The 254,264-nt window shown below is 40.1% G+C and overlaps 12 protein-coding genes across 18 annotated transcripts in view; 5 read left to right on the top strand and 7 right to left on the bottom strand.

Annotated features, from left to right (window-relative positions):
- The first annotated feature begins 15,655 nt into the window (after nt 1-15,655).
- slc39a13 (solute carrier family 39 member 13) lies at nt 15,656-26,644 on the top strand. Its single transcript, XM_030766332.1, has 10 exons — nt 15,656-15,716; nt 16,635-17,006; nt 18,334-18,441; nt 18,993-19,141; nt 22,449-22,562; nt 22,902-22,991; nt 24,634-24,684; nt 25,246-25,378; nt 25,718-25,817; nt 25,961-26,644. The coding sequence occupies exons 2-10, from the start codon at nt 16,643-16,645 to the stop codon at nt 26,034-26,036; spliced, it is 1,185 nt and encodes a 394-aa protein (XP_030622192.1). The 5' UTR covers nt 15,656-15,716; nt 16,635-16,642; the 3' UTR covers nt 26,037-26,644.
- Nucleotides 26,645-30,389: 3,745 nt separating this feature from the next.
- On the top strand, nt 30,390-37,467 carry tmem276b (transmembrane protein 276b). Its single transcript, XM_030766593.1, has 4 exons — nt 30,390-30,786; nt 36,211-36,324; nt 36,718-36,855; nt 37,217-37,467. Exons 1-4 carry the CDS (start codon nt 30,390-30,392, stop codon nt 37,465-37,467), a joined length of 900 nt encoding a protein of 299 aa, XP_030622453.1.
- A 4,835-nt stretch (nt 37,468-42,302) lies between these two features.
- gas2b (growth arrest-specific 2b) lies at nt 42,303-55,013 on the bottom strand. The gene is made up of 8 exons (XM_030766560.1): nt 54,869-55,013; nt 53,122-53,231; nt 51,862-52,003; nt 49,249-49,312; nt 48,780-48,892; nt 48,430-48,482; nt 47,505-47,612; nt 42,303-42,512 (listed from the first exon to the last, which is right to left on the bottom strand). The coding sequence occupies exons 1-8, from the start codon at nt 55,011-55,013 to the stop codon at nt 42,303-42,305; spliced, it is 945 nt and encodes a 314-aa protein (XP_030622420.1).
- Nucleotides 55,014-78,415: 23,402 nt separating this feature from the next.
- Nucleotides 78,416-92,123, bottom strand: slc17a6b (solute carrier family 17 member 6b). Its single transcript, XM_030766095.1, has 12 exons — nt 92,038-92,123; nt 90,009-90,264; nt 88,981-89,099; nt 87,208-87,322; nt 84,555-84,642; nt 84,095-84,181; nt 83,539-83,681; nt 82,112-82,261; nt 81,168-81,300; nt 80,748-80,858; nt 80,040-80,167; nt 78,416-78,757 (listed from the first exon to the last, which is right to left on the bottom strand). The coding sequence occupies exons 1-12, from the start codon at nt 92,121-92,123 to the stop codon at nt 78,416-78,418; spliced, it is 1,758 nt and encodes a 585-aa protein (XP_030621955.1).
- Nucleotides 92,124-96,225: 4,102 nt separating this feature from the next.
- Nucleotides 96,226-126,182, bottom strand: ano5b (anoctamin 5b). Its single transcript, XM_030794323.1, has 21 exons — nt 125,922-126,182; nt 120,075-120,119; nt 118,022-118,086; nt 105,921-106,028; nt 104,855-104,923; nt 104,332-104,616; nt 103,282-103,401; nt 102,882-102,997; nt 102,458-102,592; nt 101,987-102,092; nt 101,633-101,693; nt 101,147-101,298; nt 100,571-100,645; nt 100,198-100,426; nt 99,759-99,937; nt 99,492-99,589; nt 99,025-99,155; nt 97,895-98,100; nt 97,415-97,617; nt 97,204-97,309; nt 96,226-96,948 (listed from the first exon to the last, which is right to left on the bottom strand). Exons 1-21 carry the CDS (start codon nt 125,995-125,997, stop codon nt 96,718-96,720), a joined length of 2,796 nt encoding a protein of 931 aa, XP_030650183.1. The 5' UTR covers nt 125,998-126,182; the 3' UTR covers nt 96,226-96,717.
- Nucleotides 126,183-128,792: 2,610 nt separating this feature from the next.
- On the top strand, nt 128,793-132,621 carry tssc4 (tumor suppressing subtransferable candidate 4). 4 transcript variants are annotated; one of them, XM_030794296.1, is made up of 4 exons: nt 128,793-128,869; nt 130,439-130,584; nt 130,881-130,947; nt 131,281-132,621. In XM_030794296.1, the coding sequence occupies exon 4, from the start codon at nt 131,319-131,321 to the stop codon at nt 132,255-132,257; it is 939 nt and encodes a 312-aa protein (XP_030650156.1). In that variant the 5' UTR covers nt 128,793-128,869; nt 130,439-130,584; nt 130,881-130,947; nt 131,281-131,318; the 3' UTR covers nt 132,258-132,621. The 4 variants fall into 4 exon arrangements, with proteins under 4 accessions (XP_030650156.1, XP_030650157.1, XP_030650158.1 ...); XM_030794297.1 differs by lacking the exon at nt 128,793-128,869 and adding an exon at nt 129,173-129,330 and having other exon boundaries at nt 130,439-130,561; XM_030794298.1 differs by lacking the exon at nt 128,793-128,869 and adding an exon at nt 129,173-129,330 and having other exon boundaries at nt 131,284-132,621.
- A 919-nt stretch (nt 132,622-133,540) lies between these two features.
- ano9b (anoctamin 9b) lies at nt 133,541-144,667 on the top strand. Its single transcript, XM_030794294.1, has 24 exons — nt 133,541-133,561; nt 137,060-137,131; nt 137,388-137,519; nt 137,611-137,750; nt 137,917-137,966; nt 138,226-138,284; nt 138,541-138,620; nt 138,807-138,941; nt 139,168-139,261; nt 139,617-139,677; nt 139,852-139,934; nt 140,021-140,125; nt 140,358-140,522; nt 140,686-140,722; nt 140,818-140,929; nt 141,203-141,260; nt 141,527-141,624; nt 141,772-141,968; nt 142,240-142,392; nt 142,555-142,702; nt 142,973-143,095; nt 143,271-143,364; nt 143,696-143,808; nt 144,213-144,667. The coding sequence occupies exons 1-24, from the start codon at nt 133,541-133,543 to the stop codon at nt 144,250-144,252; spliced, it is 2,370 nt and encodes a 789-aa protein (XP_030650154.1). The 3' UTR covers nt 144,253-144,667.
- A 3,735-nt stretch (nt 144,668-148,402) lies between these two features.
- pkp3b (plakophilin 3b) lies at nt 148,403-163,485 on the bottom strand. Of its 2 annotated transcripts, none has more exons than XM_030794292.1 (13): nt 163,057-163,485; nt 157,301-157,392; nt 155,588-156,273; nt 155,343-155,466; nt 154,278-154,482; nt 153,057-153,231; nt 152,704-152,821; nt 152,130-152,294; nt 151,785-151,967; nt 151,486-151,639; nt 150,531-150,726; nt 150,210-150,297; nt 148,403-148,989 (listed from the first exon to the last, which is right to left on the bottom strand). In XM_030794292.1, the coding sequence occupies exons 1-13, from the start codon at nt 163,274-163,276 to the stop codon at nt 148,948-148,950; spliced, it is 2,448 nt and encodes an 815-aa protein (XP_030650152.1). In that variant the 5' UTR covers nt 163,277-163,485; the 3' UTR covers nt 148,403-148,947. The 2 variants fall into 2 exon arrangements, with proteins under 2 accessions (XP_030650152.1, XP_030650153.1); XM_030794293.1 differs by having other exon boundaries at nt 151,785-151,964.
- Nucleotides 163,486-169,713: 6,228 nt separating this feature from the next.
- On the bottom strand, nt 169,714-189,106 carry cd81a (CD81 molecule a). The gene is made up of 8 exons (XM_030765941.1): nt 188,941-189,106; nt 182,885-182,999; nt 174,203-174,300; nt 173,834-173,908; nt 173,614-173,733; nt 173,280-173,375; nt 171,947-172,030; nt 169,714-171,640 (listed from the first exon to the last, which is right to left on the bottom strand). Exons 1-8 carry the CDS (start codon nt 189,004-189,006, stop codon nt 171,578-171,580), a joined length of 717 nt encoding a protein of 238 aa, XP_030621801.1. The 5' UTR covers nt 189,007-189,106; the 3' UTR covers nt 169,714-171,577.
- Nucleotides 189,107-195,548: 6,442 nt separating this feature from the next.
- On the top strand, nt 195,549-230,687 carry kcnc1a (potassium voltage-gated channel, Shaw-related subfamily, member 1a). Of its 3 annotated transcripts, none has more exons than XM_030765779.1 (4): nt 195,549-196,130; nt 215,769-216,699; nt 224,147-224,329; nt 227,300-227,439. In XM_030765779.1, the coding sequence occupies exons 1-4, from the start codon at nt 195,564-195,566 to the stop codon at nt 227,437-227,439; spliced, it is 1,821 nt and encodes a 606-aa protein (XP_030621639.1). In that variant the 5' UTR covers nt 195,549-195,563. The 3 variants fall into 3 exon arrangements, with proteins under 3 accessions (XP_030621639.1, XP_030621638.1, XP_030621637.1); XM_030765778.1 differs by lacking the exon at nt 227,300-227,439 and adding an exon at nt 230,578-230,687 and having other exon boundaries at nt 195,564-196,130; XM_030765777.1 differs by lacking the exon at nt 227,300-227,439 and adding an exon at nt 225,149-225,276 and having other exon boundaries at nt 195,564-196,130.
- An 11,427-nt stretch (nt 230,688-242,114) lies between these two features.
- tph1b (tryptophan hydroxylase 1b) lies at nt 242,115-247,042 on the bottom strand. Its single transcript, XM_030794480.1, has 11 exons — nt 246,953-247,042; nt 245,944-246,078; nt 245,629-245,815; nt 245,389-245,489; nt 245,095-245,162; nt 244,771-244,967; nt 244,431-244,566; nt 243,994-244,120; nt 242,901-242,996; nt 242,474-242,607; nt 242,115-242,289 (listed from the first exon to the last, which is right to left on the bottom strand). Exons 1-11 carry the CDS (start codon nt 247,040-247,042, stop codon nt 242,115-242,117), a joined length of 1,446 nt encoding a protein of 481 aa, XP_030650340.1.
- A 5,823-nt stretch (nt 247,043-252,865) lies between these two features.
- The window catches only part of mns1 (meiosis-specific nuclear structural 1), a 3,859-nt gene continuing 2,460 nt past the window's right edge, over nt 252,866-254,264 (bottom strand). The window contains exons 5-9 of the mRNA XM_030766839.1: nt 254,026-254,242; nt 253,808-253,915; nt 253,440-253,697; nt 253,133-253,258; nt 252,866-252,979 (exon numbers count right to left, since the gene is read on the bottom strand). Of these exons, the coding sequence (XP_030622699.1) occupies nt 252,866-252,979; nt 253,133-253,258; nt 253,440-253,697; nt 253,808-253,915; nt 254,026-254,242 (823 nt within the window). The remainder of the gene's footprint in view (nt 252,980-253,132; nt 253,259-253,439; nt 253,698-253,807; nt 253,916-254,025; nt 254,243-254,264) is intronic.

The raw sequence follows: 254,264 nt of genomic DNA, 5'->3' as shown, positions 1-254,264 counted from the left end.
ATCTCATTAGTAGTCCCTTTCATGGACAAATTGTTTGTACTATCAAATCTATTGTATATGTATTTACATACAAATGATATATCTGTGGACTGCCAATTAATTATCAAATGTGTGCATTTATGCAGGCTCTTAAGCCTCATTCTTGTATTTAAGTCAACAGGAAAACACCTGAATTTGTATTTGTAGTGAATTTATTTGAAGGCAAATTAAAATACAAAACAAATGAAATATAGATTTTTGTAGCAAATCTGTGAATTGCTACTGTTGTAAATCAGCAAAATGCAATTAAACAATATGTCAAAAAAAAAAAAAAAAGCCAAGTTGTCTGTGGGTTTGTTTGTGGGTTTGTTTGTTTGTTTGTTTGTTTGTTTTGTCCAATATTCTAAATATCAGTGACTCAACTGTATCTTTTACGTTTCAAAGATACAAACATAGAACATATTATATGTGTTAAAGAAGAAGCTGAGCTTGAAACCTGTTTTAGTTGCAGACAGAGGTAACCTCTCAAGTCAAGATGTTTGTAGAGATAGACCCTACTTATCTCTCCAACTCCCACAATCTGTTCACATATAGCAAGACAAGCAAGGGCTTCAAGATAAAAGAACCCCAGTTACTGTGATGAAAGTAACTTCTGACTTAGTCAAACACTGAAAGGACAGTGCATGGAGACTTTGGCGGGGGGGCGGGGGGGAGGGGAAAACATGTAGGTATATGAAATCAGTCTGAAACTGAAATCAAAGGAGAAGGACGGTTTTGTATGAAAAGGAACATTATATATGAATATTCTATGAGTATAAGTCTCTACGTGTATTCTATATTCTGGAGAACCAAATTTATCATAATCTTTCATCTTTCATTAGAATCATTAAGCAGGGAAGTAGGAAAATACATTTGTGTAATTAGACTTAATTTTCAACATAAGAATTGATTGAACATGCAATTGAAAAAAAGAGTGAAAATTGTTCAGTGTGTTAAACGGTCATTTAAAGGAATAGTCCAACCAATATTTTATCTGGAGACTTATGAAAAAATAACTTTAATATCAGATAGTTCCATAGGGAAATAGACAAGAACATTACAGAAGGTGTGGATTCAAGTTACAACCAGAAACGTAACAGCAAATCGACGAAATGTTGACATTATTAGGACATTTGAGCTATGCAAAAATCACAAACTGCTCTTTCTCAACAGGCAAATGCTTAAAAGAGAAAATTTTACATCTACATTTAGCAGTGCTCTGATAGTGTTCAGCTTATGTTTAATGGTACGGTGACATGTTCAGAAATGAAGTACAACGCTCCTGAACACAAAGCTTCCTCTGAATCTGGTTTTGAAGTCCTGGATCAAGGCCAAGCATTCATCTCACAGGAGGTTTTTGTTGCAGAGTTCTGATCCAGCATCTAACAGATATTTTAAGTTCAGCTACACATGGTCCTGAGAAGCCTATGAATGCTACACTGAGGTGTGTTAGAGAGAGGAAGCACCAAAATCCTGGATGTTGTTCAAATCTACAGAACAAGTATGGTCTCTGAGACCAGATAATCTTTAGATAACTATCATACCACCCCAAACTGTCAGTACATGAATGTCATACATGTGGTTGAAGGGATTCATATAGTATGGGTTATGCCACAGCTTTCTTGGTCTGGTGCTGTAACACACGTGACCATGAATGTTTCCTCATTGTTGTCCATGTTGGCCTGGCTACAGAAATCAAGATCTCCCATGACCACAGGGCCAGTGTACACCCATCTCAATGAAATGTGTTCTTTATAACATATGCAGCAATACATTTCAGCTTTTTTTTCTTCTTTCTATACTTTTAATCTTTAGTCTTGACATGAGCCACTAATTATCAGAGTATTTAGTCTTTCATCTTCACAGTACACAGTATTAATTTTTGCTGTGCTTCAACTGACTTTAAGTGAGCAGTGTTCAGGGGTTGTCTTGATGAACTATCAAGCTGCTTTTATACCATGATGCCTCTGTTTCATTTCATTCTATTTTGTTGTACAAAAATCCCAGAGCAGTTATCACCCGAAAATACCCTTCACAAATCTGTTTCGTACACATATCAATGTCTCAGCATATGACATCTTAAAATAAAAGTTCAAATTAAACTTTTGCAGTTAGATCCCCAGGCTTTGTCTTTACCACACTTCAAGATGTCTTAACCACAGAGCCTATGCTTGTGGGCCTTGTGTTACACACAGCTGTCCATGCAGCCAGCCAGAAAGTGATGACATTCAATGTTTTCCCCGAGTATTAATACACACTGCCTATGTTATAAGCCACCTCAGCAGCACTATTTTCTGCAGTCTTATTTTAAGAGAAGCCCACAGAAGATGTTCTTGTTCATTCTTCATGTCATTATCTCCATCCTTATTTTAAGAGGTGCCCACAAACAATTTTTTTTGGTTTATTCCTCATGTCATTATCGTGCTACAGTCCTATATTTGACCCTTCCCCTTTCTTGTGTATGTTATTTCATTTATCTTTTTGACAATATCATAAGAAATGTATGCAGTTCACAGCACTCTACTAAACTCTTTTTCTTCCAGTAGCCACCAGCCTCCTGCAGAATGTGGTCCCATTGATTCAGTCACACATCCACTGGCATTTTAGGATTTGTCAGTCCATTCAGACAGTGTGAAGGATGCAAGTCTAACGACCAAGCACGTTTTCCCCTTTGTGGGTTTGCATTACAAGAACACAGGAACTCTTTATGCAGGTCACGGTTTACTGTAATGATACGTTTCTGGGAGAGAGAGAGAGAGAGGTGGCTGTATCCCTGTTTTTCTCAGCAGAGGAGAAGTCCAGTCCTGACCTGCATACCGGAGAATCGTGCTCATATCTTGTGGTATTAGACAGTGATTTAAGACCTGTCGTAAGGTTAAGGTTAACTTGGCCTTTTTCAGGTCATAAGACAGCCATGACACCATAATGAAACCAGAAACACAGCCCTATTGTGTCCTCTTATGAAGAGAAAAAGAGACAACTTTCACTTCTGCGATTGAATGAATGGCTAAATTAAGAGACGTTTTCCCTCTCCGGGTGAAAAAGACACAAGAATCCATTGTATGGAACAGATTTTGTTCTGTGAAATACTAGCACAGTCTCTGTTTATGACCTCAGGGGAGGTCAGTTCACAATTACTATTCAAATACACAGGAAAGTCACTCAGCACTGATATAGTTATGATACAGCAATGGAAATCAGATATGATTTTAATATCATCAAAGGGGGAACTGCAAACCTTAGGGAGATCCTCCGGCTGCCCAGTATGTTATCAACTGAATGTCATCACATGACCTTTTCAGGACTTCATTTTTAACCATTTTTCATCAGGGCTGATAGTCAGTGTAAGCCTCGCATGTCTGGCTGTAAAAGAGCACACTCACACAAACACACACAAATAAAGAAACAGCCATACATGTCACACAAAGAGAAAAAGAGGAAGTGGGACATTCTCTTTCAGATTCAGTTCCTTATAGGCTCTCAGTGAATGACTTCTTAAGCTCCTTACACTTCAACCTAAAACACAGGCCTCAACACTTTGGCCATAGACACAAGTCCTGCACTTCAGATAAGAAAAATATGTCTTACCTTCCACATTTAAAAATACACCTGAGCTTTTTCACATACACTCTTGGTATACATGTATTAAAGACTCTGAAAAACTTATATGGGTATATAAAACTTGTTACTAGCTGGATTTTTTTTTTACTTTCTTTCAGATGTGTGACTTTGTATTTGTACCTAATGAGGATTGTTTCCCCCGATTTCTGTGGAGAGTCGTTTTAATCTCAAGTGGGGAAGGAAGTTTTTAAAAAGCAAAACTAAAGAGAAAGTCTCCATGCACCTTGGCAAATTATGAGGCCGTTAGAGAGAATCATTGGAATGGTTCTACTGGCTTTGCACACGGTTCTGTAACAAATATAACATAATGTTATTTGAGAAGTCAGCTTCTTTGGGGAGTGTTGATGGACAGCTGTCTTCAAATAATGCCCCAAATTTTTAAGTGAGCCGAGGCTGAGTTTTCACGCAAGAATATTTTTCTGTCTGTATTTGAGCCATACTAGTGTGTCTCCTGACCAGAAAAAAAATATATATATATTCTTGCTTCAAGTCTATGTTTCCTCATAAACCTTTATGGTTATTAAATCATTACAATAATTAATAAGTAAAACATAATAAATGGTCCAGTCCTTGCAAATGAAGAACATCACTGTAACCTGCTTCTGCATTCACCATATTTGGTTAACAGGCCGTGCCGATCTTATTTGATTAGTCATATTATTTGGTGATAAAATTCAAAGTTTCTTGAGTAATGGCTTCCCTGCTCTAAGGACTTACATTGTGGAGTGGGTATGCTGGCCGTTCTCTGTCATGGGAGTATGTACATAGTTCATTTAGATTTTTTTTTTTGTCAGAAGTCACTTTCTTTTGTATCCATCTTGCTGGGCAGATCACTTTGGAGAAACGCCCTTATTCAGAGAAGGTCTTAGCCATATTATATATTTCATCACCAAAACTTCTTCAAAACTTCATTTTCTTTTTTTATGTTGCTTTCTTGGTTTATGACTTTATATAGTTTTGTCTGTGACTTTATCCTTTGCTTATGAGTGTTTTCTTTGAAATGGCCTAACCATTCAAAGAGACATGTATAAACTGCTGAGGTTACACTGACATCATGTGAGGCACTGATTCACCGGTGAGCCAACGGTGTAAATCAGCTCATCCCTGAGTCATGGGTGCACACATGATTTAATCCACTCTGTCTCTTAGGCTGGAGTCTACCGCTGGGGATGTCTGGCTAGTTTAATTACTAAACCTTAATTAACCTCCTTTAATGAAGGACTGCTACTAAGAGGGCAGATGGACACATATCCAACCAAGCTCTCTCTCTCTCTCTCTCTCTTTCGATCTTTCTATGTTTTTATCTATCTATGTATCTCCGTATCTCTCCCTAGAGCTAAATGAAAAATAAAGACCATTTCAATTGAAATGCATAAAACAACAAAAGATGAAACCCAGATTCAGTTTTTAGCATCTATAGACTATTGTAGAATTTTGTTACACTGCTCTATTTAGAATTACATTTGTAGTCAACAAAGTTTAGACAGGAAAAGGACAGAAAATGATTCAAACAACAGTATTCTGACATAGAGTGCTACGTCATGCTGGTCAACAGGTGCTAATGGCTCATACTGTGTCATGCTGGGTAATGAGTTACTGACTCAAGCCCAAAGTCAGTCAAATTAACTGCACTCTCCGTACTGCCAGTGGAGTTTGATTACACTCACAGGACCTCTCTGAATGTGGACGACATGCGTGCTTGAACTATATGCATACTTATACTGTGTAACTGAGTTATGTCCCCAGATCCTTTAACTTGCTGTGTAGTTCACCTTGGTCACCACTGATATGTATTAGCCATATGAATAATGCTGGGAACAATACAAGACAGCAAAGGTCACTTTACCTATTTGTTCACTGATGTGGACTAACAAATTTGCTCTCCAGTCTTAGTAAAGATTTATAGAAGACGTGGTGCAGAGCTGCTGCTGACCAAAAAGATTTAGATCCTTAGTTTTGGAGGGATGTGAGGAAAGGTATGTTTGTCTTCTCTGATGACTTTCTTATCAGTCTAACTTTGTCACCTTCGTCAGTTTTTCATATTTCATCTTTCTGTCCTGCTCTGTTGTGACCACTTCTAACAGTCAGATGCTCTGAGCGTATGGTCAGAGAAGCAGTCTTGTGATATGTGCTGCCATTTCCTCTGCTTGATTTTTTTTTCCCAGCAGTACTGTCGTGTTGTATTTCCTGTTGCCCCAGGAAGTGGGTTTTGTCTGCAGATGCGCTGAGTCTTATGCAACCGTAATCCATAGAGTTTTCTGGTATCTCACGGTCACAGAGGTTTATAACAAAGTATGCAATTTCACCATGTTTGCTTTCAGTATGAATTCAATGGTCATCAGTATCAAGACTTGCAAGAGTATACCATGTAGATCTGATATGATTTCACAGAAACCTAAATGCCTTGCTACTTCTTTGTAACTAATGATTTGATCTGCCATGTCCATGAATAGTGGACAGACACAGCGGTAAATGAAACCACCAGCATCCAAAAGTACTTATAATCCCTCCATGAAAAGAATGATTATTTGATAAATGGCAAATGATTGTTCTCAGTGCTTTTGCAACAACTGAACAAAAGAGCAAAGGTTCTGTATTAGTTTGACAAATTGCAGATCTTGCACTCTCTTTGCAACTAAAAATTTAGGAATCATTTTCTTTAAATTAGGACATTTTACCCATTTTCCCTCAACTGAGAAACAAGGTGACAACTGAGGTATCATTCACTCACTATCCTGATATTTTCCTGAGTGTTGTAGTTTCACAATTAACATGTACCAGGATAATAGCAAAAGATTAGAATTAATTCATCATAATTAGGACTAATACCATAAGAAGAACAACATAGTTTGAGAATCTCTTTGATGTGGTAGGTGTACCGTAGAGAGCAGATTTGAATGAGAATGTAATGTAATGAGAAATGCACATGAAATTTTACTTGTCTCTAACCTAGGTAAAAGCAAACTGTATTGCGTCCCTGAGATGGGGTTGGAGGGCGTCGGAATGGAGAAGCCTTGAGGTTTTGGTGAAAAATGATAAACAGTGCACAATAGTGCTGCTATAGTGCTTTTCATGTATTCAGCGTACTGTGGTCTGAGGTCCTCCTCAGGGTGTTAATGAACACCTCACACTTGCAGCTGTGCTAAGGTCCAGTTTGCAGACCAAAACACTCACCAAGTCTGTTGCAGCTTGTGAGCGGTTGAGTTTTGCACCTCTTACAACTGCCCGCAAATGAGGTTTCTACCGGCCAACTCTTATCAGCTTTTGCACAAGCTGAATTGTTGCCAACTTTGCAACTAAAATGCATTGACCCATGCATTGCGTGAGAGAGACTAACTGCTGTGAAAAAATAGTCAGAGAGACGCAACACATTTAGTTTTGATTGTGAGACCATATTGCAGACATGTGATATGTACAGTAATACTTCAAGTAACCGCTTGTCACTTTGCAGAGTCGCACAAAGGGGCTGTATACTGTGGTTGGAAAAAAAATACTGTCTATCAATTAGTCTCACATGGTCAGATGATGAGTTTTTGCTCCATCTGTCAGAAAGTTGAAGAGAACACTTGACTGAACTTTAACATTAACAGTGTTCCTAAACCTTTTCAACTGTACTGTGAGGGGATCATCTGGTCCAATAGTTAAACTCACTTTTGTTGAAGTCACGGGTGAGCAAAAACCCACGTAACATTTTAATTTCATTTTTGTCATGCTGACAGTTCATTTTATAGCTTGTGACTGACATAACATCAGTGTTTTTTTTTCCCTGACTGATCATATGAATGTTACAAAACTTCTGATGCTTTTTCCTTGTCAAGCATTTATTGCTAGGCTATTTATTTGCAGATCATTCTAATTCGGTCTGTTCATATTCAGAGCAATAGAAAAACACCTTCTCCCACTGGGATTGGTCACCCAGACTGTGTAATGCATTCAGCTGCAGTTGAGAAAGAGTAACTGTGAAATTACTCAACCATTTGCTCCAATAACAATTATGTGGTTCTTGCATTCAACTTTTTCGGCAAGTCTTTTACATATGCAATGCGCTTAGCAGTGTCATTTTAACATAGATTCTTTCAAATGTGTCCATGTTATCCATCCATCCATCCTTCCATCCATCCATCCAGTAACCCATCCATCCATCCTTCCATCCATCCATCCATCCATCCATCCATCTATCCATCCATCCATGTGTAATTCCATCCATTCATCAATTTATGTCGCAACTATATAATACTGCACAGGCATAAATATGATAGAAGCAAAGTATATTATTTGTGATAAAAGCAACTTTACAAATTGGAGTCTCTTTACAGCTATAGGAAACAACAGCTATAGGAAAAGAAAACACAGAAGTGTTTTACTGAGCACTGGACCACCGCATGCTTCTACAGTTGAACAGTTTCAAAACACCTTGGCACAGATTCTACAACTGTATGAAACTCTGTTAGAGTGATATGACTGCTTTCTTTGCTGTCATCATTTGGTGATTTCCTTTTGGTAATGCTGATGGAACTCACTGAATCAGGTGTCACACCAGAATCTCCCTTAAAAATGCAAATAAGTTATGAGATATGATGTGTGAGATGAACATAGCTTATGGTTTACATTGTTCTTATGCTTATCAAAACATTTAGGGGCCACTCATACCCTCTGGATGGGGACATGGCCATTTCAGATGGAATGCTTTTTTTTTGCACTACATTGTTTGCAAAACACACATATTTAGGTGCAATAAGATGTTTATGCACTGTAAACCTGTCTAAAGTGCCCATCTCTTTGAAGTTCTACATGGACAGCTCTTGATGAAGGTCTCCATTCATACCATAGGTTGATACCCGCCATCAGCTGATTCAGAATTACTTATACATTTTCCCTTATATCCCAAACCAGTGCACACAGTATGTGTTTTTGATCGTAACCGACCATCATTGATATCTTTTAATCAGAGTTCCATGCCAACATCGCCTTATCTTCTGTTTCTCATGAAACACAAACATGTTTATCAGACATCCACTGTAGAGCTCCAGCTAAATATGCTCCAGGAACTACCCCTCTTACAAACTCACTCAGAACCTCTCTCCACTGTGGCCAAAATAATGTGTGACCTGTCTATTCAGCAGACTTTTGTAAAATTACTCGACATATGATGGAATATTAATTGCTTAAATAATTTTAGAACTAGACTTTTGTAGCATAACTTGTTTCCAGCATTCTTTAACTTGCGTCTAAAAGTACTTCCAGCATTCTATGTCTTATTCACATAAGGTTTATCTTTATTTTGTCAGTTAACTGTATATTAGTTAGAGGCAGTAAAGTTTCAAAATACTCAGGAAATCACCGTGAAGCAAATGTGGGCTCTTTTGAAAACAATGAAAGACCAGTACCTCCAGTTTATAAACACATGACACAAAAGATGTCACTTAAAAATATGACATACAAAGTTCATAATTTATTTTTATCTTACAACCTGTATATAACTGCATAGTTGTACTGTGTATAATTGTACTGAAGTTGAAAGAAACAAAAGGTATGTGCAGGAACAAGACTGCTGTGTTTTTCCCAAGCCTAAGTCTGCTAATTTGCTTTTGTCTCATCAGTGCACATCATTATTCACAGGCATATAAGAAGCTGTTCAATAATGCTTAAATTATTTTCAGTTATTTCAAAACTAACTAAAGAATTCCTGTGTCTTAAATAACCCAGCAATGACTTAAATGTTTGGCATTGCGTTCAGCACTCAGTTTGTGTATTTATCTTTATAAATATAATTAGCTGATCACATTATACGCTTGCTGTGTGATTTTGATGAAACTCTTGGTTTTCACCACAGACAGTCACAGTTCCGTCACTCATACACCGTGAAAACTCCCCAGTGCCATATTCTCTGTAGTCTCCCATATATCTCATTCCTAACCCACAGGTTAAAATATTTGGGCATGTAGTACAAATAACCACTATAGTGCAAGTTAGTCAGGGTGAATAAGAGAAAGAATCACTGGGAAGTCCAAAATGAAACTGCTAATGAAGCCTCTCTATTAGTGATTGGTCAAAGGCCTGTCGGAGGACATATCTTTCACAGAAAAGGGTCATTCCTGTGATATTGCCGGTTAATTGTGACTTACCTAATGAGTGTGGGGGGGGGGGCAGGAAATGGGGGCGTGCATTGCAAAAGAGAATGTTACATTCTTTAGGTTTAGAGTATGGTTGTTGTCACCCAGGTTGCATCAGACTGATGTCCCCATTTTTGTTTTGACATAATGGCCCAAAGCATGACAAAAAAAAAAAAAATCCCCCATGCACTTTGAGAAATGTCTCATGTGCTTGTTGCTCTCACAGACAGTTGCAATCTTCAAAAACTGTGGTCACATGACTTTCCTTAGAAAGACTCAGAGGGCACATTACAGATAGTGAGCATATAATTATTCCATAATAGATCGCCATACTCACATAGATAAGTATATGTATAAATTAAATGTTTATATATTTCATTACACATTCCATGCTGTTGCAATGTATATTAGCACACTACATTTTCCATAGCACACTATTATTATTTATGAATATTACTATGCAAAAACAGAGACACTGCATGACAAAGGTGATCATTCATAAGATGTTTTGTTTGTAGCAAGATAGGATTCTGGAAGAATATTTGTCACAAACCTGAGTCAACAATGGCACCATCCTCCACCGTAGAGATAAGCATAATTTCCCTCCTCTTCCCTGATTCATGTTCTATTTGACAGCAGTTTTATGCAGAGTTCACTGCTTTTCAAAAATCTTTGTCCCATTCAAAAAATATTTGTTCAGCCACAAGGTTTCCGCTGCTGCTTTAGTTACTCCTCACTGTTTTGGTCTTATAGTCTTGAGTAGGAAGGGAAGCATTCTCACTGAATGCCTGATCCCAAAAACTGCTCCCAAAAGTTTATATGACTGGTCTACGAGTATCTCTTTATGTCAATGACAACTTTTTAGGTTTTTAAATCACTGAATTCATTGGGGAACTTAAGACTTCCTTAAATGTGCCCATTCACACTAGTAATATGAGAGTTCTTCTATTTCTCCATGTTCTTCTTCTTCTCCTTCTTCTCCCTTTAACTCAATAATGTTGAACAACTTCCTCCATTCCAAAGGCTGCTTCAGATTCCATTAAGACAGTGTGAATATATCAGGATTGCTCGCACTACTGTGGATCTTGCAGACTTTAATGTTTGCTAAGATGGATAGCCATAGTTAAAATGAGCAGGACTTTGCCTGCCGTTTCTTTGCTCATCACAAGACAGAACATTTCATATGTTTTGAGTATGCTTTGTTCATTGACATCCTCATCTCAATTTAAACATGTCATTTTTTTTCTGGAGGACAGCATGTTCTCACTTTACAAACTGTGTTTCTTCTTACCAAGGTGTGAATTTGTAGATTTGGGGATTTGTAGGGTTTGGGATGCACATGTATGAGAACACACAAAATCTCAGATCCCAAAAAGTATTATCGGAACAAGAGCACCTGTTGGGAATGTGACGATTTTGATTGGAGGGACGCACTGGACCTGCCACAGAGTGGGCCTTTGCTTCCTGCCTGCTCGTCAGTGGAGGTTTTGGTGGCCTTTTTGCTTTCACAATGACACAGTTAAAGCCTCAAAAGGGTGTGTAGGGGGACATCCAGCCTTCTCACTTCTTATTCCCGATTCCTCATTTTCTCCACTGCGACTGTGTTTGCAGAGATCCACAAGCAGCACTGGGTGGGAGGGCTACTATTATTAGTATGAGGATACAGACACAAAGTCCATAACATGTCCACACCAGTGGACACACGCACACACAAACACACACACATACACGCGCACACAGACACAGACACACGCACACACATGCACGCACGCACGCACACACACACACACACACACACACACACACACACACACACACACACACACTAAATCAGAATTCTTAATTGGGAAAAATAAGAGATGAAATGATTCATTACTCATTCTTTACTCATAAAAATTCCCCTAAACCATCCCAATGTGTCTACCACATAAGTTCAGGGACCAGAGTACCACAGCACAAAGAAACAAAATTGTGTTTGCATCCTCTTTGTGTGCATTTGTAATCTTTCTTGTGGTGCTGTCTCAACCTTATCTTTGTGGTTTGGCTATTTAGGCTCAGCCACATCAAAGGAGGGTAGGTGTGTGCATACATACGAGTGTGTTTGTTTGTGGTGAAAATGTCTGAGTTTGTTGTGGAGTGGGCGGTTGACCCAAGCCCAGCTTCAGGTCTTTATCTCAACAAAGCACATTTCCTGTACGCCCCAGCACTTCCTGTATGGTCCAGCCCAAGTGGTCACACCTGCACCAACAGACCCACAACACATTGCGCATACCTGTTCCACTGGTACTTACCTTCTCAAACCCACCTTATCTGATAACTCTGCTGTCAAACCAGGCATTCTATACCTTTAATCATCATTAGTGTATAACCATGTTGTTTCGTTCCTGATAGACTCATATAATATCACTCATACAATATCACAAAACAAGGCCCTGAATTCATCAGTGACAAGCAATGTCAAGGGTTTCTTTCTATTTGCTGGTAACCAACTGCTTACATTGTTATGTCAAAATGTAATTGGGAATTATATGCTTTGTCTCCAATGATTATGTTGCAGTTATTGTCATACTCTGTGTCTCAGTGGTTCATTCTTTTTTTCTGATTTGTTTTCCTAAAAACATATTTTTTAGCATCTAAAATAATAAAGCCTATTTTAGATGAATTAACATTGGAGAAGAAAGGAGAGGTAGCAGCATTTCCAGTTTTATTATAAAAAAAACAAACACACCTTATACTTCTAATACAGTGTATCTCAGAAACATTTATACTGAACATGCATTTAATGCAGAATCTAAGGAAAAATATAATGTCAAGGGTTTCTTTCTATTTGCTGGTAACCAACTGCTTACATTGTTATGTCAAAATGTAATTGGGAATTATATGCTTTGTCTCCAATGATTATGTTGCAGTTATTGTCATACTCTGTGTCTCAGTGGTTCATTCTTTTTTTCTGATTTGTTTTCCTAAAAACATATTTTTTAGCATCTAAAATAATAAAGCCTATTTTAGATGAATTAACATTGGAGAAGAAAGGAGAAGTAGCAGCATTTCCAGTTTTATTATAAAAAAAACAAACACACCTTATACTTCTAATACAGTGTATCTCAGAAACATTTATACTGAACATGCATTTAATGCAGAATCTAAGGAAAAATATAACAAGTTTATAATACTCCATTCCACATTTTCTCACATTCTATGTGGTTCATGTATTGTAAAATGAAAACAGAGTTAAATAACTGACCAGACCCTGCAAAATTTGGACATCCAAAATGCATATAAAGTGTGTCCACTTCATTGAAACAGTTCAGTCATTGATACATCTAGGGTGCACTATGCAACACTGAGAGCACATGAAGGTTGCATTTAGCTCTGGCTGTTCTCTCTCTCTAATAATAATAATAATAATAATAATAATAATAATAATAATAATAATAGTCAAACACTGAAAAGCTGAACTGTTACTCTGCACATCTCGGTGAAATTAACACATGTAACACCAACAGTGCTTGTCACCTTTTTCTTACGCTCTTTAATTATAGCAGCTCAAAGTGTAGTGACTACACCTACCAGCTATTCTGCAAAAAGCACTAAGAAGCTTTATGCTCACTCTGAAGAGAAACAAACCCCATGTAAACAATTTAATATGATATAGTAAGGTTTCCTATCCTATCAACTTCCATTCAGTCATGAAAACAGAAATGGTAAAATTAGTGTCTCTTAACAGTTTTTTGTCTCTTTCTGAGGAATGAAGGGATATTCAATGCAGTAGTATTTCTTGACCAGACAACTTGAGCCAAATGTTAAGACCGTCCAGTGGAAATGCTCTCTAGCTCTGCACCAATTTGGACAGTTCTGGCTTTATTTTGGTCAAAAGTCAAACACAGGCCTAATGTAAACCTCATATTATACAACACACTTTACCAGCTACTGAGCATGTCTAGCTGCTTGAAATGACAGCTTTACTCATGGTGGTATTAAGTAAAAAAACTGACATAATCTAAAATCAGTTACCACAGAGACAATCAGTGACCTAATTGTCTGAATACTGAAGTGAACATAACATGAAACTTCTACAGAACTACCCAGGCGAATAAACAGTTTGTTTTCATAATCAACACAGGCCTACTTGCATTGATATTGAACTATTTATTAAAATGCATAGCATTCAGAGGGTTTAACAAAGAGCAGAAAAAGTTTGGGGGAAAAAAAAAAACAGTGAACATAAATTCGAAATGATAATTCCACCAACTAAACTCACTCAGAATGTTTTTGTTCTCATAAAAATAATGAAGAGTCTTATGAGGCAATGAACCAAGCTCTTATCTTTGGACACTACTGTCAGCTGCACAGACAAAAAAACTGTGTGCATTTGTTTCCTGTGCGTAAGAAATTAGTGATTAATGCAAAATCAAGAACACAGGCACAGATGTACATACACACATTATTCATACACATACACACACACACACACACACAGATTCACACACACATACACATGCACACACAGTGTATCCCAACATTCTTGGCTCTGTGAGACCCCTGGCCCCAATGCTCCAGCTTTGTTCCTCTTTCTATAAGCATTGCTCAAGTCACCCAGGAATGAGTCACACAGTGTGTTTTGTTCATCTGGTTCACCCTGAGACGTACATCTTAACCCTCTCCTGACCAGCACACAAGATGTCTACACACTGAAGCACTTAAATGGACAAATGTAACATGTTCAATCTCTAAGAAATGAAACTAAGAAATGAAATTCGCTACAATGTTTCAACGGTCTCACATACCTGGGTTTTAACTCATTAGTACATAACAGTAGTGTTCAGTTACTTGGCTGATTATTCGGTATTGAGAATATGTGTCTATAGAGCTTTGTTAAATACAAAAACGCAAATACAGGTTTAAGCTTTAATTACCTCAAAGAGACTACAGTCACGTAAAAAAAAAAATACGCGTATTTTAATCAAATATGCCACCTTGTGGTGACCATCAGTTTACCATGACTAAATCGTAATCGTACATGTATGTTCAGTTACTCCGATTGCATTGCTAACCTTACAAGAATATGTCTAACAGGGATAATAATCAGCTAATAATAATCAGCCCTCTACTGTTTCTTTGTTTTCTTTAATTAAAAAGTCATTTCAAATCATTTCTAAAATGGCATGTAGTGTCCGAATTATGCTATCAAGACATCCTAACATGCCCAAACAACATAAAGTGATTTTACTGATTAACCTACGTTGACTATGTTGGTTGTTCTGAATATGTGACCTACATTTCGGCAGTTGGAGTATTTACCAGGTAAAATGAATGCAAATTATTAATTAATTCTTCTCACATCGACAATGTACTCTTTCTTTAAAAAACTAACTAACTTCACTTATTTGAATTAATCGTTTGTTCCTCGTAGTTCTTTAGTGGGTTTAGTGGATCTTTATCGTGCATCAGTACGGCCATCGTTGAAGACTGTTTCCATGTTCAGACGAGTGCCATTTTCCAAGTTTTTCAAGTTGGTTTTTGCCTGACACATCCATCTCCTACCTCCTCCCGGCCCGAAAACTCTAGACACTCATGTCCTCTGCCATTCGCTAACTACAGCCCTGCCCAGCTATCTTCAGAGCTGAAAGATCTGCGACAAAATATTATCTCTTTGCGTAGCTCAGTTTAACTGATCTCTATTATATATACAGAGATTTTTGTCGGTGATGATTAGTTACAGTTTAGCGAAGCTGCACTTAAATCCATGACTCCCTAGCGCCCTCTGTATTCAGCTCCTGGATATTCTGAAATGCACTTCCGGTGCGTGAGACGTGGCCACTGCTGGAAAAGTCTTGCGGAATGAAGCAAACGGAATCCCTGCGTCTGCAACAGCGACCCTCTCTTTCCAGCTCATTGGTGGTTGCAACTTAAAGCTGGATGGCAGGGATACGCCGGAGTGAAAACAGCAGGAATCACAAGAGGGTAAATACTAAGTCATTTGACTCATTCCTTGTTTCTGTCAGTTTACTTCATAACGTTTAGCGAACATGTTTAAGGCAATAACTGTTTTTGCCATGAGCTAGTTTGATGGACCGCCGCTTTCTGGAATGTACACGCCAGGGGGATACCATAGTGTTTGTTAAGGAAACCCGTGAGGTATTTCAGCTGGAAAATATGTGTTGGCTAATCTTTGATATACAGAATCGACGATTCCATCAATTTTGAAGACTTTCTGGTGTTTATCCAAAAGCGGTCGAGTTTGTTAAGAGCATTGTGCAAAATAATGTAACGTGGCAAATTGTTTCTAAACTTTAAGTGCGGAAAATCGTTAACACCGTCTTGCTTATATGTGCGGTCAGCAATTCATCAGGTCATCAACCTCGCACTTTTTTGATGGTAAAACCCGCCACGAGAAGGCTGTTCCACTTCTGTTTAACCTAAGATGCTAGGACACATTCGGTAACGAATCGCCCTGTGAATGTCCCATGCCTATTAAGTGAATAGAAAAAACAACGTCACCTCATATATGTATTTATGTGTTCATGTGTCCGCTCACATGTGCAACCTCCACTACCGATAGAATTTACCTTTTAAATTCTGTACTTCTGTTATAAACCGTACCGTTATTAGAATTCTCAATTCTGCATATATTAAAAGCTCTGCAGATATCGCACTTCGGTCCAACATATCACAGACGTGACTATGGCATGCAAGACCAATTAAACAACTTTATAATTGCTGCTCCTAGGCTGTATATCCGTGCGTTCCTCCCCTCTGTAACAATTTAAATTAAGATTTAAATAAAGATTTGTTTTAAACATATACATGTACTATTGTTTTTCTTTTCTGGTCAAATACAGATTATTCACAAACCCAATGTGCTTTGTCACTGTCTCTTAGTACCACGCATGTTGCTCACAAGTGCTTTGCGGACCTTGGTCCAGATGAGTGCTGGACCTGAGAGGAAGCCTGCTTGGGCAGCAGCTGCCCTGTTGGTTGGCACCGCCTTGCTGGCCGTCACCTCCACATCCTCCTCCAGTGGTAAGAAGATGGCCCAAACAGCGGTGGCCCAAGCTACAGTTGCAGCTGCAGGCCCTGGGCCCTGGTGCGTGGAGGAGCTACTGGGCTTCCACACACTCTCTGAACTCTTTAGCAGAGATGGGGCTGATATTTGGCTCTGCTCCTTAGTTGGCTCCATAGCTGTGGGCCTCAGCGGCATCTTTCCCCTTCTGGTCATTCCCATTGAGGCTGGAGCGGCCCTGAAAACAGAGGGTAAGGAAAAATGTTCTTCTTTCTCATCCCGTTTTTGTGATGGTCCTGATCTCATTCAAGATATTGCATCTCATTTTGGAGCAGATCAGAAAATTGTGTGACTGTTTACACGTAAAGAGATAAACATTCACATTGCTTGAAATCCTTGAAGTCATATAGGCTATTGCCAAGTTCCCCAGCCGTTTTTTTTAAAGGATCTCGGGATTCTAAGAACTGTTATAAGATCTCTGTGCAAGGAAAAAATAAAATGTGATGTGACTCCTTGGTATTTTTAGATATTTCCAACATCATGGACAAGTACTGCTAAAACAGAGAACTGTCTACTCCGTGTTAGTCATTATGTCTCTGTTCTTTTTTCTTTTAAACAAAACAAAAGCCAGTTTGTTTTAATCTTTCTTTCTTTTTTTTTTTTTTTTTTTTTTTAGATATCCTCTCCCTCTTTGGTGTGATTTTAATCATTTGTTTAATGACAAAATTTTTCTGAATAAAAGCGCCGCGTTGGACATGGGTTAGCTCTTCGGTCTCGTAGTGTTGATTTAGTGACCAAATCCGCACCTGTTGAGGCCTGCCTGCTGCTGGGACTGAATTTGGCAGGCGCACAAGTGAAATACCCCTGGAGTCAAGCAGCAGATATCTTGGAAACATGTCCTCAAATGCCACAAATGAAAATTCCATAGTGTTTAACAAAAGATGCTAGGGTCCACAATGAAGATGCTAGAGAGTCTTTATTTATTTATTTTCTTCCATAACGGCAGTGTTATTGTGATGTTTATCAGTCAAAGGTCTGAACTTGGCAGACGTGTGACAGAATGAGTTTAAAAGACTTGTTAGTCAGGCACTGTGAATAAGTTTGTAGCATTGAAGTTAGTAGTAGTTGTGGTGTTTTGGGTGTGTGTCTTTAGAATGTTTGTCCTACAGGCTAAAAGGGGAATGAATTGGAATTTCTGAATGTGCTTAGACTTTGTCATCCTCTTTGTGAGCAGAGACGAGACAGCGGCTAGTGCATGCCACTATTTTTAAAGCCATGTTATTACAAAGTAGACATCTGGAAGTGTGTTTTGCCACACTTTTGAGTTTGCTGCTAATCTGAATTGTTTACATTTCTTTGTGATTTTTGGCAGAGAGCTCTGTTTACATGGCATTGGGAAATGATTGACAGTTATAAGCTTATATTTTGGTATTGCCCTAAGGTAACTTGTCATTATGTTTGAACTGTTAATCAGCTAATGCTGTTTTTTTTCTCCTGTAAGTCTCCTTGACTCAGGTTAATGCATGTATTTCTGTCAGTGGATTAGTAAACGGTGATGTCGTGTCTGTCTTTGTCCAGCTGGCTGTCAGAAGCTGAAGAGACTGTTGAGTTTTGCTATTGGCAGTCTACTGGGTGATGTCTTCCTCCATCTTCTCCCAGAGGCATGGGCATACACTCACAGTCCTGGTGAGAAATCTCCTCTAGTGATTCTCTCTCTCTCTCTCTCTCTCTCTCTCTAGTGATTCTCTCTCTCTAGTGATTCTCTCTCTCCCTCTCTCTCTCTCTCTCTCTCTCTCCATCTCTTTCTCCTGTCTCCTGTCCTCTTTTCCTTCTTTCCTCTTTTCCTTGTCTCCCGGTCCACTCCCAAGCCTCTCTGCATTTCTTTTCTTCTGTTTTTAGATCCTCTCTTGACCCACCTATCATTTTCTCATCCATTTAATGTTTCTTTTTTTTTTTTTTTGCATTCAATGGAATATCCGCTAACTTCCATTGAGGTTGTATTTGTCAGATAAGTTTTGTCACTTAATCTGAATATCCCAGTCGGCCTTATAATATGCAGCACTCTCCTTTGGGATTTACTGTTTTCCTCAAGGCTAATGAGAAAAACGAATTTCACTGATATGCATGAGTCTCGGCCTACAGAATAATTGAGGCGACTTTTTTCAGGTGTTTGTTTGCTGTAATCTCTCCATTCATCCTGTCACTTGGTTTGTCTGTTTGTGTGTATCACTGGTCAGATGGGAGCAGCCGCCAGTACAGAACCCAGGGCTTGTGGGTCGTGGTTGGACTGCTGTCGTTCCTCATCTTGGAGAAGATGTTTCCCGATGAGGAGAGCAGGCCGGAGAACAAGAGCTTGAACCAAAATCCTGCTGTAAGTTTGTCAGATGTATTTCCTCAGAGCTAATCCTCATCTTCTCACAATGTTATGTAGAGAGAGTTCAAAGTTCAAGATTATTTAGAGCCCAATATCACTATTAGGATAGTATTATAATAATAATATAATAATACAGAGCTGGTCTCCTTTTTGTTGTTTTTTTTATTATTATTTTTATGAATCTGTGTATATATTTGTTTAGTTATTTCGATTTTTCTGTTAGTTAGTTTTCTTTGTATATTGTTAGCGGTCTTTCCCGCAGTACATCTGAAAGCCTTGTGGTGTAATATGATATGCCAACCTGTTTTCTAAGGTTTTTTTAGCTGAGATTATTCAAGGTTTGACCAAATTGATGAAAATGTTCTCATGGTTAGTGTGTTTTTGAGTGTGTGTGTGTGTGTGTATGTGTGTATGTGTGTATGTATGTATGTATGTATGTATGTATATATATGTTTGTGTGTGTGTATGTATGTATGTGTGTGTATATATATATATGTATGTGTGTGTGTGTGTGTGTGTGTGTAATCACACTATATGTACACACACTACATGTAACAATATGTAATTTTAGTTGAGAGCTGCACTATTGGGCCTCATGGTGGAGCTATAGTGACAGACACACTCACTCACTCTCTCTCACACATACTCACACACACACGGTCCTCTGTTCTGCTGTTCTGCTCATTCGCATTGCTGTCCTCTCAACCTGTCCTTTGAAGTGTTTTTTCTTAAAAACTCACAGTCAGCATGTTTTATTAGGCAGATCTAATACTGTACTTACTGTCACCCTTAGCAATGTCACTTACGAGGTTTTGAATGGCTGTCGTATCAAATCATATTAGAATTGTCTCGATCCCCCTTCTCTAACACACCTTATAAGAAATGTGATTTATTCTGAGAACGGTTAATCTTCAGTCCTCGTGATTTATTTCTCTAATCTGTAATTTTGTGGCACTGCCGATGGTACAGACTAAAAGCAGATTTTTTTTAAAAAAAGTTTTGTTGAACCTTCTGAAATGAAAAGCTTAGCTGAGAGAGGGAGAAAGACACCAGTCTAGACTACATTCTGATATACAGGCATGTCGTGCATAGAGACATATAAGGTTAATACTGTTTTTCTCAGAGGTGCTACTTGGTACTGAGCAGTCACAGACGGCATTAGATATCCACAAGGCCTGTACAGGTTTCCTCTGAGAACTAAAGGCTCTTTAATCTGGGCTGATTTGCAGTACATTGCATCATTCCCAGGTAAATGTAAGCCTTGTTCTCCCTGTCACCTCTTATTTTGAAGCTAATGTAACTCTGAAGTTCCCATATCTGGGAACAGGAACAAGTCCCCCCCCCCCCCCCCCCCCCCCCCCCTCGACCCGTTCATGTTTTTATGTCCTCCTTCACCAATACACTGTATCAAAGTCTGTTTTTGCAGTTTCTGTTGCTCACTGTGAAATTTCTCTCGCTCCTCTTCTCCCTCCAGCTTGCTTTCTTTCTTTCTTTCTTTCTTTCTTTCTTTCTTTCTTTCTCTCTTTCTTTCTTTCTTTCTTTCTTTCTCTCTTTCTTTCTTTCTTTCTTTCTTTCTTTCTGTCTTTCTGTATTTCTTTCTTTCTTTCTTTCTTTTTTTTTCTTTCTGTCTTTCTTTCTTTCTTCCCCCAGTTATATCCATATAATGACTTTTCTGTGTGAGACCTGGATATGGTATTGGGCACAGTCTTAAACTGGGGTTTTTGAAGTTCAGGTGCAAGCAGGAAGACAGATTTGTTTTGCTTAGAGCCACAGTGTACCATTACATCTTTTTGGGAGCACCAGAGAGCCCTGTTTTGTTTGTCCATAAGGAGTGACTGCTCAAGTATCACAGGAAGCACATTTGTGTAGCTGTAGGTTACCATTTTGTCGACATCATTAAAAACTTCCATCGAAAAACACCAGTCTGACCGGTCTGGCATACTGAAGTGTTTGCTCAGTCCAGTATATCTCCAGTGTATACTCTTCTTTTTTTTCTTTTCTTTTCTTTTTTTTTTCTAAATGTAATTGATATTTTCTGTATTTTTGTTGCTGAAGTCTCCAGTTTTCTGAATGGTGCTCAGACATGTGAGTTTGCCAGGGTTGTGTGGGTGTGAGGGCTGAGTGAGGTAGATTGATATCTTGGGCTAGTTACCAACTATTAATAGAGTCTTACAGGAAGCAGCTGTCACCACCACTTTAGAGCAGAGCAGAGAGAGCAACAGGAGTTGCCATTTTAGTCTTGCTCCTTCACCAGAATCAGCAGCTTTGAAGTCTGCGAATATTTGGCTGTGTGTTCACGGGCTTTATGCATCTGGATCTCTCCTCAACACAGAAGAGAAGAGTGCTTCAGAAAATGACTTAAATCCTATCATGGCCGTAGTCAAACGTGGGTCATCAAAAAGAACACTGTTACGCTCTGTCATGCTCTGGTCCTAGTGAATGTTCAGGTCTCCTGCAGACTACAGTCTCCTCAGCTGCTTCCTTTGCAAGCAGAGGAGGCCTCAGCGGAGAGGAGACAGGTCCAGGAATGCAGTGCATATTATATGATGAGTAATTCAGAAACTGAGGCTGTTAAGTTTCCTCTTGTTTCGGTCATTTGTTTCACTGATATATTTCTAAAAATAAAGTACTTTTCTGAGTCATTGAATTGGAAACGTAATTTAGATTAGAAGTCCCGGTTGGCACAGCAGAAAACAAAGTGATAAATAAAATAAAATTATTTGACAACAGACATTACAGGTCAGCATATAACATAAACATCAGATTGCAGTTTGAAAACAAGCCACACGGTTTCAAGCAGCTGAGAAACAGACGCCAGCAACAAAATGATCCTCAGTCTTAAACATTCTCTGTAAATATGAAATAATCCTGTACAATTATCAACATAAAAATAAGTCACCTGTTTGGTTACATTACAGAGGGGGGAAAGGCAGTTTAATGTGAAATCTGTTTAGTGAAAAGAATGAATGACTTTAGAGGGAAACTATTTTGAATTTATTCACTATATGGCTAACACTAATGCTGTATGTATCAAAGCACCCCCCCCCCCCCCCCGCCAGGGGAGAGTAGTCTACGCAATGAGAGTCTGTTATGAGAATTAAAACGTTACACACTTTGTTGTTTTTGCTCTGGGATTCCTTAAATGTGCTTGCGAGTCAATTAAATTGTCATCTTCTTCCTTTTTTTATGTAATAGAGTACCATGTATTGCTTCTGAGGAAAATTCTAGAATGCATTGCTCTCTGATGAGCTTCCTGCAGCTTGACTGATTTACATGCCTCTCTGTCTCTCTGCTATCACTGTAGTCTTCCACCGTAAAGCCCAGCAGCGAGGTTTTTCTTTCTCCCAAAATTAACGGCATGTGCAGCAGGGGACTGTCCGAGCCCCAACCAAAAGCTTGCCTCAGCTCACAGTCAGAGCCAGAGAAAATTAAGGTATGTGCACCCAGACTGAGAGAACTTCAACCTTTTACCTTTCACTGAAAATGAATTGACATTTAGCTAGAAAGCATGTTATGAGGGATCCAAAAGAATTTGTTTATTTACATGGGAACATCTGTGGTCATACCGTTTACATTAGCTTGGTGATGTAATTATCATCTGTGTTAAGACTGTATCCACTGGCTCATACCTTAGTCTGCATTGTCATTTTGTTGTCTTGAGTCATATTTTTAAACAACTGGCATAACTGATGACCTGATTCAGTTCTGCGTAATCATTGTGCATTAAGGTCAGATGGAGTGATTAACATGAATATTTTGCTCTTTCTTACAGACAAGTGGGTATCTGAACCTCTTCGCTAACTGCATCGACAACTTCACACACGGTCTGGCAGTAGCTGGGAGCTTCCTGGTGAGCAGGAAGGTGAGGAAACGCAGAGATCAAACAAGGACAGTTCTTCATGCTACCAATTATAAAACCGCCATGACAACTTCTTCAATTACTTGCACACCCAAAAGTTGGCATTATGAAAGATCTGTATGATTTTTTTTTTTATCACTTGTCATGCTGAGAAGACAAAATGAGCCTCCAAAATTTGTGCGCTGTTTAATTCATACTCTCTAAAATTGAAATACTACATGCTATGAACTGTTCACTTTACCGTCCACCTCTGTACACCATCTCTTGTCCCTGTTTATAGTTTACACTTGGTGTCCTCATAGGACATGATTGTACCTGTCTATTCAAAGCTTGGACAGGCTATGTGTGATCTTTAAGATTGCAAAATGATGGTATGTTTGCTACAAGATTACATTGTCTAATGAGGTATAAAAACAATGCCAAAGTGACAAGAGACATAATGAACTCCGTAATTAGATTTGGAAACAAAAGTTGAGTTGAGAAATAATCAGACCCCAGAGTTGTCTAATGACACTGTATTGCTCAGTGGAACATTCTGGAACACCACCAGAGTCAATACTTCACATTGGACTACTCAGCTATAGAACTGTACATGAGTTACTACTCCAGTTTCCATTTCGTATCCCCTGGAACTGTGGATGATGGCCCTTAGTGTTAAGAATGAGTTCAATGCCATACTTACAGGTAGCACCTGACAGGGAGAAAAGCACTTTCAGTCACATTAATCAAGCGCATCTAGTCATTACACATAAACAGACTACAGGAAAATGTCAGAAGATGCTAAAAGATGACTGAAACATTTGAATAATGTTACATCATGCAACATTTGCATAATCATTAATTTAAAAGACCTGTTATCTTATTTTTGGAGCAAATGGCACATCAGTGATTAATGTCGAGCAGCTGATTGCACTGCTGATTTATGATGTGCTGTAGAGATGAAACGCTGAAGGTCGACAGGTTGAGAAGAAAATGGTGTTATGTAACGAATCATGGTGAAACGGTTTTCTGTTTGGTGTAGAGTGTGTTTTTAATGTTAAAAATCATGTCAAGAGCCTGAATAATGCGGCAGAAGGTGGAGTAGAGTATTTTGGTAATTGTGCTGGTACAGTTTCAGTCCCAGAGCAGAAGGCTTTAATGGTGTGTGTGTGTGTGTGTGTGAGAGAGAGAGAGAGAGAGAGAGAAATATCGTGCTGTATGACTAAGACCTCAGTGTTTCAGTGGGAGAGGTGCAGGTGGACAAGCATAAGGCTCACAGCAGGAGCCAAGTGGGAGTTCGAAAGGAAACGAACTGGAGGCATCGCACACGCATGCATATATTTGCACACTCATGTGCTCACACACACACACACACACAAGTTCTAAAAGCAAGAGCACTGTATGTGATTTTCTAAAAGCAAAAGTATGGTATATGTTTGGTTTTTTTTTAAATGAGAATAAGAGGCTGCTCAGTATGAGAAGTTAAATCAGTGGGTGAAAGCCTGCTAGCTGTGTAACTCCTTTCTAACAGAGACAGACATGCGTTCACTCAGAGGGAGTGAGTAGTGGAGGAGGTACACTACTCTCATACTGAAGTGTTAATCCAACTGTGGGATGAAAGACATGATGGTCAGTTCATAATATTGCTCATTTCTCTGTCTGACAGGTTGGTTTTCTCACCACCTTTGCCATCTTACTCCACGAGATACCACATGAAGTGAGTTAATGAGCTCACACTCTCAACACGCAACCTCTCTCCCTCTCGCTCGCTCACTCTCCCTTTCTCTCCACTCACTCTCACTTTTCTAAACAGTGAAATCTGTTTTTATTTTTTACTAAGCACTGTCAGTTATTTAGCCAATCAGACTGTGCTTGTTTCTTTTATTTGAGATGTAGTTTTGCCAGCCATTTACTGAGTCTTTTTAGATGCCACTCATCAAAATTTCAGTGATAGCAATGATGGGAGTACGTATTAGAGTAACGATCATGTCAGGTTACATAGAAACCTTTTCATGGCATTGTTATGCTGTAGAGCCTCACACACATCAGAGATGCACTAGAGATCTAACTGCACTAATAAGTCTGAAGCCTCCTGTGATCAATCATGGTCGAGGTGTATAATGACATACATTATTGGCAATCCAGATTTGTAATGAATATTCCCTCTAATGTAGCCCGTAACCATGTAGTTTGGGGCCATCTAGATGTCCGGGCGTAGTTCTAAGTCCAGTCTGCATTCAAGCTGACGGGTGAAAGGTGTGGTTGTGATTGTGTCCAGGTCGGAGATTTTGCCATCCTTCTGCGTGCTGGCTTTGACCGCTGGAGTGCTGCCCGAATGCAGTTATCTACAGCTTTGGGTGGAGTCCTGGGAGCCTGCTTTGCCCTCTGTTCCCATTCCCAGCATGGCACAGGTGAGACCACGCCCAGATGCACTCATTGATACACGCCCCCTGTATAGTGTGTACATTTCCTCACTATTCATGAATATTTTACTGAGCCTAAATATTTCACAGGAAGAGTCTTGTGAATGTGTGTATACAGTTGGGATAATCTGTTTGTGTGGTATGGTACATCTTATTTTGTACTTGTTTCTGTGTAAAAGCATTATACAAATCGTTCTGCTATTAATTAGTGTGAATGGTCCTTCTCTGCTCAGTGGGTAATCTCCTGAGCAGAGAAAAAAAGTAAGAATATTTGAGGCTATGTTCAAAAGGTTTTAATGTTGTTCTGTGTCCTCCCTCCTCGTATAGTAAACTCTACTGCCTGGATCCTGCCTTTCACCTCAGGGGGATTCTTGTACATTGCCTTGGTGAACGTGGTGCCTGATCTTTTGGAGGAGACCAATCCCAGGTATTACACCGTCTAGCGGTACTGTGATTATGCCCATCCTCGTTTGAGCTTGGGTTGTACTTTTGGAATGTTGGAGCCTGAGGGATAATGTAAAAACTACTGAAGTTACATATTTCACTCAGACCTGTCTCCTTTGTCCTCAGGCACTCACTGTTACAGATCCTTCTCCTGTGCTGTGGAATTCTAGTCATGGCTCTCTTGTCTGCCGTGGTAGAATAGATATAGAAGCATGGTGCTTTACCAAAGAACATGTGGAAGACTACCCAAACTGGAGGACTGACAGACTACTCCCTCTAGTGTTCAAGCTTTAATGACTGAGAACTGTTCTTTCTCCCAAAGACTATGGAGAAACATAGGGACGCAGAACTGAACTGACAATCGGATGGATGTGTGTGTGTGTGTGTGTGTGACTTGATTACCAGGGATCCACATTCTTCACCGGGTTACCTGGTCCTCCACTCCTTTTGTGTTGGTGTTCTGAGTCTAAAGCTGCTGTAAATGGTGCCTGAATGCAAGACAGAACAGCCAGAGAAAGGGAAAAAGATAAGATGAAGTAGCTAAGATAATCCATTTAGTCTGCTCATGGGCTGAAGCGTTCTGCATCCTACACACGCGTAGAAAAAATGTAAAATGCTTCAGCCCTTCTGACACATAATACGAGTCATCTCACCAGGATGAATGTCTTATTAAAATCAGTACTTCGCTGAGAAATGATTCGTCACGGGCATGGAACAAAACCGCTCTGCAACACTCATAACAATGTATTTATTTGAATTGATGAGTAATTTAAATGATGAATTTGGGGAAAAAAAGGCTTGTGTATAGCATTTGCATATCCAAAATCATTTCAAGAGATCTTTCATAACTTTTATTTTGTTTTTTCCATAGTAGTCATTCTGTTGGGATTACAGTATTATCAAATAGCAATAATCTACATTTTGACTCTGGCGTTCACAGAAAGAATTTTTGCCATGTTGAAGAAACTACAGTGAGAGGCCAATGCACACTAATGCATATTGTCGTTTTTCTCATGGCATTCATACACTACCGATTGGCCTATATGTTTACCTGCCTACACACTTGTCTTTATACTCTCTCTCACATACACTAACATACACACACACACACATACACATAGACTGACATCCACGCACACACCCTGACATACATTTATACACAGACTGACACACAGACTGACATCCATGCACACATGCACTCAGATTCATGGTCCCTGTTCCTAGGTTGATAAGAGATCTTATAACTTTTCTTTGTCATGTATTAGTTTGCTACCCATTGTTTTTCTTACTGGCTGTTTGATATGTTATGTCTGCTTGGTTATACTCTGATAACCACTACAACACTATCACATTTTTTAGTCATTGAATTGCACATAGTTACACGGTAATAAGAAGTCATTTACATGCAATTTTCCAGGCACTGATTAAGCCTATGTTCTGGACTGAGTATCACTATTAATATGTTTTCTTCATCAAAAGTGCTTTTTATTTTTGGACTAGGCTTAATCTGTTCCAGAAAATTACAAGTCTTCATTGATTTAATGATGTTCTGCTAACTCTTTGTTACTGGTTTACTCTGTTGTTCTGATTGCTGCAAGCATTCTAACCATCTCACTCACCTCCTAGCTTAATTTTAAAAAGGCCTTTGTTAATTCAGATGAGGAAAAAGAGCCTGAAGAAGATTCAGTCAGGAATTCTGCGTTAATGCAGCAGTGACACAGGCCCGATACCTGTCTCTCCATAGAAAAAAAAAAAGAAAGAAAAATTCCCCTGCATACTGTAAAATGGCATCTTGAAAAGAATGAACACTCGACATTGTTACATTTCAGGTCAAATGAGTCTAACATAAATGTATATATTCTAAAAGAGAGCTATTTATTGTATTGACAAGATATTGAGCAAAGCAAAAACAATTTTTAAATTTACTTCACAAAAGTCTCTTGATTGTTTCAAAAGAAAATAAATATGTATTTTTTTGATCTGATACTCTCTTTGCAGAAAAAGGACTTTTGTATTTGTTTGTGTTAATATGTATTGTATTGATACATGTATATTTTGTTCGACTATGTGTAGCAAGAGCACAAAATAATTTTTTAATTCAAAGCCATTTTGAAAAATTTCCTCAAACAAAGTCATTTGAATATAGTGAGAGAACCTCTAAACTTGAAACAAACATGTGCTTAGCTAGACACAATGAGCGCCAGCTTTTAGCAAACTGTTACCAAGAATCTTCTGAATGCCTTTATGGAAACAGCCTTGGCAAAAACAGGTAAGCATATTGATTTTATTGTTTTATGTTAAAAACTACCTTAATGCAATGTTCTGTTTAGAAATGTAGTTTTAAACAATATTCATCACGGGGGGGGGGGGAAATCCATCATTTGTTAGCCTCAAAGAGGAGATAAACGTGATCCTTTGTAAAATGAAAACCTGCGACCAAAGACTCATTCTGAGTCTTCACTGCAGTAGAAATATCTGCACACTGATTCCCTTCTTTTTTGTGAGTTTTTCGTGTACTCTGTTTCGATAGGTAAGCCATCGCTCCGGCAAATGTCCATAGATTTTTGAAAACCAAGGCGTTGTTGATGAGTACCTGCTATGCAGAGCCGCATGTGTGTCATTCTATGTCCAGGCATTTGTTCTAAGCACATTTTCTTCTACGTAGCCTGCCTAAAATGTCATATGGGAAGTGGGGGGGTGGTATTGATAGTGAGTTCACACTTGTTCAGTTTCGACACAGTCTGTTTGGCAAGGGACGGTTGCCATAACGACTCCCCTGCGGGTTGCCTTCCTTTGTCATCTGCCCTAAAACAGCTCGCTGTGTGTAGAAAAGGAGATGTACATTTCTACAGTCATATTTAGCACAACCTCTCCAGAGTCCAGTAACAATCATAATTACGGATACTCTTCCACTCCCTTTTGGGAAAATAGTTTTGTGCAATGTGTAAGGAAATGTGAAGCTAGCAGTAGCTGACTCCATCATCCCCTTAATTTGATAGTGGCGCTGCATCAAAGTATTTATTAAAATACATTTGTTAGTAAAGCATGCAGTCACGCAATTGGTGTGAATTGTCACAGAAATGCAGCTTTGAATAGTGGTGGTGATTAACTACCACACACACAAGGGGAACTGACATAACAGTTTTGGATTCAAATTGAATTCTGAGGAGGCTGAAGGAAAAAAATAAAATATATTATGTGTGTGGGTGTGTAGCATGCTTTGTATTGCTTTCATATTTCATAATTAGAGCACATTAAATAAACATAGCCATAACCAGTACTAAGGTGTTGATCTTTGGTGGCTAAAATAGGAGTCTGAGTAAACCTTAGCCTTACTATTGTTTCCTGCATGAGATTCAGAGGTAAACTGACATGAATTTCATTTGACAGTTAAATCTGATCAGAAAAAGATGCACAGGAGTACAAGGAAATGAGAAACAAGGAAAAAAAAGAGCAGAAAAAAAGAAAACGGACAGCCCCGGTTAGAGACTGAAATAGACAGATTTGCAGATGATGATAGAATAGTGGTTTCAGCATGTAATTTGTACTCTATATTCCCCAACCTCTTAAAAATCTTGTTCAGTATCAAAGCCCCTGATGCCTGTCAGTGTGCCACTGACTGCCAAATATGATATTTCAAACTAAATGAATTTTTCATTGTACGACAGCAATACAAGGACTTCCTGGTACTCTGGGAGTTTGAGAGATGTTTTTTTCATTTATTGCTTTTGGGAACTTTTCAAAAGACAAATCATCCCATAGGTGGTCTGGCACAGCAATGTCTTCTGAAACTGCTTGATTGAGAGATTCAGATTTCCCCTTGAGTGGCTGAACATGCTGTGACAGAAATGTCTATTGAAGTCATTCTGGAAAACTTGAGGAAATGTAGGCCAACCATTGTTCATCTGAGAGAGGAGACATTCTACTCGACTCAGTTTATGTTCTTCTTCTGCTTCAGTGAAAGAGTGTGTGCGTCTCTGATGAGGTGTCTGAACACTCATTTAGGTGATACATGTGATACATCTGGTGAACTCTCTCTCTCTCTCTCTCTCCTAAAATGAAAAGGAAAAGTGTACCATAACCCAAATAAAAGACAACTTGCAAAATTTAGGATGAGCCTCTTTCTTGTCAAAACGGACCGTCCTGTTTGTTTACATATACATTTGCTTTAAGCAGTACGCCCGCAGATTTACACTTTTTCTCACAGTGCTATTGTTGAGCGTGATTGTCCTCTGCTCAATACGCTAAAACCCAAGAGGAGAGAGAGCGCACTGCATCTCTAAACACGCTTCACAGCACTAGGAACTAGCTGTCAGGCATCCTCTTTCCTCTCATACCAACAGAGCTGAATGAAAATAAGAAACAACAGCACGTCTCGCAGGACGCTCCGCACCGATACACTGCATCAAGCTCGAGCCCAGCTCGGCACCCGTCATGTCAGTGTTTGAAAGCTGCGAGAGGTGGTGAGTGTCAGCTTGTTTTTCGCCTTTGCCTTCCGTCACGGTTGTCGAGGAAGGACCGCGAGTGTGTCTGGACTCACCACCAAGCGGGGAAGATGGCCGCCATTAAGATTTTAACCAGTACTGGGCTTTTCTTAGCATTCTGTGCTTTAGGTTTGCTTGCAATGGCCATCTCCACCGACCACTGGTACGAAACGGATGCACGGCGACACCGGGAACGTTGTAAAAACTACGCAAACAAGCGGAATGACCCTGGATATATTTACATCTCGAATCACAACCTGCCTCTCCAAATGCCTCCAAAGGGCACTGAAAAGAAAGTGAAAGGGCCAAGTGTAGGATTACTACCTCGAGAAAAGCGACACTTCTTGGCTGCAGCTTCGTCCATGGAGTCCCACTGTAGCCGTCAGTTTAACTCTACCGTATCTGGACTCTGGAGAAAGTGTCACCGCGTTGGTTTTGATCTGGAGACAGAAGACCTTATCTATAAAGGTGAGAGAGATGTTCTGCCCAGGCTTGCGCGATTACCCATTAAAAATGCATTGAGACCAGTATTTCTTCCGCCCGAGATTAAATACAATAGATGTGTACAGATAAGCACAGTTAATTGTGAATCTGGGATGTTTTACAGTCACGCATAATCATTTACTTGCGTTTGAGACCATCTCTCAAGTAAACAGTCAACATGCTGTGCGATTCCGTTCTCTAACCCCACGTCTCACTTTACAGGTAATGTGGGGCGAAAAATAATTTTTCGTCTTTACCATGGACTTTAATAGTGTTGTTTTTGGTTACTTAAGTATATAATAGTGAAAAAGGCAAGTGCCTAAGTAAAGCTAGTGGCACCTTGGATAGGTGATCAACCTCTGAGTACAAACCTATCCATGGTGCTGAAATCTCCGCTACTGTGGCATAGCGGTTGGTTCTCTGTCTGTCTGTTTGTCTCAGGTGTTGTATGACTTTCCGATTTCGTTTAGAGCATTTTTGTATCTTTTAGACATCGAACATGAAATAATGATTTGTAATAGGTTAATGGTCCAAGTGTCTCGAGGGAGAAAGAAGGAGGAACAAAGAGTGAATAATTGATACACATCCGGGTATGAGGTCGACTAGCACTGTAGGAAACAAATCACATTGCACTCAGGCCCCGCACTATGTAATCATACGGGCGTACACTACAAGCCGAAGGTTCAAGAACAAGGAACGGTATCACGAAAAAGAAATACAGAGCGCTTGAACAAAATCATAGCAGAGGACTTTTTCTCTATATTAGCCTACAACACTTACTGTACGAAAGTATTAGCCTGTGCTATATCATCTGAAGGAGTCACAAGAATTACGTGCCGAAACACTTTAAAATGCAGCTGCTTGTCGTATGCTTTTGTCTGGATATTTCTCAGCTGATTGTAGCAATTTGTGACTCTTCAATCCCTGTCATAACAGCTGCCTTTAAAGTGCGTAGCCTACACAAGAAAATTTTAGGCTTAATTCTGCAGCCGTAGATCATTTGCCAGCAGATTTCTTTCTCTCTTTTTATTCGCCATCCACACAAATTCTGTTCTGGAAAAAAAAAATATCTGAAAAACTCTCCTCACTGAAGCATTGTAGCTAATTTTCCCTCGTGACTGACAGAGGGGATGCGTTGTGCTCACTCGTCCAGGTCTTCATCAATAATTTGTTCGCTGAACTCCCAGTTGACTCTGAGTGGCCGTGTAGATGCTATGAATGATGAAGTGGGAAAGATGCACTTCTAAGTCAATTTGAAAAACCTGAACCCGCGATCATATTTCACATAGATTTATGACCTGGCAGTCCGATGTCTTTCTCGCTTTACATAACTCTTTATTACCCGCTATCCTAGTACGAGGCAGCGCAGACAAACCATGTCCAGCACTTAAACAATATTGTTCCCTCAGCACTGATCTATTGCGATAATCTTTATCGAATTAACAGATTTGCCTGTTATCTCTCTGGAGTTAAAACATTTAAGTACAGTTTTTCACTTGAGTTAGTTCAGAGCAAAGGTCCTTTCATATATCCCATTAGGCAAAATGTTAAACAATGTTGTTTCATTTTCAGTCAGTTTATTGAAGTTTATCCTCATTTAGTCTATCTGTCTATCTATCTATCTGTCTATCTGTCTGTCTGTCTGTTTATCTATCTATCTGTCTGTCTGTTTGTTGAAAAAAGTTTACGAGGGTCATCCAGTCAGATTGTTTATATATGACTCATTGACTCATTTTAATAGTTAATCAAGATCTGGATGTGAATCATGTACTTTAACAAATATAGAGCATGGTGGCAAAGATAATTTTCTCTTGAATGTTTACTATGAATAAGTTCTACGATGCTGTGAAGAAATGCTTATAAACAAATTCCTCAGATAAATAAGTGTTTGATCTGTCAGTGGTGCAAGTTCCCTGATTATTTTCTTGAAATTACCCGAAAAGGATTTGTTTTGTTTAACCTAAGCCATTAAAGCTCCCTATCTGTAGTTTACAGCAGTGAATTTCTCATACACAAGTAAAGGCTTTCAGACTTTTGGTGACATTTCTTATTATTTTATCAATTTGGAGATTATTGAAATTTTCCCTTACGTCAGAAAACAAATATGCAGAGTAACAGGATTTTCACATTTGGCATCTAAATACCAACACCCCCCCCCCCACCAAACACACACACACACACACTCACACGCACACACACACACACACACATCCACATCCCACTAGTTCTAATTTGCCTGCCAAAAGCTTTTAACTTACTTTCAGATAGAGCAAAACAGGATAAGAGATACACCCCTTTACCAAGCCGAAAAATCATTCATGACACTGCATACCCTCTCTTCCCTACTGTCGGTATTATGTCTGACCATTGTCTGAATGAAAGAGTGAAATGAGTGGCTGCTAATTCTGTTTGTCTCTCACTTGTTCTGAGAAAGTGTCTAGTCTTTCCTGTTTTATGGGTGATTTTTTTTAATCTCTCTAAGAAAAAAATAAGCAAAATGACCAGTAAAGTGTCTGACCATCACTGGCATCACAGTGTATTAACAGGGGGTAGATCACAAGGAATTATGGGGTGTTTACAAGGGGGTAGATCAGTAGGTCACTGGTTTTGTTTGGTGATGTTTGGCCCAGATAAGATTGACTTGAATTTTACCTCAGGCCTCTGTCTTGTTAAAGCTATGGGAGTAGACCCCCCCCTCCCCCAGCACACACACACACACACACACACACACACACGCACACACACACGCGCACACACATGGACATGCATTCACAGTGTGTCTCTCTTCTTCATCTCCTCTGATACACTGATTCTGAATCATCCACAGTGTTTTTCCCCAGCTGGCGCTTTTGTTTGGACATACATGATTTTATTGCTTTCAAAAGAGCGGAGCCATATGTGGGTCCTTGACCGCTGGAATGTGCGAGTAATACTGCTGTAATAAGTTAGACCTCTGATTTTCTCCCACACATGTGAATGTCAAGTGATTGCATATATTCAGTGTGCAGTAATCTGTTCCAAACAGAGGGGTTTGTGTTCTCCTGTGCACCACAGCTATATGACAACCTTATTTAGTTTATTTATTTATGTATTTATTTATTTGACAGTAGTTTAACCTTTACTGTTGAACAGGGCTTGCCTGAGGGTTTCTTATTGAGGCACAAGAACATGACATCCCCTTGCCCTGTGCTACCGGCTCCTGGTAGTCAGGGTGACTCAGCTGCGGCCACCCACGGCCACCAGGGCCGGTGGCCCCTAACCCTGGCAACCCCTGTAGCAGAGGCTGCAGGTGACCTTATCAGTGTGTGGCCAGTGCATGATAGGGTTGCAGGCTGTAGTCTTCATGTCTCTCCTAGCCTGCCCAGGGTAAATATTGTACTGGGATCTAAAGCACTACCGAGATAGGACCATCTAAGAGAATACTTTTGGGAACTTGTTTGCACCAAAAGGGGGTCTTGGTTTTCTCCACAATGTGTACAAACAAACAAATAAAAACCCACCAAGGTACTGTGGAGGAAAGTGTGGTGTGTGTGTGTGTGTGTGTGTGTGTGTGTGTCTGTGTGTGTCTGCGTGTGGCAATAAATTAGTTTTTAGACCCTTGCCTTGACCCTGTCTCTAACCCGACTCCCCAAGTGATTACCACTCCCAAGGGATTCTCTGAGTGGATTAGATCTTCTCCTTTTCATTCATGTACTCATTGGCTATCTAATGTCACAGTTACAAGATTGATAAAGATAAACTTTTGTTTTACCTCATTTACACATTTCTGTGACTTTCTCAAAAAAGTTTCTGATGAACCAGACTGGCATTTCTGAGCTACATATGTCCTACTCAAATGTTACTCTTGTTTGTTTGAAAAATTTTCGCTCAATCACTTATTAGGTAGTTTTTGAATTTCTCAAGACCTCAATATGTGCACACAGCTCAGGCTGATAGCAGCACCTACATTGCTTTTAACACATGAATAGCAGAGGTTCTAAGGGTCAGTTCAACAGAGCTTCACTGTCTATTTGAAGTAGTTTTACACGTTTTAAAGCGCAGTAGTTCTACATGTCACGTACACTGTGTGAAATGGATGTGTTTGCTGTCTTGCAACCCGACTACACGGTGACGCGTTTGTTGTGCGATATTCCTGGCGACCTTTTCCCTGTCACATAGCGTGTTTTCTAATTGGTCTGAAACTCTCGGCAGTCAGTGTGAAGGTTAATTAGAGACTCATCAGCAGAAATGATGCTGTGTTGTTGTGAATCACAGCTGGTTGTCTCTCACATCCAGAGACACTGATGTGCGCTCTTGTCATCCAGAATTACTGAAAGATTACTTGCTTAGATGCTCCTGGATATTGTGGTTAAATTTACTGCTGGTTTGGATGGATATCAACTCTGATTTAGAAGTTTCTGATCAGTGCTATGGATCCTGTGTCTGATATATCAATTTGCTGTTTTTTTGTAGATTAAATTATTATTGATTTTTGGAATTCATGCAATGTAGAGCCCGGAATCCATTTGTTAGTTTTTAATTGCATTATAAGGTACTGAAGCTTTGGTGCTGTTATTGCATGTTACTATGAAAAGAAAAATGTCCACTCAATTTGAATAATGATTTTGGAACAATAGTACGATGTAGAGTGAGGTTTTAGGGGTTAAAAGCAAGTATGAGCATAGGCTTGGTTGTTGAGACAGGAATGCTACAAATGCATGATATGCTGCGATTTTTAAAAAAAAAGGTTTTTTTGAATAATTCATGAACTACCTTGGTATGTGACATTCTGCAGTCCTGATGAAGTTACCTTTGAGCATACCAAATGTCAAAACTGTTCTCACCTTGTTTCTAAATTAATCTCTCAACCATGTGGTCTTGTCACAAGAACATTCTTTTTACATAATTCCAAAATGTACCAGCGATCTACAATCATTAAATACCCTCCCCCCCCAAAAAGTTCCTAATGAATGAATAGCAGATCAATAAAACGAAGTGGTTTAACATATTTCAGCAGGACCGATGCCAGTGACCTGTGAATATGAAAGCATTGCCTCCAGTCTTATTTCACTGAGCTGAAAATGCATATCATGACCTGTGTGGCCCTTGACATTTTTTTTGAAAATGTCTTAAACTCCATCTCCTGACAGACCCTTTGTTTAAAGGACGTCTCACGAGGCACGTGATTTAACATCCAGTGGAGTTTACGGCTACTGTTTACAGTGGTCTTGTCATATGGAAAGCCTGGAGAGGACTGACATGTTCCCCACACTTATTCTGACTTCAGTCTGGAGTTAAACAATCCTGTTACCCAGCAGATACTGTCATATACGTATGTCTTTTATCTAATTGGGATAGATCCAACTGCACTTGATTTCCTAACCTTGCCTGTTCTTTCTCTCTTTTTCTTTCCAATGCTTCTCACCACAGGGTTAGTTCAGAGATGTACACCAGTAAAATACCATTACTCCTCCTCCATTCTCCCTCGAAATCTGCCAATTAATATTACTAAGACTATCCGACAGGACGAGTGGCATGCCCTGCGTAAGTCAGATTTATCCAACTTATCCAACAACAATCCTCTGCTTTACCTCTGCTTGCATATATATGTGTGTGTGTGTGTGTGTGTGTTTATATATATATATATATATATATATATATATATATATATATATATATATACTTACGTATATAGTACCTAGTTTTACCATATTGCAGTCTTTTTAATTAGCTTTTAGCTTTTTATTCCTGTTCTCATTACCATTCTCAGTGAAACATTTTCATCAAGCTAATTGTGTGAGATCAGTGTTATGCATGCACTATGTGAAATGAATCTAATTCTCATTTGGTGGTGCATATGCACATTGATATGTGACTGATAGGATACAATAAAGCAGAATGGAGCAGAACGGGTTTTTGTCAAACGTATATTTGCAGACCTGCGTAGGATGACTGCAGGCTTTGTGGGCATGGCTGTGTCCATCATCCTCTTCGGCTGGATCATCGGTGTGCTAGGCTGCTGCCAGCACCATGATCTTATGCAGTACGTAGCTGGACTACTCTTCCTCATGGGAGGTGAGACCATGTTTATGTGAAATTCTTAAGGTGTTTTAAACGTCACATTTAAATCCTACCTTGTGTTTTTGTCGCCATCTAGTGGCAGATAAAGCATGTCACCTGCAGGGAGTTGGAGCCATTTGTGTATGATCTAATGAAACAATCTTGCAGAGAGGGATATTGCACTTTCAAAGAGCAAGTTCTGAATCTACTCCAAGTTTTCGTTTGTTGTGTAACATATTTTACATGCACATGCAGTGCAGCTGTGCAATTTGTGCTTTACAAAAAAGTTTGTTCTTGTAGCCATCAGTGGCAGGAAATGACAAACTGAATGGATGCACTGTGTCATTCCATCCCCTTCCCTGTTCTTTTCTGGTAGGAACGTGTTGTATCATTTCCCTGTGCACATGCGTGGCAGGGATCAACTTTGAGCTGTCACGTTACCCTCGTTACCTGTACGGTCTACCGGAGGACATCAGCCATGGTTACGGTTGGTCTATGTTCTGTGCTTGGGGGGGCCTTGGTCTCACACTGTTGGCAGGTTTCCTGTGCACGTTGGCCCCCTCCCTTAGCACACCCTCTGCTCGTTCCACCATCCACAAACCGCGGCAGGAGAACGGCACGGTGTGATGGCCGAGGTTTCCACCAGCCGCGGTGGCGGTTACCACTGAAAACACCACGCACCATCTCTGTGTCTAGACGTCTGGCCCATTCACCATCTCCCGGTCCCTCTCCCTCTGTCTGAACACTCCTCTACCCAACCACTCCACTCAACACAGAAAGGAGAGAGCTCTCTTTGAAGACAGCGGTGGCTTCTGGCTTTCATGGCAGTAGAGTGGCAATAAAACAGACTTAGCTTAATGTATGTGTCTCTCCTCCAGCACAAACGCCTCAGCTAAGACCATGGTTTACTCATTCAGGTGGTTGGCAGCCTTACTGGAATGAAAGCCTATAGACAATATGCCATGCTACAGTTTTTAGACCAAACACATGGCTTGTGTGGTTTCACTACACAGTAATGGGGAAAAAAAACGGAGCTATAACAATCTTTTCCGTTGAAGTAGCTTCCTGCCCAACTCTGGAGCCAGAGGAGCACAAACCTTCATCGCAGAAAAAAAAAAAGAATTCTTTGTCAGACTATTCTTCGGTCACACCCTTCTTTCTAACTGAGTCAGAGCCAGGAAATGACTGTTTTGGTCCTTTTTCTCTCTCTATAAAAGGACACGTATTAAAAAATGGTGCTCTCTTTCACAATCTCACTCCTGCACACACTCATTGGAAGATACAAGACTTAACAACAAATAAACAAACAGAAGAAAAAAAATGGTATAATCCTATTCTCATTCTCCTTTCAGTTGTGTAATCTGTAATGCGTCCGTTTTTTTGTTTACGAGAGGAAAAACCTAAAAGAGACACAGCGGCATAAATATAACTTTTTAGAATATGCTGACGGACATGTAGATTTAAAACCTTCTTTAGACACAGAGAACACAGAGGACTGGAAAAAGAAAAAGAAAAAAAAAAGAGACAGAGTAGAGAGAGAAAAGGCTGAATTGCATCTGCAGTCATGAAGAACAGTCTCCTTCATAGTCTATAATATTTAAGGCGTGTAAATGCCTTTTTTTTGTGTCGATTTCCATCCGTACAGTGTGGTGCTAGGAGAAAAAAAAAGAATGATGCTTTTATCTCTTCTGCTATGATGGAAAGTAAAGCTTAAGTACGATGACCTGGATCCCTCCGAGCTGTCTGTTTCAAAAATGCCAGATTTGAATACTTTTCATTTTTAACTCATGCCAGCTAATGGAAAAGAAGACCAAAATGAAAAATTGAATTGCTTTTACAGTGGAGCTTATACCTTTTCCATCGTAATTATTCATCTCTACCGTACATGTAATGTGCATCATAATTATTCATGAACACCCATGACAGAAGATAGAATTCAAATGTACATGATTAGATTTGCAGGGTTTTACAGCAAGTTTAAAAATGATCAGAATCCCCAGATGTGTGACTGCATGGCACAGTCTGTGTCAGAATACTAACTACTACATTGTAAGGTGTTTTGCCAAAACTGTTTTGAGTGATTGGTTATAATAGGTATTATTTCTGTTTACAATAGCAATGTAAGTGATATTGAATAAATGCTGAAATGTTATAACTATGTTTTGGTGGTCAAAAGACCTCCTGTACTCAATGTTCTGATAATCTGCCAAGTGTTTTGTACTGAGCTGAGTACTTTTATTCTCTTGGTGTGGGTTTTGTTGTGTTTCTGTTTTGTTTTGTTTAGTTTTGTTTTTTTATTTTATTTTTTGAAAGGAACCACATGTATTCATACAGTTAACATTTATTTTTAATCACAAGTTGTGATACTTTATTTTTGACAAAAATTGTAAATGCCTTTTTATGTTCTCAGTTGGCCTTATAATCCTTGGTTACTCCCCAGACCTCTAAAAATAAGTTTAAAAAATTCCAATTTTAAAAATCTCAGCCAATGTTAAGCAAAATTTTCTGTAAGAATTTTCAAATACCTGCCTTTCCTCTCACAGCATTTTTTAAATGGCAAATGTCATTGGGTGAATTGACATGAGCAATTATGAGAGAAGTGCCATATTGTGGCTCAGATGTACAGTGAAAACTGTATGGCTAATGGTACCAGACAGAACACCATAATGTTTACATCCTGTTCTTTATACAGCTATAACAGTCGTCTTTGTTTTATCACGTTATTATTTTCTGTTTCTCTGAGTATCCTCATTCATGTTTAACATGGTTAGGGGGCGCACTGAGACCCAGGCGAGGCAGAGAGTTTTGGCTTGTGTACGACCATTCTCAGTTGAGCATTAAGGCCTGCAAACTCCTATCATTGGAGTCATATACTCTCCAGAGGCCATGTGTCATCTCGCTCTGTCGCTGATGAAGCAACGCGGTGTGTGCTGGATACAGTGTCAAGTCTCCTTCGAAACGTAACGATCGATTTGTTTTGCCTGTCGCAACTCAATACAAACAGGGTGAGTTAAAAATAAATAAATAAAGTCTCTAGATTACATATACAAAAGTCTCCATGTAATCTGAGACCAGAGAAACATCCGGATCGTGGACAAGCATAGATCTACTGTATTATTTGTGGACAAAGCTAGGCTTCGGGTCAGGTTTTACAACTAAAGTTACAAACAATGTCATTATGGAATTCTGTATGAATGCTAAAGTACTTGCAAGTGTTAAGATTAAACTATATTGTGTAAGTTTGGTGTACTTTGAAGGTATTTTGAAAAGCACAGTTATTCGTGATTGGTACTTTCTAAACAGTGTTTGAAACTAGCATAGAAATGATGCACTATCTCAGTCCTCTATGTGTTTGTTTACACATTGCTTGTGGGAGTTATTCCCCAAAATAATGTAAACAGTGAGTTGAATATCATTTAGGGGAAAATATGCCTAGTTATGTCCCTGAATGCTATCAGAGGCTTCAGAAGCCTAAAAAAGGATTGCAAACAACTGCAGGAAACTGTGAATCTGTTGGTGGATGATCCTGTCTCTGGTTGAGCTGGCTGAAAGCTTGTAGCTCTTGGCCTTTGTCTGACCACAAGTCAAACAGACATGGAAACTCACCAAGTCTGGTAGACACTGAGGGAGGACATGTCTTTGTGAAAAGTCACATCCCAATCTAAAAATGACTTTGAATGACTGGAATCTCACAGTGTGAACTCCATTCATTCTCCTATTGTATTGTTCAAATGAAAAAAAATATGACATGCTGTCATGTGCTGATTAAACTACTCGGGAACTGGTTAGATGCAGCCTGTAGGGACTGCTGGAGCACAAGGAAAAGAGAGAGAGAGAGAGAGATGTGTGAAGCACAGAATTTGGTATGGAAATGCTGGTTGAACAAAAGAAATTCAGAAGATAGAACAGACACAAAGAGGAAAGGCGTATTTTTGAGGGAAATGTTTTGTGTTTAAAAACTGAGGAAACCTGTGTACAAAAGCCACTATTCACTTCTGCCATCCAAGTAGCACCCTTATCATTTTGTACAAACTGTTTTTACCAGTTACTCGGGCGAGGTTGGGGGTTTTAGAATCAAGAGATTGTTGTCTCGCATGATGTCATACTAACTCATTTTATTTCAACCTATTTAGAGACTTGTGTCCTTTTTTTAAAACCTGATTTTTATTTTGCAGAAATAAAAATGTAATTACCATTTCAATGCTTATTGTGTGTGGATTTGTGTGTCATGTGCATTTATGCAAAAAAGCATAGTATGGCATGCTTTGGCAATATTCAGAAATGCATGGTATGTGAATATTCACAGATTTGCCTCATCATACTCTGTTTTCCACAAAATTCATTGGATGAAAAATCATTATAATGCATCAGCTGACATGATTTCAGTTGAAAACCAGTGAATAATCTAATCAGTTCTTCTTCATATTACATATGGTCAGGCAATAAGTATGCAACCGATTCAGGTGATTATAAAAATACATCATAACAATGAATTCAGAAAATAGTATACTTTAATAGTCTATCAAAAGTAACAGTTTGTAAAAGGAGGGGAATCAATGATCCAAAAATACAGAATGTTGTTGTGGCAATGATTAAAGAGTAGTTGTCTTAAAGAAATGTAGAACAATAGGACATTTATACAGGGGTGTATGAAACATCTGGAACTCATCTGATGGCGGAAGCAGAGCGTTCCTATAATGTCCTCTCATCATGTCTGAACTAACAACATTAAAAAAATCATTAAAAGAGAGAGAAGTTAAATGCTTAAATGTTTCAAAGTAACCCTCAACATAAAAACCCCACAGGCAAAAAGAAGAAGAAGAAGATACACATATTTATATTCATTCATTTACTTCTCAAAAAACTACTTTTTATTTCATTGATCATTGGAAATAGCTAGCTACAGAGTACCCTCTAGTGGATGCTTATGGAATTTCTGCTAGTTTACAACAGTCCCATGCAGTTCTCAACTATACCACTCTCTATACCTGATATTAGAGCTGCTGTCAGAAAACAAACAGGTCAAGATCATAACCACAACCATCATAGCATATGCACAAATAATAGTAAAAATATGTTCAAATAAGCTTAACTGTCAAATCATTCAAAACCTGTGTAGAGATCCTGCCCTTCTATTCCTAATCAATATTTGAGGACACATGAAAATAAAGGTAAGACAACTCTCAATGCAAGAAATCTTTAAAAATATTGTACTATTCCTTCTCCCAAATCATTTCTCATTTAATACAAATACAGAACCTACTCCCTTTAAGAAGGAAAAATACATGGAAAAGAGGTAAAGCCACCTGGGCCATAGCTTCCCTTTCTGATATACAAAATTCCCCATTTAACCCCTCACAAAGAGCAGCATCCTTTTATCAGATAGCAAGGACGGGATAAAAGAGAGCACCGACTGTCTGGAGTCGCTGTCAGTCATCCCTAGCACCAATCAAAAAGCGAATTTACTTCTTTGGGCGAGAGTGAGTGCCCACCACCAAATAACTGTCTCGGGACAACTCTTTCATATTTGGGGACTTGCCATTGGCCTTGCAGGTTTTGACGCTTGGACGTGCGATCAGAGCCATCCGGCACGGATCATGCTTCAGCAGATACGTCTCGAATGTCTCCCAGCCTCCTCCAACTCTGACCATTACATGCTTATCATTCAGCATCTGAAAAACACAAGACAAGGATGTGGGAAGAGAGGAGGAGAAAATAGGAGTGAAGCACACTCACTTCTGGTTTTAGTCTGATTTGCTGACTCGCTGGAGCTACTGAAGGCGGCTCATTTGTTTACAGATTGACTTTCCAAAGACATCCAGACCCGAATAAAAACTGAACTAGTCATCTCCTTGTGAAATCAAAGTGATATCAAATTTATTATTCAGATGTTTGTGGTTCAGTGAACAATTCTTTTCCTCGGTCAGCCTCTGGGCTGTAGACACAGAGCCCCCTTCCCTGATTAAATATTGAAAGCCTGCCTCACATTTTGTGTCAGTGCCCATGAAAGGCAATGGATTTGAAGACCTGAGAGAGGGAGAGAGAGAGAGAGAGAGAGCAAGAGAGAGAGAGAGAGAGTGAGAACGCACTGTCGAAATCTCATTAAGCCAAATGAAACACTGCCTCATGACACCAGCTGAGCACCAGTCATGTGCTAATCCAACACACACACACGCACACACACACGCACACACCAACACACAGATTGATTATGTGTACAGACTGAGGAAAGAAAGAGCAAGCAAGTGTGAAAGAGCGAGAGCAAGAGGAGGAGAGAGGGGGTGAGAGAGAGAGAGAAAGAGAGAGCGAGAGAGAGAGAGAAATGTACAAAAGAGCACACATTTTGCATGGTCAAAAAAACAAAAAAAAACGATATAAAGAAACAAAGAAACATGCATATAAAGGCAAAAAGATAAGTATCTTCATTTAAAATTGTGATGACAAAACTAACCTGCATCCTATACTTATTTATTTGCTTTAAATGCAGAAATACAAAAGGATACATTTGAAACTAAGGTTTTGTTACTGCCCAAGCAAAAATTCACTCAGGTTGTTTAACTGTGTTCTATAATAGCCAGACAACACACGCATCCAATACCCACTCTATGTACTGAGCCTGACGCTACCATGGCAACTGCCTGGGAATGAAGCACGTGTGAAAAAAAATCCTAAAAAAAGTAAATAATCACACAGAAAGACACACATGAAACAAGCCCAAAGCCACAGGCAGGTGTCCACACATCCCCTTCATCTCCCTTGAGACATTCCACAGTCATTGGTCCCAATTTATCCATCGCCTTATCAGCACTAAAGCCTTCATTAGAATGCTGTTCAGCCGCTAGTAATACAAACACATTTATATCCCCCCTCCAACCCCGCCCCAATCATTCAGTTCCTGTCAAGCGTGCCACATTCGCGCGCACACACACACACACAGACACTCACATAGACACACACATACGCACACACTTCTCAGATGGTACTTCCAATTAGTGTTTTCCCGATCAGTCTCAGCTGTCCCCCACCAGATTAAAATGTCAGGGCTCATGGTGAGGTCAAGTTTGACATGGCAAAAAAATGAAAAAGGGAGGAGGGGTGCAGGTTGGGAGGTGTGGGGGGTGTGCATGTATGAGGGATTTCCCCATTTCACATGTAAAAGCCCTAAATGGTGCGCTAACAAAAGGCATAGCGAGACTGCAGGTCTTGTGGATGGAACACATTCTCTCTGTGTTACTGTATGTGTCTCATGTGAATACACCCTCAGTTCAGTACGGCTCAGTACAACATCTCAGTTCATTAACAGTCTACACATGTGATTGCTTTTAGCCTGCTGGCATTATCAAGTCTTGTTAAAACACATCAAATGGAATTCTCTGCTATGACAATGAGAAAAAACCACAATACGCTGGATTTAATATTGAACGGGTGTTTATGGAGAAAAGCTCCTGTGTGTTTTAACGGTGGGCAGACATTATGGACCTCGGCTCCCAAAACTCCTTCCCTATCCCTCTTTTTCTGCAGTAGCCACTGAAAAATTAATGAGGAGCCCAGAGGGAACACTGTAGTGTATTTCCTAACCACTAGATGGCAGACCATAATCAGTCTGTCGGTGCATTTCTGTGGTGAGGAAGAACAGTGAGGAGTGATCTCTCACTGAGCCATGTGCCTGGCAGACAGGTGAAACTACAGCTTAATCACTTGACTTTTCATTTCAACAGAACACAGGCTTCTTTATTGATTTATTGACTGATTGGTTGTACATGTGTCCCAGGCATGGTTGTGCGTGTGTGAGTGTGTGTGTATGCATGTGTGTGTGTGTGTGTGTGTGTGTGTGCGCATGTGTGCATGTGTGTGTGCTTGTGCGTGTGTGGATGTGCACACATCTGTGTGTGTATGTCTGTGTGTGTGTCTGCATAAGACCTCTAAAAAACATATTTAATTAATTGTGCTTACTGCCCACTGAGAGAGCTAAGCCACAAACCCAAACACAAAGCCCTGAACAATGATTAAAATATGATAGGATATACTGTATATTTATGATGCAGCATAAACACACCTGACTCTCCAGATCAAGGGAGCGATGCACATCCTTGTACCAAAGCGTGTTGGAGTACTGTCGGGGCAAAAGCCAGAAAGCACTGTACCTGTAGAATTAGGTTTGTCTCGACTTTTTTCTCTCCAGATCCCTCACTCCCTTTCTCTTTCTATCACTATGATAACTGTTGCTACCTTCTTATGCAACTAAAAGTGATGTTAAAAATGATGGCATGAACAAACTCACGATTACCGAACAGATGAAGATGTTTAATACCAGATATGGCTCAGGGGAGAGCATATGTTAGTAAAATGTCAGAAGTACTACCACAGGTTTAGTTCAAATCCTCAACACATATCAGCTCTGTCCTCTCCTGCCACAGGTTGTGAACTTATTTTAACTTATGTGAATAATGGATTTTCATTAACTCTGTATGCTGAGGATGAATAATTCATTTAGACATTTTACTTCCTCTTTTTCATGTAATGGAGCTAAAAGGAGCCTCTGATGGATGCATCTTTTCTCTCACATGAAGCCTTTATTCAAATCAAAAGCAAATCTAACCCGAGCCAACAGCAACACACTGCCAGCCAGATAAAATCAGGACAACACAGAGAGCGTCTTATTTCTTTCTCTTTCTTTTTCTTTCCACTGACTCTGAGTGTTAGGCTAGACCATTCACCCTGTGAAGCATTGTTAATTGGGTCTCTGATTAAAAAAAAAGCCTACTTTTCTTCCTCAGAGAAGAATGCAGGAGCCCTCGAGGGCTCATCTGATTGAAAAATCACAAAGGGAGGAAGGAAAAAGGACCCATAACAGCCCTTGCTTAACAAGCTTCCCAAAGCGATCGCCCTGCCACTGAAATCAATAACTTCAGCTTTTTTAAAATGGGCTACTGCTAACCCAGATAACCCCAAACATGCTACGCACAAGGCATTATGCTTGTTTCCTTTCAGAAATGTCCACGGCCTTTCATTTATTGGTAAAAAGTAATTATTAGCTTAAAAAAAACGGAAAGAAATCTTCGGTAAAAGTTTTTAAATAGGGACTGCGGAAACAGACAGAGCTCTGCTTCTAAAAATAAGAAACGGTTGTTGTATCCTTATGACCAGTTTACAGACCAGTGAAACTATGGGCTAAATGTAAAACCCAGCTGGAAGTGGAGGAGTGAGAGCAACAAGCATCCTGCAGGTAATGATTCATTAGCTACAGAGAATGAAAGGTAGACTATGATTACTGAACTTTACCACTTAGTTCAAGGACTGAGTCCAATCACTGAGCGCTGGTACCTGCACATTACAGGTGTTGTCTTGTCAATGCCAGTGTTGAGCTTTTGGGGTTTTTATTGCCTGTGCCAGAGGAGTGTGCCAAATACTAACATGCTCACACATATAAAACAACAGATCTCAACTCTGTGGAAGATCTAACAGACCAAGAGTTAAATTATAGAACCTGCAGCCACTCATAAGACACAATAACACCCAAGGGGAATCTCCTAATTAGAGGCTTATGCTGCTAGACAAATACAGGGGTAACAGGCAAATGCAGGAGACTTCAGTATTCATAAAACCAAGAGGTGTGTCTCTTAACATGCACAGTCAGGAGAGAAGGTAGTCGCTCAAAACTTGCACAACATTTCTCCTCACGTAAACTCAAAATGCCAATCATGCTTGGTTGCCCAGCTACCCTAAAAATGATTGATTCGTGAGAGAGGGATGAATCTGCTCTCTGAGGTTGTGTAAGTTGAAAGGGCTTTGTCCCAGCCTGGAATACATCCTCTCCCATTCATATTGTTAAACATGTAATTTGGTCATAAAGCTGGAATATTTAGACTTTACGGCTTTCCATAATTTCGGATGTTTAAAACATGGAAGAAGCTGTGGAAAACAGGTGTGCAAAAATGTCAGAAAATGACCTCTAATGATATATGTTATCTTTCTCACAAAAGAAAAAAAAACAGATGCTCAAAGTGGTGAAGATGAAGAAACCCAAGTTAACACATTGTTCAAAAGGAAAATGTGAAATATATAGAAGGATAGAGCTTCTCAACAAAGTGCATTTTGTACTTGTGCCTGAACTAGATCTTAATTTTTATCGCATAGACAGCAAACAGAGGTGGTGGGTATTAAGTAAGTGGATTCCAATAAGATTAATTGAGCGTGTAATTGCTTAGTGTAGGGTCCAATTATCCAAAGTGACAACACTTTGATTTGTCTGGCTTTCCCTTGTCGAAGGTTACAGCTAGGGAGTGCAGATGTTGTTGCTGAGAAATGTTTTCCTATGCCTATCTTTGAAATACATTTATGCATTTTTGTCTGCTGCAAGAGAGCCTTTGAAAAGAATTTTTCTGATCTTATCCCAGATCCAAGAGCCGAAATGCTCTCCCTTTTGAAAGGTGGGAACCTTCTTCTTCATGTTGCCAAGCAACCCCAGATCCCATGAGGTTTGAGCTTGAATGAGAGCTTTCTACTCTCTCTCCTCTCTAATTAATATTTGTGCTATTTTTATATCATACCAAAACAAAAATACGAGCAAAAGTCATGGATGTAACGGCAGTTCTTGAGGTTTAGAAGACATATGAGATGCAGTTTGTCTTTGGGAGAGTATTTTTTTTTTTACCCATACATACCCGGACATAAAGAACTTTGTCTCCCACGCGATAGCGGCCTTTAGGCTGTTTCTCAATGCAAAATTTAACAGAACATCTGCAAGGAGGATTTTCTGCAATTTGCCTGACCTGAAACAGAGAAACAGAATTACATTTACATTTATTCATTTAGCAGATGCTTTTATCCAAAACAATTTCTAAGACAGGCAGATTACAAAGTGAGCAAATAGCCATTGAGAAGATGACTGCTGTATACATGCCAACGCTTAGTTCAGTGTCAGACCAGACAGATATGCAAGAATTAACCAATTCTTTGTATGCTAATCAAACCATAAGCATGTTTAAATGTCCAGGGCACAAAACATATTAAAGAAAACTTAGAATAACCTCATCAGCTGAAGAGGAATCAAAATCTAATGTGGCAAATAATCTCAAGCATCAGTTTTTCATATGAATATTCTCACTGCTTTTCCTTTCCTCTTTTCTACACATTCTTTTGCTACTGACGACACTGTTGTGAAAAAGATACACAGGGATTACACCTAGGAAGTGATATGTTGTGAGAAATGGTTCTCACTTCAGCGATTTTATAAAAATAATGCATAAATCAAATATGATGCCACCCAACCCAACCCCACCCCTTATGAAGTCTAAGCGAATAAACAAGGTGGCCAGTGGGCGCGAATTGCAGCCATGAGGTAATAGTAATAATAGCAGTAAATTTTAGCACAGTAGAGGTAGCAGAATTTTAAAGTGCAAGTCTATCAGTCTCAAATGGCAAGTTTACCTAGCTGGATACCTAAGTTGCTGTAAACCCTAATACTTTTCAGTGGAAATAATACATTTTTTTGTTTGTTTGTTTTTTAGCTCAGAACCACATGCCTGAGGGTTGCATTTCCAAATACCCATGATTGAGGGGTACATTTTTGTGGTTCTCAGTACTCACAATGTCATCCAGTAAATTGACTGTGGTCCTCCTGGATGAGGATTTGCTTTGGGGTTTTGCTGTAGGTGGGTGTGAGGCTGGAGGTGTCTTGAGTGGCGTGGAGACAGGAGAAGGAGGAGGAGAAGCTGAGGTCGACGGTGGCTCTGATTGGGAGTCTAAGGTTGAACATGAGGTGGAGATAGACTTGGAGTCAGTCTCCTGGACTGGGGTTGGGGGGGCTAAAGAGCCTGGGTCTGTTGGGGATGGAGTTGGAGAAGATGGTGGAGTAGAGGTGGATGTGGAAGCAGGAGGAGGAGAAGGAGAGGGAACAGGGGGTGGTGAGGGAACTGGTGGGAAGAAAGGAGGTGGATTTGAGGGGGAAGGTAAGGGTGAGCCAAAAAACATGGCTGGGGACAAAGATTCTCCTTCCTCTTTCTCTATCTCTTTCTCCAGCTTGACCAATCCTGGAGGCTCCACTCCATACCTAGAAGAAAGGCATTTTGTGCAAGTGTTCCTGCTAATTACTTTATGAATGTTTATGACTAACTTAGGTCAAACTATGGAAATTTCCACCCATGTTCCTCAGGTGCGCACTGCCAGTATTTACTCCATATTCAAAATGAAGCCAAAGTTAAAATGTGACTGCAGCCTGCCTAAACTGAGGCTTGTTTCTGACAGTGTTTTCTTAGTGGTGAAACATTTGTCTCCGAGTTTTTCCAGAGATGTTTATGCTCAAATATGAAGGCTTCTAGACACTGTCCTCCACTCCATGTACTGCACTACAATACTTCCAGAAAACTGATGCATAGCACTGTTTTACAAAGGGTCATGGGGACGTACCTTGCTGCAATCCTTCCGAGCTGCATTAGACAGAGGCACACCTCTCGTGGCTGCCTCTGGAGAACTGGGAAAGAATGAATACAAAACTCAGCCTTAGTCTAATGACTGTCATTCATATCTAACTTGTTTGCCAAAATTAAAATTAAAGTTAAAATTAAAGATGTAAAATGTGGATGAGTCATTTTGCCATACTCACTGCTCAAACTTACATGGGGGTAATACTGTGGAAGAACTAACCCTAGATAATATCAGTGCCTTTGAATTTTATGCAGGAGAAATGCACCAACAGTCTAACAATAGCCAGTATTAAGCTGTTACAATCCACTGCAACCCAAGATGTACAAACAGATAAGAAATGAGATATCGCTATAGAAAAGAAAACAGAGCTTTGAACGAGAAATACGGGAGGATGTCAGATATGCGTTCCTCTTTTCATCTAGCATTTTGCTCTGTTTCAAGAGTTACCCAGAAAATCCCTCAGGCTCAAAGACACTTTCTCAGTAAACCAGGGTGAGCCGAAGACCGAGGAATTCTTAACGTCTGTAATCAGCATTACTCTACGAGTCAGACTTGTAGGTGATTAACAGATATCACTCCAAAAAAGCCCAGACTTGCACGCTACACTTCCAACGATATGAACAAAATAAACAGAAGTACAGCAGTTATGTTGTTTTTTTTTTCTCTCTTCTTCTTTTTTTTAGTTGTAAATGGGAATCAGACTTAAGGTTGAAAATGGTGTGAACACAGGTTGTAGCAGATATCTGTAAAGCTGTGTGTTGAAACTTGCCTTTAACACATGAACACATAAACAGAAATGAGAGCATATCTTCATCACGGCTTTGTTGTTGTGGATTTATGCAGGTATAGTGGCTTAAGAAAACACAAACAAGCTAATGGTAGAAAAGACATGAAGGCATTCTCTTTAATGTGGTAATTCACAAAGTGCTGTTCCATGATTACCACGGGAACACAAAAAAGTGCAATGCCTCAGCCAAATGCAATCAATTAATGAATTTTGCAAAGAGCAATGTAAACATCCAACCAAATAACACTGTGTGAACATGTTCTTGACAACATTAAAACAGACATCATTTGATAAGACTGGTTCAATAGCCCAAAAGATTCAATAACAGATGGTTTGAAAGATTCAGTAACAAACAGATATCCAGTACTGAAATGTGACCTGTAAATATACCATAGTAAAAACATGGGAGAGAATAGATGGTTTCAGTCAAATCAGTTTAAGACCGATGGGGACTATTAACTGGCCCATGAACTGTTCTCTCCATTCTTTCAATCAACACTCCTTCCTTTTAGACTCAGTTCTTCTCTCTTTACTCACCTCTGGTGTCAGCTGACTAGAGGGACTCATACATGAGGCCTTTTCTAATTCTCTCCATTCTTACATATTCTCTGGCCATGCTCTACTCCTGGCCCTCCTCTTTTTCGCTCCTCTTTTCTCTGTTCTATCCTGCTCCCTGTTCTTTTCTCTGTCTCTTTTCTTTTCAGGCATTGCAATGAGGTACGAATAAGGCCAGGGGGGCAGGGGGAGAAGAGTGGCCTGACATCGATACTGCATTCCCATTCAACAGCTCTGAAGGCCTGCTCCCAGTGGAGCCCTGCTGTGTGTGTGTGTGTGTGTGTGTGTACACAGAGGGGGTGATGGTCTTTTCTCTAAGAGGCACAGTCCTGATCCACACCAGAATACAGACAAGCCCATTCAGGCATATGAGGACCACCTCTAAGCTCTCCCTGACACAACTCTGCACCACCTGAGGGTCTGTCTCATACACAGGCAACATGTCAGAGTGGGAAGAGAGGGCATTTGAGGGGAAAAAAAAGCAAGAGTGTGGAACCAAGCAAAAAAAGGTAAAAATTCAGAGAAACTGTTACAAATGGAGGTGTGACATGTAAGTGTGAAAGAAAGAAAGAAAGAAAGAAAGAAAGAAAGAAAGAAAGAAAGAAAGAGAAAAAAATGAGGAGATATGGGGAAAAGAGCTCTAATGAGTGAAGTGGCACTGGTGAGACAGAGAGGGGTGTGAGAGATGGGGGGTTGATAGAGAGAGACTTTCATGGTGGTGGTGAAAATGAAAATTACATTCAGACTTGTGACTTGTGTCATGCTCTCTCAGGGACACTGGAGCTTTATGTCCCAGATGCACTGCCACACTACAGCAGATTAACACAGACAGTATTAGAAAATGCTGGCAAAGGTAGAAACAAATGTTGCAAAGTCTCTCCTATAATGGATGATGTGTTTCCTCACTGAATTTCAAAGAAAGAAAGAAGGAAAGAAAAAAAAAGAATTAATGAATGATGGAAGGAATTAAGCAAAGAAGGAAGAAGGGAGGGGAGGGAAGAAACGATGGATGGATGGATGGATGGATGGATGGATGGATGGATGGATGGATGGATGGATGGATGGATGGAAAGAAGGGAAGATCAGTACTATGAAATGAATGAAATTTAACAGATAGACACAAAAGCTAATCTTGCCATAAACCTTTATCAGACAAAGAAACAAAATAAAACTGATAATCTGCAAAAATGTTCCCTTCACAAGTTTCCTGTCAGTGACTGACAGACAGAAGATGAACTCTATGCTAATCTTACCCAGGTCCTCAGACTCAAAGAGCTGGGATTCGTCCACTCCCAATTTACGACACCAGTACAGGAAGTTGGCAGTGTTATCCCGGGCAAAGAACGATCCAGAGCTGGCATCAGCCCGCCAGTGAATCACCCTGCGGACAAAAGGCTGTGCAAGACACAAGAACCTGTCAGGATGCGATAGAAGGGTCAAGGCTGAAAATGTCTGAGTGACATTCAGCAAAGTGATTTTCATACCAATAAAATCAAAGCATGATTATAAGGGCTCATTAGAGTACACTTACAGTAATAACATGGGAGGAAACAAATGGGTGGCATTTGAATAATATGCCATTGGTGAATTCTATACTTATAGGCCCTACTCACATTTTTCACCGTGTATAATTAGTGTAGACCCAGCAAGTCTACAAGATTCGTGGACTCAGAAAAGAAACCTCTTTAAGATCTATTGAGCTATCATGCTTATAACTGAAGTGAAATAACCCCACTACTCATTTTTACTACCTCAGACATAGAAAGCTAGAGTGGATGGCCTGATATTCATGAATTCATAAATAACGGTTGTAAACAGTTATTTTATGAAGCAGTCCAGTTGTTTTAAACTCATTTATATCAATGCATAACAAAGTGAAAGGACACATTCACGGGGAAGCGAAGAGACACATACAGATGGTATATGTGAGAGAGGAGCAGTCTTGCCAGGAACATTTTAGCTCCCCTGTGTTTCAGTGCATTGCTTTTCAGCAATGGCTTTGTTCCAGAGCGATTAAAAACGCACGAGTGGTATAACACAGGTGGTGTGGACTGAGACAAGCCAGTTTTGTATGCTCCAGAAATCTATTTATATTTCTCCAGACCTTAGACTAAGCCAATGAAATGAATTCATCCATATAGACAAGTACATTTATGACATCATTTTCCCTATGAATACAAAGTCACGGTTCTATGTTAAGGTTATTGTAAATCCTTTTTTTGTTGATGTTTTTTTTTCTACATATGCTGCGCTTGATATTTTGCACATTCAATTGAGCATTTGAGGGCATTTTCCTCTTATGGTGTTCCTCTCTCTGTCTCTCTCTCTCTCTCTCTATCTATCTGTCTATCTGTCTGTCTGTCTGTCCGTCTGTCTCTCCGTCCACCTGTCTTTCTGCCTGTTTGCCTGTTATCTGACCAGCTCCAAATAGAATGTTTAATTTGTGGGGTGATGAGTCATCTGAAAAAAATATCTGTCTGACATGTAAAGAGATGAGAGGGTGATATGCATACCTTGCCATTGTTTGCCACAATCATCTTCTCCTGCAGCTCCTCAGCAAGCTGACAGAGCACTACTCCATTGTCCAGCCTGTCCATAAAGTTCTCTGCTGTTATCTCAATGCCTGCAGGAGGAGTCAGTGAACAAGAGAAATGTGAACATAAGTGCAGGTTGTAAATGTGACATGCTGGGATACAGACCAGACAAACACAAAAACATAACACATAAACAGAGAACACAAACACAAAAACATAACCAGTTCTAATCAGGTTGTCAGCAGGAACAAAAATGTTGCTTTGAGAAAAAAATATTTAAAACCCCTTAATCTCAGTCCATGACTACTCATCTCTATTAAGCCTTCCTAAAACACCAGTATGCCCAACAATCTTAAAAATGTTTGCATTAATAATCAAGTTCAATGTGATTCAGCCAAGTCATACCTACTATAATCTCATGAGCTCACACTGGCTTTCTTTCAGACACAACCAAAGAACAAGGTTATTCACACTGACCTAAAGGACCAGGCCTGCCCTGACTCTCTTTAACATAATTTTCTTACTTGCAGTTGTGTCTGTGAATACGTTAAAATGAAGGTTGTATGATTTATGGAAATGGGTCCATGCAGAATACAGTAAATCTTCTGTGATGGCTGCTATTTATCCTTTAAACACCACAGAGGGGTTTTTTTCATCCTCATTTCTCAGTTCTTTTATTTAGCTGGTGCTGCATTCATTCTGTACCTCAGGCAACTTGCAGGTGCCCGAAAACATGCTCTAAGTACACTCACTCTAAGATTCACCCTCCCTGTTCTCACGGCCTCTCAGACACATTCTAAGTGCCTGGGTGTTAAGTACATACAGATTTAAGCTCAGCAGTGGTACCGGACCTGTGCACTGTGGGGGTAAAGGAGTTGGGGGCAAGTTAGGGTGGGGGCAAAGGAGAAGAAGGAAACCACAACAAAACAAGCCCCAAACAGAGACACACAGAACCAGAACAACTTTCTCTGATCATTAACAGCTACCCCTCTGTGCATCCATATTGTCACCATGAGATCATGCAGGAAGAGGGCTAGTATGTGTTTGCATGTGTGTGTGTGTGTGTGTGTGTGTGTATGTGTGTGCATTTGGGCAGAGTGAGGAAGTGTTGGGATCCGTTTGTGTGTGTTTAATTAAAGCTGCCGACATTTTACAAGTTGGTAAAACACAACACATTAGCACAGCACATCACATCTGCATCTAATACCTTGTTCAAATCCTCCATTCTTTTCTTTTTTTCTCAATGTCAAAGCCACTGGCAAACATCATAAAAACCCCTAGAACAGGCTATGACATGCATAAGCCACACGTGTCAATCTTTATTTGTGAAAAGTGATCCCACCCTTTGGAAACAAGCGGGGCTTTTCCCATTGATCCTGCATGCAGAGGAATTTGGGGAATTTAGATGAACATGTTTGTCTGAGCACACCTATTATTACTCATGATCAGATATAGGTCACGGGATGCTAATATTTTTGAGTCTGTGCAGTAGGCTGTACAAATGTTTTATTTCTGTTCTAAAAGTGGTAACTGACTAATACATTTTGACAGCAAAAAGGGATTGATTGTTCTGTTGTAAGTGTTTAAACAAACCGTTAAGTTCAAAACTTTGTCTTGATTTTATGTTCTTGAAATGCACACACAAGCACAAACAAGTCATACTGACTTCATTCACATTACATTATGACTTCTGCGTTATCTCAGATATCATATCTTTTGTCCTCACCAAGAATCCTGTTGAGCCAGAGAGCCAGGTCCTCCTTCATGGGCAGAAGGGATGCCTCATGGCGACAGGCCAGCCAGTTACTGTACTGCTGCAGACAGGAGAGGTCAGGTCCCGGCAGACGCTTTGGACTGAAGGGAAAGCTCATGGTTCCCCAGTCTGTTCCCAGCTGAGGAGAAAAATTCAGAAGTTACACTTGATCATTTCATTCAACATCTACCCAGATCAGTAAGCACATCATCTGAGACATGTTTGCTGAGGAATGCAGAATATCCACTGGGTGTTACTGCTGTCGAGCTATGTCAAATGCCACGGGAGAAAAAAAAATCTTACAGTGTATCACATATAAACTGTGCAACAATGGATGGATTGACTGTAGCCCCATCTTGACCCGACTGTGTAAACACACTGGTGGGAAGAAATAGAGCAGCATGTCCGCTCCATCCATTCTCATTTCTATGGGCTTCTGTCAGCTCAGACCAGTCAAATCAAACCAAACTTTGGCCCCTGTGGCAGTTTACAGTGCATCTAATGATGTAGAACTATTTCAGTGAGTGTGCCAAAGCCCAGGAGATAGCTCTGAACAGAGCACTCGGGCTAGGCAGAGGAAGAGAAATTGGAAGATTTTTGAATTTGAACATGTAAAAATCTGCTAAGAAGATCAGCAGAATGGTATGAACAAGGATAAGATCTATGCTGAGGGCCAGTCCAGTGGGACTTCTGGAAGGGCAGAAACAAGATCAGTGGCATGAACCAACAGTTTCTACAAGATTGGGAGAGAACGATCATAGAATCTACAAGATTGGGAGAGAACCAGCATCTACAAGACTGGGAGAGAACCAGCATAGCATCTACAAGACTGGAGGAGAATCAGCATAGTATCAACAAGACTGGGAGAAAACCAGGGTAGCATTCACAAGACTGGGAGAGAACCAGCATAGCATCTACAAGACTGGGAGAGAACCAGCATAGCATCTACATGACTGGGAGAGAACCAGCATAGCATTTAGAAGACTGAGAGAGAACTCTTGAAAAATACAAGGGATGTAATCGAGAGTCCAGTGAAAAAAAGAGAGAGAAAAAAACATCAATATTGGCATTAATATCTCGCACAGATAAAAACCTTTCACTCGGATAAGCACACAAAATAAGTCAGATGCATGGCAACAATTGAGAGTTAAACACAGACACATGAATACTCTGCCTCAGACAAAGTGTCTATTTGTTGGAGGAGGATTTAGTGAATAAGCCTAACGTGAATCCCTAGCAACGGCCAACTGCCCCTCTTTTTTTCTCTTTTTTTCTTTTTTTTTTTTCTTCTCCTACTCAGACAGCCATTCATCACTGAGGCCTTACACATGTAGGAACATGTTTCAACTTCCCGTAACTAGAGCGCAGTAGTCAGGCAGGCAGAGGAAAGAGGGCAGACACCTGTAGGGCAGATGTGTAGAATTCATACAGGCAAGGGGAGAGAAATGGCACCAAAACCAACTCCCCCACCCCCACCCACCCACCCCCCAATATTTATTTTCTCTGGGCCGGAGGACCAGAAGCAGAGATAATAAGACAGCAGGAGGGAGCTGGCATAAAGTATTGACGGTGGCAACAGGAGCTCAGAGGGAACCAGGCATCATAGTGAAGAGGGATCAACTGATGTGACATCTTCAATATGCATGACAAACCCACAGAAGGGTGTCTGAATCTGTCATGTTGTGAAGTCTTCCAAGTGGATTCAGAGTGACCAGGGGTATAACTAGATCCTAGCTCAGGTACATCAAGATAGTCATTAGGTTCTTTCCAACTCACAAGATGTAAAAAAAAAAAAGAAAGAAAGAAAATTAAAAAAAATCAACGAGGACATGTGAGATTGCTCAGAGACCGATTGAGGAGAAACATCCCTGTGTAAACATAGGGGGATTAAAGGCGAAAAGACTAAGAGATAGGCACACAAAACAGTCTTAGATTCCTGTGGCAACCTCTGTGCTTTGAACTTCACTGCAATTTCCAAAACTGAGAGTTCACCCTTTCTGCTGAAATTCTGAGATGCAAAACATGAGAGAGATTTCTAAACCGAGGATGGGGGGAGATTAAGACAAATAGGGCATTGATTTCCAGTGAATTCATTGTTGATGTTTCCCTTAACCTAACCACGGTGTCCTATCAGCTGAAGGACAGCGAGCTGATGAAAAGAAGGATTTAGTTGGAGTAGAAAGGAGGTCACGGCGGCATTCTGGCGGCAGTCCTGTCCTCTCCCCTGCCCAACTGACCGACAGGGCATGGGAACACCACACAGCACGGCTACAACATACAGGTGCAATATTCACACCTACACAGAAAGATGACCTTGTAGACACAGGAGGGGAGAAGAGGGATTCTGAAATAAGAATCAGACATAAGGAGCCTCTGTGTCCACACAAACACCCACACAGACACACATACTCATAGATTTAGACACATGTACTGACACTGCATGACCAGTTGAGTGTAAATAAAGGATATGGGTACTGAAAAGGCAGTGCGCCTAACACAAACATAAATGAAGTGGCGGAAGCCTAAATTCTTCTCTCTCTCTCTCTCTCTCTCTCTCTCTCTCTCTCTTTTTTATAATTGATGATTCATGTCTCACTCACCCATTTTACCTCTCATGTAAGATCTTCATTACTTAAAAAAAAAAAAATCCCAGTTTAGGCTATATTCTCTAGTGTCTACTCATCTCTCTTACTTTTATAGGATAATGAACAGGGCTAAAACAACAACAGTGCAGGGTAGTTAGAAATTCATTATCTCTATTCAAGAATGAGCCTATGCCTCTGAGAAATATTTCAGTACCATAAATCCAATAGTCCTGTTTCTCTGCCATTGGTTGAATTGCGGTTTCACCTGGGTAATAATGCCAATACACATACTTGGACTTGTATGCTGTAGCTATCTTTATGTTTTATTTTTCAATAAACCCTCTTTATTCATAAGCTGCATCTTTGTTCATAAGGTATCACATAATGTGAGAAACAGTGTGGTTTCCTCCTGTACTAGCATGAAAACCAGCCGTAGACTGATAAATGAGGTGCTTTACTTATGCGGAATAAGGGACATTGGAGTGTGATCTATCAGACAACCTGCTGCTAACCTGAGTGTGACATCTCTGCAGAGGAGTTGTGTTGACCCAGCTAAAACGTAGACCAAAGTCCTTCAGAAAACATTCCACAAAGAAGCCACATAATAACTGCTCAAGGGACTAAAAGACATGTAAAGACATTAACGGTTTTCAGTACCAGTTAAAACCTTTGTTAACCACTCCTGTATCACATTATCACATTTTATTCAAGCAAGCTATTAGTCAATACATGAAAGCTCTTATCCTAAGGGCTTTTCAAAACTGTCAGTTATTTGCCTGGTATTAAAATACCAAGAACAAAAAGCAGAGTTGGACTGCCAACAAATAAAAGAATGCAAGTCAAATAAAACCACAAAGGTGAAGCTGCATCCTTATGTAATTTAAATACCCAGAGTCCTTAGGACTGTGCAGCAAAAAGGGTCGTTTAAACTGGTGAACACTTCAAGTAGTTGGTTGTAGGGATGGCTAGATGGCTTAAACTTAAAATTCCAGCTTTTCAAAGCTGGGTCTAGACTAAACAAGCCCTGAAGGCCTGCAGTTAATGCCAGATAAAACAGCAAGGTCAAACCACTGCCTATGTATACGAGTCTCGAACAATTCACTCTTACACTGGAATTCCTCAGGAAGTCAGTAAATGAAAAGGAAGAATCACCTCCAAAACTGAGATACGAAAAAAAAAGAGATTATGAATGCATATAAATATTTCTATATTTGTATGATTGTTCACTTCAAATTTTGTTTGTTTGTTTGCTTGTTTGTCTGATTGCTGGTATGGCTTGGAAAACTGTGATATCCACAAACAAAAAATATATCTGAAAATGTATTGCTGATATATCAAAATATGATTACTAAATGACAAAAGGTCCCATCTCTCTAAGACCTTTCTAAACGAGTTGTCCAGTATGGCAACAAATCAGTATATATATATATATATATATATATATATATATATATATATATATATATATATAAAGAGAGAGAGAGAGAGAGAGAGAGAGAGACAGAGAGAGAGAGAGAGAGAGAGAGAGAGAGAGAGAGAGAAACAGCGTATTGAGGCAAAATGTAAGTAAGTAAGTAAATAAATAAATAAGATCGTAGCCTTAGGGTGGCAACTTTCGCCATTTATGACTATGGTTAAATTGGTTAAATCAAAATTCCAAAATAATCAAATAGTAAAAGTAAAGTAAGATTTGTCAGCTAATCATGAGATAATTTCATGGGTAGTGTCTTTAAGTAATATGTGCAAACTGATGACAAAGTGACCAGAGTACTTTTCTGTTACACATGACTACATTTCATTATTTCTGTAATCTGCTAATATTTCGTTAATGCCATTTTCAGGAGCAACGCTTAAGTATGAGAGCGCATTACAAATTGCAATTGCATCCTCATAGTATACTTTTCTTCACTAGTCTAAAACATGATGTTGAGTTTGCCGCTCTGTGAGGAATAATCCAAATGATAAGTTTAAAAAGACCAGTCCCGCAGAGGCTGAATTACAATTACATTCAAAACATTAGAATTAAAACTGAACTTACTTTATGGTTTTCCGCAGGTCCTACAGCAAGGTGAAAAGTACTCCTACTATCTTGTCAAAGCTAGCGCGCGCTGCAAAGATACACACGGTGTCAATTTGCATTTTTACAAGGGTCTGAAAATTCGCTGAGTCAATGACGTTGGTAGCAACAAGCTGTGTATTCATTCGTCATTGTTATGCTGTCTTATAGCTATCTATCACTTCACGCCATCACCAACAAATTCTAACTTTAAAGGTTAAAGGGATGACAAATGAGTAGCAAATAAAGCAACGACGACTGAGTTTTAAAACCCAGCGCATCTACTAAAAGACGGTTTTCTGAAACGATTACCGAAGTTAGGAAGCCTGTTCACAACAATCACATGCATTTTCTCGATCGTGTATATATACGTATATGAAGGGGATTTAAATGTAATTTAGTAATGACATAAAATTGCAGTTTGTTAAAATGAATTAACACTAGCATATATTGAAGATTCTAATTTGTTTAGGAGCATACTGTTTTATTCTACAAACGGGACAAAAAATATTACACAGATGTAGTGTTCGTCTGTCTTCAAGAGCTGAACTTGAACTTCGAGTTGATATTCATGCTGTTTGGTTGGCTACTCCTAAACTCCCGAAACAGCCAACAAAACAAGAGTAACTTGAAATCAAATAACGCGTCATTACCGTGAAACTCACGCTTAAATATGTCGGACTGCCGAACCATTCAACTGTCAAAGCATCAAACAATTGTTAAGTTACTCTGGTCAAACATACACTCATATTTTAGCCCTCTCTCTCTCTCTCTCTGTCTCTCTCCCCCCCCCCCCCCTCTCTTTCTCTCTCTCTCTCTCTCTCTCTCTCTCTCTCTCTCTCACCTATACTACATTACTAAATCAGTGTTGTAAGTGTGGTAGCAGCGCTTGGTATTCGTCTGTCATAAATAATGATAAACGCGTGTCATCAGCTTAACCCTATGGTGTGGGTTTCTTACGGGAAAAGTCTGACGAAGTATGTGACCTGCGCTCGTGGACTAGCCTAACGCATGAGTGCGACCTGTCAAATCAAGCTGAATTTACATACGTGATCTGTTTACCTGATATCTTACAGCAGTGAATAAACAGTTTGTCTGAATTTTGCATACATGGTTCTAAAAACTCCGTCTAAATGCAAGCGTTGTCTTTGAAGACAAAGATATCACAGAGATGGTATCTACATGGGTGAATACTAAAGTTAGTTCATAATACCTTAAAGTTTTTCCTCATTTGCAAAAACATCTCCTCTTGTGACACAGATCGCTCGAAATACACAGCGTTCTTGGTTCAGTAAAGTGGTTTTGAAGTGGTTTACGCTGTGCATACACCTGGCATGCGGAGTCAGGTTTTCTATACATGCACACCAACCCCGGCCGTTTCCCCTGTTTTGCTATGAGGTAACAGATTCTGTATTATTACTGACTTTAGTAAATTAAGCGTAGACCCTACACATATTACTTCGGTAGGTGGGTTGAAAAATACTTCACACTCTACATGGTACTCCTGGACAGTTAAAAAGCTTGTGACATGCTCTCGACAGATGGCGCTATAACAGTGCCATGTATCCTTGTATTTATCTCCTCAGTGAACAGCGGATTGCCGCTGTGAAAATCAGTGCGAATGTTCGCAAGTAGGTGGTGCCATGTTGGCAGTTTCTACCCTTCAAGCAAATGTCTTTTCAGTTATATTGGCAATAACAGAAATGTACCTCTATAACGCCCTCACCAGTTTAAATATATGTTATGATAAATCTTTGATGGGCGTTACTCTTTCTGAAAACACATGCTAGTTCTTCGCTACTCAAACCTAAATGATTTTCACATAAAAATCAAACTAAAGGTCCGTTTGCCTGATGTATTCAACCATTTGCGCAGATTACAGATATTAGCTGTAATGTGCGCTATGTTACCCTGCAAACAATGCGGTCACTTCAAATTTTATGTAATTTTCAAATGCCGCAGTATATCCCATAAGAGAAAAAGAGAAGAAAGATTCACTTAGTTAATGAAAATGAAACCAGTTTGAAGCCAGGAGTGTGCAGGTACTTTTTGCAAACACTGGTGTGCAACGCATGCGTCACATTCCTCTGTGGAATGTAAGTCAGCTTTGTTCAAGAGATACGGTTTACTCCATCTTCATTGGACAATCCGTGACCATGGAAAACATTTTATACAAGCTACACGACAGGGATCAGCGAGCAAGACCCTGGCAGATGGCAGTATCACCCGTTTCCTGGGTAACCACAACTATGAAAACCTTGAGATCAGCCAGCGCGTGCGGCGCGAATCCCAAATTGGTCCCCAGGGCCAAGGGACCCGTGCATCAGATGGGGCTCCTCCCTAATTTGAATCCGATTTTGTGAAAGCGCCATGCAAAATGTGATAATAGAATGTATGTCTCTGTAAACTCCGATGCCTGAAATAATAGTCTTCCTGATTACACGATACCTTTTCTTTTCTGTCTCTTCTTATGGATACCAGAATTTCGTGAAAGCAGACCAAATATCGGTTAAAGTGGTTAATCAATTACCCTCACTTCTCAGGGAACTTAATTTAGTTCCGCTAATATGCTGGCTGTCCTTTTCTTAATTTACTCCCAGCGTCACAGGATTGAATTATACTCAATGACCAGAGAGAAAGAGGAAGGGCTACTGTTGCCACTGCTCATAAATGTGACAGCCCTGACAAAAAATAGATGTTAGGGCGATTCCCCTCCAGGTAAAACAGTAAATTAATTACAGTCGGCACATCTGTCAAGTTTTCACGGACCTTTGATAGAGTGTTCTGTGAAAACAAAGACATCTCATAACGAAACACGCAGAACATAATATCCATAGAGTTTTAAAATGTTTAGAGCTTGTTTCCACAAATGAACCATTTCGTTGTCCACATTTGCTGTAGCCCAGCAACTACAGTGAGCCTGGACAGCCGTTTAAAGAATGAAATATATTAATACACTGAGAACACAGCTGGTTCAACGTGATCTGTTGGTACAAAGATAACGTGATAATTATAAAAGAAACCATTAAAAATAATCTGAAGTGCAATATTTTCGTGTTTAACGTAATCGCCTTTTCTGTACAACAATTTTCAAGTATAAAGATTTCGGACATTAGGAATGTGACACCTGACAACCATCATCAAACCAATCGAAATGTTTGACTAACTATTTTCATATCTACTCAGAGAGAGTTAAAGCACGCAAACCTCGGTGAGTTGCTTCAAATTCAGAGTAAGTTGAGGAAATATTTGAAAAAATATTTGAAAAGTATTTTCAGTATTTAGGGGACAATAAATCTACTGAATGTTTTAATAATTTTGAAATAGCCACCAGGTGGAGATGTAGTTCTCTCATTCAGTGCTCTGAAAAGAACAGTAAATTGAACCTGGATTAAAAAATAATTAAGAAGTAAAAAATTAAAAAAAAAAAAAACTAACTTTTTTAAATTAAAACACGCATCGAAATCGTGTTTCTGAAAGCAAAAAGCCCTGTTCTGGTGTCACTGTAAAATATATGAAATCTATTCTTTTTTTTATTCTCTCTTTATTTTTATTCTCTGTCTGTGCATTTGTGTGTGCATTTTGTGTGTGTGTGTGTGTGTGTGTGTGTGTCTCCTGCTTCCCCTATCTCCCTCCTGTCTGTCTCTCTGTTAGGATGGATTTTAACAAGATTACTCTTTGTGCAGCAAAGTGATTGCCATTGATATGGCAAGTGCCACTGATATCTAATTACCTCATGATGGAGTGCTTGTTATAGCTGCATTATCAGTTCTCAATTGCTTAACCATGTCATCAGACTAAGAGCACTGCTGAAGCAACATATCCAGCATATGAGTAGCCTATGTGTTATGTGTGGATAGCAATATGCACAATTAAAACCATAAGAGAACTGTAGAAAAGCAAAGGAAATCAGACATGCCACATGATTCCATGAAGCCCTCTCCTTTCACTCCTTTGAATTGTGTATGACAGGAGTATTCCTGTTATGCAGCATGTCTGTCTTTCCCTAAGTATCTCGTCTCTATGGCAACCTGTCTGCACTGTAGGACAAAAGATGCAGAAAAAAGAACCCAAGGACAGACATGCATGCAAGTCTGAATGAGCATGAGGCAACGCTTACAATACAGAAATGTAGAATTACAAACCCCCTCCTATACCCAAACACACACACACACACTCACACACGCACATACACACACACAAACACACACACACACAAGTGAAATATGTTCATGGGCACACACACGGCTTCTGTTCAGCATGACACAAATGTTCTTCATATTTTTATGCCTGTTTCTAGATCACATTTTGTCATATTGCAGGGTCATGTCCATATCTATAATATATCTATCTACCTCACAGCACATCTTTTTGCTTTATTGTTAAGTCAGATCTGTTTGACATGGGCTCTTGTCTTTTTTATTCTGATGCTTTTAATGATCTGCAAGCATAGTGTAGCAGTTTTGTGTCTTTGCATCTGTGCAAGTATCGTGCAGTGCATCTGCATTGTGACTCTGTACTTGCAGCTCTGAAAACACAGTCCACAGTACAGGAGAGAGCTATGCTCTGATGGGACTTACTGTACTCAAATAGGATTGGAGCAGCTGGGATTCGGGGGTTGGCCCGAGTGCTCCAGTGGCTACTGCGTCAGGATTTGCGTCATTTTCTTGTATCAGGAATAGTATGGTTGAGAAACAGGGGAGAAGAAAGATGAAACAGGGTTGGTGTAGATGTGTGACTGGAAATTCAGTGTTATACACAGTAAAGTTAAGGAAGATTCAAATATGCATGTATACACGTGTGTGTGCATGCACGCACACACATACACACATGCTGCACACACACAATCACATACACACATGCGCACGCACACACACACACACACACACACACACACACACACACACACATAACAGTGCTGTGGCTGTTGAGAGTTTTGTTGTTGACTTGTGGTTGTGTGGGTGTTGGCTCAGCGCTCTCTGTGTGACCTTGGTGAGCACAGAGACACAGATGATGACTGTGTCTCTGGGGTGTGTTGTGGAGACAGGTGTAAGGATCTCTCCAGGTGCAGAATGACTCACCTCTAACACACAAGGTGCACAACGCACAAACAAATGTGACCAACTTATAATTAATTGGCTACTTAAAGTGTTGCATAATTTTTTAATAATGAACGCTACAAATATGTCATATGCTGTATCCTTTTACTCAGTAATTGTGTTGCTGTTCCACCTCACAACTTCTTAATCACTATTTCTTTCTCTCTTTTTGTTGCATTTTAACTACTTGTCTGTCATCTATCCACTGTCTGTGTCCAGCTGGCTGGTGCCATGGTCATTCTGCAGGGCTTGTGACATGTGACATCTGACTCCACCCACTAGTCAATCCACATACAGTCTCGATGGGGGTGGGGGGGGGGCGCTCTGCTTCTGAGGGATCAATTATACAGGCTAACCAGGCCTTTCCAACAGCCCGTCTAAACAGCACGGACACACCAAGCCATCTCAGCCAGAGAACTGCCAGGGATCGACAGAGAGGACACACACACACACACTGCCTGATTTAACATGCAGTGAAATGCAGACATGCAAGCCATGGATCAGTGAGCAAATGGGTGGAGGGATGTAATAGGGGAGTATTGGTCAGGCTGAGCAACAATCAATTTATTAATGGTACTTAGGAGAGCTGTAACACTGGACTCTTTCATCACATCACTGTGAGAGCCTGTATTAGCTTGAAGCATAGCCTGAAAGGTCTAACTGAAATCCAGTTTTCTTTTCATGCATTTTCTCTTTGTCTAGAATTCATCTATGCTATAAACAATCTGACAAGACAGAAAGCGGTTAAGATGGGAAGATGTTTTCTCTAAATATTTAATGGCTGTAAGTTGATATAAGGTGTTCTGCAGCGTATGTAGGCCTATCTGCTTCTGTTTGTTTGTTTGTTTGTTTGTTTGTGTGTGTGTGTGTGTGTGTGTGTGTGTGTGTGTGTGTGTGTGTGTGTGTGTGTGTCTGTGTGTGTGAGGTACTGAATGGACCTGATGTGTGACAGTAAGCTGCTGGAGCTGACAGCAGGCTTTGAGATCAGGCGATGGTAGGGAGAGTGTGACAGTGACTTTGATCAGTACACCAGCTCTCTGCCTGTCCGTCAGTGCCAGCCTGTAAGTGGGTGAGTTTCTGCCTGTTCTGCCAAGAATGCCGTTGAGTGACAGTTTGCTGACAGTCGAGTTCTAGGCAGGCCGATCCCGTCTGTTGGATTTTGAGAAAATTATCCAAATGCTGCAGTCTTAAGGTTGAGATTTGGTTTCGGGTCTGACAGTTGGGACAGATGGACAGGAGACACGGTGAATTTACAGCCGAGTAGGTTTCGTGTCAGCCTTCTTATGAGGTGATTATCAGGTGATAGAGAGGAAGAAAGAAAGTAAGAATGAAAGAGAGATGGAACAGCAGACGGGCAAAAACTGGAAAGGAAAGAACGTGAGAGAAAGAACACGCATAGTCACAGTGATCCGTGTGACTCATCAGCTGCAGCAGTCATATCTGGCCACTCTGCGGTGTGTGAGTCACACAACCGGGACAGCATAAATAAACAGAGAGATAGAAGGACGAAGAAATGGAGAGAATGAGGAAAACGAGGAGAAGATAGATAACATTTCTAAAAGTGAAAAAAAAGAAGATATCATGAGATGAGGTGAAGATATCAAGAAGAGTAGATATCATGAGGTGAGGCAGATGACAAAATGAAATGGGTCAGGATGTTTGAAGAGGTTATTCCTTCATTAAGTCCAAATCAAACGAGGGTCTTTCTGAGGTGACGGGAGATTTGACTTTGGCAGATTCAGACAGAGGCAGGGTTATCATCTAGCCGAGGACAAAGACGCTGTCCCCTGGGCGTCCTCTTAAAGCTGTACTCACTCTTAGAGCTGATGTCTTTGTCAATTCTCTTCACAGAGTGTCTGTCTTCACACTCTCTGGCTTATATATACTCTACCAAAACACAGGCACTGGCATCAGAGGAAATCAGAATGAGAAAGAGAGTGTCACACAGAGAAACAAGAGCTGACCTGAGGTCAGGATCACAGTACCAAATGTCAGAGTTAAGTGTGAACTCTTCATGCCACCTTAAAGCCCTCTGCTGTGAGTAAATGAATCAGGCTGAGTGAAGGAAATGTCTGAGAAACAAAATGGAAATGAGTCAGACATCAACAAGAGAGATAAAAATGAGAGAAAATGAACAAAAGATATAAGTAAATATATGCATATACAGTCAGTTACATACACACACAAACACATGCACACGCGCACGTGCACACACACACACACACACACACACACACACACACACACACACACACACACACACACTCCTATACACACATACACTAGAGTACAAATGTACACACAATAACAACGATATCTTTTAGGAAAGAATACAAAACAACCACTTGTCAGATGTTTATATCATCATGGGGATAGTTGGTCCGTACAACGTCACAAAATCATGGTACGCACACACACACACACACACACACGCACACACACACACACACACAGACACTCACACAAATCCATTTTATCTCAATTTTAGAGTGTGATGCAGCAGTGCAGACGGAGGGCTCAGGGGGAATTTGGGGGAATTGCCGTGAGGATATTATGTCCCCTGACTGAGTGGAGGCAGTCTGAATGACAGTCCCAGTGAGGGATGTTTGTAATCTTCCTATAAATGAAATTACTGGGCTATCCCCTCACCCTCATTTTCCCTCAGACAGGGGCCAGAATTACAGCCCTAGCAAGGACAATACACTGCTTTGTGAATAAGAAATGGCACTTTCCAGATTAACATCTTCATGGTGCTGGGACAACACAGTTGTCAAACACTAGTGTTAAGTGCCAATGGCAGACTCTGTGACACATTCTTTACTCTGGAAGAAGAACAGCACTATACCACAGCACTACACACACTCCATGTGTATAAGACCATGTCATTCAACATAAATGAACCATTGTCAAAGTATTCTGTGGAGTTTTAACATTACAACGAGGATTCTTTGTCCTTGTTGTAAACATAGACATGTTTGATGTGCATCCTTAAGACAATGTGGAGGGATCAGAGAGAGAGAGAGAGAGAGAGAGAGAGAGACCAGGTAGTAAATTTCTGACAGTCAATGATACACACACATATGTAAGGAGATGACCTCTCCTCATTTCTCAAAAGTGAACAAGATGAGAGGATCATGATAATGTTACTCCATCACTCCGATCTCCCTCTCTCATCTGAGAGCTTCTCCGTGTCACTTCACTCTGAGGAGGTGTCAAAGGAACAAGGGAAAAAGACAAATTAATAAGCAAGAGGCGAGATAGTTGGGTTCAGACTAGGACGTGTCTGAGAAACGCCTAGCCCTTTCAACGAAAGAAAGAATCGGTTTGAAACTCTTCGGTTTATGTAAGACCATTGTAATAATTAGAAAAGCCGTAATCCTTTTCTTCATACTGATGTTGATGGTAATGGCATCTCACTTGTATCCATTCATATGTTGTCATATGTTGTTGATTCATGTGGTGTTGCCAAACACAAATTAAAGACAAACTTAAAATCGGTAAAAATATTAAAACAACTTGTAATAATATAATGTGGTACAGAAAATGTGATGTATTATGTTTTGGTCAGTATACATTTTAAGAGCATATATTCTTCATCTGTATTAGCCATTGAATAGCAAGTGAATAACAAATAATTAATAGGATAAGAAAAACAAGTGAAATACAATAACAAGAAATATGTACTGCAGTGTATGTTTTACAGTTCAGTGAATGCACTTACAAGTGTACTGTATTTATGAGACAAAATGTCCTTTTTAAGGAAATAAGGAATAATTATATGCAAAACATGTTCTGCAACATTTTGGAGCTTTGTAAAATATTATGCTGTGATTTTACATACTTTTGAATTGGATTTATGGCACATTGTATTGAAGCTTTATATACTCTCCTAAACTATATCTACACTAGTTCTGGATAGAGTGAACTGGAATAAATGTTTGGTTTTTATAACTTTGCATTATGTTCCTCTGTAACATAGGGATGTAATGGAATACACTGATTTTGTTTTTCATCCCTTGCATTCAGTTTCCATAGGACCACTATCTTCCACAGCTAGCTCTTATCGTACTGAATGTAAAAAAAAGCTTTTTTGAAAGAGCTTCTGGGAATACAAACCATGACCAGTGTTCAATTTCTGATTGACATCTACGTACAGTGTGGTCTTAATGGGAACTCAAGCCCTCTTCAACAACCTCTTACTTTTAATGAGATTTTACAGCAAGCCAATGTAACCCCTCCATGTTGCCAATGGTGTCTGTCGCAGAACAAAGGGACTCTGGATGTCTGGATGGATGAGAGAGACCCCCCCACTCTTCCTGCTCTCCACAGGAACCCATCTGCTAAAGGAGGATTGAGAGGAAAAGATGAATAAAACCCTGCCCGGTTTTGCCTTCACCTCCCCTTCATACACACTCACACACACACACACACACACACACACACACACACACACACACACACACACACACACACACACACACACACACACACATATGTGACTAAGGCCCATTAATGACTGGAAACTCTTCGTATTTTTCTGTTTCGTTTCAATATTTCTTGCTTTGCCCTTGTTTTCCAGCATTTCATCTCTTGACCCAGCTTTATGAACATAGAAATCTGTCTCTTTTCATAACTGAGAGAAATAAAAACATTGATAAAAGTGTAAAAATTACATTGGGTAGATAAAGTCACCATCTTCTTTGAAAATGTGTACCTTTGGTTGTATGACACTCTGCAAATAAAATAATAATTAATAAATTAATAATGATAAATGAAATAATAAGGCTTGTTTTTTATTTACACACAGTAACCCACATTGGCCAGTTAATATGTTGGCCAGATAAATATATATATTTTTTATTCTTAATATTAATTAATGTAACAATAGTAAAATACCTTATTTGGTTAAGTGAACACACCACTTTCAACTGCATTTATAAACTTGCTGAAATATAACCAACTACCTTACAGGCCACACAGCAAACTAAGTGGCTCCCACCTGTGATCAGCCGTGGCGATTTTGGTTAATTTAGAATAAAAGCAGCTGGTTCTAGAGGCTTCCACTGTTTGGAGGTATATTTCAAAGCTAACAATCCTCAGAGGGCAGAAAGGTGCTTTCAAAAGATGAAGTTATGGAAAGGTATATCCCATGGAGCACAGTCAAGACCATCATTATGAAGTGGAATACGTACAGCACCACTCAGACCTTACCTACACCAGGCTGTCCCTCCAAACTGGATGGCCAAGCAATAAGGAAACTCATCAGAGAGGTTAGCAAGAGGCTTAAGGACACTTTGAAGGAGTTACATTCCTTCAGTGTAGGACTGGTCATTGTCGGTGTGTCGGTGTGTGAGAATAATATCAAATGTGCTCCACAAATCCAGCCTGCATGGGAAAGTGGCAAAAAGACACTCCTTTAAAAAAAAAACCAAACACATCAAGTCACCTTTAAGTTTTGCTACAAAGCTTTTTTAAAGACATTGCAGCCAAGTGGCAAAACGTGCCATCTTTTTGTCCAGAATGCAAATCGGCATGCCTGGCAAAAACCCAATGCATCTTACCATCCCGAAGTACACCGTTCCTAAAGTAAAGCACAGCGATGGCATCACCCTGCTGTGGATGTGTGACTCTTCAGCTGGGACTGGGCTTCTCGTCATGGACAGAGGGGAAGATGGATGGTACAAAATACAGCCAAATTCTCGCTGGAACTTGAAAATGGGAAGACAGTTCACCCTTCAACGTGACAATAACCCAGAGCACATCGCTAAAGCTACCACACAGTGGCTTAGGGACAGGCAGGCAAATGGCCTTGAGTGGGTTAGTCAGGGCTCTGAGCTAAATCTGACTGAAAATGCTTGGAGTGACTTGAAGAGGTCAGTCCATGAATGGTCACCACACAGCTGATTGGAGAAATGGGCAAATATTCCTTCTAGTTGTGCAAAGTTGATGGAGGTATATTCAGACAGACTTAGGGTTGTAATTCAAACAAAAGGTGCTTCCACTAAATATTAACTATATATATATATATATATATATATATATATAACTATATATACACTATATAACTATATATAACTATGACTATATATATATATATATATATATATATATGTGTGTGTGTGTGTGTGTGTGTGTGTGTGTGTGTGTGTATATATGTGTGTGTGTGTATATATATATATATATATATATATATATATATATATATAAAATTCTACAACATATACATTTTGAAAGGGGGCATTGACTTTCTATACCCACTGGAGGTGGTTGTTTTTAAAAGAAAGAAGTGTATATCTATCTGTCAATCATGTTTTGAAGTTTAGTTCTCATTGAAATGAAGGATCAGCCTATTATTTGAACTCTTTGCTGTTTAATGCTGTAGTTCCTCCTCATCTTATAAAATCTGCCTTTTGCCTCCTCCATTCATCAGCTTAGAATGAAAACTGAATGACTTATTCATTTAACTCATCTCTGCTGTTTGTCTCATGGAGAAATGAATGTCCCAAGGAATGGAATTGTGTCTGTCCAGTATCTCAGTGCTGTATACCGGCACCAGTAGCATTTAAGTCAGCTTTTTCCAAAGGTCAGGCCTGGTCCCTTGAGCTCCTGTCTCTAGCTCTCCCGTGAGCCCGTCTCTCAGTTCCTTTCTGTCAATCTTTTGACAAGGACAGACTCCTGGATCTATACTGACTCTAAGATCTATAATATACAATGCTGAGATCAGCCCTGATAAAATATTAAAAATAATTTCAAATGCATGTAAAATTATGTCAGACTATGTCACATCAGAGAGAATAGATCCATTACAACAAGAAAAAAGGCATAAAAATCGTTGCGTGTGTGGGTATCTCTTTGTATGAGTGTTTGTCTTTGTTTCTGTGCGCGCGCGCGAGTATGTGTGTGCTTGTGTGTGAGAGATCTCCAAAAGTACAGCCAGCCACGGACATTGTTTTCCTCTATAAAGGAGGTAACCACGCCCGTGAGATTCCCTCATCTCGCTTCACCGTCGTGATGTGAATCTCAAAAAGACGGGCAGAGGAAGGTGGTGCATCTCAGTGCGGCGCTGATGCAAGGAAGTGCCGTCCATTTGGTCCAAACGAAGGAAAGCCGTCCTGAACACGCCCCCTAACCTGTTCTGTGATTGGAGAGGTAGACGCTCCGGATGCGTCAGCTCGCAGGGGCACGCGGGCACCCATTCTGAATCACACAATCTCAGTTCACGAGCTGGATGAAGTCACGTGGCTCTCTCTCTGATTCAGCTCAGACAAACACAGAGTCTGATATCATTTAAACCCATCACATTTGCTTTCCTAAGACAGAGTAATAGTGAGACTGAGAAGGAGAGAAAGAATATATTTTCTAATAGGACTAAATGTACCCTTATGCTTGTGACAATTTTAAAAACAAAAAAAAGAGAAGAAAGAAAAAGTCCTCATATAGATGGGATCTTTTTTTTTCTCTGGCAGTTATGGCACTAAATGTAATGAAAGCAGAATAATTGATGAGGCTGGCGACTGGTGATGGTGGTGCAGTGGGGGATGGGAAGCCTGTGTGTTATTGAGTTTTAATGGGGACGGCTCATTCACACACAGGTTACTGGAGATGGATGGGTCAGGCCTCTCTCTCATGCTCCCTGTGGATGTACACAATCCCCCTCCCCTTCCTCACTTCCGTGGCCAACATGAGGGGATCAGGGGGATATTTATGAGGTGAGGAGTGTCTCTTGGGTCCCAATGCTGCCCCTGTCATCAAAGAGTGATTTTAGACTCCCAGCGCCTCCCTCGACTTACCCTCAGGGATCTCCTCCACACCTGCCCCCACCAGTACTTAGGCAGTCATCCATAAGGCACTGAGCATATGTGTGCTCACACAAAAAACAGGATCACACAGAGACTCGTGGTCACAGGCGCTAAACACATATATTGGTTCACAGACAGAAGAAGCTCTTTTGGTGCCACAGAAGAGCTCTCTGTTCCCTGGTCTGTTGGGCTGGTTCATCTGAGGTTTAAGTTCTCTTTAAAGCAGACGGGTGGGAGTGGGGGGGTGGGAGGGTAGCAGAGCACCAATCTGTTCCGGATGGGTAACTGAGAGCAAACATGCTTTACACAGGCAAGTGACACGCTTGTCCTGCCTGTCAAATTAGCAAAAGCAATGAGTAGAACAGGGCACTGTTGAAGCCAAGTGTGTAGTGTGTAGCTGCAGTTTCCCTGTGTCTGTGTTCCCTAGCTGTCCCTTTTAAGAGGAACGTCCATAACCCTCACAGTGAGAGAGTGCCATCCATTTGGCTGTTTGCTAATGCTACCAGGAACTACTCTCTATGGTGGCTCAAAAATAGATTTGGCATGCAAGTGTTTGTCTGTGAGGACAAAAAACACACATACATATACACATGTGCACACACACATACACACACACACACACACACACACACACACACACACACACACACATACACAAGCCATTAGAATGTGTTCTTAAGGATGTGTTGTCTTCCTAAAGACATAATTATGATTGATGCAGTAAAGATTGGTGTAAAAGGTGTAGAATTTGTAACAGTACATTTGGTAAAGTTCTGGTATTTGGCAAAATTGGTTTGAATTTCATGGCTTTTTTTGACATAACACAGGGTCTTAGATGTCACTTCATAACAGTGGGGACTTTATTGTAAAATAAATATCAACTTTGAAATAATCATTTGCAAAATTATACAAACAAAAAAAGGGTTCTTTTTATCAAAACATCAAAACTGTACAATTTGAAAGAAATGTTGAATGGATCATTAAAAGAAAGAAAGAAAGAAAGAAAGAAAGAAAGAAAGAAAGAAAGAAAGAAAGAAAGAAACTTCCCTCACATTTTTGGAGAGCCTCCAGTAAATTTGGTGCTGAAGGCTCAAGGCAGCAAATGTTGAATTTCGTAACTAAATGTCAGCCAAATCTTGCCTTGATTGATTCTCCTCTATTTCTGTTTTGTTGTCTTTTTCAAACATTTTTATATAACTTTGTTATCACTGTCGGTTTAGCAATGATTTGAACTGCTGCTATTCGGAACATTCCGGTCCATCTCCTCATTGCACTGTGTTGACAGCTATCGATGAACAGCCGTGATAAATGTCAGTTGCAGCCCGGACAGCTCCAGGGCATGTGGCCGATACACCCAGAGAGTCAGCAGTGAGATGACATAGAGACTGGATGCCAAGTTACTGTGAATCTGTGCCTGACGAAGACATATTTAATTATCTTTCTTTATTACCTTGAGGAAATCCTTTGAATTAGGATGGCCTCCAAATCGGCTTCAGATCATGATGTCACAGTCTTCACTTGACCAAATGTCAGTTAAGATCATGCAGGGAGGAGTGGCGAACATGGGTTAATTGGTGTTATAAGTCAATTGGTGACAGAGAAAATAACTGACTAATGCATTTTAACAAAGTATAATCATGAACTGGGTGACAAAGTCTCATTTGGGCTATGGGTGAAGCATCAGCTTGTCCAGTGTGTTCATTTTGTTGTATTATTCTCATTCAATTGTTTAAATTATTCTCAGTGTTACTTGGTGCAAATCTTTTTGTTCATCAGTGGCCAAAAGGCAAAGAGTGTGCTTGTGCCCCCACAAGCTCAGCATTGCCTGACACATGTAGAGACAAAAAAGGAAATATAATCGAATATCAGCCATGAACACCATGGAAGGAGTAGATGATGATCTCAGCATGTGATTGGATGTGCTTTGCTTTTTGAGTCTATTTAGAAATGTAAGAATCATCTGGACACCTCACATTAGCTGGTCACTATTTCACTCTCATGACAATGTGATGTGATACATGCACTCCTCCTCCCATGTTCGGTACATTACACACTGTATGATCACAGACAAAGGCTCCGCCCTCTAAAGCAAACATTTTCATGTCTGATCCACAGAAATTGTTTGAAATTGTTCAGTGAAGCCTGTCATTTTTGTTAACGTTTAGAGTTTCAAGAACGCCTGCTCCAGTTGATAAGTTGAAACTTTGTCATGTGAAGTAATTACTTTAACAAATTTCATCTTTGAAACCAAATCTTTGTCTAGACATTGCGTCTCATTTGATCTATTTTACCATCCATGAAATGTCTTTGAGGCAACACAGAGTTGTTTCCTGTTTATATTACTAAAGTGAGGCCTGAATACATGAGAAGGGTATAATTGTTGAGGAAAAGAATGGAAACATTAGTCTTGGAAGCATTAGGTGCCTGACAGTCAATTATAAACGACCAAAAGTATAGCACGAAAGATAACTGTACCTACTGTGCAAACATCAATATGAAATCAGTATGGCCTTAAGATTTTTCATCTCTGAGACACTCTCAGGCCAAGGCCAGCAGGGATCCTATGAGAGAGAGGCATTCCTGATGAGGATCCAGTCCTGATAACATCTAATAGCCTCCAAAGTGCTGCCCCGCCTTCCTGTCTCCATTAGTGGGTTAGTATGTTCGATAGGTCCTGCTGAGCTCCAGGGACCTTCCCATTGATCTCACTATAAGGCCCAAAGAAACACTAAGGAAAGGGGAGGAGAGCAGCATTTAGAGAGGACACCGTGTCAATATTGCAGAGAACAGTACTTTGTGTACTCTTGTTATGTAGCTATAGATAGCGACTAGGACACGTTCCATGTGGTAGAAGAACATATCCATTAATCTCACTGACCTTTGAGTAGACGTTCTTTGAAAAGCAGAGAGAAAATATTCATTATGCATCTATATTGCTTAGTGATAAGTATTCAGACTGCAATGTGCCTTCACAAGTTTATATACAATATACATGCACTGTATGGTTTACAGGCTGTCAGATTTATTGCTGTTGTATTGTATTACTTAGTTAAGACTGGCAGTTTCTCTATACATTTGAGCTGAACTTGCCAACCCTCTAAGAAGGCTCTCTCTCTCTTCAGTATTTTTGTTCCAACCCACTCACACTTAAATTCAAATGCTTTTCAAAATCTTGTTTTTATAGACCTTCAGTGGGAGTGTTGTTTTTTTTTTTGCTATAACAGAATAAACAATCTAATTCTACATTCTTTAAAAGTGCATTTTTTGTTAGCTTTTTAAGTACTTGAAAAGATTCTGTTACTCTATTCTATTTTGGACACTTAACAGTGAAAACACAAACACATATGTAAAATTTTGCAATATTTTTTATATAAAAAAGGATATATAGATATATATATATATATATAGCATTTCATTTGACATCACAAACCTCTCCATCGAACACAGCAAAAGAAGCCATAGACTCGCACTTTAACTTCACTCTGAGGCACAAACAAGAGTAAGGTACCTTAACATCATGGTAAATAACTGTCATTTTTGTACATTTTTGAATACCTTTACAAACAATCCTTGCGTCACTGAATATTGCAACAGTAGAAGGGCAGAGAGGGAGCTAGTGGGGAGAGGAAGGGAAGTAGAGAGGTGCAGGACTCAAGCCACTGACAGAGCACAGACTAGAAACAGGAGGGAATTACAAAATAAAAAAGAGGAAAACAAAACAGAACAAAAAAATACATACATACATCAACAGCATACTCCCAAAAAAAGCAACCACTGGCAACCATACAGGACAACTACAGAGGTGCGGACATCCAGCGAGCCAGAACCAAAGTGAGTTTTCACAGAGGAAAAGGCTGAGGATGCCACTTAGCAATCATTCTCATCTGGTGAGTGGGCCACTCACAAACTCTTTGCATTAATATTCTGTCAAAGAGATTTGTGTTGGACTCTTGCTAAATCTATATATTTTGTTTTTCTTTTTTATTTATGTATTTACTTGTTTTTGTTTTGTTTTTTGTTTGTTTGTTTGTTTTTTACAATTACTTCATGTGTAACTTTATTTATATGACATCACAAAAACACAACTTAAACAAAAAAGTTGTTACAGTCAAATGTGCTAATGTGTTACACATACTTCTGATGAACTAACAACAACTGTTACCATGGGTTTATTGCTTTGTACATTGAGTTATGGTTGGCTTCGTCCTCCAGGCCCTTGGGCCCTTTCTGTACAGGTTTCAGCAGTTCCCTTTTGGAAGCTCCCTACCTCCTCATGCCAAAATCCAACTATACCGACACATTTCCTTTGGTTAAGTGTGCAAAGAAATTGTCACATTAGTAACAGTTCAGAAGACAAAACCAATTACTGACTTCTGATTAAAAAAATAAACAAATACAAATATGAAAACTTCAATGAAACATAAAATGTATTGGTTCATGCACAGCTAACATTCACAGACGTCAAAATGGCATGGTGTTAACATATAGCCTCCAAAAACAGAAGGAATTGAAGAGCTAGGTCACTGTGATAGACTGTGCCTTGGACAAGACTCTAACAGTTTCTTATTCTCATACTTTTTTTTCCCCTTTTTTTTTTTTTTTTTGCCTCTCCAGCACTTTATGTTCATTCATATGGTGCTGGGTCCTGTCTATGCCAACTGAGTTAACAAAAAAGTAAAAAGAAATAAATGTATACATTTTTATTTCAGTAATTTAATCCCTCTGGACGATTACTGTAATTATGCTGCTGAAATTCAGCATTTTATTCGTCTAAACAGAACTCTTTGTCAGTTGTAGAATAGCAGCTTCTGTGATTATTTGAGGGGACAGATGGTGCTATGTCTGTATCTACCCTTTACCATTTTTCTAGAAAACAGCAGGTCCTCAGTCACCTGACATTTCTGTCCTTGTCCTGCTCAGGAAAATTCTCCTAGCATATTTGAGCAACACAATTATTTTGAACAAATTCGCTGGTTCATTATTTACAAATACATAGGATGAAGGTAACTGCCACCGACAAGTCAGAAATTTAAACTTCTTTTGTGACACACAATAAACTGTCCCAAAGTATCATTTTCTTTTTGGGTAAATTTTATAGCAATTTAAACATACTAGTCACAGAAATATTAATGCTTGGATATTCTTTCCCTCTATTTATTGTGTATGTGTGGGGGAGGTATCATTTTTTGGTTATAACAACATAGTCGAGCTGGACAACAAAAGTAATATATCAGTTGTGGATCCTCATTCTGCAGTACACCAAATTCCATTTATAACCCTCTGCTTTTCCCAGACCCATATAACAAAGCACCAAACACACTGTTCTTAAGAAGAACAACTCTTAATCTTCTCATTTAAAAAAGTCAACATGCTCTTACATACAGTGTCAAAACCCAAGTCTTCAGTAGTCTCACAGAAACATTACATCTACAAAGGATTAGTAACACACAATGGATTACAAATAAATTCACTTTTGTGTTGTAAAACTACACAGTACAACTCTCTCAGTGCAATCAGAAACAAAAAATTAAACTGTAAATACCGAGAGCTTAAGCTCTGGTTTAAACTCTGGCTCGTTAGGAGTTGTTAATTGAGCCTGTGGGACATTATGGTCCATAAAGTCAAATACTGAACTAATCCTAGAGGCTTCTACTACATGGAGAAGCTTAGATCAATGAGGTGAAAAGTCAGTTCACAAGATTACACAGGATTGCACTTCAAATAAATTTACTCTTGTTTTATACATAGAACATTTACAATCTGCCAATTTGATATGTCATATGTCATCTTAGTATTCAGAGACTATTTTTATTCTTTAATTTTTTTTATTCTTTAGATGTAGGATTTCACTGATTTGTGCAAACATACAACAATATATTTTTTAATCTGTATCTTAAGTCATTTCTTACTCTTTTTTTTTTTTTTAGTCTGATTTCACAAACACTACAAAATAGGTCTACGGCATGTATGCATGTGTGGGTCTAGGAGTAACTTCCCTCTTGGCTGTAGCCATACCCGCCTTGCTCTGCCCCTTCCTGGACATATTCCTCCCTCCTCTCCCAGCCCTCAGGCCAGCCTCCGTTCAGCTGCGTTGTGGCTCCGTACGTCTTGGCTGGCCCACCCAGAGCTCCGTAGCTCTGGGTGATGTCTCCTGTCTCTTCAGCCAGCTCATCCTCATCGATGAAACCACACTTCTCCTCACTGGTCTGCTCCGGATCTGCCCAAGGCTGCTTCTCCCCAGAGGCAAAAATGCCATAGAATATCACGCCTCCGTAATGGACCAGCGAGGCGATCAGGAACACGTATTGCCACTCTTCCCGAGTCTGAGGACATGGAGAGGTGAGGTAGACTCAAAAGTTGTTTCCCCTCTAACACAAATGGGTAATGGGTAGACCTAACAGAAGAGCTTCGGTGGTTTTTAATCTTTTCACAGCGGTACACGTGTAGGGGAATATTAATTGCATTCAAAACCATGCTACCATGGTTGTGATAGCTGAACTCCAAAATGCTAAAATTTTCATTTTTAGCTGGAAACAATGTATGCATTTCAGGCCAGGATCTGAATAAGCCTTTTAGCACCAAAACCACTGTTGGCTGCAATGAAGTGCAATACTGCGAAATGCAATCAAAACTATAAAGGTTTGCATCTATTTGTTTCTAAAACAGATATCAAAGCAATTTATCCACACAAACACATCACAAGTTCAATAAATTTCTGCACTGAATTATTTTAACTGTGACCTGCTGTTTACATGTATGACTTTGTAGGGCTGTCACTTTTACCCAAGTTTCCTATTCAGTGATCAAAGTAAAAAATGACATCTGTCAAGCTTTTATCAAGGTAATATCTGAAGTGCTGAAAGCTTCAGGAGCAAACATAATTTAAAATGCTGTTGTTTGGATAGGTGTTTCAAGAATATAAACTGCAAATTTCAAACCTCAACCTTGTCTGAATTCTGTTATCATTTCAATTGCATTAACCATAATTTGAGAAACAATTCACCTCCATTAATTTAGGTAAGTACATAGTAACCAGATGCAAACTGCCAGACAGTTTTATAACATCGACAGTCCTATGTTACTGTGGACCAACATTTTGCAAAACAAATTTAATGCATCCATACCTTATACCAGTGGATAAGTACCAATCAACAGTCAATAGAATTCAAAGGAAATTCTGTTTCAACAATTTGTGTCAAAATACACAAGTATTTGCACTTTTATTATCATCTGTAATAAAGTCACTGGCAACAAAATTACTGTCCAATGAAAAATTAAATAAAAAGCTTGTTTAGGCCTTGATATCATACACTCCTATTGTCTGAACCCCCTGCTCCTGGACCTCAGATATTACAGGAGTAGAATACATTAATAGTTCAGCTCTACAGTTATCTTATTGTAAGACTGTTGTGGTGAAAAGATGAAAAACTTCTTAACATTTGCCCTAGGATGGTGGATGCTTGTTCAGTGCTAAATGAATTCAAATGGTTCAGTGCTGCAGACAAATTGAAATGACACACAGGCTAAAATGCATAAAGCCCAATCAGCCTCCAGAACAATCTCTGCATTCTAAATTAGAATCAAATAGACAAAATGAGAGTTTACCTTATGTTTTGTCATTGCACCCACTATGAGTGGGCACACCATGCCTGAAAGAGTACCCACACCATTAGAGATGCCCATGAGGATACTGGCATAGCGAGGTGCAATGTCCAAGTGATTGACATTGAACCCTGAGACACAGACGCACACAACAAGCACAAAGACAAAAAAAAGATTGTCAAATCGTGGTAGATATGTAACCCGACAAAACTTAAATAAACTATATGATTTACTGAAAAGGTTACACTTATAATCTCACAACAACAAATGCCACAACACTGCAGCACTTATTTGTATTTTGAAGTATATTTCCATTGCAGAGAGTACATCGTTTTCATTTGACTCTCTGCCGCTCTGCTGGGGAATGAGACTAAATATAGATACAGCAGCCATCTTGAGCGGGGAGAAACAACCAGCCTCCCTCCCCCTCCTCCTCCCCCTCCCCCTCCCCCTCCCCCTCCCCCACGTAGAGTTATGTCTGGAGCGCCTTCCTACATGGCTGCTCTCATGGGAGAGTGTATGAATTATTTAAAAAGTCCAGCAGAAAAAAGCTCATCTGTCAACAGCCAGCTACAAAGGCTGGAAGACATTTTTGCTGGGGAAGTAAAATCTTGCTTATTTGGGTATTTAAATATCTATAGCAGGTCATTCTTTTTTTTTTTTTTTAAAAAAGTCCACTTCCATATTTATTTTAAAAAGGTATTGGCTCACCTGATATTGCAAAGCCGCTAAAACCCACAGCCAGGACCAGGAAAGAGATGGCCACTCCTTTACTGTGAGAGTAACCAACTACCAGCAGAAGAGTGGCCTCCATCCCAAACCCTACGGTCAAATGGAGCAAACATCAGCACAATGTGCTGGTCTATGTGTGATATCACAAAAAAGCACACATCTGTATAAAACTACATAAAAGTCACCCAACCATCCGTAAAAGGTTTTAATCCTTAATTCTTCACTCTCATAATGGCAACCAAGTCATCTTTATTATCTTTCAAATAGTAATATTGATGCAATTATTCAATTAATGTTTAGATAATACCATCTTGACTGTCAAGACAAACAAAATATTCAGACCATAAAAGTGAATTACGACTTGTGAGGAGAAGAGCTGGGTTCGTAACAGATACTGACCTCCACAGTTCATGATCTTTCTGACAGTGGTGGTAGACAGGATGTTCTTACTGCGCAGAAAATCAGCAATCTGCCCCCCAATGGGTACAATGATGGTCATTACCAGATGGGGCAACGCTGACAGCATGCCAACCTGGAAGACACAACAACTGGAAGGGTCACATTCACTTAAGGGCAGGATGGAGGATTATGGTCAGGATACCTGGGCACCAGATCTTTCCATAGCCATTTACGCACCTTTACAATACCAGATTCCAGTCAGAAACAGAGTCTCATGGAAGAAAATAATACCAGAATGATTTGGGGACAAAAGCTGAAAAAAAGTCTATCCCTGACAGAACAAGCTGATACTCATGTTTCAGTTCAAATCATTGGCCAGAGATCACTAATCATCATTGTATTTACTGCATCACATCACTGAAAACATAACTTAATATCATTTTCAAACAAAAATTTGCAGAATACACAAAATTAACAATTTAATCAAATTAAACCAACCCATACATGCAGGGTCATCTGATATTAGCATACATCAGCATATTAACATAGATTAGCATATGCTAGCTACATGTGTTGTCTGTGAACAAACCTGTTTAGGAGAATGACAAACCAGTTTGCTGCAAAACTAACTTCATTTCTACTTTTAATTTAACAGACATCACTATATGGCAATGGGGATTTAAATAACAATCCTGAATTTAATGACATCTGTTCCAATCAATAATGACAAAGACAGGTAGAAACAATTGAAATTATATGCAAATGGAGACCTTACAATCCAATAGTGCATGAATAATGCAACGACCTAACTTATCCCTCTGAGCATAACAAAGGTCATGTCACCAAGGACAGATAAATCCCATCAATACAAAAATACTCACACACAATGCATGCGTACACACACACACATTTATAACACAAAAAAAGTACATTGCCAGTTTTACCTTGCTGATCTCAAATCCAAACACCTCCTCAAAGTACGCTGGCTGGCTGATAAGCAGTAGGTAGAAGGTCCAGCTCCTGCAGAAGTTGGCCACAATAATTGCATAGACAGGCATAGAGGTGAAGAACTTCCTCCAGGGTGTCTTGAATTTCTGGAAAGTAAGGATATGACGGTGAACACTGACCCATTTGATAAACTGTGGAAGTAAATTGTGTAGCCATACTTGTTATGACACAATTTATTGATCATAATTACTATTTGCATACAGAATTTGAGAATTTTTAAGAGGAACTTTTATAAGTTTAATGTAGAATTAACAACAACAAAAAAGGAATTCAATCATCAGCTGAATCAGTCTGCAGTTAGAGCTGATGTGAATGATTGTTATACTGCTATCACAGCTGTTTTTGTCTGAGGAGTAAGGCTTTCTGTAATCTGAAATATGCCTTACTGTAACATCTTCCAAAGAGCTAACATACTATCAAAAAAAGGAAAATAATGAAAAAATGGGAGCAGTAATAAATAAAATACTAAAACCTATGTGACAGCAAGTTCAAACTTCAGGTGGAAATATTTATTTTAATGTTACCTTTAAAGACATGGAGAGCACAATGAAAACTTCTATACAGAAAGTGAACTATTAGCATAAACTTCAATATACAATGTCATTACCAGTAGTATTTTGATGCTTTTTCTAACACTTCAAGGCATTTTACTGTGTCACTTCATAATCACTGATATATAAAACATCAAATTGTCAATCAGATTAATTACACAAAAAAATTTAAGTGGCTTTAGCAAAGTCTGGAGATTTAAAAATATCCAACATAAAGTCAGATAAATATCTGAGATAAAGTTTAAATAGTATAGCATCATCATAACGTGGTCTAGAGTGTATGTTATTTTTAACTAGAGTACCGCTAGGACCCAGATGGATTAAAGAAACAATGCACCATCTATCAAAAGAGATGAAAACTGAAGTGTAAGCAGAAGTGAAACTTGTGAAATCTCTATAGGAAGTCTTTGCACGAAGTACTAGTACTTACTCTCTGCAGTTCTTAGTTATGGAGAAAAAAAGATGGCGGAGATAGAGGATAATGATAGAGAGAAAACACTCTGGGGATCTAACATCAAAACAAGCCAAAGTAAAATAGGTCAAAAGCTCTCCACCATACGTTCATTAAAGCAATTGATTTGGAGGAGCTATAAACTTTTTAAGACGAAAATCTCCCTGGCAGTACATAACTAACAAATTTTGGCCTTCTTCAATCATTAAGAGATCATATACAGAGCAGAGGAACAGAGTGACCTCGTAACATATTTTATGAACCTGTTGGCTTCGTTTTAAGTAAAGTCAATAGCTGTCATGAGTCTTAGCTGGTTTTGACTTGAATGGAGGACAGGAGAAGATGTGGTTGTTCCACTCACTTCAGCAGGCCCAAGCAGCTTTGCACTCTCTCCAATGCTCTCCTCTATATAGAAACGCTCTTCATCAGTGATGGTGGGATGCTCTGCCGGACTCTCATAGGACACAAAGATCCAGAACATATACCAAAAGATTCCAAAACACCCTGCAGTCACAGGAGAGAATGTATTGCCTTGTTTTGGTCTTGCTTTTCTTTGGTTTTATAATGCACTTCTTATCTCAAGCAGTCTTATGTCAAGATGCATATTCTTTAAAAAAAAACCCATTCTGTTAAGTAAACTGTCTCTTGGTAACAACTGGTGAATATACTTTAATTGCAACATCAGATATCATTGCTGAATATGTGTTCTAAGAGGGAGTGTTATGCCTGGAGACCTGACTTCAAGAAAATGAAGCAGAGGGACACAGGGAAAGAGTCATGCAGAGTTCTTAATTACGGCTTTACAACGACAGCATTCTAAATTACATGATCGGTCATCTTGACTTTCACTGTTTCACTTTCTCTTTCACTCAATGTCCAATAAATATACACACATACTACACACAAAGATTTCTCACCATAGACATAGAAAACAGAGGACCAGCCAGTGTACTGAACTAGAATCCCAGCCAGAGGCATTGCAATGACTGCACCAGCATAGGAGCCTAGAGGAGAGGAGAGGAGAGGAGAGGAGAGGAGAGGAGAGGAGAGGAGAGGAGATGGATAAGAGAAATAGAAGATGAGGTGGGGAGGAAGAAATACCAGGAGAAAGAATAGGTGGGGAGGAGTCAAATGGGAAAGATTTCAAAGAAAATACGAAGTATATATCAGTGGAAGGACTGTATTTGAGAAGTGACAGAATCAAATGAGATCTTTGCCAAACACATAAACATATCCATAATTCTCACTGTTATGTGACTCATGCATCTGATGAGCTGACCTGATGAGCTCATAGGGTCAAAAATGTGTAACACCACCTTTCAGCCTGTGTAGCTTCAGCATCTAAATAATTTGATAAAAATGGAGACAGTAATTTACCACAGAAGGAGGTGGTGGCTAAGCGACTCCTCTCCAGTGGTGGGGCCCATTTACTCCAGATCCCATGGCAGGCTGGGTAGGTAACACCCTGGACACACAACAAGGCATTATCTGCTGTGCCTCCCTAATAAAGCTTTAAATTTGCATAGGATACCTTAATAAGGATTCTATCACAACATTCACCTTAAAAATGGACAGCAATCAATAACAAATAAGGGGCAGTCAAACAGTTCTATGAAGAAAGTACAACAAGCATGTAGAAAAGGGTGCTAATGTTTATACGACACAAGCAATATATATGTGCAATTGTAAGCAAACTTCTTGCTGGCTCTGGTCAAAGTACCAATTTCAAAGATAACAAAAGCTGTCTAGACCCTAAACAGTAAATATGCCTAAATAGTCAACATTGTATTCATCCATATTTTTACTGATTCAAACAAATAAAAAAAGAGTGAGAGAGAGAGAGAGAGAGAGAGAGAGAGAGAGAGAGAGAGGGAAAAGAAGAAGAAGGTTTGCGCTGATACTTAAATTCACTTTACTATGCTTCTTACGTAAAAATAATGTGTGTGACAGTAAGTGCACCTTTTCAATTGGTTTAAGTGTGTTAAAGAAAGCTTCAGAAAGCCTAGAGCTTTTTGGAACTATGTGTTTTGTAGAATCACAGGACATGTGTTTGGAGGAAAAGACTGAAAAAGCTTCTCAATTTTTAAGCATGCAAGAGGATCTGTTATGTGAAGCAGAGGATACTGTGTAGGAGGAAAAGGGAATGATTTAAACTAGATATTAGTAAATCCTACAAAGAGAACAGATTTCTTTAGAGAAACTGCAGTAACAGTTCCAACGCTCTCAGAGTGAGACTTCGCTCTTCACTCATAGTTGGGAAGCCATGTAAACACAAATGGAGAGAGACACACAGTGGTGCAGTCCATCTTTTTTCACATTCATACCTCCAACTGTGCAATTCTTGCCTAAGTGGTGAAATGAAGATGAATTCTTTGCAATGTCCGTCACAGTGGCCAGACTTGATTTTTATTGGCAAAGGGGTCATGTAATTTGCAGTCAATACGTTTTTGCATACAACCTTGCTCTTGAGTTTCTAACACTGTCATGCCTTTCATATGCAGGGGACCCCAGTTTAGTGGCTGACTGCAGTTTTGCCTTTCTCAGTTATTTGAAAGTAACATCTTTCTCATTTTTTTCATGTCTTGGTAGCTGATCACTTTCCTTTCTATCATCCTTTATTTTAATTCTCAGATGTAGTTAGGGGTCTCTTTTTAAGAACATGTGGTTTGGAACATGAATTTCTGAGATAATGGACTGTATCTCAGTGCACTAAGCTGGGGGTTGGGGGGGGGGTGAAAAAGGAAAAAAAAGAGAGGATTTGCAAGAGCAGATCATCATACAGAACGTTTCTCAAACAGCTGATTATACGGCTCTGTGTCTTCAATGTCTTCACTTGGTTGTGTACAAAGGAATGGCTTACACATTTTGTACAATGTAACATGGACTGTTATGTAAAAGATATAATTGTCTGAGGGAAGGTGATCAATGTTTTGTTGAAAATTATTTTATTTTCTTCATATGTCTGTGATTAGAAATAATAAAAAAGGCTCTTGGATTAGCCTACTATAGGAAACATTTAGAAGCTGTTGTGACAGCTCAAGGAAGTCTAAATATCAAGGGGATTAATCTGTAAAAATGCAAACAAATAGTGATAAAACATTGAGATTTGTGGCATATCGCTGCTGGGCCATCTTCAGTGTATTTGCATATGCAGTAAAACATTCTTTGAAACATTTTCATTCATATAAATTATGCTATAGGACAAGGGAAGGTAAGCATGATGTACCACTCTGATTTAAATTAATGAGCAGCCTGTACAAAGACAATTCACTGTGTTTTCCCTGTGGAGCAAAATGCACAACTCAACAATACTCGCATCCTAAACACATTTGGATCTGTCAGCTGATGTTTGGCATCTGGGTGATAACATACTGAAAATAAAGAACAGGCGGATCAAAATATTGCTGCCATTTTTAGATCATCAGCATTTCTTGAATCAAGAAAAATATTAATCATCCTGACTGACAAAAGACACTTTAAGCTTTCAGGAGGATCTTAAGGAATGGTCTAAAGAAGAAGAAAATTTATGAGTAAAAAGAAGAAATATAAGAGTGTTAAGGAGGAAATGTCAGTATACGATGCTTTCACAAAGCTCTACAAGGAAACACTGTCCTTTTGTTTTTCTCTGTAGGATACCAGACACCAGAACACCTATAAGGTTTTACTAGCAGACACTAGATACCTTGTGGTCAGCATAGTATGAAAGCAGAGTGAACCCTCACACATATGTGCACACACTGAACAGATCAATGCATTCCTCACAGTGACCAAGACAATAGTATTGGCTGCTGCTAAGTAGCTGCAGGATATGTCTGATTTTTTTTTTTTTTTTTTTTTTGCTGATGCTGCCATGAGAATCCCCACAAAATAGTCTCACTAAATACATCTAACTGAAAGCTATACTGCTTTTGAAAATGGAAGGTTCAAAATATCATTACTTCTACATAGCTGGTTATGTTTAAAACAAAATTAATAGAATTTAGGTTGGAAAAGAGAAAAGGAGAGAGAGAGAAACAGAGAGAGATCTTACCTCTACTAGCCCTTGTAATATCCTTACAAAAATGACACAACCATAATGCACACGTGCAGCAGAGGGAATGAACATGTTGAGAGTCGAGGTAAGAAGTATGGCCGCACCAAAAACTCTGTAATGAAAACCCCAGGAAGGAAAAGGTAAACTGAAGGTAACTAAAAGATTATAATCAGGTCAATTGTTCATGAGTTATCAGAACAATTAACATAAGTTGTTTTTTTCGTCAACTCATGAACTGTGGTGGTGAGCTATGAAACAGTAAACTGTCTTTTGGGGGCAAAAAAGCGATCTCCTGAAATGCGATATTATAAAAATTAAATACATTTTCCCGAATATGAGACTGTGGCCGATACTGAAAGTGGTTGAGAGTGTTGTTTTCCCCTTTTCAGTGCACTGATATTTTCATTACATTCTTGTCTGATGTTTACTAAGATGTAGTAGGATAGTGAAACACATTTTCACTTTCGCTGCTTACGCTTGGTTATCATAGCAGGCAGGCGTGCCGAGACCATTCGAACTGTGTAAGCGGTAGTGGATGATGGCATTTGTTTCTATGAATAGTCGTGCCCGTACAAAGTACCTACCGGGGCACACACATAGGCTTCTGCTGGTTTAGAATTTGAACAGACATGAACAAGACTGTGAAACTGCATCATAAAAAAAGGAGGAGAAGGCATTACATAGATGGCGTGGGAGAGGGTGGCACATCAGACGTTTTACTACGTGCACAGGTCGCGCATGACACTCCCAAAATGCTGGTTCATTCATGGAGCTCACTTCAGTTTATTTCACATTTGTGTCACGTCTTGTACTGCTCCAGACCTTTCGCACCCCACCCTCCCACTGGCGCGCGAGAGACCTGCTTTAATCGGATTGAGGGAACTCTCCAGCACGAGACTGCTGATTCGATTACGCTCCTAAACCAGTCAAGGGCTGATGTATGAACTGAATAAATGACAAATAATCAGCCTTAAATAGTGAGCCGTTTTACCGTTGGAAATGTCTGTTGAGCGAATACATGCAAAAAAAAAAAAGATAAATATGGCATAATGCTCATAAAATGTTTTCTTTCGCCGTTCGTTAATAACGGAATTTATGGGCACACTATTTTCAAAGTTCGACAAGACAAATATATTTTTGATGTATTTGCACTTTTTTTGGAAATCGAAAGGTTGCGCACACATTCAAAGTCAGACTCAACATTAGCGACATGCAAATGCTTTTGAAACAGAATTTGGACAACCCCATTGGCAACAACGGCGATGCTGGTAGCCATGCTCCCTTCATACAAGAGATTAGACACGGCATCCCTGCGGGACCTCATTAACAGGTGGAGAAAGCCCCGCGGACCTTATCCTAAGCCAAATCTCGTCTCTCCTGCTGGGGTGAGTGCCACAGTCTGCATCACAGCCGGCATTCACATGCAGAGCCACTGACACAGCTAGTGTGGCCTACTAAACCTTGGCATCCACTTCAGCTATCGTCTAGCCGTTTTCTTGTGCTCCCCATATTACTTTCAGTAATACCCAATTACTTCCAGTGGGCAAATCAAAAAGTAATTCGCACGAATTTGGTAAACTCAATAAAGAAAAGAAATCGAATAACGTGTTCGTGTACATGAGATGTACATTTTTGACTATCAAAGCTAAGCACATAAACCAGCATTGACAGGAGACTTCAGAAAATTAACAATAGACATTAAACATGAAAAAAGAAAACCAATTAATCGAACATAAATAAATAAATGAATAAATAAATAAACCTGCTCACCTGTTGGCCGCCAGTCTCGAAGATATGTAGCCACCGGGAATTTGAGTAACGATATAACCCCAGAAAAATGAGCCATGGATCATCCCAACAGTCTCCGGGTCCCAATTAAACTTTGCTTTCTTGGAGAAGAAAGAAAGAAGAACATGGTGTACCTTCTGCAGTTGAGAAAAAATAACTACCAACTGATGTCTCCGCCAGGTCTCGATTTAAAGTAAACTTGATAACCCTTTATTAGAAATAATATTCCAATATTTTTTATTCATTAATCTTCACAGTGACATGTTCATGAAGGCGACGACAGTATTTAGCGACATCTAATTATTAGTTCCGGTCAATGTACCCTGTATACAACATGGCTTTGGGATTGGGAAATACTCTATCAGTTTCGGCAAACGCTGACCTATGATGGGTTTTGTGTTATCACAAACCAATTTTAATTTAATTTAAGAGCAATCACTAAAGACCATAAAATACAACAATACTTACAGTGATCGAATTAATTTATAAAGATGCACTGAAATGATCTCAAACAGATTTCAGGAACAGTTTGACATTTAAAACAATTTTGCCATCTTATCCACTTATTGTTGTGCGGCTAAAAATATTTGGTAGAATGATGATTGTTAGTGTCGACGCAAGAATTTGTTCCTTGGTTTTACTCCTAGAAACCAACGACAATGACATCTCACGCATCAAGGTCAAAATTGTGCGTCACAGCTTGTTCTAGGGAAAAGTTTGCAACGAATGCCTGTGCTAGCCTTTCACATCCAGCTCACGTCGGTATGCTGTTGATATTTTACAGGCTCTAACACAAAACGATACATTATAAATTACGCCTCCATGAAACAGATATATACAAGGTTAATACACTAAATTAAAGATAGATAATATACAAAAACACCCGGTTATATTCAACACATTTCAGCAAATTAAAAGAAAATGCAATTGATGGGAAGGGGACATCCATCAAGGGGACACGCCGCTGACGTAAACAGGCAAAATCTCAAATCCACCCCACGTAGGCCTACCTCTTTGATGATTATTTTCCCGCCTTGGTGAATGGTGCTGTTGTTAACCATGCTCACAATAGCCACGCCCAAGTTGCATCGAATACCGAAAGAAATGCAGAAGCCTAGGCCACTCATGATGGCGATGATATAGCGACGCGGGAGACCGAAGCACGTGCAGTCGCAAAGTGGTTGTTTCTTCACGTTGGTCTGAGATGGTCGTCCATCTTCAGTTAATTCAATTACTTCTCCAGTTTTCTGTCGTTTCTCCAACACTCTGCACCGGTCAAAAGGAGAAACGTATTTAAAGCATAGTAGACACTTGAATGCACAGACATTGCAAGAGACACTTTTTGAACATATTTAATACTAAAAAGACAGACAGTGAATTTAAATTAAAATGAAACCTCAATGCTTATATCCAAACTGTGGGCATCACAAAAACTGAACATTAAATAGTAGTGTGCAACTGATCAATGAGTGTGCCTCAAAAGCTGGCATATATCCAGAAGAGAGACAAGCCCTCCAGGCGCCATTTGTAGAATGTGTATGAAGTATGTTATGTAATTTTTAAAAACCAATATTATTTCTTCAGTAAGGTCGATAGACTGTAGTTGTGTAACTTTCTGATGGGCTATATTTAAAACGGGTGAGGGTTATCTCATGAAAACACCCCAAATTCCATCTTTAGGAACAACTGTTCAGCTGTTCAGATGTGCCTTATACCGCAATGCAGCAATCCCTTCACCTTCGCCCTTATTTGCATTCACAGAGGTTTGGTGTTTACTCATATCAGGAAAGATTCAAATTCTCACGTAACTCACTCAGTAAACTGCTGACCGCCATCAAAATAAAATGTTAAAGATTATAATGAGGATTAATCACAGACATAAAACGACATTGTTTCAGAACTTCTTTTGTTCTGCATCGAATGTTAGGGGACTCCGTACTGGAATGAAAATGAATTTACTGTCCTTAGATAAAACGCTCGGTTTATGGTGTACGTAGAAAATATTGCTAGTTTTGTTTTTTATTCGTTATTTTGCACCAAATAATAAGAAGAGTTGTAGGATGTATGTTGATGATACACTACATGATTTTCTTTCTTCGTTTTTTCCAGGAGACAATTTCTCGTAACTTGACAGCTTACTCCAATACATGTACACGAACATATTATATAGGTAATAATATTTTTAAATATTCAATAAACCATTATTTTAGAAACAAACAAAACGAATGAAAAATGTAAATCTAGAAAATCATCAGAACCGAAACAAGCTTAAAGAAAACACGTGAAAGGGAATGTCTTTTCACGAAGAACAGAAACAACCACGGAGGAGTTTCAATAATTAAGTGATAGCACAATCGACAAATCCGTGTCCACGATTCTTGGATTCGCGACCAAAGCATCTTTAAAACACCCCTTCAAGATAAATAAATAATTATATAAAATTATAAAAATCAGAGATCTAAGAATTAAAACAAATAAAAGGATAAAAGAAACCATCGTTCCGTGAATAAATTATGCGCACGAGATTCTCTCACATGATGACAGATTTTGCCTTTTTGTGTGAATTATTCAAGGCTTCTGCGACTGGTCTCTAAAAGGAGGTGTCACTCTAGGGAGTAAGCTAATCGAACGATTACAATTCATTCGCAAAAGCTTCACTGGCAATCACATCGTTATGATTTAAAACTCTGAGAGCCACCGCTCACGCTTTAAAATGCTGCAGTAAAATACTATACTTCTCAAGATTATTCACATAGTTATATGGGTAACTATGTGAACAATTACCTGTGAAACTATGTGACAAAGGTAACTTGTGTTCATGAGACACAAGGGTCGAGCAGTAAACTGCACGTTAGCCATTACTGCACATATTATGAAAAATATTTCTGTGGTTTTAGTGCTTAGAAAGACGTCTTAATTTTTTCTGTTTTTCGAGGTAAGGCATTTCAGTCGTATGATATTACTGATAATGTGCATAACAGCGAATTTGTCAGCGGTTAATTGAAAGCAACAAACCTTTATGATAATACAAATGATTACCTGTAGAAGTGCCCTAGCGTCTTCCCCGCCAGTTGCTTGAATCCTTCTTTGCTGGGAGTAAAACCGGGCTCCTTCGGAGTATCCATGTCCAAACGATGTAATCCTACAATTTTCCTGATGTTAAAGTATCATGTCACAGTGCAGGATGATCGGACATATCGTACAGACACACCATAGATCTGTGATTCTCTCTGAAGGCTAGGTAAATTAGTGGTGGACAAGGCGCGAGCGGAAAAAGACGCCTACATAAGAGAGGAATCAGATGTGATCTATCTCCCTTTTCAGAATCATAAACTCATCACTCCCTATGCGCACAGGAAACGCACGCAATGCCATCGCCGTTTGTCAACAAATTTCTTATTTAAAAAAAAGTTTAATTGAAAACTTCAAAAATATTACTGAGTATTGGTAGATTTTCCCCTCCGGATTCTCGTTTTTAACAGTTGTCTTGATGTAATGTCGAAAGATACCCTAGGCTTTCAGCACCAAGGTCAGCGATAGCCTCGTGCAGCCTGCTCAGAGGCGTGTGGTGAGGCGTTCCTTATCCGCCGAGACGCGCACTACATGTAAGGCGGACTTCCATTCTAGTCAGTCTGTCAATGATCGAGTGGTTTTCAGGGAGGGGTTAAAGTGGGCGGGAGAGATGGGGATTACACTCACCTGAATTTGTTTTAAAGTATATGCCATGAATGCTAATGTCATCTCTTCCTAATACAGGTTGCCAGCCTTGTTAAAGATCCCCTTTGTTAACCTTTAGAATATTTGGTTCTCGTTCTTTTTTCTGCACGTTGTATCAAAAGCCATCTGAGACTCAATGGGCGGTACTATGGAAACCGAATGAGGGGTGGTTTCCCTCTCGAAAACGTGCTGTGGCAAATGCGAGACTGATTAATAATTTAAAACACTACTCTCACTCGTTCTCTCTCAAGCACACATTACTGGTGCCATTTACAAAACGACGTCAAAGATTTGCTTCCCATATCTGGAAAGGAGAACAATGTCATTTAGAACAACTGCAATTTACCACACTGAAAAATAGAACAAAACGAAGACGCATATTTTAAGTGTGCGTAAAAATCAGGGCTCTTTCTATATACGGGAATAAATGAGATACAAAATGAGTTTAAAAGAACATGCTGGATATAAACATATACAGATTTACTTATATATTTATTATATATAAATATACTTAAGTACAGTTCTGTTAAACATCCAAACAGTGATGTGAATCAACGCCTCTGCTACACCAGCATGCTCGTACGAGAGCAGTAAAAATTCACGGGAAAACCTATTACCGCCAAAGCTATTACCGCCTTTAGAGGCGCTTTCCACTTTCGTTGGGCAACTGTCTCCATCTAGTGGATCTTTCAGAGCAATAACTTGGATCAACCCTTACCTGCAGTTTGAACTAATCAGTATTATACAACTGCATTTATTACAGCGCACTGTATCATAGGCCAGCTACATAATTCCACGCAAAACTATAGTATACTGCACGCAGCTGAACTCAACTACACTCCCTCAGTTTTGTACTTTTATGTATGTCTCTGTTCAGTAGACCAGCATAAGCACATAACCCATGAAGCATTGACCAAGACTACACAAGGCATATCATTCACAATTTTTTATTCACTTTATCTTTTATAATGGAACACATAAGGTCTCAGGAGTGTTGTATACAAAGTCATTTTACAGAAATCCATGCAACTCAATCAAGACCATCTCAAAAACTGTAAACATTAATGGGAAAGGATGAAAATGAATGGCATTTATATGAAATAATGAATGTGCTAACTAAACTCTAGCACCATTGTTTAAACAAATGGAAGAGAATAGTTAACACTTTTTTTTAGTAAATCTACAAGCTATAAAGTAAGTAAACAAGTATTTTTAAGGCGTAGGTGGCCATTGGTCGAGTAGCCACACAAGAAAAGCTCAAACCAACACTTCACTGCCTGAACATTCAACAACCTATGAGTATGCTCCCACTGAATACTTGGCCTGCCTGAGATGTTAGATGTTGTCGTCAGAACAAGATAGCCATCAACCTTAATTTACACAGAACATTATATGTATTTGCTCTCCAAATGGTGAGGTATGATCCTACATTTGTACACCGAACATTTCTGCTTTATACATTTTCTTCAAACTGTGAGGTCTGGTCCCACATTCACAAAGCATTACTTCATATTCTTAACCTAAGTTATTCTTCACTTAAACATCTTAATAAAATAAACAAAAAAGCATAACTTATAAAAATAGACATTTCTTTCACATCACAATTAATAAACTGAATCACATGATTCGTATAGAGTGTATGGCTACTCTATATGAAATATGCCATGAAATAAAATGAATTTGTCAAAAAATAAATTGAAGGGCCACAAAAGACACACAGTGGAGCCAGTGCGGTGGAGTTACAACCTTTTCAGTCACTAAAATAAACGTAATTTAAATGCAATGTCAACTACTCGTTCGTGCCTGATGTTACAAAACAGTCATTCCTGTGAAAACAAATCTATATAAACAGAGGTCTCAAAGAAGTCAGACAAAGCATAGTGTTTTATGAAACTATCAAAGTGTAGGAATCTGGCAGGGCTCACTGTTTTTAAGTGCTACGTGCAAAACTAAAGTGTACTCACAAGAGAAAGTAACCTGCACTGGTACTTTGATTTTAGTATTTTTTCCACTGAGCAAGAATGTCTTGTAAAATAAAAAACAAAGTATTGCACTGAGAGCTGTATAGCAAACCATTAAATAAACAGTGATGTGGTATTGAGGACAATGTGACAATGGTGCTGGTTAAATATAGTTACTAAATATGACTAAAAATGAAAGATGAATTGTAGAAACTGAAAGGACATACCATAGACTAAGAGAAATTGATGTAAGGGAAAACCAAAGACGGACCGAGGCCTTTGATCATAAATTTTACGTGTTTCTGTACTGCCATGAACACTGATAGATATACAATGGATGACTAAGATTGGATCATTAAGGGATATAAGGAGCTCACGTCATTTATAGGACTCGTCTGATTGTCCCTTCATGTAGATAATTACATTAGTAAGGCCTCTCATAAGGACAGTATGCCGTCTTCACACATACAACAGGATGAATGATATGGTAAATCTAACTGGAATGTGCCAGAACATACTGCCAGCATCTCAGAGAAGAGTATATAAAATGAGCTGTTTTAGTGAGGATACAGGCTGTCTACACTCATCAAATTTGTTCCATCACAGAATAATAAACTCTATTTGACTGCATCTTTGACCTGGCTGCGTTCTTTTCCTCTCATAAACAAGGACTGAGTTATTCGACAAAAGTCCCTCCGAACAAAACCTTCCCGGTGGGTCCTTGGTTATTCCCGCTACCCTGCACTTTACAATGTAATCTGCTTTATTAAGTAATCAAATAAAATAAGAGTCACTCTATATTCAGTTACTTCAACCGAGAACTGCATAATCATTTCAATACTTCAGGAGTTGTGTTTACAGTTAACCTTCAAATCCCACAGTTCAGCAGATGAACACTGGAAGACTGTGGTGGATTGTATTGTAGCTGCAGTTAAAGGAGAGTATGAAGATGCAAGACTTAAAGGTTTTCAGCCAAGCGGATGTTTGCCTGACATTTATGGCTTTACCTGCAGGTTTGTGATTCGGCCACGAAAACCCATGTTTACAGGGAGGAGCAGAAACCAATGCATTGCACTTACAAAAATGTCCTAGTGCATGATAGAAAACAGTTCTCAAGCTCCTCATAATAAACCAATTGAAATGTCAAAGATAAATAAACAAACACAGACAAAAACACAGACTCTCCCTCTCTCAGCTGATGCATGCAGTTACACATTAGACAACACCACACACTCACCCATGGGACACTTTTGATACACAGACTACTGATAAATGCGCCCCTACAAGCTCACAACAGAAAACAACAAACAAAAAAGGCCAAAACCTGCAGCCCATATTTCCATTCATTCCCATTCAGACATGTACAGCAAAGCATGCATATGATTTCTTCAAAAGGGAAACAACAAAGCAGTCACTAAAGAAAGGGCAATAGCTTAGAATTTTCTTTTGTTTTTTTTTGTTTTTTGTTTTTTTGTTCGTTTATTTATTTTTTTCTGATAGTAACTCCTGGATGTTCTTCCAGCTGCCATAAAAGGCCTCTAAAGCAACATTTTACCCCCAGGCCCAAACAGATGGATTCAGTGTACTCAGCATCCAATTCAGGAAATACTGAACCTGATAGTCAAGAAAGCCTCTCCCACAGTCTCCAGTGCTCATGGGAAAGAGCTTTGGGAAATACTGATTGACCATTATACTTCTCAAACAGTCAAGTAAGTGCACCTTGGATGTGTGTAAAGCACAGGCGTTGGAACGTTTGCAGAGAGTAAACAGAGAGAACCTGGCCCTACTCTTGAAGCTCATCTTCAGCGTGGAATGCAGTTCTGACAGCAGTGGCTGAGGTTAGAGCCACGGCTAAGTTCTGATTGCTGTATTTGTTTTGGATCAGAAGCCCAGGATCTGATCTTGCTCAGTTATCCAGCAGACATGTAAATATGTAAGACCAAACAAAAACTTCTTAGACTTCTCCACTGCATTTTGTATCAAACAGATCTTCGTGAGTAATGGTCTAAACACAGAGGACCGCTGGTCCAGGAAACAGGCTTTACAGGCACTCCGACAGCACCTCGTGTTTATCAGGGCTGGATGGGAGCAGGGATACTGTCTCCGTGGTAACACAGAAACTCTGGCTTAGTTGGAGTTTGAGCTTCTCCACTTCGTAGTTATGCAGGTACTCCTGGATAAGGTAGCGCTCCCGTTTGATGCGTGCCTTCACGTCCGACGGCACGTCAGGGATCAACCACGCAACGAAGAACTTAACCACAAACACAACATGCTAAAGGAAGAGACAGGAAAAAGAAACAGGCCAAGAGGATACACATCTGAATGAGACAGTTTTTGAAGGAACAGAGTAGGTGGCAATAAACTTTACTGCTACACTGTAGCATTGTTATTATAAATAGTGATATAAATAGTGATACTGGGCTCTAAATAAACTTATTATTATTATTATTATTATTATTATTATTATTATTATTATCATTATGTGGTGTACAGGAAATACGTGAAAGAATATTGCTCTTTGTCTTACCTCCATGATGATGATGAAGGCAAGTTTGGCCGCGAGAATGTGCCAGAACTGCATGGTGTGGGTGTACTCCTTCTCATGGCCCGGTGGGTAACGGTAATCCCGGTATCTAACAACGAACATCAAACAAGGTGAGATTCTCAACTCTCATGGTGTACATACACATACGCGCACACATACACACACATACACGCTCACAAGACAGAGATCAGACCTGCAAGTGGTGATGATGGAGCTGTTAAACCATGCAGGGTTCTCCTCTGAATCAGGTTCGTTGTAAGGGTCAAACTTGGAGATCTCAAACACGGAGAGGCTATTGTTTACGTAGCCCCTCATAGTGATCTCATTGCCTGGATGGTAGGCGTATAAGTAGACCAGACGGGGAATCATGTCTGAAGTGAAGGCCATGATGAACGCCTGACGAGACAGGTGTAAAGCAGAGCAGAAGACAGGACAGCAGAAGAAACATCCACACAATAAGTCAATATACATATTCTCATTATCTGTACGGAGACAATCAGTTGTATCCAGTTTATTCTTGAACTTCTTCATACCTCCATCTGTGATATAGCAGATGATTGAAAAATGGAAATGAAAAAGACTGAAGTAGGTGTCAGGGTTAGTTGGTGAACCCAGTGAAGAAAAGTAAAGCAAGTAAAAACAGAATTCTGTGACAAGAATTCAAAAGACTCACATTTGTAACCACAGACAAAATGGCCACCACATTGAGGATCTCTTGCCAGGCACCGATGTTTCGAGCCTTTGCTGCCACAGGCCGACGGAACTGCGTCGTGAACTTCCAGGCGTCTACTCGCACCTCCAGGATGTTATTGAAGAGTGCAAGCAGAGGAGCAAGAGGGAAGGAGGCCACAAAGAGGGTGATGAAGCCAAACTGAATCACTGTGTGAAAGAGATGCAACAGTGAAGTCAGCAGTAATACTGGAATTCAATGCTCTCGGCTTGAGGAGAAAGGTTTATATACTGCCTGACCAAAGAAAAAGTCACCATTTGGATTTAGAGCCTCTGGAGGCAGTGTTAGGATCTGGGGTTGCTTCAGTTGGTCAGGTCTAGGTTCAGCAACATTATGTGGCAATAAAGTAAAGTGAGCTGAGTGCCTGAATGTACTGAATGACAAGGTTATCCCATCAGTGGATTTTTTCTTCCCTGATGGTATGGGCATATTCCAGGACGACAATGCCAAGATAAATCGAGCTCAAATTGTGAAAGAGTGGTTCAGGGAGCATGAGGAATCATTTTCACACATGAATTGGCCATCACAGAGTCCTGACCTTGACCCCATTGAAAGTCCTTGGGATGTGCTGGGGAAGACTTTATGGAGCGGTTAGATTCTCCTGTCGTCAACAAAATCTCGGCCAAAAATTAATGCAACTCCAGGCGGAAATAAATGCTGTGACGTTGCATAAGGTTGTCGAAACAATGCCACGGCGAATGCGCGTCGTAATCAAAGTTAAAGGTGGTCCAAGGAAATATTAGAGTGTGTGACTTTTTTTTTTGGCCAGGTAGTGTATTTATTATGTTGTATATATTATATTTGTGTATATTATTAAACCGAACATCAAACATCAGCAAATGTGTTCCCGTAGCTGTATCACATGTTTTTTGGGGTTTTTTTGTCATTATTGTTGTTGTTTTTTTTATATAAAACCATATTTCTTTTGGCAACTCAGTAGTCTTGTTTAACACAGTTTAAAAAAAGAGAAGATAAGAGCAAAATGTAAGCAGATGTGATTTTCAGATTGTGATTTTGATACAATGAGAAGGCTGGCAGCGTCGACACTGGTGAATAGGTTGGTTGAGTCTCACCCATCTCTAGGTATTCATAAAAAAGGCCGAACTGGCTGAAATTCAGTAGGTCATGGTCTTGCTCCCAGCGGCTGTACTGCCTTTCCGGATGGTTCCGAGCCTTCCTGCTGCCCCACCAGTTCCTCAGGAGCCTGTACACAGTCAGAAAGGAACATATAACTGTTTAATCTGCATCTGCACAATGGAGAAAAAAATGACAAATCCCATGATTGTTTCACCTCTGCTAGAGCAAATTTCAATCATTTTGTAATTCAAAAAAAGAATAACAACATATTTTAGGCCTCCAAGATCTCCCATTCACATCCAGAGAGTGTGAATATAGAAAAATCAGCAAGGTATTTGGTATTGGCTTCCACACACTGTTCTGGTTATTTGGGGCTGCTGTTGTGTAGTAAAAGTTATAGTGAAAAAGGAAATGATTGCAGCAGAGTTTGACTCAAAAGATCAGAGGTCTCTGTGATACTCACGGCAGTAGAGCTTCCTGGATGTTCCCCACCAGCTGCTTCCCAGCCATCACGATGACTAACTGGGTGGTGAGTTCGATCAGACAGCCTCCTGGAGCACACTGAATTAGGTCAAGGTATTAACCAACGGCATAAAAACAGTGTTTGCAGAGCACCAGATAACATCATTATTTTTATTGCTTTTCAAATCTCTAATCAGGAGATTCTACCATATTTGTCATGCGTCTTTTTATTAAATTTCACAGTCGCACAATGGTTGAAAATGCTGACCTCCTCGTTTCTCAGTGTTCTCCGTTTACCAAACATATAAGTGTAGTCACCAGGGTAACCCACAAATTTTCCTTTGAAGAAGGCAACATAGAAGCAGGATGAGTAATAGTTGACAAACTGGAAGAGGAACATCTTCATGGTCAGCTTATTCTCATACTCCAGATGTGTCTTGGGTATTTCTGTAAGTCAGAGGTTAGATGGGTCACATGAGAGCATCACAGACTAAAAAAGCAATGTTACAACATACAGGAAATGCTTATACGTGTGGTCAGCACATCAGTAAATGATCAAGAGACAACTTATCTGACTTCAGCATAAAAATGGACTCTGTCAGTGAACTAAAATGTGAATTAATTTTCAGAATTAATGCTTTTGAAAATGTTGGATGGATTTTTTTTTAACGAGGCCTGCCAAATGGTGTCTAAATTGATGGTCTTACCCATGTCTGTAATCCAGATGGCCACATGTTCATAAAGGAAGTTGAGGATAAGGATAATGACAAAGTTGATGCAGGAGGCAGTAACGGAAGTGGCTAGCTGGGGTGTGATGAGCGAGCCCACCAGTTGGATTTTACTGGTAGGGCTGTCCTTCATGATGCTAGCAAAGGCCGCATACACAGCTAAACGATACGCTATCACCCCAATGATGCAAGCCACAATAAGACTTATCTAAGACAAGAACAAAGCAGGAGCATTTAGGTTAAAAACACACAATTCACACAAAAAATCCTAAAAATAGTGAGCACTATAACTAAAATTTTTACAACTGTAAAATCAAATCTAATCATCGTGAACTTTGATCCACAGACTCACCCAGAACACCACAGTGGCTCCAGAGAGGCAGAAGCGAGCACATTTGCTTGTGAAGGGCAGATATGGCTCCATTTCCTGTGACCAAGAATAGCTCGTTGGTCAGTCAGTCAACCTCCTCCACGCAATGTCATATCTCTCTTACCACACCAACTCATAAAGCCAATTCAGTGTACAACTCGGTCATTTCACCCATGCGTAACGAATCTGTTTTAAGACTGTTAACTACAGGACGATGGTAACAGACACAAACTAGCTTGCTACTGACACACTTAGTAGCTTGACCTTGCACAGCACTGCAATACGAGAGAATTCTTGGACAACACCAAACTGGTGGAATCCCACCTGGGTCTCAAAATTTACACACCATCAGCTCATCTGTAATCCACTGTTATCTTTTACTTATAACAAAGCTTTTAATAAGGTCTTAATATGACAGATGAAATGAGTTTGACTGTTAAAAGTAAAGGCAATGATTTAGATATGAGATTAAAGGGGGCAAAGAAACACAGAACAGAACCATCTAAAGTCTCTGGCACGTAAGGGCAGGTGTGCTGAGAGGCGGACTTATTGCTGTACCTGTGTGATGCGGTTAAGTCTGCGACTCGTGCACTTGATCTCATATTCTGGTCGGATTTGGAGCTGCTGCTGCTCTTCCTCAAAGTCCACTAAATCCCACTCGTACTCCAGCCGTGCCTGCCGCCGCTTCCAGAACTCCAGGAACAAAGTCACTGACAAGCAAAGAGCATCACTATATAACTAGCATAGAGACTCTGACTTAATCATCAACCTTAAGTGTTCCACATAAGTGTTAATGCAATAATACTGATAAGTCTCTCAAAAAAGAAGCTCATTATCACAGTTTGAGGAAAACCACTTACTGAGCCTAACTATGCATTAACTGAGGTAAATGGTTTATAAATTTAACTAAACTGTGTGAAGACAGTCCGAGCAGAGCTCTGGAGGTCACAGCGTAAATTAATTACAGAGGAGATACTGAAATCTTCCAGCAGGTAGCACTACTGAGCATTTTTCACAAACATATCAGAATAAAAAATTACTTACCCCAAATCCCCATAAATATGGCAAAGAACACTGTGCCCTCATTGTCAAACAGATGAGATTGCTACAAAAAGAAAAAAAAAAACAGCACAGGACCTGTTGAATTCAATGTCAGTCATTTAAAATCGACATCATATGGAAATCACCTGAATGTCATACATTATAAGAACTGAATTGCATAAATGTACATTGAATTAAATTTACTGTTAAGGAAGTATAAAGACCTTATTTATGTCTAACAGTTCAACTCCTGTGCTGACTATTTCACAATATACATGAACATAAAACACAATCAGTGTGGACATTAAGTTGTTGTATGTATTTATGGGCAAACGTTTGACATGTCAGTACACTGACCCAGGATGACAAACACGTAGAGTTGAGTTTCCAGTATGTGCACTTCTTATCACACAGGGGACACATGACAATTTTCCCTCCAATATTGGGGTCACAGATCTCTTTACTGTGCCAGAGAGAAGGAGAGAGAAAAAGAGAGAGTAGAGCAGCACAGTCAGAGATGAAAGAAAAATACAGAGATCAAAGCAACACTGAGATATATCCGCTAATTTCTTTTATATCTTATTCTCTGTTGTCTCATGTAGATGAAATGAACAAGTGAAATGACTGGAAGCAGCGGACAATTCCGAGGATCATAAAATGAGGATAATTCTGTTTTGTTTTTTTTTAATCATAGACTTAATTTCAGTCCTGGTATAACATATTTTGGATATTAAAATGGTGCACATACAGTTAATACCAAGTGCCTTTAGCGCTCTATCTCTGAAAATGTCATTAGAATATCTCATGGAGAGTCAAGGCTCTACTGACCTGGATATGTTGTCGTCGTAGCTGAGCACACCGTAGACAAAACAGATCACTCCCATGATGGCAGCAAAGAGCAGCATCTCTGTGTAGAAGCCCAGCCAAGCAAAGTAGATTCCTATCTTCTCTCCATAGTACTTCCTATTAATATCAGGGCAAGAACAATTAGATTGACTTTTGTGTCATTCTCTTTTTAAATCTAATATTTTTACATGCAGAGCTTCTTTGCGAGCTGTTTTTGCTGTCAGATGCATGTTACTGACCGATGGGACACATTCAGCCTATCTCACCCAAATTGTGAGCATAACGCAAATGTGTGAACTAACATTAGCAACTTGTTTGCCAGCTTTAACAGTGATTCATTTACCATCGGTACGGTGCCGCATTTAGGCTTGTGGCTAATTAAATGTAAGAGAAACGATGTGCTCACCTGATAAGGTTGAGAGGCTGCTCTTTGTAGAAGCAGAGGAAACGGGCCCAGTGCTTATAGAGGTAATAACGTTCGCTCTCACACTGGCTCTCCCTCGCTTTCTTCCAGTAACGACACTACAGCAAAATAATATATTAAATAAAAAACACACTTAATCATCTCACTGTGAACAATACCTCAGTCAAAACAGTAAAGATATAATCTGATAAACTGTCACACAGAGCAGGCAGGACTTAAAAAGACGGTTATTCAATTCTATGTTCAACACAAACATAAAACCATTATACATAAATAAATTCATAATCAGATCAACCATTATTTATTCTATAGAAGCGTGTGTTTGTGAGGCCATGAATAAGAATGTTTGTGAGTGTCTATATTAAATTGATTTCTTTCTTACATCGTGCAGAGGGTAAGCAGAGGTGTAGGTGCCATTGCTAAGCAAGCGTTTGATGCCTGTTTTGTCTTTCTCCAAATTGTCCTCCTTGTAGTAGGGGCATCGAGTCAGAATGTAGTATACCTGACAGGACACAAATATGTTATTTAACAGGACAAGAGAGAAAAAGAGAGGGACGGTAGAAATTCAGAGGAGATCAAATAGTAAGAATGCGATGAGAAAGAAAAGACTTTTAAATATGAACACGTGTTCAGCAGCCGGAGTACGGCGAAGAGAGCGAAGAAACACCAGTTTACATTTAACTTCCAATATATAGGGGAAACACCTGTGCAAATGAGAGATCCATTTACACTTTTTACTGGTTCCAAACAGGTTTGTTTTCTGTGTAAATAAAGAAGTTGATGCTCCATCAGGTTTAGATTGTATAAAAACAAAGGGCAGACTCGTTACTCGTTATTTTGGCTGCCATGTCTAGAGGAAGAGATCTAAACGATTTTGAAATAGGGGTGGCTATTGGAGGATGTTTGGCTGGAGCATCAGAAATGACGACTCTTCAGCTGTCTGATGTTTCATAACAAATAGAGCATGAAGTGATGCCAGCTAAGGGAACATACATATACTGCTGAGCCACACTGTCCAGCCACACTGGTCTGAGATTCCAGCCATAGGAGACAACTAAACTGACCATGTGTATCATTGTGAGTCATAAAGAAGTCTCTGTAAGTACTATCTGCTGAAATCTATATAATAAATAAAGGGATTCTATGGAAAGACTACAGTGTAGAATCCTTTAGTGTGCCACAAAACATACACCTGTGAGTTAATGGAGCTTATCATTCCTCAATTTATCATTGAGGAACCATCTCACATCCCACAGTTTCAGACAACCATACAGTCCATGCCACTGCGCGGTGATGCTGTCCTATGTCCTAATGTTGCCCAGTGATGTGCCTGTAGGTTATTGTGGCCTTTCAGCTTATTAACATTCTTAATATCAGTATTTCCTTTATTCCTGTATCTGCTTTTGTTCATGATATAATCTGAAGCACTCACGATCCTGTTGCGTGTGGATGGAGGGAAAAAAGTTTCCTTGTCATCAATCAGGAAGAAGTCAATCTTGTTCTTGTCGAAGGGCGATGTGAAGTAATCCGGCTCAGGGCGCATGACACGCTCTGGCAGGCGAAAGGGCTGGGAGAGCCATTGCAGGGGGACATCCCGCGCTTTGGGTATGTCACTGGCCTTAAAGGGCACTTTGATTTTCAATACATCAGCATAGGTGGCCAGAACCTCCCATGGAGCATGAATCTTCAAATAATATGTCTTATTGTCATCTGACTCCTGCAGGAGATGCAAAGGGAGGAGCAGTGTCAGCAACTGGGGCTTGAATTAGCTAAGCATATCATTTTTTCAAAGATCAGTGCCAAAATTTTACTTATGTGGCAAGATATTGGGAACAGAAAAAAATCATTGAAATCACTGAGTTTCATGTGAAAAGCATTTGAAAACAAACAAACAAACAAAAAAACTTATGTTGGTGTGTAGAGGGCATCTCTTTGCCTCTATTTTAATAGCGCACCGATTTGTCTTCAGTCTCCAGCTCCAGCCCCGCCTTCTCCAGGTTAGACTCAAACTCCCGCCTCCTTTCCTGTGAGAAACCCGTCACACACTTATTCACTGACATTTATTTACAAACACGCACACACAAACACACACACACACATATGCGTGTATAACTGTCACTTCTCAGGCTTTAATTTTAACACTTTCTTCTCTTTCATTCCTTCATTTGTTACCAATGCACCTTTCTTTGCCTGATGTAATGGATATTGCAGTGTGTGTGCTTTGTACAGGCCTGTATTTATCTCTAAAAGGCAGCTTGTCTTACACTCTGTATTCTACTTAAATCTAATCTAAAATGGAGTATGCCTGGCTAGCACAATCCTGGGATACGCCTGCCTGTAATTTCAGAGAAACTAAACAGGCTGTGCAGAACCAAACAGTTTCCTTGAGGTTTATGTGCATCTTAAAAGTTATAGCTATAAATGGTTAGCTATAGAAGTTGCCTCATGTAATCTCAGTTTTTTAAAATATGCCACAGCACACAGAAACTGCACAACAACAAGACAACCAAACATTAACCACTTCCCTCCCCAACCACTGTGTCACGCAGTGCATGTGACTGAATGATGTAATTCATGTTAACCCTGTCACCCACTCACCCACATGCGTGCACATGCACACACACACACACACACACACACACACACACACACATACACACCACCTACACACGTCACTTTGAACAATCACGTAAAACCAACAGATTATTCAGTACACCTCTGTATGGATACCATTTATTGCTAAAAAAAACAAAGCATGGTATTTCTGTTTCTAAATTATAAATAGTGAATAAACAATATGACAGGAAAGGAGATGTTTGGGATCTTCTACTACTGATGATCAGAGAGGTTTCAAAACTTGAGAAATGTCACATACAAACTAGTGTTTTCAGACTGGGTACCAGACTACTGCATAACAGGGGAAGGAGAAAATAAAGATCATCTCTGTTTGTGGTTTAGTGTGTGTATTTATATGTGTGTGTTTATGTGTCACTCATTGTTGGACATGTAGTGGTCACTCACCTGCTTTTTATCTCCGTCTTTGTCGTCAACGTAAGTGAGAACAAAGTCGATACGACGGACACCATCCCGGAAATACACAGAATCCTTATTCGGCTGTGTTTTATCAAACTACAGGAACAAAGAATGAAAAAACTTAAACAACATTCTTAATTAACAACAAACACATTCTATACACATTCATATATATATATGAATATATATATATTTTAAGGGTGTAACGGTTCTGAAACCGAGACCGAAACCGCGATATGAACGTTCACGGTCTCATGTCGCAGTTCTGGAATACGGAATCGCGATCCCCCATCCCCTCCACCAGCTCTCATTAAGTTACTTATGTAACAAAACTCATTTTTCATTTCACAGTTAACACTATAACACATGTAAATCATGAAATTATTATTCTATTTAAAATTATGTCAAGCTGTATATTGTGTTAGGGGTATAACGGTACACATATTTGCTACAGGATGTTCGGTTCGATGCGCATTGTGATCCGAGTGAACTGGCCTATAGTCTAGGTATAACCACGCACGTTACCTGCATAACTTTTTTATGCTCTGATTGTCAGTCGACCGAAACGTCAGCGAATAAAGTGATGCTTGACAAGATACAGTGTGCCCTCTCTTCTACATTTCTGTATGCTGAACTAAAATTAAAAAGTTTTAGTTTCCAGTTTCCTCTCCGATTCCATAACGGGGCCGTAACTTAGCAATTAGCACATGTTCAACGAGGAAACCTCGTAACCTATATGCTTATATGGATCAGCCAAAGAAAGGCAGAGACCCGCCCCCAACATAGAAATATATCTGCCTGCACAAATCAACTAGACTGTACATTAGAGGTGAGCTAGGCTACTGCTGCAATGGTTAACTTCTCTCTCCTTTTTTGGCATAACATGGACAGTGTTGACTAACATAGATATTCATGAGAGCCAAAAGGGGGGGGGGGGGGGGTGCCCCTGTACAGTACTAAGTGGCATACTAAACATGGTGTACTGAAAACTAATGAAATAAAGCAGCAGACAATGCATTTACTGTAAGCAAGTTAACCATTTTAATTGCTTTTAGTTTAAAAAACAATTGCAACGTGCAAAAGTGTGTGAAAATACATTCTATTTTTTCTGGGGAGGAAGCATCAGGGTGTGGCGTCTTGATTTCAGTTGGGCGAATGTGTCAATCACTTTGTCATCATCAAGGCCTCCAACCAACTCTCTCTCAATTGACAGCACTGCCAGATCATTGAGCCTCTCTTGGCCCATGGTGCGCCTGAGCCAAGTATGTAATCGGCGAAGAGCACTAAATGATCTTTCACAGCTGCAGCTACTGACTGGGATGGTAAGGGCCACCTGTAAGATTGCCTTCAATGATGGGAACATCATGGGATCAAGGAGCTTGAACACACTCACAATGTCTGGGAGGGCTTCTGGTCCCTTCCTGCTCAAAAAAGCTTTTTGCCACTAAGACCTCTTCTGGGAGTAGTTGGATGTCGTAATGCGAGGCTAGTTTCTCTAGTGACTGCATGCACAGGAAGGTTTCAGAGGCCGGGTGACATGCTTGGATGCCAATCATCACCTCTCTCCCAACACTGGAAAAACGATTCTCCAGCTCATTGATCATTCGATCAATGCAGGGGTAGAAAAGCCTCTGCTTGAGATGCTCTGAATCATTGAGCAGGTCTGAGCTGGACCCACAGGACACCTCCACAACAAAGTGTTCCATCCTCTTCTGTTTCCTTCTCGGACCAAGAGAGGGCTCCTGGATGTTGTTCTCCTCACATGTTTTCTTTGTCATGGCATAGATGTCCTCAGCCATCTGTGCAGTTCGCTGGCTCACCAGGGTGTCATGGACAGCACTTTTGTAGTGCACTGCCTGTGCCAAGTCGACAGTTTCTTTCTGAAGAACCTTGTGAAACCCTTCAGTGATGCCAAGCAACTTTTTGAACGCAACCAACAGGTAGACCACAGGAAATTTTGATCATTTTGAATGCAGACCTAGTGCTGTTGGTGTTTTGATCGTCTGAAGGGATTTCATGACAGCGGGAAAATTCTTCAGGAGTGCATTAACCGAGCGCTACTGACATGACCATCGGGTGTTTGACATTTGTACAAGCTCTCCCTGCTCAATGTGGAGCTCTTTCTGAACAGCAGCAAACTGGTCATGGTTGACTACAGATACACTGAAAAATGAATAGAGGTTGTCAAGCAGATCAAAAAAATCACTAGCTTCAGGAATGGCCTTGCAGGTGTGGCAGAGGACCAGGTTTAGGTCATGTGCATAGCAGTGCACATAGACAGCCTCTGGATGTTTTTCCCGGAAACGAGCTTGCACCCCTCGAACAGATCCACTCATCACTGCTGCACCATCGTATGTTTGGGCCACAACTTTCAGGTCAGCAATGTTTTTGGACACAAGAGCCTGCTCAGCTGTATTTGTGATTGCTTCTGCATCATAACCATCCAGTTTCATCAAGCAAAGAAATCTTTCCTTGATGCTACCTTCTGGTAGAACATAACGCACACATACAGCGAGTTGCTCTGTGTGCCCATCCTTGGCTTCGTCTGCCATTACTGCATACATCTTTGATTTCTTCACTTCTTCAATTATCTGCGCTGTGATCTCTGTGGAGCAACATCCGATTAATTCATTTTGTGAAGAAGGCGAGAGGTACGTAGTGTTGGCAGGAGATTTGTATCTCTGCAGGAAGGGGTCAAACTTTTGCAGCAGCTGCACACACTTAAGGAAGTTCCCTTGGTTGGGGCTGTCATCTGTTTCATTGTGGCCACGAAAAGAAATGCCCCGTTTGGCCAGAAAGGCAGTAACCGATACAATGCGGCAGAGATACTCCCTTCTTTCCCTGATCTCAGCTAAACTAGCAGTTTGTAGCTGCTCAGCTACGTCACCATGGACCTTGCTTGATTTATAGCTCATCCATGCCACCATGGAGGCCTTGTGCAATGTAGTCTTCTCATGGTCCCTAAATGAATCCAGAGCCCTCTTCCAGTAGGTGTAGCCAGAAGAGGCCAGACCATCTTTGTTGTGCCTACATTGCTGCTTGCTGAACAGTCTGCAGCAGAAGCAGAAGGCAGAATCTTGGCTGACTGAATATTCTAGCCAGTTAAAACTCTCGTACCAGCTCCTCTGAAAGGACCTCTTCTGAAGTCCAAAATGTTTGGAAGGAAACTGGATATCTTTTATCTGCTTTGGACTTGTGTCTGGGCTTCCTAAATCTTTCTCATTAGAGCACTCTCCTGTCTTTCCCTCATCTCTCCTCCCTGGCTCATCTGTGAAGCAGCAGTAAATGACAAGTTTTAGCCCTCTACTTTCATCTACCCACAACACAACTCATAACAACTCTATCAACTGTCTCATGTGCTCTATGTTTTTCCCTAGTTTACATACAGTAGGGTCCAAAAGTCTGAGACCACAAGTCAAGACTCTTCTGTTTTGCATTAGTAATACAAAATTTTCATTCCAAATGGTAACATCTTAGCAATTTGGGTGAAAAGTTGAAACTTTTACTTTAATGACAGCTTCTATTAATATAAATAAACATTAATAAATATTAGAGATTTACAATGTGGTCTCAGACTTTTAGACCCTACTGTATTTTTCCTTTTTCTCCGTTTACCCTGTATTGTTGTTTTATTATTATATATTAGTCTACTTTTGATTTATTTCACACCTGTTATGCCATATGTCTAATTTAATCACCACCTTGTCCTCCACGTCATTCCATTTCATTTCATTTTCACTCTCAAGTGTAGCGCACGTTCATGCACGCACCATAGGCGTTTTCCTCAGGATGGGGGAACAATTATTTCAGCGCTTTAGCGCACCGAGTGACTGCACCTTTCAACCCCATGGACAGCGCATCAGCAAACGAAAAATTATGTTTTGTCTCCACAAATGCACCAAAACATAGTTTATTTGAAAGATGTACAATAACACTAGTAAAACGGGTAAGACTTCTGGAGGTCTTAAAGAAAGACCGACTTTCTCTTCGACAAGATGCTAACCGTTAGCATACTGACAAATTCTGTCAGAAAAAGCCACACCTGTCATAGCAACAGCCTTGACAACGACACACTGACATACAAACAGACAAATCAGTGTTGAATTCAGACGTGCGCCACATTGTTTGTGTTTTTTTGATTGGGTTAGGTAATAATAAGTGGGACAGAACATGATAAACGTGTATGTAAGCGCAGAAAACAAGTACATAATAATAATTATTATTATTGTGGTGAAAACGGATACAGTTTGGTAGTGAATGTTTAAAACTGGGCCATTTTAGTTTTTACAGATATTTGTCGGGACTCGGGACACCCAGCTTGAAACCGACACAATCACGGACAAACCGCGACGTCTGGCTACACTTCAGCCAAAAAGCCCTCTTCTTCACCAACCTGAGTTTATAGATGAGGCAGTGGTGCTCTCACGTCCTGACTCAGAAACAGGAGATGAGTCTTCCTCCACCTCCCGTAACCTCGACTGTGCCCCGTTGCCTTCATCCCTTTTAGTTTTGAAAAAACTTCGTATATCCATAGCCTCAGCAAAGTTGTAACCACCAAATGCCAACAAGCCCTGAAACCGGTGCGTGTTCTTTCTCTCTTTCTCTCACTCGTGCGCACACAAGCTGCGCGCGTGCAAGTAGTGTGAAGGAGTTCTGATGCTTAATGACACACAGAGAACCCAAAACGTACTTGTGTTTCTGATTAGCGATATCATATTATTTTCGAGGGTTAATCTATGATCGGAATGACAAATAAATAGATCCGGGGCTATTTTTTTTTTATTATTTTTATTGTTGTAAAAATAGAGAGTGAGAGAGATCCGTGGCTATTCATAAAACATTCCGGGCTGTAGCCCCGGACGCCCAGGCCTAACGACGCCACAGCTCGTAAGTATGGCGACCGCAAAGCCAGAGCTTGAGGACCATCCCATATCCTTCAGGTCCTCTGTTTGGGAACATTTCGGTTTTCCAGTGAACTACAGTGGCAATGGGCAAAGACAAGTGGATGAGACGAAGGCAGCGTGCTGGCATTGTTAAACTGAAATCGGGTATGTTGCTGGGAGTACGTCGAACATGATCTCATTTGAGAGGCCATCATCGAAATGTGAACATCGAATATGATTACTCATTTGAGACGGCATCATCCAAACCTGGTAAAGAGGGGATGACAATCAAATATGCACCCGATTTTTATAAAATGTGGACTGCCAGAGCACGAAACGCACATATGCGCTGGTACAATGCAATAACATCACCATGGCAATAACTCTATGGAGACCACAGATTTAAGGAGCCATGTGAAGGAGATTAGAGTACTGTAAGTGAGAGTTTTTTTCCGTGGGCAATATTACAGTTTATCTGTATAACAAGGCAAGCAGTGAAATACACTCAACAACTGTATTTCAAATACAAAACACTGTATCCATTTGGGGTGTAACGATTCACAGATTCTAATCGAAACCGGTTTTACCGATGCGAATGCATTGATACGCGGTTCCCTGGATCGATGTACCATGAACCCATCGATGGCCCGATTCTAAAGTTACGACTCGGTTGACTGAAGCTTAGCAGCTAATTCTACTTTAGTATACACCAAGCTGCTGCGAAAGACTCCTTGATCTAACTTTACGATACTTTCAAAATAATAATGACCGCCTCTCATTCGCTAATAAATCTGCACAGTGTCTGGCGTTGCCTTTTATGAGAGTAACGTAGCGTTGTTTGCGAGGTAAAAACACGAACCACGCCGACACGGCTTACAGTTCACCATGAAATCTAAAATCTAAAGTTTGGAAGACATTCAGATTTTATAAGAAGGAAGGAAAATTGCACAAACGTCTGGCCATTTGTAAGGTCTGTAGAGCAGCGATTAAGAACAGCGGTAGCACGACAAATCTTACCACTCACCTGGTGAGACGGCATGGTGAAACCTATGCGAGCGATGAGGGATCTGTGGATGCTAGTACAGCTAGCCCGAGCAAGAACAGGCAATACAAAGACACGGATGTTACACGCTTTCCCCAGCCTCATCTTAGCCACAACTGGACGAAGTGTAAGATAATCACGGCATCTATATAGCAAGCGTTATTGCTAAGGACTTACGACCTTAAAGTGTAATTGAGAATGATTCATATTCATAATGTGATTCACAGTCCAAATGTTTGCTCATATTTAAGTCTTTTTGTCTAACTGTGTCTACTGGAAAAGTAATAAACATGACACATTTGTGTTCCATTTTCCCCGTTCCATAAAGTAACAAAAATACTTGGGATTCCATGTACTTTTATGAAATATATCTATTTGAGGGTAAGCAATCCCATTTTATAGGATTGGCCTGTTATGTGATTGCGTCAGCAGTCGCATGCTGTTCTTCAGTTTAATTATTATTCCAGGCGATTTTTGCCCTCTTTCTACTCCCGATCGACGATATCGATCCCATTCCAGTGGTAACAGGTCTTTCCTAATGCCTAGTAGTGTGCTAGTGTACAGCTAACTCATCGGTCCACCCCTTTTTTAATTGCCGTTTTCAATCATTTCCCCCCATTTTGAATGTAACCGGGAGACATTAGGACCCGGCCGAGAAGTATGACGCAACACATCGTTTAGCTCCTGTAATGATTGGTGGACGCGCTAAACTCTACGCTGCTGTGATTGGTTGTTTCGGTGTCAGGCAACTGATTACGCTCGGCGTTCGAAATGGTTAAGGTTAGGGTTAGCAACTTGGCAACACTTTGCACAACATTTGATCAATCTCACTTAGCCAGTGCATTGCTGTCTGTGGCTGAGAATCATTGTTTTTTTTTTTGTTTTTATTTTTTTGCAAAAGGTTAAAGCAGCTTGTAACAGAAATATTTGCTCTCGTTTTTAAGCATTGTGATTGTTGACTGCTGTTTGTTTGATGGGTCCACTTGTTTTTTTTTATTATTATTTTATTATTTTTAGTGTGCAATCCCTTATTTTTCCATTGAAAGTGAGCGGAGAAAGTTTTAGGTGTCTTGTGCTACGACGGCGGATTGCACAGCGGCACACGGTTGCTGGATTCAATGGTCTTTTGCTCCCTGACTACACTTCAGCTGGACACAGATCCGGTATTTCTACAGTTAAGATTTGATGCTGCGGAGCAATCATATTCGCATTTTCTCGCGGAAATGCATCTCTAGTTTATAATGGAAACGAATGTCTACATTAAACAGATGTTGAGATCTGTATCAGATTGCATTGTATCGCACCGAATCCTCCCGTATTAAAATGTATCGTCCCTGAATCAGATAGTAGCGTAGCCCATGTATGTAGATACATATCATATCGTCTAAGGGAGAGATGCACACCCCTAGTACCAAACTGGTACTACCAATACAACCTCACAGAACACTAACACACACACACAGACTCACACTCCTTCACACCCTTCACATGCACACACATGCACACACTCTAAATGCAGAGCTGATAAAAGACTAGGTATTTGTAATGTACCTCTTGCACTCATAAGGCTGTGCAGTTTTGTCTCTGTAACCATGACATTATGGTCTGCTCTACAACACTTATTTTTAAGGTCGTGTTTTTTCTAGATAGTATTAACTTCTATATTTGTACTGAACACAGGCAGCTCAGACCAAGGCTGAATCACAACTAAAGTCTGGAGCCGTTGCTTCAACTACACATTCAGTGGAAAAGAATGGAGGCCATAGCAGACCCACTGAGAAACATCTCACTACACAAGACAACTTCAGCAGCATGATGGCAGAGAAAACTGTGCAAATATATGCAGCCCATGGCTTGTCACAACAGCAGACAGCCCACATCAAAAGGTAGCCTTCAGGAACAAGGCTACAGAAATTATGTTAGTTTAGCCTCTGCAAGACCCACGAACAAAACAACAATTGAAGAGTCACCCACTGTTCAGACGTGTGAAGAGAGTCATGTCCCAAAGTTTACACAACGGCTATCCGAGGCTCCTCTCCCGACAGGTTTAGTTTACTGTTTATTTACTGAAGCCAGGCCAACAGAAACATCCTACTGTTAAGAGAACACTGAAGGTCAAGAGAAACAATGGAACTCCTATGTCGCCGACTGAAATGCTTTCAGAGCAGTAACTCAAATCTTTATGAAACGGCAGACAGTCATGTAACGCGAGGAATCCCTTTTAATAATTTAAAATCACTATCTAAATTAAATAAGTTAACTTGAAGTGTACATGAAGCAAGTAAAGATGGAAACGCCAAGAATGGAGTCATCTAGGCCCTTTGCAGTAATGTATGATTTTCATCACTTTCAAATGAGTCTGGAAACAATAACTCCCTCTTTCTACTCAGTCTATGCTCATTTTAAAATGGATTGTCCTCATACTGTGCTGTATTGGACAACTGGTGTGTTTTTTTTTTTTCGTTTTTTTTTTTTTTTGCTGTTTTAAAAAAAGGGATGAAGCTTGTACAAGCAGTATCATATGCATGTCTCAGTGACACACAGGTGGGCATCTATTCTCACTAATCCACACATTTCATCTCACAGTTCAATCTGATCTAATCCCAAAATATCCGCACTAAGTAATCAGCAGCTCTACGTCACAATTATAATATTAAGTGTACATGTATGTGCGTAACCAATGCAAAACAATGGCAGTTGTGCATTACATTACCACACATGACACATATGTTAAATAGTCTACTTTGAAACATGACACACATGTTAAGCAGTCTACTTTGAAACATGGAGGCAGGTTGTACCGAGGATCCCAATGAATGACTTTGAGGAATCTGAATTATTTCTCTAGTCTATTAGTAAATAATCAAATCAGTGTTCTACCTGACCTCACCTGACCCAAACTGAGCTGGATGTCTGATTAATTACTATTTTTCGTTCAATTTGGTTTATTTAGTAGAGGCTGCAGACAACAAAGCACAGAGTCTCTGATGTGACCTCACTCCAGAAATGGAGGGTGGGGGTAAGTATGAAAGAGTGATGACAGTGAATATACTGGCGAGAGGGCTTAAAGGTGAACCTCTGGCTATGTTGACAAAAGAAGGAGGGTAAAAGGTCACTTAGACAACAGTGAGCATAGAAGAGGAATGAGTTCATTATGTTTTAGCAGACATGATGTAACGTATCCAAAAGAAATGCGAAAACAGCTTAAAATTACAAAAAAGTGGAGTAAGTCCATAATGACATGGTGGTTATAGAACAGAGGATAATTAATGCAGGTGTGTGTGAAGTAATGGAAGTGTATGTGTGTGTGTGTGAGCGTATGTACATGCGCATGCATGTGTGTGTGTGTTCATGTATGTTTGCACAAGAGAGATAAGATGAGCGGTAGCAGCGTTAGAGGAAATGTGTGAGAAGTAGGTAGAAAGAAAGACCTCTGTGTGTGTGTGTGTGTCATCGACATACATGAAACTACTTAGAACCTTTTATAAGACCGTGAGTGGGTTGTATAATGTCTACATAGCCAACGCTGGTAGACTAAGTGCTAGGCTCACAATGTGAATATTCTCTTTCACTGACCTAACACTTTTATAACAGTCTGTCCCTTAATCACTTTTACTGTGGAATGAGTACCTCAAGGCTGCCTGCCTGTTATTTCTCCTCTGGGACGCACACTAGGATAAGTTATTGGCTCCAATTGATCACTATTGATCACTCTGTCCAATGAGTTGCATTTCTGAGCAGCTAAAGGACCCTGGGACAGCTCTTGCTCAATTCGATCAAGTGTCATTTATACAATTCTTTTTTCTCTCTGAAACGAGACACGCTGGCTATGTTTAATTTCACTTCAGTGTTACATTGATCAGAGCCACATTAAATCAGGATACTGTATATGTTGTTATATAACTCTCAGCTATTGAAAGTGCCTTGTGCCTAAACATTAAAAAGTGCCACAGTAAGTGTACATTAGGCACCCGAAAGTGTTTCAGAAGATTGTGCTCCCTGATGGGTTGAGGCATTCTTTCCACAGACAGACCTGTGAATGCATGCAGACCCTGTTTCACAGTTGTGTTCTCAGCAGATAGAGAAGCCCACCCATCCTGCTAAAAGGCACATCTCAAACTCACGCATACAAATATGGAAATGCACACTAACACACACACACACACACAATTTAGGAGTTAACAAAACGAGAAAAGGAAGAAGGCGTGGATGTTGTGATATGATAATCATAAACAACTGTAACTGGGTGAGAGAAGGAACAGAAAAGATGTAACATATCTTAACTGTCATTTACGAGAACTGTGCTACAATTTACTAGTGCAGCACAACAGTTCACAAACCACCACGTCTTCCAAATACACTGTACCACATTCAGATTCTAGCCACTCACACCAAATTAAGAATTTAATATAGCACATTATCTGTACATGTGAGATATTAAAAACATGTCATTATACGCACATTAACAGACATGCCTCAGATAGCTGCACTATAGTCCAACCTCACTGTGAGCGCATTAAAAGCAACATAAACCAGTCATACCTCAATTTGATCTGGCATGTCTATCCCAAACAAATGTGCTGAAAGGTCAAATAGATAACATCCCGAGTGTATCCATGGTGTGTTATGTGTGAACACTCTTCTGACTGTGCACTCCCTGTGCGCTCTATCGAGGGCAAAGAGATTAGGACTTCTCCACCCCACCCTACCCCCCCATCAGCCACAGTTTCAACTCAGCCTTCAGAGCGTCAGAGGACTCTTTGTCCCATTAATGTTGGTCATGGTACTTGAGCAGATGGCTTAAGATCTCCATGAGAAAGTAACTTTTGTAATGAAATGGTACTTAATGAAACATTCCCCTGTAGTCATTCTCTTTGGTTCAAGCTGTTGTTACTCCAAGCTACCCAACAATACATCTGCGTTGTGAAATTGGGAAACGATAAAAGCTGAGGGACAGTCTAGCTCTAAAAAAGGACATTTCAGTTTCTGTCTGCCTTGTAAAAATCTAGACCTTTAGTCTTGCTGTAATTCTACACTTCGCTTTGCTTTTACTCCATTTCACCTCCATATCACCCATTTCAGGCCTGACGTCATATGCCGCCAGGATTCTAAAACTGTTCAGTTATTTTTATCAGCATCCAGTTTCAGCCAGTATAACTGTGTCTAAACATGCCCTCTCGCCAATTCCATGTGTTCTTTTCACATGATTCAAGTTGGTCTTGTGCTGCAGAGAGCAAAAAGTTAAAAATGTTCTACTTAAGCCTGAGGATTCCACAGAACTCCCACAATGAGTGCTCAAAAAAGGCCATGGTAGTGCTCCCTGCAGTAATAGAATGTTTTGTAAGGACCATGTGTTCTGCTATAAGTTTCACTTCATACTTTTGCACATCTCATAATATAAAACAACAATCCAGAGTTTTTACAAATCTGGTTTCTGAATGACTGTATGTGTAGACCACTGACTGAAAAGCGAAGGGGGTATTTCACAACATTTCAGCGTCTCAAGCTGCAACAATGAAAATAATCAGGTATAAGGTTGTCCCTTTGATTCCATGAGCTTACCAAGGCACTCAGCATTACTGCAGCACAAACCACAAAGAACTGACATTTTCTTATGCCTGCTTTTAGTTTGAGAATATGGAGCTAGGTTAGTAGTGCTTATATGTACTGTATATATATACAGGCAGTATACATGAGGGGACTCACAGGGAAGTATTCCTCCAGCACTTAAAATAATAGCAGGAGATTAACTACCACTTTACTGTATTTAGCTCAGATATACAAATGTCAGAGTGTGTTTATATGTCTGTAAGTGTGCAACAACTCTCTGGCTCTTGCTCTCTCTCTCTCTTTCCCTCTCTCTCTCTTTCTCTCTTTCTCTCTCCACTCTCTTTTAATTCTTAAGTCTAGTTTTACAATTGCTACCTTAAGCCTTTCATACTTCTTTTGCTGAATTCCCTTGAGTCCCTAAGCATTGCAGATGAGAAGAGAAATCTAAGCTGCAGAGTGCTGGGAAGTCTGAAAATACAGCTAAACCATCAGATAAACAGAGGTCATATTTAATATCTTCTGTAAGACTGTTTGAAGACTATAGTAGGAATTCTCTACAGCTCCTGCATGAAACAAAAGAGAAAGCTTAAATGTGAACACAGGGGTGATCTTACCTCCTGGTGTCCTGGCAACTGTGTCCCTCTGTCTGAGATGGAGTTCAAACAGCCGTTATTGTCCTCTGTAAAGCATACAGACAAAGCACCTGATATAGCTCACCCTACGTCATTCACACATTCATAACAGGATGAATAAAATGTTATTTATCAATACATTAATTCAGTATTGTGTTTGGTCAAACAAAACAAACCTGGTGCCAGTATGGCATTATGAAATTCTGAGAAATTGAGTTGAAGGGTCCTAACCTGAAATGAATTTTCGAATTCTGTTTTCAGTATTCAGAAACTCAGTGGCATGTTATCAAATCAAGTTATCTATGTTTGGCTTTTCAAATGATCAAATTAAAAATAACAAGCAAATGGAAATAACCTTATCACCTGATAAAAAATACAGACAGGCCAGACATATGAAATGTCACAGAGTTATATTTGAATCAGAGTAACAAGAAATTAAAAAAAAAAATCTATAATTAAAAAGAAAATCATTACAAACTGTTGTAGGACAATGCATTTACTGACTTAAACTCACTGTGTAGAGTTTAGCAAAACCAGAGTTCAAACAGAGAGTGACACCCCCCCCCCCCCCCGACACACATGCGCACACACACACACACACACACACACATACACACACACACACACATACACACACTAACATTCCAGTGGTGAACCTCCCCCAGTCAGCCTATGAGAAGTTAAAGCGCTGAGTTGCCAGGTTGTGTGAGCGCTCTGGCCGCCCAGCGGCTCTTCCTGTGGGGGAAGTCATTGTTCAGGGTGGGGGCATGCCCAGTCTTTACAGGAGGAAAGCCTGCAAGAGCAACGCGTACTGAAAGGCGGAAGGCTCTTCAACGGCACAACCAAGCAGGCTAACACAGCCAATCAGAGCAGAGAACCTTAGTTATACAGAGTGCAGTTTCAATATGCCATGGCCAGAACCACAAGAGAATGAGACACACGGATAAGCAGGGTTTTGGCATGACACACAGCAACAGAGACAATAACCTTGTGCTTTCAATCCACTGTGCTAAACAGATGCTCAGATTCTGTGGCTATGTGGATTAAGACACCTCTTAGATCAGCGATCATGGGAGTTCAAGGCTAGGGCCTGTGATTCATGTGCAGGATATCCCAAGGAAATTTAATCAAACACAAGGGAATTATGGTAAGACTCATATGCCCAAATATGGGGTTTCAGACCCACAACTGAAGACTCTCTCTGCCTTCAGTGTGCACTCCTGTGCAGGTACACACACACACACACACATATACACAGACACACACAAACAAACTCGCACACGTAATGCTCATGCCCTTATACACTCAGACATGAGCCTACACGGAGCCTGCATCCCAATCTTAATTAAGCAAACACTGACAGCAGAGATGAGCTAAGCCAGAGAAGCCCACGTGGTATGGATAAGAGCACTGCTTGTGCTTCACAACACTTCACACAGCATGTCAAGGGTTAACAGATGTTAACCCTTTCATTCTTATTGTTTGTCATCTGCTAATTACACTCTCAATCCCACATGTGTTGCGGTTCATGAATGTCAGTTAGGAAATGTATTATGACTGAGCCAAAAAAAAAAAAAAAAGACATAATGCATGGGGCAGACCTGAAGAGAACACTGTGGACATGTTGGCCTTCTCTCTGGCAGTGGACGACAACAAACAGACCAGACTCTTCAGAACAGCTCCACAGTCCAGAGAGAGAAGCTTTACGCAGAGCAAATAGGCCATGCTAACATAAACAGACAGCTCTTTTTGGAGGATAGAGGAGGTAGGAGAAAAGAGAAGGGACAAAAAGAAGGAAAAAGCAAAAAAAAAATAATAATAATAAAATAAAAAGAGATGACAGAATGTGAGAAAGGGGAGGAGGAAGAGAAACTCAAGTGAGGAGAAAAAGAGAAACAGAAGGAGAGAAAAGGGTGTAGAGAAGGGAGAATTAAGGAGCACGGGGAGATAAGGGAGAGGAGTAGATTTGGGGATGAAAGAGCTGTGTGTAGGGCGTACAGACAGATGGTGCGTGTAGCCTGATTTCTGTCCGTACCTGCCTCATAGGTTCTCCTGTATCCCGTCAGCACAGCACAGCCGTCTTAAGGAGGGAAAAATCAAAGAGCATTTCAAAAATAAACGACAGAAGGAGAAAGAAATGATAACAAAGGTAAGGGCAAGGTTAGTCATGATCTTAGCGGCTTAAATATTTGTTGTTTAATCATTTTCAAAAAGAGAGAGAGAGAGAGAAAATTCAGCAGAGTAAAAAAAAAAGAAATCGCGTTAAGTTCGGTTTGTGCTCAGAAATGAAGTCTGAAACAGAGACAGCTGAAATGTTCTCCTCACTCCTACATGTTTAACTCATATTCATAGGTCTGGTGACTAAACATGAATGCCTCTCCTATATGCGAGGCTTTCGTGTCCAGAGTGATACATCAGTAGCTGTTGCTAGGTAGGAAAAAAAGCGGGGATCTGAATTGGTCTGTCTTCAGTATGCAAGGGCACTGGAGGAAAATTCAGAGCAGCTATGAGAAAACACTGTGTTAACAAGATTCCATTGTGTTGTTCGGTTTACCGCTCAAACTTAAGAGGGCTCCAAATCCTCTTCAATTTCAACAGACTTCAAGGTGTATCCTCACTATCATTTAGTCTGTTTTATAGTACAACAGAAAACATTGCAGTAAATACGGCACTGTATCGTTGTATCATATTATTCAAAAAGTGAACATAAGGAGCTTTCTCTGACAATAATTACACCATGATTTAACAGTAGTATAGCTTCCCTATGGTGTATTATGTCATGCCTTGCCAGTAAACCACAAATTTAACCAAAAATAGCATGTTAAGAGGAAAAAAGTGTTAATGTCGTTAAGAGGTCAACACCCAAAACCACGAAAGCACGTTTCCTTGTTTAGGCAATGCCTGTTTACATGATTACACTGTCAAGCAGGAAAAAATAGAGCAAAGTCTTATCAAAGACTGACAATGGTCTCCCAGAGGAACTGTTAGTCTGACAAATACCGGAATGTTCTGAGTGGGGATTCAATAACAGCACTCAGACTCCAAACCTGGGGGCTTTGAGTAGGTCATGAAACCAAGCTTACAGTTTCACATATCCACAGTCAGAAGACAGATTACAGTCATCATTAAAGAACTGTTGGAATGTTCTGGCACGGTTCATCATTCCCCCATACTACCTACAATTTTAGCCAAGCCTGCAATGACTCAACCCAAATTCACACAGAAGTCTCTGTCCTTAAATGGCAATAGCAACCTTAATGCTCCAAATATTGAAAAGGGTTTGGACCAAGGGCTTGATATTTGGCCCAATACATGAAGGCAATGCTATTGCATTTAACCTTTATGTTGTGGTCAAATGGACCACACCACAAAACGAAACTACATCTGAATAAAGTAGAGGTCTACATTTCTCATGAGAGCACTCAAAGGGCGAACTACTCTCCAATCAGATCTTACTTTGGGCTCGATAAAAGGGAACGTCCCACAGAGGGTTTGTTCCTCACTTCACTTCTTACTAGGCCAACTTCTCATATGTACTGCACAACTATCAAAGGGACAGTTAAATTGCTAAGCTTGTTGCCATGGTAACATTCATACAATACCCAGTCAGGCTCAAATCTTTCGCTGTGTAATGTAAACCAACAATAAAACATCAAATATTTAAATAGCTTTGGCCTTAATCAGCATTTCAGCATACTTGTAAATAAACTTGCCTAAGGTCATTTGACACTAAGGTGATATCAAAGACAGGGTGTGGCTCTTTTAGAATCTCTGTTTTAATTCTGGTTATTAAATTAACGTATTAAATTAAGCTTAATTTCATAATATCCTTAAACAGAGCCCCTTGCCATCATTGAGAACAGCATTTAAGATTGTCCAAAAATGTTATAAAATCTAAGTCAAAATCACATTGCAGACTAAAACACAAGGCAGTAGGGACAGGAAATTAATCTAGCTAATGCAGTTCAGAACCATGGCAGTAAACTAACAGAGATGGCTATCTTGCATCTTGCCACATAATGTTTTTTTCTTTCTAACAGCGACTATGCCTGTAAAAAAAAAAAAAACACCAACAAACAGGTAACCACATCCTACTCAAACGTCTAAACACAGTTTCCTACTGCTTAAGTGTTAAGTCATTATGCAATAGGCTGAGTGCACTGACTTACTGACGACAAAAATAGTGCATTTCACATAGGCAGTAAACCATGAACCATAGAGACATTATTTAGGCTCAATATGTTTTGATAAGCAAACTAAAACAGTCCTGTCCAGGGAAAAAAAAATATATATGTATAATATAAAATTACTCGATCATTCATTCTCTGAACTTGCCAAAATGAATCATGCTGATTCAATTTATTACAAAGTATCACTGTCTCTCATTAAATAGGGATTCATAGGCAAGGTGCAGAATCAGGCAAGCAACAATAAGCTCAAGTGAAAAATGCTGACTCAGTTTCTCTCAGGAAATACAGCTGTACAAACAAGGTATGAAGTCAAGATAACCTGAAGAAACAAATACAGATTAAACAAGAAATAAACTTCTGCATCCTGTTTATCTCCAAACAGCTCTCTCTCACACACATTCTGTCTGTGGATCTCAGGCAAGGTTTATAAATTCACTCAGGGTCCATTGGTGTGTTTATTTTGTCTTTATTTTGTCTTTGCACAGACAGCTCTAAGGTCTGCAATGATAAGAGAGGATGTCATTGGGTGACAGGTCATTCTGTCAACAAAGAGAGAGACATGAAAAGACTGCACACTCCAGGGCTAATTGTCAGTCCCCTCATTAAACAAGGGCAGAGAAAGACTCCATTCACAGTGCAATAAAATGTCTCGCATATTTCAACAGGTCCATATTAAAATCTTAAATATTTTAAAGCTAATATCTGGGTTAGATCAAAATTTTAGTTTGATCTAATAGTTATTTCTTTTAATCTAATTATTTAAAAAAAAACTATATTTAAAAACATCAATTATGTACACATCATTACATGAGATAAGTTTTTAATGGATTTGATATCTGCTCATTACAGTTGTGAAAGGCAGAGAAAATGAAGACACTGAAGAACTGGATACTGCTGCTGCTCTGGGAGCTATTAAAAACAGTTCCTGCCTCAATTCACTTTCCTACAGTGCAGTCTATGCTGGACACTGGCAATATTAAAGCACTATGATTACTGCAGCACTAGCCTTAGAGAACAATTAAATATTATAGTGATCATTACTTTCCAGTGTTACACTACCCCGTGATCAATTAAGCCCAAATGTAAAACTGAGATGGACTCTCAAGAAGACCAACTTGCTACCTTTGTAAAACCAGTTGAAAACTTTTTTGTTCTGTGACCAACCTGTGAGGTCCTACTTATTTACTAAAAGATGACCAGACATAAATATGATTCGTATTTACATTGATTTGATTGTACCATTTTTTTTTATTTTCTTTGAACAGCTGAAACAGGGAAATAGTTTTATAGTCTTTGACAGGCAGAGCAGTATAATATAGGACAGAAAAACAGTAAATGCTGATTTGGTTGTGTGCATAGATTTCTGAATGAGTACCACTTCTGCTTTAGGGTACTTCATATGATCAGTAAGTAGAAATCCACCAGCATGATGGCCACACAGTGCAGCTGGGACCACAGTATTATGTAGGGCACATAATATACATTTTAGCATAGTATAAAACTATCTACTCATTCTCATTTTCAAATATTTTGCTTTTATCACATTTCAGTCAAAAGCATAGTATCAAGGCAGAGGTTTATAAACTGTATAACTACAGTTGCAGCAACGGCGGTTTATTTAAGACATCTCTTAATAACTCATGAATTACACAGCACAGATACCAAAGCACCTGGTAGGGAGCAGAGAGACTCATTTAATTCACAGTCATTTGCAGTTATGCAAAAGATCTAACTATGATTTAACCACGTTTCATAATTTCATAGAGATTTGATGGATGCTTTTAGATATCGCATTCAGTTAAGCTAAAGGTTTTGCAGGTAGTAAATGCCAACTGACACTGTTCTGTCATTCTCAAATAGCTAACTTTCCCCCTTTATATCTGTGACTAGTGAGAGAATAGCTTTTGCTGTTGTCATCTTGGTTCTCTATTCAGTAGCACATTATGTAAGAAGACATCTGCTTTTGACTTGTCCATTAAATGCATCAGATATTCCTTTAATTTGGGTCTGTCATGTCGTATCTTACGAATGACCTGTATTTCTGTGAGGTATTTTCTATATCGTATAGTCTGAGTTCACAGACCAGCTGTACATTGCCATAACAACCATTCATATGGAAGGAAAAGATGTGTTGTGCCATCAGCCATTCAGAACTGCATTTCTAGACCAAACACTCATCTCCATTCATTACCAAAGGCTGATTGGCCTCTATGGAGCAATGCAGTTAAGCTCATCATCTGTAACAACTTCATTAAAAGAAACACGAGACCAAATACAACATCATATTTCATTCACTTTTTGAGAACTACGTAGAGAAACTAGGAGTGTTCAGTGACTGTGGCATTGTCCATATGTAAGAAGAATTAGTTATAGCTTTCACTCCAGTAGTGAGCTATCTGTTCATGCTCAGCTATTCATTTCCCATAAGGCACACAGCCTTGCTCCACGCTTCATTTTTAACCCAAACACAGACTGTACCCCGGAGGAGAACTATGGGGAAACCATGGAGCAAGTCAGCTCAGGGCAATAAACACAGAGCTTCCCCTGAGGCAGATGAAGCGATAGGCTGATGAAGTGAACACAAACAGTCCTATGATATCTAAAACCTCAACACAACAGAGCCTAAACACCTTTGACTCATCTGATCTCAGTGCAGATCACTAATGAAGGAGAAGGTGGTAAGAGTCCATGGGGAGCCCTGTTAGGGATCACATATGGTTCACAAAACAAAACGATGACACAAACCAATCTCTTAGCATCAGTATCTTTCTAGTCCAACAGCAGGTGGTTGGTTTGAGCTGATTGAGCAGTAAAACAGAAGAGGCTCCTGTAAAAAGCCAGGAGTGAAATATTCTAAAAATGCCCTTTGAATAGATTGAAAACGACGCCACATGAGTCACTGAGGCCTCTGTGTCTGAGGAGTAACTGAATTCCCATGTTTAACCAAGAGGAAGCCTCATCATGTGGTGAGGCACAGTGTATCATTAAAGGGGTGGCCAGAGACGTCATATTAGAACAAGATTTTTGCAGCAAACTTTCATTGGCACAGATTAAAATATTCTTCAAAGCTTCTAACTCATTTTCGAACAAATTTGATCCAAACTGGTTTGAAAGCATTCTTCTGAACTCATTACTCATTACAATTTCCACGAAAATTTGAGAATTTATTTCATAAGAAAGTTGGGTCACAACAGTTATTTTTGATAAATACGAGAGGTGGGAGGAGTGGCCGTGCAGTCAGTAGGTAACAGCACATCAAAAGCACATCCTGTACAACACCGAGTTACCAATAGATAAGAAATGTTTTGAACGGTGAGAACGTCCTGAATTAGAACTAGTTTGGCTTTTTTCCCCCACTTCATTTAGCTTTTTCCATTACACAATCTGACACGCGGCGGGTAAATCAGTCTACAATAGCCTTCAGTCTGAAACCACCGCTGCACTAAAATTTTCAATGAAAACGTGAGCGGTTAGGCATTAAAAAAAAAAATACAATTTACTCTTCTCTCATGTGTGAAGCATATCCTATATGCCATGTTACCAGCTTTCACTTCCCAAAAAACTCCTTTTTACATTTGTCATCAAACTGGTGCCACGATACTGGCCTCACACTAGGAGGTTGAGTACAATGTGTCAAGGAAAAAAAAGAACGAGAAAAAAAGTGACAAACATCATTTTCATTGGAGAGTTACCTTCAAGCTGAGACTCCGCTGTGGTGGTCATTTCTATTAGCGTTGCATCCTTCGTCTTTCCCGTTATTCTGTTCATCTTGATCGAAGAGTTGTGGCTTTAAAGTACAATGGGAAAAAAGCTACGGCAAAATTTTAGTCGCGCATCTGCGAGGGAATCACTATTGACGACAATAAACGCGTCTGGGAAACTACAGACTAAAACACATAACGAATGAAAATCCAGTCTTCAATTCCAATCTTAAAGAACAGCTCTGCCCATAACCTCAATTTCCAGTAGTACCCTCATCGACCAGAGATGCTGTTCTTTAAAGGGGAGTGGTTAAGACTTTTACATCGGCAGACAGACAATATCAAAATGAACATGAAACATACAGAAGCTCATAAATTTAGTTATGTGACAAATGGCAATTGGGAGACCCCGTACACTACCTGCGATGGCGTTGACTGAATAAAGATATCAGGAAAGAAGTTAGTTAAACCCGGTAAATCCGAAAACTGATCAGCTGGTCTTCTGTCATCCACTGGATTGTTTTTAAACTCTTAAATCCACCAACTACCCATTATCATTAAAGTTTCCCTCTTTCGTTCTTTGTCATCTACTGCCTCATCAATCCGTTATGTTGATCCTTGTTCCAAATGTGACATTATAGTAGGTGATTATTCTTGAAGGAACACGTTTCAGTCAGTTTTGTGTTATAACAAATACTTTGAAATTAAACACAGTTCTTTACGACGACAAACTGAACACTTGCGAGAGGATTTTTGTTTCTTGGTAGGCTAGGGATCTGTCAGGAGATTTAATTTTCAGCTAAACGCTATACTGACAATGAGAAGGCATTCAACAGTGTCTGTCTGATGAAACTACACGATTAAATTACAGGTTGTTGTTGGGTTTGGTCCTTGACATCACTAAACCCTCTTCATGCCCCATGTATTCTGTTTACATACAGATCTTGACAATCAGCGTTTGGTGGATAGAAGCAATTATTCAAAGATCATTATTGTTATTAACCTAACACTGTCTTGTTATGTTGGACAGATATGGCATGTTTTTATGTGTTCATTTGTCAGACACTCCAGTTTAGAACCACATGCAAACATTCATACATTTCATCACTGAAACAACAAGCAAAAGCCCCTAACAGCTAAATGCCTGGAGAAAAAATGCCTCCCTTACATCACATTTAAAAGCTTTGTGGATTTGTTTAGGTAATACAATTGAAAGAATGTAGTCTTGTTATGTGAATAAATGTCTCCCCCTATCTACAGCAGCCCACAGCTCAATGTTGAAACCTGTGGCCACTTTGATTTGATTGTTATACCGTACATTAGTGTAACTGTGTGTGTGTGTGTGTGTGTGAGAGAGAGAGAGAGAGAGAGAGAGAGAGAGAGAGAGAGAGAGAGAGAGAGCACGCTTGCATATTTCTGATATTTCTGCATTTTTAGAGTATTTATAAATGATATAATATTATTTTTCCCCTTTCTCCACTGTTTTAGATCAGCTGTCAATCTATGTTAAACTTAAATGAAGCAATGCATTTATGGATTCATTGTTTACTGTTTGTGTGATTCCTGAAAAGTACCTAATTTATTCTAACCAAAATGCTGGTATCACCACATTATGATATGATGCTTTAGCTGCATAGAGCTGTACTTTGACGTTTGCGTCGTATCCTGTTTGTTACTCGTTTGTTTAGCATTTTTATTGAAGCAGTAACAAATGACATATAAATAAATAACAAGTTCATATCCTCGACAAAGGAAACTACTACATGGAGAGAGGCTCTGCATCGTAGCTTTTCGTAACAAATGTGTAAAATATTTTTGAAAATGAGAGGCTCTTCCCCTGGGTATCTGAAATTTATTACAAAACGTCATTACGCACAATGCACCAACGCAAGGCATTCACCATGAAAAAGAGGCAAAGCTGTTTTAGTGACAAGCCGTGACACTTCAACTTGCTATACATCACATATCAGCGCCCACACCGGCAGCAACAACAAACGACAAAGCAAAAGGAAGTCATTCATTTCCCAGTCGTCGCTCGGCGACACTGAGTGACACGGAGACTAGGCACCTGCCGACAAAATCTCCGGGACTTGGCGACAAAAAAGTTGAGCAACGTTCAACTTAATGCAAATGAGCAGCGACAGAGCCAAGCGACGGCCAATCAGAGGGCAGATGTGTTCATCTTATATTCTGTCGATGTGAAACCTTTGTTTTAAACTTTACTTCCTATATTAGCGTTTAGCAACGTTGTCTCCGCGCTTAGATAGCGGCGATTGCGAATGTTACCTTGCGGTCCACGGTGAAACGGCCTGTTTGAAGCAAGATAACGCTATTTATTGGGAAATAAATTACCTTCAAAAAAACATATTTTTCTGCGGGAATGCACCTGATTTGTTCATGCGTATATTGGGTGATACGTTAATAGGCCTGCCTTTCACAAAATACAAACATACAATTCAACGATGGATATAGCAAAGAACGTAAATATAGCATAAAAATAAATACAACATATAATATGTTTATAATATTTATGAGTATATACTTTTTCTTTAAGAAAATTGATGGATCTCCTGTCAATACATTTGTAGCACACTTTCTCAAAATACGTTAGCAACGCACACAGGCTGCCTGCAAGCGACAACTAGGCGACACGGCAATACAGCGACTTCGAGACAAAAAGTTGCTGCCGGTGTGAGCGTATGGATAGGCGGGCATAAAGACATAGCAAAATGAACTTCTTTGATTTTATAAGTGAAGAATTACAAAACGGACGCTCATATTGTAAAGTGTATGTGTAACGCAGAATCAGGGTTTGATGGCATATTTTTCTGCACCACGGTTAGCCCGCTGTGATTGCTTAGGTGCGAGTTGTAGTACCCCAACTGTGGTTACTTCTATGGCACGCGTTGTGGTTCCCCATAACTATATCGCTATGTCAGGTAAGCTGCAAAACAAGCACTGTTCTGATGAGAATACACCATCTTTAAAATAGTGTGCATTTCATGTTGTGTTTACTCATTGACTTATTTATGTATTTAATTAGAAAGATAGTAATTTAAGTAAATGAAATTATACCGACACGTGAATGTGAAAAACGCGCCATCTACCGGTAGAAAATACGACTTAGCCACGAGTGTTACATCTTTCTTTTGCAAACATCTTTGGTCGAGGAAGTAGGAAGAGGGAACGGTAAGCTGCATGGTATAGTATGTCAGGTTCGGAAAATGTTATGTTGAAGACCCAAGGCATGGTCAAGTATCATAGATATAAGGTTTGCTCAAAGAGTAGCGCAAAACATGTAATTGTACAGAACTGCTCAATTAAATACACTTAGGCTTAATGTTTTAATGTCAACTATGTTAACAGCTAGCTGGAAAGCTAACCAGCATCACGCAATTTGGTAAGTTAGCTTATCACCACGACTAGCATGGATGTAAGTCGCGAGGCAAGCGGTCTGGTTTTTGGTTTTCATTTCGCGCTCACAAGCCTTTTCATTTTTGCTCGCGGTAATGTCTATTCGTTTGCAGTTGCCCGTTAAGTTATTACCTCTGTAAGGTTTTTAATATGCACTAATATAGTTAGCAAATTAGCCAGCAGGTGACTGCAAAGAGTTTTCCAGTGTTCATCTTTGTTAACTGTAACTGTAAGCTCTGATAGCTCCGTGCAGAACAACTGCCCGTAGTATCCTTTCAACACCCAACGACACGCGCCCCCCCCCCCCCCCCCCAAATTCGATACCTGGTCGAAGGTGAAATGCTGTGGACACTGAATGCTGTGATAAAAAAAATTAATTCGGCAAATAAATTCCTTTCGCCTAACAGCGAAAAGTTTCCATTCTTATGCAACATAAAAGATTTGATGTGAAGTTTAAGCGTTAATTTGCATTAAATAGTTGGATGGAAACCCAGTTACTGTTGTGGCAGTATTGTGCGTTTACTGTGACAGGGCATGCCTTTTACGCTACTTCTGGTTAGAGTGTGCTTGATGAATAAAAATGCGGCAGTATTTAGTGGGTTACTACATATTACGTTTCAGTGCAAACAAAGAACGGAAGACTGGACTGGCTTGTTGAGTACGCTACAGTTGCTATACGGGGTGTCTGACCTGTCATTCAGTGCAGCAGTAGGTATTGAAGAATGTGTACGCAAGTGATGGACCGTGAGTGAAAGTCGCACCAGCTCACTTTTGTCCGTCCGGGAATAAATTTCTAGCTACGCCACTGCCAGCCCCCAGAACTTAACGCTATGAAAGTTTAAAAATAAGGGAGATTCAAGGGAAAATATTAAAACGGCAGCACTGCGGGAGAGAAGGCTAAAATGCGGGAGAAACCCGGAAAAAACGGGAGGGTTGACAGGTCTGCCCAACGATTGTGTGAATAAACTGGTGTTGGCAAATCACTCATATGACGAATAGTGGATTGTGCATATTGCACGATCAAAACGAAAACTGTATAGTATGATGTGGTTCGTCAGTGCAGCTTTACACATCTTTTGTATCTGTTTTCCCAGGTAGTGCTGTGCTTTGTACTCGTGAAACAATCACAACCGGGATAATGGGATCCAATACTTACAGCCTGATATATCAGCTCTCTAAGCAGTGCAGTTTGCAGAACCTGTGAGTCTTCAACTCCAGTAAGATACCAGTCCATGCGCAAGTACATGCAAAGAACATTCAGACAGTTTTTCCTTAAATAACTACACACACACACTCAAACACAAATTTCATTTATACATTTATTTAGTGGGTTGTTGGCTAGGGTTTTGTTTTCCCTTTTTGATGTTGGTAATTCCTGTTGTCCCAAAATCTGATTTTAGCATAATTCAGTATTTAAAGAAAGAGTTAATTTTGCCCAAGTATGTCTCACTGCTTATTTTATGGTGGTACAGTTCATGAGTATGGCTGTCAACTGTCACAATTCTAACTTCTTTTACCCCAAATGTTTCTTTATAGATTAAGGGTTCCACAGTTGGTTTCTCCTGATAATTCAAACAGGTGATTTCAGCACCTTCTAGCAAAGGTGAGAGTCTGTTCTGCGAGGAACACCGGAGTGCTGAAGTAGTTCACAGTTTGTTTTTATGACTCAGTCTTGCACTGTAATTTACTTATTTATTCATCGATTTATTTATTTTTGATATTCACTTTTATGTTTACTTAATCTCAGTGAATTGGAGCTCATTTAATGTCATATTTCTGTTTATTTACCCCTATTATTCCATTTAACTCTGCTCAAAAACTGTGACTGTGAAATGAGCTAGCTGAATGAAATAGCAGGCTAATTTAGGCACTGCTAAATACTGATTTTCTCTCATTTGCTCAGGTATTTGCTAACACTGTTTGTGGACATTTTCAGCAGCCAAGTCTTTCCCTTGACCTCCATATATTTACATAATGAGTGAACAGAAGAACCATGGAGAAGGTGCCTCAAACAGACTCTCTAACAGGGACACTATTGAGCTACCTGATGACCTCTCCTTGAGTGACTCTGACCCAGAAGAGTCCATTGAGCCCATCGGTGGAAGGGTTGAGGACTTGTCCTCTTCTTCAGATGAAGATGAAGAACCCCAACGCAGCACCCCAGCCATCCAGGGAAAGCCCACCTTCACGCTGAGAGGCGGCAGCACTGGCTTCTCTGACCGCAGCAAAAACATCTTCGAACATCTGGAAAGTGCTGCAAAGCTCACATCCAATCAGCTGGGCGAAGACAACGTCCTTGATGGCACCTTCGCCCGTCCCGCTCCACCTTCTCCTCCTCCCATGGCTGGAGGGAAAAGCGGAGGATCCCAGAACAAGAAACAGCCTCCGGCCAAAAGCGTCCCAGACTACGTAGCGCACCCTGAGCGCTGGACGCGATATAGCTTAGAAGACGTGCCCGAGATAAACGACAGAAAGAACAGCCAGTTAGCCCTGCAGTACATACAGGACCTTCAGGCCAGGAGAAGATCCCAAGAAACCACGTCTGAATCGTTCACCCCAAGCTATAACCAGGACCATGGCAGCAGTAGCGAGAACAAAATCCTGTTCACCAAACCCAGCCAGACCACCAAAGAGGAGAGCACCGGTGGTCAAGCGTTCTCCAGAGATAAGAAAAGAGAGGTTGGTCTGTTCCACCTGGAGGACAGACAGGACGAGGAGGATGGAGAAAGAACAGGCCTGTCCCATCTGCGCTATACATTGGAGGCTAGGAACATGACGAAGAGGAAGTGGGTTGAGGAGGAGATGGAAGCAGCTGAGGGGGATGGGAAGCCATCCCACGTCGCTTTCCATAGCAGTAGGAAAGTTAATCGTAAGAACTTCCGCAGGACAGCTGAAGAAGATGAGGAAGATTGATCTATTGACATGAAATTCTCTTTATTCCTTTTGTTCATATCCTGACTGAGACTAGCTTTGTTCAGGCTAAAATGAAGAGAAGCACAGAAAAGTATATTATGCGTTCTCTGATGTTTGATAGCAGCTCCTAAAGCTGTCCTAGTAGCATTTTTTAGTGGAACATTTCCATGTGTGCCATCTGCTGTGTTCAGTAATGTTCAGTCCTATACTTCCTCTTGGTCATTTACATTGTAATGACCGTTATAAGATACAATATATATGTATTACGTAGATTCTCCCTTGTGGGTTTTGTTTTTGAATGTATCATATTCATCATGTAATGTGGATGGAAGAATAATGTAAAAGACGTAGAAATAAAAGATGGTTTGCCTGCTTGCAAACTGATGTTTATCTTTGGTTAATAAGTTTACTGACAGGTTAACATCAGTGTAGTCTGAGACTGAAATACAGTGCAGTACACTTTTCTATTGCCATTTTTACTAATATATTGTTGGGCTCACAAACTCACAGTCTGTTCTTTATGTGAATTATTGTAATTACATTTTCCTGTAAATACATTTCATGGAGACAGTTTTAGCATTTTTGAAAAACCTTTGGCTTTTGTTGGCCAAAATATACATAGCTCAGGTGATAGGAAATTTGCGTTTTCTGTTCGATATACTTATGGCATATAGCACATGCAAATGATGGATGTCATCAAACATTTTGTGTCAACAGAGGCTATGTTAGAGCCAAGCTCAAACTTAACTCACGTTCACTGTCTAAATAGATATTTGTTTCTTAATCTGTATTCACATGAAATGTACACTATCCTCATTGTACCTTAGTCTATTTCCATACCCTGATAGGGGCATGACTTATTTACTTTTGGTCTAGGGAATCTCTAATGCTGAGATAGTGTCCTTAACAAGTCCAGCTTCCAAAAGACACAGCGAAAGTCACACGCACACACAGTAGTTTTAACAAGCAGAATCCATTATCTGTGTTATGTCCCGCCTCCTCGTTTCGTTATGTGTACCTTTCAGCTAATAACATACAGTGACATCATCGGGCGCTTGTATTCCCAACAGGTAAATTTCAGTCACATACCTTTGCGCCATTCACGCGTTGGAAAGAAACGCGGAAGCAGGTCTCTATGAAGTGTCCTTGGTCAAGAGAAAATCGTCGGATTTTTAGGTTTCTCTCTGAAGGCGCACACGTCAACCATGACTGAGGAAATCTTGAGATGAAACATACAAGACGAGCTGGTATTTGATGTTGCTGAATCGCGTTTTTGCAATACCATGTACTTCAAGGAGAGAGAGGTAAGGAAAACATGGAGAGGGTTGCATGGGCAAAAAGGATAATAAACAAGGCTCAAAATGTCTAGCTGTCTATTTATTACGTGAAGGCCTACATTACATTCTGAGTAGCCTGTACCAGGAATATTTGAGAGCAACCAATTTAAAAGGTCAGTTTGATGCAAATAAAAAATAGACGCTGTGCCATCAGACTCGCGTTCTGTTGACTCACCTTGTGGTGACTACTCAAGGTGTTATGGACGCACCGGTGATTCTGAGAGCTACTGTCACTTTGCTAATTCTTCGTGGAAAAGCAAAGTACGCGCCAGTACTGCTCATTACTTGGAAAATCATTCCAGCACCGGCTCGTCTACATACTGAAAAAGACACACCTGTTGCAGTTAGAGAAAGTGGAATCTTACTGAATGTATCTCCCCGTTTCATTTTTCACAGGAGGGTATTTTTCTTTCCGGGCACCATCATTTTCAGATCAAAATAAGACTGTGTGAGATAATCGGTTACGTTGGATGTGTTGTAACCCGAACTAAGTTGTTTCTCAGCGAATTGTTGCCAAACTATTGTTATCATTTAACTCATAAAACCACTCTATGAGTAACAGTACATCTGACCTTTTAACTGATCACTATAATGATCAAGTCCCTGATAGATGGCTGAGGATACACACCCTGAGAGCATACAGAGCGGGATATAGAAGCTTCACTTATCAGTGAAACTGTGTAAAACTGTTATCAGATAATCTGTTTACTAGATACTCTGTTGCCTTAGATATTTTTCATATAATATCAGATGTTAATATTTCAGTGACAATGTGTTGATTAACATTCCAAAACATTTTAAGTGTTTTTTTTTTAATATAGTAGGGATCGTTCTTTGGATTTCGTGGTTTGAAATGCCGTCATGTGTTTTCCCGTTTGTTTGTGTGTTTTGGTATGTCCTCGTATGTACCTATATCTGTCTCAGTGATGTACAGGGCACTTAAGTCTAATTCAGTTAACTTAGAGCTTGTAAAACTGGTGAATACCAGAGTTGTGTCACTCCCTGGGTGTGAGTGTTTCCAGAGAAATCAGTGGTCAAAATTTCCATTTGTCCATTTGAAACTTCTGTTGATATTCAAAGTGAATGTGAAACTTGACTTGTTTTTCAAGTTTTCCTGAGCATGTACCACATTAACTGATAAAGGGGACCTAAAAAGATCTTTATTGAACCTATACCATGCATTAATAATTACCTAATGCTTTTTATTTGTTCAAATCTCTTGCTCTGGTTTCACATCGTACTTAGGTTTCATAGGTATGGAATGAATAAACTATCTCTGCAGATTTGGTGTAATATGAGTTGTACATTGTCTCTTGCGCAACAGATTAAATATTTATACTGTTGAATTCCTATGCTAATGTCACCATTAAATTCAGACTGTCTATATTGTGTAACACTTGTGTACCTTACTTAAATATTTGTTCTGCATATCACAGCAGGTTTGGGACTGGTAGCTGGAGATTACACATAAATTCATCAGTATTCTCCTGTCCTGTCAGACCGCTTTCTCAAATTCATGTCTAGACTTGTGCTCAATGTATGCCTGTTAGGACTGGAGAGCTACAATGAATAACAGTGAGAGTGAGAGATGGTGGAGAGAGACATACGAGAGTGAATCTCAGTAGACTGTAAATATCATAGCTTTTGTCTCTGACCTGATATTCTTTTAAAGAGTAATATTAACAAAGAGAGATGATAAAAATGCCTGTTGCCTTTACTTCTTTGTGAGACAATGATGTAGAGTAAGAGCAGGGCACTGGAGCATTGACCTGGTGAGGTGCGGTAGTTTAGAGTCAGTCCGTGTAAAAGAGAAACAAAGAGACTGTGCCGCTCTGGATTTCCTTTCTTTCATGCAAAGTTCCATTGGAGAAGACTGTTCAGTCAGACGCTGTGACCTTTATGTGCTACCGCTATTTGAAAGCTTGATAAAGAAAGAAAAATGCCTGATACTTTGGCCATCTCACTGGCACAACAAAACACTCTTTTGATACGTTTTGGTCTAGTCAGGTTACCAACACAGTCGTAATGTCATTGAACGTCACTGTGGGGTTCTTTATGTCATTGAACCTCACTTCTCCACAGCATGAATACCAGTTCATATATGAATGTCATGATTAGAAATGTTTTTAAAAGTACATTGTAATACTGCCTACTAGTTGTGTTCTCATTTATTATCACTCTGTTGTTTTGTAAATTGCCCTCTGGGCTGGCACCTACTGCACGCCTGGCTGGCCTAGAAGGGGTCTCCTCTCTTTGTGGTCCTTCTCAAGATTTCTCCTATTTTTCCCTAACGTCTGGGTTTTTTGAGGAGTTTTTTCTTGCCCGCTATGAGGATCAAGTCAGGGGGTGCCACCCTGCTCTGTTTTGTTGTAATCCTGTGGGCATGTAAAGCCCTTTGAGACTGTAAACAGTGATACTGGGCTCTAAATAAACTTAAACTTGAACTTGAAACTTGAACTTGAAACTTAAAATTAATGCATTAATATCAATACTGGACTGGGATCTCGAGACCTTTTTGAGAAATGAGTGAAAATATGCGTGGGAGTGACTAGTAAAGACCGGAAGAGTAATGAAGAATCGAGAGCTGCATTTAAGATCAGAGGAATGGATGAGAAATTGAGAGAGACAAGATTGAGATGGTTTGGAAATGTACAGAGAAGAGGCACAGACAGAAAGAAATGACTGGACACGGAAATACCTGGCAAAAGAAAAAAGGGGAATATCAAGGAAAAGATGGAGAGATGAGATAGGGGAGGACATGAGGATGTCTGGACCGTGGGAGAGTGTTGCATCAGACAGACAGAATGCTATTGAGGGGAAAAATCAGCTGAGAAACAGGGAACAAGCCGAAATAAGAAGGAGAAGAAGAAATGAAAATATGCAACGGGGAAGGAGGAGGGGCTTAACTCCAGGTTTCTTCACTAGGGATCTTACAGTTGTCCATTATGACCATGTAACAAAATGGAGGTCAGACAAATGGTGCCTTTATCATTTTATTAAAGTGCTCTGATCATAGCAGGAAGCTCTTATGGCAAGTCCTGTCAGCTCTTGACCTCTGTGCTGTATTCCTCGTTGCTGTGCTGCTTCATATTACTCCCATGGCCCTACCCAACTAAAAACAGAGTATATTTAAGCATAGTTTGAGTTGATTAATTTGGTCACACTTCTATTGTAATAGGTGTCTTCATGTCAAGTGAAATTTTGACCGTGTTGTAAGTAATTTTCTTATCCATTTGTGTCATTGTGTATCTTCCATTGTTCTGCTATGCACTTCCATTTATCCATTTTATCATTTAGATTCATTTAAATTCAATCTCCATATTAAGCATTTCCAAACAGGCAGGAAATTAAGTCATAAAATCAGAGGCCTAATAAAAGAGTTAATACTGGTACACATCAACAGTGGGCTTCCAGAAGAACAGGAGAGCATCTGACTTTTTCTCTTTGTCTCTCTGGCCTCTGTAGGCAGAGATGGAGTTACAGATAAGGACTAAGGATGACAATGAGCAATGCACTGAACCACTGCTCTCTGTGCAGGTAGGTGCTTTTTAAAAAGGCCTTACTCTAAGACATTCACACATGTTAAGCTGCTCCTTCCATAACTGTTCGCCCTGATGCAACTGGAAGATTACATCAAAGCTCTAAAAACAACATCAGAAGCTTGTGGTGCATTCACAGAACCACAACACAAACTATAGGATCATGCATATTATTCTCTTTTTTTTCCTCATTATAACAAGCATAACTGGGCTTTTCCTTTCTTCTTTTCACGCTTTTTTTTTTGTCTTTTCAGCGTTATTTGAATACTCCAGGATTATATGACTATGTTCTGGTAGCTGAGAGAGTAGATGATACCGAAGACCAAAACTACAAGAAACAAGTAGCATTCATTGAACAGCTAAAAAAGAAAAACATGAAAGTGACAGTGAGTTACAGTCACAAATCACTACAAGACATTCAGGCAGTTCTGCTATTGATTTAAAATCTCAGTAAAATATTCCTTTGTATTCAAATAGATAATAGAACTGGATGACAGGTTGTTCTATGGGATCCGTGCTCCTGCCGAAATCTTTGAGAAGTACAAGTACCTTTTGAAGGTGTCTGATTCCTGCAACTGGAGTGGGGACCAGCAGGGACCTGTTCCACACTCTACCAGGTAATTCACAATGGATACATCCTCCACTTCTTTAACAACACCTGCCCCAGAACTCAGAAACAAAGATGTCCTCTGTAAATTTTGTTTACAGACAATGTTTTTACCCTTCTGTTTTTCACTCTCTTTCTTTTTGTGTGTCTTAATGCTACTTTTTTATTTTCTTTAGGATCAGGATTGTCCACTTTTTTTTACATCACACCTTCATTAATTCAGGAGGTGAGTGATGTACTCGACACTCTTCCCTCAACATCATGTTGTTTCTTCCATATATTTCCTCCTTTTTGCCTCTTCTTTCTGTCCTTACTGTTTTCTGTTTTTTAAAATTTCATTCTGCCCTCCAGTCTCCTTAAATTCAGTGCGATTCTATAAGAACTCTAAGCTTTCATTGCCGTAAAGATGAGTTTGCCCAGTGAAGTGTGACCCTCCTTAACCTCATGTGTCTCTGTCTTTCTGTGCTTGTTGCATAAAACCCCAGAGGATCTACGGGAACTGATGTCAAAGAATGTCTTTGAGGCCATATTTTGTTTGCATGAGGTATGTTTGTTTTGTTTGCATTAGTCCAACCTTTGACTCTCATCTAAACTAAATACTTCTTCAAACGTCCTTTTTACATTTATTTTTTTTCTATACTTTTTATGATTCATAAAGCATGTGTTACCAAGCCTGACTATGTGTGCTGTGGTTTTCGCACTGAATGTTCAACAGACATAGCACTGCTTCATGCTGAGTTATATGAATGAACCACTTTTCAAAGGAGAGAAATGAACTTACTTTGTCGCGCTTTTTTAAGAGGAAGACACAGAAAATTCTGGAGCATAAATGGGCTCGCTGGACTGCTCTCTTCAGGACACAACCGATTAATGATATTAGGTGAGGTCTCCTTCTATCTTGTTTGCCCTCTTTCTCTATTCTATCAGTCTGTCATTCTTTTTTATTTTCCTTAAGTCATGCATCTCTGTTTTTTTTTATATCTCTCTCTCTGTTTCTGTGCCATTTTGTTCTCTTCATCATGTTCCTGTTCTGAATAGTGCTATTGACTGTGTGTGTGAATGTTAGGAAATACTTCGGGGAGAAAGTGGCTCTGTATTACCTGTGGCTGGGCTGGTACACATACCTGCTGATCCCAGCCGCTATCATTGGTATTGTGGTGTTTCTCTATGGCCTTGCCTTCTTCAACACCAGCCCCCTCATGTGAGTCAACTTTTTCTTACCAAAAAAAATCATTCTGATTTATGATGAAATCATTGCATTAATGTAGTTTCAGTGTTCAGGAGACAAGGGAGTATAAGAGAGGAACATAAGTAATATGAATTCATGTGAAGTTCAAATGCAGTGTTTGACTCTGTGCGTGTGTGGGTGGGTATGTGTGTGCGTCTGTGCGTGTGTGTGTATGTGTGTGTGTGTGTGTGTGTTACAGAAAGGAGGTCTGTACGTCTGACATTATCATGTGCCCGAGATGTGATAAACGGTGTCAAGCCATGAGGCTCTCAGACACCTGTTTTTATGCTAAGGTCAGATCACAGTCTCATGCACCTGCTAGATTTACTTCCTTTCTTTGAACAATGCAGTTAACATTTCTGTCCTGTCTGACACTTACAACTGTCTCTGTCGCTTTCCCCAGTCTCCTAATCGGTTAATTCTCAAGCTGCATGTGTGCTAAATTCCTCTTGTATACATATAATATCTATTGGAATTCTCCACAAACACATTGCAGTCTGATACAGATTCTCACTACCTCTCAACATGTCTGTTTTGTCAGTGCTCAAGATGTTTATCCTCAGAACTTTAACTAACCAATAGCTGATGCCTGATAGCAGATGCCAGATAATACACCACAGACTTACATAGATGCTTTTTTCTACACAGATGAGTCAGCTGTTTGATAATGAGGGAACAGTGGCCTTTGCCATGTTCATGGCCATTTGGGGTGAGTTCTTCTCTGTTCACTCTGATGTAGAGACAAACACAATATTTTTTTTGTTTTTTCCAGAGGAAGGATGTGTGAATAAACACAGAAGTCCTGCTGTTCTTATTCATACACTGACAAAGCAGTGGATAAAAATGTTATCTTAACAGTATCTCTTAAATGTCCTTTAAATAGCTACCCTGTTCTTGGAGCTGTGGAAGAGACACAGAGCATTACATGTCTCTGAGTGGAATGTCTTTGACTGGTGTGAAGATGAGGTACAGTATAATTAAAGTTTTTTTTTTTTAATTTATGATTGACTAGCAGAGAATCCTTAAATATTTTAATGTGATTCTGTCTGTAGGAGGAGTTGATTCTGGAGCTTGTTAATGACCCACAGTGTACAACTAAAGAGTTCAGACACTCTTACCTGCGAAGCACACTGGTCCTTGTGCTGGTCACATGTGTGGTAAGAGTCACAAATATGTCATCTATCTGTGAACATCTAATTTTCATTTTTTATAATTTAACCATTGACAACCAGACCTGAGGCTGAGTGTATGTTGTTACTTCAGTTTATCTCTCCTGTTTCCTTTCCCACCCTTCTGTCATTTACTGTACCTGTCCTTTTTCATTTTTGTATGTTGTAGAATGAGTATTAATTACACGTTTACAGCATGAATGTACCTCTGTGTGTTCAGCTAGTAGTGATCATCGGGTTGACCCATGCGCTGGTGATCTGTCGTTTGGTCTCTGCCATGCTTCTGTCAGAGAGTTCGTGGGAGTTTCTGAGGGACCATGCCAACACGGTCGCTGTGTTGCTGGGAGCAGTGCTCCACTACATCACTATTCAAATCATGACAAAGGTAAGCAGACACTTAGACTTAGAAGGCAAATGTACCTCTGTTTCTGCTTGTGGGAAAATACTAGAATAGTTTAGGTACAGGGACAGGTTTCCAGGTTTTCATTTGTCATGTTGGACCTGAAAACGTCCTCCCTGATTACTGTATACTTCTTACAATCCCTCAGGTCAACAGGATTGTGGCCTTCAAGATATGTGAGATTGGTAAGTATCGTGTTTAGAGAAATTCTTTGCATATGACAATAATAATTTCCCATGCCGATAAGCCGCATATATTTTTGGACTGTCTCCTCTTGCAGAGAAGACTCGCTCCTTTGCTGCAACGGAAAGAAGTTTTACTGTGAAAATGTTCACTTTCCAGTTCTTCACCCTCTTCTCCTCCCTCATCTATGTCGCCTTCTTTCTAGGAAGGTACTGACAGTTTGTGCAATGTTTCTACATCTTTTTCAAAGTTTGATTAGAACACTGCTTTTGCTGAACACAGTGCTAGGGAGGAGTGTGATCAGCTGAGGCACATGACTTCACCACTTAACCAACTTGTGTGTGTGTGTGTGTGTGTGTGTGTGGTAATAAGAGAGAGAGAGGTTAAAAAAGAAGAATACTTGGAAGATATGTTTCTTGGTAGGCTTGTTCATCAACAAATTCAGGTGTCATGTAGTAATTACAAGTGTTTTGCTCTGATAGGATTAATGGCCATCCAGGAAATTATGTTCGGCTAGGAGGAAAATGGAGACTGGAGGAAGTAAGAATCAAATTTCTTTATGACACGTTAATGTAAATAATTTGTGTTTATATGAACTCCAATCCATCGTTAATGTAAAACCACCCACAAATCTTGTCCGTGCTGCAGTATGCTTAGTCTTAATTCCATCATTGGGATTTCTCCTGCATGGACATGACCATGCAGTCTTTTCGTTAACTGGCTTCTTTGTTTATTGATTTGTGGAAATATTCTGCATGTTTTTTTTTTTTGATTATTATTATTAATGCTCAAATGCTGTGTTACAGTGTCACCCCAGTGGTTGTCTCACTGACCTTTTCATTCAAATGGCTGTCATCCTGGTACTCAAACAAACACTCAACAACATTTTTGAGTTCACTGTGCCGTAAGTATATTGTTAAAACCTGCTAAAGGCCATTTTGTCACAAGATCTTATCTTACATTGTAGTCTTATCTGTTGTACCGTACAAAGATACTGTCCCTTCCACGTGTAGTAAACAGTACCTCGTTCCACGGCTTTCTCCTCTTACAGTTGGTTTAAGCGTTGTTTACGAACCACCGCAGCCAAGAAGCTGCGGCGAAAATGTGGTCATTGTTACTTAAAAACGTGTGAAAATGATGACGGAGCCAGCGAGCCATGTGACATCTGTAAACTGAATGACTGGCTGAGGAACTATCAGCTGAATGGCGTTAATGCCTTTAGCCTTTTCAACGAGTACCTGGAAATGGGTGGGTTTTGTTTTGTTTTTTCGAAATAACTCATCTCGGTTTCTATATGCATTTGTGCATATGCATTCGAGTCTACTTTAGTATAGTGTGCATGCTTACTGGGATGTGATTGTATTAGACCTTCCCCTAGGTGAACACATTTTAGACCAGATTGTCTTGATTGAGGTAATCTGATATATTTTCTCTCAGGTTTGATGTGTTTTCTTTCTTCTCAGTCTGATTGAATGATTTTGAGTTATTTCTCTCATTCATGTTTTCCCTCTGCATACAGTGATGCAGTTTAGTTTCACCACCATCTTTGTGGCTGCCTTCCCACTCGCTCCTCTGCTGGCTCTCATCAACAACATCTTCGAGATCCGCCTGGATGCCATCAAGATGTTGAGCCTGGAACGTCGCCTAGTGCCTAAGAAGACCAACGACATTGGTGAGTCATTGTTATTTTGTGTGAATGAGTGTGTGTGTGTGTGTGTGTGTGTGCGTGAGTGCATATGTGTGTGTGAGTGTGTGTGTTTACATGCATGTGTGTGTGTGTGTGTGTGTGAATAACACAAAGTAAATAACCCCTGTTTTTTGCATGGTGTTGCAGGTGTGTGGACTAAAATTCTGGAGGCAATCGGTGTGATGGCGGTCATTGCTAATGGGCTGGTGATTGGCATTTCCTCAGACTTTATACCCCGTCTGGTCTACCGCTACCGTTATGGGCCCTGTGCAAATGGGACCGTCACTGATCTCCAGTGAGTTTGTTTTTTCCTCACACAGTTCAGTCACACTAAACTTTTGACATGCTAAAAAATAGTCTCCCCTTGCAAATGAATTCCTTTGATAAGTCTAATCCCTTTTGAAAATGCATTTAGCTTTATGGGATGGTGGAGTGTGATTGGTCATTGGGAATGGCTAAATTGTGCAAGTGTAAAAATATCACACTAGCTGCTGTTCTCCCTGTAAATGTAATCCAGTTTCGTATATAAAGAAGGAGATGATGGTCAATGTTTTGTCTTTGTCAGCTGTATGACAGGGTACATCAATGACACTCTTTCCACGGCATACATGACCGATGCGAACGTTCGGGCTGACTTTAAGGACACCCAGATGATCATAGAGGGCGGGCTTAATGTGACCCAATGCAGGTATATCTCTACACCTGTTACCACTACTGCCACTGTTGTCAGTATCTCCACTGCAGCTATTAGAATGACAGGAGAGCAGTCATAATGTTTTCTGTTTGTTTGTTTGTTTGTTTTTTTTTATTATACTGTGAGAGGTAATCATAAGTTCTGTGGGTTGAATGTGATCTTTGTCCAGTTATAAAGATTACCGCAGTGATGAGGACTACACTCTCACCTCGCAGTTCTGGCTGATTCTGGCTATCCGCTTTGCTTTCATCATCTTGTTTGAGGTATTTCTGTCACAGAAGTGCACTCACCATGTTCAGTGACACACAATAATCTTCAGCGTTACTGCTCTTAATCCAGCCCTGTTATCGTAATTACACTGTAATGCTCTGAGTGGCTCCAGACATTTTTAGAATAGCAGTCACAGTTGTTACTCACATTTAAGAAACAATCTTTTTTTTTTTCTTTATGGTTGTAACATTCATGCTTAGAGCAGATAAAGCCCATTTGAGGCCCAACTAGAATATTTTCGCTGGTGTTCCTCTCCTTGTAATGTGAATTATGGACACTGTTAAGCAGTAATTTTACAGTTGCCTCTTCTGTCTGTCTGTGCAGCATGTGGTGGTCCTCTGTAAGTTCATTGCCGCCTGGTTTGTGCCAGATAATCCCACTAAAGTGAAGAATACCAGGCTGAAAGACAAACTTCAAAGGCTTAGAAATGAATTGCGGTGAGTTATTCTGCCAGAACGACATTCTGTTTTTCCTAAACCAACCACTGTGTGCGTAATTCATAATTTGAATACGCCGTTGTTTTCATCATTGTCATCGGCGTTGATGGCACATTTCTTTACGGCATCGTCGCTGTTCAACATGGGAAGCAGCCACATAATTGACAGCATCAGATCATATGGAAGGAGGAATCTCATGAATATATCTTCTCATCATATTTGCAAGTTTCATTGAATGTTACTGAACCATATTAAAGACTGCTCTAACTGGCTCTACCGCCAGTACTGGCTCAAAATAACCTCCAAATCATGACTTCAGTTGAACGTAGGGTTAGAACACTTTTGTCCTTTTCAGTCTGCACTTTTAATGAGATTACCCCCCCCCTTTTCTTTCTCTTATACAGTGAAATGAATGTGCGGTATGCCAGTTCCACTGAGGTGTGATGAAGTGGATGAATATCCTCAAAGGCAATCTCAAAGAAGGACCAAACATATCAAATCATCAACTGAATTTTATTTTTCCTTTGAATCACCTGAGCGTCCAAGCATAGAAATGTGTTGGTTGTAGGAAAAAGACCTTACAGAGTTTCTGGATTGACTTAAGTGCCCTGCTACAAACTAGCACCAAGATAACAGACAGTAGTAGAGATAAGACACTGTACTCCTCTTTCAACAACAACACCAGCTCTCTCTGGACCAAAGAGGTCCCCTGTTGTATCATTTTTTGCACTGTAACTATGCCTTAAAGGGACTGCAGTCTGTCAGCTGGCTCACCTTACTCATGTTAGACTACCGAAGGAAGGACTCGTTTGAAAAGGGAAGCACAAATGCTTAACTGTTTTTTTCCTGGTACCTCAGAAGATGCAAATGCATTTTGTGAAGATGTGGAATCCTTTTTGCCTTCTAATATTTTTGTACTTGTATGTGCTGGTGACAGCCAATGCATCCATCAGTGTGTCCATGACGTTTTTCTACTCAAATGTTAAGTGCCAATTTTTATGAACTACCAAAGTCAGTTTTTTCCTCAGCCTTTGGGAGTTTTACAAATTAAACCTTTGTTTTAAGTTTATTTCGATTTTAAAAAGAGCTCTTAATTTTTCGCTGGTTTTGGAATAAAAGTCTGATCCGCCTCTAACACATTTTTGTACAACTCTGGTTTGAGTGTATAATATTAGTATACGGTCACAACCAGATTTGGCTTAGTATCTTAAAAAAAACATATATGGTGCATAGTACACATTCTTACAGTCGGAAATTATTAAATCATATTACTAATATTGTTTCATGTTCACTAAACTGTTTAATCAATGTGCAGTTAATCTAGTTCATGTCAATTAAATCGTTTACATATGTTTGTTTCAATATATGGTAACAGCTTTATTGTAACTGTGAGAATTTATTTATAAAAGCATTCAGGACTTATTTATTAATTTATTAAAAAAAAAATTGTAGTCTTAAATAATACAATATAGTTAGTACAGTTTTCCATCCCCAAATTTCAAGTTTGTCAATCTGTTCGCTCTTTGTTTATCCCTTGGTGTTATTCAATAGTACTTATTTTGCCATTAGTTTTATTGTGAAAGTACATGAATCGTATTACTGCATCAAAGTTTGTGGGTCTCTGTCAAGTCAGATGCTGTTAGGTCATTCCGGTCTGAGAAAACAGAGAGCTGGCATATGGTTTAAATACTGCCTCAGCAAAGTTAATCTTGCGACATACATATTGGTGTTAATGTTGAATGTGGCAGCTTATGCATTTTTGGAACTCTAAATAAAATAAGGATAGAATTGATATGTAAATGAAGTTTGTGAAGTCGTATTTTGATGACTTTATACCTAGCACTAGTCCTCTTTTTAATAGAGCAAGTATTTCTTATCCACTAGGTGGCAGTATTCATGCAGATAATACCCAATCTGACTAATGTGCTTGAGGGCCCACATTTTGCACCCATGTTCTAAAGACCAGAAAAGGTGTTTACGGTCTTAAAAGTTTCTGTATTAGTTACAGTTGGTTAATTATCTCAGAAAGTCTCAGGTAAAAGTACTCATTGTAATTCATTGTAATTTCTATTTAGAGGAGCCATAGTTTGAGAGAATGATTGTTCCTAATTTTATCTTGTTATGCATACCAGCCTACTAACATTACACAAATTATGTTTAATAAAAAACAAAACAAAAAAAAACCTGAAACACCCCAGTGAAGTCAGTCCAAACATCTATAGATCTTCATTTCCCCCTCAAAATCCTTCTAAGCATTTCGTTGCGTGGATGACCAGTGTGTTTCCTACCCTGAAAAACAGGTTCTTGCTAATACAGGCCACCAGGCAAGACTTTGCATAACAGTCCTTCATTACATAATAGTTTCAGTTGATATTTTATCAAGAATTTCAGAGCAATTTAGCATCTTATGATCCAGAATCACATTTTGGGGCATGAATAGTTTGTTCCTGTCTCAGAAAGAATAGAAAAGCAAAAAAAAAAAAAAAAAGCAAAAAAGAAAAAATACATATATATTTCTAGGAATAGGTAGATGAGGTACTGCTGGTGAAGGCTGGATTAGGTGTGGGTTTTAACTGCGGGACGGCTGTGCATCTTTGGGGTCTTCTTTTGCTGATAAAAGATTTCTTCGCAGCTTTGGTTGACATTAAGCAAGAATTGACCAGTCCCACAGGCAGAGTTAGGCATGACAGCTTTAATGTGGGAGTGTTATACCCTACCAGGGACTCTCCATAACTTAGCCTCTGGGATGTTTCTGAGAATGTAGAGGAAAAAACAGGATCTTCCCAAGAACATTCACTTCGCTAGCCAATATTTGAACTGTGTATTGTGATCACGGATGCATACATGATATCTTCTTCACAGTTAATGAAGTCATCAGTATTTTGTCTGTTGTTACACAATGAATTTCCACTGAAACAAAATATTTTTTTATGGTGGTTTACTTTCTCTTCTGCTTTTTCTTCTTTTTCTTCCTCCTCCTCTTCTTGTTCTTTTTATGATTATTATTATTACTATTCTTTGTATTACTACTATTATTGTTACTTTTCTTATTACTACTATTATACTATTGGTTTGTTGGAATTGCATTTTGTTTGCTGTTTTAGTATGACTTAGTTGTTTTTTCATTCCCCGTGTATCATTTAATTGTCCTCAATCTGGTCAGCTCAGGTCAGCTTTTAAGATGGAGTCAAACCTGATCACTTTGTCAGCATTTTTGTTCTCAATTATTCTTATCACAGAGGAATGTGTGTGATCTGTTCCTCTTCAAGTGGTGTACTCCCTGATAACTTCTCACATGATTCCCATAACACATTCCCCTCACCCCTGACCTAAAATAATCATTTATAACCATCCATCAGCCTGAGGAAAGACACATTCTCCACACTGTCCATATCCTAAGGCACTAAAGGACCCAGTGCTGTCTGGTAGAGATGTTGTGAATTTGAGGTTTACCAACTGTCAGCATTATGGCCTTAAATTGACTTCTGTCACTCTTGGGTTTCTCCATGTAGTGAGAGAAGGTACAAAAAGGAATATTTTCTGCCTGCTTGTGCTGTTCTGCCCTCATTGAACCAGGATACAGGAGGAAGAGAGGGAGAAGAACAACAAGAAGAAAGGGAATAAGCAAAAGAGAGGGAAATGGATGTGTTTGTGTGTCTGTGTCTGTGTGTGTGTGTGTGTGTGTGTGTGTGTCTGTGTGTGTGTGTGTGTGTGTGTGTGTGTGTGTTTGTGTTTGTGTGTTTGTGTTTGTGTTTGTGTGTGTGTGTGTGTGTGTGTGTGTTCAGAAGGGACAGGTTAGGTAGGCGGGGTTGCTCTGTTAGATAATACAAACAAAACATGAGCCTTGCGAAATGGAAGACGGACTAACAAAAGGAGCACTGGCTAATAGCAAATGAATAATGTATGTGCTTTGGTTGATATGCTGTAACCGGGGCAGGTCAGGTTAAGCCCATGCATAGTAAATGGGTTGATCCCTCACCACCTAGTTAAAAAAAGCCTTTCACAACACTCAGGTCTTCACATGGACAAGAGGTCTCAACTATACCATAAAGACAACACTCAAACACAGCCTGCCACAGTACGGCAGTAAAGTAATATGATTTCAACAGTATCATTTATTGCTTTCAAAGTATGTTAGTTTGAACAGTCTGGCAAGTTCCATACCTTTTATGACTTCATGACTGTAAAGCATATTATGCCTGGTATGATAAAAGCTTGTGTTCCACTGGCTTAAACAGGTCTCCACTTCACAGAGTCATGCCCAAAAAAGTAATATCCCATCGTAACCAAATGTAGACTTTAAGAAAATAATTAGCCAGTGTGCTTTTCAAAAAAAAAAAAAAAAGCTATTCTCATATTAAAAATTACATCCCTCTCAAATTTGCAATATCCACATAACTCAATAATGGTGTTACATCTGGTGAATTACTAGAAACGAAGCTTTGAATTGGTTGCTACCCTTCAAGATAATAGAGGAATGAGTACTCTGTATTTACTTCCACCATCTCTTGTGGTTGTTCATACTGTGAGGCAGAAAAAAAGCATAAAAATACTTACAATTCTTAAAAATTAAAGAAATTAGTTGGGTAAAAAAAAAACACTGTTATTGTGTGTGAGTTTCTGTCAGTCTTTGTTCACACATGCTCTGTGTCTGTAGTAGAAAACGGAGCCTAGACCTTTGGCTGTGTGATTATTGATTGCTCTGTGTAAACCTCAGTGTAAGTCTCAGTCTATGTGTTATGCCATAACCTGCAGCAAAAGACTCAGATAGGTGCTCCGCGGCCTCACCCCAGCTGGCCTCTATGTTTGGGCTCTCAAACATACACTATCTCTGGTCCATCTCCCCCAATGGGACACATGCTCACTTCACACGCACAGCGGGTGGGAGCGGTGCAAGAAAGTGGGTCACATCCAGCAACGATGGTGCAAAATAAAAGTAAGGGTTTTTTTGTTTGTTTTTTCAGGGACCGACAAAAAAGTTATATAAGAAAAGAAAAAAAGAAAAGAAAAAAAGAGAACTGAATTGGGTCTGGTGGGTTGGGGGTGAGGGAGGGGGGCTGTGTATGAGTGGATTGCTTGGGTGCCCACTCACTCCCTTTGCCCTTTATGAAAATGAATCCGTGACGATGACCGTGGTGATCAGATGGTAGAGTCAGCGAAGTCTCTCCTCGCGAAGCCCTTCTACAAAGACAGAAAAAGAAAACATTTATCGCCACTCTCCCTTCGTTAATAATTTACAATGATCAGCATTCATACTGCTGTGTTGATTTTTTTTAAACCATATTTTAAACATCAGATGACGCTGTGTTTTAAAAGATGCTTTCGAGACAATACAGTGAAGGTATGCATTGTGATGAAGTAATGTTGAGTGATTTACTGGTGCGCTTTTGGAGCACACGGCCAAGTCAACCCAAAACATATGGTTACTCAATCATCTGAAACTACGTGAGTTTGATGACAATAGACAGAGGAAGCTTAAGCCCAGGGTTAGACAATGTAGAATAAGAGAGACGGAAAAAAGAGAAGCTGCAGTTGATGAACTGGAGAGATAAATGCCTTTAGCCCTAATAGATCGTAGGATTACCGAGGACAGTGAGAAAGACAGGCAACACCCAACATTCCACTGTCACATTCCACGCTCACTACCTATCTGACCAAGGCTTTTAGAACAGCTAAAAGAAGGAACAAAGCAAATGGTACACACAGCTGCACGTCAGCAGGGGGTAAGAGAGTACAGAACCCAGCTCATCAGAATCTAATATCTTGTCAAATGTCTGCCATCAACAGTAAAATATGTGTAAACATACAACAAACGCATTCCAGATATGGAATGTAACATGTGCATCCCTGTCTTGCTTAACATAAACATAAAAAGTGAGAGAGTAAAAGATAATCATTAACAGATCTCTGAGCAAACGTTTGCCTAGCTGACCTTAACCAATGAGATGGGTTTTTATTTATTTTATTTTTTTTTCATTCAGCTCGGAAGGCTGAACCAGACAAGGCCTTAATGGAAAACACGTGAGTAATAGGGGAGAAAAAGAGGTCAAGCACTCGGGCAGGATATCTAATCAGGTCTGGAAAACACGCTTCCTGCTCCTTCCCCGAGTCTTCCTGACCGTCACAGACTACATTTACCCGCCGTCACACAGCTGAGAGATGACCGCTATTTGCTCTTTTGAAAGCAGCCCATACCAAAAGTAGCACCCAATATTTAAAGTCAAATTTGCTGAGGCTTTGCATACGATCCTTAAAACATGCCTGAAGTCTACATCTCATCTAAATGTCTGCTTCAAGGCATAAATACATGGCTCAGCAGTTACACAATGCTAAAAGACTGTCTTGTTCCATCTTCGGTTTAGCGGGGAGGAAAGAGACCGGAGCGCTTTGCTTTGTCTCACCTGTTTGAACTCTCTGTGTAGCTTGTTGTATTGGAACATGTTGCAGAGAACAGTGGAGGCAGCTTTAGCCGCCTTCAGCTTGCCTGGACTAAAGAAAAACAGGAAATTAGAAAAACAAGGGAGACCCAGTCTGAAGAAAGGGTGTGGGGTACAACAAAGGACATACGCAGAACTAGTAAGACCCCGGCCACAAAAATGCAGTAGAAAGACATTAACACTGTGCAGAAAAAAAAAACTCCTCAAAAAAAAAGAAAAAAAAAAAAAAGAGGTGCAATGAGAATAATGCTAAAATGAAAAAAAACTGCCAATAGTGCGCTCTACCTGTTATCATGGGCAGTCTTGATGCCCACCAGCTTGGGAAGTCCATCAAAGTAGGCAATGTCCCGAGCAGCCAAATAGCTGCCGACAACAAGATTATTGAGAGCTCCACAGATGTTGACTACCACCTCACTGCATGGTTCCTTCTCATGTCCGTCATTCGGAAGTTTGTTCACCAAGACGTTCACTACTTTGGTAGCTGTGAAAACGAAGTGAAGGAAACAGCGTGAAAAAATAAGGAGAACAAGAACAGTGCTGAACACCGTTATAATGTCAAGCATGAATTATGACTGTGTTGTGGCGGAAACACATTATGATCCAAAAGGGACCATAATCAGAAAGAAATCTCTGGGTTTTGAGGGAAGCAGAAATTGGGTGGAGATCGTTGGATTACAGTGTGAAGAAAACTGGAAATGAAAAAGGAATGAGAAATATGGGAGTTGGGTTGACTGTACAGTCAAGGGACATATTTTGTGGGAACGAAAGAAGCCAGCAAGAGAAAAACAGGGTGTAGGGTGGGAGGAATTTTGAGTAGTAGCAGTTGAGCAGTAAACATAAATATAGAAGACAGGCAGAGAGAATACTGTGGAGTCAATAAAGTGACTGAATTGGCATTGACATTGAGACATTGCGACATTGCCGAAAGAAATGCACTGATACTAAACAACTAATCACATACAGTCCTAACCTGATGAAAAAAAGAAAAATTCTTATGTCTCAATATTTCAGTGAAGTATATTTAAACGTTCTGGTTTCCTTTACTTGCCAGACACCACTTTGGAACATAATTGCTAAATAGGATTTGTGTTACCATATTTAAAGTCATAAATGTTAGAGAATCCCAGCTGTAGAGCCTTTCAGTGATCTGAACTCCGCTCCCGGAGCGTGTAGGTTCGTATGGTGAAGTGTGGCACAGGGATAGATATGGAGATAAAATTCACTGTCGGTTCTGACTGACCCATATCTGCCTTGTTCCTGCTGTGGCGGGACAGGTTCCTGAGGAGGCCCGTGAGGGAGCGCAGCTCCAAATCAGTGGGCGTCCGCAGCTGATCCAAAATCACAGGCAACATACGCTCCTGCTCCAGAGCCACTCTACTCAACACTGAAGCCCACTGAGAGAGAGAGAGAGAGAGAGAGACATACAGACATACAGACAGACAGACAGACAGAAACAGAGACAGAGAGAGAAGGTCCACAGATTAAACTGAGAACAGTGAATAGGGACTTCTGAGCGCTGGCGTGAAAGGGGTTTCCTACCCGAGCATCTCCCGCCGTAATGTTCTGAAGAGCACCAGCGGCAGCCTCTCGCGTGGTAGTGTTGGTGTCACAGTTCTGGAGAACACGATTATACAGCCCCACTATCTGAGGATGCCAGAGCCACTCTGCTCCCTTAGGTTGCCTGGCCACCTCTGAGAATGTGGAGAGCTCCTGGTTCCTCTGCTGGGGGGAAAAAAAAAATCAGCTCCATCAGATGCAACACACTGCAAGGACACTATATTTCCCATAATGCCTCTGACTATTCACTAATGACAGATATCCTGAATAATAGCTGTGGGATTTATCTAATTTATGGGCACATGACCTCTGTTTGTTGTGACCTACCTCTTTGGCCTTCTTGCTCTGAGGAGTGAAACAGCCAATGGCACTGATGTGTTGGGTGTCCTGTGCGCGTGTGGGCCCCTCCAGCCGTAACAGGACAGAGGCTGGGATCTCACTGTAGAGCTGATAGGACAGGTTCCTTAGCACACACACACAATTCTCCACACCCTGCAGAGACAGAGGGAGAACAAGAGGTCATGAATGAAAAAAGAAACAGCCAAGTTTGTTGTCTCAGTGGACAGTATTAAACAGTGTTCAAATACAGCACAATGTAAGGTCCTAGGATAACCTTGGGCTTGAGAAACAGTGACTTTAATCATTTTCTTTGTTGTTTGTAGCAGGTATTTGGACATTTAAAAGGCCACAATAAATTGTTAATAAAGTTTATTAATAAAAAATGGTTCAGTACAACATAACACAATTTCACTGTATGCAGTGACAATACTGTAAAGTACATGATCATGCCAACACAATGTCTTGATTTAATGTGATTGCAGTCATTTTCATCCATTTAAGTACTATGCGATTCTAGTCCAGTCCAGAAATGTGATTGGCCATTCCGGTTCCCATGTCTAACCTTGTTGTCTGCTTTTCCCTCCTCAAGGCAATTCTTGATGTAGCCCACTAGAGAGTCAACCAGACCCCGCGTGTCCCTCATCTGCTGTCTTGTTCTGCCGTTCACTGAACTCAGGTTTCTGGATCATAAATTACACACAACATGCACAAGAAAGAAAGAGGGCTGAAGGTCCCAGATTCAAATGGTAACATATTTCTGAGGTTGCATGAAGAATAAATCTTTGTGTGTGGGAATGTTTCACATATCAGAGGATAGGTTAAAACCTATTCACTGTTTTGTGTGTGTGTGTGTGTGTGTGTGTGTCTGTGTGTGTGTCTGTGTCTGCGTGTCTGTGTGTGTTTGTGCAGTAATACCTCAGGCAGCCTGTGGTGTTGTAAAAGATGTCTGCCTCAGATGGAGTCTGTTGGATGACTCCAGAGTCTCCTCCTCCTGAGAGAGGCACTAACACTCTTTCTGTGAGCTCTCCAAGTGTCTCTCTGGCCAATTTCTCTTTCAGACTGTCCTTGGAGGACAGGTTCCACAGTATGCCTGCAGAGAGTGGAGAGAGAGAGGAAGACAGACAGTGAGAGACACAGAGAGAGATACAGAGAGACAGAGAGATAAAAATGGGGGCATGAAAGTGAGAAAGAGGGGCAAGAAAAGATTTGCAAAAAAACTCTTCAAGAGCATTCAACAATCACGGAAAAAAAAGAAGAGCTGAGTTGGACAATGTTGAGTAAGCCTTTTCTATTGGCCTTTGTTTATTTAATATGATGAAATCAGTGCTCTCCGGTCTTGTTTTCTCTGGATTAGTCTTTACGAGAAGTAATAAAAGTGAAAGATTCTATCTCCATAGTAGTGTTTTTGTTAGAAAGCACCTTCTTATCTCATTATGAATAACTGGGCAGATGCCAGTCTTTGGATCACTTTTTAAATTTGTTTTCAGGCAATCAAGCAGTCAACTGTATAGAAAAAGGACAATGATGAAACAAAGAAAACACTGAACATTGTTCCCAGGATCTGCATTTTCTGACCCATTCAAAGCTGAGGACACAGGAACTAAAGAGTTTATGTTGTGGGGACTTGGCATAAATACTACTGAAATAAATCTGTGGGGAACAACACCGTGAAACCTGGCAACCCAGAATGGTGCACCCAGCTGGGCCCAAAGAATGTCAAGGACTGTTTGTGTGTGTGTGTCAGGGGGGGTGATAGCTGAGCTTTCACAAAGTACAAAGGCTGCTGGGTAACACCCTGCCCACCGTTCCACTTGCTCACAGATTGGACAGTGTCCAGATTACAGGGGATTTTGTCAGCAGTACCAGGAACATGGAACACTCCAGTTACCTCTGTTCAACCTGTTCATGTACTCACACAACTCAGGGATTTTGTTTTGGTTTGCTTTTGATTTTTTGGCTTTTTTTTTCAAATACAGTTTTAGTTATGACTCTTTCTAAACTGACCGCCAGAAACCAATTTTATTAACTGCCCGATATCCATATTACGCTACAGCTTTCCAGGCCATCTTCAGATGTCCTGTAATCATACAATAGATATATCACACTATACGAGCAAATACAGATAAACTCCTGTACCTGTTATGTTCTTGCGTAGTTCATCATCCAGTTCCTGTAATGCTCCAACGAGTTTGCTGATGCCCCCAGCTTCGATGAGTGCTGTCTTGTTGTCCATGTTTTCATAGATGAGGTTGCGGGTGGCTCCAGTGGCGTAACGCTGTACCTCCTGATTGTCGCTACTGAAGAGCTGCACCAGCGCTGAGATTCCCTTCAAATGACGCACCTACAGCGGGAAAAGAGGACATAGAGTCTAAAATGTCATTCGGGAGGGTTTTAGACCGACATGGCAACAAACTCTGACATCCACAGTTTAATGAAAAGTCTGCCCAACCCTTCCCAGCATGTGATCTCAGGAAAAAACACCCTGATCCCCTGCAAGAGTTGAGCATGATTAAGGGACACTGTGAGGATATTTTGTGCATCTGGTTTTACTCAGACAACAGAAAACATTGCTTATAAAAACAGGTTACTGAACATTGACTCATCCTGTTGGTTTGTAATAACTCTCCAACACAATAAATTTCTGCTGAAATCTGTAGATGTTTTTAAATAATCTAATAAAATACTTTACATATCTAAACATGAACAGCTGTTTGAGTCAAAGGCTGTTTGTTAGTGACATTCTGATGCACATCCAAAGAATATAGAAACAATGGCATTTCCATCTGATTAATGCAAAAATTAAGATTTGCTAATCAAAACACTTCAAACATCTCTGGAATGGCTGCAGCTATGGAGAAATATTCAAACACCCATCTGTCCTGCAAATGTGTTGTGGGAGACACCAATATTCTCTTGTTGCAAATTATAAAGCAACAAGTCAGGTCATTAGCCTTGTGTATTTAAATCCATTAACTCTGCATCTTCCACTGGCTGATAAAAGCAAGAAAAATCAAAAACATGTTGTCTGTTGTTTATTTTTAACTGTGATGTCATCTTTCTTCACTATTAATCTTTTAAATCCAGTTGTGAAAATAGAATACTTTGAGATTGACTCAATAACCTAAGCATATGCCACTCTTATGTCGAGTCTGAATGTCTGTATTTCTAATGCATATACATGGTGTAGGTAAGGTCATATACCTGGCTCTTGGCATCGCTGCTGTGGTAACACTGATGTTGAATGTAGGCAGCTCCTAGAACCTGCATGGCAGTGTCAGCCATGGAGAGGTAACTGACTGCAGTGGGCATATCCAGACTTTGCATTCTGTTCATTAACCAAGAGAAGAAGAGGATACAGGTTCAATGACCAAAACACAGTAATAGTGCAAAAGTTCTGGTTCGTGATTGGCTGACAGGTTAATCACACAGTAAATACAGTCCCTCACCTGCCTGCGGTGTCACTGCCCCCAGATCCGTCTGCCACCACGTCACATACATCCACACCTTTCCCAACACTTCTCAGGCTGCGCACGGAAGAGGCCCGGCGCATCGGAGCTTGGTACGGTCCTCCGCCAAACACACTACTGCCCCCACTGGATACTTGCTGCCACTGCATGGAGCTGTTTGCCCGCTGTTGTTGTTGTTGTTGTTGTTGTTGCTGATAATGATGATACTGCTGCTGCTGGAGTTGCCGATTATTAATACGGCTGATTGTACGATGAGAGGGGCCTTTGAAAGCGTAATGATGAGTCAATTCTGCCTCCCTCCAGCCTCTTCCAGAGCCATCTCGTGCCAAGGTACCACTGAGGGTACGGCGCATGGGTGCCGGGTTGGGCAAAGAGCCCCCACTGTAAAAAGACCGCTCAGCGGTCATGCCCTCTCGTGCCACCCAACTGCCCACGGGGGACGGCTGTTGCGGCACAGTGTGAAGGCCCACAGAAGTCTTCTCCTGCTCGATTCTACTGCCTGCTTTGGACTGCCCGGTGTAATACCCGCCCAAGTGTGTATCATCGTAGAAATGATGCGGATGGCCGCCGGCTACGGTCGTGGCCAAACTGATCTTGCGCTGCGACCCCACCTCCACGGCCGAACGGGATGAAAATCCCCCGGAATACTGAGCCACACGGGGGGTCTGAGAGAGGAGGAATGTGAAGCCCCAAAATACCCCAGAGGAGCAGGATTCAGATAGATTGGAAAAGAAAACAAGTACGAGATGAAGAAACAGAAAGAAATTGGGAAAGTAAAGAAATGAGTAGTAGAGGGAGAGGAGAACAAACAAGAAGAAACGTTGGTTTGAAGTTTGACAAAAACGGCACAAAATTATCGTCACAACAAGCATTTAGGCCAACGAACTGGTCTCTTTTCTGTTTCAGTAAAAACTTGCTGGTGTCTGCTCTCCCGCTCCCTTGCTGCTATCTCACTGAGGGTTAAAATGGAGGGCTGCTTTTCAGCCTGCCTAATGAGGTCATGAGTGGGGAATGTTTAAGATGCGAACTGAGCTGTGTGCAGGGGCCCATACACACTGCACTGCACTTCACCTTCCAAACACAGTCCTGACAAGACCCTGAGAAATACGGCATCTCACTGTGATAAGGGCGCGGCCATCAGCATGGGCCGTGGCATAAAACTAACAAATACTTATTGTCAAAGTAAGCAAATTATCCTATTGTTTTCAAAATTGTCATTGACAAACAGGATTTCAAAGTGAAAAAAAAAAACTGAGCAAAAGGGGTTTTGAATGCAAAAGAATATGAACTTATATTGCTTCTTAGGTTTCAAATAGCATTTACGAATAATTAAACCAGAGTTATGATTTTATTGTCATGAAGCGCAACAATACATCAATTAACATTAACATATTAACCATTGCTATGTCTAAAATACATAAACATGAATGAAGAACTCTTTTTTAAATAGTAGACATTTATTTTGTTTTGCAAAAGAAATAGTGTTGCAAAGAATGCAAAATTAGTGACTGCAGTGCTGAGAAATACTTGGAGAAATCTGAAAACAGATAATCAAATCTTGTTGTGAGTACTTCATTAATATATATCCCCCAAACCTATGCTATCCTTTTCTATTCTTTTCTATTCTGTTCCCCAAGGTCTGATGACAACCCTAGATTTGTATTAGACAGCAGAATAGGATGTCGCACTTACAGCTATGGGTCTGCTCCCAGTCAACACAAGTGAGTTGGAGCTGAATCCCGTATTGTGGGTGTGGTATCTTGTTGTCGCCAAGCCATCGTAGTCTAGAGAAATAGTAGAGACGAACCGTCAGCAATAGTTTGTCTCACCCCTGTTCTGTTTATTCGATCTAACATCACACTTACGGGCAGTGACAGTTCATTTTAATCTGGAAGAAGTTTTCTGGGCTGCCTCACTCAGAGACATGACCCAATTGACACCTGATTCTTCTCTTTCATTAAGTCCTTTAGCTCATGTGAAAACATCACTTTTTCCACGAACTTACCATCCTATGTGATTGCTAATGCTTAATTGGATGTGAACAACCAGTAGACATCCACAAACACAGTGGGCATTTGGCCTGGAACGCACTCCCAGAGAGAGTTAGCAAACTAATCAGTGGTTTTGGCAAGGGATCTGGAACAATAGTTCTGTCACGAGTGACATATTAAGACTAATGAAATGAAGGCAGAATCATTTCAGAGGGAGGTCTTTTGTCTTCTTTTATCTTCTTTCTGAGGCTACTCCAGTCCACGTCTTATCCAGGGCTTGGCACTGAGCCATTCTCCTTTTACACTCTCACAGACACAGAAAAACAACCATTTGACTTTTCTCCCAAACAAATGTTCTCAGTGTGTGAAGAAACACAACAGAGCAAGATTGTACTGAGCATCTCTAGTTTGTACCTAGGGCTAACATATGTTTTAACTGGGCTAAAGAGAGTGATTTATTTCAATAAATGAATTGTAAACATATATAAAAAATCTGTTATTTAAGAAACTTAGGAGAGGTTGATTTAGACAGTCTAAGGAGTAACTGAGAGACCAATGAGTGTAAAAGGGGTTGAGGAGAACAGATGAAGTAACTGACTTACTGTAAAGCTGTGTGAGGGATTATGTACTGATGGGAATGAAAAAAGAACAGACAAAGATCAGACAGACTTCAGCAGGTCAAAGGAGAGTCAACTAACTGATGAAAATCTGGGCCTTAAATTTTTTCTGATTCTCTTTTCAAAAATGAGTGACAGCCCGACTTTGATAAAGTTAGAGACTCATAAAAGGCTAAGCACTACCTAACACAGTTCTCCAACAGACATGTCTCCATTATACTACAGAGTTTTTTTTTTTTTAAACTTCTTATATTTGCTTTTCACAAGACAGGTTTTGAGTGCTCTAGTCTGTTAAAAATCAGGTCTCCAAGGTCACTGTTAAATGAAGTTCTAACTAAAACATTGGAGGACCATTGGCATATTATAGTTACACTATGGTATAAACTGAATGATGTAATTATGTTGGTGCCATGAGATGGAGCTCCTCTCAGCAGCACTTCAGAGGATGAGTAGCAGTAACTCATAATGAGACATTTTAAACTTCCTTCTTGGATGAGCGAGAAATCCTCCCCCTCATTCTCTGACAGTGAATTATACACGAATAACAAATGCTATTTCTCAGCCAAAGGCCATCAACCTTTGTATGAGACAATTCACATTCCTGTTCTTTCCCATGTCTGAGTTTCTCCAACTAAAGCCACTTACGTACAGGATGTGAAAAAAAAAACACTCTTTCGAACTAAACTAGCCTTATGTAAATACTAACAACCTGGCTCTGACAGGAACAGTGTAGAAATTCTTATGAGAGAGGAAGTTGGCAAGATTGGTTATATTAAGACACAGCAAAACCTGAGATTATGATGTGCTTCATGGTTTCTTAAAAGCATTATTTTCTCTGGACAGTTTCTCTGGATCCTGAAGTCCCTTCAGTATCTGGCTGAGAACATTTTAAAGTCCTAAATTGTTAATGAAACTACAGGAAGGCTGGTCTACAGGTATGTCCTGTGGCTCAGGTTCCTGGGATGGGGTGAATGGAAGCAAGTTCTGGGTGTAAGATTACTGAAATTGAGACATCTGGTTTTCCTCAACGTGCCTTTGTGTGACGAGAGCATGTGAAGCTCGTGATCTGATCTCACTTGTCATTCCTTTCAAATGGATAAAATGGTTAGTGCAATATATTCAAGCAAACCCCTTAGAAATCCACTGTCACACACTCAGTAATCAGACACTTATGTATTTACAATAAATTATGCAGTTGCAACCTTTGTTGTGACAGCCAAAAGTTATATATTAATCCTCACTAACACTGTGACTTTAGCCTAATCTGACTGGTACTATTTATCAACAGCCTCGGTGAGCTGTAAAAAAAAAAAAAAAAAAAAAAAAAAAAGTTTAATCGGTTAGGCAAACTACATGTAGTTATATTTAAGCACATTAGTCATTTCAAGTGTGGTATAGGGTCAGTTGCAAAAGACATAGTTTAGCATAAGTTCAGGGCGTGGGTTACAAAACTCTGCACAAATGGAAAATGGCCTCTTCCTGTGGAACTGGCTGATCTAAACTGCAGATCAAAAACCCCCTGGTAGTCTACAGGTTATGATGCATTCATGTCTCGCTCTCGGAACAGAACACTTGCTACTTGTTTACCCTATCCAGATCAGCTGACCACTGACAATAAAAGGGTCTCATTGTTATAGATGGACGGGAAATGCTGGTGAGCATGTTCACACTTCTTCTGGAAAATCCACAGCGGTGTAATTTTAAAAGATTGGTCAGGGTCCAAATGAGTAATTTCAGGTTTTCCCAAAAAGGATGTCTCCCAAAATGGAAATTTCTGTTATCTGATTATTTATTAAATAGATAGTAAGTATGATGTACATGTACAGCTCTATTAATCAAATAGCATATGTATGAGGTATGTATATGAAATTCTCATCAATAAATTCACTGAAAATTGATGACACACCACATGTCCTAAGAAGTCAATCATCTTATCAACTGCACTGCATTTCATCATTGGCCCCACCAAAACAGGGAGCAGAGCAACTCACTGATTCAATTTTGTAATTTATATATTTATTTTTGACAGAGAAGCTTGAACTACAACATCTGCTCGCTGTTCAGTTACAAAACGCACCCGCAATATGGAATCAATTTATGAAGCATGAAGAAACAATTGAAACCAGCTTTCATGTTGAAAACAGTCAGATAAATATGTGTTTGGTATGAGTGAGTGTTCTCATACCTCTTTAACACCGAACCCTAAAAGTGCTGGGCTATTTAGCCTGTCAGACCAGCACACCACTCTCCTTCTCACTCAGCCCTCCCTCTAAAATAGAACTGAAGTTTGATAAGTCCATGACGCTGGCTTAACTGGGATTTTTTCCAGACAAAGGAAGCTGAATCAGGCTCTAGCCACACCACGACAGGGGTCACAGTCAGGTCATTAGTAAACAATGTACTGATCAAAATCTGCTCATGGGTACTGTTAGAATTAGTAGTACTACTGGAACTCAACTTCAGATTTTCATTTAAGTTGGTTTTCACAAAGTAACCCTTTAAACTAATGTTTACTTGACTAAAATGTCCTGAACATTCAAAGCAAAAGCATCAGCTACCTAGTCAAACTCATGCTATGTGGCAAAAATTTAATCACACTCTGTCTTTTGTAAAAAATATTTGATTACAGAGTTCAGTGAATGTTACTGCCCACACATAGATGTGGGCTGACCCGCTGGAACACTACATGACACCTCTGACATCACGCCGAACACCAAATGACTGAACGGTGAAATCATTATCAGTGAAATTACTCCTCACTGATTGAAAAAAAAATGACTTCATTTTTGGACGCAAAGCAGGGAACAATACAAATGTAACATTCTTCACAAGGAGAAGTAAGGAACCAAACTAAATACATGTGCACTGGATTAATATTTCAGAGGTAATTAAGAGCCCTTACCACTCTATTTATTCTATCTCTCATGCTATTGATTACAGTCATTTCTAGGGTGCATCAGCTGTTCAACTGTAAATGCAAAGCATCAGCATTCAGTTGCAGATAGCTTTAAGAGCGAGTGTTTACTATGTCTGAGGAAAAGGTAAGATGGAGATATGATATCAATGTGGCAGGGAATGACCCTACACTAACTCCAATTTCCAGTCTTTGCCAAAGAGAGAAAGTTGATACCTGTCCCGTCCCAGAGGGGTGTCTCTGTTTCTGCTCTCCACATACAAACACAGAATTCTCTAGACTGATCTCATTCCCTCTCATTTCGCCTAAATGACCTGTTTTGGAGATTTACATCTGAATGACACCACAGCTGCGCTCACTCACAGTTTCGTCATACTGGGGAAAAAGGGGGCCCGTCCCTTCTGTTACCTAAAAAAATTGACTCTCTGCTTTAGAACCATGAACCTCATCCATTTTTCTGTGAGGGATTCAGATCAGCACAGGTGTAGTGATAATACATTAGACAGTGAAATCACAGAAGGCTATGAAACTTGCCAAAGGTGTCAATGGGAGGTAACAGAAACTGAAACCTTAACCATTCCTATCACTGTTGAAGTTTCGTTATCTACATAAAAATATTACAGATAAGATGTTGCGGACTTTCCCAGGCAGAGTTTTATCTGTTTTAATCTGCATTTCCATCACCAATAATAGTATCCTTTTTTTGGGCAAACAGTTATCATCTGCACATCCTTTAGATTGAATTAGAATCCATTTAACTGGGAAAAATTCAGTTGAAATAGTGTTATGCCCTAGTGAAATTCAGGCTGTATGGCTGAAGATTCACAGTATGTCTGAACATACAAAAAATCAAAGATCCCATTGTCTTCTAGAATCAGTCAAACCAGGGAGTGAGAGGTTACAGTATGTCATCTATGACATGGGGTAGAAAGCCACAGCTGAGAAGTGGTTTTCTCAGCAAATATTTCTGAGCCCTCCTTTACTGAAGACTGTGACTCTGGAATAAAAAGTCCACTAATGTTAAGGCCACTAAATATTGGCTGATTTGCTGTATCACAGCTTGTGATAACTTAACGTATCGGTCTCAGTCAAATGTTTCACTTAACAAACATCGTTTCTCTTTGCTAACTGGGTATATCACGTGGACTCAGTTAACGTACCACTCACACCATCCTCATTATTAAAGCATGTAATATTCAGCAATATAGATAGGAATTTGTCTCACTGTTATGAAAAAGAAGACAGCCAAGGAGCACGTGGATATCGAGTAAGGTATTTTACAGACAGAAGTCAGTTTAGAGCTGTATCATAAAATATGCTGGAGCAATTTAATGAAAAGTTCAAAGCCAATTATGTATCCAAGGAAATTGTGGCTTATTTTAGATTTACATACAAAGGCAGAACCATGGTGTCTTCCAGAGTGTTCTATAGAGTGTTATTTATAATAAGTTAATAACTCCTCTCAACCAAAATACTCTGTATTTCACTTTGAATACATAGTGTTACACTCAGCATGCCATGCCATGGGCACTTTTCTCTCTCCCTCTCTCTCTCTCCCTCTCTCTCTCTCTGTATACACACACACACACACATGTATATATGTATGTATGTACGTACGTATGTATGTATACATATATGTATTGTCAGTTAAACGTAACTGGCTCGTGATTTATGAGGTAATTGTGTGTCAGAAGTTTACGTTAACTAGAGGGGACGTGCTGAATTCCAGAGTGTTCATAGGATTCCGACGCTGGAGGTTTGTGACTATTTTGGACACTGATTAACGGTGCAATTCACGAGAGAATTGCAAAGGCAAAGCAAATAAAACTAAATAAACAATGAGTGTGCGGTCTCACTCTGAAGTTCTCAATATATAGATACATTTAAAAATGATGAGTATACTTTTGTAAAACAGGTGTTGCATACCTGATGAATGATGTAGAGTACCAAGCTTCGGTAGAGCACTGGCCTTTTCAGCGAGGCGCTGTTGAACCTGCTGCTGGACCCGCTTCGCTTTGGCCAGCTCATCCGACCCTGTGCCCCCATGTCCGAGTTGACTGTCGGATGGAACTGCATAAGTAGTGACTGAAGTGTTTAGCTGTATGGCGGACAGAAAAAAACCCTCAGTCGCCACTGTCGTACTCATTTTATAACTTTTTTAAACGGAAAAAAAAAAATAATAATTCCACAAGGTGCAAAGAGAATTTTTACAAAATCTTGCGTAAATGTCCTTGGGACGTGGTTGCAAACCAGAATTTCTTTACGGTTTATTTTTAGAGTATCTTTCATTAAAATAAAAAAATCGAAATTCCATCCAACGCAATTCGTATAAAGTGGAGGAGCATGAAGCACAGACCTAGGAACTTTGTGAGCACTGCGGCTATGTTGGCTAACCTGCCCAACCCGCACCCCTACGCTCCTCTCCGCCCCGCTGTTGTCTACAGAGCTGGGGGTAGAGTGGGCGGAAGGGCGGGGTCTCCACTTGGTCACTCATGAACAGTCCAGTTCAAACCAGTGGTCAAACACAAATTAAGAGCCCTACAATCTCTCTTCATCCTAAAGCAAACAAACCAGCCGTAATTAAAACTGCATATTACATAGACATATATTACAAGTTTGAAACAATCTATAGAGCGTCTTCTTTAATCATACCCTATAATGGATGTTAGAAAAAAGAGTCACTGCGCCAAATCGCTGACTAAATATCAAATTACATGTTAAAATACAGCGTTTATTCAATGACATATTATCACTCATTATGTACTGTTTAAGTTAAGGGCTTGGTATGTTCTCGTGGAACTTAGAATTAAACCAGTCTCTGACCAAGTGACTTCTAATCATTCCACAAAAGTACATAGATTTATATCTATGTACTTCTGTGGAATGATTAAAAGTCAGAGAGACACGAGGGTAGTTTTCAAATTAGCCAGTCTATTTACAACCCATAGATTTGGGGCATAGAGGTGTAATCTAACTGAAGTTCTTTAAAGGTGTTTTTTCCCTTTCTCTTAACATATTGCTAACATATTGCTTAAGTCAAAGCAGGAAGAAACAAATGTATTGGCCAGGTAAACTCAAATTTCCCTGTGGACTGTACTATACCATAAATATGGCTGTATCCAGATAACTGATGCAGCAGATGCAAGAGCCCCGTACTGCTTGCACCTTCACAAGATGCTCATTCTTATTGATAGGAGACCATATGGCTTTGAACCCTGTTCTCTGTAATCTCAGTTAATTACATAAAATTAAATTATATTTTTAACGTATCAGAATGTCAGAATACTTATCTATACAAAATGTTGCAATACAAACCTATACAAAGAGTTTGAGAACACTCACCATCCTTGGGAGTCTGAAAGCTCTTGTTTTACTGTGCTGTTGATTTTCTACTGTCCTCTTTTCTTTTTCACACCAAACCTTCTACCTGTTCCTCCTCCTAATCGTCTCCTTACTGTCTGTTTTTGATCCAGTTCCCCCACTCCTCTCCTCTCTTACTCCTCTCCCCTTCTTCTTTTACAAACCTTTAAAGAGTTTGTTGAGGAGTGCTCCTGCTTCCTTCTCATAGCATCTCCAAATTACTAGTAATTCCAAATGTTTTTGGGGAAAGAGGGTGTGGGGAGACATGCGTCAAAGACATTCGCTCTTAGTCACACCATGAGGTGGAGATGTTCAGATCTGGAATGTTATGGCTAATCATATTGTGTGAGTATAAGGTCAGTTACATTTTCAGTTCACTGAAAATACTGAAAGAGTATTACCCACCCAGATGAAACAACAAAAACATCAACAACAGAAAAAGAATTTCACAGTAAGCCATTTTGCCTTTTGAGGCGAATATGAATCCAAAATTATCAGTGTGTATCAGTAGTTATTTTACTATTACAATTAGACGTATTAAAAATGTATAATAAATGTATAAAAGTCTTTTATGAAACATAGATATGTTTTCTGAATGCTGTCGTTTATTCAATGCCTAACAGTTCAGCCTTTGGTATGTAAATATTTTAAAAGGTTCTATTGTCTTGTTTTCTGGTGCTTCCGTTCAAGATGACCTACGGGAACACATTGTTATAAAACCAGGCAGAAGCCAGTGACACACCCTGTAAAGACATGCATGACAAGTTTGGGTGGTCACCAGTTCTAATGAATCCCCAATTAAGCTACATGATTTTTCATTCATTATTTTAAAAGCATTTAAAGGACTCACTCTGAAACCGTTGCATTCTTTGGATGACTGGGTGAAGTTGTCTGTTCAGCTGATAAGAGAAATGAAACCATTGTTCTAGTCTTCAGCTAAAAACAATTGTCACTTAATCACGAAAAAGAAAATATTCAGAAGCAGAGCAAAACTCTGTCAAGAACATTTTGACTTGTGTTTGACATAGTGTTTGGAAAGTTTTTCTCATATGTAAGTTTTTTGGTAATCTTTTTAAGTGCATATACTCACGAGTGTTCAAAAGTCATATATACATATATATGTAATTTATGTTCAGCCTTCCATCATGAAAAAATACTGACATCTTCTACATTTCTACACTAGTCAATGATAACAGATAAAACAGATAGAATGTGTGAACTTTACACTGATTTTAATGACTCTCCTCAAAACCTTTGTGTCTCTGAGGATATTGAAAAAAGGCTTATAGCATCACCTAGTGGTGTTACAAGCAAAAAAATCCCCCCCAAAAACATCATTTTTATTTTCTTATCTCTAAACCTCAAAGGTCACGCTACTGAAATTGTCTTTCTGCAGAGGTTTCTCTGGATATGCACAAAGAAGAAAAAGAAAAACAAGGAACAAATATATGTTAGTTCCAGGACTTCTTCTGACATACAGCTCCCTCAGATTCATCAGGTAAGGAACATTGGTAAAGCCGGTAGGTAAAGAAATGTAAGCCGATGTGCAAAAATAAATCAGTCCCTTTGTTCTAGAAGTCCAGCTGGTTTTTCGTTTTACCAGCCAAAATATCTCTCTTACTGCCCTAAGAACACACACACCTGCTTACCATATGGTTATGCACATCATCTGGAAGACCAGGAAAGAACCAGTCTCCAGAGTAGACCTTTCTCTGCTTATTGCTGCAAGTATTCAAGAGGAGAAAATCAGTCTCTTGGTTCTATTGTCTATATGACAGAGGTCATATCACACACCTTACTGGGTGGTTATCACTGTTTATGAATCAATAACAATACTGTAACAAAACAGTTAAAGGAAACACACGATGGATCCTTGCAAAAGGAAGATATGAACTTTTTTGTTTTGTACAGAGGATATCCTCAAGAGGTGAAATATTGCTGTATATTGAGATGTGACTTAATGAGATCCAAATTTAAATCAATTTCAAAAATACAAAAAAACAAACAAACAAAAACAATAAAAGGTTGCTTTCAATAAAGCTGGGATATAAGGAAACTCTTGTGAGGACACCCTTGTATGCTTCTAATGGAAATGTTTCTATATTCACAGCTAACAATAAGTGAACACCTGTGCAACTATTTAGACAAATTTAGAGAAACATTAACTTTTATAAAACATCAGTACAGATTTTAAGGAGATTTTAAGGTGATGTTTTTTTTTTCATTTTGAATAATATTGTGCACAACATTTCTGGAAAAAAAAACCAAACTTCATTTGATGCATGCATTTTGAAGTTACAATCCGTTAGAATGCTCCCAATTTCAAAGTTGTCATGTACGTGTAATTGTCATTTTACATTTTTGAGCTAAATTGTCCCACTTTCCATTTCAAGGTGTATTTGACTTTAAAACATCTGCATGCTGTACTTTTAAACATGAGGAAGGGTGTTTGAAATATTCAAAAGTTCCATACTGCATCAAACATGTGCACAAACACACACACAGACACACAGAAACACACACACACACACACACACACACGCACTCTCTCTCACAGTGGGAAAAATATCATTTTGCTATATGGCTACAACTTTTAGAAGGAAAATGTGCCTCATGACTATTGTCATGATGAAGTATTAACATTATAGGGACCTGTGCTTCCTTAATCACTATATGCTGCAAAAATGTATCTGTGTGTTAGAACAATGAGCATTTATTATGTAGAAGACAAGGCCTCTGAGTGTCTGTAACACCTGGGAGCAAGCACCAAGTGTCTGGTGCTCTATGAGAAAAGTTATCTTGTATACCCCCACACATGTCCTTGGAAGTCTGTCTTACTGTTTGAAAAAGCTCTGTGCACCTTAACCTGAGAGAGAACTGTGCTTCACCTCTAAGGCGTACTTCTCCTGTGTTGCACAAGATAAGGATTGATTCATCACATCTGACGTTTATTGTCTCTGAGAATTAGTAATTCTCATTACAGGGGACTCCAAATTCCCCTTACAACACACACACACACACACACACACACACACACACACACACACACACACACACACACACTCCTCTAAAAGTATGCTGTTCTCTATGTGGCAAGGGTGTGATCATTTTCTAAGCTACTTCAATAATTTTAGCATAAAAAGTACAATGTTAGTATGCCCTCCCACGTTTAGTTTAAAACAAGTGCGCTCAAAGCATAGAATAAAATTCTTTTTCATATGGGATGGAAATTAAGCCTTGAGCAAATAAACAGGAAATAAATGAATTCGGTTTGATGCATTCAAACAAAACAATCACTGGTGGGGAAAAAACCCCCAAAAAACACTTAACTGTGATGAGTTACCCTCAGACAGTTCCACAAGCCACTGTTTCAGATTTATATTTAAATATTTCAATAAAATAATTTAAAAAAAAAAAAGACGTGACACCGATGTGGCCACACATCCTTTTTATGACATTACAAACAACAGACGAACCTGTTAAAAAAAATATTGACGAAAGTATTGCTTATTTATTTGTTTGTTCGGTAACAGAGTATTCATATGAAAACTGGTTGTATTTTTGAAGCTGTCATTTGCTAGGGATAATGTTTTATCATTTATGTTTTCTTTGTGCATCTTCTTTCATTCTCAATGGAAATAATTTACTTCATTATCATTTCATCAGATTTTCCACCCTGAGACTTTTCTTCACCAATATCAAGGCATTTGTCTATTCTCACACACTTATGCGGAGCAAAAGTGTATTCCATGATAACCCAGCTTCCTAGTATGTAGATTTTGGAGAGGATAAAGGCTCATTCTTGAAAGCACATGTTAAGCGTCCCCTGTAAGCTCTGGCAATCTCTGCCAAGTGTGTCTATGAAGATGTCCTAGGTTATAGAACTTTGGACCATCCAAATCTTTCAGGTGACGACATGCATTGAATCTCTCTCAGACTTGTAGATAACAGGCTTGTTTGGTACACTGCTTTGTTTTAATGTTGCAGTAGTTCAGGGTGTAAAGTGATAGGATGTTTTCCACAGAAAGACAGTTTTGAGAAAAGTGAACTCTCCTCAGATCTTTGACCCTCTCAGGCTTGGTTGTTTTACCACAGTGAACTCAGGTGTATCTCTCCGGCAATACAAAACTGGATGACTCAAACCTCAGAGGCTGGAAGCCCTTATTGCCATGGTGATGAAAGCAGATGTGAGAATGACTTCCACGGCGCCTTTGCCTTGTAACTGGGAGATTGTATTATGTATATATTACAAAGAGACCTATATATTGTGTTACATTGCCGACCTCTCTTGTAGGTGGGAACATATACCTTTTCTGACAGCATTATGAAATGCTGTTGGTGGGATTTTGGGAAAAGTATTTTCTGTAGTAGTATTTGGAAAGGAGCTTGTTTGGCTCTCCAACCCTCTCTTCTTATCCCTGTCCTCCGTTCTCCTTGACTGACTCTTTTTTAGACACCTCTCCTTCTACACATGAGAAGTGATGTGATAAAAAGACAAAATATGGAAGCAGTGTGTCTTGACCTTGACCAAAGCAATTGTTCAAACAGAGCCTTCCAGAAATTCTCCAGTTTTATGCCATAGAGCCATCTCCCTGTTAGGTTCATTTATGGATATTTGGAGATTTTATTTCTGTTTCTATAAATCTGAGAAATAAAATAGAATAATTGGCCTGAGTTTCAAAACAAAACAAAACAAAACAAAAAGACAAAATAAAGACCTCTCAAATCACTAGCATGGTTTCAGCAGCCATTTGAAGTATGCTTTAAAATGGTTATAATGGATCTAAATGTTTGGGCACCCCAGCCACTACACTGAATCTATAAGCTGCAAAAACATCTGCACCAACTTTGGTGCTTTTATACACTGCATTATGATTTGTTCTTTTTGGTGGTTAAATCCACTTAGCAAATGCCATTACCTGATGAGGAGGAAACCCCAGTTGTACCACAAACTGAAAATGCCTTTGTGAGTGGTCACAAGTTTTCTTCACTTTACATAATGACATTTTAAGGATAGCTTCATCAGCTTTAATGTACAGTGAACACATGCTTTGACTGTCTGTGTTTTGCTCATGAATGTGCACATTTTTGCCTGTCTATTCCTCATTTAAATTCTTGTTTCCATTCTTGGGAGGCTAATTAAAATGTAGTTTTGGTATAAAACACATATAAGGTAATATAGAACCAAATGCACAAAAGAATACCAGAAAATGTGAAGATGTATTATTTGTAAAATACATTTAATTCCTAAATATTTTTGGGCAACAAAACCAAGATCTTTAGCTATAGAACAAGGACAGAAATCTGAGCAACTGCTAGCATAGTGGCTTCCATCTAATGCCTTCAGGAGATCATGACTATCACAGGGTCACCAGAATGTTGACTACACTTCTCAAAATCCAAATTCAAAACCTCAAACATACACAGTGCAACTGACGTAAACTTCACCTCAAGATATTTTCAGAACATTCACGTCTGCTCGGTTTCTATCTGATCTTTGATCTTTTCCACAGTCTGCCTGTATCTCAAATTCTGATCTCTAATACTTTCACCCAAATCTCTGCCCATGTTTTTTTTTTTCCTGTGACCACAAAAGTACCAGAAAGGATATCACAATAAAAGTCTTTACATTGTCATTAGTACAATAATATATAGCTGTACACATTACAAGATACTTTTTTTGCATATCAGCATAGGCATTATGTGTTAACAAGACAAGGTTGCAGACTGCATGAAAGTATATATAGCGAAAGAGACTGTATATATATGTGTGTGTGAGTGTGTGTGTGTGCGTGTGTACAGAAATGTAAAAATGGCTTACTGTTGGCATGGTATCTCCTAAACAATAAGTACACGGCACAGGTGTATATAGAGGGCTAGTGTATGTTCACTGTCTTCTCAGCTTGCTGAATGCTAAAAGGACTGACAAAAGTCATTTTCTTCCAAAGACTCTGCGTAAACATTGAGTGAAGACCTGCAGACACACTGGCCCTCCAAGGACAAGGCTGTACATCCCTGCTCTTTCTCTTTAATGACATGTAGTGGACTACAGTAATACTGTTGCATGTTCTGGCAGGAGGGAATGGCAGAATAAAGGTTAATGAACTTCCCTGCAACCTCAGTCTTTCTTTAAGCTCAGACCCTGACTGATAACTCATACTACGGCATTCAGATCCAAAGCAGAATACAAATGAGTTCTCTGTATGGCTTGAATTGGTTTAAGAAAAGAAGGATAGAATATTAGAATACAGCATACAAGACATGATAAAAACAGTCCTTTAAAAAGAGAAATGTTCGCAAAGGTAAAAAGGTTTGTTTTTGTTTTTTCAAAGGTTTGTGGCAAGCATGCAGGAAAATGCTGTTGCAATCTATTAGTGTTAGAAGGCTTCATTAGATATCTATAATCAAACCATTATCTCTTTTACTCTGTGTAGATTATTCCAGCTAAACTTTCTCCTGCCTTTTTTTTTTTTTTTTTCTTGAATGCGCTAGAATTTACTTTTGTGACCGTCTTAAACATGGTTTGCTTAGTGATGTTCCTCTGACAGACTAGGTGTCAGGGTGGACAGATGTGTTGAATACAATATCCATGCTAGAGATTCATACAACACTGCAAATATATACAGTTTAAACATGTACATATGAGAGGATTTATAGAAACAGCAATAGCAACATCTAACTCTTAACACATGAAAACTAGAATAGGTATGCTTGTGTGTGTATGTGTGAGTGTGTGTGTGTGTGTGTCTGTCTGTCTGCATATGTAAGTGCATGTATTTAAACGAGAATGTAAGATTATCTAATACACGTTCTCATCAAGCCCGTAACTGTGTCCACAGGCCACCTTCATGAATGCAGTATGCAGCATATCAAATAACAGGCCAGGATAGCCAAGAATCTTACTTTAAACAAAAACACTGTAGAGTAATTTTATATTTCTCACCTAAGGTCCGATAAACTGGACAAGGGACTACATAAAGAAGTGGTGGTAAATACAAAAAAGAAACCAATAAAGAACAAATTTTTCCTTCAGTTGATGGGCTGCTTCTTCCAGAGGCCTCGGCCTCACAGCCCCGCCCTTCCATCTTTAATAGACAGGGCTATTGCGAATCCCACAGCACAGCACCATACTGAAGATCATCTCAAAGATCTGAAAGGGAGATGAGAGCAAAGAAACAGTGAATAGAAGATTCATGGGGATACTCAGGTGTATGAGTAGTGCGGTCTATTAAATTGTCTCTCTAAAAAATGGTTCTGTACGGATGAAATGATTTAAAGACTTTCATTCAGTTAGACTGAGTTTCTTCGCATACAAAGCTCTAAGATTGTCACTGCTGTATATGGCATCATCTCTTGCTGTGTCACTCACAAGCCCCATCACACGCATGCACACAGAAATGAACACACACACACACACACACATACACACACACACACACACACAAAGATAACTCACCATGATAACTGCAACAACAAGTGCAGCAATGCCAATCAAGTAGACCCTCTCATTGAGAAACTCATCGATTCTTGTATGACAGCTCTGTCAAGGGCAAGAAAACACAATCAGCTCACCCCCACAGAATCAGTTCACCCTTTCACATTTCAATTCATCCTTTCACATTTAAGTTCACCCTTTCACATTTCAGTTCACCCTTTCACATTTCAATTCATTCTTTCACATTTCAGTTCACCCTTTCACATTTCAATTCATCCTTTCACATTTAAGTTCACCCTTTCACATTTCATTTCACCCTTTCACATTTCAATTCATTCTTTCACATTTAAGTTCACCCTTTCACATTTCAATTCATCCTTTCACATTTCAGTTCGTTGACTTCAAATGTCAGTGGTAAAACTGGCAGTTTCTCACACATAGTTTCAGGTTACAGCTGAAATAAGTAAGAATATGTTATCTGAAATAGTGAAACAAATTTATCATTGAACATATTCACTCATACACAGGTATTTTTCTACTTATTTAAATGCTGAGTGGAATTCCACTTTGACAGTAGAGTGGCAGCAAATCAGACCAGAGTATAAAGATGTCGAAGTTATTTTGATGGATAAACAGAGTTCATTTAACTAATGGAGCTGTGAGCTTGTGTCAGAAACAGTAGTTAGAGTGGGGAGTGGTCACCTACGTGTGTGTTAAGGTGTAAGAGAGAACACATGAAAAGCTGTGTTACTGAGCAAGTTTTGCATCTTTAGTACGCTCTTTTCCCCAACCACAGAGGGAGTTCTGTGACATTAACACGCTCTTCTTACATTTCCACTTGTTTAAGGAAGAAAACGTGCTTAAGAGCCTCTGTTTCCTGCATCTCTCCCACAATCACTGAGAAAGAGCGTCCGTGCTTCAGTCAATCCGACAACGATATGGCCAGGACACTGAACCAGACTACAAAACTGCGCCTTTCACAGAGCACAAGTGCACGCGTCAGATTTAAAAGAGACCTCTTTTTTTTTTTTTAAACGGTAAGCATATCAGTGAAAATCAGGACTTCATTGGAAAAATGATGATTTATTGGCTTTGGTTATCTTCTGCGATGATTACTGGCCTATACCTACTTCAGAGGTCTCCTCAGATCTGATCCTGGTCTTTGTTAAATAACAGACTGTTTCCTGTTCAAAAACAACCCTTGACTTATAAGGTCGGGCCAAAACCAGCAGGACTGAGAAATTCTGATGCATGATATATTAAACAGCGTTGATAACTTGAGGGTAAATATGGATGTTGCTTGAGAGTCAAGGTTTCATCTGAGAGGTGGTTTTAGGTAGTGGTGCAGACTTACCGTTTGAACTTCCAAGATACTCTTCTTTTCTGGACAGAGATTCGTTCCCACGCCTGTTATGATCCCAGAAGTTACACTCTGGCCACAGCAGTTCAGCTGAAACCAAAAACTCTCATTAGATGCCATGTAGACTATGTATTATTAAGGGGTGTGAGCAATCATGACTCATTTGTAACTTAGGGCTCTATTCTATTAGGAATGCGTGTCAAATCACAGTAAATGCAATGTCTGCTTCTGTGCACTTTAGCTCTGACCTCAACACAGGTTTTGGGTTTAAACAGAGTCTGTGAGTTTGGATCTGACTGGGTCAGGGTTAAGGTGAAAGATGACTTACCGTTTCATGGACAAGCTTGATTACAGATGCCGCTTTGTTTTGCTTTTCAGCGCTAATAATAGTTTGGGCTATACTTTGTTCATACACACTATCGTACATGCCTTTCATATCCTTGGCCATCTGGAACAGAGGGACATAAACACTGTTAATGAACTAATTACAGTTTACAGAGAAACACTGTTAAAGAAAAAAAAACATTCATATGCATGTGTGTGCTTACCTTTTCCCTATTCATGAATCCCCAGATCCCAGCGGCAACTTCACAGGCAAACAGAATCACCAAGCAGGCAAAGAACTGAGAAAAAATGATGTAAAACAATAAATATTTTCTTGTAATCTTTATGTGTTTCACAACTTTTTCTTTTATTGTTGAGCACTATTTTCCATTTACATCTAATGAGTGCTATGTACTGTATTGAACCTCCTCAAAAGCTCTTCTTCAGCTTATAATCTGTGTGGAAATACTGTTTTGTTATTTTTTCAAGAAAAACTACAAAAGTGACCTGCCACAGAGCAGATGAAACCAATGAAAATGAAAATCTTAGAAGTAAAATTTGTAAACTTGTTTTTCTATCTGTGGATGACTCACCGTTCCAAGAAGACACTGAGACTCCTGGATTGCACCATAGCAACCAAGGAATCCAACAAACATCATCACAGCACCCACACCGATCAAGATGTACACAACTGAGAGAGAGAGAGAGAGAGAGAGAGAGAGAGAAAGAAAGAGAGAGAGAGTTAAAAGGGAGTTCACTCCAAATTACACATTAACAATGCTTAGATCTTCATCATGGTATTTGCCCTTGGATTCAATGGCTGACCACAGCAGTTCCCACATTTCAAACATGGTATTTAAGTAGTACCACAAGACGCCACCAGGTGTCAATATAAGAACAAGTCTTCATGAGCGAATTCACCTCAGCAAGATCTCTCAGGCAGACCAGTAATGCTGATAAACACACTGTCAAGACTGTCAAATCAAGACTGTGCAACAGTACATAAGATTAAGAGTATCCCTATCGAATAATCTTGAATTTTTGAAAGGATGTCAAATCAAGATAACCATTTGACACCCCCCCCCCCCATGCCCTCCTCCCCAAGTATGAGCCAACATTTGTACTGCTGCAAAAACATTTTGACTTAACTGATCCTTATCTTCACATTATGCTACTCCAGCTAAACAAAGCCTGATGAAACCATGTCAAGGAAGACAACAGATGGAAGGTTAAGAAATTTTGAGAAAAAGACATGAGAAAGAAAGAAAGAAAGAAAGAAAGAAAGAAAGAAAGAAATAAAGAAAGAAAGAAAGAAAGAAAGAAAGAAAGAAAGAAAGAAAGAAAGAAAGAAAGAAAGAAAGAAAGAAAGAACAGACAGGAGATTCACAGCCCCGTTTTACTAGCTTATGTGTTGTTTACATCTCACTGTGGATCTAACTTGTCCTAATGCAATAACCATAGCAACAGCTGGTTAGAAGCCTTGTGAGCCTGAGTGAATGCTGTGCAGACTGTCCGTAAAAATGCATAACATCGTTTCTGTGTGTACTCCACAGCCAAACCGCCAGGGCTCCATGCAACATGGTACAAATAACTTGCTTATGTTAGGGTGACTAAAAGGGAAATTTACTTTGTTTTCTTACTGATACTGTATGTTTTGACATTTGAGGGGGTTGTTCATTTTGTATCCTTTTGTTTTGGCCCCTTTAACATTTCTGTTCTTGAATATTTTAGAACAATCCATCTGTTCCTCTCTTACTACCTTTCTGAGTTGGTTTTGATATTTGATATAAATATACTCAAAACCTGAATTGGTTTTGATCTTGCTGACAAAAAAAGTTCTGGTCCATCCCTACCTTGCAACTATAATGTCTCCTCTTGCCATGAACAAAACTTGCTCCTGCATCTATCAAAGTGACAAGTCAAAGGAAACATGCCTCACTAAACCAGTATGTTTCCTCTCTGAGAGAAGAATAAGTCTAAAAAGTGTTCACTGCAAGTCTTCTGTCTACCACTTCACCAACCTCAGCCCTATGAAGTATCCTTTCCATAGATGCATTCCATGTTTCCCTGTTCGTTAGTAACGGTTACCAGGGAACCACTTTATAAGGAAACCCATTTCAAACATTGTCCTGTTTCTTTGACAACTGTGGCTTTGAGAAATCAGGAGGGGAAAAAAAATTCTTACACTAAACTAATTCATGTAAAGATCAATTAGGTGACAGTGTCTCTCTCCCTCTCTTTCTCTCTCTCTCTCACTCTGCTGTGCTGCTACACCTCTCTCTTTTCTCCTTCCATCAATCATAGACAAACACCCTCTCCTTTCTTTGTTGTATCATTGGAAACAGGAGACTGCGTGTGGTTTTCTTTCTCTTCTCTGTCCTGTCCCATTAGTGACTTAATCTGAAAGGATAATTCGATTTCTGGTGCCTAGCTCTCTTTGAAATGTCCCACTGTCATTGCATCCCCCCCTCCCTCCCTTCCATTCCACCACAGCATTAAAAAAAAAAAAATCGATGGCTTGGAGGTTGACCAAGCCCTCCTTCCATTTTCTTAATTGTGGTATAGGCTGGGCTGAGTGGACGGCCACTTGGCCATCTCTCACTGTGACAGCAGCTAAATTGCCGTGGGGGGGGGGGGGTGGGGGGGGGTGGTACTGTGACCAGAATATAGAGAAGCGGGCCAATACACATCCTCTTTCTTTCCCCTCCTTCAGCATACTTGAAGGATCTTTCTTTTCTTTTGTTGTTTTCCTGATCCTTTGTCTTCTTCAACACATCATTGTCCTGCTGATATTTCAGATGTGGTTTCTTTCTTCTCCTTTCTGCCTTCTGTTTCCTCTGTAGTACCAAAACTCCTAAGATCAGCTGCTACCTCTGTGCTTATGACCCATTCCCCACCTTTACCCCATTTCTACTTGGTCTCTTAGCAGCAGCACACCAAGTGAAATGGTCCTAAGGTCATCCAGGTGCATCCGGCAGGGAATAAGGCTGTTCTCTACACAGTGCAGAATAGTCAACCCCCATTAAGAAGGGACACTACTCCTTAACTAAGGCTCCCTGGTTAGTGTCTGTGCAGTGTATGCGCTTGTGAGTGCGTGTCAGATTGTGTGTTAGTGTAAAGTAAGTTGTTATGTCAAACGCAGCTGTTACTCTCATTAATTAAAAGGAAGACACTGAGCCCTGCCTAGAGAGAGAGGTGCAGGGTAGGGGGAGACAAGTAGAGAGAGAGAGAGAGAGAGGGAGAGAGAGAGAGAGAGACAGATAGAAAAGAGAGTGAGAAGCCACTCTTTAAAACACAAGCACTTAAATCAAGCACTCTCACACAGAGAGAGGGGGAGGGGAAAGAAATATAGAGAGACCAGAGCACTGGGTGTGGTTCGGAGCAGATGGAAATGAAAAAGAAAATAAAATGAAGGCTAATGAAATGAAACACGAAAAAAAAAGAAAGCACAAAGAAATATGAAAGAATGAAATACATCTCTGGGTAGATAAAGACGGGGGGAGGGAGAAAGAATGTAAAGAACAGGACGGAGAGAGAGAGAGAGAGAGAGAGAGAGAGACAGAGAGAGAGAGAGAGAGAGAATGAGACATGGGGTTAGCGGAGAGACTGAACACACTCTACAGTGTTTAAACACAAACAGATGGAGATGGAGCTGAACTTCAGTGGAAAGTGATGACGAGAACTAAAGGAAAGTTTTTCAGTGGTGGAGGAGGGGTGGAGGAGATGTGAGGAGATTTTTTCCTCTTGCCTTCTCCTTCTTTTTTTCTTTTCTTTTCTTTTTTTTTTTTAACTGTTGAGGAAAAAGCAGCGTTTCGTAACTAGCTTGATCTTGGCTCATAGGCTTTAAACAAAGGACTGTGGAGCATTTGAAACACCAAAAACTGCTGTTGTTATGTTTAGACTGCCATGCCACTTTCAAAACCCACACATACCATACAAAGAACAGAGAAAACAGCAGCATTGAATGACATTATTAATAAAAGGATATAAACGGGGAATATTTTTGAATCATTTTGTTTGCAGAAACAAAAGAGAGTAGCTGGCATCACACAAGTACTGTTGATCCTAAATCCATGGACGTAGACCTTATTTGGAACAAGTTAGACTTAATGAGTCTGATTTTCCATCCCTGGTGGCCAAGAAGGGCATCCCCCCTCCCTTTCTGCTCCCCCCTTTTCATGCAGAGGCCTGAAATACTTATTTCAGTTTCCACATTCCCTAATTAACTATAATCTTGCTGATATTCTGGGATTGTCCATTATGTTGAAATGAATCAATCTCATCTACTGGGTGACAATTAGGAGCATTGTGGGGAAGTTTATGAAGGATTCTGAACTCCCATGGTGGGAGTGGGACATTTTGTGTCATATTTTAAGGTGAATAACACTCCAGAAATTTTTACTGTTACTTCTTTTGTTATCTTTAATAGAAAATAAAACAGCACAAATCTAAGGTATTTCACATATTTTCAAACAAGCCAAATAAGATAAGCAAATGTTTATCATCTTTCAGCAGGACAGAATATAATTAAGGAAAATGAAACAAACAGCTTTTGTTTGTTTTTGTTTTTTATTTGTTTTGATTAGCCAGCCAAAAAGGCCTGACCTGACTTTCAGTGCCTATAGTAGAACCTTTCTAAGGAGATCACTTTTCTCTGCAACTTTGTCAATGATCACATCAGCATCTAGAGTGAGCAGGATGTCCCTCTCTGTTGCCGTTGGCATGAAATCCTCCAAATGATGTTGTGAGAGTTTGCTTCTGAGCCTGTTTTTATTGAAATTGAGCGTTTAAAATGTGTGTTCACAGGCGACCTGAGTGATACTGGGTAAGCAGAAATTTGTATGCCAGGCCAAGGAGATAGTGGACATCTCTCAGCACAGCCTGAGAATTTGGTAGCAACACTGTGTGGTCGTTTTGTAACCACAAGTTACAGCAGTTTTAACTGAACATGTAGCCTAGCATATAATTTAATGTCCATCTCACCACTTCAGTCTGCTCTTCAAAACTAGTGTTGCTGGCAATTTGAGAATGCTGATGCCCAAACATGTCGATTTTTTTTTTTTTCATTTGGAAGCCTGTGCCTCTAATGCCTGCTTCCTTTTTTCTATAATTTTTTTGTCCCCGCCTTTTCTTTTTGACATTTTCTTATCTATGGCTTTCATTGGTCATCTCACTGCTGCACGTTACTTTTGGATTAGTGCAGAATGTTAACGGACATTAACTAAGTTGGTTGTGATTGGCCAGAGAGCCCAGTCTTGGCACACGCACGCACCCTGAATGACAGGCAGACAGACAGAGAGGGCCGGTAAAGAGATAAACAGGACCACTGAGATTTGGCCCGGTATGCCCGATGGCCAACACACCACTGGGCTTCAGGGATGTCAAGCTGCATCGTCTGTATTAGAGAGATGGACTAAATGCCAACTGCCCATTGATGTACAACATGAATATTCAATCGATCATTAATTGTCAATATCATCAGATCTTTAAGCTGAAATGCACAGCTGAGCCATTAATATGTATCCATGTAATGATATTTGCTTGGATGATCCTATTTGCGGTCCATTTCAGGTTACTGCAGGCAGGCTTCCAACAAATCACTTTCCCTTCATTTCATTTGTCATACTCAGAGTCATTCTCAGCATTGGCTTTAGTGTATTTAAATATATGTGCAAATGGTCTGAACTGTTCCGTTACACTCGTCTGTAAAATCTAGCCGAAGAACTGAGCTCTGCTGTGGGTGGCATTATATTTTATAATAAAATATATATATATATATAAAAAAAAGAAACTAAATATAATTCTTCTGAATGTGTCACAGCTGAATGTGTGCATGAGTGAAATTATACATTTTAAACCGTAAACAGTACATAATATCACAACCCTGTACACTCCCTAGTGAGTCTCCTTTCAAAAGAAAAACTGGCTCTAGACATTCACCAGTTCTCACAAATAGTCTTTATGAGTGTACATACGTTAAATAAAGAGTAACATTATGTGAGTGAATATTTGATGCAAGCCAAAATTTTCACACACACACACACACACACACACACACAACACTGTACCATAGGAAGTGAGTGCATCAAGTGGCTCTTGCACACACTTCCTGCGCATCCTGTTTAGAAATAGTTTGATAAAAAATTTGAGTCTTAACTGATTCAGAGGAGTTTTAAGCTGACCAAAAGGAAAGCTGTACCGTTAACAATAGCAAATAGACACATAAGAGGTTGCATCACTACAACAAACATGTAGTGTGACCGTGTGAGAGCTAATGTTTCATTTTCAAGGCTAGGATGAATGTTTGCTTTTAACCACTGACTCAATGGCGGAGCCTGATGCTCTTTCTTTCAGGGGTTCTTTCTTTCTCAATTTTGAAAAGACTGGAGTTGAAAATTGTATTTCAAGATTGACTAAAGCAAGCACCAAAATTACTTCCCTCCAAGAACCTCACACTCAAACATGACTTCTCCAAATGAGACATTTTTTTCCACTCATTTAACTGCTTCAACCCACATTATTGCTATTACACTCCAAAAAAGAAATTTTCACAATCAATTGCACAGTTATTCCACCCTGGTATTATAAGAAGTGACACCACAGTGACGTGGAGTAATATGACTGATATAGTGTGTACAGTGCATACATTAACAAATGCGACAAATGATGACAGACAAAAAGTAACACATTATCTTCATCCCAAGTGAAGTGGCATAATAATAATAATAATAGCAATTTTTAGAAGTAAAGTTTTTGAACCACTCCATTATGAAATGGGAAAAAGAAGTTCTAAGCACCTCAAACCTCTTCCAAACCCATGTTGAACTGGTGCTTTCAAAACACAGAACCACTCAAGTAATTTTATTTCTATAGATTTATCACTCTTATCCCATTAGGGATAATTGAGTAATCCAAGCCAGCTCATTTCTTCCACTGCTCTGTTGCCTGCATTCTTCAGCTGAGGCTAACCACAAATGACAGCACAGCTCAAACTCATGCTACAGGGTGTTTCACAATGATGCCGTCTAGAGGTCGCAATAAGAGAGGAACACACCCTGACGTAAACACACAGCAGAATAAAAATGTACTTCCCCTCCCCCCCCACAAACAAAACTATGTGTGAAGAGTAGCTACAGGTGTAATGCAGATATTTAAGCAGATCTTACTGGGAAAGTAAGCATCAAGCACACAAGAGCAGCTGAGTAAATAATGCTGAGAGATTTTTTTTTTTTTTGCATGTGTGGTGGTATGGTGGTTAATGGTATAGCCTGATACATCAAACAGATGTGACAATGTCGAGAAGGTTCTGCTTAAGCTCTTTTCTTTTCTTCTTTTCTTTTCTTAGCTCTTATAACTCTTCCTCTAATCTAAAATTAGTCACGACACTCTTTTCATGACACTCTTGTTAGCTCTTCACTCAGTGATGCAGGGAGACTACTAAAAACTGACATCAGTCACATGAGTCATTTTGGCTCCTTCCCATTGCAGCTTACGGGAGCAGGAATGAACTCTGTATGAGTTTACTGTAAAAGAAAAAGGCACGATGTCAAGTCCAGCTCCACTACTCACTCCCACACTGCTGCTGTTTCAGCTAACCACCTGACGCGGGACTCTGCGAGTGTTTCAGCTGTTCAGAGACATCACACTTGCCACTCGCTGGGACTGACAAAGGCGGCTATGTGTCTGTGCAACCCCACAGGACAAGCAGTCAAATCTTGTTTTTCCATCAAGAGTCTTTCTTTCAGTTTTGTGTTTAGTTCTGGTTTGTGTACTCACCCAACCTCTCCTTACACTTCTGCATGTGTTGGTGGTAATCACACTGTTTTTACACCTTCCCTTACCTTCTCTTTCACTCACACACACACACACACACACACACACACACACAACACCCATGACTCACATCTTTAAAAGACCTAACGTTTTGCAGGGAATTCCATGAATAATTCAATGGGGACTTTTACAATTTTCAAAAACCTCTTGAGCGTCATAATTTTTCTGAAAGGAGCTGACAAAAATCTGGTGTACAGACATATACTTATGGCTATTCACAACCCACAAGAGTAAGAACCATGGGTTTTCCGTTAGGCCGGAAATGCAATCATGCCATATGCCTGAGCCAACGTTCCATGAGGAGTAAGGCAAGGGGAAAGAAAAAGAGAGAACCTGAAGAGGAACATAAAAGAGAGAGAGAGAGAGAGAGAAAAAGAAGAGAGTAGACACCAGTGTCTAGGCTGAGAACCAAGAATTTGTGGTTGTGCACTCTGTGACACTGTATTAATAAACCATTGGCAATAAATATAAACAGACAAAAAATACTTTGATCCATAGCATGGAATATTAATGTTTTAATTTGCTCTAGACACAACTAAACATAAGCTACATGGTTGACTGTGGGGTCTTTTGGGCATTTGCTACCCCCTGGGGTTTACAAGCCAAAGACCCAACTGTATAAACAGGGAACTGCTGAGGAACTAAGACAAGTCAGCTGAGAAACAGTGCCCTGGAAGCCAGTCAAGATTGGTCTTTGACCTTTAAAACAGCTATGGGAACACTGACCTCTTTCCCTACAATGCAGAGGGTATTTAAAGCAATAGACAGATAATGCTATACACAATAAAGACTATGCACATAATAAAGGCTATGTGGAGACGGAATAAGCATAACTTAGTATTTTTGGATTAGTTAGAAAAAACAAACGCATAAGGACTCTTTTGGAACTGATCATAATGTTTAAATGTGAGAAATGTGTACTAAAAACAGGCCTTTTTCATTTCAAGCGAACCTGTCTAAAGAATATGTTAATGGTTGACTTGCCAGCTGTGATACAGAGGGAAAATTGACGTCTCTACTGATTTGATGTGAAACTTAGAAGGCTGAACAGTCCCAAATGTGATGGGCTCTTCAGGGACTGACTTCAGCAGGAGACTGTAGCAGGTGGTTATTTAGTGAGGGGGTGTTCTTAATTTATACAGACCATTGTTTTTTTTCCCTAAGATTAGAAATGCACTCTGTGAGGGGCTCAGGGCTTTGAAATCCACATTATGTTACATCTTATATCATTATCTCTCAGTCTGAAACTCTTGGGTTATTATTAAAGGTTTGGATGTTTGTCAGAGGGGTGAGGAATCTTTTCCATATCTTTTTGCACTCTACACGAACCCAAGAGAAAAAAAAAAGATTGCGTGTGTATGTGCATGTGGGTAGGAGTATGAAGTGAAGGAGAGAGACAGAGTGATAGAGAGGGATAGAAAGAAGGAAAGAGAGATGCTTACCAACACTGAAAGAGTTGGGCGAACTATTGTCATCGTACTTCAGTTCTAGCAGACTACTGGTCTGGCTGTCATGGCGGAGCCATAGCGAAAATCCAAGGATCAAACATCCAGCGATCTAAATAGGAAGAGAAAGGCAGAGACAAGATTATTCATCACATCTACTGTTACTCTCTATTCTAAGATTATGTTTGCCTGACATTTCAGAACCAGCATGGGCATGAGCCCAAGAATCTGCCCTCTGCCAGCTGGCAAATGATGATGAGAATAATGAGGGTTTTTTTTTTCCTCGGTTTTTCGGTTTCCACGTCAACCTCATTAGATTCTTTCCCTCGGTACACATGATTGACCTATTAACTACAAAGTTGTTATCTTTCAAACCCTGTCCGGAGACGACTTTCTGGTGTGCTGAAAAGAGAATGTGAAAAGGGCTAGGAGCAGTAGGAATAAAGAATGCTTTTGGGGCCCATGGTATAAAGAAGATACAGACTTTTACTGCAAAACATGACTAAAATGTGAGCAAGGGCAGTGGCAGACACATATCCAGCATGTTTGAGGTCTTGCCCTATTATCCAGCATGGCGGAAAATGAAGAAGTAATATAGGCTAAGTGCAGAGTAGCATACTCAGGAGGCAGGGTGTTCTCTAACCCCCAACGCTTAAGAGAAAAAAAAAAAAACCAAGGAAGGAATGAGAGAGGTCACAGTCAGTTGGACAGACCTTTTTAAGCTTCATTACAATGAGGGGTATTGTGTGGGTGAGGGGTGAGGGTGGGTAAACCGGGGGAATGGGTGGGGGCTCTGTTTACAGCTAAATTGCTGTCCAATCAGGCAAGGGCTTGAGTGCTGCAGTGGAGCAGCTGGACCTCGTCAAAAAAGCGCGGAGACACCGTGGAGGAATGCAGGGCTCAATTAAAGGGGATCACGAACAGCCGAGTCCCAGAGAAGGCTATCTGGAGAGAGAGCAAGGGATCTGAACACTGAGGATACGCAGGCTGGAAAGATATTAAACTGGAATGTTAGGGTGGTGGAAACACTTACCACCACCAGGGCTCTGAAAACAAAGGAGCCAACACCCCTTCCACTAACTCCTCCCAGACTCCCCACCACATCCCACCCACATCATTGCCCTCCCACACAGCCACTATAGCTCCTAACAGCTGCAGACTGAAACAGATCCACGGGGCAGTCTAATCAAGAGAGATTTTTCCCACTTTGTCCAGAGCAGTCTTCTCACGCAATTTAGTCAGAGAACACCACAGCGGTACTAAATGGTTGCCTCAGGCACTAGAAATGACTGTGATCCATCACTGAAATGCACTTTGGATCCAATACACAGTCACAATACGAAACAACTTCTTCTCCTAACCCTGTTCACTTGTATAAAACAACAATCTTGCCCGAGATGATACCACGGAAAAACACATAGAACTAAAAGATTACGTGCAAAACAACCGTCCTTCAAGCACAGGAGTGTCCGACTATGTCTGAGTAGCGTCAGGCTGACAGGTTTCTGACCTGGTAAGTCCCCCTGATGTGACACTGTAAACTTTTAATGGTTAAGCCTTCTGTGTAGTGGCTGATGAAGGCGTGGAGAAAACATCTGAGAGATTGTATGACTATCTGACTGAAATAGAGAGCGCTCAGCAATCAGCCCTCTCTCTTCCTCCTTTAGGTCAGGCAGTCACATTCCCGAGCTGAGGCAGGCTGCTGCTTGGCAACCAGATAAACACCACTGCTGCCAAAGGGTGAGGCTTTTGTGCCTCTGAGGAGCAGAGAAACAGAACTCTGAAGTTTTCACTGCTTTCAACTGTAAAGCAGTTAGTAAAGAAAAAAAAAGCATAATAACAAACTTTCAGTCACACAGATTAAGCCACAGGTTATCCTCCAGAGGGTTTAGATCTCCAGTCAGCTTAAAGGTAGCTGTGTTTCTTTTCATTTGACTCACTTATATGTATATGGACAGATCGACCTGCCGCCATATGCAATTACGTGACCTCCTCTAAAAACACTAGTGACTGGCTTTGACATATCCAAGACTGAGAAACAATCCAAGTGAGAGCCAAATTTGACTGCAACTTTGGTGCAATGTAAGCGGAATCAGTCATGCCTCTTTAAAATTAAAAATCATATGCAATATTTGTAATACTAATGTTTTCTGTTATGGAAGAAAAATAAAGCAGTTTAATACAGTGCCACAGCATTTTAAAGTGCATTACCAAATGGAGAACAGTGCATATGTTTAACTGGCAGAGAGAGCCGTAGCAAGCGCAAGTGGATATACACACACACATATATATAAATAAACATACATACATACATACATACATACACACATACACGTGTGTGTGTGTGTGTGTGTGTGTGTGTGTGTGTGTGTATGATGACTTCAATGGGGGCTTTTGCAGATCCACCACCCGCCTCTTTCTGGAAACTCTTAAAATTTCCATTCAGCTGTTACTGTAACCAGTATTTGCAAGCTTCCTACTGTTTACCGTAAAGATTTTCAATGTAAAATAAATAAATAAATAAATAAATAAATAAATAAATAAATTTTTAAAAAAGGGGCGGGGGGGGGGGGGGGGGGGGGGAGCAAAGAAAATTCCCTATCACCAATACATGTTTAGGCTGGTCTGCTCTGGTCCGGTCCTGAGTATGAGCTCTGGTGACACATTGCCTTAGTGAGGCTTCTGCACACTATTTTTGCTTCTGTAAGACTGAAAGCTAAAGAGTTTGCTAACTCCACAAAAAAAATTGTTCTTCATCATTACACAAAGTTCAAATGGTTCCAATCTTTTGTAATCTGCAGCTTGTGACACCTTGTACCTTGGCATTTTTGTCATCTTAAAAATTTTACATAAAAAATTTACACAAGACATCCTCTAACAGATGAAAACATTGTCATGTTTCTTCAACAACTGTCCAGACATCCGAAGATTTATAACTTCCCAACCATCACACCATGTAGACCACTGGCACAAAAGCACATCTGTCTATAGGTACCACCTCTATCTGTTCACTTAGTTTCAAATATTTGGATACGGGATGTTATTGTTTTCATTTTGAAGAGGCATTTGGCACTTTTCTGCCAAGATTCTAAAATATTTAGTCACTTCCCTTCCTGAGAAAAATCTTGTTCTGGCTTTAGTTTCTTATACCTAATGTCCACAGGTTTCAAAAGAGAGTGAAAGACATTTTCGGAGAATTTCTAAACAGGGCTTATGTAACACTATTTGTGAAATCCTTGGTCTCATCAACGTCAGTTAAGTATCTTCCGTTCAAAAGGACGAACCCTCAAAAATTCTTGTCATCCCTGTTAATGTCAAACATCTTATTTATTTACAGTTTCTTGAAGTAAACTTACCATGTCTATGCCATATCCATGTGTTCAATCTACAATACAATCCATTGAAGCAACACAAAAATATATCTTGCTATCAAAAGACAGGAATGCTGCGTGGTTGAAGGGAAGGTGGTAAAGATGCATCATCGGTGGTCTACTACACATGACCAGAGTGCTACACTCACGCATGTCCAATAACCACTTTCTGTGCTTATTGACTCACTAACTGATTTTTTGGATTCTTGAGGGAATATGCAATGGAGAAAACATTAAAGCAAAAAAGATTGAGATGGCCATACAGACTTGAAGAAAATGGTGGGCATAAGACAGAGTTAACAAAGTAACTGATTAACCTCTGTGTGTGTGTGTGTGTGTGTGTGTGTGAATTTTATATTTCAGTATGTGCTTGGGTAATGAGCGAAGCCCAGGCAGTGGTTGTATAAAGTGGTGTGAGCTGACCCACCCATGTTTTTTACAGATTTGGCATGTGAGATTGAGCTGCAAAGTCAGAGCAAGGCTGGCAAGTACACGCCCTTACGTCTCCAGCGCAGCGCCTCCCAAGTCTGGTCATCTTCTGTAGACATCAGACAATGAGTCTCTGCTGTTACAGAGTGAACTGGAATCCCAATAACGTCACTGTAAGATTTGTTTACGAAACCCATGAGTGAATGTTATCAATGTATACGTTTCATTTACCATGTTCATCTCTAGGCCATATTAATGTTTAAAATCTGAATGATGCTAACATAGACTGAATTTGTACTGATTTAAGAACTTTTGCTTTGCAGGGTCTGTCGATGAAATATTGCTTCAACTTTAAGCTATTTTCTTCATCAGCATAACGATTAAGTTCAAACAAAGGCAGGCAACTAGCCTGAGCCAAAATGTATATCTCTCTTTTGGTATACTGGGAGTCTCTTTAGCTCATCAAAGGCTTGGCCAGTTTGTCAAGTTCTGTCTAATGATGGAGCCCCCAAGGACCACCAACCAACAGACAGTCTATCTAAGCTCTCTTATCCTGCCTCACACCTCAGGTTCTCTGGTCAGCGCCTGGTGCTAAATCTATTTCTGTATTATGACCTAGTGAACAAGGAGTTGTAAAATGCCTGGCATGTTAGTGGTGGGGGCCAAAGCATGGCGGACCAGAATTCCCAGCAACCCGCCCAACCCTGCGGTATAAACCTGCATATCAGTTTACCATTTCAGAGTTTCCTTGCCAAGCTCATATCAAGCTTAAAGCGAGGGCAAAACACGTGACGTCCAATACTCATGCACCGTTTGAGAGACTGAGATGTGCGAATTAATGTAAGCACACATTTCCGAAATTCATACTATTCGACATGGACACGCTTAGTCTGATACTGCTTTTCCTTCCTCTGTTTACTCCTCCTAAGCATGGCTACTTGCTCATCATACACTACAATTGGTAATGTCTGATCTAGAAAAAGCAGGAAACCTTGTGACAGACAATACTGTGACGAGAATTACACACGCAGGGACTTTCACAAGAATTTGGCAAGAGCGCTTAAATTAAGGAACACCCCCACCTTCGCCATGGTTCAAATTTTCCATCTACACAAACCCACAGTATCTTGTATCCTGTAGTGACTCAGTATCTTGTTCACTATTGAGCGTGTGGAACAGATACACTGCTTTGACTCAAACTCTTTTTTACTCAGTGCAGACTGTTTGTTAAATGATGCCTTTTTATGATTCTCAAAGTTTCCATACTAGTGACTCATCAAAACCCACACCATCATGAGGGTGGTCCACAGGAACTACTGGGAATTTTGCCCCCCCCCCCCATCACAGTATGACAGTGACAACAACAACTAAATCATTGGTCTATCATCAAAGAAATATTACTTCTCAAACAGTATTGAGTGATGTGGGGTGTGCTGAACTGAAGCACAGGGTGGCTGTGTTTAAGATACAATATCTATGGATAATAAATCACAGCCTGTAATTATCTTATGGACCTACTCTTTTATTCCGCATACATTAATTTCCATTTCTCTTCAACACTGTTTTCACTAATTCGTTTAAAGCGACCAGAGGGTTAAATAACGGTATTGCAAAAACACGCCTCCGAACATGTTTTGGCAGCGGAGTTTATAGCTTCTCCGATCTACCACGATTAACGAAACCTTTTCCAAGCTACATCACTATTAAACCAAACTTTGCTCATTGTTGCTCGTTCATATACAATTAATTCAATCAGACAGATTAGTCGATACAATCGACAGATTAAAATACAGTGGAAAAAGACCACAGAAAAAGATCCGTTTCAAAACAGAAGTAGGCTTTAACTCCTGCGGTCGAGGAAAAAATATCGTGAGAGCAACGGGTAGACCAACCACTGCCCAACAATATAGGATACTGCTCGAACCAAATCCGTTATTTCCTAACCAGGTAGCAACATAGGAAATTGTAGTTGCAGCAATCATATCAATTTTTTTTTTTAACTTATTCTAAAACCTAGAGCTCTCTTCTGTATAATTGTATAGCTAAATTCTAGGCTGTAAACAAATCAAACAGTTAGATCCATGGCACAGTTTACGTAGCCTGTAAATAAACAATGTTAATCTCTTCAATATAAATACTCGCTGATGTTCCACCTAAACATACAGAACCACGTATATTCCTTCCAGTAAACGGCCATGGCGTCCTTAGCCCAATGACCAAATCCCCCTTACCACAAAATGAATGACCACTTACCCAAAATATTAAGTTGAAGAAGAAAAGGACGTATTTAATGCATTTCGTGCAATCGTCTAATCCCATTGCTTGAATTTCAGGTACCGCAGACAAAAGAATTTGGTGAGAAGAGGTGCTGTGGGCAGGTGAGGATGCACGTACAGACGAAGTCGAAAGATTTTGTGAGGCAGTGTATTTCGCGACTATCGAGGTCTACTAACGTAAAACGGGCAACACCCAATTTCTCTACTGCCCCCTGGAAAAATAGGAAGTGGGCCGCTGTTGTGACTCAAACAGAGGCAGTCTTGCTTTTCTGTCCCCACACTATTATTATAATGGAATCAATCCTACCACCTAGCGGATATAAAAGAAATTGGTTATGAGTCTGAACCGGTTACCGTGAGAGGAAATGTACAGCAATCAGAAACATAAACGTACATAGTAGGGCAACAAAACGATCATTAATAATGTTAGAATTTCACAATGCCAAAATTCATGAACAAATAATAATGGATTAAACTATTCTGTCATTCTGAAGATACCCGATGTGCTGTCCAGAAAACTAATGAACGAGTCGGAGGCACAGAACTCCACGCGAAACAATGTGGCCTAGTTCGTGGCTACGCCGAACGAAAAATGGTGATTAAACTTTTGACTGGTTGTATGAGATATACAGACCACGAGCTTGATACACGCCAGCCAATCAGACACATGTGATAGTCACTTTATATCATAAACTTATTTTATTCAATCGCAGTCTTTTGCGGTTTAGCAATTCCACGCGGACATATCGCGATTTCGATTTTAATTCGATTAATTGTGCAGCCCTAAAAGGGAGGTACTGATTTCAGTTATTTGTAAATTATTTCATTTTAACTGTAGTTGAATTTCGTTCTGCATTTTTGCACGTTGCCAGTTTTTAAACCAAAAGCAGTTAAAATGGTTAGTTTACTTATTACTGTATCACTTTGAATATTAAAGTGCAAATTAACCCTACATCTTTCTTGTGAGTTTGCTACCTTTTAAGATTAAAAACCATAGAAGGGTAAAAACATGCCAGGCTGACACTGGTATGATGTAAGCAACGCGGCTACAACTAACACAATTGATAATGGGTGTGTTACATTTACAGTAGGTGTGCGAATGATCAAGCTTTGTCACTAGTCAATAGTATTGGCGAGGCCAACGTGGTGGGGGGCCCCCCAAATCAAATTCTGCTTAGGGCCCCATAGAGGCTTGGGCCGGCCCTGCTAATGACATACTTCAAAGAATATTTTAGACTAAGCTCCCTTCGTTTTGTCTGCACTCCACTTGTTGTACTTCCTCTTCCCTACAGTCTCTCCCTGTTTTTCCACTCTCCCTTGCGCGCTCTCCCTCAATCTGGCTGCCTGTTTTGTGGGCGCCATTCTATTCTGCAACAGGCCTTACATTTATCATGGATAGGGGTTAATCCATGGATTAAACAAAGTGATCAAGAGTTCTGTAGGCTACACCTGCATTAGCAGGCAACAACATTGCTCCTTGATTAGACTAAATTCCTTGTTACACCACTACTTGCACACTAAACATACTAAACAACATTTGGATTGAGCTTTATTGTTCACCATTGTCAGAGAAAATTATTGGGATAGGCTAATTTTACCAAATTATAGGGCCTACTATTACACACAATTTAGAGTATTAACACCATTTTGAAGTCTGTTTAGAAATCATTAAAAAGTCTTACTCTGTCTACTTCAAAGTTGGCTGTTGGCTACATCTCTGTGGTTCTGTGTTGACGTGAGATGTGAGGGCCCTCTTTTTATCAGGTTATATCAATACACTAGTCCTACACTTTATTTCTTTTTAACATGATCCCAATTTACCTGAAACATGTTGTCCAAAATTACTAAAATATGTTTGATAATTTGGGACACCAAGAAAATGTCTTAATAAAAAAAAAGTAAACTTATTTCAAAACAACATATTAGTCATTCAAATTTTATACCCTTCTATCAGTGTGAAATCAGCATATGCCAGTTCACTTACCTCTTGCTTTTTGGGGTCAACTTCCTGTTTGATGCTGACCACAACCCCCCACGTGATATCACAGCAATTATGTCATGGTTATTCGGTTATGCTTCCCAATTTATCTGACGTCCCAATAGACTTGAATTCACCCTACTTCCTATATAATACCAGCACAGTAAATATCACTATAACCTTGTCATGACAGTTTGAGTGAATTAAGACTACTGCATTTAATTATGTGTATGTGACAAATGAAGTGTGGCAGTTTGAAGAAAAGGTACACATGAGGTATTACAGTTGTAGGGCTGTGCATTTGACTGTCCATAATTTCATAATATATACAAGTAAACTATTCTTGAACCCTCAGCAATGATGAATTGATGTGTGAAAACAAGGGGATAAATGGCACCTTAATCAACCAAAGTTTAGGTGCATTCCTAAAAAGTTTGGAATACATAAACAAACAAATAAAAAAACAAAACAAACAAAAAAAACCCAAATCAAAGTGCTTTTCAAAAATGGGCAAAACAATAGCTAAACACAAAATATTGCCAGTTTTGTGATAAGACTGGAGATAAAATCAGATAATATTGTGCTCCCTGTGTTATCTTTTAAAAAGAGAGGGTATGCTGAAAATGTTCTGTTTGTTTTCCATTTATCACTGTTTATCACTGTGACACTCTGACCACAGCCAAGTATACAGTACAGAATGAGGGAAAGCAGTTTTGCCAGCAAGAGAGTGGATCAAAAAGAATTAAGGAACAGTAGAGTTAAGATATTTAAGTTGGAGTTATCTTAGGTAGGAATTTTGTAAGGCATTTCAGACTTATCAGACTTAAATGAAGAAACAACACCCTCTTCTGACAGTGAAACATAAAACAGATTAGTGCATTGCAATAAAAAAAAACCCACAAAATAACAACACTATCAGCAACAAAAACTTCATGAGAAAACAGCAAAATTCAAAGCAGCACTACAAGTCCATTACAACAACATACTCAGTACAAGGACATCAGCATTATATATCAGCATTCATTTTCCAACAATGTTAAGGTGACCACAGATGATGACCATAGTGAGTGATGATGACATCACTGCCTCCAAAAAATTTAAATATGATTAATATGAGAATCATCTCTAACACTCATATATGTCTATATTCTCACACACAAAAAATATTCATATGTTTTAACGGAATGATGTCTAATAATTTTGTTCTGTTTCTCTCCACTAGATGTCAGTGATAACTTTCGTTCATCACAAATTTGTTCAATCAGAAAACTCTGGATATGTGTGGATATGTGTGCCTAACATCCACATTACAGCTGTTTTACACTTTACAATCATATTTTAATGTTACAAAAGAAATAAATCTGTTCAGTAGTCATACTTGTCTGCCAAGACTGTGATTAGTCCATATAAGAGAACTTTCACTCACCTACCATCTCCTTAATCAGCAACCCAAACTCAGTATTATAGCTCTTGAGCTTGGACTCAATATACGTGAGAGAATTCTATATTCTCAAAAACCACAGATAGCACAACAGATATCAAAACAATCAAAAGTAATTATTTGTAACCACAGGCTTATTTAACCAGTGAGTACTTGTACTGCTGATGGACTGAAGATTGCCTGTGGATTTCCCAGACTGAAAGCATTTGGTAATTAAATTTTGACAGTGACATATCTATCTTTCTAACTTGATCACTGAGAGATAGAAAATTCTGCTTGCAATGCCACCTTGCAAGAGGGCTCGGGTTATGAAAAGATGATTAATATAAATCAGCCTATTTGAACTCTACATAATAATTATCAGTAAAATAAGACTGTTAATGATACTTGCTTGTTTCTCTCATCGAAAGGTACCACAATAATAGACCTAAAACCTAAAATATCAAATCTCATATTACTGATCTTGCCTGGCTCTTCATTCTGTCTTTTTCTAATTTAGCTATCATTAGATTATTAGTGACCATCAAGGTCCTTCAAGAGTTTCCCTGTAGGACCACTTCCATCTCTGTCTGTAATAATTTGATTGGTGTAATTACTGCATTTAAACTCCAGGGTTGGCTCATCTTGAAGTTAATGAGCTGCTGATTTGAAGTCACCAAAGAGACATACTTGACCACATTATAAGACTGGGAGTTGACTTCACTAAATCAGACAAAAGCTAATATGACATTATGGCCATTACTACTAGAAAAAAATGATATAATGATCTAAATTTAAACAAAATAAATCACAAGCAAAACTAAACATGTGTCGTAGTGTCATTCTGAAATTCACAGTCATTGCCTCCAGGGCTCTGGCCAAAAGTGTATCGTCATGTTTTGTGGACCTGAGCTGTGTTGTATAGATTGTCCAAGTTCGAAGCACTGCTGTTTCTGTCCTAACTTTGAGAGTGGAGGTCAATTTACATCTTCAACAATTAGAGTGCCACATTGGTTGACCAATATAAAAACCAGCGGAACTTCAACCCACCAGGGTGGGATTTTGGTACCTCCTTCAGTAATTCAGTGGAGGTCAGTGTTATTAGAAAAGGGAGAGAGAGAGAGAAAATGTTTAAAGCCAAAACTCTCAGAAACTTGGACATCTGTGGCTGTATGTATCATCTTGCTAAAAGTGAAAAATTTGGCACAATGTGCCAGCCTGAAATTATGTATGAATATCCTTTTGATTTAGGACACCTAGCATAGCATCTAGGCCGTTTGAAAGAGCAGTTTCATTAGAGTTAAGGGTGAGCAGCAGATGGCTGAGTCGGAAAAAAAAGCTGCAGAAAGTTGGGAACCTGTGGAACAGCAGAACATACAGCGGGCTACATGAGAAATTAATTCTGTTAAGTACGATAAAGCAAACAACAACCCAAAGTACGAGCCAGTTTGTCTTATGCCACTATGCAAAAGTGTTTCTGTAAATGTAATACTGCGTTACATTGATAGTTGTGATTTTTTTGAGAAAACAGTACGATCCAATACAAACTGCAAACCCATTATGCGTACAAGATAGAAATGCTTGCATATTCACTGATAAGTATTACATTTATTACAACTGCCCAGCATCGTTCAATTTCCCTTAACAGCTTTCTTCTCGACTAAGTCCACCAATAGGCTTTCTCTATTATTCGTTTGATGAAATGGCGAAAGTAGAAATTAAAAGGTAATTATATTCTACTGAACTGATGCTTAATAACAATGCCTTTGCAGTCGATGCAAACACATTTTAACAACATGCGATAGGCTACGTCACTATGTAGGCAATACGCCATTGATTGGTGGGCACTGCGAACCGTTTGATAAGTAGAACTTCACTGTGTAACAGACTTCTGTTTGTAGGTATTCCAAAAATAGAAAAGCTAAATTTTATACACTGGCATCAGCAAAACCGGGCTAATTATATGACATAAGGAATTATCTGACATAGGCCTAAAAGGGTACAACTGGCAGGCTCACTTCGGATTGCTTCGCTTATTATATCCGATATTTTCAAATCTGAACTCTGTTGCGTTAACGCACCTTAAACACACGCACCCCAAACTCATCAAATCATTGCGCTTGCGCACAGTTTGGAGCTGGAGGTAGCTGATATTGCAATCCTGCAGGAATGACTAGCCTCCCACCGCTCTCGCTCAAAGCATCTCGCAGAGCGAGACATGAGCTTAGTGAAGGGGAGGCTTGAAATAGACCGTTTGCTTCTGTGAGAACAAAGACATAAGTGCGCCTTTTACTTGTGAGAACTATGGGATTTATGAATGTTTTGACCTCAACGCGCCATTTCTAAGGTAAAAGAAGATAAAAAAAATATGATCATGGTTCATCTTCTTGTGGTCTAGCGCAGTGGCATCTCATACCAGAAACCTAAATAAAAGGTAAAACATGTTTTAGTCATGTGACGCATATCTCTGTTGATAGACGAACTGCCATTTGGGTCAACTGAATTGATAAACCAACGATGTAATTCATTCACGTGAAGTACAAAAATATCAAAAAATGTAATCGGCATTGATCTGCTCTGATTCTTCTGTTGTCACCATCGCTGGTCAGAGTTTGGAGAGGAATTCACAGTCGGAAAAAGAGTACCCTGAATTAGGATAGTCAGAGTTGCGGTGTTCAGTCTTGCACATTGGACAGAAGGTAAGAGAGCAAATGAAACGGCAGCGACAGTGCTCTGAGCAATTTGTGCTGTCCGTTCAGCACCATGCATGTCACTTTGATTGTCTTAAGTGACAGGTTCTCTATTTAATTCAGGTCACGTAAAATTTTCGGATCTTATGGGATGAAAAAAATGTTGAGCTGTTTTTGTTTTTTTGGATTTTCTTCCTGTTTGTACGTGGGCAGTTAAATTTTGGATCTCTTCCTGTTTCCAGGCAGCCACAGGCTGTCCTTTTTTCCTGAGGTTTCCCTTTTTTCTTCGATATGTTGGCTGTTTCCTTTTCAAATGTTATTTTGGAGTTACTAAGGTGGAAAGCATTGTTATTAATCAACTCAGAAAGGAATCTTACATTACCAGAAGTTTAACCTCATTTCCCTTCTGTTAAACTCAGGCGCACGTGTCGTTACGGTCTCTCGGCGTTGCCTCGCACACAGTTCGTGCTTGTAATGCTTGGGACCAGCTCAAGACATGCCTAAGCGACGCGATGGGCCAAGGCGACGAGAAAGATCGTGTTGTAATTAACGTGGGAGGGATTAGACACCAGACTTACCGCAGCACCCTGCGCACTCTCCCGGGTACTCGTTTAGCCTGGCTCGCGGAGCCTGACGCTCATAGTCATTTTGACTACGATGCCCAGATCGATGAGTTCTTCTTTGATCGCCACCCAGGCGTCTTTGCGCACATCCTCAACTACTACAGGACTGGCAAGTTGCACTGCCCTGCAGATGTGTGTGGCCCTTTATATGAAGAAGAACTGGCGTTCTGGGGTATTGACGAAACGGACGTTGAACCATGCTGCTGGATGACCTATCGTCAGCACCGTGAGGCGGAAGAGGCTCTGGACAGTTTTGGAGGAGGGCCTGCCGAGATGGGTAACGACGAAACGGATGATGGCATGGGAGATCCAACGGACGGCGATGAGGAACTGGAAATGACCAGGAGACTGGCTCTAGGCGACTCTCCTGATGCCCGGTCTGGCGGACTGTGGCAACGTTGGCAACGCCGTGTCTGGGCACTCTTTGAGGATCCTTATTCTTCTAAATATGCAAGGGTGAGCACTTTTACACTTTTTTCACTTTACACACAATAGTGACTTTATGATCCACAAATCTTTGAACGCATACCAAAAGATATTTTGTACAAATATTGTGAATACTTTTTCACTGCGGGGGGAGGGGGAGAGAGAGAGAGAGAGAGAGAGAGAGAGAGAGAGAGAGGCAGATGCCTTGAATTCAAGTGCTTTTTGGTACATAACATTACATAAAGTATGTTACTTTCTAAATTTACAAGATTAGGTCAGATATGATCAAGGAAACAGTAAACGTGTTGAGTGAATTTTGTGTACCCCCACAGATGAATTGTGATGCTGCCATTCAATAACATTTTTTTTTACAATGCTTAGGTTACATTTGGCTGCATGTGAATAAGTATGCAATGATAACTGAATAGCACTCTAACTAGACTATAGTGGATTATGGAGGATGAGCAGAGTCCAGTCACTATATGTTCAGATTCATGAAGGAAAACACCTACATTAAATATCTTCACAAGGTGTTGAGCCTTCATGTGCCACCAGGATGGCATTAATGTGTCTTGTCAGAAGCTCTTCAAGTCTACTGTAGGACTGTACTACCTAATGGCAACATGAAATTCCATCATGTGGTGTTTGACTCTTGGTGGTGAGTCTCCCATAAGTGTTCCACTGGGTTGAATTATGGTCACTGTGATGTCATATAGTTTACATGGGTTTCATTCTCATCAAACTATTCAGTGACCATTCACAACCTGTGGATGGGGGCACTGTCATCCTGAAAGAGATTACTGTCAGCAGGATAAAAATGCTTCACCACAGGATGATGGTGATCATTCAGAATTGCTTTGTATTCTGAGTGTTTACTTTGTCCTTTGCTTGTTGAGTGGACCAAAACTATGTTAAAAGGAAACTACATCTTGCATGCAGAGGCAGAGTCACCAGATTCATTCACTGTCAGAAACAAGCGCTAGGAATTGTAGGTTCCTTTTGGCCAGGATGAACGATGACTCAACTAGATCATGTGACTTTTTCTCACTGCTCAATAGACCACTTCCTGTGCTCTTTTGACCATTCACAAATCTACATTTGAATCAGGGGGTTCTGAACTTCAGTGCAAACACACTGTCACTTTCTATGAAACTCTGGACAGACTATTTTTGGTGGGACTCTCATATCCTGGACTGCCGTGTACAGTAAGCTCGTTCAGAGTTGCTTGTTTGTGTTGTTTTGTATTTTGAACAAATGAATAGACGTTATGGTAGAAGAGAATGCACTTTCAATTTCATTTGACCCTAGATGTTTTTTTTCCCCTCAGACTTCAATGCTACCATCACCATAGCCATTGTTCTTCATGAAATATCAGTTCTCCACAGGATAGTATTGCCAGCTATACATCAAAGCTCCAGAGATTATGGCTGTGTCCGAAATGGCATACTACATACTACTCGCATACTAATTTTGGCGTAAATGTAGTAAGTAGTATGCAGTACGTGAAAAATAAAAATTTTGCAGTACACGACAGTTACCCGGATGATGTACTACACTAGCGAAAATTTGCAGTATACAACCGGAGCTCACTTCGTCGGGTACTGCATCCCATGAAGCAACGCGGTGATTTTCAACTGTCAAAAAAATTAAAAAACATGGCGGACAGTGACAGAAGCAGCTTCAACTCCAACTGTAGCTGCAGTTTCGAATATAAATGTATCAGTTGCATATTTTGGTGTAACAAGTCTTCATATGCTTTCTTAGAGGGCTACTTTTGATAGATATTTGTTGTAGTCGTGTGTTGTTCATTTTAACAGAACAGATAGCCCAACCGATAGCAAACGTGTAGTACACTACACAAAAGTTCTCATAATTGCGTACCATACTGTATACTAGCGTGTGGAGTAGTATGCAGTACGCTAGTATGCCATTTCGGACACAGCCTATGTGTGTGCTTGCCCAGGGGAAAACACGCAGTCTGCCCAGGGGTCATGTTGCACTGATCGACAGCTTCTCTGCCTGGACCTACAGTTTTGCTGTGTTACATGAGGCAACTTGCTTTCCAGCCACAAGCATGCTTGTACACAAATGAATCTCACCGGGAGTAGATTAAAGAGCATACATGACTAAGATTGGGGATTTTCTTATTTACGTACCAGTGCTGCTTTGGGAAACAGCACCCATTGGGTTTAAGTCACTCGCAATTTTAGATTCAACCATCATCTGTATTGATATGTCACACACTTCTGAAGAGATGATCTTTGAATGTAAGAGGATATGAGGCAGTCAGATAAACCTTTCTCCCTGACCCAATAAAAGATATGTTGGTGTGCAGGCTATCAGTTTGAGTCTCCATCATTATGCTGGTGTGTCTGACTCCCTAGCCTTAGGTTATGGCTTCTAATCCTGTTATATTTTAAAGCAGTTATATTTTAAAATAACTTGTTTGACTGTTTTGAGAGGGTAGATTACCATGCAAATATTCATCTAATGAGGGAGAAGACACAATGTTCCAAGTACTTACTTGGTTTGGTGCATTGTGATAGCGGGATCAGACATTGAAATCATGTTCTCACCTTCACCCACACAAATATGAGTATGGCTGGCCTTTAGGGTCAGACACAGTTTCTCAGTGCATGGCCCTAATACTGTGGTTGCCAATCAGAAGCATAGATGAAGCTTGAGTTGAATATGGGATTGTTCAGTCTGACAGTGCTCCTGCAGTTGTGGTGAAGATTACACAATGATGATGTGTGCAGTAATCATTTATGGAGTATCTGCAACTCATTTGATATTTCACAAAATGTCATCATATAATGAACAGAGGTTACAGTTAAAGCATTGTTCTTGTCTCTATGGTAGCATATCCTGTATTCCTTGAAATGACCAGTATTGGTTGTCTAACCCAGCGCTCACACCAGCAGTGACTTTTTGTCGCCAAGTCGCTGTGTCGCTCTGTAACTGTTGCTTGCTGCCAGCTTGTGGGCGTTGGTAATGTAGTTTTGAGGAAGGGGGCTACAAATTTATTGTCAAGAGATGCATCAATTTTCCTAAAAAAGTATATACTAATAAACATTATGAATATATATTATATGTTATATTTATTTATGTACTATATTTACATCGTCTTTGCTATATTCATCATGGAGTTATATGTTTACTTTGTGAAACTCAGGCCTATTAATATATCGCCCAATATATGCGTGAACAAATCAGGTGCATTGCCGCAGAAAAATATGTTTTGGAGGTAATTTATTTTACTATAAATGGTGTGATCTTGCTTCAAACACTACTGTTCACCATGGACCACAAAGTAACATTCGCAATCGCCGCTATCAAAGTGCGGAGACAACGTTGGGAACCAAAATGCTAATATAGGAACTAAAGTTTAAGAAAACATTTCACAGTGAGAGAATATAAGAGGAACACATTTGCCATCTGATTGGCAGTCACTTGACTCTGTTGCTGCCCATTTGCATAAAGTTGAATGTTGCTCAACTTTTTGTCACCAAGTCGCAGAGATTTTGTTGCCAGGCGACTTTTAAACGCATAGTCGCTCTGTGTCGCTCAGTGTCGCCCAGTGACCATTGGAAATGAATGACCCTCTGTCGCTTGTCACTTGTTGTCGCTGCCGGTGTGAGCGCAGGGTAAGAATCTACATGTTGCTGAACTGCCATTCAACAGAGGAGGAAAGGATTAAGGACATTGCCAGGATCTGGCTATTACATTGTAATTAATTACATCGCAATTATCAGCCTGGCAACCAAAGTTTACGGATGTAAATTCACAGCAGTGAGCTGATCTCCGCCAAGGAACAGTGAATCAAATAAACCTCCCCAGTAGAGACAACACAAGAGCCTGTGCTGTTCAGATCCAATGGGAGTTCTGGCAATTAGGGATGAGGGATTTCCTTCAAATTATCATTGTCATTACTTCACCATGCACTGTGCTGTTGCAAAGCAGACTTTGTGTTGATACTGAGCAGTGATATCTTGGCAGTTCTATAGTTGTATTCTTAAATAGAACTGCACAATTTTGTGTAAATATAAACTTCATAATAATGCTCTGAGGTCTCTGTAGTAACCGGTGGAGTTGGCATTAAGAGACATATATTAATAATAATAGTAATGTATCAGTAAGTTTGCGTGGGTGAAAAGTCTTGGATTAGTTATCATAGCAAATCATTCCTGATCATAAGTGGTTGTGTGTTTCATTCTTTCAGATCTTTATCTCCGTCTCTGGCTTTATCAGAGGAATGAATAGGCTGAACTTTTAACCCCATGCTGTCATTTCATCAGGACTCTCCGCAGAAGGCATAGACATTGTAATCTGCAAAACATGGTAACAAGAATGAAAAACATGTTTGTAGGATTGGTCAGACAGAGATTCAGACATCTATTCATTCAGACACTCATTCTGAGGATGTTCAGATGCACATGTAATGATAATAATAATAATAATAATAATAATAATAATAATATAAGTTTATTTAGAGCCCAGTATCACTATTTATAATTTCAAAAGGCTCTACATGTCTATAACAAAGTCACATCAAAATTATATTATATTATTAAATCTTTAGTCTGGTTTTAAAGATATGGAGAGAGTTTGACACTCTAATTTCTGTAGGTAAACCATTCTAGAGGCAGGGAGAGCAGTAGGAAAAGGCTCGGTTGCCAGCGGACTTCTTTTTAACTCTTGGAACGACTAATAGTCCAGAATCTTGAGAGCGCAGGGTGCGAAAGGGGTTTTTGAAAAGTGGGCGACATGTGCGGAGGGGATACTGGCAGAAATAGTCTCCAAAATATTAGCTTCCACATAAACCTGACACGAAGGGACACTGCTTTTGTGCATAACCAAAATGAGAGAAAGATTATCAAACAGTGGAAATTCCTGAATCAGTGCAGTTAGATACTCCCAGTGCTTTGTTTTCCACACTTTAAACTTGCCTTTTAGTAGAGGCCTTTGTAGTGAACACCTTGCTTGCAAATTCCTCTCACTTGATTACCATTGATCATCATCAAACTGATCATCGTCGGCTATTTGAGATGGAGGAGTCAACTATTTAAAAGGATGTTAAGCAGAAAATGTGACACAACCAAACTGTCTCAAAACTATACTTACAGATGGCAGCGAAATCAAAATGAGCTCATATTTCTCTTACTAGCCAATAAGTCCATCACCAAATTATTAACCTCTTTGGTGCTTCTGTTGTTTTTGCGGTAGGAGTTATTAGCACTCCATTTACCTGGAACAGTAGATAACGGGCTTGGTCAGCAAAATGTACATGATTCAGATTTTATCTGTGAAAGAGATCTCACTATCTGTGAATCAGACATAAGGCAAAGGGGGCACTATGTGATGTAACTTATTTGAATTAATGGGAAAAAAAATGAGTCATGCGAATGAATTATTGTCCATACAATAAACGATGCAGTCATATTCCAGGCATAGGCTTGCAGTCTGCAGTAGCATCCACGCTGCGTGGAGCTCTGCAGAGAAATGGGAGGCTGTGCTAATATAACAGCTGTTTGTGTTTGGCTCCCAGAGGCACCTGATATTTTCATGTCCTTGGCAGGCTGCATGCTGCTTTTTGCCTGCTTGTCTTGGGAATAAGTTGTCATGGCAACTATTTCAGAGCTAAAATGAAAGTGATTAACACTGTTTTTTTTTTTCTCGTGAGGTGCCAGAAAACGTGACAAACTTCACTGGAGTTCTGTGTTCAATGTGTGAGTGCATGTGTGTGTGTGTGTGCGTCCAGTTTATGTGGTCCTTCTACATGATTCATTTTTCTTGTTTCTATGTGCAAGTTCATTCAGCCAATCAGTCATCAACGCCCAATAGTGTAAAAAATAATTTCATTTTTTAGTGTCCTTTCTTAACAACAAAACTTTTTTTTGTAAAGACACTAAAAAGTAACAATTTGGAGTCACAGGAAAATGCAACAAAAAGCTTATTTACCATTGCTTGCTACATAATGTCTGCATGAATTAGTTTTATAATCTACATACATACTCACACTGGTAGCTATGATACAAATTTCTGGATGTGTCTACCAAATGAGCTAAGTTACCCATTATGACATTGGCGCAGATGACAATAGCACATATACAATGTCAGAAGAAAAGAGACTCTAATTGTGGCAGCATCATGGACATGTACAATTACCAAGCAACAAAATCATTCCCAGCAACCACATGTATTATTTAAATGTGTTTAACAACATTTGCATGAACAACCATTATGACACTGGATGGTCTCAATATTTCCATTCCTCATCACTCTACCTGTATCATTTCACTGGTATTTCATTTTATCACACTCTCTGCATTTCCTGTGTAACTATCTGGCACATTACACACACCAGTGGCTCATTTCTTGAAAAAGAGCTGTTCAAAATTGCTCTTTCTTAATGTGCTGATCAATATGTGAGTGCACCTGCATACTCATCCATGGTTGAGTAAACTGGCTCATGTGCCAACTCTAGCACCTCCCTGCTCCTGTAAACTGGCATACTGATATCTGTATTCAGGAAGATGGGCTGAGAAGGAAGCTTATACACCCCATAATCCCTCAAGCCGTACACTCCTCATTTTCATCACTGTATTCTCCCTATTCATGTCTCAGTTGCTCTTGTTTTGTTTATCGTCTATTTGGAGAATGAATAATTTTGATGACAACACAGCATGGAACCTGCATATAATGTTTGCAAGTTACAGAGTTTCTCAAAGGTGAACATGAGGTCTTCTCATGTCTGAAGAGTCAGTCTGAGTCCAGCCACTCTAAGAGATTAAATTAATTTGATTTAGTGAGTTTGACGTCAAACGTTGTTGTTAACTAACATATGAATGTGGTAATTTAACAAATAAAAGTCCCAACACACAGATTGCTTGGTGCAATAATGAGATAGTGAATGAATCAATAGCAATTAGAACTGTGCAACACATGAGATATATAGCGATTTGAAAACAACTTATGAAATGAGCTGTCCTGAATCTGGGAGGGCATGCACTATGAGAGGAGTTTATAGCATGATCGTATTTTTGTGATATGAAATGCTTCGTTTCAGATGTTGCTCTTGTTTTTATACACTTTCAAAACCAGACTGGGGGCCAATAATGACTGCAAAATGAGTAGGGAGCCAGATTTTATGGCAGTACATTCAGAGAGTTAGATTAATTTGTTGGTAAAACACATTTATTTTCATCCAGTTAACACAGTGCATGCTAATCTGCAGGAGCATCACTTTTGCAGATTTGTCCTAACTAACAGCTTCTACTACAAGCCAACCTGCCCTTAGGACCTACATGTTGGAAAATAAAAAAAACTGAATGCATATAAAATGCTATAAAGTGCAAAATGGGTGATTGTGGGGGAAAAAAACATCCTAAGCTAGATTCATAGTGTAGAGCACATATATACTGTAACTGAAAGATGTACACAGTTAAAACAAGGAATGGATTGAAAGAGAAGATAAAGGGTATTATGATGAGCAAGTAAAGGAAATAGTGTTAAAAGAAATAAAGGTAAGGATATGGAAAAGAGGCAGAGATAGTTGAATATCTGTTCGAGTTATGCAGTTCAGGGTAATAGAGGGCAGATAGTGATGGTGATTTACCAACATCAATGGTAGGCAAATCTGTGGGATGTTCTGATGGCCCAAGCTCATCAAATTGCTCTTGGTTACCATAGAGACAGGAGAAAGGGGTTGTGGAGATATGGAAGGGAAGAAACCCGCTGCCACAGAATTTGCAAATAGACAGTGCGGCGCACTGTGATTGAAGGAAATACTGTGAGAGAAAATTAGATAATCTGGGTGAATTTTGATTCCTTTTATTTCACCCATAATACCTAGCTGATTTACAGTGGATATTTTTAGTCATTTTGAATCAAATTTTAAGATAAGTTCAGTTAGGAATGTTCCACTGATGTTACTACTTGTGTAACATATTTGACACTTGCCCAGAAACTCTTGACTCATCTCTGTTTAGTGATGTGATGAATGAATTCATTAAAGTGTATCCCTCACCTACCTCCTTAAGCCTCTGGCAAGCTTTGACACTTGGTATTATCTGGAGCTGACCTTTTATGATTCTGAGATATTGCATAAATGGGAAAGTGGCAGTCAGTCATGTCTGCATCTGCAGGAATATTGCTGGAAAGATGAAAGATGATTGAAAATTTGAAATGATAATGTGGAAATTGTTCAGGTTAGCACTGGAGGACTGTAGAGGTGTGGGAACTAGGTAACCACAGGAAACCTGTACATATTAGACCTATGCTGAGAACTCTGTTGCCTCCCCCCAGGCCACATCAAAGACCAACAGGATTCCTAGGGGAGAATTCACTGATACCATGCAATCTTTTAAAGTGTACGTGTCAGCAGAAAAGAGAGGACTCGATTTACTGACCCCAAGGTGTTTCAGAGGAACAACTGCTCCTGAGTTTCGGGGAACATCCTTGGTACTTTTTGTACAAGTAAAACAAATAAAAGTCAAGTTCCACTGAGCAATTTGTGGTTACCATGGTCATTGGGGATCAGCCTGAACCTGAACAAGCAGAGAGCAGGTCATATATATGTGTTAAAAGAGAAGCATTACACCTTTACTGAGAGCAGATTTAGAATGGGGAAGTATGGATTGACGCAAACATATTTAGGATTGTCATCTTGATAAGCAATAATGGAAAGCAAAATTGCATCCATTCATATTAACTGGATGGAATGTCATGGGGTTATGCTTTCCCCTGTTCTCTTCACCCAAAAGTTGTTCCTCTTATTTATTTGTGTGCCTTTGATTGTGCTGAGGAGAACTAAGGCAATGAATGAGCGATGTTAAAGAACTGTACTGAATCTTTTACTACTCTTCTTTTATCAGAGTTGTTGATCTGAATGGCAGACAGAAGCTTGCACAAAGCGTTTCCCGCACACTGAAAACAGAACATCCCATAGTCTCTCAGGAGGCCCAGGGCGATTAGCATTAATTAGGCAGCAGTGGCAGAGCAGAGCACAGACCCTGTTAATTACTGCAGTATGACAGCAAGGAGTCTCATTACAAAGCACTGTGCACAGGCTAACTTGTGGCTGTGCCAAAGGAAATGTCCTGGAACATGGGAGAGGTTGTGGACCTTAAGGTTTGCCGTTAGCTAGAGGATGTGTGATATGGGAAAAGACCTGACAACACCGAGTTTGTTGCTTATGAAGGCAGATTGACTAAAACAAAAAAAAAGAAAGAAAGAAAACTCTTTAACCCACAAAACTGTAATGGTATATTGCAGAATGTGGATTTACACTTCAGTACCCATACACACAAATGTATGAAGTGGAAATGTATGTCGGATATTTAAAAAAAATCACTTTGCACGTGTTGCTTGAGAAGAGTTGGCACAAATGCAAACAGAGAAGTGGACACATTCAAAGTGTGGATAGAAATCACACAAGTTTCACGCCTTTCTTGGGCTTCTCAAGGTAGCTCAAAAAGTGAATGGAGCAGACAGTTACCCGCCGGCTCTTTCTAGGACAACCCCAGCGTCTCTCATCATGTCACTACTTCCCCCATCTCCCCCAGATCTGTCTCCAGGCTGTAAAGTGGAGCAGGACACCCCTTTAAAAAGCTCCAGGGCAGCTTCCTGCGGGACCCTGCTGCCATGAATAGCCTCGGCGGAGAGTATCGAGAAGCTTCAATGCCAGACGCTCAAAACTGGGGCGCCCATTGAAGCTTAGAGGCCAGCTGTCAGCGTGGCAACAGCTCCCATGGATGCGCAGAGTTTTACCATGCTAACATATTAGCCGCCTCCTTTTTCGAATTGTGAAACTTTCCTAAACTTTGTGGTAAATAGGACAGCTATAATGGGACATAAAAATGGCCCAAACCCATATTTAGATATTGTACTGTTGATGAAGAATGTTGACTGATGGTTATTTTCTTACCAAAAGGCATGCCGTCATGCATGAAATGCTTTCTTTGACTTGTTTGACAAACAGATAAGTTTTACCATTGGAGTCTGATTCATTCAGGGCAAATCTAAATTGAATTACAAAATGAACAGCGTGATCAGAGATTGCCACAGACTGGCTGATGATAATACTCCTTTAAATGAAAATATACCAATACACGATTACATAACCTCTATTACTTCTTTTTTTTTCCTACGAAGAACCTCTGGTGTACAAAATTCAAACCATGCTGGATTTGAGCTCCCTTTTTATGCTAATGGGAGAGACCAAAATAGATGAAGACGTGCTGTACCAAAAACAAAACGTGATAAGAAGCTGTAGGGTGGAAGACAGTTCAAAACGATGGCTTAGGGAAAAACATGTCACTTTTTAGCCCAGATGTGATATGTCTGTGAAAACAGAGGACACGTGGCTTGCCATTTAAAGCGCACCCCTATAATGGTACAGCAATCACACAACTTACTCTGTTTATGAGCTCACTCATCAATGGGATCTTTTCAGTGAAAGTCGACTCCAGTCATCTCAACTGAGAGCCACTGTGTGTAAGTTACCCACAATTTTCTGTCCAATTCACTTTAGTAGAGATGAAAGCCTGGATTCAGTTGAGTTTAGTTCCCCTTTAAATAATGTTTTATGCTGACACGGGTTATGCATTAAAGGTAAGATTGGTGAGGGTAGAACGGTGAGTGAAGCTTCACCTGTCAAACTGTCAGCTGGACAATTCAAAAGTCATTTGAGTAGTTGAAAATGGAACTAATTAACTAAACAGTAAAGTGATTATTCACGCCTTAAAGCAAACAGCACCACTGTGTGCTAATAAAATATTAATGATTACTTTTCAAGTACGTTGAATTGGAAGAATAGATTGCAAAATGATAGTGGGGCGGTGTTTAACTGTCAAAGGGTTTTCCTTGATGTCACATACTGGTTTGTCCTTTGTAGCTTTTTGAGTCATGGGACAAAGATCGATTATAAAGACCGTAGAAAGTATAACCGACATCACAGGCTGAATAAACATATGTCACTGGGTAAAATGTATTATATAGAGCAGATATGTGCACCTGTCAATGTTGTTTACAAGGCTAAAATTAATTTTTGACTGAATGTACCAACTGATTATTATGTAATCACTGGTACCCCTCATAACGGACATGATAGTATGAATTCAGAATCATAGATCCATAAAACTGAGTCATTCATAAAGGTGTAGTCTGTTACCAAAAAGCCGTATGTTTACTGAATACCAGTTTTGGGCTTTGTTTGAATTTACTTGCCATATACTTACTTTATTGTTGGATATACTTTATATGAAAGATTAAAGATTTTGGTTGTTTTCCTGCATACAAGTGTCTTTTTGTGTGAAGGAGACCTCATTCGTGACTGAAAGGGTCAGGTCCCTGTTTGTGTTTGTGTTTGTGTTTGTGTGGGACTGTTGGAGAGCCAGTGGTAACACAGTAAGGTTTTGGGGATTGATGAGGGGCTTTGGAAGTGAAGGCGTTGGGTGTGCTGATGCTCAGTAGGGGAGGTGGTGTTCCACATGGCCTGGGCAAATGTTCTACCCTGCCCTTGCCAGTCTAATCATAAAAGCTGTGTGGCACAAGTTCCCCGTTTTCAAATGAGATAGAGGCCTCTTCCTTACAGACTACTGCCATCACATTTTTGGTTTATTTATTTTCATCTGTTGTTTGCTTCCTCCTCTAGTATGTGCAAATGTATTTAATATGTACATTTTGTACATAACCAGGATTAAAACACAGTTACTCATGGGGGATTAAGAATTGTTACGTACTTAAGCAATAATTCACAGACAAGTGTATAACTGACAAACATAGGATCTCAACTTCTCTAATTTGGGTCATTTCTGTGTAAACTTGAGAGAATAATCATTCACATTTTATTTGTTCTTTTTGCCCCATGATAAAACATCAGAGGCACTGATGATCAACAGAGTATGAGCAGGAGCAAATGAAATATTAATGCTCTTTTCCATAAGGTTTGAGCTTGTACTTGTCACGTGTCTTGTTACTTTGTTGGTAGTGCAGACTAAAGCTGGTGTATGTTTATCATTAGTCTTCTATGGTGATTTTGTCTGCAGAGAAGCGCACAGAAGGCAGATCTGGTGGTGGAATAGAAGAGAGGCAGCATTTGCAGACAGTGGGGATAAGTTTCATTTGACAAAATGAGGTCAGAGGACACTGAAATTGTGGATCTTTGATGTGCCTGCCTTTTCCTTTGTATTTTGGGGGTAGAAATAACGACAGCCAGTAGGTGATTTGTAGGGGGATGAGGGGGGATGCCATTCCCCTTGTTAGCAAAATGACCAAAATGCATCTCCCTTGTTAACCTCCCAACCTGATGACTAACAGTTGAATTGTTTTTGCTGTATCCATCATGGCAAGACTTATAACACAAAAACTATAAAGGACAGGCTACCAGGTCAGTCTACCAGTGAAAAGACACTTAAACCATGTACTCAGTCCAAATAATTCAGTTCAAATAATTCTTTGTTGTGATTACATGGTCAAGATTATGATGGACTTTGTGGTGTCTGCTATCTTGTATGATGGTCAGCACCGTTTTTCCTTCAACTCGTACGAGTGAGAACTGGAAACGATTTGCGCCCGGACAAAGGGCAGCTGACAACAGCTTACTCTGCATTAAGGGCAAGGTAATGAGTTGTAATGCATTGCTTCATAATAGCTCTCCTTTCCTGAGCATATGCCTTGTCTGCTGGGTGGTGGACAGTAATCCTTAGCCGAAATGCAATAAATTTGTGAATTATTGAAAGTTAATAGGATTTGTAGAATGGATCTATTGTTATTTATTCTAATACAGCACATAAAGTTTACTGCACTGAAGCAAGCGTCCATCTAGTCTGGACAGTGATCCGGTATGTTTTATGACTCAACCTTTAAAGATAAGTTATAAAATTCATCTAATGGGTTTTCCCTCTCTCTCTCTGTCTGTGTATTAACACACACACACACACACACACATACACAGACAACAAACTATAAAAGAATTTAAATTAGAGAGTGGAGTGCATGTGTGCAGTTCGTGTCTCTGTCCAAAATAAGTCAAAGGTTCAAAACGAAATACACGTTTTGTGACAGAAGCGCTGATAAGAATTACATCAGTTCAATAACACATCTTTCAAAGTTATGACTGAAAGGAGAAAGCAGCACAGGGGTCAAAATATTCTCCAAGCTCAGTTTAGTCCACGTCTAAGGGACTGGCTGCTCCGTGTGAGACAAGAACCTTGAACACAACCTAATTTTAGGACCGGTCAAACCCCTCCTGATTTCATGTTCACAGTGGGCATATCCAAGCTTTGAAAAGTGCTCTCCCCCACCCAATCAATCTCTTCACAGTCTGCCCTCATAAAACAGCATGACCTGTGACATTTATCAAAGGGCAGGACCAGTCTCCAGTGACAGGCCCTCTGACCCTCTCTGCCACACTGCAGGTCAAACCCCCAGTTCCCTTTGGGTGGGGTAGCCATATTCCAATCACAGTGCCATTACATGGATGCTTTAGGCTTTACACAGAGAACTCTAAGGACCCCAAAGGTTGACCTCATTTAGGAACAATTATTCGTTTTCACATCATATTTTGACATCTTGGGTGTTGCAGTGAGGTTTCATGATCCATTTGACATGCTCTCCAGGTCCTTCTGAGTCAGCCTTACTTTCTGAGTCTCCTGGCTTTGCCCTTAGGCTGAAGCCGCACGTTGAGGGAGTTGGAGGAGGGGGTGCTGTCATACTATCACTCTGTCCACACCTCCCTCCCTATTCTGGCCCATCAGTGCTTTGTTCTTCAATCACCGTTCAATAGCTCACTATCAGATTATCATGTGCACCCGTTTGGGGTCATTAACTCATTTAGTCCTGTGTATAAATACTCACATGCATCATTCACGTTGGGGACGCTGGGAATATGTCGTGGCCCGTTTCATCCCCACCACTTTTTGAAAGCCTTTAGTTAGTCGAACGTAATAATGAGAAAAATCACATTGGTACATATCATGTCATTAAGAGAGAAACCCAACATGCTTACTGATCGGTAAACCTAAATTGAAACACGTTGCTGCTGTGCACTTTTTTATGTATCACACAACAATGTAGCTTCAGTTTAGACACAAACACATCCACCGGGAGGTAAGGTTAGAGTGATTTCTCTACAGCAGTTGAAGTTCTCTACAGTTCTGAAAGTTTGCCGGCTGCAATCAAAATGAATAGGAAGGAACAGAGTTTATGAGTGTATGCAGCATGTGAGACCCATTGGGCTATTTGTGTACAGTCACAGACCGATGCCTATAGCAAGGCCTGTTGATTTTCATATTGATGTATGGCAGGAATAGGATAAGTAACTACACGGGTCATTTTGGCAGCCTGAACCTTTACTCTGTCCATTGCTTGCATTCGCCTCTGGGATATGCTTCATCTATTCTAGGGACTGTATTGCACTTGGCGCTCAGTGTCTAATGTCAGCATGTTTGGGGCCTGACAACAGATGTCAGTTCTACCAGTGACAACCTTGTTAATGTTGGCACTGATTTCAACAGTAATAGTTTCTAATGTGCGCAATATGGCTTGGAGTAACGAGATCCATAGATCTAACATGGTCTCAGTATTTGGGAAAACATGCATAGGTGGTGTCCTTGGCAGATTTAAGTTAGACATGTTGGTTATGTTGCTTTCATGAACTTTTTTATTGTTTTACATGACAGTGACTTTTAAAACACTAGAATAAAAGATGCAAATGTGTCAACCATACCATGATGTATTATGTCGTCCATGTAAGCAGGTTAACATTATAACATCAAAAGACACATAAAAAGCGCAAGCAGCTTTTAAAGGCGATCCTTAAAGGGATGCCATTTACATCAATCGGCAGTATATGGCCCACTGAAAAAAGGTGTGAGCACATCGTTGTTCTCAATACCCACCGCCATTTGCAAAGTCTCTCAGTTCTGTTAGTGTACCAAGCTGTGTAATTCCTAGTTCTTAGTTTTTCCTGTTCTGATGCTTGTTTGTTCATTTGGTTTTGATTCCTTGCCTTGTCTACAGAAGACTGACCTTTGTGTGCTGAACTATGCTTACCTTGCGTTTTGGATGTTGAATTGCAGTCGAAATAAACTTGCTCACCACAGGTGTCCAGCGTCCCTTCCCATGTGTGACAGCATGGAGGGATGCTCAGGATCAGTCTCCAGAAACACTATAAAGAAACCCTGCATCTGCTCCTAGAAATATGTAGTCACTGAGTGCCTCACTGATCACACACACACACACACACACACACACACACACACATACACATACACACAAACACACACACACACTCATTTGCTCGCTCGCTCGCTTGCTCACTCACACGCACACACACACACACAAACTCTCATTCACTCACTCATTCACTCACCTACTCACTCACTCACATGCGCATACGCACACGTACAAACACACACACACACTCACTCACTCGCTCATACACACACACACACACACACACAAATACATGAACACACAGAGAGCTTTATGTGTAAATATACAGAGAGAGGGAGCTGGTGGAGGGTAGCATGGTTACATAAGAGAACGTGACAAGCTTTCATCTCCAGGAAGCGAGGTAGAAAGAGAGAAAGAGGTAGAGACAGGGAGAGGTGATGTAAGGGAGAAGGGGGAGGCTGCCGTTCTATTTTTGGGACACTTGAGCAAAGCCGGTGTGTACCATTCTCCCCACAAAGAGCAGCACTTTTGATTTGCTTAAATCTCTGTGAACCATGCCAGAACTGTTTCAATAGGACTTAGGACATTAACATTGCACTTTGCACCAGTAACAACTTAGTTGAGTTCTGGTTGTTCTCGACTCTTGGAAGCTTGTCAAACATCGAGTAGAGGGCTTTCTCTGATATTTGACCCGGTTATTCAGGTATTAAGACAGCAGGTCTGTCACGTCTGCATTGTAATAGTGAGTGAAAATATACCTTTATTACTTTTAAAGCAGATTATCACATGTTTAAAAAAGTAAAAAAAAAACAACAACTTGTTTCATGTTTTGGTTCTCCTTGGCTTTGTAGATTGTATTGCACCAGCCTTTGAAAGTGGTCGCAGGAGGTGACAGGAACCTTGACCCTTCTTGACCTACTTTTGTACAAATATTCGGCAGCAGTGGCACAGAGAGATGTTAAATTTCAGCGACAGACTTGGTTAAGCATTTCTATGTCTAGATCATAATACTGTACCTTTTTATGTGTTAATTATGAATATGGACTGCTAAAGAACTGGAAATGATGGCATCTCTACCACTAGAGGGCTTCGTATCATCCGACCCATTCTGTGTTCCCTTGAGCAGTTTTGTCTTTATCTATGTTCAATACGCAATTCTGTTCAATTCACTGAAAAACTTGTTTAATGCAACAGAATTGCATAAGGTTTGTGGCTCATGTGGTCTGAATACCCAAACATTATGAAAACTGTCTTTGGTTTGTCCCTTTGCCAGTTATACTGCAACATACATGATTTATGAATGCTGAGAAAAGCTTTTGTTTCCTCTTTTTGCAGCTTACTTAGTCTCACCCATTCTTTTTTACAGTATAACATCAATACTGTAAAACATGCTGACACAGGTTAGTTGGTTTAGAAGTTTCTTTTGAAAATACGGGGGCAGCATACATCTGGAATCACAACCAGTTACATATGTGGTGTCTGGAAGAATCTGATGTTCCATGAAAAGAAAAAGAAAAAAAGCAGAATCAAGGAAAAACTGGTTTAATGCTGGTTTTGCCTATTTAATCATTCTCCCCCCTGTAACAGGTTCATTTGCTGCCTTCTCTGTGAAAATTATATTTAACATTTGTTCATATTTACACCACTATCAACAGCAGATAGTCCTATTTGTTCAAGAATCTGTTCAGCATTCTGATCTGATTTTCATGGTAGTATTCATGTTACATTGAGTTGTTGTACTAGTCAGAAGTACCTAATCTCATTGGTTCGGCCTGTTAAACCACAAATCCTTTCACTAATTGGGGTCAAAGACCAAACAATGGGCCACAGGTCATGCACCTGCTGTGACTGACTGGTTCAGAAGTGATTTAGCTGGGTGATCAGAGTAAGTGTAATCCTCCCCTGATTAGTTTGTGAAGCTCTTTTTTTTTTCTCAGTCACAGTCAGGACCTTGACTTCCCAATGACGTATCAAGAGACTCCAACGGATCAGTGAGAGTACAAGACTGTAACACTGCTCTAAGCCAAAATGAGCAGTAGCTCTGCTGGTCTCACTGCACTGTTTGAACACAATGTACACATCCTTCCCATTATTGTTAGTTTCTGGCTATACAGGTAATGGGCAGTTGTGAGATGTTTAGTGTCAGTTGTGAGATGTTTAGTGTCAGTTTTTAGATGTTTAGCGTCTGTTGTGAGATGTTTAGTAACTGTTGGGAGATGTTTAGTTTCTGTTGTCAGATGTTTAGTGTCTGTTGTCAGATGTTTAGTGACTGTTGTCAGATGTTTAGTGTCAGTTATGAGATGTTTAGTGACTGTTGTGAGGTATTTAGTGTCTGTTGTGAGTTGTTTTGTGTCAGTTGTGAGAAGTTTAGTGACTGTCGTTAGATGTTTAGTGTCTGTTGTGAGATGTTTAGTGTGTGAATGTTGGAATTGTTGTGTAGTGGTAGTGCTCTGCAGGATACTCTGCTATTGGTTGGTTTGTAATGTCATCTTTTGATTATAGTTCATGTGTGGGACTGTATGTGGGTGGTTCAGTCAAGGCCAATGTGAGAACTTTCTGCTCACCTGAAATAAAAGAACAAGAAAATGATGTTTCAAACGGTGAAGAACCCCTTCTTGTCAAAATAAGACAGAATGAATTCCTATTGATTAAGCATAAGGGAAAAACAAAACATGCGAAAAAGAAAAAAAAAATTGCACATACATTTTTCAAAATGAAGAGTGGATAAAAGGTGGATCATTTTGTCTGCTTTATTTACAGTAGTTGTACAATGTTAGAAACAGATTCATATCAGTTAATTATATTCGCTGCAGTACTAATGTCAGATTCTGCCTTTACACCACTCTATATTTTCAGTAAGTCTTTAATAATATTCAATAATTTAATAATCAGCAGACTGGTGGCAGAACTGGGCCGTTTCTGTTCTGTTTATAACTTGTGGGTAGACTAAAGGTAGTAAAAACGATTAATGTGAGTGCATTTCTTTGCCTGTTTATAATTTTGTTTGTAATTTGATGCCTTCTGAAGGTTTCTGATGCTTCAGGATGACAATGATGGTATTTCTTTAGAGCCATTTAATTTTTGCTCATTATTCATTCTAAGTTACTTACCCTAATTACGGTGGCGGGTGCCGGGTGCCGGGTGCCGGAGCTGTTTATTGGGCAAAAGGTGGGGAAACACCCCGGACAGGTCGCCAGTCCATCACAGGCCACACACACACACATTCACAGGGGCAATTTAGTATCTCCTATTTGCCTGACTTACATGTCTGTGGGAGGAAACCCACACAGACACTGGGAGAACATGCAAACTACACACAGAAAGGACCCTGGCTGCCCAGCTGGGAAACAAACCCAGGACCTTCTTGCTGTGAGGCGACAGCACTACTGAATGCGCCACCATGCTGACTGGTTTGGGCTCATTAATGTTTATTTAAAAGGTCTGCTGTATACAGCTGGAGTAATCACTGCTATAATCAGCTCCAGCTTCTGAAATCCAAAGGCAGATGCGTTCTCTGTGATCAGGGTTGACTGTGTACCTGTATATGGCTCTATCTACCTTTATCTCATACATAAAAGAGGTGAATCTCAAAAACCAATATCAAGCAATCCCATATAAACAGAATGCAAAGTTTCAGTTAAATGCAACTGCTGACATAACAATGTATTAAAAAGAATCATGTGGCTCACAATTCTCAGTAAAAGGCTAAAATAAATGAAAATGGTGAATTTCTAATTGTTTTAAACTTATTACATTTTGTCTGAATTGATATAATTACCTGTTCATTACCACAAATGAATGGGGAAGTAATGAGTGTTTCGTACTGTATATTTACATGATGAGGGCTTGTCCAGGGCTGTTTTGTATAGGTACATACAAAACAGCCCTGGCTCTGTAGTTTGACCCCATAGTGGCACAGTTAGTTGCAGTCTTCCCATCCAATCAGTATGTGCCCAGCAATTCCTCTCAGGGCTTTAATATTCTAGTGGTCTTAAGTGGAGTTATGCAACACCCATCAGCCACCTCTGGCAGCAGCAGTACTGTCATACCAATCTACGGTAACTGTGGGCCTTTACCGTACATTTTCAGCCTCATTTCAAATTCATTGGTGCATCAGAGCTTAGTATTGTTGGATTGAGGAGAAGACTGTAGTGCCTTAAGTTCATATTGTTGCATGTATATTAAAATAAAATAAATAAAAAAAACAAATTTTTCAACTCTCAGTTCCACCAGTTTCCCACCCTTGCACGCTGTACCACCGTAGGAGTTGACTTCGTTGGTTCAATACACAATTTTACAAGCCTAGTTAAAAGCCCTGACCCAGATTTTGCTACTGGCACTGGAAAGAGGGATGTGTGTATTGTGTATGTTTTTGTACCTTAGATTAAAGAAATCTTTACTCACTGTGATAAAGCAATATTTCATTAATAGCTCACTCTCTCTCTCTCTCTCTCTCTCTCTCTCTCTCTGCATCTATACTTCCTGCAGTGGATTGCCTTCGCTTCGTTGTTCTTCATCTTGGTGTCTATAACTACATTTTGCCTGGAAACGCATGAGAAATTCAACCCCATCATCAACCGCACGGACATAGACCCCATTGACAACACTACACGATACTACCCAGAGACAGAGACGGTGCTCTACCTCACCTATATTGAAGGAGTGTGCGTCATATGGTTCACCTTTGAGTTCCTCATGCGTGTCACCTTCTGTCCGGACAAGTTAAAATTTTTCCGTAACACTCTCAACATCATCGACTTTGTGGCCATCCTGCCTTTTTACTTGGAGGTCGGGCTGAGCGGGCTCTCTTCCAAAGCCGCTAAGGACGTGCTTGGCTTTTTGCGCGTGGTCCGTTTCGTTCGAATACTACGGATCTTCAAGCTGACTCGTCACTTCGTAGGGCTCCGTGTCCTCGGACATACACTTCGAGCCAGCACCAACGAGTTTTTACTCCTCATCATCTTCCTCGCCCTGGGTGTGCTCATCTTCGCAACCATGATCTACTACGCGGAGAGGATCAGCGCCAACCCCAACGACCCGCGGGCCAGCGACCACACGCACTTCAAGAACATCCCCATTGGTTTCTGGTGGGCGGTGGTCACCATGACGACACTGGGGTATGGTGACATGTACCCGCAGACCTGGTCTGGCATGCTGGTGGGTGCTCTTTGCGCTTTGGCCGGCGTGCTAACCATCGCCATGCCTGTCCCTGTCATCGTCAACAACTTTGGGATGTACTATTCACTGGCCATGGCGAAACAGAAACTACCAAAGAAAAAGAACAAACATATCCCTCGTGCCCCCCAGCTGGGCTCCCCAAATTACTGCAAATCGGGTATGAACTCCCCCCACCCCAGCACGCAGAGTGACACGTGCCCACTGGCAGCACAGGAAGAGGTTTTAGAAATAAACAGAGCAGGTAGGAGACCTTTGAGAGGCATGTCCATCTGATTGAATAAAAAAAAAAGACTGATTTTTGAAAAAAAAAAAAAAAAAGAGAGAGACTGAAACCATTCTCCTCCCGTCCACCCCACCAGCTATCTTCTCTCTTATCTTCACACTTCTACACCCGCTGTCCCACATCGTCTCTGAATGAAAGATCAATCGCTCACTCAATTAACCATGCATTAACAACATAAATAATCACCCCCCCACAATCCCTGTTCTCCCATAAGCATCTTGGAACAATCACACACACACACACACACACACACACACATTTTCATCACAGTTCTCTCTGTACAGTTATACATCTCACCATAATCTTCTGTTTCTATCTGTGCATTTTTCTACTTTAGCTCCAAGTGTCTCCTCTAGAGATGAGCAGCATCATCATGTGAAAAGGCCGTAGCACATTCATTCAGCGGCAGCTTTCTGCACTCTGGACCCACATGTTGCTAAACCCCCCATAAACACACCTTTGTCCTATATATTAGAACAACTCAGTTGTGGAATCCAAAATTTAGAGTTTAAGATAAACTAGATTTGTTCTTACAGTAGATCCATTTTGTTTTAAACACATGGGAGATACTTACAGTTCAGACGGCCACAGTATTTGTTTTTGAGAGGGTATCAGTAGGTTTATTGTATTGACTTTATATTTGACTTGCGTGTTGCGAGATGGACATAACTAGGGGGGTAAACTCTACGGTCTGAGATACAGATTACAAACTGTCAGTCATAGACTCAATGCAGTGCCCCTCAATGCAGTGTTCAATTGATGGACAGCTTGCTCTTTCTCTCTCTCTCTCTCTCTTTCTCTTTCTCCTTCACTCTCCTCATTCCCTGGTCGGGTCAGAATCAGCAGGGGTCTGCAAAAACGACATGACTCCTCCATCGCTAAACAAGAGAGAACACAGAGGCCTCATCAAACATTTGATGACAAAGCCAATAATTCGCTGAGTCATGAAACGACTTAACTTCATTTCCTCATTCGAGGCAATTGTGAATAAGTCTGTATATTTAATATTGAGCCAAGACCCGAGACACGTATACTATGTATACAATTGTAATATCTATATGCAAATACTAATAAGCCTTTTCCCCTTGAAATAAAACTCGTGTAAAAATTCTCCAGATGTCAGGACAAGAAAAAGCCTTAGTCATCTGAATGGTAGCACTAGACAGACTAATAAATAGCCTTGGTAGCTACAGCAGCACTGGAGGGCTCAGATTGATCAGCATAAATAAGAGAGCGCATCCATTCACACACGTTGAACTCACTGTGAATAAGTGGCTTCCAGCGAGAGTAAGTGCTTGTGAGTGCTTTCATTTCCTGTACTCCAGCAGAAATTGTGTGTATCACTTTCAAAGTAATGTGCAGCTCTTTGCCTGTACCAACATCACACGGGGAAACAGCTCTGGGAAGCATGTCTCATTAGCCTGTGATTGAGAGTGACAACTTCCTCCCACAGTGTCTCAGTCTGATTGGAAGGGATTCCCTAGTGACTGTGAAGGGTAATTAAACACTTTTTACACACTGTCTCCGAGGCCACGGGTGGACAGCTGCCCCCCACCCCCCCACCCATCACCCCCTGGGTCTGACTCCCTGTTATTAACACACACAGACTAGTGTTATCTCTCAGTGAAGCATCTGTGAAGCATCGTAGAAGGTGTCTGTGATAGTTATGATAACTGTCACAAAGAAACAAAGAAGTTCTTTTCTGAAGTTCATTTCTGATGACAGACTTTCAGGACGCTGGTAGATCATTGATTCTGGTCTGTCATTTAATGGAGTGAATACTTGACAGGAGCTGAAATGGATGTCTTCATCAGTACGGAAAGAAAGGGCAACCAAGAGCCAAATGATTGGTTAGAGAGACAGAGTGAGAGAGAGAGAGAGAGAGAGAGAGAAGGAAACAAAGAAAGAAAAAAAGATAGAAAGGAAGAGAGAGAGACAGGAGAAATGCCAAGTCAGAGACTGTGAGGATAAGATCCAGTATCTATTGCACATGACTGAGTAGACTCTCTAATATGATCCAATTTGTGTCACTGATTGAACAGTACCACGTTGTGTGTTGCTCAGAGCTGGTAAAAGGAATGATGGTTTTTCACCTTCCTACCACCCTCTCGTTTTCTCTCCATGTCTTATTTATTTCACTCTGCTGCTTCTTTTTATACTGAGCTGGAGCCTGTTGCCTTGACAACAGTGTCCAAGCAACCACACAATAGGATTCAAGCCCATGGAACAAGCTGCAGTCATTCACTTGCCTTGCACGACTCCCATATTATTCACACCGCACTGCAGAGCCCTCACACACACACACAAACACACACACACACACACACACACACACACACACACACACACACACACACACAAATAAGTCAGTATATTCAGAAGACAAGCCTAGTTTAATACATTAATTCCTGAACAAGTGGGACCGGAGTTTTAAGTGAATAAATGCAAGTGTGGATGAGTAGACGCTGTGACTTACTGCCCTAGCTTTGAACAGAGAGGACTGGCCATAGCATGACAATGGTATTTAACAATACATGAAAGTGATGTTTAATGATACATTGTACAAGCTCTGTGTAAGCTGCCGCAGTACAGTTCATAACCACCTGTGAACTTTGGCTTTATGAATGTCAGCCTGTTAAATGCACAGACTTTTTGAAACACTCTTACAATGGCAAAATGCTCCAAGGCGTTGTTAATCACCTCAATCCACTTGACTTTGGGCCCAAAACTGTGAGAAATCTGATAGCATGTAGAGTTAGCATCTGTTGGTTTGGCTAGAGTTAGAAAAACACACACACACTTTCTCTCTCTTTCTCTCTCTCCCTCTCTCTCTCTCTCTCTCTCTCTCTGTCTCACTGTCTTTGTCTTGGTCTCTTTCTTTGTCTCTGTTTGTTTCTCTCTTTCTCTCACTTCATCTCTTTCTGTGTCAAGTACACGCACTAATACACACACATTCAGACCTTATGTGGGATGAAAAGACTAGCATAGGCTGAGAGTTGGAGTGAGTTGGGCACTGAGTAAGAGTCTGAGTAAAAGTGAATTATTCATGCTGAGAGGGGCTCAGGTAAGAGGCATGTCTTTCTCCCGTAGACACTCTCCTGCTGTGTGAACATAGGTACTCCCAATTCAAGACACACACAGACAGGGAGTGAGAGGGAGTGTAGGGTGTTTGATTTTTTTTTTTTTTTTTGAAGTTTAATCAACACTTCCCCCCCCCATAGACACTGACTATATTCACATCAAATCAGTGTTAATCTCACTTCTCACTCTCTTTAAAGCAGACCCTGGGGGAATCCAAAGAGTTTCACAACTCAAAATGCTTTTCACAGTTTTCATTTACTGTAGGGATGCAGTACGTGTACATAAACAGATTTTACATTTTATCAGTAATCAAACAGAGGAAGCTCAAATACTCCTTGGAGGACACACACGGATAAACGACCTTTATATTACCTTTACCGTTACCATGATGTGTAACCTCATGAGCATCCTGCAGACTTTGGGAGATGTAAAGCTGTGTATTAAACAAACCCTCATCTGTGACAACACAAAGCAGAAATAGCATGAGAGAAGTAGGACAGTCCCACCAGGGCTACATCAAGCAGTTTATGTCTCCTCTCTTTATTTACAATGTCTTCATCTGTAAACAGCAAAGAAGTGCTTGAGTGCTCTCTCTCATTTATCTCACTTTTTTATTTACACGCCATCCCAAACACATTAACACAGGACTACACACTTGTAAGCATTTTAAGATACCTCAGACACCAACACAGTGACGTCTATGAAAACAAATACACCAAGTTATAACCGTTCTGCATGGACACACACTGGAAGCAGTACAGTGCATGAGAGGAGATTAGAGGTAAGAACAGTGTAGTGTTAAAGAGGCACTGAGGAAGGGACATCATCATTAATTCAGTACAATGTGTTTAGCTACACATGCACACAGACACGTTGGAGGACCGCATACATACACACACACACTCACACAGGCACACACACACACACTCACACACCCACACACACACAAACTTAAACATCAGACTGTGTGTGTAACAGAACACTGAGGGGCCTGAAGATGTTACTCAGGATGTTCATAGTTACATTGTGCTGTTGACGTTTAAAGAAAAAATGACATTATAGATTTGGAGCCACAAACGAGTATATGTCTCAGAAGTAATGATCACTTGAAAATATAAAAGTGTTCAAGATATTTATTTTCTGAGGAGAAGCTGTTATGAAAGTGATTAATCTGGCATTTACCTAGCACAGTCATGTCATCTAGTCCTGTTAAGAGTATTTTGGTCATTTTCACTTCGTCACTGTGAGGATACAGGGAAGATCAGTGAGGTGTGTGTGTGTGTGTTGTGTGTCAGATGAGAGATTATGCAGTACATGCTGACAGTAGACATGGCTCTACTCTGGGTGTGTTATCAGCCACAGCGACAGGGCATGAAATACCTCCCACTGCAGTTAGATCCTAATTACTGTTCTGACAACACACCCCTTTAAAGACATGCCATCTGGACTACTGCTCAGTCTCTTCACGTTCTATCTTTCTCTCTCTCTCTCTCTCCCCCTCTCTTTCTCTCTTCTGTCTCACTCACACACACACACACACCCTACAGCTTCCAGGGACATGATCAATAGAGTATGCACAGATACACAGCAGAGATGCAAAAACTGTGTGAGTGAAGGATGAAAATTATATGACTGCGGAGAGAGCAGGAGCAAAAGAAAGAAAGAGGGAGGGGGAGAGAGAGAGAGAGAGAGTAGTACTAGTAGTACGAGTCAAGGAGGACAAGATCAAGACAAATGCCTTTATTTACTGCACTACTCTAAACTTTGTGACTCATCTATCCTTCTGTCTCTCTATCTCTCCCTCCATCAATCCATCCATCCCAGAGGGTTCTGCGTCACATTTTCACACTTCCTCAGAGTGAGTCTTCAGCCTGCTCTGATGAGGAGCGTGACCTGTACTGTGCCTGATGCCGCTCTGTGTAATGTGAGCTGCACCTCAGGGAGGAGCATATCTCATCAGTAACTCTCCTCATAGAGGAGAGTTACTGAGGAGCACTCAATGCTATCATAAAGAACAGTCCTGAGATAATGCATTTCATGTTTAGTTCCCAGCTAAAATACAAGAGGAGGGGTTAATGGGCATCAAAGTGGAAATGAATCAAACATAGTGAAGGATAAGGATGATGGCTTATACTTGGAGACCTACCATATCATGCAAGCTCTCGTTCACATGTATGAGCCTCATATGAGATGGATTGAAATGACTTGCTGAATCGTGTTGGATATAGTGAATTTGACAGTTCTGTTCAGGGCAGTAAGTGTTGGAATATACTTTGGCCTTGACTTTTTCATCTGTGGAGGCAGATGAAAAGATTTGACTAACAGCTTTGTAGACACTGTCAGGCCGTGATGTGACTCATCGAGAAAAGAGTCAGTGGAGTTCATTAAGTCGCTCTCTTCATTTAGGAAATTCTACACGGTTCCAGAAGGCACAGCTCGCTCACTGTGTAACTGTCTCGATTCAAAATCTTCAAAATGAATGTATGGGAGCAAGGTCAGGAGAATCAAGCAGATCTCTCACTTTTTCCAAATCAAGCTTTTACACAAACTGGTTTGACAAATCAAATTCTAACACACCCGCATTACATATACTTCTTTTGAAGGAGTCATTGCAACTTTGGGGGGAGTTGGTAGTTTAGTGATAGATATTGTGTGTGGGGCATTAATAGGTGAGGGTAAATCAATAGCTGTACCACAGTGGAAAATTCAGCCCAGGCAGATGGCTCCGCACACACTTTTCCCAAAGGAGCTTTTGGCAGCGTGCTCTCTTCTCACTAGTGTGATCGATGGAGCATAAATTCACCCAAGTGAGCAGAAGGCGCTGGGTGCCAAAGATCTCACAGGTGAACAGGCTCATTGCCACGAGCTGTTTCTATATATTACTCCAGGCCCTGATGCTGTTTCTAAGCAATGACTCCTCATCTCGCTGCATGCTGAGAGCATCCTCTACTCTTTTTACTTATTCTGACAATGCAAACTACTTGGTCTGTGTGACTTTTAATGACCCGACATTGTTGTGAATAGAAGTGTGGTTCTGAATGGTTTTAAACTGAAAGTTTTTAACCACCAGACCAGCCTTAAACACCACATGCCTAAGTTTCAGCCATAAATACCACACCTCAAAACTTTAGCCATATATGCCACTATATCTCCAACCTTCAGCCTGGGCCACTATACCTCCAATCTTCAACCATAAACACCACTACACCTCCAGCCTTCAGCTATATACACCACACCTCCAACCTTGATCCATAAACACCACTACACCTCCAATCTTCAGCTATAAACACCACTACACCTCCAACTGTCAACCATAAACACCACTACACCTCCAACTGTCAACCATAAACACCACTATACCTCCAACCTTCAGCTATAAACACCACACCTCTAACCTTGATCCATAAACACCACTACACCTCCAACCTTCAAACATAAACACCACTATACCTCCAACCTTCAAACATAAACACCACTATACCTCCAACCGTCAACCATAAACACCACTACACCTCCAACATTCCACTATAAACACCACTATACCTCCAACCTTCAGACATAAACACCTCCAACATTCAACTATAAACACTACCATACCTCCAACCTTCAACTGTAAACACCACTACACCTTCAACCTTCAGACATAAACACCACTACACCTCCAATCTTCAACCATAAACACCACTACACCTCCAAACTTCAGACATAAACACCACTTCACCTCCAACATTCAACTATAAACACCACCATACCTCCAACTTTCAAACATAAACACCACTATACCTCCAACCTTCAGACATAAACACCACTATACCTCCAACCTTCAACTATAAACACCACTATACCTCCAACTGTTTAGCCGGTGTCCTCACAAATAGCTTGTGCAGAGAGGGAAGAGGGAGGGAGGTAGAAAAATATTTTGGGCTCAGTATGTCATGATAAAAGAAATTATTTTACTGTTAAAATTATATCTTAACCCCATGTGTTTTATGTTGATTTTCAGGGTCGGATGGTTGATCTGCATATTTGAGAGAATGTAATGTGTTTTGATGCTAAATGGGGTCCAGAGTGCTTAGAGTTGAATGAATGTGCTTCTAAACACAATTTACTACTTCACAGTACAACATACGCAGCACGTGTTCACGCCTGTCTTGCCTCTGCCATATCCTCCTCTGCTCCAGCATGGAAAAAAAAAACTGTCCCCTTCAGACCCCTCACTCTCTTTCCTCCTCCTTCTCCAACTCACCATGCAACTGGCATGCATCTGGATGAGCGTCCCATTGTGGGGCTTGGCAGTGTCTCACATGTGCTTGTGTGTTTGAAGATCCCAAAGTGAACGGAGAAGCAGCCAAGGCAGCCCTGGCCAATGAAGACTGTCCCCACATAGACCAGGCCATGTCGCCTGAGGACGGCCAGATCTTTAACCCCTGTGAGCGGGGTGAACAGTCCTGCTTCCTCCTGACCATGGGCGGCCGTCCCAGCCACACTGGGGCCAGAGTGAGGAAGGGTATGTAAAGGCACTTTTATATATGCGCACAGTCTCAGAACACACACACACACGCACCCAGAGATTACACACATACATCCACAAATAACATATACATACATACAATCTACAAAGGCAAACAGAGCTCGCTCACCCGGAGAGACAATTATCATTTTTTTTCTGATAGTTCGGGAGAAAAAAGCTCTCACAGAGTGCAGCAGTCACGCCCTTACGTTACTGATCTGTAAGAAACAAGAAGAAATACCCCCCATTCCACCCAGCCTTGTATCTTTGGTTGATCTAAACAAAGTAAACATCACCCATCACACACACACACACACACACAAACCATGGCACTTCACATGTCACATACCTATTCACCATACTCACCAGCAAGACTTTGAACTTTCTTCCCCTTTATTTCACTCAGCCAGTGAAATCTAAAGCAGAGAAAACTAACCTTGAATCTTATATGCATTTCAACAGTCTTTTTCTGTTCTTCTATTTGATCGTCATGACAACCCATTAAGCAACACACTTTGACACCTTTCTCTGCACCTTTGAAGCCATGATAATATCTTCTTTCCTCCAACATTCTCTTGAGTTTCAAACATGAACATGAGTTTTCTCTCTCCACCAAATATTTTGTTAAAAAAAAAAAAAATCACAGTTAGAAACATATTAATTGCCTCCTGGCCCAACCTTAATCTACCCTTTTTTCCCTGTTTTTTCTTTGTTGTTTGTTTTTTCTCGTTTTTACCTCCACTCGCTGTCTGTGTGTTTGTCTGTTTTTTCCCTTCATCTCTCCTCCCATCCTCTTGGTGCCTGGTTGGCTTGTAGCTGGACCTTTCTCAGGGAGGTCAGAGGCTGGGGCCACAGCTGCGACGCTCTGCCCGCAAGGTTACCCTCTGCTGCAGCTAGGGTGGGCACACAGCCAAGAGGATGGTCATGCCAGACTAACAACCTGATTTCCAGCCCAGATAGAGCAGTGCACATATTCATGCACATACTACAGAGAGTGCACACATCACATAGCTAGAGAGCTCCTCAATTACATTAGACCATTGTCATAATCAGTGCAGGGATGCAAAGACACTCCCAGTACTGCAGACAATAAAGATCTGAGGGCATGGATGAAAAACACATACTTGCGTACACACACGCGCGCACGAGCAGACACACACACACCACACACCACACCACACACACACACACACACACATACGCATATACATACACACATTCAACCTTCATCTGTTTTTTTTTTTTTTCTGTTTTTTTTTTAAGATTCAGAACATGCACTGTCTTCAAACCCTTCGACTGTGTAAAATCAAGCACACATTCAAAGTTGTGGGAAAATACAATTTTTTAAAAATTATTATTTATTTATCCTTAATGTCATCAAAAAGTGAAGACAAATAACCATAATCTACACAGACATCCTGTTGTTAAAATACTCACATTTACAGCAGATCAATAATTTCATCACATCCGTGCCACAAACGTGCCTATGTCTGGCTAGTTACAAAAGCAGGTCATCCCCAAACTCTTAACCTTGTGTTGCTTCCTTGTATTCCCATTTTACACACATATGTTCTCCCTCTAGTGCTCCATCAACAGCCAGTTAATGGCTCTGTCTCTCTGTCAGCCATAGTCTACCGCTCTGTGTGAGCATGCTCTGTTTTACACAGGTCTCAGATCAGATGAAATATCACTTCCTTGCACTCAGTCCACTGTAATATTCACTTCAAGCTGCCACCTCACTGACATGATCACCAACATCCACACGAATGGAAAAATACGCACACAGTTTGTCGACACATGCTGTGCTTCTCAGCGTTTGTCTATCTTTTGATTGTGCTTTTTGTGTGTTTGTATTAGCTTTTATATATATATATATATATATATGTGTGTGTGTGTGTGTCTATCTCTGTGTGTGTATGTGAGCGTGTGTGTGTGTGTGTGTGAGAGAGAGAGAGAGAGAGTGCGTGAGGTTTTCTGTGTCTGTGTGTGTGTATGTGTATGTTGTCAGTGTGTTTGTGTGTTGTACATGGTTTTACATGTGAAGTGATTATTGTACCTTTCGCTGTTGCTCTATGTCTGCATATGTTTGGGCTGTATCTGGGCCTGACACTGCATGTTCTGTTGTGCAGCAGATATTTAGTATTGGGTAGGGGAGGGAGGGGCCACAGAGGTGCTGCAGAGCCAATGAGAGAGAGTGCATGATGTGGTGAGTCAATAAGAGGAGACAGCCAGAGAGAAGATTCAAACTTGTTCTGAGAAAAGCCTCTTTGGTTGTCATTAAAAATGAACATCAGCTTGAATGCTTATCTATTTCAACTTTATTCAGCTAAGAAATAGACGTGTTAAAGAAGTGCAAGAATTTGCAGAAAAATATCTTTACAAACTATCTGCTAACAAATCTACTGTTAAACTGTTCTACCTCTCCACTATTAAACATCAGATAATACATAAAAATTATTATAGCCTGGCTTAGCTGGTTAAATTCTGTATTTTTAGGCATCCAAAAGGCATATGTATGGTAATAGTCAAAAACTGTCAGAGTGGATTTAATCCAAGTGTACTTCTGAAGTAGAATCATGACAATCTGAAGTAAGTTTGTAGGCACATTCAGACATCAGCTGGAAAGGTGATACATATCTCTCTAATGCCTGTACAGCCCTCCTCCCCCCTGCTCTCCCCTCCCTGACCTGACTCTGGCCTCTCTCAACCCTTCTTCTCCATGCATGCCCGCGCTATCTTTAACCACAGGGATTGCATGAAAGTTTACACCCAAGAATTGGCCCATAATGTCTGACAACCACTACAAAGAGACAAAAAAAAATTGTCCTGAGAAAGAGGACAGAGCAAAGCCAGCGAGATGGCAGAGAGAGAGAGAGAGAGAGAGCTGGTACGTGCTGAGGAAGCCAGTGTGCCTACGCTCTCATTCAGACTGCCCGTTTGCCCGTCTCTCTCCCCCACCAAATGAAGGTTGCCCAAAGTCCCGGAGTCTCGGCGCCATTGCGGACGGGCGCGGATCCACGGCCGAGGCGGCGTCGTTGTCTGCTGGGCCCCGCCCACTGCCCACTCTCTTGCAGCGTTCTCATTCTCCGATCTCGTCCATTCTCTAACGAATGGTGTGGCGGGACAGAGAGCGGGTCTCCTTGTGTCCCTCCCCCCTTCTGCTCTACTGCACTGCAGCCCACCCATCCACCCTCCCACCCCCTCGCCCACTACCAGCGTGTCCTTTACCATGTTATACCGATCTGCCCCCCCCCCCCCACCCCCACCCGACCACCATAGTTATTATTCCCTTTGCATCCTCAGCTCTTTTGCCCTTAAACTTGTTTTGTCTGTGCCACTTTCAGTGTTGCTTGTTTTGTGTCTGCCAACACACTCCACTCCTCTTAAAGCCATCATTTGGAAGACAGACTTGAGTGTAAAAGTTAAAGAGACCCTCAGGGAAAGTATAGACGTCTCTTCCCGACTAATGAAGGCTTATTGACACAGCCGAGACGTAGCCAGAGATATAGACCACAAAGATACTGTTTATGCTCCTTTTCAATAACGTGATGCTCTCCCACTCAGGCCCTGTAATAGCACGAACCCTTTGTTTTTGAACCATTGAGAAATAGTGGTTTCTATTTAAGGTAATTTACATATGCTATTACATATTCTGTTTGCATTATGGCCCATAATTAATGTGCACACAAGCACACCTACATACTTGGGCAAACCCCAACATGAACGTCCCTTGCAAACTCTAATTAGCAACTTCTGTACGCCCACACCCACACAAAACAAGATGAGTTCACAGACAAGTTCTATTTTTTCAAGTCTATTTTGGTTGTACTTCCTTTTGTTCTTTTTTTTTGCAACTCTTCTGTCTTGATCTACTGATTCATCATTCTCTGCAGTACTTCTCTTTCCCTGTCTCACTTCTGTAATGAGAATGGAAGTGACACATCTCAGAATCCCACCTGGAAGTAGAACTGAAGGCCTGATACCCCCCTCCCCCCAAAAAAAACCATCCAAACAAAATAAAAACCAAGCTAATCCTGCTCATGCATGGGCTCTTCGTTCTTCTGACATTCTCCTCTTCTGCTGTCCTCAGCAGCCTGTCCCTCCTTCTTTTCTCCTCCACTTTCTGTGCGCTTATGTCCCTCATATTTTTTTTCTTTTTTCTGGACTGTCAAAGAAAAATATGACGACTTTTTACTGTTCAGACATCCAAAAAGAAGTCTTTTCTCTCTGTTTTTTTTTCTCTTCTCTTCCCCATTGTCTTTTCTGATTTGAATAAAAACAAAAGAATAGACCATGGCAATCCCCACCCTGCCCTGTATTCTCTATCACAGATCCCTGTAAAGAGGAGACTGTCCTAGTTAAGCATATGCAGTCAGAAGTTCTGAGGGTGACCTGAGAGGGCTGCATCATCTGAGAAAAGGGAGCCAAAGCTTTGCTTGCCTTCCCCAACGTTTCTTGACTCTGCAATGGCTGGAAGGCCTACAGGTCGAACTCAAGAGGAGAGAGAGATAGAGATAGGAGAAAGGACATTAGGAGGAGCTATTTGGTCTTCAGTGGACAACATGTAATGCATTTTCTTTAAAATGGAAGATGCTGAAAGTTTTGGTTTTTTCAAAATCAGTGCGGGGTTCTATGGACAAGATTTAATAGTAAAAAAAATGGACAAAAAGGGGACCCTTTCATCAAGTCATGTGGACAAGATGAATTCAGGTGGCAAAAGTCAAATGGGCACAACAACCATTATAACATGAATGATTATTACCTATAGAGTCACCGCAGAGGACTACAGAGGACTCTTAACTCTTCTTTTTAGCATGAGTTGCATGGTGGTATATTCTAAAAAGATAAAAGCTATAGCTGTTATGAATATCTGTATGAGAAATCTATTTTCTTTCAAAAGTTCTTCACTTTTGCATACGTTTTATGTAGCCATCATTAAGATGTTCAAGGACCGTGTACATTTCTTTAGAAGCTGATTTCTTCACTTCTCTTCCAAAATTTCATTTGTGCTAATGAAGACATTTTAACTGGGCAGCTTAGGTCATATTGACCAGAAATTCTGAACAAGACATCTTTGGTGAGACTATGAGGACAAATTATCAGTATTTAAGCAAGCTCTCTGTGTGGTTTATCAAAAACATTTTGACCTTGTTTCCATTTGGCATGCTTGTGATACTGGAATCTTCTTGAAAAAAATCAGCTGAGAAAAATTAGTTGATATTTTCCTTTATTTTTCTTGCTCTACTCATTGTTGAATATATCATGTGGAAAAATATAGTGAGCTATTGTTTATTTCACATATTAGGTACAGAGTTTAACAGTGTTATTTTTTGAGGAAAAAAGGTGAAAAAGATGATAAAAAAATTGCATTATGGTAAATATAAAAAGGAGGAGTCAAGGTGTGTTTTACACATCTTTCTCTCATCTCTTAACTTTTAGGTAAAAAAAGAATAAGAAAAAGAAAAATACATGAACAAAAGAAAAATGTATATTTACAACGTAAGAGCATTGTATGCAATTTAGAACTTGGGGGAAAATCAAATGCATGTACATTGTTATGCAAGAATAAATAAATAAAAATAACAAAGAATATGAGTACAATTCTAGCATGAAATAAATTTTGTATGAAATATAATAGCAGAGTTTGGTTTTTTTTTTTTTTTGTTTTCTTTATTGTATGCAATGAATGTAGTTTTTTTTTCCCATTTGTCTCCTTGGATGTGCCATGGTTCGCGGACCTAGCTTTAGGTGGCAAAAAGAGGTCAGTGAACTGGGCACTGAAGGGAGTAAAAATGAGAAAAAAAAGTGAGCAGCTCAAAAAAAGGAGGAAGCATGATTGGACCAATCAGCATGGTGATGACCAAACTCTCATTAACATATCGAGATCGAGAGAGTAAAGAAAACTGCATGGTCTTATCAGGATGGCGACACTGAGTAGAATCATCTCTGCTGTATACAACAGCGCTAGGTACAGTATCCACACTGCGGGTTGGTGCACTGGCTAAAGCATGCTGAAAAGCATGGTAAAACAGTGCGGTTTACCATGATACACTGGCAGACCATATTAACCTAACCCTCCAAACTTTTCCCATATCCTCTTTTTTTTTTCCCTTACTTCCTCTGACCTTCCCTCTTTAACCTTTCATCCCTCACTCGTTTAACTCATCTTTTGTCTCCTAGGTGTCTGGATAAAATAACCCTTCTGTTGTTTCTCTCTCTCTCTCTCTTTCTCCATGTTTCTATAGAGCCTAAGCAGTCAGGCCAGCGGAGACAGCCCGCAGATTCAATCTGTGTCATGAACCGTGGTGTCCCAACCACGCTGTGCACGGCCCACAGCGCCCCACCCCCCACCTGATAACGCTTTTAAGTCTTTTTTTTGTTGTACATAGATGGCTGATGACCAAGGACGCTTCAGAGTGGCTATGAATTCACGTAGATGAATCTCAGAAGAATTGTGGCTGTCTCGCTTTTTCTCGTGCCATTTGCTAAATGTTGACCGCTCATGATGTGGTGTGATGTTATATGTAGGCGAGGGTGTTGAGGCGCGTTTGTGTGCATGTGTGTGTAAAAATGTCCGTGTTGTAAATGTGCCTTGTGTGTTTGTTTGTGCTTTCACTTAAAGTCTAAAAGAATATCTTCTCAAGGTAAAGGGAGTTTTCTATCTGCCTCACAAGTTGCAACATATTGCATTTTACAGTGCTGGACTACATTACATATTTATTTACTTGTTTATTTGTTTATTTATTTAGAGAACATTATTCAAGGTAATCTGTACTGCTGTACTGATAAATTCACATCTGTATTGCCTTTTGCCTTGCATTTGCACTTTTAAACTTTTACATTCCTTGAGGAAAATTATGGTCTGAGAGGTTGTGAAGTTTATAACATATTCTGTTTCGTAACACAGTTTAGTCTGTAACCACTAGATCTCATAGTTGTTCCTTGTTTTTTAATAAACATGTGACTTAGGTATGTGTTTTCCCATCCAAAACCAAATAGATCATATTTTGAATCAAGAGCACCTTTCTTCTTTTATTCCATTTTGACTGTTAATGTAACATCCTTTTCTTTTCACTGTGGTGTCAGCAAAAGCATTCAACTACTTGTTATAGAGGAACCAAATCAATACATGAATATGGAGATAGTAGCATTGCATGATAAAGATAAAACCTTAATAATGTAAACCGTGTAACCTAAAGGTTGCAAAGACATTTTCAGTTCCATAATACAAGGAATGAACAGCATCTATGAGCTTATGAGTGTAAATGCATAAAAAATATTCTTATGTTCATTTTCCCCTTATCATCCAGCCAAGTAGATGATGATCTCACAGCAGTGATTTGGTGAAGTATGGTAAGATTAACATGCAGTTTCTAATCCAATTCATGCTGCAAGACACTTCTACTGAAAATAAACTCCATCACTGCTCTCAACCCACCGCCTATGGTGATCAGTCAGTGAGGATCTCAAATGGGACTCAAAATGCTGTCATTCAAATGGATAAATACATCAAGCTTCAGATTTTCCTCCATTTCATTTGGTTTCCATTTTCTTGTTTTGTTCTGTTTTTGTATGAGTTTGGCAAGAATACCTCTGTTTTCAAGATTTGACATAAAAATGCCTTATAGGTGCCAAGATCATTTTCACTTTATACTGGGTACCCAGGAAGCGCTTTTCACCTTTCCCAGTGTTGATTATTAAAGCGATCCAGTGTGTGCCTCCCCAGATGAACTGGCCTACTGAGCCTGAGGAAGACAAGCTAATCCACAAAGTTGTCTGTCATCGGACAGTAAGGCTACAACGCTACAACCTGCTCTTCCCAGTTCTACATGCAACATATTTTTTGAAAAGGTTAATAGGTGAACATGATACCATGTATCTATATTTATTCTGAAAGTCATTCACTCTGACTAGTATAAACAGATGATATGTTAGATACTGATATGCAAAATTTAACATGGAATTCAAATGCAACAGCATGGTTTGCTGCAACAATGTACATTAAATAAACTATTAAATTAACATGCTTCAACACACTGAATTTTTTGGAGTCTATTGAGTCTGTTGGAGGCAGTATGTGTTGTGTTTATGGAAAAACACTCTCTCGACCTCTCGCACTCCTAGAACGACACATGACATACTCAAATCAGTCAGAAGATTTACCTTTTCTCACAAAGCTGACATTTTTCCACACCTCATTTCAAAGTACTGGGCCACTAAACTGTCATATGTATAATTTGCAACAGTGATTAATGGTAAATATATAAATGTCATGTCATAACATGACAAACTCACAACAACCAACATTATAAGGTGAATTTTTGGGACTTGCTTTTAATGCTTTTAATGAAGAAACATACAATAAAGTGACAGATAATATTACATATTTCAGATTATCGTTCCTGTGGTTTGTAGAAACTAATTGCTGTTTTCTCAGTTGTTCACACAATTCTTGAAACAACAGAACATATTCTCAAAACTTAATGAAATACCAGTGATGATCATTCTTTAAAACTTCGCGTACCCAGGGCACCATCACTGCACGGATGGATAGTTCACACAGAAAACGCAGTCATCAGGGTTCAGGAATTTATGTCGTAAACTAAATGTGTCAAAACCTTTCAAATGTGTGCGTACAGTTCTGTAGAAGTGCTACTGGTTTGTGACTTGATCACTATGATCACTATGCCTGTAGTTTTAGTCACAATATGTAAACAACTAGGAAAAAAATAACTTGTTTTCTGCACTATCTGTCAGACACCCATCTCTATGTTGAGATTTTTTTAATCATGTCAGTCTATAAGTATCTGCCTATAATTGTGTGTGTGTGTGTGTGTGTGTGTGTGTGTGTGTGAGTGCTTCATACACGCCATGTTTGTCCTGACTGGGACAAGTTAATGTTTGGGTGTGTGCACAAAATAGGACCTGCCAGTTTCAAGGAGTAAAAATACAGACAAGATGTGCTATTTGTTTCAAACCCACACACACACTCCCATCTTTTCCAAAGCATGTGAGCATGTGTATATTGCAATGGGAAATGGAAAAAAGAACAGAAGGAATGAAAGAGTATAAAGAGTAATGTCAATGAGTGTACCTGACACAATATGGGTACTGTTTAAAAGTTTAGTTTGATCACTGAAGAGCAACTGAACACCACTCAATGAGTGTCTTTTTTTCTCAAGGTGAGATCTTTTGATGTGAGATAACCTGCTACAACACTGCAACCTTAAATATGCATGTCTGAGCGAAAAATTTAAGTGTAGGTTTTTTGTCTAGTATTACAATCCTGTGTGTGTGTGTGTGTGTGTGTGTGTGTGTGTGTACGGTGCTGCACAGCCAATGTGTTGTTTATTCCAGTGGGCACACAGGTTTCTTGTTCTGCTGGTGAGCTTTGATCTGTTCAGACGCTATGGCAACCCAGTTACCTAATAAGGCCTGTAACCATAGCAACACACGCGTGTGATGTACTCTCAAGAGCAACCTATCTCTCCCATCCCATGCTGCAGCATTATTTTAGTTCCAAATCTAACCTCTCCCCACTACCTTCCAGGGCCCCTCCCCCCACCTATCCTCAGCACTGTGGTCTCTTGTTTATTATTGCTGTGTCAGATATCTTAACAAGTGCCCCTATTCCCAAAGAGTCACTGCCTGTCTAACACAAGATGTGATGGTTTTTGTGCATATAAGCTAATTGCAGTGTTCTGTTGCTTCTCCTCCTCTCTCATCCCTACCATTCCATATATTAGATGTGTGTATATATAGAGTTGTGTCACTTTGTCTCACTCTGTCACCCGGCTGCCTTATTCCGTTGTCATAGTGAAACTGCAAAGCCTTGCACACATAGAGACATACACACAGAAACAGTCTCACAGACACATCCATCTTTCGAATCGAGAACGTGGACTCTTAGCTTTCCTTCGATGGAGATGGACGTGAAGCCAACAGTTGCGTAGGAGGTCTGCTCATACCCTTCCCATTTCCTCAATTAATGAAATTTTAATGTCTTTACACTGGCGTGAGAAACAGTTCGCTGAGCCGGAATGTGAAAGAGCACTGCATAAAAGCCAGGAAGTCATTGCAATAAACCTTCTGTTTTGCTCAGCTTTCTAATCCATATTTGGCCCAGGAGAAGTTGATGGTTCATAAGGTGACACATTACACTAGCTCTGCCAGCCCACTCTGGTAAACTTGTGCTACTGATTTGGAGGGGGTAAGGGTCGGGGCCTTTTTGTATGGACTCTGTCCCTCTGGAAGGCAACATCGCTTCAGTAGGACAGCTGAATTTACAGAAAATAATTAAGGAACAGCAACAGCTGTTGAACATGCCTAGACTAACAAAATTATTGTACTGACACATCTCTACTGCTAGACTGAAGGCTGGGGAGGTTTTAAAAGTTACTGAAATACAGAGAGGAGGTAAAAATGTCAGATGATCAGTAGTTATTCAAAACGGACCTCTAATTGCTGGTCAACACTCTCATATGAAAGCAACTCAGATTACTCTTTCCATTTATTACTCTTTCCTGGTCAGTGCTAAATAATAAATAATCTGGAAATAGCACTTTATTTACTATATTTGTACAAGCCTATGTCTGAGAGTGACATTTGAGAACTGTCTTTGTGGAAATTAATAACAAGAACTTTGCCACAGTGAAGAGAGTGGTCACATTCATCATTCTGAAGATCTTTCATGTGCATATTTAGACCATTATGTAATGGAACAGCTATTTCCTGTTGTGTCATTTTCCACAGAGCATTTGACAGTGCACAATGTAATGTGACAAAATGTCAGTGAATTATCTCCACTTCGGTATAGCTAACACATAAATTTAGCAATATAGAGAATGTTCTGTGTAGTATGGTCAGTGTGGACTCACTAGCAGGATCCAAAACTGTGGCATTTATAATAGGTCTCAGATCAGCAGAGGAGATGTAAGGAGACACCCTGCCTCAGAGAAGGGAATAAACCAGGCTGCCTGAGAGCTTCACGGTTAGGGGTGTCCATGAGCAAACACACAGGTTTGGAACCAGACCAGCATTCTGCAGTCTCTGTGAAATGCAAAATTCACTCCACTCTCAACAAGCCAGAAAACCCTGGCAAGGCCACGTGTGGTGATAAATCCATGGCATAGAGCCTCACAGGGATTTGAGAGAAATTTGGTTTTCCTAGGTTTCTGTAATAGCGCACCAAGCCACATTTTAGCACATAAGCATTTTAGAATGTCCATGGTCTACTGTGATTCAGACAGGTAGCAACAGTCTCCTGCCTTGATAGAATTTTCAGTGGTTGCAACGTGAATGACATCTGCCATAAGAGAGACTTCCTCCACTAAAACAGAAACTAATATAGGTTGAACATCCCTTATCTGAAATGCCTGGGACCAGAGGTATTTCATAATTTGGATTTTTTTCTGATTTTGGAATACATTTGAATATACATAATAAGATATCTTGGTGCCAACTGAGCATCAGAGCCCCACATGGGCAGGTGTGGAGCCCCACATGGGCAGGTGAGGTCAGGTGTAGAATTTCCCACTTGGATTAGGGATGCTCATCCTGTAAAGACTAAGCCAAGAGTGGTGCTCTATTACTGTATTCTCCAGACACCTGTTCCAGTAGTACACTGGCTACAGACAAGTGTATATTCGCACTCAATAAGCTTGGTTCTGTAAAGTGACACCCTTTCACAATTTTTTTTTCACAATTTTTGTCTTAACAGAGTCCTACAGCAGTATTTCTGCAATGAAAACTTGCTTCACTTCATCTAATTATACTAAATAGAAAGCAAATTCGTATACTCATTTTAAATGTCTGTCTTCCTTTAAAAATGTCTTAATTCATTTATCTAGTTTTAGAAACCCCTAGAGGCTAGTTTTGGCTTCTTAGACTTGAGTTGGACTTCAGGAAGAGATTACTTAGACGTGATTTGCACATGAAAGCTGTTGATTTAAGACTGGACCTGGACTTGAGGATGAAATGACTTTACTACAGCCCTGCTCCCAGGCCTTTGAGAGAATTTGGTGTGCGTTGAAGGATGACTGGAGGGTATGGAGGTGAGGATGGTGCTGAAGGTTATGATAAAAGACATGAATCATGCACAATAATAATGTTCTCGGATAGCCACTTCATCTTCCTGCTCTTTCTCATTGGAGAGAGGATAGAGCAGGCGGCCCTGAAATTTTAATGTGAACCAATTAAGCCTTCACAATCACTTAAGTGGGCCAGAGAGCCAGGATAGAGACAGAGGAGGAGGGGTAGGGGGTGGAGGATGAGGGTGTGTGTGTGTGTGTAGGGGGGTCAAGGCAGAAGAAGCGAGGAGAGGGGCCTAGGAAACTTGATCTTTACCACAGATCAAACTGTGGTTGAGGTAAAGAATAGCTGTATTGGACTGGACATATGCAGGCAGTTGCTGAGATGGCTAAGGAAATGTATTGGACTATGCACTGCTTTGTTCTGCTCATTTATTCTGCTTTTTCTGAACAGTCCTCAGGACACATCAAGACTGCACTACTCTGTTTGAATGATACAGTGTTCAGTTATGGTCACGCGCCTTTTCATCCCTATTGTATTTCAAAGTATTCAATGCAGGCAAGACTACAATTGGCTGAAACCTTCACTGTCTGCCTGAAAGTGAAAGAGGAATAATACACATGATAAATTAATTGTTAAGAGCCCAGTATCTGGAGAGTGGTTAACATCTCCTGCAATAGCTAACCTAAGCTGACACAAGACTTTGAGTATCTACAGCCATGAAAGTTGAAGCCATCACCATAAGAGTTTACAGAGTTGAAAGAGTTTAAAGTCTCTGTCATATTATGTCAGCATGTGGGTACTGGGCACTTATAGCATTTACAATATAGCAATAGCACTCTGAGGTCTAATTCATGGTATTGTTGTTTGATCTCTGTCATGTTAACACCTACATGTTCTAAGAATCAGTTGGGCCAAATCATGTTTGGAAAACTTATTTGTAGTGGAAAGTCATTAAGATATTGGAGTGAACTTGCTACGCAGTATTACTGCAGGGATGTCAATAAGATGTTCCCTTAGCACCCAGTCAAGGACACAGATAGTCAATAAAGGCCTAGCAACATGGAATGTCTGATGGGGAAACTTGAGTACAAAGCCAGTGCCAAGTGCTCAGAAACACCTCTCAAGAGAAGGAAAAAAGAGAGAGAGAGATGGAGGAAGGGAGGATGAAAAGGAGAGCAGATCAATAATGAGCACAGAAGGGTGAGGTCCTGAGTGTGAGGGCCACACGCTCATAAATACATCACTCCTACACAGAGACCAGGGCACAGCAAAGGGCACCCACAAAACCGGGCACCCCAATCAGTTAATGCCAGGACACAAATCACAAATCACTGTGTGTGTGTGTGTGTGTGTGTGTGCATGTGTGCGTGTGTGTGTGTGTGTGTGTGAGTGTGTGTGTGTGTGAGTGTGTGTATGTGTCTGTCCAAACAGCTAATCACTAAGGACACGTGAAGGCAGGAGGAGGTAGATAGCGGTGATACTTTCTGAGGGTTAAAATAACAGGTCAGATGAATATTTCAGATGAGTTCCAGCTGAAGAGGCATTGTCTTCCGCACACACAGGGCATTAAAGTGAAAATAGCATGTTTTCCTCTATCCACGCCAACTTGTTCTTTTCCTGTGTCTTTATGCAGGAGCTAAGAACATGCACTCCAAATTCCATGGTTACATTAATCTTTCAAAGGGAATGTCACATGTCTTTCTTCTTATCTTCCTCTCTTTCTCCGTCTCCCACTCCCTCTGTTATTTTTCTATTACTTCCCCCCTTCCCCCTCCACACCGCTGCCTTCACCTCTCTCATTCTCCTCCTGTACTCCTCTGGCACTGTTCTGCTCCTCCTCTTCACACTCTGTGGTGTGTGTGTGATTTTCACAGGCGTGTCATAGCGCAGGAGAGCTCACGTGTGCTGTCACACAACAGTGTGAAACTGTCAGCAGCCTTAGCATGACATACACACATCCATAGAAATCAATAGAGACACACACAAGAGTGGCTTTGACAAATAGGAACTCACAATTATGGTGCTAAATCAAAGACATACTGTACACACACACACACAATGTACAGTCATTCATATACCTGAAAATGGGGGGGGGGGGGGGGGGGGGGGCGCGGTGCGCCTGGATTAAGATAGTAATATAGTCGTATGTAGTTGCGTGAAGCATGAATGTGACACTTGTGGCAGGAATAGGATGCTTGTTATCCAGTGATGGATGTTGTCGGATGTAATGTGACTGGGTCTTCTCCACCCTGCTGATAAACTGAACCTCCTGGCTCCACACTGACATCATGTCCATCCGTCTTTGCTTGACGTATCTACTACCAGTACATCTGTTGTAGCACAGACTTCTCCCCTGCCCCAAAGCTGAGCCATCTAGTCAGCTTCTACACGTAGCACCAACAATCAACACAATGGGCTTGGATTAGCTGGATATGAGTGAGTAAACAAACCCAGTATAATGCAGTGTTTATATGTTAATGCAGTGTTCATAAGCTATATGTCCAAAAGTGAACCAACAGGAATGACAGGTACAGGAATGTGATTAAAAACAAGCACTAGTCATCTACTGCTGCTGCTGACCGTGGTCTCGTGTTTGCAAAGTTTTCGCATTCAGTTCTGTAGAGTGAAAATTGAGCTGTCTGTATTACACGTACAACATTAAGCCTATTTGTCCATTCAAAGCTTTTGTCCATTACCAAAGCAGCAATGAAGCAGCAAATTGACCTGATTCTCTTGGCTGCCTCTCCGACTGTCTGAGGTCTCGAGAGGACTCCTAATGCTGAAAGAAGAGATTGTTTTCAGGAATCAGTGGGGAATGACCGGATGCCTCTAAATGGTGTGGCCCATCATACAGCTGGTTCATTTTATTTATTTATTTTTTTGTTGTTTGTTTGTTTGTGGCTGTGTGTATGTGTGTTGCTAAGTGTGTCCAGCAATTATCATCTTAGTGGTATCTCCATTATTGCGACATAACTTCCGTACAGCCAAAACATTCAGGATGTGCACACAAACCTTTCCATCTTACGAGCTTCTGGTCCAAGCCCAATTCATCTACTCACTCCAAATGTCAGATAATTCAGCTGGATAATTCTTGGTATTATATAGACAGTGTGAGATAAAGTATCAAAAAGTTATCTTTTGGTGACATATTATAAAGTAGCTTGACCAAGACACAGAAAAAAAAGAAGTTCTGTAAGCAATGACCTCAGACACTTTTGAAAGGAGAAGTGTAGCCTGAGTAGTCTAGGTCATGATTTGGGGATTGACCAGAAGGGAAGTTCAGTGTGGCTGTCTTTACATTTATTTCCTGTAGAGCCCAGTGTGCGGGCTGCAGGACTGAGTCATAGCTGAATGAAGCACTTTAAAGCGTACATGTGAAAATCGTGACATCGGCCCATACATCACACAGGGGCAGGAAGGGAAGATTTTATGCCGGCCCTTTAAGGGCTTTTATGTGTCGCGTGATTTCCATGTAACGTACATATGAGCACACATGCAGTTCTAAAGCACGGCTGTCATATGAATCACAACTATTGACTTTACTCCCTCCACTCTGAGTACACATTGGTCTTCTCATCTCATCCATCAGACTATGCCGCATAAGTACACAACATAGAGCTTTGTTTGTGTGTGTGTGTGCGTGCGTGCGTGCGTGCGCGTGTATTTGCGATACAAGAAAATACACACACTTGCGCATAGTAACAATACCATGAATATAGTCTTAAAACTTTCCTCCAGTATATTTTTTATTGGCCATTACATGGTCACTGTGCACACAGACATGCACAGAGCACACTGCGACAGGGTGTGTTCTAATACAGTACACTTATTAGGAAAGATCACGAAACACCTGCCCGTCGAAACACAGCTCAACACTGAAACCAAATGCAAGTTTCTAACAAGTGAACTGTGACATTGAAAACGACATTTACAGATGAACACGTAAAAGACCAACTCTAATGAAACAACATTTAGAGGGGAGCGCATAACAGATCCACTCCAAAAAAACAAAGTGACGAGACAGATAGACTGTTTCACTCGTTACATGTTTCGACACTGTTAGATGACGCCACTAATGTACTAATACAGACTGTTAACATGGGTTGCATGAAAACGGTGCCACTAACCTTTACCTTGCTTCATTTGTTTGGAGTGTGCTAACTCCACTGTGCAAATTGCAGTAAATTGCACAATACTGCAAATTGAAGTATTCCTTTTTGTTGTTGTTGTCAAAATTTGCTCTTTAATCTTTGCTGTTTTTTATACACTTACACTTTAGAAACCTCAACTCTGTTTTGTTTTTATTTGGGCAAGCAATTATGACACATATGACACATAAAACATATACTTGTCTTTTCATAACTTTGAAACGAACAGTTTAGCGTCGGTAATATCCTTCTGCGGTACAGTGTTCCCCCTACTGGACAACTTGGCATATTGCAGCCTGACATATTGGCATATTGCAGTTCTTTATTAATATATATCGCTTTATATATTTTATTGTATGTCTAGGAAATCTGACAAGATCAAATTTACAGACAGATAATATACCACTACATTGAGCTACCATATGTAAATACACTCTTTAAATACACAAATACCAAACAAAAGCTAGAGAGTGCTCAAACATATCTTAACGTTTACAATAAATGTTGACTAAAAAAGATTTAAAAGTTTTAAAAAATGACTAAATGACTAAATGTAAATGTCTACCTAATTATCATCTATTAAGCAAAATAACATTTCAAAAGACAGCTTTACAACTGAAAAAGAAAGAATTTAAATACACAAAGAATGTCACCAAAACCTGATTGTTTATGTTGGTTTAATTTTTCTGTGTTTATTTTGTGACAGTGCCAGTAACATACTGCAATTAGCCAATACTTAATATTCTCCTCCCCCTCATGATAATTACAACCTCCAACTCTCTGAACAATGATCACATGTAGTCATCAATTAACATATTAATTACCCTTTTCAGCGTATCTTCCACACCCACAACACACACACACACACACACACACACACACACACGCACACACACACACATCCACACACCCACACATACTCACAGTTCTGTCTAACACTAGTCTATCTAATGTTAACATAACTCCGTGAAATCAGAACATCCTCTTAAATGAAGCAACTTGAACAGATGTCCACAGCACTGAGAAAACATTACAGGGAAACATTCGAACATTAAAATAAATTAATTTAAAGTACACAGTTATCCCTTGCATTCTGAGAGCTTCTCTGGTTTGGCTGTGTTTTGGTTCAGGTCTGCAGAGTTGAGTGCTACACAGCAGCGAAGGCATTTTGCAACAATAGAGTGGACTAAGAATGGTCTAAAGGATTAGATGGAGTTTAGTGAAGGTTTAGTACTTTGACTAGACACTATAAAGATTCTGAAGCCACCTACAGCATTAAGAATGCATGGCTAGAGGAATTTGTTTTATAGATAACGTTGAGAGTGAATGGTTGTGAGATTCTGATGCCATATAAAGCATTAAGAATGTCTGGCTGTCGGAATTTGACGTTATACACTACAATGAGAGTGACTGTTTTAAAATACTCGACGTTGTATGTAGTAAGCGTGACTGATTGAGGGTACTGGATGTTAAAGACTAGAATGTCTGGTTGTGACAGGTTGAGAGATTTTGATGCTATACACAGCAGAAAGAGTGACTGGTTTCGGGGACTCTGAGGTTGTAGACAGCAGTGGTAATGGTAAAGTCAACTCAGAGGTATCTCAGACACCCAGATGTTTGTTGAGGCGATAGAGGGCATCGCCCACGATGTCCAGTTCATGCCTGAGCTCTTCCACCACAGTACTGATACTGGGCATGTCCTTAAGCACTGTCACACTCTGAGTGTAAGCATTGTAGCGGACTGAGAACGGACGTTTAATGGTCTTAGCAAACTCCCTGCGGGACATAGAGAGGAACATATTCTGAAAAATACACTTTCCCAGAATAAGTATCTGCAGGCTTGAAAAGGGTGTGCTTTTTTGAAGATGGCTAGTTTTCATACCAAAAGTGCTGACATTCATTAGGTGTTGAGTTGGCTATGTTACTGTTTAGTGATAAAAAAAGATGAAAAAAAACCTACCTCATCCTGACCTTGGCCTCTTCAAAGCTCTCAGAGATGAAGTAGACATCCTGAAAAGTGGTGATGAGGCACTCCTGCTTGCACGTGACTTTGGGATCAAACGGCAGAGTTTTGGCCCTGCCAGAGAGAGCATGCTGTAGAAAAGATAACACAAACTCTCACTGTCTTTGAACTACGGATTTTTATACAACTAAACAAGATAATATTGTTACCTCTGTATTCACTACAGTTTGAGAAGTAAATTGATACGTTTTAATCCAGGGTTAGCAAAATATTCATATCAAACTTTACACATATATTTATTTCAATTGTTTCTTTGATTTTATTTTTGTTTTTTTTTAGAGAGAAACTATTAAGTGCAAAATTTTTGGAAATGGGAACTGTGTGGTATTGTGAATTAGGAAAAGCTGTTTGTTTATGTGACAACCTTGAGCTCACTGATTGATGAGAGCAACCCAGCACCATACGCCCTCAGTCCTCCTTCCTGTTTACACAGTCCAAACTCCACTGTGAAGAAATAGCACTGCAACAAAACACACCCGACAACCATGATGTAACAGCATCAAATACAAACTGTAAATTAAAACTGCTGTTATGCAAAAGCCGCAAGCTTGTCCTTGTAGCACAAGATCTGAGGGCTGTACTATGAAGCGAGGTAACTGGCTTTTCCCAGTAACTTCTGGTTAAGTTAACTCAGAGGAAGTAGTAAACCTCCTGATAGAAGAGCCCTATGGCTTTGTTTTGCTAGGAGAATGAAGCCATAGGGCTCTTCTATAAGGAGGTTTACTACTTCCTCTGAGTTAACTTAACCAGAAGTTACCTTTACCTTGCCTTATAGTACAGGCCCCAGGTGATTAGTTTCATGTTAATGTTTTTAGCCAAACAGATTTAACTGAATAGACATTTAATATAGAGAACTGCTGAACTGGATGTAAAGATTGACCATAGGGGATCCCTTTTGCATACACTATAGTACGGAACATATCGGACATTTACAATTAAGACGATAGGGTGAGGAGCTCAGACACCCGGGAGGAGCTCGGATCAGAGCCGCTGCTCCTCCGCATTGAAAGGAGCCAGTTGAGGTGGTTCAGGCACCCAGTCAGGATGCTTCCTGGGTGCCTCTCTGTGGAGGTGTTCTGGGCACGACCAACTGGGAGGAGACCACAGGGCAGACCCAGGACACGTTGGGAGAATTATATTTCTCAGCTGGCCGAGGGAACGCCTTGGGATCCCCCAGGAGGAGCTGGTGGATGTAGCCGGAGAAGGGGATGTCTGGGCTACCATCCTCAGCCTGCTGCCACCGCGACCCGGTCCAGGATAAGTGGCAGAAAATGGATGGATGGAGGGATGGACAATTAAGACGTCTAATGGCTGTTTTGTTGTTTTTGTTGGATGGGGGGGCAGAAGACTGATGGGCAGTCAGTTGAAGGTTCTCCACTTCAGATTAAAATAAAACCCAAGCCCTGTTCTACACTGTAACCTTCAGTATATGAAATATCTGTGGAGAGTATACTTACAGTTGCCAGCTTTTGGACTGCGTCGTCAGACGCCCCCAGTGAAGCCAGTCCTAGCTCCTGAGAGAACTGGGCAAAACTGGGCTCTGCCAGCAGTGGCACATGACCTAGGAGTTCATGACATGTGTCCCTACAAAACAGACACACACACAAGCACGCGCACGTGCACACACATCAACTCAATTAGATATTACAGGCACAGATTAATTAAAACAGATGAATAGCTACTGCACAATGATATTATGCCTCCTATCTCTTCCTCAGAGAGGAAGGAACACATTCAAATACTCAACACTCAGTAATAAACAGCTGTTATAACAGCTAGATCAAGTCTATTTGCCAATGTATGGGAGGATAAATGATGTCTCTTGATGCTATCACCGAGGGATTATTTGTGTGTGTGTGTGTGTGTGTGTGTGGGTAAACAAGTCATTACTCACGGCTCAGGTGTATACAGTGGGTCTGAGCTGTGACGCACATACTGAGTACAGTGAAAGACACGGAAGGCCAGACCAGCCAGGAAATCCCGTGGTGACAGATACCCCGCTACTGGCCTAATAGTGAATCCTGTCCGCTCTGGAAAATGTACACACAGACACAGACACAGACACACACACACACACACACACACACTGAATATTCTTTTACATAACTAAACTTTCAACACATGTGGAAGAAACTATTTGAATGACTTTGACAGAGCACACGTGGCTCTGAGCACTGAGGTGAAAGACAGTCTCGTGTCTCACCTCTGAGGTGAAAGACAGTCTCGTGTCTCACCTCTGAGAAAGCGGGACACGTCCTCCAGCTGGGGAATATTGTCCTCCCTGTAGCCACAGTGCTGGGAGAGCAGGGGCAAGTTGCGCAGGTACTCCTTACAGGCATGTGTCGGGTAAAGCTTGTTCAGCTCTCGGAAAACAACACTCCATGTTTTGATCTCCTCCTCCGTGTACTCCACACGAGGGATAGGTTCTCCACTGCAGAAGTAAAATTTGGAGGAGCACAATAAAAAAATGAGAGACAAAGTCGACGGCACAGGGGTGACACAAAATTAAGAATCTTCTAGCGGCAGGAAGCCATATTTTATGGAAGTCATAAACATACTGTTTGTAGCTCATGGCCAGATCGGCAAAATATTTCCGCCTCTTACGATAGACATTGTCCTTGAATCCCTGTACCAAGAAAAAAATGTTTTACAGTTATAGGGTGCCAGGTTAATACTCTATCAAGAGTATTGTTCAGTCCATTATCCAGAGGGCAAACTTAATTTCATTCATTTATTCTAAATTGAATACGTTAATTGAAAATGTAAACGGAACACTTAAAAATAACAATGAAATGAATGAGGAGAACAGAGATCAAGCGAAGACAGAAAAGGAATTAAGTTACCACACTCACAGGGTGGTCAGCATCCAGTTCAGAGCCGTACATCAGCACACGGTTGGCACTTTTATCAAGATCTGAGATTTTTTTGGGGAACCAGGGCACCTCAGTCAAATCTGAAACATTGGCACATTCCATTCAGTCCTCTGCATTTTACTCCTCGTCTCCTAAATTTGTCAGAAGTGCAACTCTAAAAAATGGCATCTTAATTAAGACTTATTTTTATCACTTGGTTGGTGAAAGAGGAATTCATACCATCTTCAGGCACGCAGAATGATGCGTCAGGCAAGTCCATGGTAACTACGTGTGTTTGTTTCCGCAGCAACTGAATTATTTCCTTCAGCTTCTCTTGATCGCTGTCACAGTCAACAAAGACCTCCAGTTCAGAGTTACGCCGCTTGGACTTACGTGACTCAATGTGCAGGAGGTTAACTTGATTTTCCTGTCAAAAGATAGTTATGCTATGATATCTGTGGTGGAAACATGAAACATGAATGCAAAGTTAAAACTGTAACACAATAAGTTGGTTCATCGTGGTTGGAAAAAAGAAGTCACGATAATTTTGTGTACCTGAAAAAGTTTCAGAGCTTTCAAAAGGCCACCAATTTCATTCTTCAGTGAGAATATTATGGCTGCATGTTCTCTCTTAGATGGCACAAACTTGTCTTTATTCTCATCTAGCTTGTGGAAAGTGGACCTAGACATCTTAAAAGAAAGACACGTAAGACAGAACCAAAGTTAAAAATGTGATAGCAAATACATTTCTCATGGCAGTCCTGATTGAAAACACTACTGAAACACTGTAATTAAATGCCAATCAGCTGCAGAGATTTCAATGCTTTTAATTATAGACTCTTTTGTTAATTGGGATTTGAATATGGTTTTAATATGAAACTGGTAATGCACTAACACTTCTGCCCTAGGATATTGTACGGTTCGTCACCTGCAACAGCGACCTCAAAGTCAATTTTACCGACCATTTTCTCCTGTACAATGTCTCTCCGCGTTTCATTCCATGCAGCATAAAGAGTAGCCTATCGTTCTGACATGCCATCAAAGACGTGCCAAATGTCTTTTACTAGTGGCTGGTCGATATCCCATCCCTTACTGAAGTTATTTTTAATAGGGCAAGTCTTCATATTCGTTCCTATGCAATGAGTGTCATCACTGTAGAATTTAAATGTTAACGATGAAAAAATTAACGTTACACCTTTCAGTTGTGACCGATGAAACAGAAACAGGTTCCTCCCATTTGAAATGATCAACTTCAGCACTGTTGTGTGAACAGCGATAGAAGAATCGAAATTGGCAGGAGATAACTATTGAAAGTTTTTCTTTTTTTGATTAAAAAAAAAATCTATTTCGCCTCAAACTACTCAGCGGAAAGTTGCACTACTTGTTTGTGCCGATTTTAAGTAAAGTGTTAAAAGTGACCATCAAAGTACTGAGTAGGCCATCAGCTCCATGCAGTGAGATAACTTCAGGTAAAAAAGAATCTTCTTGGATGATTACACAGTTGTCTTGAATATCTACTTAAACTCTGGTTAAATATCAGCAAGCTTGTAAACTGTGTACTTACCTCATTGTTGAGTTGCTTGTCCTCATAAGACTTGTGTATTGAGTCAAAGGACCTTCCTCGACGGGGTCCGTCAATTTTATTGGAATACATATCAAAATTCGTGGATATTTATACAGACGCGTTTCAGTCAGCCACCAGGCAGGTTCAGCAAGACGCTGCAGGTTCGATCGATGGATATGTTAATTGTGTTTTCTTGTAAATGAAGACACCTCGGTATTTATCAAGGGGTTGGACTGAAGAGGGGTGGGATGGTCATGGGCGAAGTGGTGGGGGCTCAGACCGACATCCTATCGGATATTTGGTGGATTTGAAGGACCGAGAAATGCAAACGGAAAAACACGTCAGAGTAATCAGTTACATACAGAGTCATCAGACCATGCATAAACTCAGAATGAATTTTCATTGAAAATTACGTTGCTTATAACATCTGGTAATTTCCAAAGATCAAACTACGATTTCCTGCTGGAGATAACAGAACGGCCACTTGATTGGGTGCTCTGTAATACTTGGCGAGATGGATCAGAAACAATTTAATATCGAGATCTCCACTTATGTCTTGAGTATTTCCTTAAGACCCCTCTTCATGGCAGTTTTAGCATGCAGTGCCTGTGAGGCACACTGAAGAGATCCATACAGATCTCAGCGCTACACCCAGACTCAACACAAAGTGTCTGCCACATGAGTAGATGTAAATTACAATATAAATATAAATTTTAGACAAAGTAGAATTCAAAAGACGGCACTATGTGGTACTTTTCTTCAATAAAAAGTTTAAACAAATATTTTAACAAATGAACAGTGAAGCAGTTATTAAGACAAAGGCAGATCTTCAAGTGATGATCACTACCACATGCATGCTTATTATTATGATTACTATTATTGTTGTTGTTGTTGTTTGTTTGTTTGTTTGTTTTGAATTAGCATTTTTGTGTGAATTGTTTTGTTTTGTTATTGCTTTTTTTTTTTTTTTTTTTATATGTGTTTATATGAATTATTTTAGGCAATCAGTCTAAGAGAGTTTCCATGGCAGTCTTCACAGTAGTGGCTGTACTCCCAAACAAACAGTCATGTCGTGCTTGCTTTGTGGGTTTCTTCAGCAAAGAGCTTAAACAGGCTTAGTGTGAGGAAGTGTATTGGAGACCTTGGCATTTAGTGGATACACAAACCTTTACATTGATTGCTCAGACGCGGTTCAGTAGAATTTTGTTTCCGATGCAACACGTCTTGACAGATGCTTGTTGAGCTGTAGCAATAGGCAACAAACTGTCTGACGACTGGGTCAGTAACAGTGAGCTAATAAACCCATTGAATAGGACAGTAACATTGAACTATTAGCTAGTGCTGAGTGATCTGCTGAATGAACTTCTCAGTAGTTACATGAAAGCTCAAACTGGACTTCCCCGAATCAGAACCCTGAAGGCATCAAGGGAGAAAGTGGGTGTTGTGTTCCAATGTGGGAAAAATGGAAAATAATAAAAAATGACTCCATGACCACTGGAAGGGTGACTAATGATCTGGTAGTTATGAGCAATGTCTGTTTACAAGCTCACGCCAGTAATAATTAGCTAGAAACTGTAAAATAACAAGCTGTTCTTGTAAAGCCAACTCAAACACATGACTAATCTTTTATTCACACATTCTCACGCTACCCTTTTGCTTTATAGGTCTTTAGTCTGTGCCTCCCACTGGTCAGACCCTGGACTCAAAGGCCAACTTGGTCTTCCTTACCAATAAATTACATGTATCTTTTGTATTGGGTTCCTGTAAGCCCAGACTTAATTAGAATATTGACCACTAGCTCCTCCATTCATTACAACCCCTCCACCTCAGATCAGCGCTCGGAGAACAAAGAAAAAAAGTCGTCCAGAGCCAGCGATGCTTTATGATAAACCCCACCAGTCGTTAGTTATGTCATCCTTAATGGACGCCACACCGTTTTCGGTAAAGGATAATGGTTAGGGTTATGTTCCTTAGCATGGCCACTCGGTGGGAGTGTAATGTTAGCAATCTAAGGCTCAATGTATAGTCTGTGTACATTTTAGAGAAGATGGAAGTTGCAGGACAGAATAAAATGAACACCAGGACACTGACTGAAATTAACTCTACTCCACAGGTAATCATGGTGTCTGGTTCAAGGCACATGGAGATGACTTTAATGTTGTTAGTGTGGGAATCTTGGCTTTTCAAAAAGAACTGAAATCTCAGTATGAGGGCTTGTCTGACAACTTCCATCAATTTTCCCGATACAGGCATAATATACAAGCGAGACCATTAACATATGGTTTGGCATTGTTACATTACAGACTGAGTCCAATCACACTCAGACTAATGCAATTCCGCACTGGAGTCTGTAGCAAAGTAATCATATAGCCCTCATTCAAAAACAATTTAGCTTAGCAAAAGGAGCCAGGATGACAGGATATGTCTGACTTAAGTTTTGTACAGCAAGGTATTATCCAGAGGAAGGCATTATTCTTAACATCGTGTTAAACAGCATCCAGCTCTTTGTGTACTGTGCACTGACCTCTTCTGATTTTTGACCATGGACATCTGAACGGTATGTGCATGGCTCTTTCTTCCCAGCAGGTGTGGTAAAACAGGTCAGATGAACTGAGAAATGTCAGATAGTATTAAGTCAGGTCAGCCTGATCTTACAAATGTGTCTTCTCCATCGTGGTAGCCCTTGGGGAAAAAAAATAAAACTAAAAAAAGAGCAAAACATGGCAGAGAAATCCTTAAATCATATACAGAGAATACAGAAACATAGGGAGGGAAGGCATAATTTAACATGGAAAAAGAGCAACAGCCAGAATTAAAGGCCCAGCAGAAAAGTGCTTAACGGCACTTTTGCTAATTGTCAGATGAGTCAGAGCACTTTACTGGGCTGTGCAGTTTCTCCATACCTTTTCTGACTGACCTTTTGGACTTGGACCAGTATCGGAAATACCCAAAAGATGGTTGGTAAATACCCAAAAGGATGTGGTGAGACGTTTTGTCTCAAAGAGAATCTCGTCACAAATGAGTGTTTAATGTGGGTTTTTCACTCCTGACATAACGTTGTAGATAGAATACGCAACATTCATTCAGTGCTCTGTGAAAAGCTTTTGTGAAAGAGGTAGATTATTGGAGCCATCTACGTGTGCCTCCACGTAGCATGACATGTGGCATTATGCTGAATATGTGTGCCTGGCACATAAACAACAGTGTAATCTCCATATCTAGTGCATGCATGACAGACCTAGCCAATCGAGTCTGTCTGACACGCCAGAGGGCTGTATTACACGTGACCTCATAATTACTGTAAGAAAGCTCAGAGGGCAGTCAGCAGTACTTCCTCTGCTTAGCAAGAGAAAGAGTGAGTGAGTGTGTGTATGTGTGCCTTTTAAGTTACTCGTTTTAGTACATGTCAGACATGGTTTTATGTCAAATTTTAGGATACAAATATGGAATTGTAGTTTTTACAGGGATGGATGGGGTAATCTTCCCTGTCTGCATTTCTGTCAGTATGCTTCAAGAGTTAATGTAAGAATTTCAGCTCTCGAATGTGTTGAGAATGCCATTGTGATCCAGTAGGGCCCAACTGTTGGGCTAAAGCGTGTCTTTTCCCTCTTTCTCCTCCTCTAGTGTTACTGTAAACAGGGACAGCATGTCATTTTGGTACTGTTGACTTAAGGTACAAGCGTCACCACACACAGGAAATTACCTGCCAGCCCTGTTTCCGCCAGTCTATGCAAACCTATCTATGCAGTTACCTTTTCAAGCTTTTGAGGTAATTCCCAGAACTTCATCAACGAAAGACAATAATAATAAAAAAAAAAAAGCCAGGAAGCATATGTAACAGAGAAACCAGGAGATTTCATTACGAGGGTGTGATGTGAAGTGATGCGTGGAGATGCAGAGTTTGATGAAGAAGAGGAAAGGATTCGCAAGCTCTCTGGTGTAAGTAAAATGGCACAACAGTATAGGGTTGGGGGAGTGAACATGTTTGCATCAGAAAGGGGGGGGGGCTTGGGAGACTGTAGGAAGAAACTACATACTGTGTTTTGATTGTTAGTCAGTTAGTCAGGTTTGTGTAGAATTAAATGTAGCAGCACCAGATTGACAGATCCCAAGATGCTCAGAAGCATTACAGTGCATGACAAGTCACATCAGATTAGACTCTCTGACCCCACCCCCACAGGCTACCCACCCCTACAGAAACTTCTGGATTTCACCTTTCAATTCAGCGGCTTGATTATCTAAGGCAAGATTTGATGTACCAGTATTCACACTATAATTAATGGAAAAACAGTCAAAGAACAAAACAAAAATATCTTATTAAGTATGAGGTGCTTCAGACTGGGGGGACAGAGAGATTGCATGTACTTAATATTATTAATCCTGGGGGGGAAAAAAAAGTTGTTGTTTTTTTTTGCCACTGACAAAAGAAAAGGGGTAGTTAGGAAATACACTATACCATATAATTCATACTGAAATAAAAATGGTTAATCTAAGCTTTTTCATATATAACCATTTTTCTTATACCTATATCTGTAATAGCCTTCAGTAAGGTTTAACAAGCTGAACCAAAAACAATGTCACAATATGCATTTATTGCAGACCCTTTGGTCAATAGTATATCTTACTTTTATAAAACCATAGTTTGAGGCTCAAAGGGTATATTTAATTTTAAAATATATCCTCATGTTTTTTATTTTTGCTTTTGTATTTGAACAGAAACAAAATGTATTCATAAAAATCACAGCTCATTCAAAATGCTTTTATCATTTGACCAATTCTCAGGTTGAGTTCAATGAATAAATTCATCATCAGCAATGGAAGCAATGCATTTCAACTAAATGTCTCAGCTCATGCGTGTGACCTTATCAGTCAACGTTTTGATATTATATTATCAAATGAATGCTTCTGATTTTCTCTCAAAGAGTTGCTATACAGGAGGGTGCTTTTGCTATTACCAGGGAACATTAAAAGAGCAGAAAATTCTCTCTGTTTGGGACCAACAGACAGTTACATATTTATTTACTATGAAAATTAAAATTGGAATTCAAATGAAATTTCCTCAGTGAATTTCAAGCAATGTCAAAATCAAAGTTTCTCTCTAAATCTAAATGCAGAGACAAATTCACTACTCACTGTTCACAGTGTGTGTGTGCAATCACGGAGACTTAATTTATATGACACCCAATATAGTGCACCAACTGTGACATCTATTCCTCTAACACACACTCTTAAAACCCAAATCTCATTTCCCTGTATTAGCATTAACTCAGAAATTTCATTCTTTGCATCACATCCTGCAGCATAATCTCTCTGCCTCTTAAAAACAAATCTACGAACACAACTTAGGTTTGGTTTCACTCATAAGAGAAAGTACATCTACACTCTACAAGTGAATCTGCTCTCAGCTATAGACAGCTCACAACATATGAGTGAAAAGCTGTTTCCGACCATCAGACAGACGGAGCCTTAGGTCTCTTGCAGAGTTATGTCTTGTATGCTTTTTGTAACCAGGGAACACTCATTATGTCACTCAAATGTTCTTGTTCTCAATGCATCTGTCTCAGTGGTTCCATTCAGTCTTTGATCTTGGTACGAGACTAAAACGGTTAACATGTGCAGTTTTATCAGTGCTCTGAAAAAAGTCAGGTCTTGTCCTGTTTCCTATAAACCATTTTAGTAAAAATGCATTCATTCATGTGTTTATTCTGTATTCAAAAGACAAACATGTTGTTCATTAACAATAAAGAATTACAGTGGTTAGGTCAGCAGTTAAATTTTTTTTATGACTCCTCTGGTGATTTTTCCAGTCTGTTTTATTTTTAAGAGTTTGATATGCCATTAATCATTTCAGTGAAGAAGGAAAATAAGTTGAACATTTGAGGCTGCCATCTAGTGGTGATGTATGGGAAAAGCTTATTGTTCCTCATCATCCCAGCCACCATCTGAGAAAATATCTGCCCGCCGTTGTTGAAAATTGCTTTTGAAATCTTCATCAAAGTGTTCCAGGTCATCCTCTCTGAAAATACCCTGCAAAACAGAGAAAACATTAACAGAGATGTCTGCGAGCACACTGTTAAGTGACAAAAGGGGGCCACGTGACCCAAAACAAACTCAGTTTCAATCAGTTTCTCTTAAGGCAAACATACAGGTATTACAAAGCCACCTGTGTTTTCTCTGTACCTTTGGGAGATATCCCAGCAGCTTTGTGGCATGGAGTTTGAGGAGCTTCTGTCTCTCCTCCTCGATGATCTGTCGACGCAGCGCCTCCCTCTCCTGCTCAATGGCCCTCTCCTCAGCTTCGCGCTCCTGTTCAAATTGGTCAAAACAAGACATTTCACGTTACCATGCATATAAATTGAATATTTGCATATAAGAGCAGAGAACTGACTACTTCATTCACTTCAGAACTAATCTACATTTCAGCTTTAACTACATCTATGAAAGCAACAATAAATGAGGCAATAAGGTGCGCGCAGTGAACACTCACCTTGTCTGCGAGGTACTGCTGTCTCCTCTCTTCCAGAAGCTTCTCCACGGCTCTCTTATGCTCCTGCTGTTTCATGCGTCGTTTCTGAGCGTTCATTTGCTCAACGCGGTCATCCTCCGCAAACTTGGCCAACATCATCTGTCTGAAAGCCTCTTCCTCCTCTTTCTCTGCCTGTTTACGCATTTGTTTAAAGGCCATTTGCTCGTGACAGGTTTGCTGCAGCTCCAGTCTCTGTCGGATTCTCTTTTCCATGTCATCCTATCAAAGGGCAATGAGGAAATGTAACATGTTAAAATCCATACAAATTAAACTAAGACATTCAGTATTTTTTCTGTCACAATGAAAGAGTATAGAGTAAGAGTTCTTACGATTTCTTTCTGTCTCGTAGCCTCCGCCTGCTCCTCCAGGTACAGCTCCTGACGGACACGCTCCATTTCCTCACGCTGCTGTCTCTCCTTTTCAATCTTCTCAGAGAGCTACGAAACACCAGACAAATCTCTTCACAAAACTGAAAACTCCCTCTCTGCCGATAACATCGCACCCTAATCCCGTCTCGGTACAGAGACATCGCTCGGTTAGCACATACCATCTTCTGAAGGCTTTCCTTGGCCTGTTCTCGTTCTCTGACTTTGGCCATTCTGTCCTCCTCCTTCCTCTGCTGCTTGGTTGCATATTCCAGAATGCGTCTGTTCTCCGCCTCCATTCTCTCCCGTTCCAGGCGCCTCCACTCAGCCTGCTTCTTCTGGAACTCCTCTATGTACCTTTGAGTGGCTGATATCTTCTCCAGCCGCAGCTGTCGCTCCCTAAAACAAGGAAGGCCACCTT

Source organism: Chanos chanos, chromosome 2 (genome assembly GCF_902362185.1).
Source record: "Chanos chanos chromosome 2, fChaCha1.1, whole genome shotgun sequence".
Classification (NCBI taxonomy): domain Eukaryota; kingdom Metazoa; phylum Chordata; class Actinopteri; order Gonorynchiformes; family Chanidae; genus Chanos; species Chanos chanos.
Note: the sequence above shows the minus strand (reverse complement) of the source record. Positions and strands in the feature narration are given on the sequence as shown.

Coding starts and splice junctions, on each gene's coding strand:
- slc39a13 (XM_030766332.1), top strand. CDS start 16,643: ATGTTGCTCACAAGTGCTTTGCGGACCTTGGTCCAGATGAGTGCTGGA. Junction 25,379..25,717: donor CCATTCCCAGCATGGCACAG/GTGAGACCACGC, acceptor CTCCTCGTATAG/TAAACTCTACTGCCTGGATC. Junction 25,818..25,960: donor TTGGAGGAGACCAATCCCAG/GTATTACACCGT, acceptor CTTTGTCCTCAG/GCACTCACTGTTACAGATCC.
- tmem276b (XM_030766593.1), top strand. CDS start 30,390: ATGGCCGCCATTAAGATTTTAACCAGTACTGGGCTTTTCTTAGCATTC. Junction 36,325..36,717: donor GGACGAGTGGCATGCCCTGC/GTAAGTCAGATT, acceptor GTATATTTGCAG/ACCTGCGTAGGATGACTGCA. Junction 36,856..37,216: donor ACTACTCTTCCTCATGGGAG/GTGAGACCATGT, acceptor CTTTTCTGGTAG/GAACGTGTTGTATCATTTCC.
- gas2b (XM_030766560.1), bottom strand. CDS start 55,013: ATGAGCTTTCCCTTCAGTCCAAAGCGTCTGCCGGGACCTGACCTCTCC. Junction 53,232..54,868: donor CTGGCTCAACAGGATTCTTG/GTGAGGACAAAA, acceptor CTCCTCCTGCAG/GCATTGAGATAACAGCAGAG. Junction 47,613..48,429: donor TCAATTTACTGGATGACATT/GTGAGTACTGAG, acceptor TCTCTGTTTCAG/GTCAGGCAAATTGCAGAAAA.
- slc17a6b (XM_030766095.1), bottom strand. CDS start 92,123: ATGGATACTCCGAAGGAGCCCGGTTTTACTCCCAGCAAAGAAGGATTC. Junction 89,100..90,008: donor GGAAAATAATCATCAAAGAG/GTAGGCCTACGT, acceptor TTCTTCTCCAAG/AAAGCAAAGTTTAATTGGGA. Junction 81,301..82,111: donor TTGGATTTGAGATCAGCAAG/GTAAAACTGGCA, acceptor TGTGTCTTCCAG/GTTGGCATGCTGTCAGCGTT.
- ano5b (XM_030794323.1), bottom strand. CDS start 125,997: ATGAACAGAATAACGGGAAAGACGAAGGATGCAACGCTAATAGAAATG. Junction 102,093..102,457: donor TACGACGACAACATATCCAG/GTCAGTAGAGCC, acceptor TCTCTGGCACAG/TAAAGAGATCTGTGACCCCA. Junction 98,101..99,024: donor TTATGAATACCTAGAGATGG/GTGAGACTCAAC, acceptor TCTTTCACACAG/TGATTCAGTTTGGCTTCATC.
- tssc4 (XM_030794296.1), top strand. CDS start 131,319: ATGAGTGAACAGAAGAACCATGGAGAAGGTGCCTCAAACAGACTCTCT.
- ano9b (XM_030794294.1), top strand. CDS start 133,541: ATGTACTTCAAGGAGAGAGAG. Junction 141,261..141,526: donor GAAAATGGAGACTGGAGGAA/GTAAGAATCAAA, acceptor GCTGTGTTACAG/TGTCACCCCAGTGGTTGTCT. Junction 143,096..143,270: donor CTTAATGTGACCCAATGCAG/GTATATCTCTAC, acceptor ATCTTTGTCCAG/TTATAAAGATTACCGCAGTG.
- pkp3b (XM_030794292.1), bottom strand. CDS start 163,276: ATGAGTACGACAGTGGCGACTGAGGGTTTTTTTCTGTCCGCCATACAG. Junction 151,968..152,129: donor AGAGCAAGAAGGCCAAAGAG/GTAGGTCACAAC, acceptor TTTTCCCCCCAG/CAGAGGAACCAGGAGCTCTC. Junction 150,298..150,530: donor AAGACTGCCCATGATAACAG/GTAGAGCGCACT, acceptor GTTTTTCTTTAG/TCCAGGCAAGCTGAAGGCGG.
- cd81a (XM_030765941.1), bottom strand. CDS start 189,006: ATGGGATTAGACGATTGCACGAAATGCATTAAATACGTCCTTTTCTTC. Junction 173,734..173,833: donor GATTCATGAATAGGGAAAAG/GTAAGCACACAC, acceptor CCTCTGTTCCAG/ATGGCCAAGGATATGAAAGG. Junction 173,376..173,613: donor TCAAGCTTGTCCATGAAACG/GTAAGTCATCTT, acceptor TTTTGGTTTCAG/CTGAACTGCTGTGGCCAGAG.
- kcnc1a (XM_030765779.1), top strand. CDS start 195,564: ATGGGCCAAGGCGACGAGAAAGATCGTGTTGTAATTAACGTGGGAGGG. Junction 216,700..224,146: donor TTTAGAAATAAACAGAGCAG/GTAGGAGACCTT, acceptor GTGTGTTTGAAG/ATCCCAAAGTGAACGGAGAA. Junction 224,330..227,299: donor TGGGGCCAGAGTGAGGAAGG/GTATGTAAAGGC, acceptor CACCAAATGAAG/GTTGCCCAAAGTCCCGGAGT.
- tph1b (XM_030794480.1), bottom strand. CDS start 247,042: ATGTATTCCAATAAAATTGACGGACCCCGTCGAGGAAGGTCCTTTGAC. Junction 245,816..245,943: donor AAGCTCTGAAACTTTTTCAG/GTACACAAAATT, acceptor ATCTTTTGACAG/GAAAATCAAGTTAACCTCCT. Junction 244,968..245,094: donor CTGGCCATGAGCTACAAACA/GTATGTTTATGA, acceptor TTACTTCTGCAG/TGGAGAACCTATCCCTCGTG.